Source organism: Pseudonaja textilis, chromosome Z, assembly GCF_049901715.1.
Source record: "Pseudonaja textilis isolate UNSWEBS1 chromosome Z, rPseTex1.2, whole genome shotgun sequence".
NCBI lineage: Eukaryota > Metazoa > Chordata > Lepidosauria > Squamata > Elapidae > Pseudonaja > Pseudonaja textilis.
In genome coordinates this window covers 93,717,175-93,961,751 of record NC_142008.1, presented here as the reverse complement: position 1 = coordinate 93,961,751, position 244,577 = coordinate 93,717,175, and the positions used below count along the sequence as shown (strand labels likewise).

Here is a 244,577-nt window from a genome sequence, read left to right as displayed (position 1 = left end):
AAGAATCTTAGAAAGTGAAAGCAGAACCAGAATAAAGAAAAAAGCAAGGAAAGACTGACTGTGGGATTGACTGATGTTTTTGGTATAGACCCTCGGGTGGTATAGACCCTCAACATTTTAAATAGACAAGTAACACAAAGAACACTACAAAGAAGTGGGGAAAGAAGGAAGGTTAAAAAGTTGAGATTTAAGAAGGCAATCAAAAGTGGGAATACCTGTGAAGTCAGGAAAGACCCTACAGAAAAGGAGAAAGGAAGATATTAAGAAAGAAAGGGATATAAACTGGAATGAGAAAAGATATGGGAAAAGAGGGGGAGGAGAAGCAGTAAGAAACAGGTGCATGAAATAAAGAAATACGGAAATAGAAAAATGTTGAAAAGAAATTGTTTTTTCAGAGATAATGGTTGATGAATTAAAAAGGGGATTCTGCAGGGTCACAAGGGGTAATAAGAATATTTCTGCAATTAAAAATGTTTAGAAAATAGGGTAATATAGATACTGGTAACTTTTATTAAAAATCAAGCAGGGAAAATATGCTGTGGAATCCAAATGAAAAGATGTAATGATTATTATTGTAACTTCTTAAAAATAATGGTTTATTGGGAATCAAGATGAGGGAATAAAGGTATATAGTATAGTATATAGTATATAGGGAAACCTATACTTGTTTTTTTTTAAGTGTTAACATTTGTATTAATCTAGAATTTATAAAAAGAATGTGTAATGGAAAGGGAATATGACAGACTAAAGAACCAACTAAATTAATAAGTTAATATAGACTATTAAAAGCAAGGAGAAACATTGGTAACTTTTTATTATCATTATCATTATTCTTATTCTTATTAGGCAAACACATATTGTTTATCTTTGTTTTTAAAATAAATATTAAAGGATTATATTTGAAATAATTGAAACAAAAAGATGTTTCGATTGAGATTAATGAAAGAGGCTAGAATTAATGTGTTTGTATCTCTCCTTATTGAAAATTTAGAATGGAAAATAATAGAATTAAGTATGAATGTATAATTGTTGTCATATTTGTATGTAAAAGTGATGACCCGGAAATATGTTGTCTACTAAAAAGAGATTTTTGTTTTTAATGTGAAAAACTGAATAAAAATTGTTTTTAAAAAAAGAAAAAAAGAATGAGGATCAGCACCAGGGCTGGGATTCCACAGGTTCGCACCTATTCACTAGAACCAGTTAACATTCTAAGCAGTTCGGAGAACCTGTTGTTAGAAGAAATTACTGGCCTAATCCTGTAAGGAAGGCAGGAAGGAAACATTCTGGTGTTGCTTACAGAAACTGCCTCTCCGTTAACCCTTATTACATTCTTGGCAGGACTAGACTTCCTGTCTCTGAAACTTCTCATAGTTTTTCCCCCCTCCTTTGCTAGTACTTTGCTTGTGTGGAGTGACAATTCAAAGTTACAATGGCACTGAAAAAAAGTGACTTATGACCATTTTTCACACTTATGACTGTTGCAGCATCCCCAGTCATGAGAGGTGATGCATGCCACAATGTGAGTGATGTTGAGTTGGCCACGCCCAGCCAATAACATGACCACCGAGCCACGTCCACCCAGTCACGTGACCATCAAGCCACGCCCACCAACTAAGCCACGCCCACAGAACCGGTTGTTAAAAAAATTGAATCCCACCCCTGATCAGCACTGAAGGCAACAAATGTTCTGCAGGCATACTTTTCCTTCAGTGCAGAGATCCACAAATAGCATTTTAATTCACTGAGCTAAGGTCACTTAATACACTAAAGTGAAGCCATGCTTTAAAATCACAAGTCTGGATTCATACAGCACACTGTTAAAACCAAACAAAGATTATGGTTTTGCATAATGAACTCAGTCATATTATGCCAATCCATAGCAGAGCATGCTAGTCTCCAAATGATACTTCTGCAAATTTTCTCCTTAATTGCTTCTTTCATTTAACCAATTTCATATTAAGCAAAGCAATAATGCTGTCTGCTTTTGCCTTAATAAAATGCCACTGTTGCTTATAAACAATTACTACCTGCAGAGAGAGGCTTCTACACTAAGCCAAAAAGAAATCAGACCCTATTATGTATTAGTTTTACATGCTGATGGAACAAGAGATACATATTCTAGCTGTAGGTAGCTGAAAGCCATCTAGGAAGATTCTTGCGACCCAGATTCAAAATTCCGATGGTTACTCGCTCCATGGTCATATGAATGTATTTTGGGCTCATTTATAGTCTTGCAGTCTTGCAATGCTGTTGTTAGGTCACTGCAATTTATGTGATTTCTTATTGGAAATTGGCATTTACTTCCAGTTTCCAGCAAAAAACACAAAAACAAAAAACCACACACACACACTCATTGTGGACTATGGACTTGCTTTTTTTCATTTGCTTAAATACCATTTAAAAAAGTAAAATCAGCTTTATTACATGATGACCCATTTAATAATCAGCATGACTTGCAGGGGCCTTCAGCTGCTTGAACCCAGCTATGCAAAGTTTGAGTTAAATCTCTGGAGTCACTTTGCTGAAAAACTACAATCTCTTGTCCTGCTTCAGGAAAACCTACACAAATGGAGACCTTCCTGCGAGTGATAAAACACCATTGTCATCCTCATTTTAGAGAAATAATCTGTGTCCCCTAAAGTCAAGGGTGGGAATGACCTCTCAATTCCATTTTTCCTGCTCAGTTTTCTAGAATCTGAAAAAAATGAATGTGCAATTGCAGCTCCAACTGCCTAAATGCCTGAGTCAAGAAAAGAACAACCCTACTACCATTTCAAAGCCCTGCTACTTGTGATATCCCTCAATGCTCCTTTACATCTGTGCAAAAATGTGCAATTTTGCTGTTGAAAAATTAGTGTTGCAAACTGTGTGGCTCAATTAGATCTGTCTCTTAAATGACAAAGGACACAACCTTAAAGCCATTGACCTTATTTTACATAGGATCACAAAGTTGCTGTCAGAATAGCTATTCTGCTCAAAACAAGGTATCTCTAAGCCTATTTATAAATGTAATTTTCCTTCACTTTAAGTCCTATAAAATTAAGATAAATCCCAATAAAAGATTACATAAAGAAGCCCCTAAATGATCTCCACTCAAATAAGCTTATTCACTTATAATTTATTTATTTGGTATGGTGTCAATAAGGACAAGAGGTTTTTAATCATTTTCATTTTTTTTTCATTAAAATAATCTCACAAAAACATCTAAACCATTTTTTCAGTACATAACCTTTATCATACTTTAGAATGCTACTTTCATCTTACAATTATTCAGGAATTATTTCCCAAAGACTATCAGAATTTAGTTAAGTTCATGAATTGCCCTAATTGAGTTAGTGAACTAATTTATCAGTACAGTATTGGTTTGAGTAAAAGATCTTAGGATTTATAACTGCAATGACTTGATTCAACCAACAGATGGCTTAGCAATCAATCGCTGAGCATTTGAAAATCATTTCAGGGCTGATGCATAGATAGTCCTTGCCTTACTACCATTTGTTTAATGATTCTTCTAAGTTACGAGGAAAGTGACTTGTGAATATCTTGCACATTTATGACCACTGAAGTAGCCCCACTCACGTGACCAAAATTCAGATGCTTGGCAACCGATTCATATTTACGACTGTTGCAATATCTCGGGATCATGTAATCTTTTACAAAGTTCTGACAAGCAAAATCAAAAGGCAAGCTGAGGTTCATTTAAGTGTGTTATTAATTTAATAACATGTGACTCACTGGACTGTGGCAAGAAAGAACAAAAAAAAAGAGAGCAAAACTCGGTAACTGTCTCCCCTCAGCAATAGAAATTTTGGACTCAATTTTGATCGTAAATCGAGGATTATTCTATAGAAAGTGAAGACAAATAAGAGAACAGCATCCAAGAAGAAAAACGGATCGCCTTTCTTACGCAAATCAAGCAAACCCAGGCATTTCATACCGTTTGTACACGCGTTCCCGACTTCAATTTTAGGAAAGAAAAAACAGGGTTTTAGGAAATATTGTCCTTCACCTCCCTCATCCTTGTTTTGCTTTCCTTCGCTTCGCTTCCAAATTATTCAAGAAAACGTAGCCCAACGCTTGCTATAACTACCCCCCCAAAGGCTCGCTGCTTTTAATGGGACTTTTCTTCCTGCATCACGTGGGTTCAATTTTCTCCCACCAATCTGAGAGCTGAATCCAGACGTGCTGCAGAAGTACTGAAGGTCGCGACATCCATTCACCTCCTTTAGGCGGGAAGGAGGGAAGGTTTTACCCGTCCTTTTCCCCTGACGGTCGTGCCTGGCATGGCTGAGATTTTGGAGTTCCGCGTCCCCCCGGGGAATGGCCGGAGTCTTCTCGTCTTGGGGCTGGAGTCGGATGCGTCGGAGGCAAGTGACGAAAAAGCAAGGCTGGGTTTTCCTCCAACCTTTCCCCGTATATCGACATCTTTTCAGAGTTTCCGGAGGCTCCTTCATTGCATTTGTGTAAACCGGCAAAAGCAGCCGTTGTTACCTCTCCGTCCGCTGCTTCTTTGTTAGAATATTTATTGGCAAGAAAGTTATCTGAGTCTGTGGAAACCGTGTTTGGAAAACGCCTTCTTCCCGCCTTAAGCGTTGGGGCTGTTACAGCAACCCCTGCCTTATCAACGTGGGAATCGCTGGGTCTAACGGCATTTTGCTGCTCTGCCCCATTGGGGACGGCGAGAGTGAAGGCGATTGTGTATTTTCGGTGGTAGTAAAACTACACTACGCTTTGCCCAAACAGTTCATCCTCCCCCCCCCTTTTTTTTTGCTTCAATTCATTGAACTTACCATACTCTTAAGCATATTTAGCATATCCTTATGGTGACGTGATCAAAATGCAGTGCTTGGCAACTGACATTCATTTGTGATGGTTGGGGTATCCCAAGGTCATATAATCCCTTCCTGTGACCTTGTGACAAGCAAAGTCAGTGGAGAAGCCAGATTCACTTAATAATTACAGTGAATTGCTAAACAACTGGTAAGAAAGATTGTAAAATGGGGCAAAACTCACTTAACATCTGTCTCACTTAGCAACAAAATTTTGGGGCTATTTATGGTTGTAAGATGAGGACTACCTCAAATTTTGGGGCTATTTATGGTTGTACATTGAGGATTACCTGTACTCTAAAAATAACAGGTATCCATACTGGAATTCATCAGCCAGCATGAAACTGAATCACTATTCAAGGTTTGCCCAACAAAGCAAGAGTGAGCAGTTTTCAGTTTGTGTTCAGTCCAAGCCTAATCAACTTTCAGGAAAATTGTGACTTTTAGTTGCTCACAACCCACGATCTGAGACCCTTTAGCTTTTTCACAAATACTGTCTTTTCTAATAGATTCCTTCATGTGTTTGCCTTTTTTTCCCCTCCAGCATGCTCTGCATCTTACCTTCTCTGCCTTTGGACTGCTCCATTCAATAAGACTCCACAGAAACGCTCCAGTAGCTGGGCCTGGCTATCATGCCTTTGTTAAGTTCTACTCTGCCCGGGATGCCAGCAAGGCACAACAGGCTTGCAATGGGAGGTCACTGTTTCAGAAAACTGCTGTGAAGGTATGTCACTGCATAATCTAAGATCATGGAATCCACAGCTCATACTAGACTATGATTTGCTTAATGGTGTTTTACTCTATGAAACATAACTGAACTTTACAGACCCCTGTGGTTATGTTCATACAACATTGTAAACTAAAGCCTAAGAAAGTGCACTTGTACAATATGTGAACCAGATTCTACAGCTGAGGTCTTTTAAAATAATTACTGCCATAGGATAGTTTTCAGTGATTTGAAGCCTGATTTTATCAAGATCCTCAGGTTGCCTTCAGATATGCTGAATTTCATCCCATATAATTTTTAGCCAACACATGTTGATACTGTAGCATTTCATATTCTAAGATAGCTCACCATTCAATCCCAAAGCTGTAGAAGTTTGCAAATGGACTGCTTGTATACAGTCAACGGTCCGCAATTCAGCATCCTGGGTTACTTCAGACACTTTAAAAAGAGGAGACTGACCCTCCAAGAAAGCAAGGAGGGTCAGTATAAATATAGTGCACTGAGAGGTGGGCTTCAATAATTTGTGAAAAATGTGAGCGCCTTCCACGCTTGCATGCTGCTTTAAACACTTGGAGATTTCATGCACGTGGCTTCCAGTACACGTCTTTTCTCATGCAGCTGTGGTGACTAGAGCAGGTCAGAATTTTGTCATGGAATGGAGTTTTATTTTATCACTTCTTATATTGGTAACAAACCGTTTTCTTTCCAATTTCTACACATTTTATTGAAAAATATTAAATATTTATGAAAAGTCAAAAAATGGTATAAAAATATGTCTGTCTTTTTTACCTATTTGTGAAAGACAGGAAAATACATGTAATTGATTGGTGGTAATATCTTTTCTGTTAGGTTCTTAGCAAGAGTGAAATTCAATTTTTGATGGCTTTGGGAGAAAATGGGGATTTCAGTACATCCCTCTAATGAGACATCGAATTCTTCTTTTTCAGGTTTGCATTTGTACCAGACAGAGGGCTCTTGCAAAGCAAACATTACCTTTGAACAGTTACAAATGCCAAGAATTAGCCAATTACTACCTTGGTTTCAATGGTTGGTCCAGTCGCATCGTCACTGTAAGAATTAGTTAGGTTTTTATTTTGTTTCTTATTTTTCTATTTTCATAAGGATAGTAAGACTAAATATAGAAATAGCAATACAACTGGTTTATATGCCACTCTCAGCAGTTTACAATGTCAGCATATTGCTCCCAACAATCTGGTCATTTTACTGACTTCAGAAGGATGGAAGGGTGAGTTAACCTTGAGCCCGTTAGCATCTAACTCCTGGTTGTAGGCAGAGTCTGCCTGCAATATTGCACATCACTGCACCATCAGGACAAGAAAATACATTGTTTAGTATTTGACTGTTCAGTAGTTGATGAAAGTGACCTAAAACTTGCCATTTGTTGACCACATGTGTAAATTAAATTACTACAGTCCAGTAATCTCCAGATGTGTCAAACAATTCCCATTTTCCCTATCCATGCTGCCATGAAGAGGAAAAATATTCTACTCCAATGCCCGTAGAAAACATCAGATAAGGATGATTTAGTTACATTATAGGTAATGTTTTGCCAACATGAGATGTTTTAACTGATTCGTTTTGATACGTAATTTAAATGTTCATTTTCTACTTATAGGACTGTGATGTTCTAATAAATGTTTGGAGAAAAATATTAATTCAGGAAAATCTATATTGGTAGTTGTACTTCATCTTTGGATGTTTGTTTTCTTATTATGGCTGCTTATTTACTTATCCATTTAGATATTTATTTATTTAGATTTCTTTGCTACCTACCTTACCACAGGTTAACTCTGGGCAGCTTACAATGTTAAAAAGAATAAAACACACCTATAATATGAATAAAATCCTATAAGAATACAAATTATCAACTAACTAAGAGATGGGGAGGGAGTAGGATAAGCAGGGAGGTTACAGAAGGTCGGAAGGGTGAGAGTTGACTTCACTGTAAAGGCCAAGATGTTCCAAAGGGCAGGAGTAACAACAAAGAAGTCCCTTCTGAAGCCCAGCAGCCAGGCTGATGGGACCCACAAAATGGGGCTAGCAGGGGTGGGGCAGAGCAATCCCATTGTGATAGACAATTCCTCAAGTAACCTGGACCTACGCCATGTAGGCCTTTAAAGGTGATTACTGACATCTTGAATTGCACCTGGAAACAACTGGCAGCCAATGCAGTTCACAGAGCAATGGTGTAACAAGGTCCACTCTACAAGCTCCCAAAGGTTTATCCACCCTTGTAGGCTTTGGCAGAATTTGGCCAAGGCATCCACCTCCCTCCCCCCACACTTTGGTCATTGGTTCTATATGGTGTGGCCCTGTAGTCCTTTTCTCTCCTGAGGAAAGCGATAAGATCTACTTAGAAGCTAGGCAAGGTGTTTTTTTAAATGCTTTCAAGGCCTAGGGAAAGACCTTTTCCTTTCCTTTCTTTGAATTCCAGAGGACAGGGAAACAGTATTCCATTCGTTCTCGCTCTTTCTGACTTGTTCTAGGCTCTGTCTATGTGAGAGACCGATGTGCTTCTTGTTCCATGAGCATAGGATGTGCTTCTTGTTCCATGAGCATAGGATGTGCTTCTTGTTCCATGAGCATAGGGAGCTGCCAAGGATACAAGCAAAACAAGAACTGTGCTCAAGGTGCAGAATACTAATCTACATAATGCAAATGTTCGATAAAATTATGGTAATGAAAAAGAATCCAATGTATCGTGGATAAAGACATGGACTCTTGTTTTCCCTTCTATATATTACTCGCATAATGGAACAGATGCAGAATATATCTGGCTTTGAGGATGATGAGAAAGAAGGAGGAGGAACTTTGCCCAGGCAACATAATTCAAAGTATCTTTGCGTGCAAGAATTAAGCATCCCAAGATATGGGATTTATACCAGAGGGATTGGTGTGGTTGAACTTCATGTGAACCCCAATCAAGGTAACATGGAAATGGAGAGGGTAGGGAAGGCTGGAGTGAAGTACCCAAAACATATTAAAGTAATACTATCACTTATAGTGCAGTCAGACATAGGGTTTTTCCTTTCTTGGATAGGGTTTTGCCCACCGAAATAATCACATTTGGGGATGATTCGTGATCAAGGGCTGTTAGGAACTTCAATGACATTTTCATTCCAATAAAAAGCACAGCTGCCTTTGGTATATGTTAAGTTATTTTTAGTGTTAAATGTAGATTGAAACTGGGTTGGAAAAGTGGCTCCTAATTTTTGGAATCTGCAGCAAGTTAAAAAATGACTAAATAGTCTGACTGGGTTTAGGTATTCTTCAGCTATGTTGGGGAACAATTATCTGAAGTCTCATCTAGTTTGGGAAGTCTAAGAGGTTGTAGAACATTGGAGTCACGGGAAGGTGAGGTTAGTGCTAACCTGATTGAAGAGAGCTTGATTGTAGATAGATGGAAATGTTGAAATGCATTTGAATATAAGATGGAAATGTGCTCCATTATATTCATGCTGCATGTCCTTTGTGGAGTCCCACAATTTAAAAACCAGGAGATTGCGAGTTCTAGTCCTCCCTTAGGCATAAAAGCTGGCCCAGTGACTTTGGGTTAGTCACTCTCTCAGCCCAACTCACCTCACAGAACTGTTATAAGGAAACACTACTTACATCACCTTGATGGGATATATCACCTTCATTATTCTGGAAAGGTTAAACGGGTGATAACTGAAGTAAGGAGTCTGTTCAGCAAACTGATAATAAGGCTTAGTTTAATGTACAAACTCACTGATTTTCATAACCACGTAATGCTCAAATTTACCATGCTTCGGGCTTAAATCTACTACATTTGGTAAAAAGCTGTTAAACAAGTGTTTGCTACATAAAAAGTCTACTGTAAATAAAATATAAGTAGATCAAATTTTATTAATTTTATTTATTTTCTTATGTCAAATGAAGTTTTTTTATATATTGAATCTGAATTAAATTTGAACTGGCTATTGTGTCAGAATTGCCATTTTTTACCAGGGCAGGGCTGACATTAATTCAGAAATGTTCAGCCATGCTTGAGCTACCAAGAAAATTTAAAATCCAGCTGTTATTTTGGATTTATGTCTTTCAGAGTTTCTCACAGCCTTCCGTAATGCTCAGAAGTTTGCAGTGCAGCAGGCCCTCTCGGATGCATTTCGGAAAATACTCTTCATAATCCTAGGCAAGACAATCCACCTTCCTTATAATTTCTTTTTCTGTACTTCGTTCCATCTCCCATCCAAGGAAATGACTGAATATTTGTATAATTAAATATACATCCCAAGAATACAAGCTATTTGCTTGTTCTGTGTCACACCTTCAATTTCTTTTTTCAATGTGGCTTGTTTCAAATCTTAACCATATTTGCTGGATTTATACTTTGCTCTAACCTGTATGTGGTTTGTTTGCAGGTTAACATACTACTGAAACTCAATTTGGCTTGTTCAATTAATAATGGTTATATAGATCGCAGCTTAGTGTAATTTGTGATCCTTTTCTCAGTATGAACAACAACAAATAGCAAATAAAAATAGAAGTGTTTTCCCATGAAGTGTTCTTGAAAGCCTTGCTGTAATTAAGAAAGAGAAGCAAGAATGTGCAAAGCCAAGGCTCGTTGTATTTTTATTCATCATGCTAAATTGCGGCAAAGCAATTTTTTACTTATTTTGTACATACTTTCTTTAAAATTTCTTCAGTTTGGATCAACTTGTTCATATCATTTAATGTAGTACTTTCTTTTTTAAAAAAAAAAACAAATTAGTTTTTTAAAAACAAACAAAACATAAGACATAAGAACATAAAACCTCTTTTCTGAAAGTTATTTGTAAATTTTAACAAAACAAATAAAACGTTTTATACACCATAAACACATACATATCCTTTCAAATTTCTCATTATTTCTCCTTTTACTTTTATTCAATTATATTTCTTTTCTATATTTATCTATTTTATATGTTTTTATTCATTATACTTATATTTTCCTCTGACTTGTTTTATTCTCTTCTATCTTTTGTTCTCAATTATCCTCTTCTAACATTCCTCCAAGGTTTTATTGACTCAATCAAACATAAACAGACAAAAACACAAAACATAGAAACATAAAAAACATCTTTTCTGAAAGTTGCTTAGTCCCATTCGGTTTCCCCCACATCTTTGTACAGACACAAATTCAAATTCATATTCATTTTGTATACCATTCCATATCTTATTACCATTTTCAATTTTCTATATAGCTTCTCATCTCTTTTAAACTTTCTTAGTTTTATTTTATTTATCTCATCTCAGTTCAAATCATAATATTTGTTATTCTTTGTCTGTTCTGTTTCCAGCTATCCATTTATCTTTCTTCTTTAAACAAAGCTTCTCCTGTACACTAATTGAAGTATGATGCCTTTATCTCTTTCCCCTACATTTATGATACTTAGTATAAAATACATAGCTTACATTGGGAATCTGTTTGGTGCATTCTAAAATTATACAACATTTTTTATTGTCAATGCCAATACAAATCTAATCATTAATATTAGTATTCGTTTATATCTTAAACACTTTACATGTTGCTTTTCAGTTAGATATCATACTTTTATGGGAACACTTCGGTTTTCCATAGTTATTTCCTCCCCACATCACATATTTTAAATCATTATTTCATTTCTCCTACTTCAAATCTCTCATTTATTTCATTGCCTTCTTTTTCTTCACAAAGAATTTCACTAGAGTAACACAATCTAATCATTAATATTAATATTCATTTATATCTTAACCACTTTACACATTATTTTTCAATTAAATATCATGCCTTTATGGGAACACTTATACTTTCCATAGTTATTTCCCCCCCACATCACATATTTTAACTCATTATTTCGTTAAAATGTTCCCCCTTCTCCTACTCCAATTCTCTCATTTATTTCATTGCTTTCTTTTTCTTCACAAAAATTTCATTAAATTACACTAAATATTTTATCACATTTTAAATTACATATTGTTTCTAATTTTCTAAGATTATTTCTAAATACAAATATAAAAAAACAATCTTATGTACCTTTCCAGAATCCCGTTTTCAATAAAGTTTACCCATTATCTCTAAAAGAATTTTGTTTCTTTGCATCTTGCTCCCCACCATTGAGGCTTCTCATCCCTTCCTTTCTCCCTTGCTTATTCTTCTTGCCCTCTTCACCCACTTGTCTCTCCACCTGCCTTTTCTTCTTCTGCTTTCCTCTTTTCTGTTGTTTTCTAACATAATATCCACTTTTCACCTTATTCTTCTCTTTTTGGGTTGTTTTTCCAAGTCTTAAAGTCCCCTTTTCCTTTTCCTCTTTCTCCTTTCCTTCCCCAAATAAAGTCACTTGTTCATCAAAAATGGCTTCTTCTTTATCCCAATCATCCTGTTGCGCAGTCAGCTTTTCATAAGTACAAACCGCCATTTCTAAAAATTGAAAAAGAGTGCCAAGAGAGTCCTACCCTTCTTGTTCTTCTTTTTTGTATTTTTGATATTCAAATTTCAACTCATCCACAAGTGATGCCATTGTAGAAAGAAGTTTTTCCAAACAACCACTCAAGTGTTTTTAATCAAAGCTAGTTCTCAGAAATTCCAAGATCACCAAACAGTCCAAATAAGCTGTTTCTTTTAATATTTTCTCCTTTCTTCACTTTCTCTTTCTGTGGTTAGTGTTTAGTCACAAAGTTCCGTTTAAAATATATCTTTTAGAAGTCTTATTAATATTTAATAACTCTTTAAAATTCTAGGCAATCTTCTCCTTATTTTCAAATTCTGCTCCAATTTTTTTTTCCTCTCCCTTCCCACTCACAGCAAAAAAAGTTTTTTTTTTTTTAATGTTCAGAAATCCTTGTCCCTTCAGCATTTAATTACCTCCAATGCAGGTTTTCCGATTTCTCTTATGGTTCCATCTGCTGTCACGTTAGGAAGGAGAGTGAAAAGAAAGAAAAAAAAACTTTTCCTTTTAAAATTCCATTCGCCGCTTGTAAATCTCCCTGGAAACAATTTATCTTTGGCAAATTTCAAGTTCCAGGGTACTTTCTCTTACTTTATCCTGGTCAGCAAAAACCACTTTCACTTCTTCACGACTCTTCCAACTTTCTTCCTCCTGCACAATCTTATCCAGCTGCAGGCTTCTTTGTGGCGGCCATTACTGACTGCCGCTCCTCCGCCTTGGGAAAAGGGGGTTTTGCCGGCTGGGGAGGGGGTCTGCAACACCCCCAAACCCCTGTCCGGGTCCCCCCTATCTTCAGCTGCCTCTACGGGGCAGCTATATCCCCCAAATCCAAACGGATCAGGGGCACCTCGGCGGCGAGCGCAGCAGGGATCGCGCGGTGTCATGAATCCCTGCCACTGCCAAAGCCTTGAAAACCGGAAGTCCTGATGTAGCACTTTCAACCTCCAGATAAGTTATTCCAATTAGCTGTTGGCAAGTTGGAGAGTAAAACTGAATGGCTTCTTAATACATTCTTCTCATTGTTGTGAATACGTTTATCTGCTCTGTACTTTTACTTTTTCTTCTCAATGCATTCAGCTTCATGCTTCCATGTGTCCTCAATGTTGTCTTTCTATTTGCCTTCAAAGAAACTTTGTTTTAATCACATCAATAATCATAAAATAACTTCATGCCTGACTCTTCATTTCTCTCATGTTTCTTTCATCATGGGAATTCCTGGTTCATTTCATTGATATCATGCTCACATCAATATTTCCAATTGAACTTTCCTTTCACTGATTGCCCCATTTCTGGGGTACATTACTGTTATTTGTTACTGAGAAACAACTTTAGCCATAGCTCAGGAGATTCTGCCCACAAATCTCTCATATTGCATCTAAATTAATCTTAAATCTTACTTTTAACCAGATTATAAACAGATAATAGTAATTAATTATGGGCATTCTAGCATTTAGGAATAGTAAGAAAGTATTAATTTTAGTTCAGTTCTAAACTGAGAAATTATAAAATCCTAAATTTCAGAAATGTTTCAAAATTTGTGTTCATTTGTTTATGGTGGATTTGTTCAAAGTTGGCCTTATTTTTTATTATTTGTTTCAGAAAATGGGAAGTTGGCGGTGGAGTACAGCTGTCCTGAGAAAGACCCCATTGACTGTTTATCAGAAGAGGAACTCAGGGGTCACATTCAGGTAAACAGAAGCCCTTTTTTAAATGCATTTGCATACCCTCAAGTTGCTTTCTTTTTTTTCCTTTATCATCAACAAAACTAAAATAGAAAATAGAAAAATGAACATCCAAAAGTAATGGAAAAAAAAAAAATCTTGTATACAACCACCACCACTCCAATGTTAAATAGATCTAATCTTGAATGTTAAAAAAAAAGCCACTGGCTTGATTCTGAAAAGTAAACTAAAAAAAAAACACCTGTCAAGTTCTTCCCTTACATAACAGGATTACAAATAGTTAGTATAAGCTTTCCCATCCCTATTATTAAATACTATATTAAAATACTACATTAAATAAACAAATATTCCAAATGAGTTAGTCTCTGTATAATAATCAAATCGACCCAACATCTAATCATAATATATTTGTTAAAGGGGTGGGGGGAATCAACAAGTTAGCCCAAACATTACGCTCAACTTCAAATCCTGTTAACTTTCTGTGATTGTATTAACACATAAAAACTCCACAGACTGTTTCCAATTCCTCATAAAATTGTCTAGTCCCTTGTCTCTAATCCAGACAGTTAATTTTGCCATCTCTGTCAGTTTTAGTTTTAATTGAGTCGCTTTTAAAATCCATTCTTCAACAATTGGCATCTCTTTTCCTTTCAAGTGCTTAGCAAGCCCACTTTTTTAAAATTTATGTATAATAGTTACAAGAAAAGCTTCTGGTTTCATTAGTATTTGTATCTTAAATATTTTCTGCATTATCACAATTATGTTTATCCAGTATGGTTTAACATGTTTACAAGACCACGACATACGGTAAAATGTACTTGGATTTTGTTCTACATTTCCACCACTTGCTAGAGATTTCACTAGACATTTTCACTAGTCTATCTGGGGTCAAATACCAACAATACATACATCATTTTATAAAAAATTCAAAGTGTAAGTCCAAGTAAATTTTAAACCATTAGTCCATACATTCTTTCATTTATCCAGCATTATGTTATACCCCAAATTTTTTGCCAACTTTTCCATACTGTCTTTGACATATTTATCTTCCATACTCATCTTTTTAAGTAACCATTTTATATACTTTATTAATCAGGTGGTCATCACCAGAACATAAGCTGATCTCCAATTAAAATAAAAAATAAAAAAAATAAAACTATCAAATTTAAATCTTTCAAAAATTCTATAATAATTAAACCAATCACAACAAATCCTTCACTTACTTATTGTTCTCTTGTTTTTATCTTAAGTTCCTCTTCAAATGCCAGTAGATCCCAATATGTCATCCATTTGCATTCCAGTGACACCTCTTTTCTATATATTATTACTCCATGGGGTGATAGCCAAAGTGGCGTTTCGTTAGTCAATCTTTTTATGTATTTCTACCCTACTCTCCCAATTGATTGCCTAATGATACGATTCTTAAAACCAGAATTAACTTTCACTTTGTCGTACCTCAAATAAGCATGCCACCCAAGTCTCAAATCACCTTCAAGATCTAAAAACCTTAGATTTTTCAAACTTACCCAGTCTTTTAATCACTCCAAACAACAAGCAGCATAATCTTTTAACGTCCTTTCAGTTAGCAACCTGATATCATAGGTGTGTGGAAGCTGAAAGGAACGAGTAGAAATAATTATCCCTCACAAGAATTTTAGAATACAGTTATTGCTGGAGCATTTATCAGTTTATCAGACTTGGAACAAATACTGTTGGGAGACAAGTGGACTGGAAACCAGAGATGCTATGGTGTATAACAGATCACTCATCAGCTCCTCTTAGCAACAAAGGTTGGCACTCCAGCACTGCTGACTTCTCAGGCTTGAAGGATTGTGAGTGGTGAATTCTTGATAAGGATTGTTTCCAGTTTAATCAGCATCCCTAGAAGCACATGTCTCAATCTATAGGCTTCTCTCTACAGCTTCAGGTACAATGCATCGGACAGAATAGACAGAAGAATTTATTGGGGAAAGGACCAAACTTTTACAATTCATTTTCCAAGAATGCCAAGAAACGTATCAACGTGTGTCATCTTTAAAATGTTGTCTGCCTTTCTTGCCCTCAGGCTCTATATTCCTTTCAAATTGTGAGGGTATGGAAAAGCTCTAGAATTTATGCATCTTTGACAAGCTGTGACCACTCTAAATAATGTTGGCAGTCCTCCTAAAAAAAAATACAGAACTAAAGATCGGAAATTCTGGAAACTGCAGTCTAACGTAGCTGAGAGCTGTCTAGTTGGCAAAAGCCATTTTATGCAAAATTATAAATCCATGATAGTAAGTATGGACCTTGCGGTATTTAAAAGTAAAAGAAAAAAAAATAACTAAGCAATATATGCTGGAGGACGATGGATAAACGGGAACAATTGTCACCATTAGCACTCCTCAACTTGAAATCCTCCAGATATATAAATTCTGATAATCGTGGTAAAATATGGAAACTAGAAGCTCAACAAAAGCATAGAAGATTGAGCCTTGTCAAATCTTCTGAGTTTCTTAGAAGCATCTGCCCACCCTCTCATGAAAAACTGTATATAATTAGCTGCATATTTGATCTGACATATAAGGCTATTCTTTCCTTTTCAAAGATGAAAAACTGCCCTCTTGTCTGATTTAGCATTTTTTTTCAATTGGTTGTCGAATAGGCCAGGGGTCTCCAAATGCCAGCCTGCAGTCTACTAGTCAGCCACGAACTGTTTGGTATCAGGGTGCAGAAGTGGTAGACGTGTGTGCACATGCATCCCCACTTCCACAAACAGCAAGCAATCACATGCTCACGCTCTCAATTTGCTATCAGGGTGCAGAAGCGGCAGACGTGTGTGCGCATGCATCCCCACTTGCACAAACAGCAAGCAAGCACGTGCTCACGCTCTCAATTTGCATTAATGGCAAGCACGTCTACCCACCACAAAATAGGGTGCGTGCTTGCCCGCCACTTGCATGGAATCATTCTCTCTCCCCCCCACTCCCCCGCCAGCAATCCACAAAGCCAGAATTCTGAAATAGGGCATAGAAAGAAAGACAGCAAAAGAAATAGTGAATGCATACATGCATACACAAAACTATATCGAATGTCCTAGTGGTTAAGTCAGCATGTAAGCATAACTAAAAATGACCAATAAAGAACAGGAGAAAGCATGTGATAAAATGCACCCAGGGGATCAGCTTAGGCTGTACTCCTGCTTCCCAAAGAGGAGAAACATAAGATAGCTTCATCTATGTACTTATTGTCCAGATACTATGGGATTTTTTGGAGCTAAATCTGCAGAGCTAGACTATAATATTTGAACAAAGCAGTTAGTCTTTTAGAATGTGTTTGCATAATTAAATCATGTTTTTTAAATAGTATTTGCAGAGTACAGTAAGTCGTGGTTTGTTTAGTTGTAATTATTGATTTAGCTACAGTTAGTTGGGTTCAGTAATCACATCTGGTATAGTTTGTAAACTAGGGTGACTTGATTCACATAGTAAAACAATTATAGAAGGCTTTGTATGATGTCTTAACAAGATTCTATCTGAAAGACGGAGAACTTTGGATTGACATAAGTAACCTCCTATGTCAATCCAAGAGTTCCTTGTGAAAATTTAGAGGGAAACACAGTTGCTGGGAAAAAGAATGAAATTGTATGTAGAAGGAGCCCATTCTTGCTGTTTGGGGCTTCTGTTAAACTATGCAGAAAGCATCCAAGGTAACTTTTCAAAATGACTTGTATTAAAAATCTGTGACAATTGAAGAATTCAGCCTTTGCAAATTATCAAGGTGTTCCTTCCCTCTTTCCCCAGATTACTGAATTGTCATTTTCACAGCTGGACCCTCTAGGAGAAGAAAGAGATCTTGTGCAATTTTAACATGGATGGAGAATAGCAGATTATTGACACAGATTCTGTTTTCTTCTTGCTGATCTGGAAGAGTATCCTGTTCTCTGCTAAGCACATTATCCATCATCCTGGAACTCAGTTCTTGTTTTTACAGCACTTGGGTGATGAAACTACCAAATTCAAGCTACCAATCAGAAGATAGTACTCTTCCAAGGAAAGATTAATTGCCTATTTATAATGAGTGATGATTGGAAAGGCAGTAGTATTGTTGGGTTTTATATTTTTCTAATAAATGGTTTACTGATAGAAAAGACGACTTGATTCTATCTTTTTTTATAGGAGCCAATATTTTCAATAAAATAGATACTAGCTTTGTATCATAAATATCCAATAGGGGATTACCATCCCCCCCACTCCCAAATAATTAAGAAGTGAGGGAGTGGGCCAATAGAAATAGAACAAACTGTTGAAAAGAAAAGAAGCAAGAGACGTCTTTACTCCCTTTACATTTACTTTTTTCTTTCCTCTCTCCAGATTTTACCTCAACTTTCTCTCTAGAGCAGATCCTCATCCCATCCCAGAAGTAAAATGTCTGGGGGATGCTATAGTCAGTATGCTTGTGTGTGTGTGTGTGTGTGTGTGTGTGTGTGTGTGTGTGTGTGTATGAGGTTTGTATATAAATAGCGGATATAGAACGAGATCACTCAGTATTATAAATGGGAGCCTACTATTTTACAGGAAAGTAATTTAAATTGGCTATTAAATGAAATAATCATTTTTGCGCTGCCTTATCCTTTTCTTCAAAAGTAGATTTTGTAAGAACTGCCATAGCAAATCACTGTTGCAAGATGTGATAATTTAATCACCCCAAAGCCTCCAGCAATCATTTACTGCTTTTCACTTTTAACTGTTCTTTGGAAAAGTCTTCCTATGGAAATCAGGCTTGATCTGATTAAGATAAAGTTGTTCTGGAAAGCATTTTAATTTATTTGGGATGGGTTTTTTTTTATTGCTATTTTCTCCTTAGTTGTCCTTTTTTATATTCTCAAGGTTGATTTTATATTTTCAGATTCACCCTAGGTATTGTAAATTGTCCCACTGATAGTATTCACCTCTAAAAATTGGATTGCTTGCAATATGATACAAATGGAATAAATAAATTAGGTACAAAGGAAGAGAGCTGGGCGTTGCATATGAAGTTTCTCTTTCTAATTTATCTGCTGTTTCTTCTGAGGATGACTAGTATTGCAGGCTAACTGCCCATAGTCTGGAGTTCAAACATGATTGGCTCAAGATTGACTCAGCCTTCCATCCTTCTGAGGCCAATAAAATGAGGATCCAGATTGTTGAGGGCAATATCCTGACATTATAAAATCAGAGAATGCTGTGTAGCACTGTGAGGGGTGTATATAAGTCTTAAGTGCTACTACCCTCCTTTCTCCCTATTTGTCCCTCTTTTTTTGAGCCTTGGGTAATTTGCAGTGATGTCTTTTAGTAGCTGGAGAATGATAGTCAGAATTTTCAATCTGATTTTCCAGTTGAAATATACAGTATTCCCCACTATGGCTCTGACGCAAGAAATAATGACAAATATCTGAGTCATCTCATGAAATCAGCTCATTATCTGTAAAAGAGACCACTACCTATATTGTTGCCATAGTTCAGGCAATTCTATGATGTCAGGAATCATGGTAAAATGATATCACAACTAAATGGAACCCTTGGAATGTCTTCACCACCACCAGCCTCACTAGTGCAGCCTCCATATGGAATGACATGTGGATGCGGTTGCTTGGTAACCATATAGAGCGATCTCCAGGGTTGGATGCCATTTTTCAAGGCAGCCCTTACTGGGGCACATGAAAACGATGGGACAGGTAGCGGCCTCTGCTACCCTTCTTTTCTTCCTTGGAATCTTATTGGAGCCTGTTAGCTGGTTGGATGCAGCAATACAGCCATGCCCAGCCTCGTGCCCTTGTACTTTAAAAATCCTCAACTGCAGCGTGACTATCAATTTTCCTGGTGTCAACCATGTGCCTGTTCCAGAGCCATTTCGTCATCCCTATTTATTTGTCATGCTGTGAGTATTTAAATCTTGGAGGCACACCTATAGTTGAGAAGGGAAGTCCATTTTAAGAGAAGGAGATTTTTGTTACAAGTAAGGGAAAGATGAGGCATAATATTCTCAGGTACAATAAGTATAAAGATGGAAAGTTTTATATCCTGAAATGTATTGGTCTTACTCATAATGCTTTGAACATTGTGGCTTTTTTTTGTTTTGGCAAGACAGTTTGGTGGAGCTAGCCACTGGTTTGTAAATTACATTTTACAATTTTACTCTCATGAAATCAGCTAGGATTTTTTTTTCATGTTTGGACTTGAGGTTCATGCGATATGTGGACAAAAACACAGATAACCTTTACACATTGCACAATGTGGGTTGTATTTTATTTGGTCCTCTACGTTATGACTATTTCGGTATTTTTAATACAAAGAAATTGATAATTTTGTATTTGTGTTTTGAATTTTATTTGGCTGTTCATGTTATACATATATAGTATGACTGTGTACTATATGCCACGGCATTTTCTGTACAATGCCAAAATTTGTTTCCTGCTCCCCACAAATATTCTTATGTCTATCATTCCCAAGTATGATAAATGTGAAGCAGGAGGGACTGCTTTTCAGTTTAACTAGCTGTTTGGATATAAGGGTGATAGTATTCAAACAGATCAACACTCAGAATAGCTCTGGAAAGGACTTTGGTAGTTACTAGTCTAGTCCCCTGCTAAAGGAGCAGACCCTGTACCATTTCAAAGAAGTGGGAGTCCACTCTTTTCTTAAAAGCCTCCAGTGATGAAGCACCCACAACTTCTTAAGGCAAGCTGTTTCCCTGGTTAATTGTGTTCACTATTAGGAAGTTTCTCCTAAATTCCAGATTGCTTCTGGCCTTGATTAGTTTCCATTCATTGTTTCTTGTCTTGCCTTCAGGTGCTTTGGAAAATAAGTTGACCCCTTCTTCTTGGTAGCACCCCCTCAAGTACTGGAATACTGCTATCATGTCACCCCTAGTCCTTTTTTTCTCCAGAATGACCATACCATTTGCATCGGTTTTTCATATGTTTTTGTCTCCAGACCCTTAATCATCTTAGTTGCTGGGGTTTTTGCGCTGTTTCCAAAGTCTCAACATCTTTTTTGTAATGTGGTGACCAAAACTGAACGCATTATTCCAGGTGTGGAATAATCTAACTAAGGAAAGCAGTACTAATATTTCACATGATTTTGATTCTATGATTGTATTCGCTTTTTGGCTGCTGCCGGCTCATGTTTAAGTGATCGTCCCCTAGGACTCCAAGGTTTCTCTCACAGTTACTGTTTCTTAGCGATCGTCCCCTAGGACTCCAAGGTTTCTCTCACAGTTACTGTTTCTTAGCTATGTATTGCCTAAACTGTCCTAGTACCATTTTTCCCATCTAGGTGTAAAACCTTACTTTTCCTCATATTAAATTTTATTCTGTTTGTTCAATTCTGTCAAAATCTTTTGGATCCTAGGTTATTGGTTATTCATGCTAGCTTAGTGTCTTCTACAAATTTGATGAGTTCCCCTTCTATTGCCTCATGTAACTTATTTATGAAGATATTGATGAGTACTGGGCCTAAGACAGAACCCTGTACCCCACAGCTTACTTCTGTCCATGTGGACGTAGTACCATTTGGATCTACTCTTTGAGAACATGTTGTCAGCTAAATAAAAATCCATCTGGTGATGATGCTGTCTTTCCCACATTTTTCTAGGTCAACAACAAGTAGGTTGTGGCCAACTTTGTCAAAAGATTTAAGTTATTCTGGAAAGCATTTTAAAGTATTGGTAGTGTTTTTTGTTGTTAGTACTATTTTTTCCTAAATTGTCGTTTTTAATATTGTCAAGTTGTAAATTGTCCCACTGATAGTACCCATGTAAGCCTCCAAGGCAATGTGATACAAATGCAATAAATAAATTAAGTGGAAAGGAAGAAAGCAGGATGTAGTGGGGAGTTTCTGTTTCTAATTTATCTGCTGTTTCTTCTGAGGATGATTCTGTAGTATTGCAGGCTAACTCTGTCCATAGTCTGGAATTCAATCCTGATAGGCTCAAGGTTGACTCAGCCTTCCATCGTTCCGAGGCTGGCAAAATGAGGACCCAGATTATTGGAATCAATATGCTGATATTATAAAATCAGAAAACGCTATGTAGCACTGTGGGGTGGTATATAAGTTAAGTTCTACTACCCTCTTTCCTCCATTCTTTATCCCTCTTTTTTTTGAGCCTTGGTAATTTCTGGTGATGTCTTTTAGTAGCTGGAAAATGATAGCCAAGCCTTACAATCTGATTTTCCAGTTGAAATATACAATATTCTCCACAGTAGTTCTGACCGAAAAAAATAATCACAAGTATCTGAATCATCTCATGAAATTAACTTGTTATCTTTAAAAGAGACCATTACCTATATTGCTGCCATAGTTATGGCAATTCTATGATGTCAGGAATCATGGTAAAATGATGTCACAACTAAACTGAATCCTTGGAATGCCTTCACCACCACCAGCCTCACTAGTGCAGCCTCCATATGGAATGACATGTGGATGCAGTTGTTGGTGTGATAATAATCACAAAATATAGCCAAAGACAGTGAACAAGAGCTTTATTATTAACCTTTTGTAAAAGGCAATTCTGCTCATGGCAGAAGACGTTTTCTCCAGGAGGGCTGGGATTTATATACAGTTTCAAATATACAGTCTCTGCCCCTTTCCTGGGTTCAGTATCTATCCAACTACATATCTCCCTATGCCACACCCATATTATTGTTGCGTAGCACCTGTTTCCTTGTCTTTGGAAACTACCCTTGTTCTCATGGCTTCTTCCTGTTATGTCCATCGAAACACAATGGATCATTAACCAGTTCTGTTCAGATCACTATGACCCAGTATCTCCCACATATAACCTAACTCCAAGAAATACAACCCCTATGTTCCAGCCAAAAACCTGACATTTACTTATTAAAACACAACAAGTTACAAAACATGTTTGTTAGATACAGTTACATAATTGTCCAGGAATCATTGTAAAAAGGTCACATATCAAACCATATAAGTGACCTCCAGGGCTGGATGTCATTTTCCAAGGCAGCTTTTACTACTTTTACAACTTACCTTTTTATATATATATTTGGACTTGAGTCTCATGCAATATGTGGACCAAATCATATATAATCTTTAAACTTTGCATAATGTGGATTGTATAATTGTGACACTGTAGGCAGGTGGGCATAAAATACACCTTTGAATGCATTGTTAACATTATGTTTCAGATTAGGCAAAGAAGTTTGTTAGAAAAGCCAAAGGAACTTTTAAAAACAAAACAGCTTATCAAATAACAAAAAAAAAAATTATTAAATTTCAAGAAACGTGTGTATCTATATTACTTAGAAACATCTATATTTATATAAAAAGCATATATATATTTATATAAAAATCATCCACATAGACTCAGTACGGAATATCAATAGAAGGAGCTGACAAAATAACAAAATAACTTCATCAATTTGTATTATATAAAATAGCCAGTTTAGTATAATTGTTATAGGTCTGGCCTAGAAATCATTAAACTCTGAGTTCTAGGTTTCCCTTAGGCACAAAACCCAATTGTCTTCCAATTCCAGTGATATATCTAGAAATTGGAAAGTTCATGTGATGATGATGAAGATGAAGCCATAGTCCCATTATGCTATATTTTTTTAAGAATATAGACAAATCAACAAGCATAACTGCCTAATATGGTCTAAGAAGAGTTGTTATGTTCTCAATTTTCTTTTTAGTTTAATGTTTGGTTTGTTTTTTAGCAGAAATATCAAGGCAGCTGTTTGCCCCAATATAAAGCCAACTCCAGAAATTTTGTAAGATCAGTTTCTTCCTAATATTTCATTTTATAGTCTACTTCTAGGCAACTTTCCAGAGGTGGCTGAACTGCAACTGTGAGAAATGCTGACAGTTGCAGTTCAGCCACCTCTGGAAAGTTGCCTATAAGTAGATTCACCAATCTGTGAATAACAAAGATGAGAATGTGTCTAAGTGGAAACACATCTGACAGCTCCTTCCCTGCTTTTCTTTAAACATCTGTGGCTGGGCTTGAGAAAATTCTGTGGTGTCTCCAGTTGTATCATTTTCTTTTCAGATGTGTCTCCATTTCCTGTGTAAGATTAATGTGGTATGCAGATCAGAGATAGACCATGATGTTTATTTCAAGACATTCTATTCATTTGAATTGTATTCTCTCATATTCATTTTTTCCCTCCAGGGATTTTACTGGAAACACAATTTCGTTCATTAACAAACAGATGTGGCGGGCCTATCCTTGGACTGAATATTTGTGAGTATACTCTCAGGCTCATCCTATGTTACTAACATGGAAGGGATGTCCATTTCTATTGTCCTTCTTTACTGTGACTTGGACGTAGGCTATCCTTGAGGTAGCTGGATGCACAGGGGGGATGTTCCCTGTCCACTAGAGCTCTTGATGGTTATGCATCACAAGTATCTCACTATTGCAAGTAGACTGGATGCACAGGGGGGATGTTCTCTGTCCACTAGAGCTCTTGATGGTTATGCATCACAAGTATCTCACTATTGCAAGTAGACTAGTGAAATGGACAGTATGGTGTCCATCTTCCACCACAGCGAAAGGCTGTAAGTTTGTTTAGATGTTTTGTTGAGGTAATTTCCCGTTAGGAGAATGAGCGCATACAGGGGGACGTATTTGAGAGAAGTGTTTGAATAATACACACACAGTACACAGATATACTGTACAGTAAATGTAGGTTTTTACTTCCAGAAATGTTAAGCAAAGTCCAAAATAAGCAATCCAAAGTCATTCACAATTTAAATCAGTCAGTTTTCAATCCAGGGATAATTCAAATATTGTCAAAAAAAAGTTCAGTATCAGACTTACATTAAATCCAGTAATATCAGTCAATTAGAAGAAATGGAGCAACGTCAATACTTTCCAACGGAAGGAAACAGAGATACACTCACACTCTCTTCTGAGACTCAGACCAAGACAAACCAGGTTTTTGGCTCGATCTTATGGCCGTTTGAGAAACCACACCTAATTACAGTTTTGCATTTTCTTAAAGATACAGTTTTAAAATGTTTATCCTGGTTTATATATTTCTAACCCAAATACCTGTTAGGTGACTTATATTCCTAACATGTTGTTCTAAATTTTCTTCCATCTCTTTAGGATCCTCAAGAACAATCATTTGAGTAGACTGGATAATACGTCTCTAGATGGCTTGCTTTCACTCACACACCTGTAAGTTTTTATCCCTAGGCGTGTCTTATTTGCTATCTCCCAAAGGACTGTCTCATTTTTACACTGAGTAAAACTCCTAATGATCAAGTTTCTGAGTTACACTTTAGTCTTGTGATTTCTCTGGGCTTTGGGTCTTCCCTTTTGAAGGAGCGATTTGCTTCCTTGCATTTGAAGCTGTATTCCCGGAGATCCTTTGAAATGATTGCCTCATCTGGTTTCCTGACACTGAAATTGCTTAGTAGCAATAGGCTGGCATTAAGCCAAAAGGCAGAGGTATTGGGATTTCCTCAATGAGCATAAAAACATGGTGGGAAATTAGATTTATTAAAATTATTATTTTTGTGTGAAGGGTGAAGCAATGTGAATGTAGGCATTGATCAAAGAAAGCAGGATGAGAAAAAAAATACTGAGTTGACCAGCGAATGGATGTGGTTTGGCTAAGAAGTCTGTGTTCAGTTCAACCACTAATCAAACCAGGCCAACCCTGATTAGCTCTTCTTTACAATTTCTATAATCTTATGTGCATATAATTACAATGTCCTGATGTTTAAAATTGTCAAAACAGTCCAAATCAGCCCCACACTAACAGAATCAGGAAGGCTGACAGTTAAAAGATTTTGCTATTCTAAGATTATCCTCAGCTTTCTAGCAAGTTAATTTGAACTGGATCATCACTGGATATCCTTTGAAATACTGGTTTTTCAATCAAGCTCTCTTCTAGGAAATGTGACATTGAGAATGCTTTACAATAGCTTCACTCCTTGCTGCAAGGACCACATAAGATGTCAGAAATAATACTCCATTAGCATTGGCTCTCTTGGGGTTTGCTCCTCTCGTAAGAATGTTTTTTTTTCAGGAACGGAGAATGAGTGGGGCCCTTGTGGACTGTACCCTGGTAGGGAGCTTAAAAGAATAGTAGCCATCTTGCCTTGTTTGTGACACAGTGCCTGGAAGAGGAAGGCAGTTGTTTCATTTACTTTACACCATGAAGGGATCTGAGGATACTAACAGCAGCCAAAATAGACATGTGTCCAAAGATCTCATGGTCCTCTTAAGATTCTGCTACTCTGCTGCCTGAACTTTCATCAAAGGCAAAAGGAACTTTTAATTAGAAAAGCTTGGCTATGTTTGAATTGCTTGAATTTAAGGATAACGGGAGCTGCCTAATCCTTCGCTTGTTGGGAATTGGAGGGGGTAACATTTGACCTAATTTTTGATGGTTGGCTGTTGTTTTACCTTCAATTCGTCACTAAGAGCAGGGAACCTGGGAGTACAGTGGATGATTAGAGGCTGGATGGAAAGATTGTGTGGTTTCTGTCTATTAAAAGCACTCTAGTACCAATCAGAAGTGCAAGGGCCAGGGACGGGCGGGTCTTGGGGGCAAGTAGAAATGTGGTAGTGGTTTTGGGCAGAGAGAGATAGAGTTGGAGATGGAGAGTAACCTGAATATACAGTTTCAGTGTACTGTTTTGGTTCTGGGTCCTGATTTTTTGTGCTGATCTCCAATTTCCTTACGTGGTTTTGGACTCTGGCTTGTGCCTTTGAATAACAGGTTGGTTTTTAATAAAGCCCTAACCCTAATTTTAGATTTAATCCATGGGCAGCCATCTTGCTGTGCATTACTGAGACCTGGCTGAGCATGAAGAAGGAGAATGGCACCAAAGCTACGTTAGCAGAATTGCTATGTTTTGGGTGGGAGTGGAGAATGGGTGCTGCCTTTAGATAGCTGGGTATGAAGCCTTACTTATAAGGTTAGGAATTAGATGAGATTGCTGGTACCAACCTCCTTGCACCTGCTACTTGGTACCATATGCAGATTGGCACTGAGTTCCCCAATCTTATAGTTGTGGGGGATTTCTTCATGCCTATTTGCTTAGGCAACAAAGTTGCTTGCCAACACAATTACAAGATTCTTGGTGACCAACAACATACAGAAATACAGTAAAGAGTAAGAAAAACAGTAGATAAAACTAAAACAAATATATGACATCAGTCCTCAAAACCTTTCTAGATATGTCCTTATCTTCAACCTTTTACTAAATGCAGCAGTGTGGGAAACAGACAAATCTGCAAACTTTTAGGACAGCTTTCTCCAAGCTGATGCTGTCCAGATAGGTTGCTTATATTCCACTTTTATTATTTTTATTAATAACTCAAGGCAGCAGATACACAATATGCTCCTTCCTCCTCTTCCTATTTTCCCTACAACAACCACTCTGTGAGGTGAGTTTGGCTGAGAGAAAGTGACTCATCCAAGTCAGCTTTCATACCTAAGGTGGAACTAGGACTCACCATCTCCTGGCTTCTAGCATTGTGCCTTAGCCACTACAGCAAATTGGCTGTATGTGGGGCTATAATTCCCCATTTTGTTCTACCTGGTACCATGCCCAATATTGCTGCAAACAAGAATGAAACTATGATGAGGTGGATGGAAAAACAATGGTATGCGGAGGCTTATCTCATCTATGCACCACATGTTGGCTTGTTATATTAAAGTTACATATTACAGGCAAGCAAATAAATGAAAAACACATAAAGCAACTATGCAAGGTGAAGGTGGAGCTAACATTTTCTTCCGGGTATAATATAATGTGTGTGCTCTTTTAAACAGGGATGTCTCATATAATCAAATCCAGACCATTGAGGCAAATGCATTTGAACATCTTCCATTTCTGGAATCTGTGTAAGTCATTAAGCCAAAAAACAAAAATCCAGTTTAAGCCATGGTGGAAATTGGGGAAGGAGGCAAACTGAAATCATATAGCAATTAATCTTCCCAGCTGTCAGTGTGCCAATGATTTATTACTGAAAGGTTGACCCACCCTTAACTATTATTAAAATGGGGAGGGGGAACTTGGACTCGAGGTTGAAGGAGGAGGGCTTGACCCAGGGAAGACAATTTTCCAAGAAGTACCATATGAGTTCAGACTGAACTATTAGTGGATCAAGTTTCAGCTCCAACTTTGATTGTTAGTGCCCAGACCTGAGTTTTCATAAGTGTTGTAAATGGGGGGAGAGGGAAAAAACTTTTTGGAGCAGAGCTTGAAAAAGGAGAAGACTACCTAGAATTTTAAAGAAAGATACATTTTAATGGGAACCTTTTGATCAATCAGTAACCCCATAAAGAGAAATTGAAGAGGGTAAAAAAAAAAAGTATTGAAAGAAACAGTCATTTGGACTTTTTAGTGACTTTGAAATTCTTTTGGAATTACTTTTGATTAAAAATATTTGGGTGGTTGTTTTTGAAGAAATCTTTCTCTTCAGGATGGCATTGCTTTTGGATGAATTAAAAACTCAATAACAAAAATATAAGAAAGAAGAGCAAGATGGAAAAGATTCTTGGGGCACTCTTTTTCAATTTTTAGAGATGGCGTTACGCACCTATGAAAAATTGACTACACAGCAGGACGACTGGAACAAAGAAGAAGAAGAAGCCATTTTGGATGAGCAATGGGTTCACTTTGGGGAGGAGGAGGAAGAGGAAAAGAAAAGGGGATTTTAAGGGTAGAGAAAAAAATCCAAAAAGACAAAAATGAGATGAAAGCTGGATATAAGGTTAGAAAACAACAGAAAGTGAGTAAGCAGAAGAAGAAAAGGGGGGAGGAGAGACAAGGGGGGGAAAAGGCAAGGAGAAAAATAAACAAATGAGAAAGGAGGGGATGAAAAACCTTAATGCTGGGAAGCAAGACTCTAAGAAACAAAATCTATTTAGAGACAATGGGTAATTTAAATGAAAAAGGGATTCTGGAAGGTACATAAAAGTGTGATTTTCTATGTGTATTCAGAGTAGAATGTGTATTAGTAGGTATGATTTGCTCTTTTATGGTATTCCTGGTGGGTTATAGGCTTATATTTTGTAATTGTAGCCTATTTGCTTTTCTTATAAAGTTTTTTTCTTTGTGTGTGTGTAATTTTAGAATGTTCTAACCAGAATCTCAATATAATTTAAGTGTTATATTACTGAAAGGTTGACCCACCCTTAACTATTATTAAAATGGGGAGGGGGAACTTGGACTCGAGGTTGAAGGAGGAGGGCTTGACCCAGGGAAGACAATTTTCCAAGAAGTACCATATGAGTTCAGACTGAACTATGAGCGGATCAAGTTTCAGCTCCAACTTTGATTGTTAGTGCCCAGACCTGAGTTTTCATAAGTGGGAAAACCCTAAAAGTGTTTTATTGGGTTACAGGGCTTACTATGAACTTAGAATCTCTAGAGTTAAAATTATATTGCTTGCAGGAGATTTAATTTACCCTTTGAATCATGAGCTCTGCCTCCTATTAAGTAATGATACCTTAACCCTAAACATGCATTGAGGCTTCTGACTGAAGAACTAGCATGATAATTGGAGGAAGCCTGGAGTGATTGTTCAAAAGGTCAGAGTGGTAATATACAGCTAGTTCATTGGAAAAGGAAGAAATGACGCTCACCCTGCATGTAATTCCCACATCCCCAGTCAATGAAGAAGAAAAAAGATCCTGGGTTCTTTTATTTTATCTGTTGTTTATTTAATACAGTGGAAGACGTTCTACATCGCTCTCTTGCTTTCCTTTCCTTTCCAGCAATCTCAGTGGCAACTATATTTCACGGATAATGCAGGGGGGCTTTCAGGCCTGGCATGGGATGCTGTTTCTATCCAAGGTGTAAGTAAAAGTGAAACTCTTTCAGATAGTGGGTGAGACAGATGATTTCTAACAATGGGACACAAAGTCTCCGCTAATGCTTGAAGGAGATTAACAGGCTTGTTTGATGTCTTTCAATCCCAAACACTCCTCTTTGGAAGGAGAAGGAGAAGATATAGCTTCTGAGCAGGGACAGCCAACTGTCTCTAATGTTGGTCTCCAAGACAGAGATGTCTTACTCTCCAAATCCACCAGGACATATCTGGGATATTTTCTTATGTTGTTCAGATTTTTCCCATACCATTGGTTCTACCTATGATTATTCCACACTGCTTCCTCGGACTAACAATAACTAGCATTTTGTGATGAATTCTTACTGAGCTATATAAATATAGATAAGTGAGATTCGAGGCACTGTCAGTATGCATCAGTCCTTAAATTCATTGTTGTTACAATATATTCTTAAGGCAAGTCACCCAAAATACAGTGGCAAAACTTTAAGATGACCCTTTGAGATACTAAGCATTTTTTCAGAAACCCTTTTTTCATGTTCAAACAACTTAGAGAGGGAAGAAAAGAAAAGATATCATGCCTCCATAACCTTAGGTTTAACAAAAAGGTAAGCGCTGTAGTAGAAATATTCGCAAATTTAAACAGGTGGTCTGGTAATCTAGATTATCCGGAATCTCATTCTTAAAACTCTGTGAGCAAAGAATCACTAAATTGCAAAGTATTCCATGAGAACATTAATCTCTCAAATTTAAGTAGCTTTAATTTTAATGTTCAGTCTTAAAATGTGAGAAAAAGCCTTTGATGGAATAGAATCATTTTGGGGGAAATGATCCCAAAAAATAAAAATTTAGGTTTGCCCTTAATCTAGTACAAGGTCTTATAGAACAAATAGAGAACTGTGGCTTTGCTACATTTAACATACATGCAATCATATTGAGCTCAAAAGAAACGCTCCGAAATGATGTACTAATTTTAAAAAGAGGCAAGGTTCCTTATTAGGAGCTTTTAAATAAATTTGGTGGCAAGAGGAACCTTTTATTTAATTAAATGGAAAAAATGAAAGGGAAGAATAGGACAATCAGAATTAGGTTTAGGGCACTTGAAAAATAGCAATGTCATTTAGACATTTGACAGTGTGTTTCAGCCCTCTCTACGCAGTTCACAGAGTCAGCATATTGCCCCCAATCTGAGTCCTCATTTTACCTACCTTGAAAGGATGGAAAGCTAAGTCAACCTTGAGCCTGGTGGGATTTGAACTGCCAAATTGCAGGCAGCTAGCAGGCAGCAGAAATAGTCTGCAGTACTGTACTCTAACCACTGCACCACCATGACTCATATATCATTTTATCTGATGCAAAATAAGCCGGATAAATTCTTTATCATAAAAAGTAGCAAATATTAGAACTTGGGTAGTTCTAAAGGGAAATGGAGAAATCCATCAAAGGCTACTAGTCTTGAGCATTCAGGGAACGCTGCTCGGTATAAGAGCATTCCCTTGCCTTTTTTTTTTTTTACTGGAAGTGAGAATTAAGTATTCCAGATAAATATTTAAAAAATTGAATGCAGTGGAAATGGGTTACTTAAGAAGTATATTGCTTCTTAAAAAGAAATCATAGGACCCATAAGGAATTGATGATGAACAAATATGGATTAAACACAAAAGTAATTAGCCAGTATGTAAGAGATGCAGTTTGTTAAACTGAATGGGAACTGAAATGCAAAACAAATACATGAAGAAAGATGACTGGGAGAAATGGTAGATATAACTGGGTGGAGTTGATGAGGGTCTCAAAAGAGAAGGGGAAAATTTAAAGGCAACATGTGGGATGGGCATAGCAACAAGGAAGCTTGCTTTTTTATTTTTATTTTTTTTATAACAACAAAAACAAACAAAATGTTTCTGTTCATCAGTGTGTCAGTTGGGTACACATTTTTTGTGCACATAATACCATTATCATACATATTTTACTTATATATTTATAATCCTTCTAATCAGTATTTTATATCACATATATCACTTATTATACTAGCCTTAACATATTTATTGATTTTCAATAATATATTTCACATTCATTTTCTTACCATGTCTAATTCATTTGTTTATCAGTAATAAATATTATACTGTACTTACATATTTCAATTTCTTACTCTTCTATCTAGCCATTCATAAAATAAATTCCAAATTTTATAATAATCTTTTTCCTCTTGTTCTGTCATAACAAGGATGCTTGCTAAGGTAGAAAAATACGTAGACATAAAGTAAAAATTCTGATATAAACTGGATTTATATTTCTTTTCTCAGATCTCCTGTCTATAATTTCTTTTGCTTATTACTTCTTACTAGAAGGATTAATAATTAGTAATAAAGTTATTTAGGGTCAAAAACAAAAAAAATGAATAACTTGTTGCTTATACCTGAATTCTTCCTGTTTTATGTTTGGGCCAAATTTATAACCAGCTCTTTTGTCTTTCAGGATTCTCAACCGTAATCCACTGAGAGAGATTGAGGATTCCTACTTCTATAAATTGCCCTCACTGGAATTCCTGTATGTGTGAAGTTCTTTATTAAGGGTTATTTACTCTGGAATGTATGCAGCTTTTCTTTTCCTAATTAATTTAGCTTGGGCTAGTATATATGAAGATCAATATAGTCCTTGATCAGGGCCATAATTACCTAGGTCCAGATTTTCTTACAGCCATGGAATAGGTAACCATGGATTAGTCAAGAGCTGTCAAGCACTTTAACATTGTCTAGATCAGGAAAAAGATCTTACAAAAAGACTAGAACTACGCTTCATTGAGATGGTTAGGTAAATGGTCTTGAGGTCTCAAGGAAAAGTTGGTAACTGTAATCACTTCAGAAGGTTATTTTTGTGAGGAGAAAACAAAATAGGCATGAATTATATGTGTATGTAAAGAAGAGGAAAAAGATCAGGAAAGCATTGTATGTTTTGTATTTGCAGTTGTCAGCATTTCATTACATTAATGGTAGATTTTTAATCCTGAGTCCAGAATCTCATACCTAGGCTGGAATTTATGAATGAATCCATGGAACTACATAAAGTTGCTTTAATTTTACATTTGTTTTTGTGTCAGCACACAGCAAATATCCCAATTAATTTTGTATCCAGTGGAAGACGTTAGGCAAATTGATTTATAAAGATAATTCTTAGACCAAGCATTAAAGCTCAAGTCTTGTTCAAAATCAACAGTTAGTATTTTTACTTGGTGTGAACTTATCACAAGACTTATGTATTCCCCTACAACAAGAGCCTTATGGGTTAGAATGGCTGAGAATGAGTGGCTGATCCAAAGTCATCAAGGGAGTTCAGACAATTAAGTGGAGACTGGAGCTTGGGTCTTCCCATGCCCAGACTAGCACCTTAATCACTCTGACACTCCTATGGAAAGCAGTGCAACAATCTCAATGATGGGCTGTGCTTATTTAATAGGAAGGAAGATCTGTATGTGTATTTCTTTTCTTATTTTAAGCATTAATTCACATGTGGTAGGATCGACATCCTGGCATTGGAAACTCAGCTTGAGGGCTAAGTCATGGCAACTTTCCATTCTGGCTCTGCATGATGAAGAGTTGTGTACAGTATTGTTCAGCAGAAACAATCTCTTTCCTAGCTCACTACAGCAGCTGGTCACATCATTTGATTACTTATCATTTGATTTAAATCAAATCACATTGTTTTTTGTGTCCTTTTCTTCAAGGAGCTCAAAGCAGTGAAAGAGTAATATTTATTCATTTTATATTTGAGCAATCCAATCAGATAAACTGAATTCACGACATTTAAATTAGTTATTGAATATAAAAAAATGGCTACTAAACCGTGTATTGTGTTTGCTCGGTGTACTGAACCGTAAGCATATCATGCAAAGCCAACAGCAGCAACAACAACAAAAGCACAAAGTAAGATTTAACATAATTTAGTTCTGCCTATTATTGACTGTAGATGCTAGGTCATAACTTGGTTAACTGTGTTGTAAGCCCAGTCATAAACTAGGTCAAGGGATAACCAATGAGACTAAGTCTCTCACTCAATTTCATGAATTTATTTTCCCCGGCTCTGTTTTGAAAATTATCTATCTCTCCCTACCTCTGAAAAGGCTGCATGTCCTTTTTTTGCAGGGACCTTAGTTCTACAGAAATAACTCCAGACATATTACAGAATTTGCTCAAAATTTCCTTGAAGTTGAAAACTCTGTAAGTATCTTGATCTTTTTCTGTAACTTCCAAGACAAAATGAGAAGGGGGGGATATTATCCCTTTCTCCCCTTCTCTCCCTTTTCCCACCTCTCATCCTTTTGAAAATGGCAATGCAGATGTTGTCATTTCCTCATAGGGAGCATTTTACTAATATTAAAACTAGTTGTTCAAGCCATCAGTAATTCACATTTCCCAACAAGAATGCTCAATTATCATGAATGTTGACCGTGGACAGGGTGGGTGTCCCAGAACATTTTCTGTCCACATTAGTTCTCAAAAAAAAAAGCCAGAGTTCCTTAGAACCTACCAGCTAAAATGTATTAATGGAAACATCAGAACCGGCAGGTAAAAATCTTTAAGAGATAGTTTGTACATTGCTGTCAGTCTTGTTCATTCACATACATACAGTATGAACTGCAGGCAAGAGGGAGAGCAGGGACATCCAAGGTATGTTCCATTAATGTTCAACAGTGAACATCGATAAGAAGTTTAGGATTAAAAGGGCCTAAAATGCTCTAAATACATACTGATTGTGTGGCAGATGTGTCTGGAGGTCTGGAAAAGACTAGTTAATATAGAAAGTAATCCCTGAGATCAAACCATAGTATAAGTATTATATTTATAAAAAATATAGAAAGCATAAAAATCTGATAATCTCAGTGTATTAACTCCTGAGCAATTGTACCACTTAAATGTTCAAGGATCTGATTCCAGCAAGATTCTACTACTATGCCTAAATTCTGAATTCAAGAAGAGTCTTGAGTTGTAGTACCAGATACACAAGACCTAAGAAACTTTTCCCTCAATACTTGTTTTCCTGCCTGCACAACTTAAATCTAGTAATAAAGCCCTTTTCCTGATAGCTCTTTGCTTCATCCTCTTGACTGCCTATTGCTGCATAGAAATATAATATCTGACTAGTGGTCATATAGTCTCATACTCACATGCATAGGAGCTATTATCATCATTGTTTGCTATCTGTACCTTAACTCAGGGGTCCCCAACCACCGGGCCGCAGACCGATACCGGTCCGTGGAACTTTTTCTACCGGGCTGCTGGTTTGCTGGGCCCCGCCATCTTGTTTTGATGAGAAAGTGCTTCCGGTAAGCTTTTCCGGTTGGAAAGTGGCGTTTGGGTCCTGAAGGAACCCTCGCGCCTTAGTTTCATCGAAGGGGGTGGTGGCTTCGAACAAAACTAAGGCGCAAGGATTCTTTCAGCACCCAAGGCAAGGCGAGCCGAGCGACCGTCCCAAAACCGTCCCAAAGCCCATCGACAAAGGTACAAAGGAGGAGTTGAAGGTTGTGGGGAGAAGCGGGGGACGGCTGGCTGGCCGGTCGCTTGGCTCGCCTTGCCATGTGTGCTGATGCCGGTACCGGGCCGCGGATCATTTTGTGATGCCGGTACCGGGCCGTGGCACAAAAAAGGTTGAGGGCCACTGCCTTAACTCATTACTTCAACCCAGTTCTGAACCACATGGACAGAGAGAGCTTTCCTTGTGATTGTTCTAAACTGACACCTGATTAAAAGGGTTAAATTGAAATTTAGCTTGTAGACGTAATAATAAAAGTTTGTGAAGCCCTTGTCCTTTTTCATCCACAGCATTTTGCCTAGGAAAATGACCTGTTGCCTTTGCCAAAATCAGGATACCATTGAAACCTTGTCTAATACTATCAAGTTGGATTGCGCCACACAATGTATTTCAAACGTGTTTGACTTTGGTAGGTTAAAAGCAGTTTTCCAAAATACTTTGTATCCATTCTAATCAGAGGCAGTATTCAGCAGGTTCTGACCCATTCTGGAGAACCAGTAGCGGAAATTCTGAGTAGTTCGAAGAACCGGCAAATACCATCTCTGACTTTCCCTGTCCCCATCTATTCTCTGCCTCCTGAGTCCCAGCTGATTGGCTGGGTCTTCTTTTGTTGCCCTGCACAGGAGAACCGAGCTGGAAATCAGGTTAGTGAGGTGGGAAGGGAATAGAGATTTTACAGTATCCTTCCTCTGCTATGCCAACCAAGCCACGCTCACCAAGCTATGCCACACCTACCAAGCCACACCCACAGAATCGGTAGTGAAAATGTTTGAATCCCACCACTGATTCCAATCCTTTCACAGTTCTAAGTAAATTAGGTTTTTTTTTTGTTTGGGGGCGGACTTAGGGACAAAACAATACATGAGATGTGAATAATTTATTTACAAATTACTGATTGTGTATTAAATGGATGCATAACCAAACATTGGCAGGCACCATAAAATTGATTACGCCAGAAAGAGGTTTTTTCCCTTTAAATTCTTATCATTTCTGGTATCTGCTTCCTAATATTAACTCTTGTGGAAGTGATAGATTTGTTTTATTTGATTTGATTTCATTTTTTATTTTTATTTTACCATATCAAATTTGGAAATGCCCATCTCCCTCGGAGAGCAACTTTGGCAGCGTACCAGTAAAATTTAAAAACATAAAAACTGCATCTGAATATTAGGAGGCAAAATAGTAAAGTCAAAATGAAATAGATGGAGGGAAATATCTTCAAGCAAGCTTGAGCCCCAAGCGATATGGCAGACCAGGTCTTCATTTTTTTCTGAAAGGCCAGCAGAATGAGGACCCACCTCACCTCTGCGGGGAGGTCATTCCAAACCACAGAGGCAGCAGCATAGAAAGTTCTCTTCCTGGACCATACCAGTCAAAATTGTTTATCTGATCAGATCCATAACATACCTTCTCTGCCTGACTGAGTGGGATAGGCCGATACAATAGGGCAAAGACATTTTTGCAGGTAATCTGACCCTATGTCATGTATAGATTTAAAGGTCATAACGAAAACCATGAATTGGACCTGAAAACAAATTGGCACCCAGTAGGGGTTTTACATGCTCTTAGGGACACCCAAGATTACTTGCATGGCCATATTTTGTTACCAACTGATGCTTCCAGATACTTTTCAAGGATAATCTCATGTAGAGTATTACAATAGTCCAAAATGTGAATAACCAAGCAAAGAGCCTCCGGTATATACTCCAGGAAAGGGTATATCTAGCCCACAACGCAAAGTGAAGCAAAGGCCTTCCTAGGCAAAACTGTCCATACTTGAAGAGCAGATCTACCTGGGGTAGTGAAAGTCATTATTGACCTCACCCCTTTCCTAAGAGGTCTGTAGGGGACGTGCGAAAACGCTCCATAATGTGCCTACAGTCCCTGTCCTATTGTTTCTTTTTTTTCTTATTCGCATCCATTTCATGTATTTATAACCATGTTTATACTTTTGCCTGTTATCTAACAATTGTTTGACAAAATAAATAAATAAATAAAGTCCATCCAAGATCAAACATGATAAACTCCTAGATAACAGAGCCCTTCTCCCGATAGCTACATGGGATCCTTCCATCTCTGTTGAAAAGATCTTGCATTGTCTTTTTGAGACTTGCCTTCTTGGAACCTTTGGTCACCCAGTCCGGGACTCTTAATTGCTCAGTCTAAGCAAAATAGATGAGGGGGTGAAAGGGGGTGTCATTAACTATGAGGGAACTAAAGAACAACTCAGAAATTCAGGAGTGGTCTTCCTTCTCCACCTTGTGACTTGTGATAACTGAGATAGCTCTCATTCTCAGATTATTTTTACTTGAGTTAGAAGAAAATACCGTAGTAGAAACATTTATGATTTGTAGGATTTAATTATTTAATTTTAATCCAAAGATTATGTTAAATGGTCCAGCATTGCCCAACCTGATACTTTCTAGATATCCTTTAGCTGGGATTTCTATGATCTGTGCTTTCAATCTTGTATGGAAAGCACCAAGTTGAGAAAGACTGGTACAGTCCATGGATCAAACCTGATCCATATAATGACCACATACTATCTGTGGCAAACTGTACTTTCTTTCTCAGTTAGGACTGTACCATAAGTAGCTATACGGTTCTAGTTTTCAAACAGATTGTCACCACAAACTCTTGTGTTAGGCCAAGCAAGCCAGTTTTTTAGTATCTTTCCTTGGAGTATAGTATCATCTGATCATTCAAACGCCAAGATGTTCTCCCGCACCAATTATTTAACAACCATTGTGTAATATGAAACATGTCTTCTTAAGAATAATTGGAACTAATACTGAGTTAAATAGGTACCAGATTGAACTGTAGGCCACATCTAATGCTAATTGACTAAACTGGCTTATATCTAACAAACTCAGTTATTTGTTCCACCCATAGCATTTGCTACCAGTGAAAGAAAAATCTTGATTCCTTTTTTCCTTCTCCCTTTTCTTCTTTCTGAGCAGAAAAAGAGGAACTCGGGGGAACTATGCAAAATGAAGTAATGAAAGCACTGGAAACCAGAAAATTAAATAACACCAACATACTAAATATTATCCCTGAAAAACCTGAACATCATAATGTCACCCTGTCACTCTTGGTGACCCACGGACATACTCATTTAGGTGTCCATTTTCATAAAGACACACCAGATGTTTTAAATTCAGTCAGTGGAGTAAGTGAACTCACTCCTGATGAATATGTGGATATCAAGTGGTCTGATAGAAATGAGCTGGAGAAGCTGTACAAGTTAACAAATTTGCTACAGGTGGCTCTGAAAGCAAAATTAGCAGAAAATGAAGAGGAGACCCAAGATTTGGAGGTCCAAAAGGAATTGCCTGTAGAAATTTCAGATTATGGCCACATCATCCTGAGCAATAAAAGCCATAGGAAAAAATTAAAAAAACATCTGAAAAGAGTAAAGAGAGATCACTGGCTTGGAAAACATCCAAGGGAAAAAGAGTTATTTTTTAGGTTGCTCAGAAAAAATGTAGAATTTGCAAAAGCCTTTGGAAAACTTGCAGGGGAACAAGAAAAACTTGCTTTGTATGCCATGGCAGAAAAATGGGAGAAGCTAGCAAGGGAACAAGAACTTCAGAAGGCTGCTTCCTTTTACAGGCTTCTTCTAGCAGCACCTCATTCCTTACAGAATCACTCCATTTCACATCTTCCAACTAAACTGCCTCCCTTGACTGCTTCTATTGTAGTTAAGGATGGTGCTGAGGACTCAGGAACTTTGAAGGAACATTTGCCTGATATAGCATTGTCTCACGAGACACATTGGAAGCATCATGAACAAAACATCTCTGCTCCCCCTTTGCTTCATCTTTTGAGAGATGTTGTTGACAATTTGCTTGAGGACAAACTCTATGAAGTTGAGTCAAATCGAGTGTTGGCACCTATCTTCCCAAATGAGTCTATCAGGAAACTCTTTTCCCTCCTGATTCGTACTTTGGGCAGGAGCTGCAGAGATCCCAGCATCCAGATAGCTTGTGCTAAATTAATCTCTACACTAGATCTTGCAATGAATGACTTCAATGTGAAAACCAGCCAGGAGACATCTGTTCTATGGAACTCCTATTTTTGGCCCACTAAGAATGTAAATGATATGATTACGGCAAGCTCTAGAAAAATGGAGAAATCTGATGAGGTAAAGGCAAACCTAGATAAGTTGTCCTAACAAGTGCTCTATTATGAGCTTTAACAATCTCTGATTGCCTAGATGTGTCTTTTTTCCCCAAGAGACCAAATTGGTGTAAATTAATTGCACTTGCATTTCTGTAAAGGCAATTATTGTTTTTTGATAAAAGCCTTGTTAGGTTGTTTAAAGTAATGTGTGTGGGCGAAGACCACTTCTCTGCCTGATTTCCATGTCTGTACTCAGGGAAAGAGACAGGTATATATAAGTAAAGTTCTTACAAATGGTGATCAGCATCTTGGGAGAGTGAAGTGAAAACTAAAGTGAAAGTGAAAAAAAAGCAGAATTTATCAGAATTAAATCAGCAATTTCGGATATGATCTGGTTTTAAGAAAACTAGATTTGTAAAAACTGCTTTTGCTTTTAAAAGGGAGCTGGATCCAAATGTACTTCTTTTTTAGGGAAGGAAGCTTTTATATGTATTAGAAGAACTGCAAGTGTTTGCAATATTTCTTTCATAAAGATGATAACTGGTCATTAAAGAAAATGGATGCACTGAACAATGGCATAGCCAAATGTTCCCTTTGCTAAGATAACAGTGATGATAATGATATATCATTGTCTCTGTCCTGATTTATCAACTGCTTTTGAAATTTTACATGCTATTTCAAAGGAACAGAATGAATATTGTCAGAAATCTATATATATATAAAAGCAAAATACCACTCATGCATCATCACAAAATTTCCAGAACTATAAAACCTACAAACTTGAAATTTGTCAAGTTTGTTCCTCTTGGCTTCTTGGTGCTCACTAAGAAAGGATTTTTTGAAATGACCATCAGAGTATTAGTATTTCATATATTATTCACATGCTCTGATGCTAAGGAGTTCTATTCCCTCTCCTCACCTGAAAAGAAATCTGTTCCAAATGCAAAACACAAGCAGAGGAGAGGAGTTTTAGTTTCACAGCACCAAGCAGCTTTAGTGCAGAACAGTTGAGCTAAGACGTGCCCAGGCTCCTTGCTGTCTCTTTCTTGCTCACACAGCAAATACTGTTTCAGTTTCCAAACAGCCCTCAACTCTCCCACATATTGACAGGATACCAATGGATGCTGACAGGCAGAGGCACAATTTTTCCCCTTATTTTCCTCCCCCAAAACTAAGCCTGACCACATAGTTTCGTAGTGAAGTAGGGTATCGAGCTAGTATCTAAATATTTTTAATGCTAAATTTTGCAAAAAGTTTTTTAAATAGTAGATTAAAGAAAACTTGGACAATAATAAACATAATATCTATATTAAATAAGATTTGTTTTAATCATGATTTTCCCAATAAGCTATACACAGTACTTCACGTAAGGAAAGTAATAATCACTTGTTTTATCTATTTCCTCGCTACTTTTTAAAAATATTTTTACTCTTACACATATGGTGTCTTCCATATCCTAGCAGCAATAATACTTTCCCCATCTATATTTATAGGACTACAGTTTGTCAGTGATTTATGAAGAGTCTGGTTAATGTTTTGTAAACTTATCTTTTGTAAAACACATGTTCATTGTAATGCAATAATTCCAAAGTTGGTTTATTATGAGCATGCATTTATAAGATTCGGCCTATGGGGTCCCTCCCCAGTATAATTACATTTTTTAATGAAATTGGTGTTTTGTGGTGTTTAATAGACGATTTTGTATACAGACTCCAGATTCTTCCATCTGTCCAGTATTTAAGATGACGAAAAAGTTGCCAGGAAAAATTACACGTCACTGGAGGGAGATCGAAAGTTCTGAAACTTGCCTTTGTCTTGTCTTAAGTTTACCATGAATTGACAAGGGCCTTGGGTATGGCAAAGTATAAACCACTAATAAACCAGTATTCTATGTTCAAGATAAACCATGATTAAAACATGTTATGGATTAGTAAATAAATGTTAAGTTATGGTTTAGATTATAGTTGCTGCTAAAATTGAACAGTGAGTTGATATGTGCTAAAATATTCAAATTAAGCCAATAGCATTATCTGAGAACCAAGCTGTTGTACGGCAGCCTGATACATACTAATGAGTACAGGTTGCTTTCTATGTCATTAGTCAGGATGGAGAAGATGTTGAACTACATGAATACCTGTCTTCCATTTTCTTTCTCTTTGTTTAACCTTGTAGATAAGAAGGCAGGGAATTCCACAATCTGGGTATTATCAAAAGTTGTCGTTGGGGATTTCAGTGGCAGTGGTGATGGTTATGATTGCAATAACTGTTTTGATTACGGTAAGCTATAATATTTGTCTAGAGATTCTTATATCAATATACTAACCTATTATATCTCAAAGTCCAGTAATGAAAAGATAATTTTTTCCAAACTTTCAATATATTGCTTTAGTGAAGAGCTAATATTTTCTTAAACTCTGTAACTCAAGACTGCCACGCTGCTGCAGCCAGTGTGTAATATAATATGTTCAACCTCAAAGAGCCACAGCAGATATAATAACACCACAAGAAAGAATGGAACTGATTTTTGTACAATTATTGGTGAGGCGGGCAAATAGGGGTAATTAAATGGTTGTATTGAGCTTGGATTCGTTCCATCTCCAGTTCTGATAGGGGACCTGGTGGTCTTGATTTGATCCATAAGACCTTATTAGGCTTACCAAGACTATGTTGGAAGTCATATAACATTTTACAAACAGAAAATGGGAAAAAAAGCAAGTTTCTTATTGAGAAACAGAGAAAAAGAAATTGTTCTCTGCACCAGTCATTGATTCTTTTTTTTTTTTTTTACTGTGAAAAATCTTTACATTAATCCCTCACAATCACACCTTTCTTTTTTGATTAAAACTTCAGGTCTGGGTAGGCAGAAAGTCAATCAGAGGATGCCTCCAAGTTCTAGCACCTTGCTAAACTGGTTGAAAGTCAGACTGCTCTCCCCCAAATCCAAATGAGAGTTTCTAGCTGAGTGCAGGAAAGTACCCAAAATAATTTGCTACCCAAATTTGAGCAGCAGAGAGTGCCTCTCTCCCAGGGAGGCTTAATTTATTTTGTGCCAATGAAAGAATATTATGAGAAAGTCTCCTTCTCTCTCCAGCTGGAATTGAATTGAATTGATTTAATTGAATTAACTTAAAATTTATTTGCTTCCTGGCATAATAGGAATGGAGAAGTGCCTTGCACAATTTAGCTTTTGAGGCTGGCCTGCCACAAATTCATTTACCTAGAAAGTGTATTCCAGTTCACTGGGACTTGGATAAGGCCTAGATATGAGATTGACTTTCCTCAAACCCCAACAGAAGAAACCAGGTGTGAGATGAAAGGATACCTTCTTGCTCATGTTGCATTCGTAAAATCCTCATGACTGCAGTTGGAGGGTCAAAGAAAGCAAAGCAAAGGACTAAAATGATATATCCAATGCATACAGAACACATACGAGAAGCAATCTTACATAAAAGCGTTAATTAGTGCAGAGTTGCTATGGCTGTTCTTGGGGGTGGGGGGGCTAGCATTATTCATGTTACACCACTGCTCTGCAAGCTGCACTGGTTGCTTCTGAAGGCAATTTAAAGTGTTGGTTATTATTCTTAAAAGCTTATATGGCATAGGTCCAAGTTACCTGAGGAACCATCCCACCCCAATGGAACCAGTCCATGCCATTCATGCCAGTAGGGGAGACATGCTGCAGGGCCCATCAGTCAAGGAATTTTGGTTGGTGAGGTCCAGGAGAAGGACCTTCTCTGCTGTAGCTCCTGCCATTTGGAATATCTTACCTCCTGAGGTGAGATCAGCTCCCATCTGACTTTCCATAAGGGCCTGAAGGCCTGGCTCTGCCAGATGGTTTGGGGCCCAAATAGGGGAGCATAATATGGAGGTGGTTGATTAATTAAGAGGCAATCCCACTTCCCACCCAGTGGACATTCTGCTTCCTCCCTCCCCGTTTTTTATCTTTTTAGTTATCTTTTATTTGTTAATTTTATCTTTGAGTGTAACTTCATTTTTATCATCTTAGAAATAATAATATTTTATGGTTTTAATACTTTTAATGCTATTAATCACCTAGGGTTGCCTTGAAACAAGTTCGGTGGCAATTAAATCTAATAAATACATGACTAAGCTAAGCTGGGTAGGTAATGATAAAATATTCAAACTGCTGCTAGAGCAATACTTAATTTTAATTTTTTTACCAGTACCTCAGGAGCAGAAGAAAAGGAACCAAAGACACTTCAAAGAAAGTGTAAGTAGCCTCAGTGTGCAAGTCAGGATTATTTCTCTCCAAGAATTTTTAAAGTGGTTCAGAATGCATCTACAGATCCACATTTACTGGATACCTAATGTGTAAAATGCCTCATAACTTGCTTATTTCATTGTTCAACAAGTGAACAAAGTTGTAGTAGGAAAAATAAAACTAGAAAACCCTCATATTATAAAGGATTGGCTATTTCAGAAAGAGCAGTGAACATTGTTGACAACATAAAATTGATTTTTTAAAAAAAAAATCATGCCAGAGATTAAGGAACTAAAACAATATTTCTGTTTTCTTGAAGTCAGACCTCAACTCTTACGATCCTTGGTTAAGGATCAGAATGATGAGAACTATAATTCAATGCATATAGGGCAGTGGTGGGATTCAATTTTTTTTACTACTGGTTCTGTGGGAATGGCTTGGTGGGCGTGGCAGGGGAAGGATACTGTAAAATCTCCAGTCAGAGATGAAAAAATCAGCTTCATGCTTCAATGATTTTAGGTGGTTTTCCTATGTTTGTCAGATCTATATCTCCTCAGAGAAACTATAAGTCCTTTCTGAAATACCTAGCTTAGCAACATTGCAGTTCAGAGAGGGAATATGAGAATTTGCATATTTATGCCTGACTTTCCAGGTTTTCTTAATATATTCAGGATGGGGAGGTCATATTTTCCAATGAATGCTAAAATATATAATGATGTTTAATAGTATCTGGAAATGCAGATTTTGAAGTCAATCTTCGTTTTCTGGCAAAACAGATGTTTATCTTGCAACATAATTAGCTGTACTACTCAAGGCGGAATGTACCGCAAGCTGCGAGATGAGGTTAAGTTGGTAAACTGGAGAAAAAGATGTCAGACTGTTGAGAAAAAATAAAAAGTGGAAAGCAAACAGAAACTCAAAGGACTGCATAAAATATCTCAGTAGACAAGAGATTAATGTATTCTGCCTGTTATGATTCTGGGACTGTGATACAAAAATACGCATCCTGAGTCTGTATAACTAATTCATAGATATACCCCAGAGATTATACTGTGTTTTATTCCTAAGCAAGCTTACATTTCGATGCCATAGTAAGAATCCTTCCAAACACTGGTTTACCAGGAATCTGTTTTTAGTTGGATCCATTTTATTCCTCCTACCTGTAGAACTAATTTTATTTAGCACATAAAATTTGTTTGTTTGCTGGGGTAGAGAAGTAGTCATGCATTTCATTTTTTAATTTTTAAACAAATGTATATAGTTGCCCAACTCACACATAAGTGACTCTGGGTGGATTAGAACATTTATTAATATTGTAAGTGATTACTTTCATTCAAGCAGGTCAAGAAAGAGAAGCTTGAGCCCAGATTTTTCCTCAGCCCCGAAGCCTCTGCTTTCCTGCTCACCTTAGAGCTTCATTTCTCTCTTTCCCTCTCCCTACCACAGGTAGAAAGTGATGCTGTCGTGAGGAGATTCCATGGGTGGTTACCGAGGCTTCTTCTCTTAGAGTTGCTGGCTACCAAAATGCTGTTGAAATTGCTTTTCATCCTTCGTTCTGTATTAAAAACTTCTCTAACAGTTAACATTCTCAGGACCTGAATTGTCCTCTTAGCAACTATATTTAGGCTGGGTTGACATGAAATGCTAGGCCAAATCATGCTTGGCTATTCGATGGTTCCATGTGTTGTGCCATTGTGGGAAATTGGGCTAATTCAGTAAATAAGTTCACTTCCTCACAAGGCAGTGTGTTGTACCAATAAAGCTCTTAGCAAAATGGGCATCAGTCGGAAAACCTACTAGGAAAGCAAATAGTGGCAACGTTGTTGATGCTATGGTTCTTAGCAGCAACATGTCCATTCTACTTTATTTTGGAAATATGGATGAAAGCATCACTTGCATCACTTAAACTCTTGCCATCCTGCCTAGTTATTCATAAACCCTCAATACTTTTTTCAAGCTCTTTTTGGCAGTATCATTGGCTGGTACATGAAATCGAAAAAAGTGATGGTAATTTTCTATCGAAGGAGCACGATGGCTCAGTAGTTAAAAGACACTAAGCTTGTCAGCTGGAAACCTGACAGCCTGGGTTCGAAACCCGATACTATGAGCTCCCGTAGCTTGCCCCAGTTCCTGCCCACCAAGCAGTTCAAAAGCATGTGAACGCAAGTAGATAAATAGGTACCACTTCAGTGGAAAGGTAACAGTGGTCCGTGTGCTTTTGTTGTATAACACGGGTGTCAAACTCGCCATGTCACGTAATCACATGATATTTCATGACGTTTTCCCATTTGCAGAGCTGGGGTGGGCATGATCTGGATGTGATGCATGTGGCCCACGGGCCGCCAGTTTGACAACTCTAGTGTATAATCATGCTGCCCAGGGGACAGGAAGTATCTTCGGAGAACTGGCTCCCGTTAAGAAACTGAAATGAGCGGACAAAGGAGTGAAACATGGCTGGACAGGGGAAATCTTTACCTTTTTGATTTTTCTATTATCTTCCTACTTTTATCTGCTTGAACAATTGGAAAAGCCAATGAATTGTGACAGGCCTGTCTTAGGACTCCTCTGATCTTTGCTATGTGCAGTTACTCTCTTCTGCTCTTTTCTGTGTGTTAGCTACTCTGCATGGCAGTAATTCAATAGCTATGAAATGCCAAAATTCTTTCTCTTCTCAAAAAAATAATGGCAGCTCAATATATATAATATATACAGATATATATATAGATATAGATATACAGTATTATATAGACAATTATTTTAGAACCATCTGAGAATAAGGACACTGGATCTACCTCAGTGATAATACTTGACAAAAGCTGAACTGACTGACTGGAAGAATATTTACCTGCAGTTTAAAAAGCACATTGTAATGTCATTTTTTTATTCTTTTTATATCTACAGAAGTTCAAGAGAAGAAGAGGGAGGTAAAGAAAACCTATCACACTATATTGATATATAGCTGGAATAAAGCTGTATATCACCCAAGCCACTATAAAATTTTCTTTTGTGGTTTATATTGAATATTATTAAATATATTATCTGACATGTATCTTTTTATTGATATGCTTATGCTAATGCTTTAAAACGTTTCAGAATAGCCATTATCCCATCTGGAACAACTGCATTTATGTTAGGCTAAGTTTCTTACTATTCATAGCCATAGTGACTGCCATGTGATTGATAAAATCTATAGTTTCCTGGTGCCAGAAAGATGCTTTATCAATGTGTAGGACCTTCACATGATGTTTGTATGGAGCCAAGATTACCTTCCCATGTACGCATTTATTTATTGCATCTCTGTAAAATGTTCAATAATATTTTCAGGTTTCCAAATACACAATACAGTATCTGTGTATATTTTTAACTATAAATATGATTATAAATTATAACATAAAAAAGTAACAGGGAGTAAAATAAAACTCAGTGTGTGACTAACAATTCACAACATTTACAGTACAAAATGAAAACAGTAGATGTTAAAAAGGCTGGGTAATAAAGCAATATCACTTGATGGCAAAATAACAAAATTAACTTTATAAGACTATTTTCCTTTTTTAGTGAAAACATATTTTTTTTACTTCATTTGTCAGGAGCACCTGAAAACAACCTCTGAGAAGGCTTTAAGGGTGCAAATTGAGATGTGAGATTTCTAAAATGTTGGTCTCAATTCCAAAGAGCAATGGAGCCCACAAACATTCTGTGCAGCTAATATATCACTGGAGGAGCATGGCAAATTGCTCAGTCTCTTAAAAAAATCTTGTAGCATTATTTTGACCAACTGAAATGTCAAGGCCCTTGAAAACAATACACCATGGAGCATAATCACAGCAGGATGAAGAGTAGAAGAGTTGCCACCACCTGCAGGAAAAATCTGAACTAGTTTATCAGCCAAAACTGATGAAGAATGTTTATTTCTTGTCACAGAGGCTGCTCAGGTTTCTAGGGGCAACATTGGATCAGGAAACTGTGATAACCCCATTCAGAACCGGTAGTAAACCAGTGGTCCCCAACCTTTCTGGCTTGGTGGATGGGAGGGGGAGGGGGATGGTTTTGCGCACGTGTGTGTCATTTGTGCAAATGATGCTGCCTGTGCTTGCCTACCCCTTGTGCAGCTCACTTTCCAGAAGGAGTAGGGATCTCTGCTTTAAACATATATACACACATACACAAACTCTATTAGAAATTGTTGAGAATATTTATAGCTTGAGTTTAGGTTTTGGCAGTAGTCTGTTCCCCAAGCTTTTTGTTTAGCTCCCATACTAGATAACTTCTTCAGCGGGGTTTTGGATAAAATGTCTCATTTGGTTTCTTCTCTGCTTACATAGGGAAGAAACACACACTCTGTTTGGTGTTGTGGTCAGTTGTTCATGTGATGAATTGCTTGTGTGTTCAGTTGTTCATGTGACTGATTGTTCTGGGGCACGAAATTCACAGGTGAGGTGTAAGGCATCCAGAAAGTATCCATGATATCAATCACTGACATGAGGAAGTGGTCAATTTTGTCGTTGATTGGTGGTTCAGGTGATCTGTTTCCTTATCGGTTAATATGCTGGTTCAAAGTCAATGTGTTTGTTGATGGATCCATTGGTACAGTGCCAGGCTTCAATGGATTTGTGTATATGATGGTTTTGGTGTGGCCGACAACTTCAACTTTGTCCCAGTTGAAAAGGAATTGTTATTTGCTGTCAGCATGGTTGGATCTAGGATTTTGGGTCATGTTGCTTGACTGTCAGGTGGTGCTCGTGAATTCTGGCTTTTAATTGTCCTGTTTATCCAACATAGAACTGGTTAAAATTTTTGCCGTTGATTTTGTATATTAAGATGGTGCTTTTTTCCTTCCATGTTCTATCTTGGATCGTTGTTAATTCTTGTCTGAGAGTGAAAGTGGTTTGTGTGCTATTGTTATTTCTGTTCTGACCCAAGCTTCGTCAAACGCAATGAAACACAAACTTGTTTTAAAAGCAAAACCTATTTTATTGCAATGCTGGGAATTACTTTCATTCCCAGCCAGAATTAATCTTAAACAGTTCCCCGAGATAAGCACATGCCTTTCAGTGCTTTGGAATGCTGTCAAAAACAGAAGTATCCAATTAATTATAACAGAAACCAACCAAAGTACCAGAGGAAAAAAAACAGAGTACACAGAACTTCAAGGGCTCGGAAAGCCAGAACACAGAGAAGTTAAGTAGCTGAGCATGCTGAGGCAGGGCAGGAAGGAGAAACACAGGAGACTGGCTTCCTGACATGCCGTTCTTTTGTTCAAACCCCAGTCTGAAAACTCTGTGTAGACAAATCAATCTGGCCCGTTGTACCTTAGGGCCGCCCTATGCCTGATACAACCGAAACCTCGAGCCCCGTGTTTTCTTTACTTGAGGCCACCTTCATTAACATCCTCAGGAGGCTGCAGGGAACGGGAACGTTCGACTGGCCTGATGGAGTTTTCCACTAAGCAGTGGAACTGCTAATTACTGCACCTGAGACAGGATGGAGTCCGGTGCTTCTGAACGCTGGCAAGCTGTGACATCCTTTCTCTGAGGAGATTGTTTCTCTGAAACGTTGGGAAAAGGACCAGGCAGGTATGACAGGGAACAGAGGCTCAGGGTTGCTGTTTTTTAAGATAATACGGGGCAGGTAAGCAGTTATCTGTCTGAATGGAATCACCAAGCCCAGCTGGAATTAAGGTTGGAGTACTGATGCCGTTACTCATGACTCCTAAGCTTTTGTGGTATATTTTCTTTTTAAATCAAGCTTAGAGAAAAATGTTATCAAGTTAGGTGAGGTTAAAAAGTAGGCACAGCAGGGATTCCAAAAATATTCTTTATTGTCATAAGGGAGAAACATTCCAAGTTTCTTTTGATGTGCTCCTGTATCAAACAAAATCAAAGTAGGTTTATTTTACTTGATTTTTATCCTGTTTTTAATTATTGTTTATTAAAAAAAACCCTCAATGCAGTGAATATGGCTGGTATTTCTCTTCCTATCCTATTTTCTCCACAACCATAAACTTATGAGGTGGATTGGTCTGAGAGTTAGAATCTGTCCCAAAGAAATCCAAATGGCTCTTAGGTATGACTAGAACTCCAGTCTCCTGGCAAATAAATTGTTGTGTTAAACACTAGACCACATTGGGCTTTTGAAATTAATTTTAAGGTTTTCTTTCCTCATGCCACCTTCCTCTGTCTCAGGAGAGTGTAATCTTTCCTTAATGACTACTCATTTCTTCCCTGAAATCAGCTGTAAATGCCTCTACAACATGTAACACCCCGCTTTCAAGCAGTGAAAAGCTTCAGGGATATCAGCCCCAAGTTGAGCATCCTTGGAAAGTGGCTGATAGAGATCTCTTGATCAAGTATAATACGATGCTTCTTAGCAAGGGATTCTCTCTCATTCCAGCAGACTAAGCCTTTTCTTGGAGGGACTTTTGGAGAAGGGGTAAATTATTATAAAATTATCTCAACCCATCAATAATACAACTCAACTTCTAACTCCAATTCAACTGTCCTCACAGAATGATGATTAATCTTAGATGGGGTTTTGTGATTTAAAGAATGCTTTGCCACACATGGGGGTGGAGCAGGTTTCACATGAGATCCATCATTCAAATCCCATGTAGCTACCTTTAATGTACTGATTTGAGTAAGTTTGCAATGATAATGAAAATGCCCTTTGGGGACAATCTCCAATGGATCAAAGTTATGTTGGAACCTCCTTCCCACTGGAAAGTCTGCTGGATTTTTAAATGAAAATATTCTCTGTGTGAACAAATATGCTGCACTTTGAGCCACATAGAGTAAACAAAGGGAGAGCTGTTAGTCGTATTATGGAGTACACAATTCCAAGACAGTTAAATCCAGAAAGGTTGGAGCAAAGGAACTTGCTTTGCAACAATGAATCTTTACAGCCCCCGCTAGATCAAGCAATTGCATCTACTCAATCTCTTCCCCCTCGTCTATTCTGCAGGTGGAGAGATAATACAACTACATAACCCTTATTGTCTAACCAACCACTCCTGGTGTGGCATTTTCTAGGCAGGTTAGACTAAAATATCAGAATCATCTTGATCAGAATCAAAAAATGTATACGGAAGAAGTCACACATTTATTTCTACATTATCAACCTACCTTTCCCCATCACAGGCCTTTCTGACATTCATCTGAATGCACAAAGCCTGAAAAACGATCAGGACATGAGGCTGTGATTGACATGTCTCTCTGAATTTAGCTTCTTATCTATCTACTACCGTGTTTCTCATATAATAAGGCTGGGTCTTATTTTTTTTTTTGAGCCCCCCAAAAATGGCTAGGCTGTCTTTTCGGGGGTGACTTAATTTCCCCCCCCCTTGCATCTTCAGGCGGGTGGGCGGCGATGGCTTGGATGTTGACCTCGGCGTTGGTGGGGCACTTCGTATCGGGGTCAACACAGGCAGCACCATATCCGGGTGTGCAACAAAAGTACTTTCTAACGGCAAGCCCCCCCACCATTCCCCCGCATTTTGCATGTTTTAATATAGGCCTTAATTTGGGGGGAGGGGCTTAATTTCATTTCATGCCTATAAAACATGCTGGGACTTCCTATTGGGGGGGGCGTATTGTTGGAGAAACAGCGTACAATCACTCTTTCTACCTGCAAATTTCAAAGGCACTTGTACCAAAGTAGGACACATCAAATTACTGGTCATGTTGTGCCATAATTCATTTAACCATAGTTTGTGAGCATGATTCAGGAATAACATTGAAGTATAATAAAGGATGATTTATAAATAACAATGGGTGGTTCAGCACTATATTAAATTAAATGAATCCTGTGGTATAGTGGTTAGAATATACCATTGCAGACCAACTCTGCCCACTGTGTAAGTCAATCTTGACATCAAGATCCTTCCACCCTGCCAAAGTTGATAAAGTGAAAACCCAGATTTTTGGGGACAATATGCTAACATTCTAAACTGCCCTAAGAATGCTGGAAAGTCTAAATGGCATTGCCATTAAATCAGTTAAGCCATATGAATGAGTGAAAGAAATGTTCTAGCTCAGCTTTCCAACAGGTGAAATGTGTACATGTTTGAATGTGTGTATGTAGGAAAAAACACCGAAGACTGGTCGGGGAAACAGCATCAACATTTAATTTTTCCAAGTCACAGGAGGAGAACTACATGTGGAAGAGTGCAAACTGGCCTTCGGAGCAGGAGTGCAAATGGTATTTTGTGAAGCACACACATACAAGCATGCGAGCAGTACAGAACTAGACAGGTCCAAGAGGGATGAGATTGGCTTTTTAACCTAACATTCATAAATAGAAAAATGCAGGCATTCTTTTCAAGAGAAGAAAGAAAAACACAACACATATGGAAGCCATGGCAAACTTGGCTTAACTCTGAAAAGAACAAGAATAGTCAGTCATTCAGGAGGAATTGGAAGGAACATGAACTATTTCTGTTTTACCTTGGGTGAAACGTAAACACGGATCCAGCTTGTATAGTAGTTTGGAAGGAGAAATAAAGTGCTGGAAAAAAATTAAAAAGCAGGAAATTCTACATTCCCAAGCAAAATTTTCATGCACAAAACATAAAGCAACTGCCACTTGGTTCGGAAATATAATACAACCACAACCAAAGCTTGATAAACTTTCTTCAATGTTTTTTTGTATAACAAACTGTGATTATGTCTCTAAGTGTCTCTAAAATCTCTGCAGGCTTCCTCAAGATGAAGACCCAGACACCATGTCACAGTTAACAAAAGTCAAGGATACCAGCACTGGTAGTAAAACAGAATGAAGGACTGTTCTCAATCAACTCCTCCCAATAAACGAAAACTCCCCACCAAAATTTCTACTTAGTCTGCCATCCCTGCAGAATTTTGAAATATATAAAGAGGGCAGAGACAGGTGGAAACAAGGAACTAAAATGATATAGAAAAGCAGCTGCTAATCTGTGCTTCTCATCCCAGAAAATAATCTACTCCAGCCGCTGCTTCCAAGGCTCAGTCTGTCCGTGACCATTTCTAACTGGGAAGTTCAAGGGTTTCCCCCCTCCTTTTGTCCTGTGCCTCCTAACCCAGAAGGCTCTGTGACTTGTACAATTCTAATAGAATAAGATTGACAACAGAAGGCAGAAGAAATGAGTTTGGGATCGGGGATACGACTAGATATCGGTGTGAGAGTCGGTGTGTTCCGTTGGCAGTAGGAAGGAGGAGGGAAAAAAAATTGAAGAACAACAGTGATTCACAAATAGTGAAGAAAACAATGCTCTAAGCAGAACTTAAGTGCTTCTCAACCCAGTACACCCAGTGTTCTAGCTGTACAACCGAGTCTTGTCCAACTTTCCTAAACCAGGCAGTAGGACACCCAAACCACCCTCTTCATTTTTATTGAGGCCCCACTGGATCTCGCTGGTTTCCAAATCCAGAACTACATTTCTTTCCCTGGTGAAGTTCCTGCTGATGTAAGGTTAGGTATGATGATTCCCCTCTAGCCAACACCTCATTGAGCCCTAGTTGCTGCAGTTTCTCTACCAGATTCAAGCTGAAGATGCTATTCGGGCTCTGTTCAGGCTTCTTGTGGTGCAGCAGTCCTGAAGTCCAATCAGAAACCAAGGAAGGAGAAAAGCAAGAAGAGACTGTTGGGTCCCTAATAGCATGGGATGCAAGCACCATTCCTTTGCTCTGTGCAGAAATGCCTTGTTTTGCCAGTAAAGTCACCAGTCCAAGCTTCTCTTTTTTCTTCTCCTGCCTGCATAGTTCCTTAAGGTGGGACTGAGGAGGGGAAGACGGGCTCAGCCCCGTGCAGGGCCCACAAGACGGCACAACTGTATTATAAAGACTAAGGAAGAGGAGGAGGAGGAGGAGGAAGAAAAAAATACCAAGCATTTAGTCTTAAGACTTCAATATGTTTTGTTTAGGTGCTTAATTACAAACATACATCCCAACCTGCCTTGCTTTGTTCTGCAACAGCCTTTCAATCTGTACCGGCTGGGAATTCTGGCAACTGGGAAGTTTCTTTCACAGAAAATCTTTAGAGCAATGTCTAAATTACATGGCATTTTCTCCACTAGGTGCAGATGTCCATAATTAACTGGGCCCTGAAAATACTAATTTTCTATATAAAATAAGAAAGGTCCACATAATGGAACAAACCGAATGGAAAAAACGGCTTACTTCGCCCTCTTCCGTTCAGTCTGCAAAGTGAAAACGAAGGAAAGCTTTGCAGGATGTGGGCTTATGCTCCATTTCAGCAATTTTCTCTTGCTTGTGAATAGGAAAAGAGAGTTGCCCTGATATTTTGGGGCTTGATTGCATACCTTCTTTGCTAATTATAACAGCAGCGTTTTTAAAAGGTACTTTTTGGTTCCCTTTCAGGTAATTGAGGCAGGCTCCTTGCAACTCACATGAACAGTGGCTCACTTTGTTTGTACCCGTGGCTGACTGAGAACTACACTCTTTTAGGCCCAATCCACCACAAATTTATTTTTAATTGGGCCTTCTGCAAAACAAAAGAAGGGTTCAAACTAGCATGTGAAATCAACAGTATTGTGTCAGCCATAACACACTCTTTTTAACACTCTCCTGAGCTACAGGAGGGCTACCTTCTCTAACCTGGCCCCCTTTGTGTGTGGGGACTGCATTTCCCAAAATTCCTCAGTCATGCCATAAGTACAGCAGCGCCTGCTTTCTAAAATCAGGTACCTGTTCTTGGTGTCCAGGAGGAAGGTATTTCCATCTTGGTACCTGATAGAAAAAGATGGTGAAGACAGAAAAGCTCTGACCCATCTATCAATACTATAGTGGCTCCTAACATTATTACCAAATGTGGGTTTGTTTTTTTTATTGAGGCCACAGGTAGGCAACTACTGGCTATTCAGCCCCTTTTTTTCTATTTCTACAGTGACTAATATATATTTTTTCAAACATATTCATACATATATTCCTAGGACATACTAAAAATTAGGCCATGTTGACTACTATATAAATTACATTAAATATAACATACATATTCTAAAAATTTCCCTAATTCTTTGATTCAGAATGTTAGAACATTCCTAAGACTGGAACATTTTCTGTTTAAAAATATTAATGGGTACATGATCGGGTAAAAAGACCTCATCCCAGTGCCATTTTGAGTTTTCTATAGTTTATAAATTTATATCTGTATGGTTTTAATATTTTAACATATTTTAATTATTTTTCTATTTTTAATAGCCTGTAAGCCACTTAGAGGCACCTTATAGGAGACATGGGTGTCATAAAAATTAATAAATAAATAATAAAACATGTGTTTGGCCTACGAGGCCTGACTTCTAGTTCACTCTGTATATCTTAGCCATGAAAAACCAGCTGTGTTACTTCGGACCAATCACTCTCTCTCCCAACCCATCTCAAAGGGTTGTTGTTATGGGGAATAAAAGAGGAGGAAAGTGTGTTGGATATGCTCGCTGCCTTGACTTATTTGTAAAAGCAATAAAGGCAGGATACAAGTAAATAAATAAATAATCTGTAGGTTCCAATTGTTTGGATTTTTTTTCTTTTTTTTCTGCATAGCAATAGCATAGGACTTAGACTTATATTCTGCTTCACAGTGCTTTACAGCCCTCAAAGCAGTTTTCAGAGTCAGCATATTGCCCCTAACAATCTGGGTCCTCATTTTAGCCACCTTGGAAGGAAGGAAAGTTCTGAAATAGGCTTTGTATAAAGAAATATTCAAAACTTACAGATGATGTTCCAGGCTCAGATATGACACCACCACTGACATCATTTTCCACAACAGAATGTCTCCTTGCCACCCTTCACATTAATGATTGACCATTTTTTATTTAGGAAAAGATCTCAACAGCATTAGTTTTGTTAGCTATCCACTTTTATCTTTCTGAAAACAGGATTAGTTGAAGCCTTAGCACTGAAAGTCAGAATCACAAATTTCATTTCAGTTAGTTTGCAGAAAAGCAGAGAGATTGGCAGTGAAGTCTGAAATAAATTAGTGGGTTAAAATCTTACTTTCCCAGAGAGGTTGAATCTAGCTACCCATTTCAACCACCGAGAATGACTCCTGGATTTGCAAACTGCTATAGGTTATGCTCAGTGAGTTTGGGTAGCATATGGCTTAGCAAACAATGGAAGCTCCACTATTGTTCATTAATTAAATTATAATATGGTGATCTGGACACAGCTGTTTGGATTTTGTTGACCTGGTTGAAAGTTTAAGCTTGTCATATACAATCAGTCACAATGTTATGGATAATTTCATAAATCTCCATGTAACCCAGGATCACAAGAGCTATAGTCCATATTTTTCTAGTGAATGATTGAGGAAAAACTGACTTAAATAAATCCCTTCCTTCCTTCCCTTGTTCCTTTCTTACAATGAGCTTTTAAGAGAAAGGAGACCCATATACTTTGCTTATCACCCAAATCCTCATCATTATCCTTTAGCAAAACCTTCTTTACATTAACGAAGCATAAGGTGTGAAAGGTCTCCAGAACAGGGGAAGGCTGCTCATTTGATGCCTCTGAACTAAGAACCTTTGGCTCCTTCAAATTGGCATCTGAACAGGAAGATAAAGGGAAAGAAGAGGCTCAGAGCAACTAAAAGCCTCTGAATAAGTATTTGAGCAACTGTGTCCAGCATTAATGTTGACCGAAGGCAGGTGCCTGTGTTTTATTATCCCACAATGACTTTTTATGGGCTGCCCAGCAGGTGTTTTCTTAGCCAGGGCTTCATCAGGCCAGTTCTATGAACTTTCATTCTCTATTTTCTGCAAGGCTTTACTCCTCCCTGCAGCCATTATCTAATGGGCTTGGGTCTCCTTTTTTCCCACCCAGGGTCACTCGGGAGGTGATGAATCAAGGAGGGAAGTTCCGTTGCTAGATGGAGAGGAAGAAAGCAGCAAGCAAGGATGTCTTACTTCAGGGCTCCCATCCATGTGCCCAGAAGTTGCGCATATCAGGAGAATGCCTAAAAGTCAGGATTTGACAATGAGGAAGGAGGAGAATGCAAGACAAGAGGTAAAAAACAAAAATCACAGATGTGCCCGTACACATCCTTTACGTAGGAAATGGCCTTCCCATGTAGGAGAAGGACAGGTGGTTGGAAAGCTTAAGGGAAGGGCAACAGGATGCTTACCTTGGTGTCACCATGGTAACTTCTTTGCTAGGGTGCATGATGCAACAGGTGGTGATGGTGAAAGTAGGCGGGGTCTGGGGCAGATTGTTAACGGAGTGAAAAACTAAACGGGATAGGAAAACAAAGGGTCAATGAGTGAATAGAATAGGGAGGGGAGTCATGGAGGTGGACAAACATCAAGGGAAAAAGTGAAGGGAAAAGCTTCTATAAACAATAGGGTATTAAATTCCATCCAATTTGTCAGCAATGATTAATAACCTCCAGTTGGAAAAGGGGTGGAGGACCCATGGCTCCCAAGATTTTACTGAACTACAACTCCCAACATCCCTCACTGTGCCTAAGCTTGGTTGAATCTGCTGGTAATGATTGTCTGCAAACATAGAGCAGTGTTTCTAGACCTCAGCACTTTTTAGATGCATAGACTTCAATTCCAGAATTACACAGCAAGCATTGCTGTCAGGAGAATTCTGAGAATTAAAATTCATGTATTTGTTAAGATTGATAAACACTAAACTAGAAGAGAACAGGTTCTCCAGTAGAAAGTTACTCCTGGAAGCCTTCTCTCAGACACATTCTCATGACCCCCTGATTCACTGCCACAGGAACACTGCCAAAACACCCATAGTATATCTACTAGTGATGCTGAGTTTGGATCTCACCAATAGGCACATATTCCAACTATCACAGCTGCCAATAAATTGTGATTGCTTTCCTGCAGGAAAGATGAGGTGATGTTTATTAACTTTCAAATCAGGATTTCCTCAAATCTTATCAAGACAAGCCATTAGCAGTGATCCCGCTTAGCCCACTCACCAGTTGGCGTTTCTTTGGCTTTAATTGTTGAGGTAGCAAGGGAAGACAAGGCGCTGACATCCATGTCATCTTCTTCTAAATCATTTAGATTGTGGACCTCTCCGAGATCAGTGTCAAGTTGGCAGAAATCTTTGGTAAAGACACCTGGTCGAGGGTCCAGGATTCCTGCCAGGTGAGGACGGGCCAGCTGCTGCCAGTGATGCAGAGTCATTGAACCTAAGAAAAGGCACACAGGTCTACTTGAGTTTGCTGGATCTAGTGGCAAATCCCAGCAGAAATCATTTACAGCATGCCTAAACAGAAGTATGGGTAATTTCAGGCCAACATTTTAACAAGAAATAGAAATTTCCAAACTACATGGACAACATTGAAAGGCAGGAGGGAATCTTGAAAATTTTAAGCCTCAATTGAAGGGCACCAGTCACTTACAGCTAGTTCTACAATGTCATCTGGGGTATCTGTCTATTTCAACACTTCCGATAGGAATATCCGATAGGAACATTGTCTAATTGGTTGGGTTTCACCCATTTCTATTCTGTGCTCTACTAAAGCATTTAAACCTGGTTGCATGGAAAACTGCTGTATGTTTACAGTCCCATAATAACTTTTCTAAATCTATACTTTGATTGTGCCTCGGTCAGAATGAATACGGATCTTTCCATAGGATGGCTGCCATACCACTTAGTCCAATAATTCTGGATGGCTTTCTTTCAGTACAAGGAAAGCCATCCCATGTTCCAGACCCATTTTGGCTTTTTCTCAGGAGGTTAGCATGGTAGATTTGCTTTTTCTATCTTCCAGTTAAATTTCATAATTTGCTGACTCAGTTCTTCTCTTTACTATGTAGGGGCCTTGCCTCTTAGCCTGCAATTTGCTTTCTTTACTGGGCAATAACAACAAATACTTGCTTTCCTATAGTAAATTGCTTTGCCTTTAAACCTTTATCACAGACTCTCTTTTGTCCTTCTCTATTTATCTCTAAGTGCTCCTGGACAATGTATCCTAGGACTTTTAACTTATTCCTGTGAATTGTAATACATATATTAAGTTCTTAGGGTTTTCTATATTTTCCCACCAACATTTCTTAATAATTTCTAAAGACCTTAAAATTATCTCTTATTAAAAGGAGAAGGGGGCTAAAATTCCTTGGATGTCTGGGAAATTTTCCTGAATGCAAACAACATAGACAGCCATGGAACCCAAAATATTGGGTCTTGACCTGCATATTTCTTAAATATAATTTTCAAGGTCTGGTTCATCCTTTCAGTAAAATAATCTGCCTGCGGATGATAAGGGCTTTTTATTTTTAAATCTCCACAAAACACTTACACAGTGCTGATTAAAAATTGGATCTTTCATCTGTGAGGATCTCAGTTGGTGTGCTTATCGTATTGAAGATTTTGAGCAGTTCCTTAGCTATTCATTTAGCTGACACATTCCTCAGCAGAACTGGTTCTGGGTACCAAGTTGCTTAATCACAAACAACTAGGATATATTCACTGCATTTACTAGATCATGGCAGAAGGACTACAATGTCCAGGGTTATTTTAGAAAAAGGAATGGGAATTAAATGTATTCTCTCCATTGGAGCTTTATCATATTCCAGTTTTGACTTTCACTAATTGATAAACAGGGCAGGATCCATAGTAACGTGCCACATCTTTACAAATGCCTGGCCAATAAAATCCAAACTTCTGGTCCTATCTCTACCCATAGGTCCAAGCGGTGGATTTTCATAGGTAGTTCCAATATAGCTTTGCAATATTACTGAGGAATATTATTACCATATACCATTTGTCTGTATTTCGACGAGAACTAATTCAAAACAGCAGCCCTGATTTTTCTTGGAATCTGGGTATTGTCTCTTTGTTTCCCTCCTTTTCTCCTGCTAACCAACAGTGTTTTAATATTGGGTCTTTCTTTGCAAGGATCCTTGGTGAATTTCACATTTTGGAGTTTCTGTCACCATGAGTCGCTATTGCTTTCTAGGACATCTCCTTTTAAATCAGGATGCCTAGGAAGAATCCTAGATTCCTTTCCTTCTTATTTCTGCTCCATTCTTGCCTCCTTAGATTGGGCTGTTGTGGTTACTCTCAGTATCTTAGCCCCCTCTTTGAATCCTTTCCTGAGTTCAATCCTCAGTAAGTGGAAAATCTGTTTCAATCATTAGGTTACATGGTAATCTGGGGATTACTCCTACAACTGTTACATGAAGTACTGTACATGTAAGTCTTACCAGGAATTTAACATAGCTTAAAATAAAAAAAGAAACACACCCTCCCCCAAAGTCTGTACTTTTCTCAACATTAAATGGGAAGCGCTGTCCTATAAGAGTTTCTCTCCTGCCCCCAAATCTAAATCTTGGAACTGCCAGGAATTCACCCTTCCAGTTAAGGTTTGTCCGTAGAAATTCCCTTCCCTTATAGAATTTCATAAGATTACTTTCAGAACTGTAGTACAGATACTCTTCGACTTATAACCACAACTGAGCCCAACATTTGTTAAGTGAGTTTTGCCCCACTTTATGACTTTTCGTGCCATACTTGCTAAGTGAATCACAGCAGTCGTTAAGTTAGCAACACGGCTGTTAAGTGAATCTGGCTTCCCCAGATTGACTTGGTTTGTCAGAAGGTCACAAAAGAGGATCACATGATCCTGGGTCTCTGCAAACATCATAAATATGAATCTGTTGCTAATATCCGAATTTTGATCTCGTGACCATGGGGATGTTGCAACAGTCATAAAGGGTGAAAAATGGTCATAATGAACAAGTCGATGGGTGATTATTTGGGGGAACTGATTAAAGTCACTTTTTTCAATGCCGTAACTTCAAACAGTCCCCAAATGAACTGTTGTAAGTCAAGGACTACCTGTATTATTCAGAAATGGCACTCTGAAAATAATGAGCTTGGAAAGCCAAAGGACACACAATAAATGAACAACTCAAAGTAAGCTGTTTTTCCAAGTGAAGAGGCCTGGGCTTCCCCATTGCACTAACCTTCCATAGGCTTGACAATTTGAAGCTTTTCAGGGAAGAAAGAGTAGGAGCTCAAGGACGTGCCAGAACTGCCTGAATAGTTGGTGCCTATGGATGCGATGCTTTCGTTGGGGGTCAGGCACCCACTGAAATTCTCCGCCTCCCAAGCCAGGCGCTTCAATTTGCATTCACGTTCCATCTCAAAAAATGAATGCTCAGTGCTGTGGTTCTTCTGGCGAGCAGACAAACTCTGGATAGCAGCTTCCAAGACATGATGGCCAGGTATACCTGGTGTAGCATCCACGCTGCTGCTAAAATAAAGAGAGTTGTGAAGGCAATATGATTCAGAAAGCATCACCATTAGCATGTTATCAGAGGGAGAATTCCTGGTTCTCCAGATGTTGCTGTATGATAGCTCCTTGAGCTCCAACGTGCATAGTGATAACAGGGGATTCTAGAAACTATTGTTCAACATCTTTTGGAGAAGCATAGACTGACCATGATCAATCATTAAGTCAACAAAAAGGTAAACATCTGTCCCAGAAACAGATCTCTGCCTCTAAAAGCTTTTTGTTGAAATTGGATGGGAGAGACAATATAGCAATAAGAGATTAGAATGAACCAACAAAGACATTTTGTCTTGATTTCAGTAAGAACAAGGACTGGGCTTTTGGTAACTGCAGATTTACAAGACTTCAACCAAGACATTTTTCACTAGAGGCAGAAGATACCATGAATGGAAAGTAAGTTCCCTGGGATTAACAGGAGATTTTTTGGATACATCAGCAGTTTGATGGGTTGTGTCCAACAATGCAAGGTGTTAAGAGGACACTATGTTGGTTTGCAAATCAAAGTTTGAAAAAACAGTGTCAAAGGAGTCTAGTTGAAAGCTTTTGCTAGGATAGGCATATCTATTAGAAAAATAGGGTGATAAAGAGTTGTTCTCCTTGTTTTGTTAGAAAAATCCAAGGTGATGTGAGGAAGGAATGAGGAGACTTGTGTTTCTTTAGCTATCCATTTTTATGGCTTTTTCATCTCAAAGCCCATGCCTGGAATTGCTTCCTAGATATAGGAATGTAGTTATTTGACAGCTTTTTCTTCATCAAAGGCCCATCCGGACAAAATACTGATAAATCTTTTGATGTCCCTTAAGGTAGTCCCCAAATCTTTTTTTCTTTCAATGGGACTACCTCAAACTATGGATGGTCTGGAAAGTTTGGAATCAAGATAAAGAGACTTCTCTGCAATATATGGTGCCCATAAATTGTTTGGATAGATTCATGTCCCACCAATAACTATGGGCAAGAAATGAGGATGGAACTTAAAATCCTGGGAAATAGGTATAATCCAAAGCTGCTGAGCCAGAAATTGTATAGGTTTGGCCTTTAAGGTGTAATCCAACCTTCCTAAGAGCATGCTCTGGATAGTTGGGGGTTATAATTTCCAGAACTCTAGTCCTAACTCACCTGAAGATTGCCAGATGGTGAACTGGGCTAACTCAACCATGAAATATCTCCTACAGGATTTGCAAGGCTGTATTCCCACAGAGGAGTCCAGATCCTAGTAATACTCACTGGGTATCATTGAGATCTTCAGAAGCAAGATGTTCTTTTTCTTCCAGCATAATGGGGCTATCTGAACCATAGCGGTTGTTACGTGGAGTGCTAAAGTGACTGCAGGCCACTGAAGCTACTTTAGGAGAACACGGAGGAAGACTCAAAGGGGTCGCCCTTCCTGATTTAGCTTTTATTGCTCGATTCACAGCCTTCACTGTCTCAAATACACGCCGGAAGCTTCTGAAAATAAGCACACAGATGCAAATATTGTAATTAGTGATAGAAATCAAAGAGAAGGTTAGTCACTCTCTTTGTCAAAAGATTCAAAAGTCACATCTTTGAAAAACTTGCAGGTGCCATTTTTTCCCAGTGTTGCTTTTAATACAATCATAGCCTTTACTGCCCATAACGCCAAGAAGTATTCTAAGCTCCACCTATCTGCAGTCTGTCAGTTCAACTCCACAAGTTTGATGCCTTCTCCAGCACCTCCTGCACAATATCACCTCCTGGTAGTAAGCATCCCTTACTTCTTCCTTCATCACCATGGTATCCCTAGAGCTATAAACTGCTATTTTTAAAAAATTCAGGTCTCTTGCCAATCTATGAATGCTACTGTACTCTCCACTCACTTGAACTCAGATGACCCAGAGCTGTCCATCCCTTTTCTCATTGTGCTCTTGATCTCTGCAGCCAGGGAATCCTGTAACAAAAAGTAACCATGGGCAGACTATTCTTCTGGCAGCAAAAAGTAATAGTACTTAGGAAGTTCTTAAAGATATTTCTCTTTTTCTATTCCTACTGGACTAGAGCTTCCCAAGTGAGAACACAGAGTTGAACAGTGTTCTCCTAAACTCTCACCAGAAAGACACATTAGCACCAGCCACAATATGTGTGATTGTTCAAACTCAGCATGTATTAATCCAGTTCTGCAAACTAAGATTTATGGCATAGTATTCTGTCTCCAGTCAAGAAATATGTATTCATTAAACCATTGACTGTTCTCTTATCCATTACTCAAAGATGCTATTCCTCTAACACCTGCAAAACAGTTCATTGCAAAACAGTTCTGGCAACTGAGTCTTGGACAAATTAAAACAATCACACTCTTAGATGTGCTTTCTCCCCCCCTGCCCCCCCATGTTCCACACTCCGTAAAGGCTAGAAGTTATTCATCACTAAAAATAGAGCAGAGCAGAGCAGAGCAGAACAGAACAGTTGGAAGGTACCTTGGAGGTCATCTAGTCCAGGGGTCACCAACCTTTTGGACCTCAGGGACCACTAACTGGTTCTGTGGGCATGGCCTAATTTGTGGGTGTGGTTTGGTGGTCATGTGACTGGCTGGGCATGACTTGTATGTAAATATAAATATTTATATAAATATTGAATTTTTTAAAAAGAAAAGAGCAACTTTTACCCAAAATCAGGCAAAGCAGGCAGGCAGATTGAGTTGCTCACAGAATTACAGATTCATTCAGAAATCTATCTATCTGCCATTGGTTAGCTCAGTCTGTCACATAAAATTTGCTTGCAAGCAAACTCATAAAATTTGCTAACAAGCTAACCCACAAAATTAACTCACAACACACCATATATGTAAATATTTAATTTTTTATTTAAAAAAGAGCAACTTTTATCCAAAATCAGGCAAAGCAGGCAGGCAGATTGAATTGCTCACAGAATCGTTCAGTGATCTATCTATCTGCCATCGGCAAGCTCAGTCTCTTAAATTTGCTTACCGTGAGTCTGCACTGAATAATAGAACAGTCCTAAGGGTGGGTCAGCTGTGCTTAAAAGCAGAACTAAAGGTCTAAAGACTAGCTAGAAAGCAAGAAATCCAACCATTTCCTGCTTCCTAGCTAATCTAAATCTCCTGGCACAGCAGAACAGATGATGGTCGGAAAAAGGAAAAATAGCAATTTAGCAGGCTAAATTGGGTAAGGAGTGAGCGGGCGGGGAGGGTTCCCATGGGCCATGTGGGCAGCGCAGCCTTGTGTTTCTGTGCAGCCTTGATTAATTGCTTTGGGGGAGGGTACTCTGGAGGTGAGATTTCTCGGCCCACCAAAATTTTCTCACAGCCCACCAGTGGGTCGTAGCCCACCAGTTGGTGACCACTGATCTAGTCCAACTCCCTGTTTAAGCAGGGACTCTATACCATTTCAGACAAATGGCTGTCCAGTCTCTTCTTGAAAGCCTCCAGTGTTAGGGCAACCACAACTTCTGAAGACAAACCATTCCAGTTGTTATTGTTCTCACTATTAAGAAATTTCTCCTTAATTCTAGATTGCTTCTCTCCTTCATTAGTTTCCATCCATTGTTTCTTGTCTTGCTTCCAGGTGCTTTGGAAAATAGTTTGGCCACTTAATCTCTGTGGCAGCCCATCAAGTATTGGAACATAGCTATCATGTCTCCCCTAATCCTTTTTTTCCCCATTAGACTAGACTTACCCAATTCCTGTAACTGTTCTTCATGTTTCAGTGTCTCTCCCCCTAATCATCTTTGTTGCTCTTTTCTGCACTCTTTCGAGAGTCTCAACTTTTTTTTACATATTGTGTGACCAAATCTGGAAGCAGTATTCCAAGTGTGCTTGTATTAAGGCTTTGTAAAGTGGTACAATTATTTCACATGATCTTAAACCTAGGATTACATTTGCTTTTTTGGTGGCGACTGAACATTGTTGGCTTATATTTAAGTGATTGTCTGCTTGGACTCAAAGATCCCTCTCACAGTTACTGGCATTAAGCCAAGTTTCACCTAGTTTATATCTGTGCAATTTTTTTCTTGCCTAAGTGTAAAACTTTACTTTTATCTATATTGAATTTCATTTTATTAGGTAAGGATGAGTGTTCAAGTCTATTGAGATCCTTTTGGATCTTGAGCCTATCTTCTGGGGAGTTGGCTATTTCTACCAGCTTGGTGTCATCTGCATATTTGATTAGTTCCCCTTCTATTCCCTCATCTAGGTAAGTTTATGAAGATATTGAAGACTACTGGGCCTAAAACAGAACCTTCAGATACCCACTACGTACTTCCCTCCATGTGGATGTAGTTCCATTGAGGCTACATATTGAGCATGGTTTGTCAGCCAGTTACAAATCTATCTGGTCCCACAATTTCCTAGCTTACTGAGAAGTAGATTGTGGTCTACTTTGTCAAATGCCTTACTGAAGTCTAAGTTTATTATGTCCACAGCATTTTGCTGATTCACTAAATTAGTCACTTTGTCAAAGAATAAAATGATCTGTTTTTGATGAATCCATGTTGGCTACTGGTTAACGCTTCTAGATGTTTGCAAATTTATTGCTTGGCTATATTTTCCAAGGTTTTTAACAGGTATTAATGTCAGGCTGATTGATCTGTAATTTCCTGGATCTGTTATTTTCCCTTATTTGAAGATGGGAACCACATCATCTCTTTTCCAATCCTCAGATAGTTCCCAAATCCTACAAGAACTATGAAAGATGTGGTTCAATGGTTCAGAGATAACATCTGCCAATTCCTTCAGAATTCTGGGATGTAATCTGTCAGGACCTGGTGATTTGAATCCATCTAGAGCTGACAGATTTTCTCTTATCTTATGGTTGCTTATTTTCTTATTTTAATTTGCATTCCTAGCCTGTCTGCTTTTGATAAGTTAGGTTGACAGATGCAAAGAATGAATTCGAGAGAATCTTCTTTCTTTCTACTGCCTGATACTTCCTTGCCATCTTCTCCCACTGATGAACTGATTGCTTCTGTAACTTGTTTCTTGTTTTTTTATGTGTTGAAAGAAACCTTCTTTTTTTTTTACTATTTTTGACATTTGTTGCAAATCTTACATCATTCTGAGCCTTAGCTTTCCTAATTTCATCCTTGCAGGTCCAGTCTATTTATTGAAACTCTCTTAGTTATGTGTTTCTCTTTCCACCTTTTTGTACTTATCTTTTTTTTTTCAGTTAGTCAGAGAGTTCTTTATGTAACCATGTTTTTTTTTCTTGGATTTCTTGTTTTTCTTTTTCAGTGGTATTGAGCTGGACTGGGTTTTTATAATCATATTTTTCAAAGTTTCCTAAGCTTCTTGAGTTGATTTCCCCTTTAAGATTTTCATCCATGGAATCCTTCTCAAGCTCTGAGTTTTTTTAAACTTTTTAAAAGTCTAAGACTCTGATTTGATAATGTTCTGTTGCTTGTGTCTGTTTTGTTTTGAATTCTAATATGGTCACTCTCTCCCAAATTTCTGTAACTTCAATCCCCTCTATCACTTCTTCTCTGTTAATAAAAATAAGGTCCACTCTGGCTGTCCCTTTAGTTGCCTTTTCTACCTTTTGAATAACAAAGTTGTCAGCTAGGTTGGCCAGGAACCTGTCCAATTTCCCACTTGTTGCTGAGTTTGTTTCCCAGTTAATGTCTGTGTAATTAAAATCCCCACTACTCCTGTGATGTATTTCCGACATACATTTGTTAACTGCTTAGCAAAAAGTTCATCTATTTTTTCTGCTTGGTTGGGTGGCCTATAGTATATATCTATGATAATATCATTCTTTTCTCCTCTTATGTTGACCCATTAGCATTCTAACAGGCTTTCATCCTTGGTTTTGTGCATCTCTATGGAGAGGAAGTGATCTCTAACATATAATACAATTCCACCTCCTTTTTTGTTAGGTCTGTTTCTTTTAAGTAGTTTATATCCTTCTATCAGTTCATTCCTGCCACAAGTGTCATCCTACCAAGTTATATATTGATTTTTCTATATGTATATGGAGCATTATTATTTTGTTTTGTTGGTGCCTTTAAGTTAGTGTTGATTTTTGGTAGCTGCCAGGACAAGTCCTTGTATTTTTCTTGGCAAAATTTCAGAACTGGCTCACCATTTCCTCCATCTTAGAATTGAGCGAGAGAGGAAATGGCTCAAGCCAGTTTCATGCCTAAGGCAGAACTAGAAATAATAGTATCTCAGTTTCTAGCCTGCTGCCTGACACTATATACATCTAGCTCCGCATTATATGTATGTGTGTGTGTGTGTGTGTGTGTGTGTGTGTGTGTATGGCATTCAGCTTTGTTCGAATGGTATTTTCCGTTGTAGTTTGTGCTTTTAAAGTTGTAGACGTTGCTAGAATCATTATCTGCCATCATCAGGCTTCTGTATCTACAGAAGCCTGATGATGGCAGATGAGATTCCTGCTGTATCTACAAATCTTTAAAAGCACAACTATTGACATGGGAAAATACCCGAACAAAGCTGAATGCCATACACACACACACATATATATGGGGATCTTTGGTTATTGGGTTTTCTCCCCCATAAGATCCAATCTTACGCGGAGAAACCCTTGAATAACCAAAGATCCACATACAAATACCATGGAACCTCAGAAAAATATATATATATATTTTTTATGTAGGTCTAGGTGTGTTCGGTCATTTCCTGTGTAAGATTAAGAGTGTCTTGGCGGCGTTTGCCGCGAGGTCCCACTGCGCTATCCTCAGGCTGGTGCTTTGAAGCCCCGTGCCAATGCTTTTGCTTGCATTGGCATGAAGCCAAAAGCACTCCAGCCTGAGGATGGCGAAAGGGACCTCGCCAAACGCGCCAAGATACTCTTAATCTTACATGGGAAAAGACCCGAACACACCTAGACCTACATACCTGTGCCCATGAAAATCTATGAAAACAAATATATTTTATATATATATATATATATATATATATACACACACACACATACATACATACATATATATATATATATCATAAGTTATATTATAACTTATTTATAATTGTGTGTATGTGCATCTGTTCTGATATCCTGTATATATATATTCTACTTTTATACACATACACATGTATACACATATTCTCTTATCCTATATATATATATTCATTATCTATCCTTACCAGGGGTAAGAAGGTGGGGGAACTGTGGTGGATGGTGCTGTTTGGCAAACTGCGCTTGCGAAGATCTTTAATGTCTTCCTGAGCTTCATGCAACATTGCTTCACATTCTGTGTATTTCTCCTGTATGTCCTGGAACTGAAATGATACCACAGAATAGGACAAAAAGTCAGGAACATCATATTTAATGGGATCAAGCCAAAGGAATAAAGAGAAACACTAACTAAAAACAAGGGGTTCTCCCACAGAGCTATTTTAAACCATTTTATGAGCCGAAATCATGTAGCAAGTGTTTGCCTGATGACGTTGATATAACAGGGGTGATTAAAGCCAAGTCATCATTTACAGATGTCACCTGAGTAATCAATGATTTCCTGACATTTTTGCTATGTAGGGGGTCTAAAAAACATCAATGATGTTTTCTTTTCCTTTTTGCTCAGCAGAGGTTGAGACCAGGTGATGACAGAAACAAGATATCTAACCAAGGCATCTTAGCATATCTTATAACTGATTACTACCAGAACAATTTGTTTTATGCATGTATATTTCTATGGCATTTGGATGTACGTTTGTGTAGGCTGACTTTCTTCATTCAGAAGTTTCTGCCAATTTAAATAAGATAGATGTAACTTCTAGGCTGGACAAAAGTGGGGAAATGATGAAATTAAGTACTAATATAATTTTAAATCATACTTCTGTTCTGCCCAACTACCTGCTTTGTCCTGGCACTGCTTATTTTTAAAAATGTGGTCCTTAAAATCACCCAGTGGTCAACTCTACTGTGACTGACCCACACCCACCTCCATCAAAGGCTGCACTGTTTGTACAGAAAACTGCAACATGTTGCCATAAAGCCATTTGGGTTAATTTATGGAAAGCTCAAAGCTCCTTGCCATCCTTTCCACACAAACACTTCTCTCCCCTCCTTTGCTGCTCAAGAGACTTACCTCTCTGCGAAGCTGTGATTGGATTTCTTTGGATGCAGTGAGTTGCTGTTGCAATTGCTCCACTTCAGCACAATACTGAAGGAAAAAGGGAAGAGAAAAAAAAAATCAGTCATCAGGTTTATACTGCTAAGGTTATATATGGTATATATTTTTCAGGTGAGTAATTTGGGTGCTATAATAAATTGTTTAAGATCCCCACTGCAAAAAAACAACAACTCACCACTACACATGTACACAACAGAATTTACAATATAAACACTTCAAAATGCATGGTTATTCCCATTAACTGACATAAAATATTTCAACTCTTCCCCTCAAGACACTGCAGCACTACAGGGAATTTGCATGCCAAAACAACCAGAAACAGAGATACGTTTTTCCTTCATGCCATCACTCTGCTCCTACCCCTAATCTTCACAGTACAGTCTTATGTCTAAGTATATTTACTTTTACAGTATGACTATCCTTCTCACCCTTTCTGCTACCTTCTCCTATTGATATCTTATGATTATATTACTTTGTTGTTTGTATGTACGCTGAGAGCTTATGCAATGGTGAAAAATTCCTTGTGTGTCCAATCACTCTTGACCTATTCCTAATTCTATTTCATTCCATTTGTCTATGGAGATTCTCAGTTATCCAGGTCATGGCTGTCCCCAAAGTGCTTTTTCAAAAGGCAATTGGACTTTCTGGTTTTTCTTTGAAGACATTTGGTTTCTTATCCAGAGCTGAAGAAGCTTCTTGGATGAGAAGCAAAACGTCTTCAAAGAAAAGCCAGAAAAAACACCTTTGGAATTCCATTCTATTCTATGTGCAACATGGCGTAGGCGCAACATGGTGAAGCAGAATACATGCCTCCCCAAAAACAATGGGTCTCCAGTTTTTTTAACAATCCTATTAGCCCAAAGCCATTACAAAAATTAATCTAGTTGAAAATTGTACAACAGGTATTATGAAAACAACTCAAACTGGAAGGAATGTTTTATTTGTCTGAGGACAGGTAGATGGTGCTCCAGATGTTGTTTGACTACATGTTCCACAAGCTTTTCCCATTAGCCAAACTGGTTGGGTTGATGACAAATGAACCCTAACATCTGGCATCATATGGCATAGCAATGCTACAGAAATTCATCGGGATAGATTCATCGGGGTAATCAAAATAACACTATTTTACTAGCCCAGTTACTATCTTATGTCTGTGTTGAGTATTTTTTTTGTGGAAGAACACTTGCACTAGGATTGCAGAAGGAAAAGTGTGAATCTGAAGCTTACCTTGCACAGACACACACACACACACACACACACACACACACACAACAGAGGGGCCTTTGCCTTCTTGCTATAGATTTTTGAAGTGGAAAAAAGGAAAAAAGAGAACCCCACTTTCTTTCTAAGGAATTTACAGACTTCTCAAGGCAAACTTGCTTCCTTATCTATCTTGACCCTGGATGTTTTCTCTGTGCTGATGGTTTATTTATTTATTTAGCGTATGGCATAAGTTAGCCAGGGATCGATCATCAAGGTGGTTGGCTACCTCTGTGAAAGGAATTTTTTCGGGCAGTGTTATCAGGATGCCTGAATGCCGGTAGGCAATTGAGGGAGGCTCCTTTCTTGTCCCTCAGTGGTTTATTCGCTCACAGAAATTGAGCCACCAAGTTGCTGACCTCAGTGGTGTGCAGACCCAGCGTTTTACCACATGAGCCACAGCGGTCCTCTATGTGGATGGCATTAGATCATTATCATGAATTTAGGCTTCAAGACTGCAGAGTAACATATGCTGTTAAATGTTCCACTATTACCCATAAAATCTGATCTATTTCCTCCTGAATTATTATTGTTGTTATTGTATAAAGATATATATATATATATCCGTTTTTAAACAGCTGCTAAGTCTAATACACAAGATTAAAAAGAACCCAATACAAAAGCTGAGGATGACAGATGAGATTCTACCGAAACGTTGCTATAATAAAAGCACAAATATTAAGACGTGGGAAAATACCCAAAGAAACTTAAATACCATACATATAAATACCCACAAAAACTTAGTTTTCGCGGGTATTTATATGTATGGTATTCAGCTTTGTTCAGATATTTTCCCACGTCATTATAGTTGTGCTTTTAAAATTGTAGCAACGTTTCGGCAGAATTTCATCTGCCATCATCAGGCTTCTGTATAGTGCTCGTCTGTGAGTCAGACTTTCACAGCCGTTTCTGTTTTAAATTTGGTGCTAGCCTACTACTGTTAGAATGGTTTTTTTCTTCATCCTGATTGGTTGGGAATCTTGGTCTGTGTTTATTGGTCTTGGAGTTTGCTGTGTTCTGCTTGATTGGTGTTTCTAATATCTTCTGTCTGTTTTGTAGCTTTTTTTGTCTTGATTGGCTGGCAACATTGTGTTTCCTGTATTGGAGGCTTTTAGTGTAGCTTGGCTCCGAGTAAACGGACGGCTATCATTTATTAGGAAGCTAGGTTTCATCTGGGTGCCTGGGTGGGGTGTGTTTGTGCTGGAGGTATCAGGGGAGTCTCTTTGTGCCCTGGTGTTTGGCTGGCTTGTGGTTTGTAGATTTTTTTTGTTTGAAAGTGCAGGCTCCCAGATAATTGACAATCTGGTGGAGTCATCTCTTCTATTCATGCTTTCAGGTCTTTTTTCAATCTCTATGGCTTCTCTAATAATTCTGTAGCTGGGGTTTTCTATAGTGGCTAGGGTTTTGGTGCCATTGAAGTCGATGCTATGACCTGTGGCTTTCATATGTTGGACTAATGAGGAAGTGTGTTCCAGCTTTTTTACTGCATTCGGCAGAATCTCATCTGCCATCATCAGGCTTCTATATAGATACAGAAGCCTGATGATGGCAGATGAGATTCTGCTGAAATGTTGCTACAACTTTAAAAGCACAACTACAATGATGTAGGAAAATACCCGAACAAAGCTGAATACTATATATATATGTGTGTGTGTGTGTGTGTGTGTGTGTGTGTGTGTGTGTGTGTGTATGTATATCTGTGTGTGTGTGTAATATATATATATATATATATATATATATATATATATATATATATATATATATATATATATATATATGGATCTTTGGTTATTCGGGTTTTCTCCCACGTGAAAATCCAGATACAAATACCCATGAGAACCTCAGAAAACACACACACACACACATATATATTTGCTTTCGGAGGTTCTTGCGGGTATTTTTATGCGGATGTTTGGTTATTCGGATTTTCTCCCACATAAAATTGGAAGTATCTAGGCAACGTTTCGATGAAGACTTATTCATCATCTTCAGGCTTGTGTCTTCGGCTCTGTGCTTCTCAGAGTAATGTGAGCTTGCAGCTGCTTCTTCCTTTTAACAGCTAGTGGGGGTGTGTCTTGATTGGGTGGGGGCTTGGCTGTGTTATGATTGAGTGGGGGGGTATTCTCATTGGTTGGGGGTTTGGCTGTGTTCCCCAACCCCCAACCAATGAGAACACACACACACACCCTGCTTGCACTGGCACAAAGCCGAAAGCACCAGCCTGAGGATGGCGAGTGGGACCTCACCGAAACGTCGCCAAGATACTCTTAATCTTACATGGGAAAAGACCCAAACACACCTAGACCTACATACCTGTACCCATGAAAATCTACATATACACACACACACACACACACAGAGTATATCTCCCATGTGACTGAATTGTTACTGGCACACTAAGAATGGAGCTGTTTAATGACTCTGGCATATACCCTGAGTCTGCTAGACTGTGACATGTGTGGCAGGGCTTACATTGAAAGCCTTTTCTGAAATGGCACCTGTCTTTTGGAATGTCATCTCCCGGAGGCCCCATTTGTACTGGCTGTCATAAGTCCTTTAAGACATGGCTATGTCACTGGGCTTATGATCTGGGTTTGCAGCAGAGCCTGCACAATTACTGTGTTGAATGTTGCTGACTGTTTTTGTATCTCCACTACTGTTATACAGGTAGTCTTCAACTTATGACCACAATTGAGCCCGAAATTTATGTTGCTAAATGAGAAATTTGTTAAGTGAGCTTTGCCCCATTTTATGACTTTTCTTGCCACATTGGTTAAGTGAATTATTACAGTTATTAAATTAGTAACATGGCTGTTCAGTGGATATGGTTTTCCATTGACTTTGCATCATATGACCTCATGACACTGTAACCGTCATAAATATGAGTCAGTTGCCAAGCACCTGAACTTCAATCATGTAACCATGTGGATGCAACAATGATCATAAGTGTGAAAAATGGTCATTAGCCACTTTTTTCAGTACCGTTGTAACCTCAAGTGAACTGTTGTAAGTTGAAGATCGCCTGTAGAGTGTTAATATGATTTTATATGTTTTTAGACTGCATTCTCTTTTAAACTCTTTTTAAATCATTATAAATTCTTCAGAGTCTTGTATGCAAGATGGAAGGTTATATAAATCAAATCAACCAATCAAATAAAGAACAAGAACTGGCCAAATTTGCTCAGTTCCTCTGCTTACTGCACGGCACTTCTGTTGTTGCTCTACAATTTGAGCTAGAAGTTGGGTAATCTCCTCCTGTTGCCGGATTGAATCCTCTGTCTTGAGAGCCAGCTCCTCGGAAATCAGGAGAACTTGCTGGCTGCTATCAGCTAAAGGAGAGGAGATAAGGCTATTATTATTATTTGGAATACAGAACAGCTTCTGAAATACTCAACAACATTCTGCATTGCATAGCAATAGGTAACATTTACTTTCTTCTGTCCTACATTTTATGCTCTACCTCCATCCCCTTTCAAGCATCCAGATTATTGAGAATACACCGATTGAGTTCATTTTCACTTGCCTAATGGTTAATACTATGCTATATGTGCATGTATTATTACACTGGGGAAAATGCTTCAAATACAAAGGAGGCAATTGGCATTTGTGCTGAAATTGAATCCTTTTATTAAGCATATAAAGTTGTCTCCAATGTAGCCGCAGTTAAATTCAGACAATGGGATTATATTAACAATTATATTGCATGGGTTTGCTTAATTTCTATGTTAAGTCCAGCAAGATCAGATAGGTACAATAATCTGCTGAGGCGTATGTGCATTTATGCTGACACACATATCATCAGTAGGGAGATACAGTTGTAGATAATTTTACTGTTATTGACATCAGGCATAACCAAAACTGTTCATGGATTGGCTTGTGTCAACTTTTCCCAACCTAACTGCTACCAAACATAGTTGGATTAATACAATGAATATCCCTTGGCAGGGTAGCCACCTGCAAACAAGATGGGAATGTGTAGAAGAATTAATCAATTGGGAGCATTTGAAAGATAAATGAAATAATTATTACACTTCAAAGCACTGCTGAGCCTCAGGAGATAGGTAGAACATAAAGTCAATTCATTTCATCTTATATTGTATCCTTTATACCACAAAATGAAGAACTTTAAAGTTATTGAGAGATTCCTCCTATTTTCCCTCCCACATCAACGTTTTTTTTTCTCTCTCTCTAAGAAAAAAAACTTACAAAATTGTTCCACACAATCAAGCATGAGCTTCTGTTCCTGTTCCTCATATTGATTTGTTTCTGTGGCAATGTTTGTAACCTGAGAAAGACAAAAATTAACCATTTGGTACAATATTTGTACAATATTGGTACAATATTTGTAGAAAATAAAATCCAATCCTTTATTACAGCCATAAAGCCAGAAAACAGTGATATAAAATCTAAGAAATAAGTATAAATATGCATATATGTCAATTAACATGTAGTAAATATAAGATCTGTAATAAGGAATTAGAATGGAATATAAAAGTAGAGGGATAAAAATACAATAATGAATAAAACAACATAAAATGCATGTAAGGAAATGAAAATGAGAATCTTTAACTACAAGTAAGATAAATAGCACATATAGACAAGAACACAAAACAACCTGGAATGAAATACACTGCTCAAAAAAATAAAGGGAACACAAAAATAAGTCATCCTAGATCTGAATGAATGAAATATTCTTATTAAATACTTTGTTCATTACATAGTTGAATGTGCTGACAACAAAATCACACAAAAAATCAAATTTAGCAACCCATAGAGGTCTGGATTTGGAGTTACACTCAAAATTAAAGTGGAAAAAAATACTACAGGCTGATCCAACTTTGATGTAATGTCCTTAAAACAAGTCAAAATGAGGCTCAGTAGTGTGTGTGTGGCCTCCACGTGCCTGTATAACCTCCCTACAATGCCTGGGCATGCTCCTGATGAGGTGGAGGATGGTTTCCTGAGGAATCTCCTCCCACACCTGGACTAAAGCATCCCCCAGCTCCTGGACAGTCTGTAGTGCAACATGGCGTTGGTGGATGGAGCGAGATATGATGTCCCAGATGTGCTCAATTGGATTCAGGTCTGGGGAACGGGAGGGACAGTCCATAGCATCAATGCCTTCGTCTTCCAGGAACTGCTGACACACTCCAGCCACATGAGGTCTAGAATTGTTGTGCATTAGGAGGAACCCAGGGCCAACCGCACCCAGCATATGGTCTCACAAGGGGTCTGAGGATCTCATCTTGGTACCTAATGGCAGTCAGGCTACCTCTGGTGAGCACATGGAGGGCTGTGAGGCCCCCTAAAGAAGTGGCACCCCACACCATTACTGACCCACTGCCAAACTGGTCATGCTGGAGGATGTTGCAGGCAGCAGAACGTTCTCCATACCACCCTCATGGAGTCTGTTTCTGACCGTTTGAGCAGCCACATGCACATTTGTGGCTTGCTGGAGGTCATTTTGCAGGGCTCTGGCAGTGCTCCTCCTGTCCCTCCTTGCACAAAGGCAGAGGTAGCGGTCCTGATGCTGGGTTGTTGCCCTCCTACGGCCTCCTCCACGTCTCCTGATGTACTGGCCTGTCTCCTGGTAGCGCCTCCATGCTCTGGACACTACACTGACAGACACAGCAAACCTTCTTGCCACAGCTCACGCTGATGTACCATCCTGGATGAGCTACACGACCTGAGCCACCTGTGTGGGTTGTAGACTCCATCTCATGCTACCACTAGAGTGAAAGCACCGCCAGCATTCAAAAGTGACCAAACTATCAGCCAGAAAGCACAGGAACTGAGAAGTGGTCTGTGGTCACCACCTGCAGAACCACTCCTTTATTGGGGATGTCTTGCTAACTGCCTATGCTTTCCACCTGTTGTCTATTCCATTTGCACAGCATGTGAAATTGATTGTCAATCAGTGATGCTACCTAAGTGGACAGTATGATTTCACAGAAGTGTGATTGACTTGGGGTTACATTGTGTTGTTTAAGTGTTCCCTTTATTTTTTTGAGCAGTGTATATTGTTTTTTATCAGATAAGAGGAGCAACAAATAGAAGTTCTGTTCTTTGCTTGGAAATGTCTTCAGGATGGGATAAATGAGAATCATCTTAGAGTCCCTGTAAAAGAGATTGTGGGACCATATGGCTCAAATACTCTATTGACCCATCCCCATATGACCATAAGGCTGGTTTACTAGAATATTCCAATTGGAAAGAACTGATGGGAGTTACTAGTTGAGTGAGAAAACATCTGCCGGCAAACAAAGAAGCTTAGAAAGCATCAGGACTCCACATATCCTTACAGTGTTTGAAGAGCACTGTTGGCATGTAGCCTAAGATAAAAACCCTGCAAAAGTAGATATTGTAATAAATAGGAGGTTGGGGAAAATTCTTTTTGAAGAATTCCTCAAATTATAGAACATGACACTTAGCTTATACTTGACTGAAGTTCTGCTGGTTGGATTTGGGGAAAATGTGAAGGCTTGTAGAACCCTTATATGTAACAATGAATGTGCAAGATTGAATTTTCCAGAAATTTGCATCTAGTGAGAGAATTCTAGTGGAAACTTGCATGCTTGGTTGGTTTTTAATAAAAGTATTTGTAGATTCCAAATCATCAACAAATTCAGTTTTATGCTGCTGCTGGGATCCAGCCAGTTGAAACCAAACCTAATTTATTAAATGTATTAAAGTCATCTTTTTTAATGTATGGGATTATCTATTTAAAAACGTAAAATAGAAATAAAACAGTTCATCTTACAGTAAACTGCTAGGCCTGATGACCATACACACATACACAACAGGCAGCCAAGTCTTACTTCAGCACGCAGTTTCTGGTTGTCTTCTTCCAATGCTTTAAGTTTCTGCTGAAGAAGATCATATTGCAAACACTGCTGCAAAGAGAGGGAAGAATCATTCCTTCGTAACCTATTGGAGAGAAAATGGGACAATCAGCAGAGGAGAAAGGAGATGGAGCCATTAGCACAATTACAGAGCTTTGTACACAGAAAAGTTCAAGGTTTAGTCACTCCACAAGGCTAGAGAGCCACTTGTCCAAGAGGTTAGAGAGCCACTGCCAGTCAGGGTTTAATACAGGGTTTGTATTAAAGAGGGTTATTAAACCAACCATAGTAGCTTGATTCCACATATGAATCTTGGATTTATAGCATTTGGGTCCATACATCATGTCAAATCAGTGATTACAATTTTTGATTCGGTAAATGATGTTATTAAACATAACATGAACAGAATCCAATTTTACAATCATTGTTACTGTGGTCATTAAGCAAAACATGTGGTCATTAACCCATTGACTTTGCTTGTCAGAAACTGACTGTGAATGTCACAAATTGTGAACATGTGGACTACAAGACACTGCAACTGTCAAAGTAAGAACCGATTGCCAGACATCCAAATTGCAAAGTGGTCCCACAGTCCTAATTTTGGAAGGTGGTAATTTTTTCTGAGGCCGTTGTAAGTTCATACCATCATTAAATGGACATAAGTGAAGGATTACCTATAATCACTTTACAGCTGAGTAAGAAATTGACTGTTGAGAATTTCTGTCTCAGATAGATAGAACAGCTGCTTAATCCACTGCTTAATCTCCAGACAGGATGAGAGAAAAGGGGGGGGGGGGTTGAGGTGAGAAGAGATGTTTGGACAACACTTTCCCACCTTCTTTCCCACAACTGAAATTGTTTACATTCTGACACTAATATTGCAATTGCACAGTATTTAATTTCAGTTACAGTTAAATGTTGTGGTCCATGGAACCCAATGGGGGTGGTGGTGAGAAGTATGGTATTTGATAGAACAACTACCTTCACTTGCAGCCAGCTAGCGGAAAATGATTGAAGTCAACATAAACCTGAAGGGAACACGTGGACGAAAGCTGCCTTATGCATTGTGAAACACACAAAGCATTCCAGTAATACAGGTTTCCACTCAAAGCATTCCAATAATACAGCAGACATGTCCGGAACTGTGAGCAATTACGTTGCTACTTTCATTCTGATGTTGTTTACATTTAGAAATACTTAGTTCTTAGTTGTAGTTGTAGCTTTGCTTTTATATTGCTGTAACCTGTTTACATCTAATACTATTTTTAATCACTTTACAATTTTACAGTTAGCTTATTCTGTTTTGTAGTACATTATATGATGATTTATGATCTATATTATGATCTATGGTTACAACAATAAACTTACTATTAAGAGAAATATTTTTTTTTATTTCTTTATGCTTGATGTGGCATCTCTCTTCACCTCTCTTGTTGGTTACATACAGAAAAAACACCACTAACTTCATTTCAAATATCACATTTAATCCAAATCTGATTATTTTGTACAAATTACGGTATCCTAAATGAATTGGAGAATTACTTTATGTCCCACCCTTTCTCCAAGTATTTCTCACTGATGTTTCTCTGCAAGGGATATGTTGGAGTGAGGATACACCCTACAACATTGTCTAAAGACTCACGGGGTAGAAATGATGGAAGTTGGCTCACTCTCTTCAGTGCTGTTGGTAAACATGTGGAGAAGATCATCCCGCATCGATATTTCATGTTTCAACTGAGCTATCTGGGTTTTAAAAAAACACAAAACATTAAGATAAAAAAACCTATAGATTAGATTGATTGATCTTTATAGAAATGACTTGTTCATATTATTATGGAAAAACAAAAGGCTGTGATTTGATGCTAATACCTTATTCTACTGCAACAGAGAGAGCCGGAAGTCAATGCTTCTTTTTCTTTCCTTTTCTCTACTTTTCCATCACTTTCTTTCCCCTCCCTCTTCACTGGTCTTTTATTTACTTTTTTATTTTGTATTTTATACTACTTTATAACTTAATAAAAATGTTAATCAGAAAAAATATACATAAAAAGCCCTTGACCACAATTGGGACCAGAATTTCTAAGTAAAGTGGTTGCAAGCAAATTGTCCCCATTTTACAATCCTTTTTACCTAGTTATGTAAATCACTGCAGTTAAGTGAATCATATGCAGTTGTTAAATGAGTGCAGATTTGATTTTATGACCGTGGGGATGCTGCAGTGGTCTAAGTGCCAGGACTGGTCATGAGTCACTTTTTTCCAGTGCTGTTTAAATGGTCAATAAATAAATGGTTATAAATTGAGGACTACCTGTACTCTGGCATGCGTACCTTGTACTAGCCCTACATATGTCATACATTTACTTGTTAAATCTATATTGTACCTTTTGTTCAGGAACACAGACTGATACAGCACTGCCCTCCTCTTTCCATTCTTCCCACAATACCACCTCTGCAAGTCAGGTTGCATCAAGAGAAACTGCCATAGATGAGTTGGCTCTTCCCAGGTGAGTTGGATTCCCCGTAGAGTCTAACACCCTATGATTCTGCTTTCCCCTAAGTGGAGCACCTCAAATATGCTGGAACTCCAATTTCAAGAATTTCTAGTCAGACACTGGGTGAGCAGCAGTTTGGAAATGGCTAGTTTGGAACACTGGACAAGGGGCTTGGAAGATCCACATTCAAATCCTCACTGACCATGAAGCCAACCATGTGATTTTAGCCAGCTGCTTTCTCACCTTAAACCAGGGATGTCAAACTCAATTTTATTGAGGGCGGCATCAGGCCTGTGATTGACCTTGGGAGGCTGGGTAGGCGTGGCCAACTGGGTGGGTGTGGCCAGCTTGACGCCACTCCCCAAACTGCAGCATGTTTCCTTTTCACATTGGGTAGACTGGGCCAAAGCTATCCTGGCCTGATCTTTCCTCTTCACATTGGGTAAACTAGGATGGCCCCACAAGCTGGATCTGATCACATTGCGGATCAAATCCAGCCTGCAGGCCTCGAGTTTGACACCCCTGCCTTAAAACCATGTACAAGCTATTGTAAGATTTATTGGAGATAGGGAAGAATAGAATGAGAAATCAACAAACTTCTAGGAGAAACAGTGAAATGAGATATAAGCAACAAGACATGGAGCTATAAAACTTTAAACCATCATTCATTTGCACACATTGGCATCCTTCATCTCAAAAGATTATGGTATTGTGTTCTGAAAAGAGGTCCAAAAACAGCATCTAGTATGGCTAAAAAGGCCAATTTGAGAGTGGCAATCCCTTCCACACTGACAGATTCAGTCTGTCCCCTATCCAGCCCCCAAATTTCGCTGGTTCTGAGATTGCCTCTGCCTCAGCCTCAGCCTGCCGAATGAGTGTCTCTTCGAATTGGAGAAGGCCATGTTGTGCTGCATAAACCATCATTCAGCTAATGTGGATATCTCAGAATCTGAGTCAGACTCAAATAATTCCTGACTTGATTCTCCAAATGTGTTTTTAAAAAACAAACTCGAAATCTACCATTCCCCAATACTTGTTTCTTCTGTTTAACAGTACATATGCAGAATAGACTTCTTCCTTACCTCTTCTTTTGCTAATTCTAACTGCTCTTCCAAGAACTCATTGCGTTCAGACAAACTCCGATTTTGTTTGAGCAATGTTTTCCCAATGCGAGCTGCTAACTCCAAATCATGTTGCTTCTGTGAGAACAGGGAAGACAAGAGAGCAAAGTTTCACCTTAAGGACTCTATCTCGTCACACATGCTACCTGGTTTCTAACATCATCACTTTCTCAACAACTTTAATTCTTCCAATGCTCGCCACTCCTAAATCAATTTCTTCTCCTCTTTGTGCCTTCCCCATCCACCCTAAACCAAGAACTTCCTTGTAGAATTTTTCCTGCCCATGCCATGTCATAAGAATCAGCTGTTAGGAAAGACCAAAACCACCTTGAGCTTCGTACTACTCTACCAAGCTGCACAATGTTTTGACTTAAGATTCTGAAAAAACAATTGGTGAAAGGTACCTCTTCCAGCAAGTTAGTGACCGCATCTATATCATGATATGTCTTGGTGATCTTCTCAACTCTCTCAGAACACATTACTATGAAAAAAAACAAAGAGAAGGAGAATTGAACATGGTACACATAAGAGGCACAGGCAGTTTGGAATGTAGATTGAGAGCCAGCTATGTGCGCTCACATCATGCCTTGAACATTTGGAAATGGATTCTATGGTGAGCACGGGCTGCCATTTATTGAGAAAAAAACAGCTCGCTCTGTAGACTTCTCTTGACCTCCCATGATGTTTCTGCAGTTAATGTTGCTAGGTAAGGGAGGTTGATGGGAAGTGGCAACTTCTAAAGAAATCACTGGAGTACAACCATATCATTTTTATTTTCTAAGTAAATTTAAATTAGATTTTAAAACGTGTTGGACAGTAGTACTCAGTGTCACAATATGTAAGATTTCAATTTTATTTTTAAAGATTTTTTTATGGGACCGGGAGCCTGGCAGAGATCCAAGGACATACGCACAGAACCCGATGTGCAAAATTCAATAATTTTTGAAAACGGTAATAAATATTCCATTGATGTGAAGATGTGGTGGAGTGTAGTCTGGGTTTTCAGGAAGAAGAGGCTGCATTCCAGAGAACCAAGAGACAGCAAAGTTTAGATAATTTGATTAGAAGAAAGAGGATCAAGAAAGTTCCTTCCTAGAACTTATCAGAGTATATCCTTAATGATAACGAAATAGTTGCTTTAGTTTAGGAAGATTTCTGTCTATAAGGAGCAATAAAAGAAAATTGCTTAGAAACAACTCTGCATGTATTACTTGGTTTTTGGAGACTGACAGAAGCAAATTGCAAATTGTTTAATGAACATATAATAAGAACATTTGAATTAATCTGCATTGTATATAGTAAATTAATCAATTGGAATGTCAGTAGGAACTTAGCACGTTTCATACCTATAATAGGTAAATATTTGTTTAAAGAAAACTAAAGAATACAAAAAAATAGAAATTCTTAGAATGTTAAGTTTAATTCTCACTGCTATTCATTCTTTTTAAAACTGTGGCCCACATAGCATAGGGTTCCACAAGAAACTAAGGAGAAAAAAAAAATCCATGCCCATTTTCTATCACTAGAGCTTTGCCCTTCGATCATTTTAACTAATAGGTTTCAAGGTCTGAAAAAATGTGAAAAGGTTTGTTTTAGGTCTGTGATTGCATGGCACAATTGTACATTGGTCAATTCACACATTAAGTCCTAATGGTTCACTTTGCTACATAAGCCCAGCACTGTAATTGGTAAACCATAAGATATGGCTTAGTATGTTATGTTAACATAGCCAATTATGTTTCATTGGAAAAAATACAATGGATGCAATGCAAAACTCAGAATGATCCACCTCAAATGTTCTTGAACCAGATTTTGCAGGTGAAAAATTCTGAAGGCCTTTTACATAATTTGCAATATTGTGTTTGCATCTCTGCAGTGCTATCTACGTAGAATGTTAATTCAGTTCAACCATTAGTATTTTAACAGCTTAAGAAAATATCCCAAGATAGTTCTAGTTCCAGATTTAAATATATTTACTGAGGGAGTAACTGATATATTAAATAAATTCCTGGCAAAGATAAATTTTGCTTTACCCTGCTGAACAAGCATATCTGTCTAGGCAAAAGTCACCTTGCCTCAAGCTGCAAAAGAAGGAATGGAAAAACACAACCAGAGTAAGGTTTGAAAAACACATTTGGGGGAAGGCTCAGAAAGCTATGCCATCTCTGTCCCATTTATCCTCCAAGGACAATTGTCAGACTCAATTAAATGTTCATAAATTATCCCCACCGCCCCAAGCAGAGTGTTCAAAGCTCCTTAACTCAGGAGAAGATCTGACTGTTTGTCAAAGAAAGCTAGGTAATTTAATGAGTTGTAGGCACAATTCAAGTAATATTTCAGCATTATCAAAGGCAATAGATACCCCCTGGTGGTTTCTAAAATGTTGAAGGAGCCTTTTATTACAAATTTCCAAAATCAAGCCGATTTTTAATATTCAGTTTATTAGCTAAATTTAAATCTCAACACAAATTCTTATAAAATAGAAAGGTCTTAAATGTAGATATATATAGATACACGCTCACACATGCACATTTTAGTCGCTTTTATTAGTTTCGTATGTAAACTTTATTTGGAAGCTAGAAATATTAGGAAACTTTTATACTAAGCCATATGACAATTCAATGTATGAATCCATCCCAAGAAAGCAATTTTGGGCGGCTACAATCTATAATTTGAAAACATGGTTTGCAAATCCTGACTCCCTGTAAAACGGCTTACTACTATAGTAGTCCTTAGTCAAAATACTAATAGGCTTTTCCATTCTCCATATTTCTTACAAATATTGGCAGAAGAAAAAGAAAACAAGCCACGAAATGGCAGGAGCAGCCATGGTTATTTTGCTCATTTGCAAGTCCGTCTTTGACCTGTGGTAAGCACAACTTTAAAATCAGAGTTTGGATTCCATCTCATTCACTATTAATGGCATAGGTTGGCATCATTTTTCCAAACAGAAATCTTTCCCCATAATAACTGAAGTTACAGACTGAATATAATCAATAATCTAATAATCTCTACTTTCCAGTTTATTTTAGCCTTTAAAAAAAAAAAAAGCAAAACCTTGCCACTAGACTGAGCTGAAAAATTTTGTCTAATTCTCCAACATATTGAAGCAGAATTTACTAAGGCTGTCATGTGGTCTTTTCAAATGCTGAATTCTGGCACTGAGATTCGGGAGGGAGAATGACCTGAAATTTCAGTTTTCATATCCAACACCCTACAAATCAAGAAATATTGGACTCAGGGCTCATGGGATTTACCTATTTAGCAATAACCTAAATAAGATCTCTCCTCCCCATGGCCAAACCCAGGGCTGGTTAATAGATTAGAAAGCATAGCTTATTACCTGTAGACATAAATCTGCTTCTTAAAGGTAAATAAGCCCAGTAAGGTACAGCATGGGATTACATAAAACATGACCTACCAGAACTTATTTTCCCTCTACGGTACAGTCTAAACTGCTAGACACCCCCTGTGGTAACTCCTTCCTCATGAGAAGGGTGGGCTGAGTAGCAACCTTACTATAGCATCTGTACTCCGACCCACTCCCTCTTGGTGGGAGTTCCTTCCTTTCATTCCTCAAGGCAGTTAAAACTGCAGTATTCCTGTGCTTGTTCAGCTCAGTTGTAGCCATTCATCCTGGAAGGTATTGCACTGATATTCTTATTATTGTCTCCATTTTGCTTTGCAGTTCGCCACCCAGAGGCTTACAGTAATTGATCGGAATTTATTAATATGGCAAAATTAAAATGTTCCTTATTTGATGAGCAGTAAGTGGATAAACAGATCAATAAAGACATTCAATCTCATTATGCTGTTCCCGGAGGTGGATGTTATGCAATATAGAGCCAAGTCACAGTAAAGTGGTTATGATTCTCAATCCTAGAGAACATCCTGTCCTATCTGTCCACTTGCTATTCTAACAAGTCAGCTAATCCTTCTTCCCTTTCTGCTTGCATGCTGATTGGCACAATCTTGAGCCAATCAGAGACACCACGACACTCTCCAGGTTGCATGTGTAATGACCTCCCCCTCGCTCCATAGGGGATCTGTATGGCATGCTAGCATCCAACTGAACCATAATTGAAAATAATTAGAGCATGAATGTTTTCCAGCAAAGTATGGATAAACAAAGAGCTATGCAACTTTTAAGAGGCTTTCTTTGCCTGGCTATTCCATGTGTAACATCTGTCTAACATAGGAGCTCTCCTATTGTTCTCTTTGTCTCTGCCCCAGAAGTTCAGATTGAAGAGGCAATTCAATCTTTTCTAATTCAGACAACAAGGCCAACAAGTTCAGTCTGGAAATAAAAATTGGGATTGCTGAATTGTTTAATGTTTCTGTCTCAGTGTCTTGCAAATTAATAACTACTTTATAGGGAATGCCACTTTTAATAGCATTCAGTAATTGAGACTAAGGATAGATAACTACCATGGACAGAAATTGCACTAAATTCAGTAAAAATGCTGCAGCAGAAGTCTATAGAACGAAGTTATAAATATGCTTTTAATTTCTTACTTTCCTGTTCCATCTTCATGGAAGGAGATAGTTTGCATGCTGCAAATATATGCTGCTTGTTACATAATTTGAGATTATGCTGTTTCAATAACAACGTAAACAGACAATTTATTATGGCCTTACTTTATCTGACCAATTTGTATGGACCAACCTCCCAGAATTCCACAGCCAGCTTGAATATCGCTCAGAACTCTGGGAGTAGAAGTCCACAAGAAACCCAAGCTATGGGAAGGCTGATTTACTATACACCTGGCTTCCCCAACCAAGTGTCCTTCCTGTTGGAAACTCAAAGAATTCCAGCCAGCATGATAAATCTCATTACATTGCAGGAGCACCAGTTTGGGGAAGGCAGCTTTAAATCATCTTTGGAATTCCTCCTATACAGCAATAAGAGGCATGATCTTACAAGGCTCTTGAAAGAAGTAATTATTTAAACATCACCTAAACCTCTGCCATTCTTTAAAATGCCACTTAAGGAAGTGATTATCGAAGAACACTATTTTATTAAACATTCCATCAATACCTGGGAGAAATATATATTTAGTTGAAACCTTAAGTCAGTAAAATGAAGTCACGTCTCGGGACAGAATTAGGCATTTAGCATTCTTTCTCAAAACTTCAAAAACTGACAATTCAGGTAGTCCTCAACTGACAACAGGTCATTTAGTGATTGTTTAAAATTATAACAGCACTGAAAAAATGTGATTTATTATTGTTTTTCACACTTATGACTGTTACAGTATCCCTCTAGTCATGTAGTCAAAATTCAGACACTTGTCAACTGCCTCATATTTATGATGGTTGCAGTGTCCCAGGGTCATGTGATCATCTTTTGCAAACTTCTGACTGTTGTTGTTCGCCAGCAGCCGGTGTGGACAGAAGCGGAATCGGACAGCAAAGACAAAAGGGAATCAGTCAGGGAATCTGATGAGGATTTGGATGAAATCCTGCATGAGATGGGGCCAGGACCATCTGAAAGTGGGGTGCTGCCTTCAGAGTCTGGCAGCAGTGAAGCAGAGGACCCAGGGGAGCCTGTTCCCAGTGCGCTTGTGTGCAGAGCTGCTAGAAGGCAAGAGCAGCTGGAGCAGAAGCGGCAACTTGGGAGTAAGGCTGGGAGGTGATTGCCCCTCCCATAAGGGATAAAAGTCACTCCTCTATGACGGAGAGCTTTGCAGGAAGCAAAGCAGTTCAGCTCTGTGTTCTGGTTGGTTTTTTCCTAGGGTTTTGGGTTGGTTTATGTAAGCCTAAATAGGACTTCTGTTTCTTGGCAGCATCGACAGTACTGAAAAGCATGTTCTTATCAGGAGGAACTGTGTATAATGAGTTTTGGCTGGGAATGCAAGTAATTCCCAGCATCGCATTAAAAAAAGGTTTTACTTTTAAATTCAGTTTGTATTTTATTAACTTTGACGAAGCCTGGGTCAGAACACTGACAAGCAAAGTCAATGGAGAAGCCAGGTTCACTTTATAACCGTATGACTAACAACACTTAGCAATAAAAAAAATGGGGCTCAATTGTGATCGTAAGTTGAGAATTACCTAATGGTATGTGAGAATGGCCTTGGGAAACAGACTAGACAAAGGTCAGACAAGAGACAGCTGAGCCCACAAAAGGAATGGACATGTGGCAAACATCTCAGAAGTTTCTTAGTTTCTTGAACTATAAAGTTGAGGGGGAAAGACACTTGCAAGAATTTGTTAATTATAATTTTATAATAAAGAGTGAGTTGGTACTCCTGTATATGCTTCTTGACTGGACTAGAAGGCCCTAAGCAAACCAAAGCATTTTTAGTTCAAATTTACAGTGACCTGTGAGAAAATGACCCTGTATTTGATAGCAGTAAAGCTATCTCAAATGAATCTTTCTCAAATGAGTTTATCACAACAATTTATGAATAGTTCATAGATACTTCAGTAAGATGAACTTTTAAAATTCTTTACTCTGATTACATTCACTGCAAATGAGATAAGGGCATCTGTCAGGAAGCACATGAGAGCTGGTGATATATTGCCAATCACTTTTTATAGACAGTTAATCCAAATCTTAGCATCAGATTTCTTGGACACAAAATTTTGTACTGAGAGAAAAAAAAGCTGCAAAAGATGTAACTGATGGGATGTTGACTTTAGTTTGGTGGACATTTCTGATTAGCCTTTTGAATGCATTGTTCTCCAGATTTGCTGATCTAAATTTCCCAATACCGTGTTATGCCATGTAATCAAAAACATATGCCGCATTACCAAAAAAATATCTATAGGCATTATTAGACCTTGTAATGCCTTGTATTAGGCATCCATGAAAAATAAATTAAATTGATAGCATTTTTTGCATTCTTCACTACAGAAATAACTAAAACAGCTCCCCCAAAACAAAAGTAATCTGTTTTAAGGCCATTTCATTAACCTATAATTAAAATGAGATAGCAAAAGCATTCATTTATAACCCTGTGATAATAGTTAAACAAAATTAAGATGGCTCTATGGGATTTCTGCTTTTGATGATCAAAGAACATTGCAGTAACCTGCTTAACAAGAAAGAAAACTGAGAGAAGCAAGTATGTGAGTAACTATGTTTGAATCTGGTGAGCAGCTGTTTTTAACAATCTATTTTCCTCTTTTACTCCAGAGGTGATTACTGATAAGTAAATGAAAGAAAAGGCTTGCTAGGAGATAGTATCATCTCTGGGTTTATTTGTAAGACAGTTCCACTTGCTCAGTAGACTGTAACCTACCAGAGTATCAAGCCCCAAGGCAGAATCAGTGGTGCCGTGTTCCACATATGAATAGATGGCCAGTTCAGGGACTGACTGCATAATAGTAAGGAAGTCAACCTCCTTTCATAATATTTCTTAAAATGAATTATACAACATACAGTACAGTCTGTAAGAGGATGCTCAGCATTCAATAATATCACCATGTAATATATCAATGAACCATTTCAATTGGAAGGTCAGGAGAGCTTTTAGTTGTATTGCCTGTTATCCTAAAGAAGCAAAGAAACATCTAGGAGCAACTAATACTATGGCAAATAATCAAAAGTTTAACATGTGGATTCATTCCTATGAACTAAAAGCTTCATATTGTACAGCAAATGCAAAAAAGCACACATTGAGTTAGAAAAACTGCAGCAATTTATGTAATGCACATTTTTTAGATTCATTGCAAATATCATTGGGGTCACACATAAATCTCAACCTTTAAAACGGTCAGATTGGAAGAAAATCCACTCAAATTTAAATCAAATTGAAAAATGGCTTCAACCTTGATTGCACTTAAGTTAAAGAGGGAATTCTTGTATAAGACTAGCCCTTTGAACATTTTAATGATTTCTGTGTTTTCATCCTTTCTCAAGTTAGATGAGCACATATGGGGAAAAAAAGACATTAAATTCCCTCTCCCTTTCTAAAAGTAAGTTTTTTTCTCTAAGAGAATTCCTCCAATAATTGCCAAGAAAGTTTAGGATTTTGAATTTACTCAGCTCTTTTTCTAAAATATTTCATCAGAACTTGCCTTATTACTGTGTGGGTAACTTGCTATCAGTAACATAACGTCCTTCTTACACACATACCTACTAACCTAATTTTGGGCTTATTACTTAGGCTTATTTCCAAGATCATTATTTCCCATTTGGATAAGTTAAAAAAACAAAACTTGAAGACAGGTGGTTCATAGAATTTGAATGCAACCGCAGGTGTTTCTTGTACCTGACTAAATAAGGCCCATAAGATTCTGATGTTAGCTTCAGAACAGCTGGAAGGAAACTAACAAACAGCTGTTCTCAAGGTTTTTTTAAAACTACAATTCTCACTATCTTTAACCAATCTTATGCAGGTGTGATTAAAACAACTGGTTTGGGAGTTAGATTTTCCAACTAAACAGATTGGATTTTTTAATCATATCCATGGCAAACAAAGTAAATATTACTGCCTTGAAATTAAACTGATAGAGAAAGTAGCAATCTGCAGATCTATACACATTAGGCAATCATCAAAACTACAAGGGCAAGTCCACAGAGAAACAAGCTGGCAATCTCCTATAAAAGAAGAAAGGAAGGCAGCCTCACCTAGGTTTTATTCTGCAACTGGGTTACCAGGAACAAACAGAGTTTTGTACTGCAAAGGTAGACCCAAACCTACCTTTCTTTCTGGACCATTCATAGCATTTCTCAGGTCTGGACTGGCATCTCCGGGATTAGACATATTGCAGGCTGGGGGTGATGGAAGTTATAATCTGACACACCTGAATAACTTTGCTAAAAGGAAAATCTCTAGAAGAGTTTTTTCAGACTGCAGCAATTTTAGGATGCATGGATGTCAATTCCCAAAATTCCCCAGACAGCATACTGGCTAGAGAATTTTGGAAACTGCCATCTACACATTGCTGGAAGTTCCATTAGCTGAATTCCACCTACCTTAAACTTACTGAGATTGAAAAACACGAGTCTAGAGTTTGAACCCACCTTCCAAACACTGCACCTCTGTCAAAAGAGAGTTGAGAAAAATAAAAAGGTCTAGACAGACAGCAGCTTTTCCCTACACAGGGAAGGGTCCACGGCAACAGAACCTCTCCCTCTCTTCCCCCCTGCTCCGGGGGTCCCTTCCTCCTGCTTACCCTCCTCCAATTCCTCAGGTAGGATATCCTCACTACCATCCAGATCACTGTTCCCTTCGTCGCAAGTGGCAGGGCTGATCCACAATTCCATTCCGGGAGAGCCGAGAAAAGCCTCTGCCTCGGTGGGCAACATTAACTTTGCAGATTCCACCTTGCGAGAGGTGAAACGGGGAAGCCAAGCAGACGCTATCAGCTTCGTCAGAGAGATGCTGGTCTTGCGCAGCTCAGAAATCCTCACTTTCCTCCAGCGCGCTAATTTGCATTGCAGGCTTTCCTTGCCCTACCAGCACTCTAATTACGTTTAGAGAATCTGAGGTCCACCTGTTTGGGAAGAATCCATTTTTCGGAGTAAGATGGGGGGGATGGGGAGTTGCTGAAAATCTGATCCCGCAAAGGTCAATTAAAAGAGAGGAAACGTTGAAGATAGAAAGATCTTATAGGAGAAGTGAAGGCTAGGATTGGATACTAGAGCTGAAATGGAAATAGTAAAGGTGTTTTGTGGGCGAGGAAGTAAAGCTGAGCCTCCTCCTATTGTTATGTAGCACGATGGTCCATCCCAGCTCCAGCTTTCTGCAGTATTTTTGAATGGGAGGGTGGGCTGGTGTGACTTCAGCCATTTCTTAAACGCTCTCTTCTTAAGGTTAAATCTGGAGAATTAGCATTTCTTTTTGAAAAAACTGACTAGCATGGATTGTTCACATAGTAACTTGGGGAAAAATTGGGAAGTATTGGAAGCCAAATGTTAATTACTATGCCTTTACCAATGAATGAAAGGTGTCAAAATTCCCTTGAGGGGTAAATGTGGGTTGGTATGTTTTTAAGCAAACCAAAAAAATACAAAAAACTCATAATGTTTCTGCAATCCTATAGCTTCTAGCAATTAAGAGATTTCAGGCAATATGAAAAATGTTTAAAAACAGCTGAAAATAAATGGATTTTAACAATGGAATGAGTTAATGAAAAGAGCTTTTATTAACAAAAGACAATGTTTGCCATTTACAGGACATGCCAGGTTTTGAGAGGGCTATAAATAATTGGAAGACACTGGTAAGATCTTTTGGACCTAGTAGACAAAGCATAATGTAAAATAGCAGGGACCAAAAACCCTTATCGATGCAGTCGTCTAATGGCTAAAGTCCAATCCATCATGAACTTCAAATCAATTTAATCAAACTTACTCATTTTAAGAAAAGCCCAGGTGACCTTTGTAAGAACTGAATCTCTAAAACAGTATCTTTTACTACAGATGTCTAACTTTAATTTGGATTTTATGATTTATTGTAGATTGCTGTATACTAACAACAACAACAAAAACAAATAACCAGAGGTTTGTTTCTCATCCTCCTGCCTTGAATATCCCACCCAAAGCCCATTCTCTTCAGCTTTGGTTTCTTGTTTGCACAACTACACTACTTTTGGGTTAGAGACTCTCTGCAAGAGACTCTGAAATATATGAGACTGATTACAATCCTGAGATATATTGTTGTTGCTTTAGAAATAATAGTGCTGCATAGCTGTCAGCTCTATGAAGTAGACCAAACTAAGAAACGAATACCATGTAGGTCAGGATTACTTTTTTTGTAAACAGCTATAGTAATAGAATTGTGCTCTGAACTATAAAGAGGCTTGTGTGAGATATTTTCTGAAATTGTCTTGTTTCACCTTTTTGATCCAAATTTCTTCCTCTTGCCCTTGGTGGCAATTTCTTCTGACCGCTACAATAGCTAAGGAGAGAAGCTAAAACAAGACAATAATCCTCATCTAAAAGTAAGCTATCCCTACTGGACTTTGATGTTACTTTGAGTTGCCAAACTGCAAAAGTACCTCACCCAAATTGCTGCTAATCTCAAAATCTGCTAAAGCAGGGCTGTCCAACTCGCGGCCCGTGGGCCAGATGCATCATGCGCTGGCCATGCCCATGCCAAGTTTAGCGAAGGGGAAGTTGCGACACGACATGTGATGACGTAATTTTGAAACCCTATACCAGGGGTGTCCAACCTTGGCAACTTTAAGACATGTGGACTTCAACTCCCAGAATTCCTCAGCCAGCAAAGCTGGCTGAGGAATTCTGGGAGTTGAAGTCCACAAGTCTTAAAGTTGCCAAGGTTGGACACCCCTGCCCTATACTAAAGCTTATAACCAGCAAGGCAGTGGTGAGAGTAGACGAATTTCAAATCAATGTGATTTTTTGACACTGAAGGAATGTTGAATAACATTTGACCTATTCAAAGACTGAAAAACCCATGTCCTTCTATTCAAAATTCAAATTCCTTCCCAATCATGCCCACTAATATTACATTATTTAGTTCTATCCAGTTACTGACTTGAAATTTTGCTGGCTGAAAGGTCAAAGTAATGGATGGGGTTCTACTTTAATTTTGACTTCGTAGCACTCCAAGAGACATGGCTGATTACAAATAAGGAAAAAAATTCAGTTCTCATGCTTTGAATTTAGATCCTTTTCTATTCCTTCAAGGAAATATAATACTAAAAGGCAAGGAGGACAGACTACATTTGCCAAGATAGAGCTAAGCTGGCAAGAACAGGGATCACCTCTGGTCTTTGGAGGTGACTTTCCCCATTATTTAGCTGTACAATTTCATATAAATTTTCTAAAATAGTTCTACTGAACATATATCTATCACCACACATGTCTTCCCACTTTCTTCTAATATCCCAAAGCTACTGCCAGGGTGGGTACCTCTTTAGAAGATTTTGTACACCTCAGTGTTGTTTCTAAAGATTATCTTATAAATGTTCCATCCTGGCTCTCTGTCCTAAAAGAAATATCTCAGGCTCAGGATTGGTTTTCTTGATATATAAATGTAATCTTCCATACTTAAGAAGGAAGAGAACCTACTTTAATGTATCCATTTAAATATTATCCAGGAAACTATAGCAGTGTTAGATTACATATATGTTGCATGAAACAAGACTGGGCTTGTTCAGACATCCAAGCTCACATGAGGGAAGATAGCGATGATGACCAAACATACTCCATTTCTAAGGCAAATCTGATCCCAGTTATGCTTCATAAGAGGCTTCTGAAGTAAGGTGGAATAGAAAGCTCAATTGGGCTTGGGTTGATGCTAAGATTATGTCCATCTTTTTGAATTTAGGTAAAGGTAAAGGTTCTCCTCACACATACATGCTAGTTGTTTCCAGTTCTAGGGGGCAGTGCTCATCTCCGTTACAAAGCCAAAAAACCAACACTGTCCGAAGACACCTCCGTGGACATGTGGCCGGCATGACTATGCGCACGGAATGCTGTGACCTTCCCACCAAAGTGGTCCATATTTTTCTACTTGCATTTTTACATGCTTTCAAACTGCTAGGTTGGCAAAAGCTGGGACAAGTAACGGGAGCTCACTCCATTACGCGGTGCTAGGGATTCAAACTGCTGAACTGCGGACTTTTCTGATGGACAAGCTCAGCATTTTAGCCACTGAGCCGCTGCGTTCCTTTTTTTTCAATTTTTTTGAACTTAGAACATACCTACACTTGGACAAACTCAATTTCCTCTTCTATCCAAGGTGCAGATAAAAGTCCGAGCCAATACCCTAATTTGTATTTTTTCCTGAAAACTTTTTAATCATAAACTTCAAGTCAGAAGCTAACAGCAAGTAAATTCAAATTTGTTTGATTCTGTTCACATACCAAAAAGTTAATGATGGCAGCAATGTGTCAGGCCTATTGACACCCTAAGATGAAAAAAAAAATCTAAAATTTAAAAATAAGGTGTAATTACAAGAAATTAGTAGCTTGAAATTGTGGCTAAAATGTATGCAAAACACCTTTTGAACAAGTACTGTAGAAAAGTAGATAATGGAAAAAAAATCTCGTAGGTGAGAAACAAGCTGCATTTAGGCTGGAATATTGGAAAATCTCCCCAGGATTTTCAACAAACAACACATCAGTGTATACTTTAAATCCAGGAACACATTAAGACAGAAACTTGTCTACCCCAAGGACAAAACACACAGGTATGAACAGAACAATGCAGTCCATACAGTGCTGTGCAGCAAGGCATGTGCAGACTTGTACATTGGGAAACAAAACCACCATTCCGCAAATGTATGGCACAACCAACTCACCAGGAGAGGATTCAGGAATCCATCTACACCTGAAAGACAAGCGCCACTCCCTTAAAGACAACAAGGCTCACATTCTGGACAAAGAAGATCATTGGTTTGAAGGAGGAGTCAAATAGATTGCCTGTGTTAAAATTGAACAGCCCTCTCTCAACAAAGAGGGAAGGATACAACCCCACCTATTTCCTATTTACAATGCAGTCTTTTCATCAATTCCAAGATGGTTCGACACTCATTTGCACGCTGATTCAGGTCACTCTGGGGACACAAATTACACAGATTAGTCCCCAGATGGTTTCAAGACCTTCAGAGTATTAATGGCTGGCTAACTGAGAAGAGTATTGTTATATATTTACATATATGCCCTGATTGGTTGGTCCGAGGCGGTGGGAAATTGAAGAGCTATCACTGGTTGCAGCTGGGGCAGCCTGGGGGTAAAAAAAGGAGCTGCCACGGCTGCTGTTCTTTGTTCTGAACGATGTAATTAAGAAGCTTAAATGGTCAGAGCCTTCCGCCCACGATCTAACACTGGCGACGAAGGTGGGATCCTGAGAGAAGAGGGAGTGAGACAATGTGCCTAGCTAACTGGACAAAGAACTCAACATGGCCGGGAACAATATGCCACCCACACCAACCTAATGACCGAGGACTGGGAGTCCTACGTCAATCGTTTCCAGATGTTCCTAGAGAGCAGCGACCTGGTAAATATTACGGAACAGAGGAAAAGAGCAGCTTTCCTCATGCATTGTGATTCCACTATGGTCAAGATGGCTAAAGCCCTCGCAGCCCCAAGTGATGTAAAGACGCTGGCATGGGCACATCTAGAATGAATTCTGAGGGCACATTACACTCCCCCTGTGTCAGCCTGGTCAAAAGACACAAGTTCTACCAGCGAGACCAGAAGGAAGGAGAAAGCATAAACGATTTTGTCACTAATCTGAGGGACATTGCCAGGGCATGTGAATTCCTGAATGTGGTTGAGGCAATGAGGGATCGTGTAGTCCTGGGATTTAGAGACCTGACCTTATAGAGCAGGCTCCTAACAAAACCAAAAATAACACTAAAAGAGGCCATCAAGGAAGCAGCCACAGTAGAGCGTCACAGAAGTCTGCCGCAGCTATGAGAAAAATGAATAAGAATCCACAACTCCCCCTTCACACACACACCCCAAAAGACACTGCCGCCATTCACCATGAGGACCTCAAATCCAGGTCAGGGTCAACAGATGATGAAGAAAAGAATCAACTCCACCCTGAGTGGCACCAGAAAAACCGAGAAAGAAAGCAGAAGGAATTTTGGTGTATGGGTTGTGAAGGAAATCACCCTAGATCGGAATGCCAGTTCCGAGATGCTATTTGCCAACGCTGCGAGTGAAGGAGGCACATCGCAAGAGCATGCCGAGCATTCAAGCCGAACGACCGAAGACCAAGACAAAGTACACCCCCAAGTACTAGAGAAAATCAAACTGAAACCCATGGGGGTCAAAACAGCAGGAATCGATGGAACCATGAGCTGAGCACAGAGAAGTGAAACACACCAAACGGTAACCGTGGGCCACTCCAGTATACCAAGCACTAAGAAAGTACATGTTCACATCACAATAGAAGGTGAACCATGTAAAATGGAAGTGGATTCTGGGTCTCTTCTATCAATGGTATCGTGGGATACAATCAAAAGAATAATTCCCCAACTGACAAAAATGCAACTAAAGAAACAAAAAATAATCCTAAAAGACTATCAAGGGAACAAGATTCCAGTCATTGGCATTAGAGAATTCAGAGTATCCTTCCAAAATTACTCTGGAATCCTGCCTTTAACATGGTCGACCAGGACCGGCCAAGTTTGCTGGGGCTCGGGTGGTTCAAGCCATTGGGAATTGAATTCACGGGCATACACAGCATCACGGATAGTGAGTGGGAGGACCAACTGATAGAAGAATTCCAGGATGTCTTTGATGGAAAATTAGGCAAGTACTTGGGGTCCCTTATTTCTTTTAATTTGCACCCAAATGTTGCCCTGATCAGGCTAAAAGCAAGGCAAGTTCCCTTCACACTTAAACCAAAAATAGATGAGCAGTTAGACAAGCTCATTTTCCAAGGGATTCTAGAACTCATAGATCATGCGAAGTGGGAAACCCCAATAACGCCTATAAAGCCAGATGGATCTTTGCACATCTGTGTGGACTACCGCACAACCCTGAACCAGGCTTTACAGCAGAGCACGTACCCCATTCCAGTGGTGCAGCACCTTTTGCACTCCTTGGGGCAGGGAAATTTTTTCACAAAGTTAGATCTCGCACAAGTCTACCAGCAATTACCAGCAGATGCTGAAACAGCAGAAGCACAGACAATTGTGACTCACAGAGGGGCTTTTAAATGTAACTGTTTGAAATTTGGGGTGAGTGTTGCCCCAGGACTATTCCAGAGCCTCATGGAACACTTACTGCACAGACTAAAGGGGATAGTGCCTTGTTTTGATGATGTCCTCAGCCGAGAACAAAGAGCAATTACAAGATCGCTTAAGGGAAGTTCTCAACTGTTTCAAGGAGGTGGGGCTTAAAGTAGAAAAAGAAAAATGGGGTTTTCAATAGACAAAGATGGCATCCACCCCAAGGCAGTAAAACCAAAGCAATCAGGGATACCCCCAGACCAAAGAATAAAACTAAATTACAAGCTTTCCTGGTACTAATTATCTTTTACCATATATTCTTACCACAGAAGGCAACTGTAGTGGAACCACTCCACAGACTGCTTGACAAGAAAGCAGCCTGGGTTTGGGGAAATAAAGAAGAGGCAGCGTTCAAAGAAATAAAGAACTTAATTACATCAGAACGCCTATTGATTCAATACAATGAAACTTTACCGATAATAGTAACTTACGATGCATCACCATTTGGGGTGGGTGTGGTACTCAGCCACCTTTTGCCAAATGGAAAGGAAGCCCCAATAGCATTTTATTCAAAGACATTATCCAAACCTGAATGAAATTATAGCCAACTAGACAAGGAAGTGTTAGTTGCGGTCACCGGAATCAAGCGATTCCATGAATACATATATGGATGGAACTTCACATTGATCATTGACCACAAACCCCTTTTGGGCATCATCACAGGGGATAGAGCCACCCCAAACATCGTGTCCCCCAGAATGACCCATTGGATAGAATTCTTATCTGCAAATGATTACAACTTGATCCACAGACCAGGAAAAGAGATTGATCATGCAGATGCATTAAGCAGATGTCCCCTACCCATTGAGGAGGAGAGGCAATAATTCCAACTGAGCAGCTCGGAAACCAACCTTGACTGAGCTGCGCAGGTCTGGTCGCACCCATAAGAGTCCCGTCTACTTGCGTGATTACATACAGTAGGTGAAACAAGATTGGGTGAGCTGGACCAGGTGGGGAGGGGTGTTAGATATTTACATATATGCCCTGATTGGTTGGTCCATGGCGGGAGGAATTGAAGAGCTGTCACTGGTTGCAGCTGCGGCAGCCTGGGGGTAGAAAAGGAGCTGCCAGGGCTGCTGTTCTTTGTTCTGAACGACGTAATAAAGAATTTAAATAGTCAGAGGCTCCCATGTATTCTCTCACCCATGATTTAACAAGTATAAATCCTATCCACTCCCCAACCTGTTAGTTAGAAATGAAGCTCCTTAGATGAGAAATGTCTTCAAGAAAAATCAAAGTCCACCTGCTGTTTGGAGAAAAAGCATCTTTGGGACAACCATGACCTGAATGATTGAGAATCTCCATAAACATTTAGACCAAAGCACTCTACAATAGATAATTGTTTTATACCATCTCATAACAAAACAATTAACTAATGGCAAGAAACTTGTTTACCACTTTTGTAGATCATAGTGCACTCTTCAAACAAACCCTCTTTGTGGAAAAAATTGGCCAACTTAAATACGGAATCCAGATTCTTACTTATGGTTAAGACCCACTACTTAAACACCCATTTGAAAGTCTGTGCAAGTGTAAATGGTTCTCCAAGAGTATAATCACCCATAATGGTATTGCATAGGATTGTATCCTAGCCCCAATGCTTTTTAACCTCTATGTCGATCATATTCCAGGATTCCTGTAAGTTTCAGACGTTCATATGTCAAAAATCCATGATAAACTCATTAATATCTTTTTATATGTTGATGCTAATAGGGCACTCCTGCAATTTGGTGGTACAACTTGATGATGACACAACTTGAAAATGATGCAACACTGGTGCATAATCAATCTTTAATTATACACCTCTACTTACTATCTAGAGTGAAATAGAGCACATGCACTTTTTTAAAAAAAAAATCATTGGGAATCAAGTTATCCTTCCCAAGCAGCAGTATAATATGGGTATGGTTCTCTCTTTCAGTTCAAAAGTTTGACGTTTGAGAATAAGGGAACTGCTTGTAAAATTATCCTTAAGAAAGAAGTAGCTTCCTTCCTTATAAGAATTGTTTGTAGAACCAGGAAACACAGACTGATTATGTGCCATCAAGTCACTGTTGACTCTTAGTGATCACATAGATATTCTTGATGATCTATCCTCAACCTGGTCTTTCAGGTCGACCAATGAGTAAGCACAGAAAGGGGCATAAATAGGGAAGTAAGAAGGCACTAGTGTGCAGATACAAGTATATTCTACAAAAGTCTAGAACTCTCCTAAACTGATCTGTTAATATGGGCTTGACTCACAGGGTAAGGGAAAAGAGAACTTCAGTTGAAGGCCAGAAAATTGGCAAGGAAGGCATTTGATTGTTATAGTATCCACATATACTATGAGGAAAAGCCCATTGTCTGTTATGGAGTGAGAATCACTTAGCTGCATTTGCCTCTCTGCTGCAGGTAGTCCATTGGGTAACTAACAGATTTAAATTAATAGTCCACAGTGGCTGCCCTGACAGGACAAAGAGTTAAGAATATATACCTATATGGAGTTCCATTGCTTTTGAATTGTAGTTCTGGAGAAGACTTGAGAGTCCCTTGACTGCAAGGAGATCAAATCAGCCAATCCTAAAGGAAAACAACCCTGCCTATCATTTTGAAGGACAGATACTGAAGCTGCCTAATGAGAAGGCCCACAAGCTTATTCCTAAGTTTACCAAGTACTCAAGAGGGTAAAACCAAAAGGCCAAAAGCTAAAACACACCACTGCTTGTTTAGTTATTGTTGTGGTAGGGACTCCCAGTCTCTTCCCCACCGTCTTCCTACAGTTCCCCCTTCATAGACCATTTCTCAGTTATGTTGGGGAAGATGGAGAGGGATGAGAGGTGATGGAAAAAAACCACAATGGCATCCAGTCCTCTGGAAAAATGTAGATTTCATGTGGAGTTGTTTTAAAATTGGCAAACAAAAGTAAAATTTTATAAGCACATAAGAGGGTAGATAGAAACACAAACAGGTTTTCCTCATATTTCAAAACTGAGGTTTAAAAAAAATGGTTTGGAAGAAAAGTTAGCTATGCTTTATAGATGAATAGTCAAGAGACCATTAAGGCTAGACTTAAAGATAGCGGAATAGATGCTATGTGTATGTAGGGAAGTTGTGGGTGGGTGGGGGCAATAACCCAGGGTTCAGTTTTCAGGTGTATTGTCATTACAGGATAGAATGGATAAAATAAAATTTTATACACAAACACACACACAATATATGTCTGTACACATTATAAAATATAAGGGATAAAAAAATATACAGATATACACCCATACACAAACGCATATAAATAAAATATAAAATAAAATTAAAACATGGTAAAATCAATGCACAACGTAACATTTTCATATCTGAAGAAGCTGGAAAATTTCAAATAATGCAAGTTAGAAACAGCCCCAGCCTCTTCATTTCACACAAAGATCAGTCTGGACATTTTGCACAAAAATCAGTCTGAAAGTTTAATTCACTAGAAAGCATATTTTTAAATTTACCAAGCACTCAGAGGGTAAAATCAAAATAAAAGCAGGTTTAAAGTTCACAAAGCAGCAGGGCAGAGGCGGCTGTGATGGTTTGCTGACCACATCAAAAATGATTAGTTTTTTGGTGGCTTCATATGCAGTTCAAACCTAGTGATTATGACTCAATGTATTGTATTTATGCAGGCTTAGCAGATGGGCAATCCAGAACCAAGCGAAGGTGGTTAATAAGCCCTCATGACAGTATTTTCCCCATAAAAGTTCATAGCACCTTGGAGTAAGGCTAGCAAAAGCTGCTTGAAGTTTAAGAAGCTCATCGTTGATGAGTCTGTCTAACCTGGTTGAGATTTGTAACTATGCTTTGAAGAATAGCATAATGAGTCCTAAGAAAGATTTAGGAACTAAGACAACTTCCTAAAACTTTCTGAACAAAGACTTCCAGTGATGAGATATGGGCGAACGGAGGTGCTGAAGCTCGCTCTGGGTTTCATGCTATCTTCTCTTGCTGTTGGAGTGGCCCTTAGGGGTGCACGCATCTTGTAGAGAAGTGTGCCAGTGTGGGGAGACTCAAGTCGTGGTGTGGAAAAGGTGATTCTCATCATGACGTAGAGAAGCCCTGTGGAGACCGACAACAAGAGACTGTCAGCAATGGCGGTCCTAAAGTCTTGATTGTTGCATACAAGAGGAAGCGAATGAGTGACAGACTGTGGTGAACGAAGAGTGCGAGTGAAAGAATTTGTGATCCTGATTGAGCATTGAATATTGGAGTATCTTAGTCGGAGCAAAGCCGGAAAACAGTGGCCAAAGCAGATACGAGTGGCGGTGAAAGCGAAAGGGCTCGTGAGACGGAAGAGGTTAAGGACGCAAGCGATCAGACAGAGAAGATAAGAGAATCAGAGGGATCTGAGAAACTGATAATAATTGGGGGAGAGAGAAAAAAAGAAAGGACAATAATTTAATTTAAGGGAATTTTGAAGGAATTGAATTGTGGACTTTGGGGGAAATTGGAAGGACAAACTTGAGATGGGGGGAGACTTGAAGTAAGGAATTAAATTACCACTTTAAATATTCCACGAATGAAACTAAATAATTTACTAGTCTCCTTTTGGATTATTGGACTGGAGCTGTAGTAAATGGAGAGGATTTATTAAAGAAAGAGACTATTTGAATCTAAAAATTGACTTGTTAAACTTTCAAATGAAAGGAGAAACAACTACAGCGGAAAGTGTGGTGAGATAGTGAAATCAGAGACATTACTCAGCAACTCTGTACTTCCAGTACGCTCGGTGAAGGAATATTGAAGAACTGAACAATTATATTAAGACACTTTAAGCGTTTAAATTTGCGGATTGCAACAATTATTTCTTGACACCAACCTAACTGATTTTTGAATGTGGTAAATGTAATTTATATATATTTAGTTGATACATTAGTAATATTGTAGTTTATATTTGGTTATAACACACATAAAAAAGGGAAGTGATAATTAATTATTTAGGTATAGATATTAGGTATAGGCATTGATTAGATTGAATTAAATAATTAATTGTGATTAATTGTGATTATTATAGATTAACTAATTAATTATTGTATAGCAAGGTTGATATATCTATATTTAGATTTGTAAGTATTTGAAATACTATTTTATAACACTATTTTGAGATTTGGGATTTATAGCATTTATATATATACAGGTTAATATTATTTAAATTTAAATAGAGGAATTTGATATATTATTAAGAATTACAAATCCAGATATTTGATTTAGAAATTAGCTATAAAAGTGTTCTGGAAAATATAGATAGATAGATAGATAGATAGATAGATAGATAGATAGATAGATAGATAGATAGATAGATAAGAGAGGTTAATCCTGTAACATACCATATTATTTAGTGTAGTGGCCATTTATAGTTGATATTTCTTAATAGTGAATGTTAATTTGGGACAACATATTTAATATAATACAAAAACAAAAACAAATTTTACAAGAAATGACCTCCGTCACTAATACAACGCTTAAAACTGGAAAGAAGACTTCTTCAATACAAACAACTTCAATGCCATCAACCTTAGTGATGGCACAAAAGACAATTGAAGAAACTTTATCTGGAGAAAAACAACCTATGATCACGAATGCTAATATTCAATTGACTCTTCTTACTTTACAAGAGTCCATGCTGAAGCTTCAGGAAATAGTGGTAAAAAATCATATCAAATCAAGAGCTGACACAAATGAACTAAAAAGAAGAGATGGGAAACTTAAAGGCAGAAATGAAACCAGATATCCTAAAACTGGATCAAAAAATTGAAACAATACAGCAAGCATTAGAATGGGCATTGGTCCTTACCTGATACGCCCTTTCTCATCGAGCTGCGTAGAGCATCCAGAGTGGGAGGTGCTCCAGTCTTCGCTCTCACAGGCTGAGCTATAATTGAGGAACGCTCGTCCTCCTCCACGTGACTCCACCGTAGCGTTCCCCAGTTTTACAAAGACAAGAAGACAGAATTGCATCCTCTCATCTTAACGTTTGAACAGCTCTCAACTACAAACTGTCTGAATCATTGGCCGAAACAGGATTCCCCACCAGATGGACGAATTAGGGTGGGGCTGGATGCTCTACGCAGCTCGACGAGAAAGCGCGTATCAGGTGAGGACCAACGCCCATTCTCCATAGAGCTGCTGCGAGCATCCAGAGTGAGACATACCAAAGCATGGCCTGTCCTACGGGAGGGACTCCGTCTGGGCCGGAATCTCCTCTGGGTCTCTAACCACTTGTTGAAGGACTTGCCTGCCAAAGGACGCTTCTGCTGAAGCAAAGACATCAATTTTATAATGGTGGATGAAGGGAGACGGAGACGCCCATGTAGCTGTTCGGCAGATATCAATTATTGGAGCCTGGGTAGCCCAGGCTGCTGAAGTAGTCGCACTCCTTGTAGAATGTGCGGTAATTCCACTAGGAACAGGAAGCGCCTGTGTTAAATAGGCCTTGGAGATTGTAGCTCTGATCCAACGGCCTACAGTAGACGGGGATACTCTGAAACCCCCAGCATCTTTGGTTGAAATGATAGGAACAATGACTCTGACTTCCTGAAAGGAAGAGTACAGTGGATATATATACAAAGTGCCTCTCAGACATCCAGAGTGTGTCACTGCCTTTCCCTTTCTCAAGAAGGTCTGGGGCAAAAATTAGGCAAAATAAGTTCCTGTGACCTGTGGAAAGCAGAGTTGACCTTAGGCAAAAAGGAAGGATCTGGTCGCAAGACCACCCGATCTACGTGGAAAATGCAGAGATCTTTTCAAATGGATAGAGCTGCTATTTTAGATATCCGTCTTGCCGATGTGACAGCTACTAGGAATACCACTTTAAACGTAAGAAATTGCAGAGACGCCTCCCTCAAGGGCTCAAAGGGAGGCTTGGTCAGAGCCGTGAGTACCTTATTAAGATCCCAAGTTGGGTATCTGTGGATCACAGGAGGGTGCAGATTGGTGGCACCTCTAAGAAATGCTCGGATACGTGGGTGGTGCGAGAGCGAGCCAGAAGAATTGCCAGAGATCACAGTTGATAGCGCTGCCACCTGCCTTCTCAAGGTATTGGGGGAGAGGCCTCTGTCCAGCCCATCCTGCAGAAAAGCCAAAATTCGTGCAATTGATGGGGAAAGTGGATTGATGAGCAACTTTTGGCACCATTTACAAAAACTGTTCCAGGTGGCATTGTAAATGCGGGTGGTTGAAGGCCGTCTTGCTGCCAGAATGGTACTGATGACCTGATTGGACAAGCCTTCCTTTTTTAGATGATCCCGCTCAACCTCCAGACGGTTAGCTGAAGCCACTACGAGTTCGGATGCTGAAGAGGGCCCTGGGAGGTGCTTTTTCTGGAGTGTTGATAAGGTAGCAGGAACCATTGCAGAGACCTGGTATGAAGCCGAGCCCAGGGAATAATGGATATGCATAGACCAGTTTTCCAAGCAACTTTGACAGACTCAGTAATGATGCTTTCTTTGCTCGTCTAACCTCCCTGACGGAGTTCCGGATGCTGAGGAGCCTCTCAGGGGAAAGGAAAACCTTACCCTTAACTGAGTCAATAACTGTACCTAAGTGAGCTATCCATGTGGAGGGTGAGAGTTGGCTCTTCTCCCAATTTACGAGAAGACCGTGAGACTGAAGAACCGAGAGCGTGGTTCTAGTGTCCCTCTCGGATTGGGCTTTGGAGGGGGAGAGGATGAGGATGTCACCAGGTAGCAGTGGATGCGGATGGGAAAATTCCTGAGGTGAGCCGCAAGGGCTGCCAGAACCTTGGTAAAGGTCCTCGGGGCAGAGGCTAGGCCAAAAGGAAGTGCCACATACTGAAAATGCTGGCCATTGTAGCAAAATTGCAGAAACTGAAAAAAACGAGGGATGAATAGGAATGTGGAGGTACACTTCTGAAAGGTCAATGGAGGTAAGCCAATCTCCCTGTCTGGTGCCCTGAAGGATAGACTGAAGAGTGTGCATTTTGAACTTATGGCGAACAATGTAACAGTTAAGACTCTTGAGATCTAGAAGCCTCCAGAGTGCCTAGGAACCAGGAAAAGGTGGGAGTAAAACCCTTTTCCCTGCTGTGAAGATGGCACAGGCTGAATGGCCCTGATCTCAGAAAGGTGTTTAATAGCGGCTTTTACGAGAGCACGCTTGGTGCGATCTCTGTAAAGGGGTGAAACCATAAAGCGCTCCAGAGGAGGGGACTGAAACTCAAGGGAGAGGCCGAATTTGACAGTGTTCCTAACCCAATTATCGGAAGTGGATGATTCCCATTGGTCAGCAAAAAATTTGAGGCGGCCGCCAATGGGATGGATAGTGGTGGGATTATCTGGGGCGCCGGGACGATTTACTTCCAGCGCCCTGGAAGGGTCTCCTGTAACTGGCCCCTCTTCTATTTCTATCGCCCGGGTCGCCCTGGTCCTGGTAGGCCGGGCAAAAGGACAGAGATCTCTGAAATCTAGGGGAGAAGGTTGATTGATATGGGGTGCGAAAGGAGCCCCTTCAAAAGGGCTGGGACACCCTGGACTCCTGCCTGCAAAAAAGAGAAGGGAGGAATTTCTTTTTATTCCTGCTTTCCAAGAGAAGTGGTTCCAGAGCCGGGCCAAATAATTTGCCTCCTGAAATGGGAGCAGAAGCCAATTTAGTTTTATTCTTGATATCCGCTTGCCAGTGTCTAAGCCAGAGCAGACAGCGGGCTGTAACGTGTGACAAAATGGCCCGGGAGGAAAACTTCACAGAGTGAAAGGTGGCATCAGCTGCAAATTCTGCCGCAGCTGAAAGCTTGGCAATGTCCTGGTGGGCCCTGGTGTTAGAGGGGGGGACATGCTGCTTCAGCTGGCAGAGCCATCTGATGGAAGATCGAGTGAAAAAGGATGCGGCCGTGGCCAAATGGCCCAGGCATTGGAGAAGTGAGCTCGGCGTAATGCCATCTCGGCCCGTTTGTCCTCTGGTTTTAAGGCTTCCAGGGCGTCAGTTGGAGTAGAGGATGACGCTAATCTAACTATGGAGTCATCCACTTCAGGCATGTCCAACAGTGAAGAGAAATCCGAATCGAGATTAAAAAATCTCTTGTCCTGACTGAAGGGGGAGGGGGGCCCCTCCGATGATGACAACTGTTTTGTAACTAAGTCGGTGAAGATGGGTGGAGTGGGAATAACCTCAGCCTCTACGACTGGCTGTTTGAAGATAGAGTCCTCTGGGTCTCCATGTGTTGTTGAGGAAGAGCCAGAGGGCGACTGGGATATTAAGCCCGAAATATTCTTTGCCTTGAATAACAAGGACTTGAACAGGTGGGGTTTGAAGAGGCCTACAAAGGAGGGTTGATCCGGAGAAATCCCCTCGTCCTCAGACATCTCTCCCTCCATCGGATCCGCCTCTGACAAGGGTTCAGAGTAGTGTAAGGACCCCCTATCCGATCCTTCCTCTTCCCCGAAGTATTGAAGACCCATATCCTCTTCCTCCTCCTCCGCTCCTTCTGGAAAGGGAATGTCCCCTTGAGAAAGTACCTGCCCAGGGCGATGCTCTGATCTGGGAAGGGATCTGCCAGAAACAGATTCGGCCTCGTGTGCTATCAATTGAGAACCTGGCCTGGACAACTGCTGGATACCCTCCGCAATTCCCTGGCGGATGGCCAGTTGCATCCACTACATGATGCTGTCTGGAATGATACTTGGGGAGGGCTCCTCTGGGCGCAGACCAGCAGCGGTAGGTGTGAAAGTAGCCTCAGGTGCCTGAGCGGCTTGGGGGCTGCGAGTGGGAGAACTGTGTCTGGAAAGAGAAATCTGCTCTGACAGAATATGAGGTTGGGCGGAGGTGGAAGGGGTGGCAATATTAGAGACTGAGGGTACAGAATGAGAGTCCTTTGAACGCCTATCAAATTCCTTCTCCAAGGCTTTGTGGCGCCTTAAGGCGTCCCTCTGAGAAGCCTTGGAGGACTCCTTGGCCTGCCTACGCAGATGGTGTGTCTTAGCCTTGGCCTTCAAGGAAGGTCCTCTGGGATTATCCTTTGCCATAACAAGGGAATTGAACAATACAAAGAACAGACTCAAGGAGGTGGTTGGCACGCCTAGGAGTACGACCTACAACAAGGCCGGATTTCCTATAGTTGGACCGCGTCCCCCTTTTGGAAAAAATTTTGACGAAAAAATATAATAACTGTGTTCTGGGTCTATTGCGAATATTAATTATATTTATGATATTTTATTTTAATTTAATTTAATTTTTTTTTTTAAGATGGGATCAAATGGGCTTGCCAAATCCAATGATTATAAGGACCAGAAACACAGATATACAAAAAAAGAGCCAATGAGTCGAATGAACGCTGAGGCCACAAAAAAACACTGAGGAAAAATCAGACAAAAAAACCAAGCAGGGCCTCCGGAGGCAGCCTGCCAACAAAATGGGAGGGACTACTAAGGCCTCAAACCTCGCCTCTGTAAAAGCTGCGGGAAAAGCCAACAACACAGTATAAATAGGGTAGCAGGGCTGAGAGTCACAGTACCCAATTATAAAGGCACTAGCAGGCCTTCCGGTCTGGCTCTGTGCCTTAAAAGTCACCACAGCTGAAGAAATAAGCAAAACAAAATGGCGGCTGTCACAAGACACACCCAAAATGGCCACTGGCCACGAGACACATCTAAAATGGCGTCTGGAGACACACTCAAAATGGCGGCCGTCACAAGGCACACCCAAAATGGTGTCCGGCTATGAGCCACACTCAAAATGGCAGCTGTCTACCAGGCACCCCCAAAATGGCGTCCGGCTAAGAGCCACACTCAAAATGGCAGCCGTTCACAAGGCACCCCCAATATGGCGTCCAGCCATGAGGCGCGCCCAAAATGGCGGCCGGGACTGGCGCGAACTACAGAGACGGAAGAACAAACACCACCTCGTAACAAGAAGCAGGAGGGACGAAAGGGAGCGAGCTCTCCTTGAAAAAAGCATTCTTGGGGGGAAGGAACAACTTAAACGGGCGCTAAAAATAGCGTGAACAATAAGCTGCTGCCTAAGAGCAGCCTGGCTAATGAGGCAGGCGGGGGGGGCAAAAGGCTGCTAAGCTCCTCTTTTATCCCCCCAAAGGGGTGAAAAAACATCCCACTAGGCTAGATATCAGGCGCACCAACTGCGAGGAACCAAAGGAGAGGAAGAAAAATCAAACCTGAGTAATTACTAGAAGGATCCTGGATCGGCCAAGGAAGAGCTATAAATTGCTCCCTGTCTTTTACGAGGCTGAGCTAAAACTGGGGAATGCTATGGTGGAGTCACGTGGAGGAGGAGGAGCGTTACTCAATTATAGCTCAGCCTGTGAGAGCGAAGACTGGAGCACCTCCCGCTCTGGATGCTTGCAGCAGCTCTATGGAGAAAGGAATGAATCAACAATAAAGGAGGTTGAGAAAAGAACGGAAAAAATGGAAGAGAAGCTGGAAATGGTTGGTCAGCAATTAAGAAATGTGAGTAAAGAAATGGATGACTCCTTGGTATATTTGGAAATGGATAAGGCCCCAGCATATCTAAGATTCCAAAATATAATGGAATCTAAAGAAGATGACTTAGAACAAGTGATGTTGGTTGGTCAGCAATTAGGAATATTAGCAGACCTATTGGAAAAAGATAAGGACGATATTCTGAAAGAGTTAGATGAAGTATACAGAGGGAGCACAAATTATGCAAGACGATATAAACATCCAAAAGAGGTCCATGTGAGACTTGCCAGAAGGAAAGTTCGAGATATTATATATAAAATTTCTAGAGAAGAAACAATTACATACAAAGGGAAAGAAATCTTGGTGCTTAAACAAATCCCAAGAAGAGTGAGAGAGCAGAGGCGAGATTATAAATTCTTGGCGAACCAATTAAACCAAAAAGGTATCATATTTAGATGGCTAATCCCAAAAGGAATGCTAATCACTTGGGAAGAAAGAAAAATTAAGGTAGACTCCATGGAAAAAGCCCAAGAATTCTACGAATGATTGATAGGCCATGAAGGATCGAGTAGTAGAGACGAGTTAGAAATGAATTTGCAAGACGACCAAGACTAACAAAAAAATAGAGATGGGAATTGTAGGAATTAAAAAAATAAACAACATCAAGAGAGAAGAATCGAAGACACACAATCAGCCACAAAGAGAGACAGGAGTAACTACAAGACAAAGAGCAAGAGTCAATTAGGTCAAGGATGAAGAAAAAAAATTACTATCAATTAACATAAATGTCCTAAACTCTAGGATAAAAAGGAAAAGAATATTAACCAAATTAATTAAACAAAATGCAGATATAATATGTTTACAGGAAACTCATATAAGGAAGAAGGAAGAAAAATGTTTAGAATGCCCCAAGCTAGGGAATTTGTATACATCGCCAACAGATTTTAGGAAAAAGAAAGGGATAGCAGTATATGTGAAAGACAATATGAAAGCAGAGCCAATTTGGATAGACCCCAATGAAAGAATTCTGATGTTACAAATTTGGATTAAATCAATTCTAATTCTACTAGTGGTAATCTATGCCCCTAACTATAACCAAAAGGAATTTTTAAAACAATTACGTGAGAAATTAGTGGAATTAGATAAAAGGAATATTTGTATCTTGGGAGATTTCAATGCTATCGTGGACCACCAGAAATATCATAGTAGTGGGGGGGAGGAGAAGTAAAAAAGAGAACTACCAAAAACATGTGAAGAAATGATAATTGAACTAAATTTGATAGACATGTGGAGGAAATTAAACCCTGAGAAAAAGCAATTTACATTTTATTCCAACCCTCACCAATCATGGACACGAATTGATATGGTGTGGATGAATGGTGAATTAGTAAATGAATTAAAAGAGATTGAAATCTTATCAAACGAATGGGCAGATCACAACCCGATTCAGATAGTGTGGAAAGGCAGGAAGAAACCAAGGAAAAGGTGGACCTTAAATACACAGTTAATTAAAGAGAAAGAATTTATGAATAAACTTGACGAGGAATTAGATTATTTTTTAAAAGAAAATAATAATGAGGCAACTATAAAACAGAATATTTGGGATACAATGAAGGCAATAATAAGAGGCATAACAATATCATACACTGCTAAAAGAAATAAAGAAAAATATACCCAACAAAATAAATTAGAACAAAGAATCAAAGAATTAGAAATTGAGCTGCAAAAACCCCAAAAGATTGCAAATTGAAAAAAACAGATGATAATAACTAAACATAAATTAAATTTAATCGAACAAGAAGGCATGGTCTCAAAGTTAAATACAGCCACACAGATATTCTTTGAACAGGTCAATAAACCAGGAAGGTGGATGGCCTATAAATTTAAAAAAGAAAAACAAAAAAGATTGATCTACCAATTAATAGATGAGAACGGGGATGCCCAACAAAGGATAGAACAGAAAAAAGAAATTGCATGTGAATTTTTTGAAGATCTTGAAGATTTTTTGAAGATTTTGAAGATACCCAAATAGTTTCTTATCATATCTTCATTTACCTCCTTCTTTAGAAGGAGGTAAATGAGGATATGATAAGAAACTATTTGGGTATTACTAAAGATAAAATAATTAAGGAGGAGATGGAGGAAATGTTACTTAGAGATGTTACGTGGCCCAAGTTAAAAGCAGCAATAGAAAACCAAAAGAACAATAAAACCCCAGGACCTGACGGCATACCAGGGGAACTCTATAAAAAAAAATAGGAGAATGAATAAGACCTCTCATGGTGGAAGTATATAATGAGGTCCTACTAGCAGCGAGAATGCTGGATTCATGGAAGGAGACATTGATATTGTTGATTCTGAAAGAAGATTCAGATTCACGACATATACAAAACTATAGACCAATTTCCCCGTTAAACACTGATTATAAAATATTTACTACAATTATAGCAGATAGATTGAAAAAAAATATTGAATGAATATATACATAAAGATCAAAACGGATTTCTTTTTAATAGACAAATCAGGAATAATTTAAGGATAGTATTAAATGTTTTGGAATACTACGAAGCCCACCCGGAAAAACAAATAGCCCTTGTATTCTTGGATGCACAGAAGGCCTTTGACAATTTAAATTGGCAATTCCTAATTCAACAAATTTACAATATGAATCTAGGTACTAAGTTTGAAAACATCGTGGCTACAATTTATGATTCACGAATATTACAATTAATGGAGAGTACATGCGCTCAATAAAAATAGAGAAAGGAGTCAGGCAGGGATATCCATTACCCCCCTGCTCTTCATATTATCTTTGGAAACATTGCTTACATGAATTAGACAGAACCCAGGAATAAAAAGACTAAAAATTAAAAAAGAATAATAATAAACTCCAGTCATTTGCAGATAATATGGTATTTTTCATAGAGGAACCAATTGAAACAGGTCAAGAACTATTGAAAGAGTTAGATCAATTTGGGGAAGTTGCAGGACTTAAAATTAATAGGGAAAAATGAAATTAATAACTAAAAAATTAACAGAAAAACAAAAACTAAAATTGGAAAGGATAATGGGATTACAAATAGTAAAAAAAAGTTAAATACCTAGGAATTTGGTTGACGGCTCAATGCAAAACTCTAATGGAAAATAATTATAATAAATTATTACAGCAAATTTAAAAAGATTTAGAGATATGGGTTAAATTGCAAATCTCCTTATTAGGGAGGATTGCTACTATAAAAATGAATATTCTGCCCAAATTTATTTACTTATTCCAAACAATACCAATAAAAATACATAAAAATTACTTCGTGGAACTTAACAAGATAATCACCAAATTTATCTGGCAAGGGGAAAACCCTGAGGATAAACCTAAAGGCATTGCAAGATATGAAGAGCAGGAGGTATGGCACTCCCAAATTGGGAATTATACTATAGTGCAGCCTCCTTACTCTGGTTGAAAGAGTGGGTAAATCTGTCGAATAAAAGGATCTTAGTTTTAGAAAGCCATGATTTACAGAGGGGATGGCACGCATTTTTATGGGACATTGGGAAAATTAAGCAGAAGTATTTCCACAGACATATAATTAGAGATTCCTTATTGGCTAATTGAAACAAAATAAAAAAAACATTATTTAAAAATCCCAATTTGGATCTCAAAGATGGAGGCGATGATACATCCAAATAATCTAGATCGTAATAAAATGATAAAATACAAAGACCTTCTTGATGCGCAAGAAACTTTAAAATCATGGCAAGATCTCCAAGAATAGGGGTTGCAAGTAGACCAGTGGGCTTACCTGCAAATTCAAAATAAATATAGCCAGGACAATTTTGGAATTTATACAAAGGCACAACAAATAGATAAAATTTTATTAGGACCAGATAAAAAAAATATAACTAAATTTTATAATCATTTACTAGAGGTGGAATAAGAAGAGGAAGTAGTTAAAGGCAACATGATAGCTTGGAGCAGAAACATAGGATGTAGCATTAAATTATTAGAATGGGAAAAGGTTTGGACAAGGAATAATAAAATTACAAGCTCAGCAGCATATAAAGAAAATGCCTATAAAATGTTTTATAGATGGCATCTCTCACCCTTGAGAATAGCGAAAATGTCTCCTAACTTGAATCCAAATTGCTGGAAATGTAAAAAGAAACAGGGAACATTTTTTCATATGTGGTGGTCCTGCACTGAAGCCCAAAGATACTGGCATAGAATAAAAAAATGGTTAGAGGAAATAACGGCGGAGCAAATTCAATTAAAACCAGAATTCTTCCTAGTGGGGATATTTAATAGACAAATTCCTAAAAATGTCAAATATATAATATGCTTATTCTTACTGCAGCCAGAATAACCTTTGCACAGTGTTGGAAACAAGCAGATATTCCAACAGAGGAGATGGTTATACAGAAGATAACAGCCTGTGCAGAGATGGAAAAGTTAACCTTAGCACTTAAGGAAAAAGAAACATCAGAATATTATAGAAGCCGGGAATGCTGGTATGACTGGATAGAACAAAAATAGAAAATATATTAGTAAATAACGTAAAATGTAAATCATGATTATATATTTGCAATAAGATGTATTTGTAAATGTATCACCAATATTGATAACAAACAAGGAACCATAGACTGTTGAGAGTAGAATTGTTAGTTTTTTAATCATTTTCCTTTTTTCCATTTCTTTTCTTCTTCTTCTGTGTGTTGTGTTTGTTTGATATTTTGGTTTTGTAATCAATAAAGTTTGTTTAAAAAAACAAAAATTTCCTGAACATAGTGGGAATTCCTCTTGCGAAAAATCAGGTCTTTCTTTTGTTCTTTTTACAGATTCTCATAATAACAATTCTGGAAAACATTTCTTGTTCCTTTATCACAATGACTACTTTAAAAAAGGAGTAGCTTAATTAAATAAAAAAGGATTGGCCAGGAGCTAGCCCTTCTGAGTACTGTAAATATGTTTAAAATGTTCATGAGTAAGAAAGATATACCATGTGGTCCACAAAGTCAAAAGCCCAGAAATTGAATTCTACAATGGTAGTATAGAGATATACCACTATGAGTAACATAAAAAGATAGCTGTTAGGAATAGGGATTATTTTACTGAAGCCTCATCTCAGTTCCTTCAGAATTTCCTGGACACCACCGCAATCAGATCATGACCTCACGGCTGACACCCAGCTTCTCCTCCTTTTGCACCGCATCAATAATAACATCTTACCTCATAAAGTTATTGTGATTTTTTTTCAAAACAGCATGTATACCCTGCTCTAAGGAGTCAAAAAGAAATTTAAAAACAAAAAATTACTGTTAGACTTATAGATCGGTTTGACTTCTCCCCAGAGGTTACTTACAGAAATATTCCAGTGTCTCTTCAATCTGCTTGAATGTGAGGGCAGTAGCAGCATCAGAGGAGACCTGGGGTGTCTGAATCCAATCTTTGTGGTCATATCCAAATATTGTGTCTGCCCGGAGTTTATACAAAGGCAGTTGTTCCCCCAGAAGGCTGATGATTTCCACTTCTGGCAAATTGCTGCTATTGCAAAAGTCTGTTGAGAAAATATGAGGAGAGACAAAGAGAGATGGTTTGATTAGCAAAGGGGGAAGTGAGGTAAGGCCTTTGGTCTCAAGAAACTGACCCGTCCCTAAGATGCACCTGGCTGTAGAATATCACAAGTTTTTCTTGATTGAGTTTACCACATTGCACCATTTCAGCCAGTGTGCTACTGATAGTATGAGTTGAATGTTGTGGAAACTAAGCCAATTTCATATTTTGCAATCTACGGAAGGCAAGAAAACTAGAGAGTGACAGCAGATGTCAATCTAGTGATAAAAGATTCCCACATGAGCTGCATTCACTGCAAAACCTATGAGATTGCTCCATGTGGGTATGGTTGTTCCTACAATTAAACCTTATAATTAAACATTCAAAGCCTGCTGAATGGACCCTGAATAGTGGCAGAAGGAAGAATCAGTCAGAAGTCTCTGGCCCAGGAAATCACATTGTTTATATTCACCAGCCATACCTCAGATAAATTTAGCTAGCCTGTCAGAGAGGAATAAATAAAATCACACAGATGAGTTTATCAAAAAATATTCCAATATCAGGTTGTAATTTACAGTACTGTATACTGGCTCTGCCTTTTTCTTTGAAATGTAATCAACAAAAGCTTCTGCTTTTGATCATGTCTGCCCAGCAAGCTGACAATGCTTTCTAGGAGCCAGTTTATATTGTATTACTTACATGCTAATAAAATTATGTGTATTGTATCTTCAAAGTGATTTGGTCATATTAAGTAAACCAGAGTTGGCCACAATGTTATGCAACTCTTAATTTATTTTAAAGTACACTATAAGACATTATAATGTACTTACAATATAATGGGATATAAAAAACATGATCTCTTAAAATTAGTGATTAGCTTTCTTAAGCCTTTGAATCATTTATAACCTTTTTTACAAAAATAAATAAATAAACAGGGCAGCTTACAAACAAAGGAATTTGAATTCCAAGTATTCTTTGACTTATGGCCACAATTGGGACCAATATTTTGCTAATCTAGGCAGTTTTTAAGTGAATCTTGTCTGATTTTACCACCATTTTTTAAATGGTTGTTAAGCAAGTCATTGAGTTGTTGAATCACGTCGTTGTTAAGCAAATCTGCCTTGCCCCATTGACTTTGTTTGTTGGAAGCTGGTTGAAAATAGTGACCGTATGACTCCAGGACATTGCTACTGGTTGCCAATGTGTGCAAATTTAGATACGGTAACTATAGGGATGCTGTGATGACTACTCAAGGAGTAGTCATAAATCACTTTATCCAGTGCTGTTGTAACTCTGAATGGTCACTAAATGAATGTTTGTATATCATACTGTTACCATGAAAATGATATAGATATGGATATGAAACTACTATAAGTGGAGCTCAAATCAGTGGAAATTTAATTTAAAACCAGAGGGGTATCTTATGTGCTACACAGCTCTTTTAAAATAGTTTAATTTAACTCTCTCTCCCTACATGGAAAATGTACTTCTGTTTTTCTGCTTATTGCTCAACTATCATGAAACAATCTAGTCCAGTGTTTCTCAACATTAGCAACATGAAGATGTGTAGACTTCAACGCGCATATTCGCTGGGGAATTCTGGGAGCTGAAGTCCATACATTTTAATATTACCAAGATTGAAAAAACTGGTCTGAGCAATGCTCTTGTAAAGGAAGAACTCTACTGCCCTCTTGTGGATTTTCATAAGCAAATAAACATAGCAAGAATAGAATAGAATGCTTTATTGGCCAAGTGTGATTGGACACACAAGGAATTTGTCTTAGTGTAAATACCCTCAGGATACATAAAAGAAAAAATACCTCCATCAAGTGTACAATAAACAATCAAATCATACGAAGAAATAGTCAATATAAATCGTAAGTATACAAGTGACAAAGTTACAGTCATACATCACAAGTGGGAGGGGATGGATGATAAGGAGTGGTGAGAAGATTAACAGTAATAGTAGTTCACTTTGTAACAGTGTTGAGGGAATTATTTGTTTAGCAGAGTGATGCTTTTTGGAAAAAACTGTTCTTGTGTCTACTTGTTCTGGTGTGCAATGCTCTATAGCATCGTTTTGAGGGAAGGAGTTGAAACAGTTTATGTCCGGGATGTGAGGGGTCTGTAAATATTTTCACAGCCCTCTTTTTGACTCTTGCAGTATACAGGTCCTCGATTGAAAGCAGGTGGGTAGTAATTGTTTTTTCTGCAGTCCTAATTATCCTCTGAAGTCTGTGTCTGTCCTGTTGGGTTGCAGAACCAAACCAGACAGTTATAGAGATGCAGATGATAGACTCAATGATTCCTCTGTAGAACTGGATCAGCAACTCCTTGGGCAGTTTGAGGTTTCTGATTAGGTGCAGAGGGTTTCTCAATTTTCTCAGTTCCTATATTGCCAAAGGTGATTTTCTGAAAGACAACTGAACTCTTTTTTTTCCTGAGGGAAAAATTCAGGGAAAAAACAGTCTGACTGCCTTTTGAAAAAGCATCTTTGAGACAACTGTGACCTGGATGACTAAAAATCTCCACAGATGTCCCCAAAGTGCTTTTTCAAGAGGCAAATGGTTTTTCTTTGAAGACATTTCATTTCTCAACCAAGAAGCTTCTTCAGAGCTGAAGAAACTTCTTGGGTGAGAAGTGAAATGTCATCAAAAACAACAACAACAGCAACAACAAAACAACAATAACAGAAAGTCCAATTGCCTCTTGAAGCACCTTTGGGACAACCATGACCTGGATTACTGAGAATTTCCATAGATATTTAATCTCCACAGACATCTCTAAATTGCATGTATATACTTAAACTGGGTTTGGAGAATTTGGTGGAGCTAGAAACAATAGCAGGATAAAAGAAACATACACTGTGCTGTCCAGCCAGTTATAGTTAATAGGGAATTGGGATAGTTAGTTAGGAATTGGGAGCTGTCCCCTTAAGGGAATGCATCATGGTAAATGTAGTTAAGGTATCCTGGGAAATGTAGTCCATGTCATGTGGCGACATCTGTAATCCTGATTGGTCACTGAATTGATCCTTGGTGGGTTGTTGGAGGTTCCTTCACTCTTGCCTGAACCCAGCATCATGCTGACATCTCACCTCCTTGCTCCTTCGATGTAGGATAAGAGATTACCATCCTTTTACACCAGAACGTCAGTTATGTAAAGAGTTGGACATTGAGATGAATCTCGACGTAACTGTGAGTTATATTGAGGATGCCCGATGAACCACTAAAAAGACTTTGTATGGATGCTTTGTGGAGTAAACTGTCTGCTTTATAATCAGCTAGTGGTTGTAAGGTCCAGAACAGTAAAAGGATGAATCTGGATTCCCAGTAAAATCATGATGAGATCTGAAAAGAATGAATCAGGATTCCCAACAGTAAAAGGAAAATTCCACAGTAAAGAATGTTGTTTATCTGGATTTCTGGAAAAATAAAGTACAATGCTAATCTGGGTCTCCAAAGCAAAGTTATAAGCAATCAGATTGCCTGAATTCTCTCCCTAAATTACTTTTTTCTTTCTGAGCTACAAAGTTACCAAATCTGTTTGAATTCACAGGGAGGGGGTCTGAGATCCCCTCCTCTCTTCAGCAAGAGAATTTATAAGCTATTACCTTTCTGTCTCAATTTCCATCTCTGTTGTCTTCCTGCTATCTCAAAGACTCAATTTGCATAACAAGAGGGCGAGTGTTTGTACTTCTGGGAGAGCCAGAAATTCCCTGTCTCTCAAGGGAAAATCAAACTTCTGTCTTAAAACCCTTTACAAATGCAGTGGGAGAGTCTGAGGAATCTTGCTTGTGTCTTTAAACAAAATCAAGAGCTGATTCTCTTCTGATCATTACCAGGAGGAGAGTAATTAAGAGGCCATCTTGCAAGTCATAAAAATTCCTCTTGCCAGAGCCATCTCCATAGCAATGGGCACATCCCTCCGCTGAAGAGAGACACTTAATTTAGCAAGCAATTTAAACAAAGAAAGCAGCTTGCCTTTCTCTTTACTGATGAAGCCAAGAAGGATTTTTTTCCTTTAACAAAATTAGAAGCAATCTAAAAGCAAAGAGAAATTATTTAATCACAGTGTTCATGCAATGTACTAAAGTATTGCATCTCTTTAATGATCTTTCATCTCAGCCCAATTGGCTGCCATTCAACTAATAGCCTACAGCACCATCTGGTGGCAAGTAGAAAATTTCACAGGAAAATTCTAAACAATTTTTTTTTTTAAACTAAGCTTACAGCAACCCTTGCCACCCAACTCAAGGATCTCCATCCTGTGGCAAGTACTGAATTTACAGGAAGTCTCCTAATTTTAGCAACTTCTTGTTACATTAATCCAAGGGTCCAGCAACACTAACAGGCCAATCTGTACAGCACAATGGCGTCACCCAGACCTAGCAAGTATCACTAACAGGCCAACCTGTGCAATGCACCAACGTCTTTCAGACCTCGCAATTCACCCTCTGGTGGCCAACCAGTGTACTGCACCAACGTCGTCTATACCTTGCCATGCACATCTCTAAAATAGCACATCTCAGATACATGGGTCAAGGCTTACGTGGATGAGCAGCACTCGCTATGACATGAGCAGGTAGAGCTGGCACAGGTAGTTAGCAGTCTCCCAAAACCAGGGAATCAAAGGGGTGAATCTCAACCACAGACTCTAAATGCCAGTCGCAAAACTGATGTTGTAAGACCTAAAATTTGAGATTCCCTTCCCACAAGCAACTTTCCCTTCCCAAAAACAGCAAACCTAACCCTACACCTCCAGACCTACAGAGTGAGCGATTTAACCCACCAGTTGCTACACAGATTTCTCAGTAGAGAGACATACCTCAAGCAACAACTGCCACACTCAATCCACAGGCAGTGGCATTCCTGCCACAATCTCAACACTACTCAAGCTCACAGGTACAAGATAACCATGGCCAGCCTACACAGCAGCGTGAAGCTCCATCATCATCTACGGCATGGCAGAACATCCTCTCAGTAAGTACTGGGAGGAAGACTATGACCCATCGTTGAGATACAACCAGGACCTACTCTACGAGAATCCAAGGGGAGATTCCTCTGTGTCAATGTCCCTCACCTACAACCCCTACACCATTCAGTAAATGATCCAGCATACCGGAGAAAATTGGCCCTAAGGAGAGGAAAGCTAGATTTGGCCGCCAATGGTGTATACAAATTATCTGACAAGCCAGGCAGAGGATATCTGCTATGGAAGAGAATTTTCATGCGCAACATTCAGGCAGCACGCCTGAAGCCCGATGAAGTACTTGTATACCTGATTAAGGAACTTTGACTCTAAGGACTTGTACAAACAACAATGGAGACAAGTTCAACAGCTTGCCAATACCTTTTGGAACTGTTGGAAGCAAGAATACCTGTCTACCATACAAGACCATTGTAAATGGAAGACCAAAGAACCGAACCTCTAAAGAGACCTTGTTTTGCTAAAAGACAAGGATGTGCATTGGAACTTGTGTCCTATGGGACTTGTACAGCAAGTCCTACTCAGTTCTGATGGACTAGTTCACCAAGTCGAGGTCCTGATAATGAGATCACAAGATTCTTCCTGCGACCAGCAGACTTTCACCAAGAAGCTCTACACCAGACCGGTCGCTGACCTAGTGTTGCTGCAGAGAAAGGCTGAACTTGAAAATTGAACCTCAAGCTTTGCATACTTTGCTTTGTTTGATGCTATATTACTGTTTACTGTTTATCTTTGTTTATAGTTTAATTGAGAGTTAGTTAGTAGTGGAATTTATAATTCCAGGCGGGGAGTGTGCTGTCCAGCCAGTTATAGTTAATAGGGAACTGGGATAGTTAGTTAAGAATTAGGAGCTGTCCCCTTAAGGGAATGCATCATGGTAAACGTAGTTAAGGTATCCTGGGAAATGTAGTCCATGTCATGTGGCCACATCTGTAATCCTGATTGGTCACTGAATTGATCCTTGGTAGGTTGTGGGAGGTTCCTTCACTCTTGCCTGAACCCAGCATCATGCTGGCATCTCACTTCCTTGCTCCTTCGATGTAGGATAAGAGATTACCATCTCTTTACACCAGAAAGTCAGTTATGCAAAGAGTTGGACATTGAGATAAATCTCGACGTAACTGTGAGTTATATTGAGGATGATTGATGAACCAATTAAAAGACTTTGTAAGGATGTTTTGTAGAGTTAACTGTCTGCTTTATAATCAGCTAGTAGTTGTAAGGTCCAGAACATACACTAAGCATCTTTTAAATGGTTTCTTGAGGGCTATTTGGCTCCCAAGAAAGTAAATTGCCTCACATTTTAGTTTCAAGACAGCCTTCCCTGCCTGGCAACTGTCAGTTATGTTAGACCAACTTTCCAGTCAGTGTTGGCAGGTCTGCAAGCTGTGCAAATCTTACAAAGCATTTAGTTGTGAAGGCAGTAATTCTACCTTGTAAGATTTATGTTCCTGGTGGTGAATATATGAAATACTTCTTACTCCAAAGAGCATTTGAAGAATAAGAATAAGAGGCTATCATTAAGAGATCATCTCTCTATTCCTTCAAAATCTGAAGGAAATGATCAGAGAATATGAAAAACAAATCCTGTGGGGAAAAATCAGAATAAATTTGAGTCAGTCTGGAGAAAAGAATATATGCAGCACAGGTGAGATCTTTCCCTACCAGAATGCTTCAAGCAGAGCTGAGACAGCTTATTTCTTGAAGTGTTGGAGGATTGGAGTCAATATCACAATCCCATTCTATTCTTCACAATCCCATTCTATTCTTTGTTACCATTTTATGATTGGAGTTACTAGATATTGTAGCTGTGAGAGATGAGGACAAAAATGAAGAACAAGTAATTGCTAGGCCATTACCAACTTACTAGAAGCTTAAATGCAAGGTCAGCTCAATCTCATCTCTCATTACCACAAGGCAAATTTTGCAATTAACTCCAGTCAGGTGCAAGTTGTTTCATTTCAATTCAAAGTTGGCTATCAAACTCTTTCTGGGAGTGGCATTGTGCAATCTTGTGGATAACTGCAGGCCTGTACTTGTTGCACTCAAAGATTGCACTCAAAATCTATCTTCCCAACCCTGGCAGCTTTAAAACATGTGAACCTCAATGTCTCCAGAATGCTGTCAATTCTGGCAGTTGAAGTCCAGCCATCTTAGAGTAGTCAGGGTTGAAAGCACTCAACTAGAGCAACTTCTTTGTGAAAGAGAATGATCCATGTTGACTGGTCAAACAAATCTTATTAGAAATTAATATTTGGAATATCTTTGGGTGAACTCCATGCCTTTAGACCAACTTGACTCCTCTTTTTTCCTTTCTTTTTCTCAGAAAATTCTTGTTTGCCAATGAGAGGGCAGAAATATGATAGATTATGATAGATAGTAATAAATTGGAGAATACTGTATTTCTCCATAGAGGGTATAGAGTCTGTGAAATTTATGTTTTAGGGGGAGCTAGTAGGGATGATAACAATAATTACTGTGCCCACACAAAAATACAAACTACATTGTAGGAGGATGAAATCATAAAGTTATTAGGACACTGTGTAGTTATCAGGAATCAATCCAATTATTGGCACCTAAATAACAATGAAATAAAAAAGAATATTCAAGGAGAAGGAGATGATTTTGCATCTGGCAGCCTTTTTTGGGGTTGCCAGAGCCTAGCCATATTTATTGAAATAATAATAAAGAATTTTATAGCACCTAAATACAATTTCATTGTGGTATAAGCAGGAGTGGGATTCAATTTTTTAACAACTGGTGCTGTGGCTGTGGCTTAGTTTGTTGGCATGGCTTGGTGGTCATGTTATTGGCTGGGCGTGGCCAACTTAACAACACTCACATTGAGGCACGCATCTCCTCACCTGGCCTCTCATGACTGTGGGGATGCTGCAACAGTAATAAGTGTGAAAAACAGTCATAAGTCACTTTTTCCAGTGCCATTGTAACTTTGAATGTTCACTCCACACAAGCAAAGTATCAGCAAAGGAAGGAAAGAAAACTCCAAAGAGGTTCCAGAGACAGGAAGTCAAGTCCTACCAAGAATGTAATAAGGGTTAACAGAGAGGCAGTTTTTGTAAGCAACACCAGAATGTTTCCTTCCTGCCTTCCTTACAGGATTAGGCCAGTAATTTTGGAATTTGGGCCATTCAGCAGCAACAGCATTGTTCAGGCCATTTGGTAATGCTGGCAGTGGGTGGGGAAGAGGTGGAGGCTGGGCACATTTCATTGCTACCACCATTATATGTCAATCTCTGGGAGTGTTCTAGGATCTCGGCATGGAGGCAGCAATGGTGTTGAGGTGTGTGTGTGAGAATGAGAAACCCCTGGCTACCATTGCCACCACTCTGTGCTCTGCTCACCTACTCACTCATCCACCCAGCTCTTCTTCTAGCTGCCTACATCAAGTTATCCCCGTGGAGAAATGGCTGTGTTGTCCTACAACGACTTGGCAGTAGCTAGCTGGCAATGGTGGGCTGACTGTCCTGAGCTGACCATGCTGAGTTGTCCTAGACCCCTTCCAAAGAAGACTAAACAATTTCCTTACATCCTAAACTAATTCTAACCTTCACACCACACTCAAAAACTATTGGAACTCCTGGGTAACAAAACTCTACCAACCATTTTGTATCCACTTCCTTTCTTTATACAAATATAACACATACTACGTTTGTGTCCAGGAGAAAAAGAATCTAGGCTAAAGATGACAGAGAGTTAGACTTATGATTGCCCTTACTGGGACATTACTGGGACAGAAAGGTTGTATAGTTTGGTCATAAAATAATATTTCATTTCCTTATTGGTAGTTAACTCAGAATCCTCAAAGAATGATGTAACATAAAGGCTAAATAAACTGTGAACCAGGAAATGCCTGACCAAGACTGCAGTGCTGACACAAATGTTAAGCAAATTATTCTTATCACTGACCCTAATTTGCAAGATAAATAGATGTCTTGCCTATTTTGATAAATTTTAATATACATTATTGAGGTACTGGTACTAGCAGGAAATATGTGTTTTTAAAAAGGATTGCTGCCATTGGTTTGGCACCAAATTTTTCCACCTTCTTTCAACCTCCCCGCCCCCCGCTCTTTTTGTTAACTTTCAGCCCCTCCAAAGAGGGATCCTTGACTTATAAGGTGCTTGAAAATATAGGCCTTGACCTCTAGCCACCCAGGGGTTTTGGCAATGGGTGATGTAGGAACAGCATAAATCAGTCAAATGTATTATTTAGAGCCAAAGATCAGCAATAAAATAACCAGATAACATAAAAAAAATTGAATGAAGATGATTGGGAAGTTACATTTGATGTTAATCATTGCTTATTTTAGCTGCTACAAAAATAACTTTGGCTATACTGTATAGACTTAGTCCTCGGTTTACGATCATAATTGAGCCAAACATTTCTGTTGCTAAGCAAGAAGTTATTAAGTGAGTTTTGCTCCATTTTATGACCTTTCCTGTCACAGTTGTTAGGTGAATTTGGCTTCCCCTTGAGTTTAGTTATCAAAAGGTTGCAAAAGGTAATCACATGACTCCGGGACACTGCAACAATCATAAATACATGCCAGTTGCCAAGCGTCCGAACGTTGATCACATAACCATGAGGATGCTGCAATGGTCACAAGTATGAAACACAGTCATAAGTTCCTTTTTTTCAGCACTGATGCAACTTTCAATGGTCACTAAAGGAATGGGTGTAAGTTGAAGACTACCTGTAGTAAAGGAAAAACTTTAAAACTTGGCTTGTTATCACTTCTATAGTGTCTTTCTTCTTCTATGGGCCAACTTGAGCTACATAAAATATTTGATCTAGTGTTGTTGTTGTTTTTGGATAACCTTCACAAATCTTTAATGTTGAAAAGGTGGTAGTTTACTTCTTTTGAAGTAAAAAAAAAACACACTTTTGATAGGCTGTCAATGCCATTTGCTTGATCTATTTATTATAAAATTTCCAGGATCCTCTTCATGAAAAATTACTTTTAGATATTTAAAGGAGTGTATCTGTTCTGGTCAATTACTTATATAGGTTAATTTTGCTTTTTGGCAAAAAAAAACATGCAATAGGATTTCTGGTGATCTAGTTTTAGCCTGTTTTGAATATGGTAATGTGGAATACAGGCAGTCCTTGACTTATGACCACAATTTCCTTTGCTAAGCCAATCAGTTGTTAAGCAAGTCATGCTCCATTTTATGATTTTTCTGCCATGGCTTTTAAGCAAATGATTACAGCTGTTAAATGAATCACGTGGTCATTAAGCAAATCCGGCTTCCCCCATTGACTTTGCTTATCAGAAGCTCCCTAGGAAAGTTGCAAATAACAATCTGAGGAAGCCAGGAGGCCGCAACAATCATAAATACACAGCAAGCGCCAAGCACCCAAAGTTTGAAACGTCACTGTGGGGATGCTGTTACGGACATAAGCATGAGAACTGATCATAAGTCACTTTTTTCAGTGCTGTTGTAACTTTGAACGGGTATTAAATGAACGATTGTAAGTTGAGGGTTACCTGTAGTTTTTGTGGTACGTTGAAGGCCAAGAAGCGTACAAGAAATAACTGCAGCATCATCTGCATGAAGCAATACGGAGACTTTGCAACCCGCAATGTTAGGCACATGAAAATATGGGGTGACTGGGAGTTCAACCATAGTTTCATAAAAGGTGAATGAAGTGAAGGTCGAAATGCACCCCCTCACACAGAAGTCTAGCTAACAATGGGTCTCCAACAGGTGACTGCCCTGCTTAGCTTCTGAAGGATGGCCTCTCAGCCTCTGGATAATTGGGTTTCATTTTCAATTCTTATTATTAGAAAGAATGCTTCCTAATGCTCAACTAGAATCTATCTTATTGTGATTTGAATTCATTATTTTATATTCTGCAAACTTGAACAAGATAAGGTCCTGCCCTTTTTCTGTGTGATGTTTTTTTGAAACATATGAAAGATGCCATTATAGCACACGTGCACACACAAACACACACCATTTTCTTTTTAAGGCTTAATATTCCAATTACTTCAATCTCTTTTAGGGCTTTGTTGAGGTCTCCTGGTTTTTCCTTTGGACCTATTTCTGTCTGAACCCTAAAATGTGGGCACCCAGAATTAAACAGAATTTGTAGAGCCTGACCAAAGCAGAGTAAAGTAGAACAATTGTTTCTCCTTATTTCCAGGTTAAATCTCTCCTTGTTCAATTGCCATCCATTATTCCTTGTCTGGCCAACAGGCACTTTAGAAAATAGCTTGACCCCTTCCTCTCTGTGGCAGCCCCTCAAATATTGTAAGACCTCTATCATGTCTCCTCTGATCCTTCTCTTTACTAGACTAAATATGCCCAGTTCCTTAACCGTTCTTCATATAGTTTAGTCTACATCCTGGTTGCTCTTCTCTGTATTTTTTCTAGAGTCTCAACATCTTTTTTATAGCGTGGTGACCAAAACTGGATGCAGTACTCTAGGTGTGGTCTTACTAAGGCTTTATAGAGTGTTATTAGTACCTCACTTGATCTTGATTGTATCCCTCTGTTAATGCAATTTAGGATTGCATTAGCTTTTTTGGCTGCTGCTGCACACTGCTGGCTCATATTTAGCTAGTTCTCCACTAAAACTTAGTTGTCCTTGTCACAGTTACTGCTATTGAGCCTGGTTTCACTCAATCTATATGTGTACTTTTGATTTTTCTTGCCTAAGTGTAGGACTTTACTTCTCTCTACATTGAATTTCATTTTGTTAGCTACAGCCCAATAGTCTGTCAAGATCTATCTGGATCTTGAGCCTATCTTCCTGGGTGTTAGCTATTCCTATCAGCGTATATCATGTGCAAATTTGGTAAGTTCCCCTTCTATTCCCTCATCTAAGTCATTAATGAAGATATTGAAGAGTATTGCAGAGTTAAATCTATTAATTATTCATTCTTCTTTATACTAAGTGCATAGTTCCTTTCAATTTTTTAAAGCAGCATAATAAAAATAGGAAATTATAAAAGGCCTAGGACCAAACCTTAAATAATGTTATTTGAAATGTCACTCTACTTTGAAGAATAATAGATAATAAACACTTTGGACTAAGATTATCTAATTTACTATATATCTACTTCATTTAGCCCATAAAATTAGTTTACAGATGAAAATCTCATGGGGTGCTTTGTTAAGTGTGTAGCTGAAATGCATATATATAGCAATTATAACTTTCCCACAAGCCAACAAGTTACTGGAAACCTAAATACTTAATTGAGCAAATTAGTTGATACTTTCATGTTTGGTAACCACTGTACTAATTTTACAGTGCTTACAGACTGTTTTCTTTATTATCAATTCTAGGATGTCCTTAGGTACTGGGGTCAAACTGAGTGGTTTGTAGTTTCTTGAGTACTTTCACTGTCTTTATTGAGCCAAATGATACTGAAACAGTTCTCTGGGATGGTACATAAACATTCAACCAGACTATTGCCTACTCTTTTCTCAGTTTTCTCAAATGATAATCAGCTGGACTTGGGAGCTTTAAGTTCATTCAGATACAATAGGCATTCCCGGGTTTTAATCTATTAGTCTCAATCAGATTTTTTACCATTGCCTGATGGAGCATAGTTCTTTTGGTTGAAGAAGACCAAAATCCAAAAGAACTCAAGTACATCTGCAATTTCTTTGCTACCAAACAGTTCCATAAATGAATTATAAAGCAATAAAAATTATTATTTGCTATTAAACCATTATAACCCAAACTAGCTTACATGAGATGTGACATCTCATCCTGGCAGTAATATAGTCATTTTTTGAACATTTTTGAAGGAGATGCAATCTTATCTTTAGATTGCATACATTCTATTTATTATATTATTATTTTATTATATTTATTATTTATTATATTAGAATACATATTTAGAAGCATTAAGAGTTGTTAACCTAATTCTGCGTAGCTTTTTCTCCGGTAATATCACACTACTAACTAGAGCATACAAAACATTTGCTAGACCAATATATGAATACAGCTCATCAGTCTGGAATCCGCATTACATAATAGATATTAATACAGTCGAGAACATCCAGAAATATTTCACGAGAAGAGTTCTCCACTTTTCTACTCGTAGCAGAATACCTTATGCCGCCAGACTTGAAATTTTAGACCTAGACAACTTAGAACTGCGCCACCTTCGGTCCAATCTCAGTATAGTACATGAAATTATCTACTGCAATGTCCTACCTGTCAATGAATACTTCAGTTTCAACCACAACAATACAACAGCAAACTCTTGATACAAACTCTTGATACAAACTCAAGTTAAACCACACCAAACTTGATTGCAGGAAATACGACTTCAGCAACAGAGTGGTCAACATCTGGAATACTCTACCTCAGGGGTCTCCAACCTTGGCAGACTTGTGGACTTCAACTCCCAGAGTTCCTTAGCCAGCTGTGCTGGCTGAGGAACTCTGGGAGTTGAAGTCCACAAGTCTTAAAGTAGCCAAGGTTGGAGACCCCTGCTCTACCTGACTCTGTGGTTTCTTCCCCAAACCCCCAAAACTTTAACCTTAGACTGTCTGCTATTGACCTCACCCCTTTCTTAAGAGGTCTGTAGGGGGCGTGCATAAGTGCACCAACGTGCCTACCGTCCCTGTCCTATTGTTTCTTTTTTATTCGTATCCATTTCATGTATTCATAACCATGCTTATACCTGTTATCTAATACTTGCTTGACAAATAAAAAATTTTTAAAAAGCCAGCTTCATTGTCATTCTACATTCATACTTCTTGGAAAGTCAGAAAAAAATGGGTGACACATTACCATATTCAGATGGATTTGTAACTGGCTAATAAACCATACTCAATGTGTAGTCTTCAACAGAAATATGGTAAATACATTTGGAGAGAGCTGGGCTCTGGGGTATTATATGGTTCTGTTTTAGGCCCAGTACTCTTCAATATAATATATAGTTTAGATGAGGGAATAAAAGGGAAACTCATCAAATTTGCAGATGACACTAAGCTAGCAGAAGTAGCTTAAGGTCCCAAAGGATCTTGACAGAGTTGAACACTGGGCTCTAACTAACAAAATAAAATTCAATGTGGATAAAAGTAAAAATTTTACACTTTGGCAATAAAAACCATTTGTACAGATACAGACTGGATAAAACTTGGCTCAATACCAGTAACTGTGAGAGGGATCTTAGAGTTCTAGTGAGTAATCACTTAAATATGAGTCAACAGTGAGCAGGCAGCAGCAGGGGTGGGATTCAAATTTTTAACAACTGGTTCTGTGGGCGTGGATTAGTTGGTGGGCATGGCTTGGTGGTCATGTGACTGGGTGGACATGGTTTGGTGCTCATGTTATTGGCTGGGCATGGCCAACTCAATATCACTCACATTGAGGCACGCATCTCCTCGCCTGGCCTCTCATGACTGTGGGGATGCTGCAACAGTAATAAGTGTGAAAAACAGTCATAAGTCACTTTTTTCAGTGCCATTGTAACTTTGAATGGTCACTCCACACAAGCAAAGTGCCAGCAAAGGAGGAGAAAACAACTCCAGAGAAGTTCCTGAGACAGGAAGTCTAGTCCTGCCAAGAATATAATAAGGGTTAACGGAGAGGCAGGTTAACAACCGGTTCTAGAGAATATGTGCAAACTGGTAGAATCCCACCCCTGAGCTAGGTTGCTTCAATAGAGAGATAGAATCAAGATCATATGAAGTATGAATATCACCTCTAAGATCCCTTCCAACTCTGATATTCTATCTTCTATTTTTTATTTTAATAGTACGAGTTTTTAAATTTTATTTTACTAGGTTACAAATACCCCACAACTTTCAACACCTGTAGCTCATCCATCAGAGGATGGGTTGTGATTTGGGATATATTTGTGGATTTTTGTTGTTGTTAATTTGCTTTTTTGCGGTTTTTATACTTAATAAAGAAATTTTTAATTGTGTGCTCTTGTTACTAACTGCTGATCTTTGGCTTGTCTATGGATTTTCTATATAAAACTCAACAAGACATAACTGAATGAATCTTTGAAAGTTCCCAACAGTATTAACAGAATCCTCCTGATTTCCGATTTAAATATATTGTATATTATTTTTCCCAAAACATGTGCCTTCTCTTACCCACTTACTAATTTCATTATAGAACTATGGAGTCAAATATGAATCCATAAAAAGTCAAATCTGGTTTCACGCAATTCAGATGTAAATATTAATATCTATAAAATTAGGAAATGGAAGGCCTTTTTTTAATATTGCTAATTATCACCAGCAGTCTTCATGCTGGTTGGGGCTCCTAGGAATTGTTCTGCAATGTATGACAGTCTATAGATTCTTCATTTTTAGGGCACTTCTGTTATTGACCTTGCAGCAGGGGTGGGATTCTAATAGTTCGCACCTATTCGCCGGAACGGGTTGTTAACATTCTAAGCAGTTCAGAGAACCGGTTGTTAGAAGAAATTATGGGCCTAATCCTGTAATGAAAGCAGGAAGGAAACATTCTGGTGTTGCTTACAACAACTGCCTCTCTGTTAACCCTTACTACATTCTTGGCAGGACTGGACTTCCTGTCTCAGAAACTTCTCTGGAGTTATTTTTCCCTCCTTTGCTGGTACTTTGCTTATGTAGAGTGACCATTCAAAATTACAATGGCACTGAAAAAAGTGACTTATGACCATTTTTCACACTTATGACTATTGCAGCATCCCCACAGTCATGAGAAGCCAGGCGAGGAGATACGTGCCTCAATGTGAATGATATTGAGTTGGCCATGCCCAGCCAATAACATGACCACAAAGCCACGCCCACCAACTAAGCCATGCCCACCGAACCGGTTGTTAAAAAATTTGAATCCCACCTGACTGGTTGTTATGATTCTGTGCAGTTCGGAGAACCAGCAAAAAGTTCCCCTGGCTTGCCCTGCCCCTCCCCTCCTCACCCGTCAGTCTTTATCGTGCATGCCTCCCCTATGCTCTGTTTTTTTCCTTCCTGAGCCCCAGGGAAACCTTCTGGGAGCAAAAAACACCCCCCCAGGAGGCTCCCCTACGGCCCAGAAGGCCCAAAAAAGAGGGGGGAGTTGCTGCCAAAAAGAAGAAGCTATGCCCATCCAGACACGTGGCCACGCCCACCTAGCCATGCCCACAGAACTGGTTGTTACAAAATTTGAATCCCATCCCTGCCTTGCAGGCTTAATTCCTTAGAGCTTCTTCTTGGGAAGAAGAATCTTGGGAATTCTTGGGAGTTTAATGAAAGTCACATCCTATTTTGCTGGATTACAGCTCCCAGTATTTCCTAAGAGAAAAAAATCATGAACATATCCTTCAAAAAGATCTTGACTATGTATCAGAACGGTCAAACAAATGGCAACTTCAAATCTCAACAAATAAATGCTCTGTCTTACATGTTGGCAAAAAAACCAGAAAATAAAATACAAGCTGAATAGTCAAGACCTTGCTGATGATCCAAGCTCTGTAAAGGACCTTGGAATACTCATCTTTAATGATCTAAGTGCTAGAGCCCACTGTAACTACATAGCCAAAAAGGCATTAAGAGTTGTTAACCTAATCCTACGTAACTTTTTCTTTGGTAATATCACATCTTTAACTCGAGCATACAAAACATTTGCTAGACCAATACTCGAATACAGCTCATCAGTCTGGAACACACATTACGTATCTGATATTAGCACAGTTGAGAAAATCCAGAAATATTTCACAAGAAGAGTTCTCCACTCCTCTATTTGTTGTAGAATACCTTATGCCACCAGACTTGAAATTCTAGACCTAGAAAACCTTGAATTACGCCATCTTCAGTCTGATCTAAGTATGGTATATAAAATCATACATTGCAATGACTTACCTGTCAATGAATACTTCAGCTTCAACCATAACAACACAAGAGCACACAATAGATACAAACTCAAGGTTAACCGCACCAAACTTGATTGCAGGAAATATGACTTCAGCAACAGAGTGGTCAATGTCTGGAATACTCTACCTGACTGTGGTTTCTTCCTCAAACCCCCAAAACTTTAATCTTAGACTGTCTACTATTGACCTCACACCTTTCCTAAGAGGTCTGTAGGGGACGGGCATATGTGCACCAACGTGCCTACCGTCCCTGTCCTATTGTTCCTTTTATTTTTCGTATATGTACCCATTTCATGTGTTCATAACTATGTATATACTTATACCTATTATTTTGTAACGATTGACAAATCAAAATAAAATAAATAAATATTCCATTGTTCTATGGTGCAGACAGATATTCACTATTCAGGAGATATAAATTAAACTTGGCCTTTAGGTAGTAGAACAATACTCACCAGTGAGGGTAGAGGCATCACACCAGTTCTGGAACTGGCTGGAGGTTGAGTCAGATGTAACTGGCTCTTTGTTGAGAAGAAGTGGGGGATGGCTGTCATTAGAAAGGCTCCTGCCTTCTTCGGCCTCTTCTGGCCCTGCTGCATCCAGTTTGGCAGGCGTCACACAGGCAATGCGGTTATCATGCAGAAACTATAGCACTGCAGCACCTTGAATGGAGCAGGACTCAAAATATCAGAAGGCAGAATGAGAACTAAAGAATTCTGCTTTAAACAATAAAGCTCCAAAACTTAAAAACTGAGTTCTAGTTGATTCTATGCTACTTGTCCTACTTTATAAGCAAAACCAGCTCTACCACTCTGAATGAAATAGCTGTCTGAGCTGGCACATCTTAAATGAAAAAGCAGCAAGGAATTATTTGTTATTTTCATGCTGGAGATGGAGGGAAAAAAAAACTTGTGGGATTGTCTCTACAAATGCCAAGGTTAATCACCAGTCTTATTCAGGCAGTCAGATGACTTTGCAACCACATCTGAGTCCAAAATTTCTATTGTTAAGTAAGACAGTTGTTACAGAATTTTGGCCCATTTTACAATCTTTCCTGCCAGAGTTATTAGGTTGTAACATGTTTGTTAAGTAAATCTGGCTTCCCTATTGACTTTGCGTACCAAAGTCAAACAAGGTGATCACATGACCCCAGGACACTGCAACCATAAAAAATATGCCAGTTGCCAAGCATCTGAATTTTGTTCATGTAAGCCTGGGGATACAGCATGGTCATAATTACCTGTGCCATATTTTTTCCCGTGGTATAAAATCGTAAGAGATTTTAATAAAAATCATAATTCATATTTTAAGAAGTTATGTTACATGTATATTATAAACTACGTTTTGCTTATATCCCAAGTTGGAAAAAAATATCAAGAAGAGTTCTTACAAAAGTAATTAAAATTCATGACCACAAGTTTTAATAAGACAAAATGGCTGCCCCCCTTTGGAATATCTTGCCCTTCCCCTGAGTGAGATCTGCTCCCATCCTCCTGATCCTTTATAAGGGCCTGAAGACCTGGTTCTGCCAGTTGATTTGGGACCCTAATGATGGAGTGCCATGCTGGAGATGGTTAATGGACCAGTAGCAAATCCCACCTCATCTCCTTGCACACTTTCACCCCCCTCTCCCCATCCTTTTACCATAACTTACAATTGTATTGCTACATATGTGCGTATCATTTTATTGCTTTCAACTCTGAAAGCAGAGTTTCCTTGTGGTGAGATGGATAGAAAATAAATTTAATAAATAATAATAATCAATTTTGATAGGGGGAGGATAGAATTTGTGGTTCTATGCCAGACAAGCAAAATGTCTTGGGCAGGTAGCATCTTTACAACCCCATTGCCAGCCCACAGCTGGATTCAGATGTTCTAAACATCAAATCCCTTTCTCGCCATGTATTTGGAGCTCACTCTCTCAACCCTGATGTCATTTATATCATTTGAAACATGAAACTGAAAGTGTGGACTCCTCACTCTAGTATCACATGCAACTGAAGTGTGTAAAATGTGTAAAACAACACGTACCAAGCTTACTTGCAACAGCTGGTCACACAAAAGAGATGAACTTTGTTCCCTTGGTCACCAGGTTTCAAGGGTGTGGTGTCAATCTGAATCAAAAGACAGAAAACATTGTCTTCTTTGAAGAACTGCAGCCTGGTACTCTCCATGAAAATGGCCTCACTAAGTCTCTGCCCCCCTCAATTCCATGCAAATGTTTGGTTGCACAGCTTACCTTAAGCGGAAAAGGACCTACACAGCAGATTTTTCAACTAGCTGTGATTTATCTGAATTCAACTACTACAGGAGAGCTGATTAGAATTAAGGACTAATAAGTGAGAAAAAGGTTGTCACCCATTTCTCCTGCCACAAATGACCATTTTTCTCCCTCTCTTAAACTTAGCAACTTCTGTTGCAATGCTAATGCCAATGTAAAACACCCTTCTGTGCCTTTCTAACAGTGCGTTACTGAAAGAACTAGGACTCTAGTTGAAAACCAAAATGCCTATATCCCCTTACAATATTTGTTTCAGCAACATCTGATGGAAGCAGTAAATTCCAACTAGTGAGTAAGCATGATAGGGCTGTGGATATTTTGGGATGTTGTGTGTTCTAGCTGTCTTGACTTTTCAGGAACATTTTTTCCTATCTATGGTAAACCACTGTCCTTCTTTTTGTCTTTTGAAGAGACATTAGAGATGCCAACACCTCTGAGCAAACAGTAGAATGTCTTACTTACTTAAAGAAGTGGAATTCCTCCATTGTGTAGCATGCAGATTTTAAACAGTTCTTCCATCTTGCTTCTAAATTACTTAACGAAGAGTTCCTTAGTAAAGGAATTTTGCCAAAGCAAGGCTGCTGCAGGACCATCAATTCTCTGGTTAAATCAAGCATAGACAACCTTCGAAACCCCTCACTTTGTTTTGTCTTGTAATTTCCCAGAAATGTCACTCTCATCACCACATTCCCCTCTAGGCCAAAGACTGTTTTTAAAATATATGTGTTCTCCAAGATACAAAAGACACTGAAATGGCCCTGGGTTAAGGTTAAATAATCAGGTAGAAAGAAACAGTGGGGGGGAAAGGAATGGGTTTGGGGGAACTCCTGCCACTCAAAGCAGATGATATTTGGTTGAAGGGCAAATGTTCCTAACCAGCTTCTTTGTCTTTATCCAAACCAAGTCAGAACTTATGCTTGCCATTTCTAACCTTGTGCTGCTGTTAATATCTATCTTCAGCTCAGCCTTAAGGGGGGCTAATCCACCCCCAAATTCAAGGGATTCTTTTTTTTTTTGTAAGTTTTATTTGGGTTTTCACAAAAAGAAAAGAACTACAAGTAAAACATCTTTTTTGAAAGCAGCATAATCCCGGGTAACATTTCTTCGTACAGACGCAAATTCAAGTTCATGCTCATTTTTATATTCTATTCCATATTTTATTACTATTCTACATTTTCTATATAGCTTCTCCCCTCTTTTAGTTTTCTCAATTTTATTTTATTTATTTCATCTCAGTTCAAATCATTATATTTATATTTTTTGTCTGTCCTGTTTCAATTGTCTATTATCTTTTCTCATTAAACAAAATTTCTCCTATAGTTACTGATTGGAGTATGACGCCTTTATATCTTTCCCCTAAAATTATAACACTCAATATAATACATAACTTCCATTCGGATTCTGCTTGGTACATTCTTAAACTACACACTGTATTCTTAAGAAAAGAAAAATTATAAATGTATGTAATTAAAACAACACATTCTATTCCAATTCAATTCTATCATTAATATTAATATTCATTAAAATCTTAACATTTTTCACATTACTTTCCAAATAAATATCATATTTCAATGGGAACAATTATAAACTTTCCATAGTTAATTCCTCCCCCTCTTCACTTATATTTTATAAAACATTGACTAACTAAAATGTTCCCATTCCTTCCTGATTCGGTTTTGTCATTTATTTTATTTCATTTATTTTATTCACAAACATTTCACTAAATTACACTAACTATTTTTTCCTTCTTTTTAATCATATGTTGTTTCCAATTTTCTAAAGCTATTTCTATTACAAATATAACAATACAATCTTATGTACCTTTATAGAATCCCTTTTTCAGTTAGATTTTCACCCATTATCTCTAAATAGGTCCTGTTTCTTTATATCTTGCTCCAGTCCTTTGTAACTTCTTTTCCTTTCCTTCTTCCCTCTCTTCTTCTCTCTCCCATTTTTACCCTTTTGTCTCTCTACCTCTATTTCCCTCTTCTGTATTCCTCTTTTCTGTTGCTTTCCAGCATTATTTTCCAGCATTATTTTTCTTTTCTTTGGTTGCTTTTTTTAAGTCTTAAATTCTCCATTCTCTTTCCCCTACTTTCCTTTTTCTTCCCCTTGTTCATTAAAGATGGCTTCTTCTTTGTCCCAGTCCTCTTGTCCCAGTCTTCTTGTTTTGCAGTCTTTTCTTGTTGTTTCTCATAGTTCCAGATCTCCATTTCTAAGAATTGAAAAACGAAGCCAAAAGAGCCCTTCCCTTCTTGTGCATCTTCTTTATATTTTTTAAGTTCCATTTTCAATTCATGCAAAAGTGATGCCATTGTAAAAAATTTAAACAACCACCCAATTGATTTTAGTCATTCAAATATAATAACCAAAAATCCAAAAGTCACCAAGCAATCCAAATACACACAAGCTGTTTCTTTTTACACTTTCTCTTTTTTTTCATTTTCTCTTCCTGGGGTTACTATTTAATTGCAAAGTTTCAGTTAAAATGTATCTTTTAGAAGTCTTATTGAAATTTTACTTTAGATTCTTTTGAAGCCCAGGCAGTCTCTTACCTCTTCCAGATCCTGCCCTTATTCTTTTTCTCTCCCTTCCTGCTTATAGAAGAAAAAGTTTTTAATGTCCAGAAATCTTTATTGTCCCTTTGGCATTTAGTTATATTTTCAGCTTAATTGCCTATTGATTCCAAAGTGGATTTTTCTGATTTCTTATTTAGGTCTCTTAGTTGTCAATATAAGGAAGGAGAGAGAAGAAGAAAAAAATCCAAACCTTTCCCTTTTTACTTTCTTTCACTGCTTCCGACTCTTCTTTGGGAGCGATGTTATCTTTTGTAAAATTTAAATTCCAGGGTATCTTAGTTGTTGCTTTTTCGACTTAACCCGGTCAGCCAAAATTTCACTTCTTATCTTCCTCCTGAACGTTCTTTTCTGGTTGAGTTCTTCTTTGAGGTGGCCATTTCTGACCACCACTCCTACCGCCTTCGGGAAAGGGAGTAATGGCCAGCTGAGGAGGAGAGATGTGGCTCTCCTCGACCCTGCTGGTGTTCTCCCCCCCTTCACCACCTGTACGGGGTGGCTTAGCCCCGAAACCAGCCGGCTCGGGGCACTCCAGTGGTGAGCCAGACCGAAACCGCGCACGATCGCGGATTTCTGTCTGTCACCGAAGCCCTTCAAACCGGAAGAGGGATTCTTTATATACAGATAGTACTCAACTTACAACCACAAATGATCCCAACAGTTTTGTTGTTAAGTCAGATGTTAAGTAACTTTTATCCAGGGGTGGGATTCTACCAGTTTGCACCTATTCGCTAGAACTGGTTGTTAACATTTTAAGCAGTTGGGAGAACCAGTTGTTAAAAGAAATTACTGGCCTAATCCTGTAAGGAAGGCAGGAAGGAAACATTCTGGTGTTGCTTACAGAAACTGCCTCTCCGTTAACCCTTATTACATTCTTGGCAGAAATAGATGTCCTGTCTCTGGAACGTCTCTGGAGTTTTTTCCCCCTCCTTTGCTGGTACTTTGCTTGTGTGGAGTGACCATTCAAAGTTACAATGGCACTGAAAAAAGTAATTAATGATCATTTTTCACACGACTGTTGCAGCATCCCCAGAGTCATGAAAGGCCAGGTGAGGAGATGCATGCCTCGATGTGAGTGATATTGAGTTGGCCACGCCCAGCCAATAACATGACCACCTAGCCATGCCCACCTAGTCACATGACCACCAAGCCACGCCCACCAACTAAGCCATGCCCACAGAACCAGTTGTTAAAAGTTTTGAATCCAACCCCTGCTTTTGTCCCATTTTTTCAACCTTTCCTGCCACAATTGTTAAGTGAATTTCTGCAGCTGTTAATATGATTGTTAAGTGAATCTGGCTTTCTCATTGACTTTGCTTGTCAGAAGGTGTCAAAAGTTGATCCCATGACACTGCAGCTGTCATAAATGTGAGTCAGTTGCCAAGGGTCTGAATTTTCATTACATGACCACAGGGATGCTGCAATGGCTGTAAGTGTAAAAGACAATCATAAATCATTTTTTTCATTGCTGTTATAACTTCAAAAGAACTGTTCTAAGTTGAGGAGTACCTCCACAGCTAAAGCAGGAGCATCTTTTGCATAACATGGTTACCAAAAAGAGTTTTCCTGAAAGTGCTTTTGGTTTCAGGCATTAAGAAAAACCTAAGATGGAATGCAATACAGAAATTCTGATGAAGTATAGATACACCTGGCACCAGCTTGTCTAAGGCTCCACAGTTGAGAATCTGAAAACCTCAGTGCTCTATAAAAGGAGACCATCAGCCTTGACCTTTGTTTCAGGACTGCTATCTTTTTCTTTCATGTATATAATTACTGTTCCCTTCATTCCCAATATTCAGGCTTGCAGAGCTCTGGATCTACAGATCCACTAGCCCACTAACAATCTCTTTTCCACCCTACGAAGCAAAACCTCCACCAAAATGTATAAGGAGTTCCTTTCTGAACTATGGTGTGTTACCTTCCATGCATTTACAAGTTTATATCTGAAAAAAGTGCAATAAAATATTCTGTTTATATCTAGGAAAGTACAAATAGGTAACTCCCTGGTAAATACTATTTCAGCAGTAGCACATGACAGAGAGTGTACACATATGAAACCACTTCTCTATTTACAAAACCCTTTTGCTATCTCTGTAATTTATATTAGCCTCCATCCAATTTTCCTGCTTCCTGCCAGAAATTCTATTCAGAGTCATTGTGTATAGCATGGGGTATTATCTAATAACCAAGGAACACTATCTCCCACCTGAGTTTCTGGTAGTTTCCACACACAGGTAGTCCTTCACTTATGACCACAATTGAGCCCAAAATTTCTGTTGTTAAGTGAGACATTTGTTAAGTTAGTTTTTGCTCCATTTTATGACTTTTCTTGCCACAGTTGTTAAGTGAATCACTGCAGTTGATAAGTCAGAAGCTCAGTTGTTAAGTGAATCTGGCTTCCCCAATGAAGTTCACAAAAGGGTATCCCATGACCTTGGGACACAGCAACCATCATAAATATGAACCAGTTGCCAAGCATCTTAACTTTATCACATGGTCATGGGAATGCAGCAAAGTTCATAAATGAAAAACAATCGTAAGTCACATTTTTTTCAGTGCCATTGTAACTTTAAATGGTCACTAAATCGAACTGATTACCTGTATTTTACTTTTTTTCATTTTTAATTGCAGAATCTGGCTTTCTGTTCTATAAATAACAACATTTGGATGCTATAAAATCCATAGTTCCAAAAGGAAGAGTAGCTCTTAAATTCATTTAATAATTGTTTTTCTCTTGCAAGTAGAATTGCAATTAAGTTCCCACACTTTAGAAGGCATTGCGATTTTTCTGTATATAAATCTGCTTTGCTCCAACCATGTTAGCAGAAAATATATTTACAGCTACATAAAAATCCCAATCAATTATTTTTACTTCATTTTAATTTTTTATTTATCTATACCCTGCCCTTATTATTTTTATAAATAATTCAAAGTGGTGAACATAACCTAATACTCTTTCCTCCTCCTGTTTTCCTACAACAACAACCCTCTAAGGTAGATTGGGCTGCAGACAGGGTAATTGACCCAAAGTCACTCTGCCAGCTTTCATATCTAAGTAAAGACTAAGACTCACCAAATTAGAGACCAGTTTCTAGCACAGCACTAATTAAATTAATTAAAAATACATTATACATTTAATTTACACTATAGCATTTATTTAAAAATACATTTTCCCCCTAATGGCTATTCTGCACCTGTTTAATATTTATTTTGATTAGAAGTGTAGAAGTGTATAATTAAAACAAACATAACTTCATTACTAAAATTGTAGGGACTAGAAAAGGTACTTAGGTTTTCTATTTATGTTTCAACCAACTACTGTACATTGTTTAATTTACAAGACAATCCAAGGCATACACTTATTCGGAAGTAAATCTCATTGGTTTCATAAGGTCTTGTTTTACAGGTCATATGGATGCCTTATAGAAAGGAATCAATATGCTGTTGCAATTCCACACCAAATGCCTAGTGTGGATACAAGTAGACCTCAACATACAATTGTAATTGAGCCCTAAATTGTAAAGCAAACACGGTGGTTGTAAAGTGAGTGCCATAGTCATTAAGCGAACATTACGACCCTTAAGTGAATCCATTGTCCACAATGGAAAATTTCTGCTAGAAATTGGAAGTCAATGCAGGTTTCCAAGCAAGAAAATGTCCTAAATTGCAGTCCTGCTCAATGGGATACAGAAAATGGCCATAAATGCAGGCCAGATGTGCTGAGCACCCAAAATGTGACCATGTGACTGCAGGGGAGGAGCAGGTATGAATCTGGATCATAAGTAGCCCTGGGGAGGTCCATCATAACTTCAAATTGGCTCTAAGCCCAATGTAAATCGAGGACTTTCCTTTACTTCACTGAAGTCAGCAGAACATATTTGCAAGCAAGCATGAAGGCAAATAGGATACATCAAGGATAGAAAGGAGAATAGGATGAAAGTAACACATGACAGTAGGCAGAGAAGCTTTCATATTTTCCATCTCAAAATGGCAGATAACTGCTGCTATTTTTCAGAAATCATGCTGGAATTTGGTAGCATATTGATCTGGAATTCTGAAGCCTGAAAAAGGGGATTGCCTGCTTTAAACTCATGTCTTATCCCACATTTCTCAATCTTGGCAACTTTATGGCATGTGGGCTGGTTGGAGAATTCTGGAAGTTGATGTTTTAAAATTGCCAAGATTGAGTAGCACAGTTTTTACCAAACAAACAAACCAAACACAAATAGAATATTTGACAAAAGGAGGTAAAGTTTATGGACTATACATTCGTAGCATTTGAGGACTAGAGCAAAGAGATCTAAGTAAAAAGTAAAAGAAAGTGAATCTCCCATGCTTAATAATTATTTTCCACTTTTTCTTCAAGCCAAACAGGGCTTCTAAGATTGGAATCCAAAATAGTTTCAAGAAATGACATTTGAGAGAGATGAATTCTGCAAGATCCAATCTGGATCGGCCACCAGGACCAGAGGTTGAGTCTTCTGAGCTTTTGGACTCGTGCTGGATCCCATCCTTAGGGAAATTCTCTCTAGCAGAAACATTCTGCTAGAGCAGGGGTGTCAAACTTGATTTCACTGAGGGCCACATCAGGGTTGGGTTTGACCTCAGGAGACCAGGAGGGACATAGCCAGCGTAAGCATGGCCAGGGTAGATGTGGCCAGATTGACGTCTTTCCTGTCGGGGGACACCTGCGGTGGCCAAGTGCTAAGGCAGGACTTCCCTCAGACCCTCCCTCAGTCTCATTACAACCTTCCTTCCTTCCTTTTCCTTTTTGCCATCCCTTCTCATTCTTTCTTCTCCCTTCCCCTCTTTTCCCCTCTTCTTCTTCTTCTTTCTTCCTTGCTCTCTTTCCATCTTCCCTTCTTTCTTTGGCTTTCCTCTTTCCCTTTCTCCTTTCTGTCCCTTCTTCCATGCTTAAATGCAAAAGGGGAAACATTTCTCCTTTTGTTCAACTTTTAGTTTGTTTTGCTAGCCCTCTGCCAATAAAAACAGAGCTTGGGGGAGGGGCACACACATGGTATTCCCAAGCTCCATTTTCACTGGCAGTGGCACCGCGGGCCAGTCCTTGGCTGTTTCCAGGACAGCCCTGTGGGCCAGATCTAAGCACCCTGGTGAGCCAGATATGGCCCACGGGCCTTAAGTTTGACACCCCTGTACAAGAGAGACATTCTGGTGAGAGAGAAGTTCCTTGAGGGTGGGCTCCAGCACAAGTCTGAAGCCTCAGAAAACTCAACCTCTGGTCCCAGTGTCTGACCCAGATTGGATCCTGCAACATTATCCTGGGACACATATATTTGCCTTCATTCATGAGACAAATTCTGGACAGCAAGAAGAGTTTGCTCTTGAAGCTCTTCTCACTCTGTTTCCAACAATTGGGACAGATGCCCACTTACCCTCTTTCACATCATGGTTATGATTCAACCAAAAGGCTGCCCTTCACACAACCATATTGTGATCATAAAGTGGGACATCATGTAATGGAGGTTCTCAATCATCCAAGTCATGGTTGCTCCAAAGGTGGCTTTTTTTTCTTTGAAAAGAACTGGAGAAGCTTCAAAAAAAAAAACAACCCTAGAAAGTTGGCTGCTTTTGGAAAAAGCACCTTCAGGACATCCTACAACCACATCACTTAGCAAGAGCAGTCCCCTCACTCCACATTGCCATCAACAAGCCAATCCCACTAGTCATTAACTGTGGATCCATCCCAACCCAATCTATTCTGATGTTGATCCCTTCCAGCCCTGAGCTTCAATAAGGTAAGGGTCTGCCTCCCCTTCCACTCCCTCAGAAGCCTATTTTCTCCCAATTCTACCTTTGTTCAGCACCCCATCTTGTGGGACAGCATGTATCCAGAACTATGTGGTACCGTTGCTGCTTGCCATGCTTCAGTTCAGGGTTTTCTTGACATGCCATGGCTCTGGGGCTTCAAGAAGCCCCTGAGCTGCAGTGCCATTTGAAGACCTTCACAACACGAAGCCCAACCCCAGCATGGCCCAGGAGCACAGCAAAAAAGCCACGGCTTCCCCAGGGAACTGCAACTATCCCTGTCATACTGTGCACAGTCCCTTTAAGAGTGCTGTACTTCACATCAAACTAGAATTGTGAATAGTATTGAGATTGAAAGAAAAATGGATACACAAAGGAGAATCATGGAAAGTATGAAGTAAAACAAAGCATACAAAGTTCAGAAACTCTTGACTTCACTGAACACACACTCAAAAAGCATGAAGGAGAAGATCTGGCTCTGCATTGGAACTGCATTTAGAGGGAGAAGTCATGGAAAACCTTACAGTACCAATTTTCTATCAGATAACATCTTAACACTATCTAGCTCAAGAATGTTTCACTAAATGCTTTATTGCAAAGAACAATGTCCACTGTTACAAAAACAATATTAAAATATAAGTACTCTGTAATGAATGATGGCCACTAGCGATGTTTTTCATTTCTGTATTTCCTTTAAACTATTTAAAAGACTGGCACAAAACCTGTGTATGTGTTCTCACAATTGGCTTGCCTGTGGGACTGCAAAAGGGATACTGAGGAAAAAACTGAAATGAGTGGAAATAGCTCTCTTAATCACCCCATGGACGAGGAAGATATTTGGGAGATTTATTTGCAATAAATCATAATGATGGTGCTTAGAGTCGAACAACCTACTCTCCCAAAAACAATTTGGTTTCAGGAAAAAATTGTCCTGCAATCTACAACTCCTACACTGCAAAAACATATGAACTTCTCTACTTGACCAGGGTAAAGCTATAGACACAATTTACATAGACTTTTGCAAAGCCTTTGATTCAGTGGTACATGACAAACTACTGTTAAAACTAAACTCTTATGGCATTTCCGGATCCCTCCATAAGTGGATTACTGCGTTCCTGTCAAACAGGCAACAAATAGTAAAAATAGGGAGCGCTATATCAAACCCTGCTCCAGTCAACAGTGCTGTCCCCCAAAGCAGTGTTCTAGGACCCACACTCTTTATACTCTATATAAATGTTCTTTGCGATCACTTTATAAGCAACTGTGTCCTCTTTGTGGATGATGTAAAACTATTCAACACCACTGACAATGCTACCATCTGTCAAAGCAACCTTGATTATGTGTCTGAATGGTCAAACATCTGGCAATTCCAAATTTCGACCAACAAATGCTCTGTCCTACACATTGGTTAAAAAAAAAATCAGTACACCAAATACAAACTAGGCAGATATGACCTCATTGATGATTCTCACTCTGTCAAGGACCTTGGAGTTCTCATATCAAATGACCTAAGTTCCAGAGCTCACTGTAACAGCATTGCCAAAAAGGCATGAAGAGTTGTAAATCTAATCTTATGAAGCTTCTCCTCCGGAAATATCGAATTGCTAACTAGAACATACAAACTTTTGCCAGACCAATACTCGAATACAGCTCATCAGTCTGGAATCTGCACTGCATATCAGACATTAATACAATCGAGCAAGTCCAGAAGTATTTCACGAGAAGAGTACTACACTCCTCTGCTCACAACAGAATACCCTAAAGCACCAGGCTTGAGATTTTGGGCTTGGACAACCTTGAATTACACCACCTACAGTTAGACTTAAGCATAGCACACAAAATTATCTGCTACAATGTCCTACCAGTCAATGACTACTTCAGTTTCAACCACAACAATACAAGAGCACACAACAGATACAAACTTAATGTAAACCGCTTCAAACTTGATTGCAGAAAGTACGACTTCAGCAACAGAGTGGTCAATGCCTGGAATGCACTACCTGACTCTGTAGTTATATCCTCAAACCCCCACTCCTTTAACCTCAAACTATCCACTATTGACCTCACCCCATTCCTAAGAGGTCTGTAAGGGGCGTGCATAAGTGCACCATCGTGCCTCTCGTCCCTGTCTTATTGTCCCCATTTATTCGTACCTGTTTCCTGTATTCTTACTCATGTTTATACTTATATCTATTACCTTGTAAGCGACTGACAAATCAAATCAATCAATCAATCAATCAATAAAAAGTAGCAAAACATACCCCCATATGAGCCCAAAGAGAAAACTTATGTAGAGATACAGGCATTCTGCACCGGCATTAGGTGACATACTCATTGTCAGGCCGGGGAATGCATGGCTCTCCAATCTCTCCTGTCTCTAATCTGCTCTGGGTGATGGGAGAGGAAACTCAGCAAAATCAGGGAGGCCATAGGGCTCCTGCTCCTGCATCCCATGAGCGCGCATGCTCTAAGCTTCTATTTCGGTCCTTGGGGAAATCCACATCTTAGCAGCCATATCTTTTCAAGAGCAAGAAGATCAGGGAGCACAAGGAAGGGATCCATAAAGCAACAAGAAGATTAGCATTCTTTTGAATTCCCAAACATGGCCACGACAATAAAAAGAAAGCTGTTTTTGACGCCCATCCCAAATAATCTCTGACCAGAATGCTTGGCAACTAATGTCTCTTTTGACGCAGGACATTCTAGGATATTGAGCTGGAAAGGTAATACAAGAAGCCAATGATTCGTATGGATCTACAAATCTTTGCTAACTGCTGGCAACTCATATCACAATTCTTTGCCTGAATGACAGTTATCTGCTAGTTTGGCTGCTATTCAAAACTGGAGGAGCCGGGGCGGTCACCCTCCATACTGTAACTGCTTCTGTCATTCCTATACAGTCACCCAAATCCATAATAATTATTATTTATTACATATATCAATATATATGTATATATCCATAGCTCAATGATTGGTGCTACATAGCTTTGCAGCTTTTCTTGATCTGGCCTCATGGCATAGTAACTGTCTGGGAAAAGGGCCAGCCCTATCATAAGGATAGGCAAGAAAAGGTAGCCAACATTCAGCACAGTTAAGGCAAGTGAAAGCAGGAAAGACTTACTTCTGTGGCTAAAGCTAAAACAGCCTTTTTTGTACATGGAGTCTTCTTTTACAATTCTTCATTATCAGAATATTGCTTGTGAAAACTTTCCACAGGTTTATATCCATTATCTAGCAGGAGGTTTCAAAAGCCGTCTCACAAAAGACTTCAGCCAGACCATTTTTCATTGATAATGAGAAGCAGAGAGAATAGCTTCAACCAAAGATATTTCTTGTGGGCGGAAGGAAAGAAGGAAGGAAGGAGGGAGGAGGAGAGGGGGGGAGATAAACAAACAAACAAACAAACAAATAAATCCTAGCAAAGCTTATTTTCAACAGCCATTTGCCTTGAACAATTTTTTTAAAATTGATTATTTCAGCCACCTTCTCATTCTGGTGCTCTTCAGGTATTTGAAATAGAACTCTCACCATCTTGGTTATCAGGACTGTTGTTGCTGCAAACTCTGGCAATTAAACTATGGAAACTTATGCTAGGCGAAACTGATCTAGTCAGAAGGCATAACAATTTGGCCAAGACTTGCCTATTTGATGACTAGATTAGAGTTTTGTGAACAAGACTTGGCAACAGCTCCCTTGAAGCTAATATTGGATAGTTTCAGGGGTTTGCTGCTGATAGGATTTTGCCAGTAGATCAGCACTGGGCTAATTATTGTAAAGTTTATAAGCAAGAAGCTGAGAGAAGGAGGGCAGTGCGTGAGCCAGAAGTCAAAACGAGCCAATAGGTTGGTGGGGTGGGGTGGGGAGATGGAAGGGGGGCGAGACAAAGAAGCAGAAATCTTTAATTAAGAAGAGGGTAAGAGAAAAGATTTGCTAAGTTAAATGAATGCAAATTTAGAAAAATTTAATTTGAAAACAAATGTTTTATGCAATTTTTTTTTAAAGTTCTCTTCTCATGTCTATGGGTGATATGGGTCTTCCTCAACCTCAGGTTCTCCACCAGAGGCCTGGAATTTGAGGGTTCAGCACAATATCTTAGCTGTTTCTAACACTGGTCTCTTCTGGACAGAGAGTTCTAATAATATTGTTCCTGGGGTCCGTCAGAGCCACTCTCCCAGCTTAGGAGTCACAATCCTGAGTGATCCTACAATTACTGGGATGACTTTGGCCTTTAGTTTCCACATCCTCTCTAGTCGTTCTGGCCCTGGAATTTTTCTATTTTCTCACACTCCTTGTTTGTGGAGATTCTCAGTCATCCAGGTCATGGTTGCCCCAAAGGTGCTTTTTTAAGAGCCAACTGGACTTTCTGGTTTTTCTTTGAAGATATTTTGCTTCTCATCCAAGAAGCTTCTTCAGTTCTGGCTGGATTTATTTATTTCAATCTGCATTTAAAAAACAAAGGCCACTCTTTTGAAGACAGCAAAGTCCACATTTTGGACACAGAGAACCACTGGTTTGAAAGAGAGGTTAAATAAGGCATCTATGTCAAAATTGAACGGCCCTTTCTCAATAGAGGAGGAGGGATATGACATCATTTATCTCCAGTCCTTCCAAGAAGCTTCAAGAAGGCTCCACACCCTTTTGTACCACTCAGGTGACTCTGATGATACAGATAAGCCTCCAGATGGCCTTAACAACTAGCTGAAAGAATGCAAATGCCAACTGTCTGCAAGGAGTATAAATCCTTCCATTCTTCACCATCCAGCCAGAGAATGGATGAGAAGCTAAAAGTCTTCAATTAAAAAAAAAACAAGGAAAAAAGCACCTCTTGAAAAAAAGCACCTTTGGGACATACTCCTTCTTGATTTCACTTGATACTGCTGTCTATCACCACCACTGCCTTGATCTTTGTCTCATTAATTAGCCATTAACTTCCTGTTCATCTGGGCCTGGTAATCCCATAGGATCCCAGTCCTGTTATTCTTCCTCATGACCTTCCATGAAATCTTTCGTCTGGTTTTGGGAAGCTCTGGCTCATGCACTGTGCATATTATGATATGATAATATGAGCATATTCCAGTACACATTGCCAGCTACCTGGTTGTACCATTCAGTATATGCTATTCCTGCCTGCATCCTACACCTTGCCACTATGTTGAACCATCTCTGAAGCTTCTCTGCAAAATCCGCACCTCAGGTCCTGTCTAATGTGGTAAACCTCTGCTTCTGTGGATCTGGTGCTTCGTGCCTATTCATGTGCTGCTATGTTCAGTGCCTCAGTGATGTTTTAGTCCAGCTCTTCCATCCACTCATAGGATTTCCCAATGCCAGTCACCCCCACTATCTGTTGATGATACATCCCACCCAGAGTCCTATCCTGCACTTCCTCTGCTTGATTTTCCTCCCATGTCTGCTGCCGCCTTTCAGTAGTTCGTCTTTGAATGCCAGCTTACTGATGTACTCCTGGATACTATGAGTTAAACACAAAGGGCTACCAGAATTGTGAAGGAAATTTTAATCTACTCCATACTCTCGAGGGACGTACTAATATAAGATTTCATACTATCATTCAATTGAAGCAACTGAAATAGCTGTTATGTCTTTTCAACTCTTGCAGATTTACAGGCAGATATTTCAGACTCCGTTTCCCACAGTCCATTCCTATTAGCCATGAATGACTGCAGGTTGAAAGGAGTTGAGGGTTCAACATGCCTGGGGGAATCCAGATTGCTGATTTTTCTTCTGCAATCAAAATTTAACTTTTTGAAGAAGATACTAAGCCTAAGGATGTTTCAGTATGTACCTGGCTCAATCATCTTAACCAAATTTACTGTGTCTCAGTGCCAACCTCAGTAACCTAATACTTATTAGCAAGTTGATTACACCCAGAGCAAAACTCGGAGCAAAATAATGGGGTAAAGGATGAGTGGGAAAATACGCTTTTGTGCTTTTGTGCTTGCAAAGCAGAGAAAAGGAAGATTTCATCAGAGGAAAACAGTATAACTAAAAAAAATAAGAGAACATTGATACAATAGAATTACACAAATCTAGTTCCAGCTATGTTGAAACAGAATGGGAAATAGAAATATTTTAATCTATGGATTTTTTAAAACATTTTGTTTTTTTATAACTACGTTGTGATTTTTATACAGTTATATCATAAGGTTTTTTTTATCCTTTAGTGGAAAAATCTATTAAACTACATATAAACATGTTTAAAATTTTCATTGCTTATTTGTTGAATTGGAAACAATTTTCCATAGAACATCCCTTTGAATACAGGCAGGGCAAATTCAAATGATATGACTATTTTGTGGGGTTTGTTAAATGCTACTCTATACTTTCTCTTTCAGTCTGACTGAAATAGCAGAGATTTAGCTGTTGCTGGCTAAGGCAGAGAGAGACCACCAAAATCCACCAAAAGTTAACTAAGTCCTCTTGTACCACCATTGGAGAAACATCTTCTGCCATGCAAGCCTGCCTATATTTCTCAGATAATTTATTTATGAATGTCGCTGATGAACCATGAAAAGCTATTAACTAAGCCCTGGCTAATTTAACTTTTAGCTAAAACAGTGAACGCAAAGCAGGGCCAGCACTTTCTTGGACTTCTTTCAAAAGTAGAACCAGACAAATGAAAACCAAGGCAGCATTTTAGTTTGGAGCTTTGGGGGTGGGGGGAGGAACCCATCCATTCCCGTTTTTATTGGCGCCCATTTCTCCGCGGGACAAGAGGGAGAAGTACAAAGGCTAATCAGAAGCGCCGGGAGATGGGAAAGAGAAGGATGATGTCTTTAGGCTTGGTAGCCAAACCGCTGCTTGAACCTTTCAGGTTTATATATTCCGTCTCCCACCCAGCCTTCTCTTCTTCTGCAAAGAAAAATTGGTGAAGTTGAAGGAATATCCATAACCGAGCCCAAAAGCCATACCAAATAAAAAAGAAGCCGCCACACTTTCTCCTCCCCCTCGAAAATAATTGCCCTAAAAGCAGGAATCTTACGGTTTCCGATAGAGTTATAGTTCAAAAAGCTGTAACCATTTCTGTCCCCCTTTGAAAGCTACCCAAAGGAGACATCGTACTTAAAATGCAAAAGGCGACATGAAAGGGGCTCGAGATCGCATGAATTCCGCAAAATGTGAATGCAATGGACTCTCTTCCCCGCTTTTAAAAAGCATCCCTCCCCGATCCCTCGCCCCCAAGCAGAAGTCTCAAGTTACTTGTTCTGTCATTTATGCAACTGCAGCCAAATCTGTTTACCTGAACTTTTCTCGTTCTGCCTTTTTTTTTTTTCGTGTTTTTAAGACCGACCGGCACATGCAGCCCAGAAGAAACACTGACAAACTTTTCTTCTTCTTTTCTTCCTTATGTTTCCCTAGACAAAGCCTCTCCTCCAGCAGGTGCAAAGGCGGGGAGATTGGCCGCATTGCCAGCTGGGAATTGTAGTCCAATTTCACTCCAGCGTTTTCTCTGGTATTTTCTCAGTACTTCCCCCCTCCCCGCCCCCCTTACATCTCTTCTATGACTTGTCTGAATCAGGACAGATGCGTTTAGCATTGCAAAGTTCCTGAGGTTTTGTAGCTCTTCTTTTGTTGTATTTTTTCTTATATTTTCTGCTGTGTCTCTTTTTCTTTCTACATATTTTAAATTTAAGGAATAGTCTGTGACATCCTGAGATCATTGTAATATTTTGAGCGCATAATGAATTGGATATTCTCTTCATTATTGTTATTACTATTGCTACACTCCAGCTTGAAACTTGCTTTCAATATTTTGCATATTATATAATCTATATATGTATTGCTAACCCACGCATGCAGCTTTATACATTTCAACAAAAGTTCATCAGAAATTAGGAGAAGGCAAAGTAGGCTGTGCCAGATATTCTGGACCCAATCCCACAAATTGAAAAGCTTAAATATCAAGTGGTCTATCCTTAATCTTATATGGGATTATTCTGAAATATCCTTCCATGTCTCTTTATTTAAACATGATTTCTACCCGAGGTGGCATTCAGCAGGTTCTGACCAGTTCTGGAGAACCAGTAGTGGAAATTTTGAGTGGTTCTGAGAACCGGCAAACACCACCTGACTGGTCCTGCCCCCATCTATTTTCTGCCCCCTGAGTTCCAGCTGTTTGGCTGTCTCTTCTTCTGTTGCCCTGCACAGGGGAACAGAGCTGGAAAGAGGTTAGTGGGGTGAGGAAGGAAGGAGGATTTTGCAGTATCCTTCCCCTGGAGTGAGAAGGGAATGGAGATTTTACAGTATCCTTCCCCTGCCAAGCCCACCAAACCACGCCCACCAAGCCACACCATGTCCACCAAGCCATACCCACAGAACTGGTAGTAAAATTTTTTGAATCCCACCACTGATTTTTACCATTCTGAACCAATATTGTCATTCAGAGCTATGTCTTAACTAAAGAGAATCTTCCCATTTAAGACTACACACAGTGGTATGCTAGATTTATTGAAGATTAGTGAACTCTTAAAGCATCTTCCAAGCATTTGTCATAATACTCAGTGGTTGCAGATGGATTGAGAGATACACTTCTGGAAATCTTTGATTCTTGAAGAGCATTCAGAAGCTACAGCTGGTGCAGAGTGCAGTGGAGTAGGCAGTTTTGGGGGCCCCAGGGATGGACTATGTAACCCCCTGTTCCACGAACTGCCCTGCTATCAGTTTACTTCTAGGTGAAATTCAAGATGCTGGTAATAGCCTTTAAAGCCCTTCCTGGCATGGGTCCAAGCTATTTGAGAGACATCTGATCTCGCTGGAATTGGCCTGACCCAGCTGTGCTGGCAGAGGAGGCATGCCATGGGCCCTATCGGCCAGGGTATTCAGGCCATTGAGGTCCAAGAGAAAAGCTCTCTCTCCAGTTGCAGTTGCCCTTTGGAATACCTTACATCCACCCCGAGTGACGATGGCTCCAAACACACCCACCCCTTCCATAAGAACTTAAAGATCTGGCTCAGCCAGTTATCGTGGAGCTCCAACTGAGGGGTTTTCAATGGTGGTGGTAGTTGATAGATTAACAACAGATCCCACCACGTCCCCTTCTCATCATAGTCTCTCCCTCCCCATCATTTTAGAGAAGTTGATTTCTATAATATTGTATTTATATCTTTGGATTTTTAAACAGTTTTATATTTTAATATTGTAAGTTGCCCAAAGTTACCATGTGGTAAGATGGGCAGCTAATGAATTTTACACATAAATAAAATTCTACTGCAAATGTCCGGTCAAGTAGAGATGGTCTGGCTTTCCAAATCAACTAGGTATATGTATGAAAACTGCATTAATTTATATATGGAGGTATACGACTCTGATATTATATGTAGCTGGTTAATGTAGTTTGTTCAGCATACCATGATTACAAACAATGGTATAACATTTAAAGAAACCTCTTTTGTCATTTATAAGGCTTATAAATCTTACAAACTAATCCTGAAGGACTTTGGTCAAAATGCAGACACAGTAACAAAGTGATATAAACAGTACAATAATGATACAAAGTAATCATAGAACCATCATGATTGTTGCATATAGTAACCTCCAGAAAAAACTTTGCAGAGGGCCAGGTTTCACTATCCCTTGGAACATCTTAAGAATAGGCTACTTCTGTTTCTAAATGGGAAACTGTTTCAAAGAAGGGGAACCTTCCACAGGTATTCTCTGGCCACTCAACTTAGGCAGATAATATACTAAACACTAAATTATATAGGGCTTTGTAGATATCTCCAAGCATCAAGTATTCTATCAGAAAAAAACACCAGCAGCCAGCACACTTGTCATAGCAACGATCTAATATTTATTTATTATTGCTTTTAAAAATAACAAAAAATAAAAGTTATAATTATAATAGAGATACATAGATTCTCAAAATAAAAAGAAGCTACATAAAAAGCAATTTTTTAAATGTGAAAAGGAAAAATACCAACAGAAAAAAACAAAGTATATCATTGCAGTATAAGAGTTACAATTCTATAGATACTTATCTAATACACAAGCGCACATATATTAATTTCCAATACATTTATATAACTATCATTCATCTTTAATCAACTCCATTTTGTAAAACTGAGTTCCATGTTTCATTATACTTGACTATGCAAAGTTCTACATCTACAGACGAACTACTCATAGATGGCAAATTTAACCAGGTCTTCAGTCTATTGAGTCATTACATTTATCCTTCCAATATTGCAATATCAGTGTTTTGGTCACAGGAAGGGCACAAAGAATACATTTATATTCTAATACCCATGTGGTAGGCATGTAAATTAAAATAATGACCTCTTAAAATTTAAGAAAAGGTAATATAACATGACAGTGGTGAGACAGTCCATCAAATAAATAAGCTGTTGCAGATGAAGTTTAATGCTATTAAATGCAGCTGAAATTTGCAAGAATTACAACAATCCCATTGTAAGACGACAAAGGGGAATAATGTGGACACACAAGTCAGTGACAATGCTGAATCAAAACAGCTATTGTGGATAAAGAACCTTAAGTGACTTCCAGTGCATTTTAATTTGGATCTGCATTGTTTTTTGTAATAAATGCCTTAACCCTGGAATCGTAAAGGAGGTCCGAAATTAGATTCCACCGATTACAAAGTCTGGAATTTAGTGGATACTCAGATCTGCTTATATTTCTTTTCTATTTTGGTTTTGAATCAGTAACAAATTTTGTTTTATTCTGTTTTTATTTTGGTGTTTATGTTTACTAAGTAGTTCAGGCGAAAGTATAACTGCTTCCATGAAAATGTATATGCCCTTTTTGTTTTGTTTTCTTTCTTTTTGCAAAGTATTGACACTATTTTACTGTAAGAGTTTCATGTGGATACTGAATATTTCTCAGGAAAAATGGCAGAGGTCCTTTTATTAAAAAAAAAAAGACAATGGATTTATCACTTAGAAATATAGTCCATCTAAATTGCAATCCTTATCTCCTTTGAACTGAACCTTACCTCAAAAGATAGAGACTTAAGTGATCAATCTTTTTCCCGTAACTTTAGAAAGAGAAACACTAAAGATGGGAAAATCCATTAGCCATCACCACCAAAGGAGCTGGTTCTCCTGGTTCCCATAGCCAACCATTTGTACCAGCTTCCCTGAGAGAAGGATCCTAGATATCTGTTATTTTAAAGTAATGTACATTGTGCTTTTAATTACAATTGCTCATATAACTTTAAATGACTTTATACAGGGTATTCATTTTGAAAGGTGGTTCACAGCCTGCAATTAGTTGAAATAAAAAAGATGCGACAACCTTTAAGTGGCTGGACATAATATTTGGTTTGAATGTAGCAGTGCATAAGGTTAATATTGGTGGGGTCTGGAAAAAAATAGCACTACTCATCTCAAACTGAGTGGGGGGACGGGACCCCAAAATAAATATCAAATCAAGAAGTGGAACTCTTAAAGAATGGCTTGGCTCTATCAAGCTGCTACGCTATTATACAGTAAGTTCTGGAGAGCCAGCGTGGTTTCTTGGCACTCTTAAAAAAGGGATTAAAAACATTCTTTTTTTTTTTGAATATCTACAAAGAATTAAACCAAATTCAAACTGGCCAGTGGCATAATTAAAGCACCACCTCTTTTTTCCATGATTTGTGTGTTAGGAATTATTTATGTGTGTGTGTGTGTGTGTGTACACACACACACACACACACATAATGGACAGCGCTTCAATTTCACCATTCCAGTTACCAGCTTAACCTTTTTGAATTATAACTTAACACGAACTCTATTTGTGATACAGATGTAACCAGGTAGTTTATTAAATAAGTCTCCAGACTATTCCATATACATTACAAGTAACTGACAGCTGGCAGAAATGTGGGGAATATTTTCCGTTTCCCTAAATATGCCATTCATATCACAGCAAGGCAATTAGAGTTGAAGGTCAGAAGAAATGGAAGTGAAGCGCTCTGGATCCAATAATAGTCTTCCTGCCTCCATTTTCTTGACCTCAAGCTCAGATTTCCCCACCACCCCCACCCTCAAATGAAATAGTAAAGCTAACATAGTAACTGGAGGTTAAATTGAATGATTAAAAAAATATCACTTTCAAGTGATTCAAAGAGTGACTGGTCAGGTATCTACTTAGTGAAAACAGGAACATCTGGCTGACTCAGATGATGGCCTTGAATTAAATTCAGAAGCTATTCCTTTACAGCAAGGCTCTTCAAACTTGACAGCTTTAAGACTTGGGGACTTCAACTCCCAGAATTCCTCGAGTCATGTTAGCTCAGGAATTCTGGGAATTGAAATCCACATGTCTTAAACTTGCCAAGTTTGAAGACCCTTGCTTTACAGGGAGAAAGTGAGAATTAAACAAAAACACAACTATTGGACTTTACTTGTTTTTGTTTTTTATCCATCAGGGTCTTGTTAAAAATAAAAGCAAAGACAGTTGAAATGCATTTTCATCTCATAATGCTACCAGGGCTGAGTTTTCAATTTCTATCAGCTGCAATCAAATTTCATATATGCCAGGGTGTCATGGCAACGCCCCATGATTTATCATGACTTTTTCCTCCTTCGCTAAACTGAACATAGGTATGACCAGTATGTGACACATCCAATCTGCAGGGTTTGACAGCGCTGATATATACTATCTTTTAAGTAGAAGCCATCCATAGAGGCTAGGCCAACCCTCTGCTCAATAGGAGATCCTATGTCCATGGATATGGCCATGCCCACACTGGGTTTAGGAAATGGGGGGAAAGTCCCAATATGTCATGTTGTGCTGCTATGGCAACGGGAATTTGACACCCTTGCTGTAGATCATTTTTCTGCTATTCTCTGCACTCTTTCTAGATTCTTAACATCTTTTCATATCATGGTGACCAAAACTGGATGCAGTATTTAAAGTGTGGTCTTACCAGTGCAGTATAAAATGGTGCTGCCACTTCATATGATCCTGAATCTATTCCTCTATGCAACCTAATGGACTGCATTATTATTTTTTTGGGCAGCAACAGCACAGTGCTGGCTCATACTTAAAATGTTTCTGTCTAAACTAGTATCCAAGTTAAAACAAAAACTACTGCTGAATCAGAACCAAAATAGAAAATTAGTAAACAAAGATGAACACTGTTGAGTATTCAGCTGAATCCCACTCTCTCTCATTATTCCATTCTGATTGGAATAAAATTTCAGGCTTCATGCTAGTGCATTTATTACAAAAAAACAATACAGGCCAAAATTAAAATGGATTGGAGGCCAACTTCCACCTTCACATTTAAGGTTTCTTTTGGTTCAGTAAGAGCACAGCTTTTGGCATTGACAAACCATATTTTTAAATCTGTGATGCTGCTGGGTTCTGCAGAGTGATAAGTACTGCTTTCTCATTTTCGGGTTCTCTTGACTTACCCCATCTTCCATGGAGTACTCCAGTAGGTTTTTACAAACACCTTAGGAACAAATTCAGTCATATTCTTGTAGCAAATTTCACAATTTGGTAAGAAACTGGCTTGATTTTCCGTGCTTATATAAGCAGTCTATGTAAAATTTTGCTTTACCCCATCTCCTGGCCTTTGGTCTTAAGTGAGTCATTTCTCTCTCTGCATCCCTCCAAGCATAGATAATGGTGGTGTGCTGAAGCTGTTGAAAAAGTTTCCAGTTGCAACACTGCAGTGTCCTGCCCTCATCACAACTTTCAATGAGAATTTATTGGCAAGAAATGTGAAGTCTTGATGATCAGAAAGTTCATAAATTTGCCAAGTGAATACCACATTTATCAGAAACAAGAAGTTATTTTTATTTCTTTCTGGATGGAGACATGGGCAAGAAGGATGGTTTTCCAGAAGCTGCTATGACATTGTCAGAGGGCAGTAGCTGAATGCCAACTTCTGCCTTCTCTTATTGGACAGTTGAATGAATTTATGGTACTTTCTGCTTCTTCTCATCTTCCAAAGGTCACCAGGAAAGATAACAATTGATTGATCATCATAATTGCTGGCTTGAAAATCCTTTGGAGAGATTGGTTATGGAAAGAGTTTTGTGTGGAAGGACTCTTACTCATTGATTAATTACATTCTTTGTGATTTAAGTCACTTAGATCCCAATTGGCTCCGAATAAGCTGTGCTCCTATACATTTTTCTCCAACTTATCTTACAATGCCTAAATGGGTTGGAACTCAGTTGCTCACCCGATGTAATGCTGCTTAGATCCTTTTCAAAAACTTCCAAAGCTCAGACTCCAGAATTTGATATATTTTTTACTGTTATGTTACAAAACAGCCACTGTGTGGCAACAGCATGCTATGCATGAACCAATAATTCAGAGAAAATTTGTCCTCCTCCCTTTTTTTTTTTGCCTTTCTCAAGGAATTTAAGAGCATCCATTACAAGATTATATCTCAAAAACCAATATACAGATAGTCCTCAACTTACAACCATAATTACAATTGGAACTTCTGTTGCTAAGCAGAATTGAGTCACCCCCAATTTTACAACTTGTTTTGCTGTGATTATTATACAAATCTAACTGTTGACTTTGCTATTCAGAGGTTTCCCTGGAAGGTCACAAATGGTGATCACATGATCCTGGGACACCACATCTGTCATAAGTGCATGTAGGTTGCTAAGCAACCAAATTTTGATCAAATGACCATAGGGATGCTGTAACGGTCATAGGCAAGGACAATTGTAAGTCACTTTTTTTCAATGTCATTGTAATTTCAAATGGTCATTAAATGAATGGTTGTAATTTAAGGGCTTCCTGTACCTCTATACTACCAGTGTCAACTAGCGGTGAATCCAATACTAAGACTTCTCAAGTAAAACAGAAAAACCCATAACAATAATTTCATGTGTCAGGATTTACAGAAGCCTTCCCATCTTGGTACTCACCAGAGGGGTTGGACTGCAATTCCCATCATTCCCAAACACCAAGGACGGGGCCTGTGTTAATGATTATGAGATTTGACATCCCACATATACCAAGGGCACCAGGTTGAGAAAGGCTCACCTACCAGATAGTAAAAATATCACACTTATTGGAACAAATCTCACAGCAAAGGAGTACATTGAATCAAATATCTATTCTGTTAGTAAAGCAAAACATAACTGGAAAAGGACATTATTGAAACAATAAGCTGCAGCATAAGTAAGAAGTTATATTAGAATTCATACCACAGTCAAAATTCTGAAATAATGGAGCTGTTTCCTAATTCAGAGATGGAAACTCAGGCTCCTCCATTATGTGACTGTATTACCTTGACAAGTTTGAACAATGCTTTGAAAAGTGATGGATAGCTATATTTCACATGCCAAATTTTACATAATAGCTGAATCTAGCTTAAATATACAATGACCAATCCTGTTTTATAGACCAGTGACCGTTAATTAAAAAGGGGAAAAAAACTAAAACAAAAGATTATGCTTATAAAAAGGTAAAATAAAAGTTGTATTTCAGTTTCACCTAAGGAAGAAAAATAATGCAAATAGTTAGGTTATATATGGTATTTGCAAACAGAGATTCATAAATTATAGGAACAATACATTCGAATAAGTGGAAAATGAATACATAGCTCAAAGGATTCTTCCAGCAACATTTAATTTCCAGTCTGTCCATAGGAGCAGAAATAGAAACAGCAAGATGGCTGAGCCAGATCCAGGAATGTTGAACTTTCCTTTTCAACATATTTTGCACAGAAGCTAGAAGCATCTTGATTCAGACAAGATAACATATTGCTGATGGCGTCAAAAATAATTATTTCTCTTGCTACCACCTGAGTAAGTGAAACTGACAAGACCTGTTGCTCAGGTGAGAACATGAAGGTAATAACTGGCAGGTCAAGTTAGAACAAGAGGCAGAGAAACATACTGATGCATACACAGGACAGTTCTGGATAAAGCTATAAATTACTACTGTCAGGACAAGCAGTGGGAAAGTCAACAAATAGGTCTGTACATTCTTGCTGATCTGTCATGTTTATAGAATACATTATGTTACAGGAATATTACAATTTGTAAAAAATATGTTATCTCCCAATTGTTTCATGCAGCTGCTAATGAAATCAGGACTAATCTGAGGCTTATGGGAGAACTTGGCGTAATGCCTTCTTGCTCCTCAACACAACCCCTTGATTTTGCAATGCAGAAGTCTCAATAATCAAGTTATAGACAGCCAATTACAGCAAAGCTATGCCACAATGGGGACTTCAGAGAATGTTGAAGAATTAATAGATGAGGCCATATCTCTGCCAGAGATATGGGGAACAGAACGCACAGGGTAAGTTATCAGCTCCAATGTATGTCAATGACAATGTTTCTCAACCTTAGCTTCTCTATGATAAGTGAACTTCAGTTCCCAGAATTCAACAGTCAGCACACTGGCTGAGGATTTCTGGGAGTTGAAATCCACGTGTTTTAAAATGACCAAGGCTGAGAAATTCTTTGGACTACTGGGAACCATGGTTTTCCCTAGAAGAACTGATGGAGGTACCCTCTCTTGATGAGACATAGCTTTTAGTAAAATAACTGTAGCATGTTCTTTCACAAATTATAGTGCTAGCACACAATTCATTTGCATTTGCACCCTCTTCAGCTAATGGCAATGATGCGTGAACATGAATTTCACTAATAGATATTTCATCAAGAGACGGTCACAATACGCAAAATTTTCCAACAATTATAGACACAATGTTGTTCAGTAGACAGTTCATATAGTCATCCTGGGTTATTGATGCATGTAGGAACTTTTTTTGCCTGCACTTATAAAGCAAAACTAGATTGTCAAATAAGTACGTACAAGCAAAATATTTCCTTTAAAATGTAAGAAATTTCTTGATTTAATGAACAAAAGCTTTCATTTGTTTCATTTAATAACTTCTAGCCAACTAATCCAAAGGCTTTGAAAGGACAATTTACCCCACCTAGTCATATCTAAAATAAACTATTAAAGAATTATAGGATATGTCATCTAACACATCTGAAGAAAATTAAATAAAGTAGAGATGTTGAACTATGAAAAAGTTCCATTACATAAAAACAACCTTAGTGTTGAATCACCCACCATAAACTAAAAGTGGAATATTATGATATTCAAAACAATACAATTAAAATTATATTCCCAAAACATTTCTACCATTGCAATAATCTTAATTCATATTCTCCATTTTCCTGTTCATATTAAATATCACATAATTGTAAAACTAACATTTGCATTTTCCTATTTTTACAAATTTGTGGGTTATTTCCATAAATAGAACTTCCATGGGCCACATGTATCACACGCCCATGCCTGGTTTAGTGAAGGGAAAAAAAGTCCGGATATGTCCCGTGATGCCGCCGTGATGACATGAGTTTGACACCTCTGTTCTAGATTATTCAAATTTCTCATATCAGCTCATTATTGGTAGTATGGAAAAGGGAGCTGCTATTATTATTATTATTATTATTATTATTATTATTATTATTATTTGCATGTAGATATTGGGGTACAAAACATTGCCCATTAGTAACAGATGCATAACCTAACATAAGCTGAAATCTACACTGAAGGTGAATACAGGTGAATACAGATGTTTTAGGTCTTATAATTTGAAGTAATAAGCATTTTACCTTGGGCAAAGAAAATTCTGCTAAAGAAAAAGCCACTGATTCTAAAAAACAAACAAAACTCTAAACCCCTGCTACACTGAGGGAGCACCCTCATTGCTGACATAGTCACAACTTTGAGATCTGTCATTTTCAACTGAGGTTGGTTATAACCAAGCAAATTGTAAATAAATGAAGCCTCCCATTTTCTATCAAATATCTCAAAGGGTGGATTTTCAGTAGTTAAGTTAGTCACAAACCAGTGACAGGAAGCTAACTTGAATGTAATAATATTGTCATGTAATTGAGATTTAAGATTAGTATTTTGTAAACCTCTCTGTGTACAATCACTGGTTGGATTTTATATATCAAAGAGAAGCCAAGAATAACACAAAATTATTCCCCTCCAAAATCTTATCTGACCATGTAACAATTATCATTTGCGCATTTATCTTTCCGGGCAGTCATAAAAGTAGAAGCCAACTGTTGGTTTTATTAATTCTACAGCCAGAATGTCAGCATGATCTTTGGTAGACAAAAGAATTGAGGAAAATATTATTGCTTTCAGATCTACTGTGTTGCTTCTTCTTGTTTTCATTAAAATTGCAACTGGTGGAGCATGATAGATAGAAATAAAGAAAAGACCCCAGTCAGCATTATGATCTCTTTTAAGTAGATTTTCCGTAGCTGGAAAGGAAAACCGTGAAGTTCTTCTAATCTTCCCTTTACTCTATTATCCATCTTACTCTCCTTATTCTCCTCCTACTTTTGATTATACCATGTCTAATTCTGGAAAATCAAATTTAATTCACACCAGTAAGCTGGCAGGAGAAAGTAAGTGGCTTGACATTGGATGGCATTGTTTATACAGAAGCAACTTTGCTTCCTAGATCCCTTTGATCCCGATTCCTTTCATTTGTTATTCTAGAAAGATTAGTGGCTTGTGGGATGGTATTAAAAATACAATTTGCTCCAGTAGACCCAAAGAATGAATCTCACAGGTGAGGGTGGGGAATAAAAACCTGGGGAAAAGTATAAAGGTCTACTTCCCTAAACTTTATTCCAAGAGAACAAGGTCATTTAGTAGTACAGTATCAACACTGAAACTACTTATGTTGATGTTTGATACTTTCTCTTTGCTAGAAAACAATTACAGAACTTTTGGCCTATGTAAAACTAGGAGGTGAGCTAAATGTAGAGAAAAGCAAAGAATCTGGAGGAAGAGAAAAAAAATTGCTATCCTATTCCATTACTTCAGAGAAAGTTTGTATATATCATTAGATGAAAAAAGCTGTTTCATCTTATTAATTTTATAGTTTACATAGTCCATATAGGATAGGGGGTAGAAAAAAATCAGAATTTTCAGCCACCATTGCTTGACCATGGAGATTATCAATTTCAGTCTCAAATATCTGGAAGGTACCATGTCGGAAAAGTTTGTTTTAAATAATTGCATGTGCTGCAGGAAACTGATATTTCAGAATGTTTCTGCAACAAGCAGAATTAACCCAGGAGACTGTTTTTATACACTGTGACTCCTATACAAGGCACATTCACTGGGATTTTTAATGTACAAATTATCACTTGTCACAAACTTGCTAACATTTTCTCTACTCTCAATGTTTTCATGTCATTAGAAGACAAGATGTCTGGTCAACAGGGAATGTTAAGAATAACTTGTTTGGTATCAGGAACCAAAGCAGATGTCCTGATACAGATTTTAGAAGTATATATAGGACATGATAGGTTACTATTTATGGAGGAGAGATAAATTTCAAATAAAGTTATATAAAAGAACTTTATCCACATAGTTTCATCTCTGATACATATTTTGTAGCATTTGCATGTATGTGGCACACCTCAATCGATGCAGAATTCTGGAGTATAGATATATACAGATTACAGTCACATGTTCCTGCAGCATAGAAGAAGCAGAAATTATTTGATAACTAGGATGTCTATTAATTTTTGGGGGGGAAAGAGTTACAGAATGGCTAGGGCCTATGACATGACATCCAACTGGGCTTTGGGAAAAGTTTTATCTGTAACTAGATAGATACCCGTGCTTTGCTATGAAACTATGTGGTTGGGCTTAATTTTTGGAGAGGAAAAATACATTCTGCCTCTGCCTACCAGCATCCAACGGTGTTCATCTGGCTACGTCCTATCAGTGTCTGAGAGAACTGAGGGCTGTTTAGAAAGTGAAACAGTATTTGCTGTGTGAGCAAGGAGACAGCAAGGAGCCTGGATGTGGCTTAGCTTAACTGTTCTGTACTAAAGCTGCTTGGTGTTGTGAAACTAAAACTGAAACTCCTCTCCTCTGCTGGTGTTTTGCATTTGGAACAGATTTCTTTTCAGGTGGGGAGCGAGAGTAGAACTCCTTAGCATCAGAGCGTGTTAATAATAATATATAAAATACTAATGCTCTGATGGTCATTTTGAAAAATTCTTTCTTCATGAGCACCTAGAAGCCAAGAGGAACATGTGCCAAATTTCAAGTATGGCTTTATGGTTCTGGAGATTTTGTGATGATGCATCAGTGGTATTCCGTGTGTGTGTGTGTGTGTGTCTTCTACTGTCGTTTTTGTTTCCCACCTCAAAATAAAAGGAAATTATGCTGTTGGTTTTGAGCATTTATGATCATGAGGCTCTGAGGGCTGCAAAAACAGTACATGTGGCATTGGAGCTATAGCTACCCTCCCACTACTTTAGGGATTAAGAGAGTGGAAAATGTGGGTCACATCCCATAAGAGTGCTCTTCAGTTACTATACAAGTACTCCTTGATTTATGATTGCAATTGGGATCAGATTTACAGTTATAAGTCATTACAGTCATAAGTCAAGGTACCCATGCGATCAGACCTGGTTTTATGACATTTTTGCAATGGTTGTTAAGTGAATCACTATGGTGGTTAAATCTTCACCAATCAATCAAACAGTGCAGTTTTAAATGAAAACCCATTTTTTGGATTGGGCAATTTTTGCCCATTGTAAAGGCAAGTAAGTTGCCAAACACCTGAAATGCAGTCACATGTCCCTGAGAGACTGGCGGAAGGAGACATTTTATGATGTCCAGAAGTTCTTTACAAGCCATAAAACACCTGCTGTGAGCTTGTCGTAATTTCAAATATTTAAGCAACCCGCCATAAGTCAAGGATTGTCTTTTGCCATTCGTCATCCTCATGGTAGTTATTGATGATGGGAATCGAAGTTGAAAGGATTATGATAGTATAAAGCTAGCCATCTCCTGCTATAGGATTAGCTAATCACATGGCAGCTTCCACACATGACTTCAAGGGCAAATATGTGATTTCACATGTTGGCAACATATCAGTATATCAGCTAATGTTCAACAGACATTAACTGCTGCAACATTCAGCCAGGTATAGCCTTTCCCCTATGCGGATGTATATCCGCAGGACAGAAAGATTTCCAGGCTCTTGAACTTTGTCTTCAGTACAAAGGTTCAGTCAAATACATGCTGGATGCCTTCAATGCATTGTAGAAAGCTGCTTAGCACCACAACCTCAATGAAAGCTGTTTTTGAAATATCAAAGTACAGAATTCAAAGAAATCTGAACAGGAATGTATACTTTCTTTTTTATTCTCTTCTTCCTTCTCCCATCTGCAGTCCAGATCAGCCTTAGGAAATTGTGTACTCTCACTTTTCAGCCTCTCTAATTAAACTTGAACCCACCGATTCAAACTTTTAACCATTTGGTCTTAACATTCACAAACCCACCCGATATTCTCTCTCAAGGCCCACCACTTCCAAGAAAACTGGGTAAAGGAAAAATATTCTTCCTTTTCCCTTAGTTTAAATGCGTATAATCTAATTTGAAGATACATTTTTCAGAATCCTTTCCCTCTACACATCTTCCTTCCCCCCCTTCAAAAAAATTTCACTAGGTAAACGCAAAAAAGTAGTTCATTTGCATTGCAAGTTTAGGTTTAAAATTTTATTTGTTTTTGTTGGTTTTTCTTTTAGCTTTGGTCTATACAAAAAAAAATCCCTTAGAGAAATAATAATAAAATGTTCTAAAATATAATTGCAGCTACATCGATCCCTTTTCCAGTGGAAGCCTCAAGCTATCACATTGAGAGCTGCTTTTAAAAATGCATTAGAAGGAGCACGGGAATAGGAGGAAGAAGAGAGCATGCCAATCACCAGGAAGATTGTGAGAAAGGGAGGGAACAAAAAGGGAAATTGGATTAAAATATGAAAAAAGTGGTCTGGTGAGCAGGAAGAGAGTTTATCTAATTTGTTTTAGTTATTCCGATTTATACAGCAGATTCGGTTGAGGTCCCAAATCCAAACATGTACCTGTTGTATTAAAAAATGAAAAAAACCTGGACAAATGCAAAGCTGTTTATTTCTTGGTGAATTTACACCCAATGGCTGATAGTTTTATTTTTAAAAGTTAAATAGGTAAAAAAACGAGAGGGGTAGAATAGAAATATTCTCATTTTCTCTTCGTCTGATTTAGTTCTAATTTGTGTTAAAAATACAAAGAGGCAAATAAAATCCTATCAAATGAAAAACTCTGCACAAACACACAATCTGTGTATGCATTTTTTCCTCTTACATTGTATTATCAGTGTATGTTAGTTTTAGTGTATAGGTTTAAAAGTACTTATCAGGATCCCATGGCAGTTTAAGGATAGTGCTCCAATTTGCAAGAAAAAAATAGAGTGAATGTTAAAAAATAATATTGCGGGAAAGAGCAGAAAGAATAGCTGACTGCTAATATTATAATGTTGTTAGCTGCAGCACAAATTATGGACTGGGAATCGCTCCCATAAGCCCACAGGAGGGAAACATGAAAATAAAACCGCCTCAAAGGGAAAGGAAGAAATTTGTCATCATCTTTCTCAGGCACTTCTGTCTCCTGAACGCCCAGAACTTGAGCACTGGGGCTGCCCTCTTCTGTGTTAAGGAAACATCTGCTGATTAAGAAAAACAAAGGAAGGGAAAATTAGATTTACACCATATACAGGAAAGCAAGATTTCCCTTTAGGATGGAGGAAGCTGCTTTGAATAAACCAGATCAGACCACTGTCCATCTAACAAGCACTATCTATTTTTATGGTCCCAATATGGGGGACTGCTTGGTCCTTGCAAAAAAACAGCCACTCCTGACTTTTCCAATCTCAGGCCACCAAAGTATAACGGGCCATATTTGTTATGTTGGCAGAGAACGATGAGAATTATATAATGTAAAAGACAGGACTGGAAATGCTCCAATCTCCACCTTTTCCGATGAATAGAAATTATATATTTATTTTAGCATGAGCTTAACAATGCAGCCAGTCTGTATGCTCAGTAACAAAGGGTACCCTCTACCCCATTTTTAAAGCAATGGTTAGTTTCTGTACTTCATGCATTGGCATATATGTTGTTTTTTTCTCATTCTACCCAGAAGTGGAAACCAGCCTGAAGGACTCACAGATACTAGGAGCAACTCATTAATAACAAAGAGGAGAAATAATATTTAATAGAACACGCAAAAGACATTTACAAGCATTAAAAATTGAGGTTCCATTTCAAAATGTCATATTTTCCCCATCAATTTTACCAGATTGTTTCAGAAAACCATGAGCAATATGGTTGGAGATTGTCAGATGCAGAAAGCTGAAAAGGAGCCATATTTGGTCTAATCAAACTCAACAATCGAGTTCTGTCAGGGATAAACCTGCATGGCTTCTATTTTGTTTAGATTTACAAGTTGTTTTTGTTTAGATCTACAAGTTGTCCTTCATTTGCTGAGTAATCACTATTGAGATTTTTTTTTTTTTTAACTAAAGAAAGGCAAGACAAAAATCTATTTTCCATGGATTGGGAAGCAGTGATATGTTCTGTAGGTCCATGGAAGTATGAAGGATGTTTAGTTATAAAGAATGAAAATGTCCATTTTATCTTTTTTTTTCATTTCATCTTTCATTTCGATTAACTGGCCAATTCCCAAATGCACTAAACTAGATGCTTTTACCTTGAGTCTTGCCCAACATGTCCTAGTGACATATTAGGCCAGCATGTGGTCTGGGTAAGGTGCTCGCACACCATCGCTGTATGTATCCATGGGGTAGTCTCCATCCATGTCCATGGCATCCATAGGGATTTCCCCAGAATACATGCCACGATATCCTCCATCCAATTCTATTGAAAGGTAAAAAGAAGAGGGATATATCGCTCATATTTGGCAAGATAAGCAGTAAGCTGAAAATAAAATGGTTTTCTAAAGCAGAATCACTCCAGAATTTCCCAAAATGAGCCCTTTCAGATTTGCTCAGGCTGCATCATTGTATCATTCAGAATGCCCCTGCCGTACTGAGAATTGGAGTTCCAATTTATGAGAATTGCAACAAGTTGGTGATGCCTGCTCCAGAGCATAACCTTCCATTGCATGCTATCTGTCCCCAAATAATTAAAACAATCTGGAATGTTCAGAATACGACCTCAAATGATTTAGCCTACTTGGTTTGAGAAAAAGGAATTTAAAACATTCTTATAAAATACATGGAATATGCTTCAGCTTTTTAATTTAATTATCATTCATGTTCCACACACAGCCTGTTTAACTACCATATATGTTTCCATGAGCAGCTTCAGAAAAGAAACAATAGCTAAGCCTAAGAATAGGAATTTTAGCAAAGCAGTCTGGTTATGTATCATTATTTCCCCTCTCCCCTGAAACCACCAGCCCTCTATACTCACCATCTGCATATGGTTCGTGAATAGGTATCATACTTTGGGCCTGTGGAAAGAAACCCAACTGTTCTCAGAACAAAGACAGAACTTGTAACAGCTGCAAGTTAAATCAAACCTGCCATAAGATGTCACTACTGAAGGATGCTGCCTATGCAACTGAGCTCTGGTTTCCCATGGCAACTTAATTATCTAATTAACTCTGATTGCCTGTAAGTAGGATAGCAAAAATTTCAGAACTCAGCCAAGCAATCCCAAATGTTGGACCAAGAGAGCCTCGAGACATCTAGTCTGCTAATTTCTGGAATGATCCATCCATGGAAAATGGTTAAACCTACCTCCAGAGCCAATGATTTAGATACTAAGCTTACTTAGGCAAGGATACACAACAGAAGGCTTAAGTCTTCTTTTATCCATAATTAGCTCATCCCAATAGGGTACTCCTTTGGTAACTTTCCCAGGAGTGATACTGCCACAGGAATGAATAAATGAGGGCAGGGCATTTTTTCCCCTCAAGTTCTCCCTTAGTTATCATCCATCCACTGATAAAATTTGTAAAGGTGTTACAACATTCACCACTGCTACTAGTAGTAGTACTGCATTTAATGAAAAACAGAGTCGGATTGTAATTTTGCATGATATGTATTTGCTTCCAATGAGATAAAGGTTTAAAATGGTTTTCCCCAGCACTTTGTTAAAGAGTCATTGTTTTAAAGAAAGTTGAGCTATCAGTCAGCAGTGATTCAGGTGGACTTTAAATCGCATACCATGCAATTTAAATTAAATTTACAATCATGTCCACAAATTTTGTTTTATGTTGGAGGATTTGCAAATGACTTCAAATATGCCAAGACTGAAATTTTCTGTCACGGGATTATTTTAGATAGAATTCCAAATATCTGCAGTTCTTGTAAGGACATACATGTCGCCTTTCTAATTATGGCCATTCTCTTATAATCAAGGAATAAACTGCTTTGACAGAATTATGATCCTTCTTTCAACCTTTTTAGTACCAAAAAGGTATAGACATGAAGATAGTGACAGACAAAATCAAAGAGATTTTACTCTCAGAACTGAAAAGAACTTTCCTAGGCATGTTTGAAATCATCTGGAAATGTCTGACTTCCCAAATATTTCCAAAGTTCTGCCTTTGAAGTGAAATGGATGGTGACAGTGGCAAGGGGGTAGATTTCCAGGAGGGGAGGAGCTGCATTCCAAAGAAGTTAAAGGCCAACTTAGCCCAGATATCATGTGTGAGAGAAAGAGGATGAAGACAGTTCCTCCCTAGCAGTTCACAAAAGTATACCATAGATGCAGATAGTCCTCAGTCGGGCGGGGCGGGGTGGGGTGGGGGAACCTCAGCTTGGAAGAATTGCCATGTGTCATTCTTGGTTTTGGGACTTACACAGAAGTTAAATTCAGAGGCTTAGAACAGGTACACTAATCCCTCTCTATTTAAATAACAGAAAAACTCACAGCTTCCCAAGCAGCAGGGTCATGTTTAAAGAGTGAGTTGGTGAGTTCCACAGAGACACGTTTCCGATAGTCTGGGTTCTTGTCTTCAGAGATGCGGAACAGCACAGCAGCTGCATATGTAGCTGGAGATGTAAGAAAGGGACCTTTAGCCCGCTAGCTAAAAAAAAAGCTTGCCCTTCCTCAGCTGTTGCATTGAGTACCTTGAGAAATATGTGAACGGCCTTGATTTCCCAGTTTTCTTCCCCCTACTATAACAAAATCCAATAATTTCCAATAATAAAACAAGTTTTGCATTTCTGCAAGCATTTCAGAGGCCAGCTTTACAGTAAAATTACTTCTGGCCTATATCACATTCTAGGTTTTAAGAGAAGAGTTGTATGTTAGAATACTCTTGTATTGGAGGATGCGCATCAGTGAATCCCTGGTGATGGAAACTATCCAGAGCTTTAATATTATGATGATAATGAGCTTTTGGAGTAAATTCTTCTATAATTAACCCCTCTGCTGTAATAAAAATAATTGTATCTTGGTTCCAACATTAACAAAAGAATATATAAAGGAGAACTATATTTGATTTCTAAATTAATTAGAACTAAGTTACAATCTTATTCCTAGATGGTGATATTCTGTTACTACCAAATGATTCAATTACAATATAAGCAATCTCTTTCCTTTAAAACAGATTAAATAGCCAGGCGTTATATTATTCTCCCACCTTACCTTTCACATAATTTTACTCTTTTAACATTTGCTCGAAGATTTTTCTCAATCCTGGAAATGTATGAAAAGATAAGAAGCTTCCCTGGGGTACTGTGGGAAGGTTCATACTGCAAACCCAATGAATTTTGGTTAAATTAAACTGTGGTGATAAAAGAATTATACATGGATGTGTGTCTACAATCCTTACCTGTGCCCTCATTCCTGGAATGCAGAAGCTCCATCAAAGGTGCTGAGGCACCTTCCGCATCAATGGCATCAGCTGCCTCTTTGTCCTGAGCCAACTCACACAGAACGCCGGCTGCCACACGCTGGATGTTTTCCACTGGAGAATATAGGAGCTGTTCCCCCAAGTGATCCAGAAAAATAAGAATAAGCAAGGGAATAGTTTCCTCTTAGTAAATTACCTATGCTCAAGTTGTCTTGAATTGGCAGTGCTTGTCTCCTTCAGGAGATCATGATATACCAAAATTATTAAGAATGAATGCAAACTGAGAGGAGGGTAAGCAATACCTTGATAATTTTAATAAAGCTATTTAAAAGAACAAACTTGCCATGATTACAATTATTACACAGGTATTGCAGCTTTTCTGTATTTTATCATCCCATGTGACAAATGTTAGGCCACAATGCAAGGAATATTCATTCACTGCATTGTCATGGGGTGTCAATCTAACCCAATATATCTGATTTCCCACCAAGGTTAACTTCTCACCAAATAAGAAAACAAAAATGGGTAATTTTTTTCATGGACACAATATATATATATATAATTTGCACATTACACCTTGGCACCTTAAATATTCAGAAAAGCAAACAAATGAAATCTACTCTTTGGAAATTATCCACCTACTTAGGTATTACATTATTAATAATAATACATTATTAGATATTCTGAGAATTACATGGAACCCATGGGCTTCCCACCTGTTACAAGCCTTGGTTTGCAAAAAAACAATAGTTGAATTCTCATGTTCTTCTTAGCAATCATTATATCTATTCACTATTTTACTTCTGCAGAAATCAAACTCACTGTTTCTACCCACACTTAACCTGGAATGCTCCTCCCTTACAACTTCCATCCATTCAGAAATTCTGACCTGCACAAAGAGAGGAATGGTGTTCAGACGGAAGATTTCCATCCTGTTCATGGGGTCTCGGGCTAAAATGTGTAGCGCACCTGTGCAGCCTTCCACAATTTCTTCCATCTTTACCCCATCCTGAAGAAATAAGACAACCATTAAAGAATGGAAAAACAGCACTGTTCATTCCTAGGCTAGCATCCTGTGCACGAGAAGCAATCAAGTTCCTTTTATAGTGATTTTAATAAAAATAAATAATAAAAATAACACGATATAAAAAAAATATAAACATCAGAAAAAATACAAAGGAAAAATAGAAAATAATATAAATAAAAAAAGAGAAAAGGATACATAAAAATAGCTTCCTCTTTCATCAAGACAAACATAAACACTTTCAATAACATAAGTTTTCTAATATTTCAACCAAAGATCTTCTCTTCAGACAGAGGAGGCATCTCAGAAGGCATCAAGTTCGAATAATAGTTGTGTAAGTAACCCTCCAGGAACCCTAAATAAATAACTTCTAAAATCAATTAAGATCATAAACATAAGTTGCTTATCTCCTCTTACTGTGTATGGTTGCTGTGTGCCTGCGGCTGCATGACGTTGAGCATCTTGGTGAGCCTTTACCAGGAGCTGAACAAGACGAGGGATGACAGCAGCTTCTTGTAGGGGGGCATGATTGGCTGGACATAAAGCCAGGTTACGGATGAGGCCAATTGTAGCCTGTGAGCAGGAAGGAGAAGGCATGTCTTCAAAACATTGGTAGATACAAAACTAGACAAGCTTTCAAATAGTTTAATCAGTTTTTGGTGTGTGATTTTTGACATTTGGGTCTACCAAGGAAAGACAGGGATCAATTCAATTCAGGATATTTTACACTAAATTAAGCCTAAAATACAAGAGCATCATTGTAAAATTACATCTCTGACTAGCAAACAGAATTATCCTCCCCCCATTTTCCATCCTAGTTCATTCACACGTTGGCTTTGTCCTATCCTCCACAAAAGAAGCTTTATTTTCAAACTACTATTCTATCATCATTTTGGCACTTCTCATTAATAGTATCTCCTAAACATTTATGGGGGAAAGTGCAATTATATGCTAGTACTTGATGTAAATTGTGTAAGCAATTTTTATTACATCCATACAATTGTGGCTGGTATTATGATAAAACCTTATTAAAGATAAGCGTCGGGCGAAAGAAAAGGAAGCTTGTTTAAGGCTACCTAATCTATACCTTTGAACTGTGATTTGAAAGTAGTGCTATCTTGGCTTGCAGCTTAGGAACTTAGCCACTATATCTCACAATTATTCAGTGTGGTAAGAAGTCTTTTACAATCAGTGCTAGTAAGATTCTTTTCTAATAGAGAAGTCTATGTGGAAAAAATTAACCATAACCTTGCTCTGCGGTTTTAGCAGAGAAATTTCACTATGATCCTCACTCACCCAAAAAGCATTCTGATGGATATAGATTCCAAAATTATGATATATTTCCCTGAACATAGCGATCACCCCTGAAATGTGTCCAAGTCAGAAATATGAGCCTATTGTAGTTTTTTTTAAAAGAATAAAAATGCATATTTCTGCCCATAAATACTTAGCTGTCTGCCCATGCCTGTACCTTGATGAGTGGCCATTGGTTGGGCTGATTAAGCAGCTTAACAATGGCAGGTATTCCATAATTAAGCCGCACAGAGTTCTGTGCCATTTCAGCCTCTGGATGCCGGCTGGTGAGGTGCCTCAGAGCACACACAGCTGGTTCAGTGATGTCTTCTTTGTCTCCAGCTCGGAGAATAGTGTGTATGAGGGCTTCAACTCCATTCGACTGAGTCACCAGGGTTTTGTTCTTGCTGTTGTTGCAGGTCAAATTGGAGAGGGTACCAGTGGCACAGGTCAGCACATGGATATCATCTGAACTTAATTGGTTGACCAGAATCTTCAGGACACCATCAAGACCCTCCTTTAAAGACAATAAATAGCACAGAGTATTACTGCCTCAATCAGAAGCTAGGTCAACATAAGGAAGTCACCAGACTAACCCATTAAGATAGTACCACTACGGAGTTATTGGAGCAATCAGTTCTAAATTTTGGTTCAATAGCACAGTCAGAGAAGGCTCAATAGCAGGATGTGCCAGAACATATTTGGTGGATAAATCCTTTTACAACCCTTCATAAAGTAAGTCTCCAACGAAATAGTTATTGAATAGAAATCTCAAGTAACTAGATAAAAAAGGGTGGGGCTTAAGTTTAAATAAAAGAGACTCTGGGGGGAAAAAGCATTATTCACCTGCTTTGTGGCCACATCTGAGAGGTTTCTTAGAGTCCACAAACAGTTCTGCACAAGTCTTGGACTGGAGCTAGTCAGGTGCTTTCCCAGAGCTTGCATACCACCTTTTGGGAAAAAAGTTCAAAAAATTAACCATGGTTGGAAAAAAAATGAAAGAAAGAAAATGGGAAAGATTGAGTTTAATTGGTTTGAAAGATTTCTTCAGAATATTATAACCCTATTATAATAACACAGTATGTATTTTCTGTTTTTAGGGCAAGACCAAGTATGACTGTGACATGTTCTGTAATCAGCAAGATTTATATGACTAGTCATTGGTCCGCTTTTACAACAGCACAGCTAAAGAAGCAGAAAAACATATATTTTTAAGAAACAACATAATGTAATGAGTTATCTTTTGATTGCAACGAAAGTTAATCCTCTTTTAAAATATACATCAAATCCAATTTATGCATATTGTTTTGTATTTATTCAATGTTCAGTTTTATTGTGAGGCAAATTAATTTATATCAATAAATACTTAAGTAACTGTAATGTTAGGGAAAATACGTTTTACATATGTTACTGAAAGAATATTTAGCACCTAATGTTGATAAATTATTGTACATGATACTTAAAAAAAAACAGAATCTTAATTTTACCCTACCTAGTTATTTTCTTATCCTACACTCCCAGAATTGTCATCAAGAGCTCTATCACTTAGGGAATTCTGATAATTGCCCTACAGAAGATTACATAATAAGCTAATCATACATGTCCTCATCAGATTGCATCCCAGTTCTGTCTCCATTGTCACCACTCACCAGCTTCCACAATGGCTGGCTTGTTGCTGGGGCAGACAGACAGGACTTTGAGGACACGGCTAGTAGTCCACAGAAGTTTCTCATAGGTGTAACTTCGCATAATTTGAACAAGAGCTTGGGGACCTCCATTGGCCAAAATTATGAGCTGTGGACACAAACATAGATAATAGCATTCTTTCATTTCTCTGGGCTAAGGCAAGATAATTGCAATTCATTGTCTTAATCATGTACTTTTCTTACTCTGTCTTCAGCTGATGACCCCCAAAATAAAGCCCTTCCTTAACAGAATAAGGAAACCTGCTTCTCAGAAATATGTACACAGGTGTACCTAAACTAACATATAAGCTGTCATCTGTCTCACTGGGTGATTACCTATACTGAGATGATTGCCTGTATTCTATGATCAAAGATAAATTTAAATGACTGAGCCAGAGTCCATTCCCCATCTACCCCCAAAGTATTTCCAGGTTAGAATACAAGCCCATACTTTGCTTTCTTGGTTCCCATAGGCAAGCAGCTGCAAACAATCAGTGGTGATAGCCAAGAATTTAGGATTATTCTTTGTCAGCAGGGGGACCATCTTCTGAAGACCATCAGCAAGGCGAACAGCCATCTTGGCACCTTCCTGGTACAGCAATAGGTTATGAAGAGTAGTGATGGCATAAAACAAGACTGACTCCACTGGAGAGCTATGGGTTGAAAGGTGGGAGGACAACAAAGAAGCATTTTGTTACTTAAGACACATAACAAATTGTATGAATATGTGTTGCAGCCAAAATACAGATACAGATAATCAGAATTGGAAGGAACCTTGTAGGTCATCTAGTCCAACCCCCTGCCCAAACGGGGTTACAACTGAGTTACAATTGAAGATAGCTGACACCAAATAACATTATTTTGGTTAACTACTTATGCACCCTAATGCAAATCATCCCAAGTAAAGAGGCTAAATGGCATTTTGTACAAAAACAACAACAAAAAAGAATACAGGTAGTCATTGACTCAAAACCACTCACTTAAAAACATTCAAAGTTACAGAAGACTCAAAACGAATTGCTTACAACCCACCCTCAAAGTTCTGACTGCTGTCCTACCCCTGATATGATCACATTTTGCATGCATGGTAATTGGCTTCCATTTACAATCTGTTACAATCTGTGGTCACATGATTGTTTTACAACCTTTTTGTCCAACTTTTGGCAAAAAAAACCCCCACACCTATTGAATACATTGGATTTGGGCTTATAACATTATTTGCTTAATAACCATGTAATTTATTCAACAACTACAGTGACTCACTGTAAAAACATAGTAAAATTGAGTTTGGTCACATGGTGATTCAACTTATAATTGCAATGAATTATGTCCAAAATTCCAGGCTGTGTTTATAATTTGAGGACTACCTCTGATTCTTTTAATCTAATAATGTCTATATCAGAAAGTAACATGGTACACCCACCCACCCACCCACACAAAAAGTCCAGGCAACCTGTTTAAGGATCATGGAAATTATTCTCTAAAATTAACTACTCTAATTTATACTGAGGATAGGAGTCTGGTAATTTTTTTCCCCTGCCATTGATCAAGCCTGGGACTTAGTGGGTATAAAACTGTTGTTTCATTAAAACTGTGAAAAAGTTATATCCAAGTTGAACATTCATACTATAGAAGAGTATGGAGTATGGAGATAGCTATTCTTGCATTCCTTCATCAAGTTAAGAGAAAGAAAATGGAAATTTAGTAATGAAAAAAGAGAAGCCATGAGAAAAAAACCAAAATAATTGCACTTTGAATCAGTTTGATATAAGAAGGGACAGAAAGGTACTCAAGTAGGCTTTTAATATTTTCTAATTATATTCTAAATCAGTCAAGTTCTGAAAACTTTGCTGTTTCTCTTCTATAAGAATACTTCTAAATTTCCCTCAGAAATAGTTCTTGGCCCCGAAGCAGCATGGGAAGCCACTACGCAAGAGATGAAATGGATAAAGTTTTTTGTAATCATTCATAACACTTCTGTATATTAAATTATGCCTTCCCTCATGCCTAATATATTTTTCCTTCCATTGTCAAGGTTAACTGATGCTGAAATCAGTGATAGTGAACTGTGAAAGTGTTAATACAATTATGAATCTGTCACTAAGAATTTATTTGTCTTCTGGGGTTTCCAATATGGTGGTGTAGAAATAGTATGCTGGAATTGGTAAGACTTTTTCTACTGCAAGGAAAAAGCAAGAGTAAGTATGACTCAGCCATAGCTTGCTAAGACTTGTGTTTCCACAACAAAGCCAACTCCTCCATGTCAAAATAGCTGCTCATCGGCTCCATTTTGTGCCAACTGGGTGTGGACTTGCAGCAAGATCTGCCTGGCAAAGGAATAGGAGAGACAGAAGAGTTGTGGGAACAAGCTGGCAGAAATATTGCACAGATTAAGTTCCCGCTGGACCTGCGCTGAATAGCTAGTGTCAGCATATCTTAAACAAATTGGTCTGTATTAAATATTAAATGTGGTCAATACTAATAAGAGGTGCTCTTCACACATAACTGCAGTATAGAAGGTTCTGAACTGGTTACTACTAGGTACACTTCAAAATGTTGTTTTTGACCTACAGAACCCTATTTAGCTTGTCACTTGCAATATTCTCAACATTAGGTACAACGTAACCATCCAGCCTGTAAAGAATGTCACCCCGGTCCTTCATAATGAATATGAGATATAAAGGAGAGTTAGAATCCATGTTTTCAATTTTGGCACCAATTCTCTAGAAGAGTTTTCCTCTGGAAACCTGTATGCTGCCCATCTTCTGATGTTCAGGTGACCATATTAAGATCATGGTCACTGGGATGCCATATTAGCATAATAACAGTGAGAGTAATGATTTTAATTATTTGAATAATTCTACACTCATTTTTTATTTATTATATTGTTTACACAATGCATTTTTGTGCTATTTAAGCTGCAAATTGCTATCGGTTCTCCAGAAGTATAGCACTATAGAAATGTAGTAAATAAATAAATATTAACGTGCCATGATTAGCTGTTAAGTATGTCAACTACTATAATTATGTTAACTAGTTTCCTCCTCTTTTTTGGTCCTCAAATCTCAAGGTAAAAAGGCTTTGAGAAGCTCTGCATCAAAGACAAAATGAACATATCAGATGATACTTCTCAATGAAACCAACAGAATTAGAAGAAAGGGTTAAATAAAGTAGTAATAAAAGCAGTGTTTTGGGAAAATCAGTCAAGTGAGTGTAGCAAATCAAAGTGCAGCTGAAAAATCTGATTTTAAGGCATGTACTTCTAATATTGTAATCAATGAAATAACAGGAGTGTTCTGAATAGATTTTAGGATAGACAACAGCTCTCTGTGGCCCCTTTGGAGACTGACTGGTTTTATAGTACTGAAAATGATGGTTTTCAAGATAGGGATATTTTCTTTGTTATTTCTTCCAAAGCAGTAGTCACATGCAAAGACAGCTTGGGACCATGTTCAGGAAAGCTTAGGAGTTTGGCACTTACGTAATCCAAAGCTCGAGGCAGGAGGGATGGAGCTTGCAAAAATGGCAAAGCTGACCAGTTTGATCAGAGAAAAAACAATAAACACTTTTTTGTTTTTTCTCTGATCAAACACTTTTTAAAAAAGACTGGAAGACTTATATGGGTTTATATTGGAAGAAGAAAAGACTGAATTATTTATTTAGGCATTAAAAAGAAACAAAAAGGAAGAGGAAAAATAAGATGGCAAGTACTCAATAGAAAGTGCAGAAATAATTCTACATTTCTGTTTTATTTTCTTCTTTTTCTTCTTTTCTGTGCTTTTCCCTTAATCTTTAATTATGTATGATTTTACTGTATTGAAAAATTCTAATAAACAAAATCCCAAAAGATAAACCTAAAAGAGAAATTACACCAAGCCTCATTTGAACTATAATATTGAATAAAATAGATAGGAAGAGTGCATAGACAAAGCTATCGCAATACTTCCAATGACAAAGAAAACTGTTCTTAAAACCATGTATCTTCTCTTCATGACATTACCTAAGCATTCGCACAAGGGCTGGGATACCCCCAGACTTAAAGATGGACAGCAACCCTTCACGATGGTGAGATAAGTTGTGGAGAATGCTGGTAGTGCAGCGGGCTGTGTCCAGATCACTGGTGTTTTGCATGGTGCGCACCACAGCAGCAACAATTTGAGCAGACTGCATAAGAGCCCGGCGTGAGGCTTCTTTCTTAGACAGCTGGTTCACAATCATAGCTGCTTTGCTGACCACTACCTGGACGGAGAAGAAAAGGAACGGAAGTTGTAGAGTGCAACAGTTATTACAGCAATCTTCAGAGTATCAAGTTCTACTAAACTCCAAATTCCATGTTTCAGTGTTATTTATAATATTAATTTGCTACTTCAGAGCCAAGAAACTCTTATCTGGTGTACAAGATGGTTAATATTATCACCATAAAACAGTACCTAAGATTTTGGTATCAATGATTCTATACACCTTCTGAAACTTTTACAAGAAGCTAAGATTTTACTAGATTTGGGAATATCATGACAGCCACTTTTATCTTGGAGAGGGGGAGATGTTTCGGAGAAGAGGAAGCCCATACAGGGCTGGCAGCTGTCAAGCTCTCTCCCATCGCATTTAACTCCCTTTTGTAACAGGTTGCAACATGCAGAATCTTTCCAGAAAAGGTGTCATGTTAGATATCCATGCCAGGAACCATGTAGGATTTAATAGGAAAAGATCAGCATTTTGAATTTGCTAATTCAAATGCACTGTAATAAACTAATGCAAAAGTACTTTCGTGAGCATTCTGCATTAAAAAGTCCATGTTGTGTGCAACCAAGTTCTGAGTCCTGAATGAATTGATAATTAATGTTCATTTATCAAGTCTTCCTGAATAGTTGAGCACGTTTTGTGAGCTGGATAATATTGTTTGAGTCCTATGCAAGAAATTACAAGGTTTGAAAACTATTTAAAATTCCATCTCTGATGACAATTTTACTCATTAAAAGCAAAAATTGTTTAAGCCCCACCAAACCATACGTCTATAATAGAAGTCTCCAAACTTGGCAATTTTAAGACTTGTGGACTTCAACTCCCAGAATTCCTCAGCCAGCAAAGCTCAGGAATTCTCAGCAAAGCTGGCTGAAGAATTCTGGATGTTGAAGTCCACAAGTCTTAAAGCTGCCAAGGTTGCTCTTTAAGATAAAAGCCAGAACTTTCCTTTGAGTGTACATGATAAATATGAAGAAAAACCAAAATTATTTTGGGTTGATAACAATGCATTCTGTAGCTTCTTTACATTTCCATGTAATGTATCATTTTACTCATAGTATGAGATTACTGAAGCATTAGCAATGCTTCAAATCATAGCCAATCAAGCAGTTAGCTCTATTAAATCCCCCAGAAACCTTTAAGACACCAAGGGTGTAATTGAATTTCCATACCGGATCTTCATCATTCAGCAGTTTGGTGAGTTCAGGGATAGCACGAGTGGCTAGTTCAGCATCATCTTGGTAGTTGATGAGGTGCACAATGGCTGACTTGAGCATTTGAGAGGGCTCAGCCAATCGTTGTACATTTGTCTGCTGCCCCTCAACTTGGGTAGTCAGTAGAAGAGTGTGGTCTTCAGCTGTCTCTGGATACATGGCTGCCCGGATGCGCTGAGCACGGGTCATTGCAAGCTGGGACTCCAATTCCGCTGCAAAGATGATTGACAAGATCATAAGGCTAGAGTTAATTAACTAGCATGATTAAGTAGCTGTAATACAAAGCTGCTTAATTAAAAACATGAAAGTGAGATGGGAAATGGTAACTAGCATGCATAAGGACCTGAAAATTTTTATGTGTGCACACATGCACACCCAGACACAGAGGGAGGGAGGGAGGGATTGGGGTGAGGAATCTTAAGTTTCTGCAGCAACCTAGATTTCTCTGCAGTTCTGAGAGACGTTATAAAGAAGTTGGTGCCTCTACGTGCCTATTCTTGTTGCCTGAATTTTTTTTTTTACTGTTTCTCATTAAATGGTTTTCTGCCCCATTCCCTGCTCTTTCAATATGTAATATGAAATATCAATATATAACATGAAATGTTGGTAAATTTTACTAATCTCTATGCTATCCGAGGTCCTAGGCGATAGAGATTCCTGGCAGTGAATCATTTTATCATTTTACTCCATCATAAAAACATAATCCTTTTGTTCTTTCAACAGCCAAGATATTCTGCTCACCCCTGAAGGTATTGATTCCCACGAAAGTAAGAAGCAGCAATAAAAAAGAAACCCTGAACTTCTCTGGATTACTTTTGTAATGCTTAGAAGACTTTTATGTTTCTGTGCTTTATTTTGAAATAACCTGTTTGTGTGGGCTTTTTTCACTTTATAGAGAGTGAGCGAAGTCTTAGGAAAAGTGGCACGACCACATTTAAACTTAAATCTAGATTTCCAATTCATAAAATAGAAGATCATTTCTAAAACTTGACTGATCCTGATAAATGACAAAATGAGGCAGATTATTACTGCTTTCTAAGCTACTATAGCTGTACTGTAACCACCCACATTAATAGCTTCTAGCATGTATGACATGGTTCTAAATCTTTTGCTTAAAATTAAAAACTGACCAAAGCAAACTGTTATCTTCTAAGCATGTGTTGGTAATTTTAAGGAGACTGATTTAACAAGTCTACACAGTCAGGATCCAGGAATTATAAGGACAATTATCTTTATCCATCTGATTAAAAATCATTATTAAGTTACAGAACAATAATTCAACATTTTAGTCTGAATCTATGTTAAAAAAAAAACAACAGTAGGTGTATATAAGCCTGTAAAACAAAAGTAAGCAAAAGGTAGATCTGGGAACCGGATAATTTTCAGTCTATAACATCAGTGTCTGTCTTAATGCAAATTAAATACTGTTTCTTACATTCACATTGATAACCATTTTAAGATATCCAATTGAATATAATGTAAAATTATTACTGCATCTCACATAACTTTAAGTTCACAGAACTCAATGAGAACTAAACTAAATGTCACAGAATTTGCAGGGTAGCAATCTCTGACTACTGTGATTTGATTAAAGATTATATTACTTTATATTTTCCCAGGCTAATATTCTTGTGATAGAAGAGTGCATGATCTAGGGAGCTAGGAATACTGGACTTTCTATTTCCAGAGCATTATAAAATACAAGGTGAAGGATAGATGTTGCTTTCAATTTCTTTAAGGAATAAAGGCAAATTGTGCATTTAATCAAATAAAGGCAAATATTACCTTGAGTCTGGGCCTGCCCTGATCCAGGTTGGCTGTAAGTAGTAGTTTTCTTAATGGTGTACTGCTTGCCATAGAGATCATCTTCATCCATCAAGCCCTTGCTGCTCACTGATGGCACCTGGGTGTTCATTCCAGAATGGATGCCTGAATCATAGGTGTATGTTTGCTGCCATTCTGTCACCTTGATGGGTTGATCGATTATGTTCATCACCTCCATGGCTATTCTGTAAAAACACCCATCCAGATTAGACCCTCAAATATAATGCACAACACCTGTAGCCAATCTTTCCCAATGTCCAATTCTCAATAAATCTGCATTTGCTCCAGGAAACTTTTCAGAATGCAGTTTGCTGCTGTCTACTAGTATGGATGACAAATTCCCCACATCAAAACTATTCAGCTTACATATTTTTCTTGTCTCACACATGGGCTCCCACCAAGCTTTAGGTTAACTAGTCTTCATAAAGTACAAAGGCTGTTGTTGCTCTACAGTTAAGACTCTTTCCTGATTTAGTCCAATGAAATGGTTATAGTAGTTCTACACATCTACCAGTTTCAGCTCCCAAAAGATCCAAAAAAATGTATGATCCTCGCACTGTTACCATCTTCACAAAACACAGTGCCCCCAGTGAATCAATAGCGCTCCAATTTGCACCCAGCAAAGGAAAAAAAAAAACCTTGGTCACTTACTTAAAAAACATAATGGAATTCAACAAGACACTGTGTTGTTTTGCATTCAGCACATTAAAGTGGTGGTGAATTTCTTCTATACTGCAGCTAAACTGGATGTTAAACTAAACCACACCAGAACTGCAACATTCAGAGAACATGGCCATAAAAACAATATTTTTCTCTTCCCTTTGTTATTTTTCCACTTACATCTGCACTTTATGAGAGAACAGTCAGTGGCCCAGGCAGCAGTAGATCACCACTGTATCTAATCCAAGCCCATATCTCTCCAAGGATTGTGATTAGCTATGGCTGCTCTTGATGGCAGCAGGATTCTCTCACAAGTGCAGAAATAGGGGAAGGGATAGCAAAGGTGAGAGGAATAGGAAAGCGAAAGGATTTTTTGCTTCATTGGAGGTGGGCTGTGAAGAAGGCAGGCAGGTAGGAGAGAAATGAGGGAATGGTTGATCACTGATTTGGCTCAGGTTCTTCCTCCATGCATCACGGAACATTTACAAATGGAACAAATTATTTTTCGCCAAACTGCTTCAGCAACATGCTGGCCCTGATATAAAGGCTCCAATATGAAGATATGAAGTACAGTATATCCTCAGTGATTGTTAGCAAGCTTCCTTATTACACAGCAGCTCATAGATGACATGAGTTCAGAGCCTTGGTCCCGCTTCTATTTTAAACCCCAGGATTTAAATTATACACGTATACTTAGACATATTTATCTCTTGTCAAATTTATTTCATATTTATATGGAAACCAGCTTTTAATTTATTTTTTACTTTTCCCTGCCAGGGCAGCAAGATAAATATCTCTTGTTTGTTAGGAATAGCTGTTTTACAGAACAGGAAAACATCTACCATGAATATTGGAAAATAACCTTTTAATATTATTTCTCATTAAGATAGAAAACAGTGACAGCTAAGGAAGGAACTGTCAAATAACTTTTTAAAAGGCTTAATTTTTATAGGGTGTTCTCAGGAAACCTAAAAGAAATGCTACCAGTTGTATTCCCCATCATGAAATGTGCTTTTAATATTTTATTTGCTTTGTAAAGAGAGAAGACAGAAGAGGTAGAAGAAACATTGCTTACCAAGATGGCATTAGTCCTTCCTAAATAAAGGGTAGAAATAAGAGTTGCTTGGAAACAACCTCCTGCCCCAGATGAATTTGCTAGCTTGTTTTCTGATGGGTAGAGGCTAATAACAGACACAATTAAGTGCTGCTCCTTCCCTAAAAACATGTTGCCCTTATACTCTGAGCAACCCATCTCCTCCTATTAAATCTGCGGAATATAACTTGGGAAGGAGAAAGTATGCCTGGTGCCATCAAGATAATCAACTTACAGGGCATCTATGTGCAAGGAAGATAGGAAAACCTTAATGACAGCAATTTCAACAGCTGTCAGTACATATTAACCAGTACATATTAACGATATGTACTGGTATTTGGAGAAAAAATTCTCTGAGTAGATTAAGTTGTTTAAAATGCTATTGTAGTCAAACTGGTGATTTATTCCCTCACCTCATCCCATCTGGGGACATCAAAGAAATCTTACTCATAAAACCTTGACCAGCTGTCTGCAGTCAAGCAGCTAAAAAAATGTGTAGCTCTAAATAGCAGCTGACTAAACTAACATGTTGAAAAGCTATGCTTCATTCTATAAGCTATTTGATGATCATTTTTGCAGCTGTTTCTATAGAATCTTCCCCCCAACCTGATTTCCTCTAAACGTTTTGTGGGTATTACTCCCAGATTTCCCCAAAATTACTACTTTATGTGATACATTTTTTATTTTTATTTTATACATTAATAGTATGATAGGAATATCTGGCATGTCAGAGTTCATTTTATTTTGGAATATTATAACAGGGAGGAAGAAAACTTAATTTACCACATGTCCTCTCATAGGATAGAAGTTGCCTTACATCACTATCCCAGTTTTTCCTGTCTAAGTCTTTTTTTTCTTCCGTCATTGAAACCGAATTAACTTTCATCGCATTTGTGCGGCTGTCTTTCTTCAAGGCATTTAGTGCAATGCATACAGGCTTTTCTTAGTTTATAGTCACCACAACCTTGTGATTTTTGATAAGGTAGCTTAAGTCATAGCTCAGGTATGCTTTAATTTAAAATAGAGCTGTCTACTTAGAGTCATATAATACTTTCAAAATAGCACTTTAACACTAAGAGTTGGCTTATACTATTAGAAGAACACAATGGAAAAGTTTTGACGGATGTACATATGGTTCTTTACATTTTAGTTCTTACATGAAGCTAAAAAATAGTTTGCTTAATATTTGTTGATTTGTTATCAGCAAGTCACAAAAAGGTTTAGCAGAATGTTAAAAGTCAAGTCACGGAGGTGGAAACAGATTTTGTAAAATAATCCTATTCAAATGATGAAGAAAATTCAGTTATGATAATTCTCATTCAGCATTACTAAGCTTGGAGAAGAATATTATACATATTTAAATATTCTTCTACAAAAAAAAATTAACTTTTGAAAATTAGCATGCTTATCCATATATCTTTTATGTTCAATGTTTTTATACACCATCTGCTTTCTATATAGTATAATGGTTGAAAAATGTAAAATTTAAAAAGAAACCGTGAGTATATAAGATAAAAGCATATTATTAATTGATGGTATTGGAAGTTTCTTGATCCAAATGTATCATTACACTGAAAAATCCTTATCACCTTCTGATTTACCCCCAAACGCCTTGCAGATTGCTAGTTTTACAATGGTGTTGTGAACATAACAACCATAGTAATCAGTCATTAAACTATAACTTCCTTCTGTCTCATCTATCCAGATGCCACTTTTTCCACTTAGATTGGGAGCATAACCCATTGATTAGGAACTACCATTTCTATAAACTCAATGGTATCGCATTCAGAAAGATTGTACCTAGCTTCATAATATTGGCCTGTCTAGACAGTATTGACTGACAAACCCAGTCAAATACTACGCAAATTACAAGGGAACACGTGTTAAAACGAAGTCAGGGAGAGAAGAGCAGGGCCTAGCACTAACAAAAGATGCATTAGCTATGTTGGTGATTAGGAAGAGAGTCCCTCAAGCAAAAGGAGAATAACTGCCACACCCAAGCTAGGAATGGCAGTTAAGTTGCTTCTCATTTCTATTCCCCAAGGAAGACAATTAGACAGGTTCCTTCTGCCAGATGGAAATAAATTGAAACTTGTGAAGGAAGATGTATTCCTCCAGAAAATGGCTTCTTAGCTTGGCATTCCAATTACTAATATATCATGCAAACCGATCCAAAGTTGTTTGCTTTATATAAATAACTGCCCAGTACAAATTTAAATATTTGCTTGAAGCAGATGGTCTTTTGCCATGTACTTCAAGAATGCTTCAAGAAGTGATACTACTGAGCTTTTTAAATGAAGGTGTAGCTATCGCCTCCTAATTCCACACATGAAGAGTCTCAGAAATTGTACTCTGAAACATCCCAACAAATGTGGATGGAAGAAGTAAGATTTCTGAATGCATCTAGAATATAGAAGATTAATTATTTGGTACAGTAAATTGAGTAAAGGGTACATGCATAGTAAAAGAGAAAGGTAAGCCTAAAGAAGTGCTGCTTTCTGAATTTCCAAGTTCTTAGAATGTTTCAGTCAGGCCTGAAAGTAGACTGATCTCTAGATAACAGCCACTGTGCTCAAAGTGGATACTTATTACGCCCACAAAATCTACAATGGCAAAATCTATAATGGCTGTAGTGTTAATTTGCTGACATTGTCAGTTAGTTGGGTACCTTGGTTAATCTTAGACGATCTCAAAAAGCAAGATCGTGTTTTAATACTGGAATGTGAAACCCTCAAGTCAGTAGGTTTGACTGGGAAAATGAAAATTATCCTGGAGAAAGGCAGTGTTAAACCCAGTTATATAGTAGTATCCCCATATGGTAAGAAGTGAACGTGTCTATAAAATTACTAGGAATTGAATTTAGTTCAAAGGCGTTTGTTTTAATTTTACGTTAGAAACTAGTTTGAATGTCCAGTGCTCCAATGTTTCCATGCCCAATCAAAACTGGAAAGAACAAACCCTGTCTTTTTTTAAGAGATGATGTGGCACTCATTGAAAGAGGGGAGGGGGAGGAAAGACAACTTTTTAAATTCATTTTCTTTTCAGGCTCCAAAGGACCATTACTTCTGTGGCAAAGCTGTTGCTTCCAGAATGAATGCCCCAAAATATATGGTGAGTTGGGAGCATACATGAATTGCTGCACAATGGCAGGGCAGGAAATTCATTTAATTCCTTTTCAAGGAATTGTGCTGAGACATTTAAAATCACTGCATAAAGAAGGTCCTTTCTGCATTGTTAAGCACAATGGCTGCAGTAGTTAACGTAACACAAAAGTAACAAGAAAATTGAGCCAAATGCTGTTAATTAAATCAGCCAAGCTTTCCGATTTACAGTTTAATAAAACTAGAACTGCATAAAGAATTATGGTCTCTTACTGCAGGTAATTCTTTTCTTGCTGCGCACTAAAACCATATGGCTCCTAGTTAACCAACTGGATCTTCTGCATAATGAGTGAACCCCAGCAAAGAAATATATATAAATCATTAATTTTGTAAGTTCTTCAAAATATACACTGAGCATAAAGTAAGAATGTTTTGGGGTACAACTTTAAGTTTCCATAAAATTTAATTTTTAACCTGCATAATTTACAAAAGAAAGTAAAACCAGTTAAGGATAAAATCTTAAAAATCAATTGATCATATGAATTTCACACCAAGTTGTTTCAAGCAGCAGGGAAAGTCCAAAGTTTTTTGCTTTTCAAGCAGTGTTCCAGATGTCACAATTTACTATTTTACGTTGACAGTTTCTGATATGTCTACTCCTTTGTAACATGTTTACATATAGTTATCTTCAATATTTTAATAACAAATTTTAACCAGTATAAAAACATATATAAGAACATGAGAATCAAAAACACAATACAAGCAATGTTGAAATATAGTGTATAGTAGACGAGAAAAAGCATTCAACAATTTCCATTTGGGGCTTCCGGTTTGAGCTTCTTTGGCGACAGACTGAAATCTGCGATCGTGTGCAGTTTCAATCTGTGCTCGCCGCTGGAGCACCCCGAGCTGGCTGGTTTCGGGGCTAAGCCACCCCGTAGAGGTGGTGAAGAGGGGGGAGACTACCAGCAAGGTCAAGGAGAGTTGCATCTCTCCTCCCCAACTGGCCATTACTCCCTTTCCCGAAGGCGGTAGGAGCGGTGGCCAGAAATGGCCATCTCAATGAAGAACTCGACTGGAAAATAATGTGCAGGAGGAAGATAAGAAGAGAAAGTTTTGGCTGACCAGGTCAAACTGAAAAAGCAACAATATAAGGTACCCTGGAATTTGAATTATAATGAACAACATTGTTTCCAAAGAAGACTTTGAAGTGGCAAATGAGAGAGGGAGGGGAAAGGCTTTGGTTTTTTTTTTCTTTTCTTCCCTATATTGACAACTAAGAGATTTAAGCAAGAAACTGGCAAAAATCCACTTTGACATTAACAGGTATTTAAGCTGAAAATAAAATGTCAAAGGGACAATAAAGATTTCTGGATTCTGTAAAACTTTTAAAAGAAGGAAAAAAAACAAAAGGGTGGAATCTGGAAAAATGGAGGAAACCGCCTGGAAGTGAAAGGAATTAACAGTGAAACTTTAACAAGATTCCTAAAAGAAACATTTGAACTGAAACTTTGCAACATGATAAGAGAACCCTGGAAGAGAAAGTGGAAAAAAGAAGCAAGAAGAAACAGCTTTGGATTATTTGGATTATTTGGATTACTTGGTGATTGATGATTGATTTTTGGATTTTTGGCTATTGGATCTAAAGGACTAAAATTAATCGGGTGGTTGTTTAAAAGTTTTTAAAATGGTATCACTCTTGGAAGAATTGAGAATGGAACTTAAAAAACAGAAAGAAGACGCACAAGAAGAGGTTCTTTCAGCTTTGTATTTCAATTTTTAGAAATGGAGATCCTAAACTATGAGAAACAACAAGAAATGCCTGTAGAACAAGAAGGGCGGGACAAAGAAGAAGCCATCTTCAATGACCAAGTATTTCTATGCGGGGAAAAGAAAGGAAAGGGGGAAAAGTGAGTGAAATATTTAAGATTTGAACCCCCAAAAAAAAAAGAATAGCTTGAAAAGTAATTACAACATTATGAAGAAACAGAAAAGAAGATTACAGAAGATAGAATCAGAATTAGAGAGAGAAGGGGTCAAAAAGGGAAGGGAGAAGAAGAGGGAGAAGAGGGAAAGGAAAAGAAATTATAAAGGACAGAAATAGGACATAGAGAAACAGGGAAAACGTACAAAGATTAAGGATATAAACCTATTTAGAAGACACAGAGATAATGGGTGAAAACTTAATTGAAAGGGGGATTCTGCAAGGGTACACAAGATAATATTGTTATATTAGAAATAGAAATGAACTTTGAAAATATGAAACAAGTGTGATTAAAATATAGATAAAATACTCATTGCAATGTAATGGAATGTTTAATAAATAAATGAAATAAAGAGAATGAAAGAATGAAATTAGGAAAGGAGGGGAACATTTTAATTATTATAAATGTGTTATAAAAAATAAGTGAAGAGGAATATGAAAGAAAAATGAAAAAAATATGGAAATTATAGAAGTATGAAAAAAAATTATAGAAGTATGATACTTTATTGAAAAGAAATGTTAAAGATGTCAAATATTATAATTAACATTAATGATAGAGCTAAATTGGAATAAGAATAAGTATTTTATTTATTATTGTTTTATATATATATATTTTCTCTTTAAGAACTTAGTGCATATTTTAAGAATGTACCAAGCAGAATTCGACTGGAAGTTATGTTATATTGAATGTTATAATTGTAAAGGCATAAATTGAAGTTTAAATAAGAATTGAATGGATAAAAATTAAAAGATACAAAGGTGTCATACTCCAATTAGTAACTAGAGGGAAAATTTTGTTTAATGAGAAAAAAATACAAATTGAAACAGGACAGAGAAAAGTATAAATGACTAGAAAGGTATTGAAACTTAGAAATATATATATATATATATATATATATATATATATATGGATCTTTGGTTGTTGGGTTTTCTCCCGTAAGATTCGAAGTATCTAGGCAACGTTTGATGAAGTCTCATTCATCATCTTCAAAACTTCATCGAAGCGTTGCCTAGATGCTTGAATCTACTGGAGCACAAACGAACAACAAATCACATACAAATACCATGAGAACCTCAGAAAACATATATATATATGTTTTCTGAGGTTCTCGCGGTATTTGTATGTGGATCTTTGGTTGTTCGGGTTTTCTCCCGCGTAAGATTCAAGTATCTAGGCAACGTTTCGATGAAGTCTCATTCATCATCTTCAGGCTTCTGTCTCCGGCTCTGTGCTTCTCAGAGTAATGGAGATTGCAGCTGCTTCCTCCTTTTAACTGCCAGTGGGGGTGGGACTTGATTGGGTGGGGGCTTGGCTGTGTTCTGATTGGGTGGGGGTGTGTTCTCATTGGTAGGGGGTTTGGCTGTGTTCTGATTGGTTGGGGGGTTGGTCGTGTTCTGATTGGTTGGAGGCGTGTTCTGTTCAGGTGGGAGCTTGGTTGTGCTGAGGTTAGTCTTAGTTGCTGGGGGATTTGAGCTGGAGAGTTGTGATCTTGCTGTTTGGCTTCTAGTTCGTGGTCCTGCTGCATCTTCATAGTGGGTGTCGGTATGCTTCATGTATGGCTCAGAGGGGTTTGAAGTGGGTAGTGATGCAGCTGCAGTGCAGCTTCTGGTCCATGGTCGTTTCTCATTTTCTGAATGGGTGGGAGTCTGTTTTCTACATGGAAGTGTGGTGGTGGCATCTTGTGTGGCTCTCATGGGTGTGGGTCCGGTGTCCTTCTTCATATTAGGTACTCGTCTGTTCATGAGGGCGGGTTTCCAAATGGCTGGAAGGCGGGAGGTGTCATCTCGTTTGTTCATGCTGTGTGGGCGTTTTTCTATCTCTATGGCTTCTCTGATTATTCTGCTGTTGAAGTGTTCGGTTTTGGCGATAGTTCTGGTATTTTTAAAATCAATTTCATGTCCTGTGGCTTTGAGGTGTTGGACCAGGGAAGAGGTCGTTTCTTCTTTTTGATTGAGTTCTTATGTTCTTCAATGCGTGCACTTATTCTTCTGTTAGTTTGTCCAATGTATGTGGTAGGGCAGGCAGTGCAGGGGATTTCGTATACTCCTTGGTTTTCTAATTCGATTTTGTCTTTGGGGTTTCTTAGGATGGTGGATATTTTTCTGTTTGTGCAGAATGCTGTTTTGATGTTGTGTTTTTGGAGGATCTTGCTAATTTTGTCTGTAGTGCCTTTTATATATGGGAGGAGGGCTTTGCCGTTTTCTTGTTCTCTGTCTTGGATTTTGGTTGGGGTTTCTTTTTGGATTAGGTGGGTAATCTTCTTTCTTTGGAATCCATTGGCTGTAAGTACGTTGGTGAGAGTGTGTAGTTCGGTTTTTGGTGTTGTTCATCGGCTAAGCATTTTTGTTCTGGAGATGAGTGTCTTGGCTACGGAATTGATCTGTGCTGGGTGGTGGTGTGAGAGTGCATGTAGATAGCAGTTAGTATGTGTTTTCTTCTGGTAGATGGTGTGTCCTAGGGAGCCATTGGATCTTTTGTATACCAAGACATCTAGGAAGGAAGTTGATTGTTGGCTTCTGTTTCCATGGTGAATTGTATTTTGGGGTGTAGGCTGTTGAGGTATGTGAGGAAGTTGTTCAGTTTTTCTTTCCCGTGTGGCCAGATTATGAAGGTGTCATCTACGTATCTGAGCCAGAGTTTGGGTTTGTGGTCGTATTTTCTAGAGCTTGTGTTTCAAAGTGTTCCATGTAGAGGTTTGCGATGACAGGTGAGAGGGGTGATCCCATGGGTGCTCCTTCTATTTGTTTGTATTTTTGTCCATTGTAGGTGAAGTAAGTATTGGATAGGCAGTGGTTGGTTAGATCTAGGATGTGCTTGGGGGGTTGTATTTGTTTGGATGGCTGTCAAGGCTTCTTTTATTGGCACTTGGGTGAAGAGGATATGACATCGAAGCTTACTAGTAGGTCGCTAGGTTGTAAGTTTTGTTTCTTTATGATCTCGATGAACTGGAATGAGTTTCTTACGTGTGAGTTGATGGATTCTGCATAGGATTGTAGTTGTTTGGCAAGAAATTTGGCCAGGTTTTGTAGAGGTGAGCCTATGGAGCTGACTATTGGTCTGAGTGGGGTTCCTTCTTTGTGTATTTTGGGGAGACCATAAAGCTTGGGGCATCTGGATGATTTTTCTCTGGGTATGATTCCTTGCTGGATTTCTTCGCTGATGGGGAGGCTTTTATTTTGGATTTGGTAGTTTTTTCTAGGTAGGTGGTGGGGTCTGTCTTTAGGGGTTTGTATGTGGGGTCTTGGAGTAGGTTGGTTAACTTGGTTTGGTAGTCAGATGTGTTCATTACCACTGTCGAGTTGCCCTTGTCTGCTGGTAGGATTATTATGCTGGTGTCTTCTTTCAGGTTAAGTAGTGCAGTTTGTTCTTCTTTGGATAAGTTGCTTTTGGGTGGTTTGCTAGTGCAGAGGATGTTGGTGATTTCGAGTCTGATTTTGTTAGCATCATCAGGGTTGGTTTTGGTCAGGCTGGTTTCAACTCCGCATATGATGGTTTCTGTGGGGATGTGTTTGGGAGCGACAGCAAAGTTGAATCCTTTTGAAAGGATCTTGGTTTCAGCTTCAGTGAGGATCTTGTCTGAGATGTTGTGCACTGTTTGTTTCATGTGTGGCTGTGGGGGAGGAGTTGGTTTCTGGCGTTGTTGTAGTTTCCTGAGTTTGTTGGTGTGTGTGTCTGTCTTGAGGATGGTCTGTGTTTCGGCTCTCCAGACAGCGAGTTGTTTGGTTGTCCCAAAGTAGAGGTGAATCTTGTTGCTGAGTCTGAGGTGGAGTGTGAGGAGATCTTTGTTGATTTGGTCTAGGAGAAACCTTTTTGTGTGAAGTTCATTTCTAATTAGGGCCAGTTCTGTTCTTTTTTAGGATGCGTTTGGTGGCTGCTGTGTTGGTGTGGAATTTCAATTGGAAGCTTGTGGGAATTAAATTTTGATCTCGGCAGTTGCATAAGAATGCAAGGTCACATAAAATGGAGGCTCTTTGGACTTCAAGTTTTTCATAAGTCCAGGTCAGATGGTGGGTTTCCTCCCCGTAGAGGTGCAGTATTTGTTTTCTGAGGTTCTCGCGGGTATTTGTATGTGGTTCTTTGGTTGTTCGGGTTTTCTCCCGCGTAAGATTCGAAGTATCTAGGCAACGTTTCGATGAAGTCTCATTCATCATCTTCAGGCTTCTGTCTCCGGCTCTGTGCTTCTCAGAGTAATGGAGATTGCAGCTGCTTCCTCCTTTAACTGCCAGTGGGGGTGGGACTTGATTGGGTGGGGGCTTGGCTGTGTTCTGATTGGGTGGGGGTGTGTTCTCATTGGTAGGGGTTTGGCTGTGTTCTGATTGGTTGGGGGTTGGTCGTGTTCTGATTGGTTGGGCGTGTTCTGTTCAGGTGGGAGCTTGGTTGTGCTGAGGTTAGTCTTAGTTGCTGGGGATTTGAGCTGGAGAGTTGTGATCTTGCTGTTTGGCTTCTAGTTCGTGGTCCTGCTGCATCTTCATAGTGGGTGTCGGTATGCTTCATGTATGGCTCAGAGGGGTTTGAAGTGGGTAGTGATGCAGCTGCAGTGCAGCTTCTGGTCCATGGTCGTTTCTCATTTTCTGAATGGGTGGGAGTCTGTTTTCTACATGGAAGTGTGGTGGTGGCATCTTGTGTGGCTCTCATGGGTGTGGGTCCGGTGTCCTTCTTCATATTAGGTACTCTCCAGCTCAAATCCCCCAGCAACTAAGACTAACCTCAGCACAACCAAGCTCCCACCTGAACAGAACACGCCTCCAACCAATCAGAACACGACCAACCCCCAACCAATCAGAACACAGCCAAACCCCTACCAATGAGAACACACCCCCACCCAATCAGAACACAGCCAAGCCCCACCCAATCAAGTCCCACCCCCCACTGGCAGTTAAAAGGAGGAAGCAGCTGCAATCTCCATTACTCTGAGAAGCACAGAGCCGGAGACAGAAGCCTGAAGATGATGAATGAGACTTCATCGAAACGTTGCCTAGATACTTGAATCTTACGCGGAGAAAACCCGAACAACCAAAGATCCATATATATATATATATATATATATATATATATATATATATATATATATATATATATATATATATATATATATATATAATTAATTTAGAAAGGAATGAGATAATTTAAAATAAGATTGAGAAAACTAAGGGAAGGGAAAAAACATTGAGAAAATGTTAAAATAGTAATAAGATATGGAATAGAATACAAAAATGAATATGAAATTGAATTTGTGTCTATATGGAGAAGTGATAACCCAGGACCATGCTATTCTCCAAAAAGAAATTTTACTTGTATTATGTTTTGTGAAAACTAAAATAAAAATTTTATAAAATAACAATTCCCATTTTGTTCTCCCCAGGGATTAGTATCTAAAGAGCACTGACAATTTCAAATATTTTTATGGATGCACATACTATCTTAAATTCAAGTTTTTTATTAATTGCATTTTAAATTTCAAATACCATATGTACTCTTATAAGATTCTTGAAAAAGTCTATTAACTAGTCTTTTAATAAATTTGCAAATGTAGCTTACAAATTACTTAAAGGCCTTGTCTTCCATTCTATAGCTTCTCTGACCATTTGTGGGACATTACAGAACCATTCTCTTTGCTATCAGATAATTCAGAATCAATTCTGATTGGTACTAATTATTGTGACTTTTTCCTGAGTATGCAATATTTTAAATAAGAGCTAATTATTTATTCTTGGAAGCAAGGATGACCTTTCATAATGATGTCAATATTTTTTAAAAAACCAAGGCAGAATGTTAGAATGGATTAATTTTGCTCTGATTCAAAAGAATAGAATAATCCTAACAGTTACCTATTGGGAATGGGCACACAATGGTACAGGATTGTTTGAAATATCTCTGACTGATCCGTAGTAGATCAGCAGGGTCACCAATTTTTAATTGCCATTTCTTTGCACATGCACATGTGAAAAGGAAGAAAGTATCTAAAGAGTCTGAATTCAAACTTGTTTGTCTAATCGAAAAAGAAAGAGGTGGAGATATCCAGAGATTGAACTCTTTAAATGTACAAGTGAATACACACATTTATGCAGAAATTATATATGTAAACCAAGCCATCATTATTAATAACAATGTCACCACCATTATTTGTGTACCTAAATTTACCTGGTGTGAATTGGACATTATGTAAAGCAAAAAGTAGATCTGCCCATTCCTGGCCTAGATCAGCTCAAGTAGAGCAAGAGTTTGCTTTTGAATTACAGTACATTTGATTTCATCCTCCACTGTATTGCTGCATAAATAGAAGTTTGCTGATTCCGCAATCTTCTTAAGCAACTATAGCTGAAAAGGGCTTGTTTCCAATCCAAGTTTGAGCTGTAAAAGAATGAGATTCCTTTTGGTGCTTAGGGTGGATAGTACGAGGAGAACAAGTTTCAGAACCCCACCAAGAATTTGTGTTCTATCTCTCTGAATTCCACTGGGGGTCCTGATTAACCAGTTCAATGAAGGGAGCTGGCATTTGTGAGAGGTGAGAGAAGGAAACTCCCACAACTGAATAAAGCCAGAGTGTTTCCTTTTATGGACACACTGAGACAACTGAACACATAATTTGCTCCTACTTAATAGAAAGAAGCACATTCCAGCTGCCTCCCTTCTTCCTCCTCCCACTCATTTCTAACAAAGGAAGCTATATCAGAAATCCAGTCAGAAATCCAGACCTTGCAGAGAGAAAATACTAAGAAGTGACAACATTTAGTTCCAGACAGATATGGATATCTTAAGTCCTTACTCCCACAGATTATTAAACTAGCTAGCAGAATTTGTGCAATAGCTAGGTTATGGATTCAAGATTCAGACCCAACATGGCCCAATTTAAAGGACTACCAATGATTCTTTATCCCATTACCTTAGTGGATGGGAATTTACAAATCCAAATCTACTGCCACTGGCTCAATAATTACTTTCTTCACCTCATAATTATGCTGCAAAAGTTAACATGGTTACTCTTCTCCAAAATATAATTGATTGTAATATAATTACTTCACAGTCCTCTATACAACAGTTGTATCCTTATCTTTATTTTGTTTTGTTTTTTGTAGAAGACTGGCATTTTTCACCATAATTATACTTTCTTCATGTTCTATTACATGTTACGCATGTGACAAATTACAGCATTGGGGACCAGATGAATATATACAGCAGTAAGTTAAGATTGTTTTAAAAAAATAGATATGTTAAATAATAGCTGTAAGAAAGTGATTACTGTTATATTGGTAAGAAAAGTATTAATTATAATTATAAGCACAAGATATATGTATCCAATCGACATATGGTTAAAATGAAATGGAATTATTGTAAAATATAAAATAAAAAAATGTAATTAAAAAAAATTACAATATTGGAAGCAGAGTTGTACCAAGGAAAATGCTGACTTATTTAAAATGAGAGCAGATGTCAACTTCCATGATATAATATGCAAAAATGCATCACATAACAGACAAAAAATTAGCAACATCAAGTACTTTGCAAAAGAGCGCCAGTGATGAATGTTATTTTTGGCACTCTTTATGAACATTAAACCGAAGTATGTCATATAAAAGAGTGGAATTAATAATGAAAAGGTATAACAAATAAAAACCCCACTAAGCAATATACAGATTTTATATAAGTTCAGCCAAAACTGGTGTGCTCCATTTAGCTTAGTTTTCAATTCAGTTTCAACAGGGTGAACCATGGCAAGGGAATGTAACGGTAGTAGTGATGGGGAATAGTCAAAGGAAGACACAAAATTGCCTACTTCTAATTTACAACATTATTAATATCATATTTTTTTCTGTTTCAAAGTCATGAATTGCATGCAATTCTGCACATAAACTCATCTAATAACTACTCCATTTTTTTCTCTATTTGCATTTGAATTCCATCTGCTATATTATTACTGCCTAAAATACTTCAACTCTATGCCAAGCATTTCAAAATCTGCTGTTACCCATCCTGTAATATTTGCTTCCTTTCAATCCATTGGTTCCAATGAGGCCTGGAGCTGCCACTGATAATTCTGAAATATGTACAGGGAGGTTTTTAAAAAGGCAATAAATAGGGACAATGTGTTGTTGTTTTTTTAATTAGTATAAAGAGGAAATCCTGGACAACTAATCAGCCAGCCATGAGGTTACATGTCTACATTAAAAATATTTAGAACTTTCCCTTCCTTATTCACACAGAGATAACAAGTAAAATACTAATGTTAATATTTATAGGAAGAGTCCATATTAATTAATTAATTAATTCAAGTCCATATTAACAAGATGGCAAATTGTCTAAAGAAGGCAACAGCTATAAATATGTAATTATTTTTTAAAGGTTTCACATTTTTTGACACCTGTTGCCTGCACAAATCTGGCTACACATGCAAAAGGAAGCATCTGCTGACAGGAGATACTACCAAAGAAAATGAGGAGTTTCTTGTTCAGAAGGATTTATTTACATCTGACTGGAATGATTTATCCATTGGTTAAAACAATCGTTTTAAAGAAAACAAAAGGATTGTTGCAAAGATCATCTGTAGAACAACTCCATTCTCCCATTCATGAAATTAAAAATGGATCAATAATTTTAGGGTTCTAAAATTAAAAATAAACATAACCTTTCCTTCAAATTGGTAACTGCTGCATGGACACATCCATGCAGGTGACATATTGCTTTCAAAACAATAAAGAAATAATTTTCCATTGCTTTCATCCAAGGTATTTTTACTTCCTAGTTTAGCCTACATATTGCCAAAATATTGACCAATTCCAACAAGACTCAGGTTTTAAAATCAACCCAAATATACATGATGTAATATTTACAACTATTGGATTATGTTGTCTACAGAATGTCTACAAATGACTCGTCTAAACATATAATCTCAGATATAAAACTTTTGTAGCTAAAAAGTTTAATTATGCATTATGAAGGAATAAAAGTGAAAGTCTTCTCTGAACTGAGTTTGATACATCCATGCAGTTTTCTTGGCCAAATCAAAGTCTAGTGGAGCAAGTGTTAGCTCTTTATATTCTTCCTCTGGAAGATACTTTGCAAGTTGAAAGGATTTATTGGGCTGGAAAAGAATTGTATAGATCAGAACAGTAATTCATTTTTATATTATCTGTTTTTCACTTTAAGCATGTTTCATGTTCTCATAAGTTATTCAATGAGACAACCATCTTACAATCTGCAACAAAGCACCTGCATTTTTCCCATTTGTTAGAAAAGGTAGAGGCTAGAAATTGAACGGGGTGGGGCAAAATACATAAGTTTTGCACAAACAATGTCAGTGTAAAAACTAAAAAGAATTAAAAGCCTGCAGGGCTTTTTAAACTCCCTTTTCAGGTACCATACTGAGATAGGCAATATACTAATATATTGACTGAAGACTGCAATAAGCCATTGTTTGTTTTCATATACTGTACACACATGCATATATATTCACAATCGCTATTTCAGGCTGGCCAAACCAAAGTAGCACAAAACGCAGCTCCATGGAAGGATATCAACATTTCCATCACCTCCTTGACTAAAGTATAAATTGAGGGGATGTATCTGCATAATTGTACCAGAATAGCAGGGAAACAACTTCAGCAGAATTCAGCAAACTGCATTTCATATATAAGTGGAGAAATACTTAGCCTTCATGTATTGCAGCAAATTATTTTTACTTATCAACTGTGAGTCGGGCTACCTACATATTGACAGTATTGACTTGGAAGATGTTCCCACCCACTGTACTTTTTTAAGTTTGTTGGGCTTTGTTTTATTTTTTTATCTTTTCTTTCTCTAGCTCCTTCCTTGTTCTAGTTCATTATATAATTCTTGCCAACAAACATCTGATTGGCACCTAATCCTTTCTTAACTGCAGGTCTAGATTTCCCTGATGCATACTATTTTCCTGAACTGATTTGAAGGGGTCAAGCTATTTTCTAAAGCGCCTGTAGGCTAAACAAGGAATAATGGATGGAAACTGAACAAGGAGAGATTTAATCTGGGAATAAGGAGAAACTTTCTGACAGTGAGAACAATCAACCAATGGAACAGTTTGCCCTCAGAAGTTGTGGGAGCGCCATCAGTTGAGACTTTCAAGAAGAGATTGGACTGCCATTTGTCGGAAATGGTATAGGGAATCCCGCTTGGGTGGGGGATTGGACTAGATGACCTATAAGGTCTTTTTCAACTCTGATTATCTGTTATCTGAATTTCTTTTCAAATTCTCTGCCATGAAAGGACTACCATATGCTTCATTCTAATGATATAGATACAAATCTAACATGTAGTCTTAACAAGGAAGAACAAGGAGTTCTATGAAGGACAACATATATATTTTAACAAAAATAGACTCCTTTGTTTGGGTATTTGTTTGCTAAATGTATATGCTACCCTTTTCACTATCTCAAGCAACTCCTTGTGGTTTTTGATCCAAAATCCTGCAATTCGGACTTAACGGATCCTTACAGATATTTTATTACCCAAACTAAGTAACATCATCACTGGTAGTAAGGACTTCAGTTTGCCATCAGTTTATATTCCAATGGCTTGCCTGTCAGTGTTGGTGGAAGTGGTCTTGGAGATTGTTTGGTTGGGTTGTTTGCTGTTGGTTTCATTGGCAGTTTCTTCATTGGGGTATTGCTTGACTATTGGTCTGAAGCTGACTTTGGAGCTAATCTATGCTGATCTAGGTGCTGATTGGTGGTAGAGAGGTGCTTGGGTCTTTTTGTTCCATTTGTGGCTGGGTGAATGATATTACAGTCTATAACTGTTATTAATATCCATGTGTTTATTGATGGCTCATTTGCCAGAGTGCCAGCCTTCTAGAATTTCCCTGGTGTTTTTAAACTCGGCTTGATGTAGGATTTTCACATTTTTCCAGTTGAAACTATTGTTATAACTGTATATATGGTGGGAAATTAAAGAATTTTCACCATGTCTTCTGACTGCTAGTTGATGTTCTTGGATGCATTCTGCCAGTCTTCTGCCTGTCAGTGCTACAAAGTGGTTATTGCAGTCCTTACACTGTATGTTGTAGATGACTCATTTTTTTCTTCTGGGGTTGTTGGGTCTTCTGGTCTGCTTAGGATGTTTTGAAGGATTTTAGTTGGCTTGTATGCTATGCTGTTATCTAGTTTGGGGAATGAAATATCTGCAAGAAAACAAGCTAGCTCAGAGAGCATCAAGGACTCCTCATGGCAAAACCTGAGTTACAAATATTCTACTTTATTAATTCAGAATTAGTTAGAAACATCAATTTCTTTGTTTTTAATTAAAATGCAAATAGGTTAGTAGATTATGCATTGTATTAATTTAATCAGTGGTTGTCCAATGTTTTTGTGGAAATTTCCAGTGATAAAAGTACCCACAACTCCAGGGAGCAAGCCGTTTCCCTGATTAATCCTTTTCATGATCAGGGAACTCTCCTTATTTCCAGGTTGGATCTCCCTCTAATGAGCTTCCACCCATTGCTTCTTTTCCTGCCATCAGGTGCTATGGAAAATAAAGGAACACCTTTTTTTCCTGTGACAGCCCTTCAAGTATTGGAAGATTGGTATCACAATGCACTTTTCCTCATTTGAGGACTTCTGTGAAATTGGGAGCTAATGATCCGAAAAAGAGATAGCTCCTAACACAAGGTGTACAGGTCAGAAGGGATCATTTACAATTCTCAGGACAAAAAATGGGGACATACAAAAAGAACTTTTCAAAACACCAAGCCATGGATTATAATATAAGCCAGTTCCTATATACCACCTTATGCTATTTTATAGAAAGAGCAGTTAAGAAAAAATCAGATTCTCAGAAAGGCAGTCTGAAGTTCACAAATGAATTATGCATACAGATTATGTTCTTTATGCACTGGGGAAAAAACAGTAACTTCAAAAAGATCATTTCAATACAAAAATTGTGCTATTCATATAGAAATGAATTCCAAAATGAATGTTTATAACTTCATGTTACTAGTTTTATTTGTTCAATACAATTCTTATACTGTATATAATTATTTTAAGAAGACATTTATGATTTTTGAATGTATAGAAATATCATATTGCATCGGTTAGTTGGCTGAGCTTCCTTACACTGCCAGGATTATCTCCACCATATTGTAATCCCTCATTCAGTCTATCCCTTTTCCATTAGATTAATCATGTGTATGCATATTGACATTTATGCGGGCTTAAAATATTTTCCTTCTTTGTACAATGTTCCTGTTGTTCTCAGGATTCCATCAACAAAACTAGAGGTTTTTAAACCACCTTGGGATGTAGAACCTATTAGTTTAAAAAAATAATTTCTAGAATCCCTGATTAGGAGATAAAACTCCAGAGACAGAAAACTGAATACAATTCCAACTCAAGTTTCTCAGTTTCAAAAAAAAATCCTGTTTTAAGAAATCATCTTAGTATAACATAAATGGTACATACATCTAGACCCTTTTCCTATAATAGATGTACTTAACATGGTTGATATAGGAAGTTTCTTGAAAAAAGGCATGTGTCCATTGTAAAAATTGGACCTGAAAATGTCCGTCTAGTCACATGTGTATTATTTTAACATTTCACATAATTGTGAAATTAAATAGCAGTGTTTCTCAACCTCTGCAACATTAAAATGTATGGACTTCATCTCCCAGAGAACTCCACCAAGCATGTTGGGGAATTCTAGGAGTTAAATTCATATAATTTACATTTGCTAAGGTTAAAAAAATGATTTACAAGATTTTTTAATATTTGAAATATTCAGAGACACAAAATCCAAAATGCACAATGATAATGTCTACTAAAAGGAGATATGTAAAATAAGAATCAAGATGTTTCAAGTTTTGATAAATGAATAGATTAAAATGTTGTAAATTGAAAAAAATAATTAAAAGGATTTTTGAACACTCCTTCAATAATTAAATAAACTAAGCATCATTACATTTTTTTTTTATAAAAGTAGACAATGGCATAATGGAGTTTTAATCCATATCCTATTTTGGCCTTGAAATCCATCCAAACAAAAAGCAGGAAAAGTCTTTTACTTGTTTGCCTGATGTTTGATGTTATATTACTGAAATAGTTCTTGCAAAGAGGCTCTTAAATACTAGGAGATGAAAACATTTATTCAGTAGACTGAAGTGATTTTCAGATTTAGACGTACATATCAAACGTGTAGGGATAATGAATACAAAATAGATAGCAACAACTAAATTCATTTATTTATATATTTTTGTCTTAAGCAGGCAGGGCTTAATTATACTTGTTAAGAGTACTAATAAAAATCAAACTTATTTAAATATTACATTCCAAGCTGTAGTTCAGGCCTATCCCAAATATGAAAACTTATGATTCAGAGAAAGTTATTATGACCGTCACAAAAGCTTATTCTCTTACCAACTTCTTATATTTCAGGTTTGGCATGGTCTTAGTAGACAAGGTTGGAGTTGAGGCAAAAGCAAAAAACAAGGAATTTATCTGACAAGTAGGAAAAGTAACATGCAATTATGAAACAATGCAATATATGCTTTCCAAGTATTAATACATATTTATTTTAATATTTATATCCTCCCCTTTAAAGGTGAGCTATTATCTTACTGGAGATGGGAGGGGCAGGTTAAAAAAAATAGTACATCAAATGTCACTCTGCAAATTGGTAGCAAAAATGGTTTAGTCATTTAAAAGCCATTGCATTGTAATACTGCACAGTACCTATGAGAGACTTTTAATGGAGGATTTGGGATGAGATAAGTTAACCTATTGTCATAAAAGAGTGAGGTTCAGCCTTTTAATGATTTTGTTAATCTGTGACTTAAAATGAGTAATGGACTTATGCGGACCATCTATTCTAGATCTAAAGCCATCCTGAAATGAATTCCACCATCTTCTACAGTACTTATTCCATTGTTAAATTACTATTACTGTACAAAGCTGATCATTGTTTAATCAAAGTGCATCCTCCTATACAAGCAAAATGTTAAGCTCATTACATCTTGTTCCAACTTCTGAGATCAGAAGAAGAGCTTCCTAATAATGTTTGTCCTAAAATAAGCCTTGATTAAACCCTCAAAATTTGTGTAACTCTGCATGGTGCTCAAATGCTATGAAATAATTATTATAAAGCAGTTTAGTTATAAGTTCCTTTTTAGAAAACAAGGAATTAAACTTGTTAACCTGGTTTATTAGATTAGATTACATTACATTAGACCTTTCAGTCTTGACAGAATCGATAGATACTAAATATATCCAATGAACCTTGCTGATATGCAAGACTAAAATCAGACCCAAAAACTTCTAACAGCAGCCTTCGCTCAACTTGCAGCTCTCTCAAGAGCTTATCAATGAAATTCTGAACACAAACAGAGTCTCTGCATAACTTCATTAAGCATCTCCTCTATTCAGAGCTGGATCATTCTGGTTTACAGAATAATTTATTTTGTTCTTTTCACTACCATTCTCCTTTTTACCACAGACATGCCAAACTGCTTTCTTGAAGCTTTATCCTAAGAATTATTATGTGGAAAACTTGGAGATAGGGGAAGAGAGAAGAATTCAGAGTAGGTGGAAAAAGAAGCGTGGAATTAGTTTACATAGGATTTCATTCAACTCAGTTCAAAATAAGAAGAATTTACAAAGCCTCAACCTTCTTCCAGTCAAAAGCCAAAGAAGTCCAGAAGTCAGCATCTCTGACAGAAGAAAGAAACATGCATTTTTCTCCTATCAGGAAAACTTAAAAGCATCGTGTTAATTTCACAATTTAACAGCCATATTCTTTTAAAAAGTCAAAGAAAGACATTCAATTTTATAGATGTTCTTTATGTGCCAAGTGCTCACCATTTTCAAGTTCAGTCTGTTTGATGTTTCAACCACCAGAACAGATACAGTGGCATTGGTATTCCAAGTCATCATTCTTCACACTAACCATTTAGAAAAACAAGCCTTTTGAAATATTTGGAACTAAATGCCAAAATGTTATTAAAAAGAGGGCATTCAATTTATTTGACAACAAAGATGTTTGTACCCAGACAACACACTGTTCAACTAAAGATGAAATTATTGTATTAAAGATAAAAATATATATTAAAAATTATTTCTATGATGTAGTTGAATTACTAAGAATTTTTAATAAGGAAGTAAAACTGTTGAGTGATTATTGCAAAGACTGGGACAATACCATTGGTACTGGCTAGTTCTGTTTTGCTGGAGAGCTCATTTTTAAAGGTAATTGACTAATTCTGTGGACATAAATGGCATTATTCTTATCATCATTTCTGGATTGGTAACTGTGGGTAGATGAGCAATGCGATTCTCTCCCTTCCACTGAATTCTATTACACTGAGCATTTGTGGCTCTTCAGCTTCCTATCTTCTGCAAGTCTTTCCAATTCTTCTGTGCAACTCAGAACTTCTCCTCCCCTTTGCTTCTACAGTCTACTTATCTCTTTTGGGAATATATAGATTTTCAAACAGTACAATGTACCAGCAAGAACTGGAAAGGCTCATATTTCCCACGTCTTTGAAACAGCAATGTTTAAAGAAAGATAGTAAAATTAAAACACAACATGTTGATGGCATGATAGCATATTGTTCAGGTATGAAAGATATGATATCATCTAAAACACTCCATCATTGTAAACTGGCAAAGGATGCAACCTAAGGGATTGGATATTCAATTCAGTTCAGGTATAAAATTATGGATGTAAATATGCCTAGAGCATGTGTAGCTTCTGATCTGGTTTTCTTTATTGTAGAGTCAGAGTTTATGAGCAAGAGAATGGTTTGGTTTTACATAAGTGTCTGTTGCACTTACATAGGTGCAGCAGTCACTTATGTAGCTATAATTTGGCAGGGACCGCTTAGATATTCCTGTCCAGTTTGCTGAACAGAATATATGCAGTTATTTTTCTCTCTTAAGGAAAAAACAATGAACTAGGAAAAAGCAAAGTGCATTGGTAAACTATTGTGCATTTGTCAAAATATAATATGGATAAATTGGATTATATTTCAGGCAAAATGTTTATCACTATTATTTCATGCACACTTTATTAGAAAATAGGAATTACTTGTGATATTGCATGCATAATAACAGAATTGGGTTTTAGATTTTTGGCTTGCTAGAGACAGTCCTGATGTAAGATTTACTTATACTTCAAACCAAAACCAAAAAATGAACTTTGTTTGCAAAAACAGATTAGCTCTGCAGGATATATGAGCTTGCTGGATGGAAAAATTAAAACAAACCTACAAATCACATACATGCATGATTTCCAGAGTTTCCTATCAGTATCCTGCTATTCATAATTGTCTCAAAACTGTTTAAAAAATTACATTTTCAGCTGTAATGTTGGAGCAACATTTTAGTACCTTTTGCAGACTATGTACAGTATACTCAGTCTTCTTCAACCTGATCTTCTTCTGATGTGCCGATTGTATTACACCTATGTTAGTACTCAGCCCAGCCATTGGCCACTATCTCACAAGTCCCAGTCTTTCGTACGATCATTTTTTTTCAATATTGCACTCCAACTCACCTTTATTAACTTCTGAAACTGAGCAAACTATGTAGATTAAACAGTTTAATTCAAATTAAATTCAATCTTAAATTTCAGTTTACATGTTGGGAACTCCTTGACAAAGAAGGGGCTCATTCTAGCATAGCATATCAGCATAGCCTTGCAACCATATAACTTTATGTTGAACTGTAGGGAAATATTAGAGATATTTTTCAAAGTGTACATTCAAGGAACAAAAGACATACTTTTTTACTGGATTAACTCTGCAAATAAAGGGAGCTTTTATCTTATCACCCTGTAAGAAAAGACAGATAAACACAACAAAGAACTGATCAATCCTATTCTTTTTGTACCAAGACATGAGCGTCCAACCTTTTGACTTGCCAGTGCTGCATTGAGTGAAGAGGAATTGTCTTGGGATGCATATAAAATATATAATTCAATTAACACATGTAAATAACATGTTAAAAGTTTCTAAGTCTTGTGAAACTTTATTACTAGTTATTCAGGGCCTCATGCAGGCCAGGACCCTGATGACTTTTTCTATGTCCTGATATGTAAAATCATAGAACTCAAAAAGGGTACATTTGCTTTGTCACGACTGTATATGAACAAAAGAAAATGACAAATCACTTCTGAAAATTTTGCCAAGAAAATTACAGAACCATCACTTGCTTGAATGTGTGCATACACACACAAAACCCCAACACTTAATTCTTACCATAATGTAATTGTTTTTTCCTATTTGTTCTCATAAATATATGAGAGAAATTGAATATGTTTTTTTAAAAATTCAAACAGCAATTGCAGTGAAAATGTAGCTGGTAGAGATAAGGCTAAATAAGTCTTCTTTAATGAAAATCACTCCTTTCTATTTACCATTTTATAAAGGCACAGCTGTATATGATCCTGATATACAATTTTATATCCCTAACCATATAAAAATGGGATTTTTGAAAAATTATTCTGGTAAGAAAACAATTATCTGAGATAATCTGAACTTTCTGATTACTTAAGTGATAAACAAGGCTGAATTACTTTGGGGTGTTAATTTTGCATGAACTAATTTTTGAATGTCTGAAATAAATTGACTGGTACTATCAATAGCTTTGACTGACATCTCTTTTGATTGTAGTTACATGTGCATAGCTTGCCTTCTGCAAATAATTAATTGAGATTCTGTTGCTTTTTCCCATCACTTAAAAACATCTGCTTTATTTCTTTTTACAAATGACAGCAGAACCCCCCCTTTTTTAGAATACTGCTTTGAGTTGGATGAGATACTTAGATCCCTTTCAATTTCATTCTTTTCCATCCATTTCCATCCCCACTTTTATTTCCCTAGAACATTTTAATGAAAGCTTGACATTCTAATCTTGAATTCTTAAAATATGCTGCCTTCAGTTAATTGTAAAATATTTTATATGCTTGTGGGGAAAATATCTTTCAAGAAAAGGTGGTAGCTGAAATATTTAGATATTTCACTTTGGCTAACATATTACAGTTTATTTAATATGTACATTTGCAGAGTTCCATTCCTATAACAGTTTTTTAAAATCTATTTTCTCTCTTATTATTTCATCTTACCATAAGTCTACATGGTGAGGAACTACCTCCCCATAATATTTATTTCCTTTGTTTCCTGATGAAAAAAGGGTAAAAGAACTATTGGCTTTGTAGCACAAAATGGTATTCTAGCTAGTGATTTAAATGAACTGTTTTGTAATTGAAGCGAAAGCCACTAATTATTTTGGAGACTGATCACGTGTATTTAAACATAAATCTCTAGAAAGAGATTTTTAAGCAGTCAGAATCCATCAAGTAATATTTTATGGAGAGCCTAGAGTTTTTTGAGAAATCTAAAAATAAATTTGGCGTGAACTTTTAGGAATTGGGCAAACAATATTATATAGAACATGAACATTGTAAAGCAACTAATCAATTGCTGAAAAGTACAGGCTAAAGGAATTTCACTGTAGGTTTATATGCTGAAGCAGCCATCTGATATTAGCAAAAAACAATAATATGGCTGATGTTTATATAAGAATGCACAAGGTATAGGATAGGGCAATGTTGGTGAAACTTTTTGGCACCAAGTGCCAAAATGGGAGTGCGCACGCACCAGAAACCAGAAGAGCAACTGCCCAGTACACATGTGCGTGCTGGGAGCTGCTCTTCTGATTTTTGACATACACACGTGCGCCAGCCATCTGGTCTTTCAGTTTCTAGGACGCAAGCACACATGAAGACCAGAAACCAGAAGACCAGTCACCTGCAAGCCGGAAACCAGAAGATAATCTTCCCAGTGCATACATGCACACCGGCGGCTGTTCCGGGTAGCCGTACCGGGCGGCTACTCTTTCAGCTTCTGCTTGCATGCCAGAAACTGGAAGACTAGGTAGCCGGTGCGCATATGCATGCCCACGGGGCGATTGCTCTTCTGGTTTCCAGCATGTTGACCAGCTGGTCTTCACATGGACATGTGCACTAGAAACCAGAAGACCAGGTGGTGGGTGTACATGCATGTGCCGGAAACTGGAAGATCTTCTTCCCTGCATGCACATGTGCACTGGGTGGCTGCTCTTCCATTTTCTGGTGCTCAGTGCATGAAGACCAGCTGGCCTGTGCATCAGAAGCCCGAAGAGCAATGGGTGACAGCTCACGTGCCCAGAGAGATGGCTCTGCATGCCACTTCCAGCACCTGTGGCATAGGTTTGCCATCATGGGGATAGGGCAACCTACTTCTTAAATTTTAATGGATCATATTTTTCTCCTTTCTCAGCCTAGATGTGCTAATACTTTTATCTTCTTCTCGTGGTTGACAGTGTGTGACTCCCAAAGGTTACCCAAATGGCTTTGTAACTAGAACTCACAGTGGAACTAGAACTCATGATCTTCTGGTTTATGGCCTGATGCCTTAATTACTACATCAAGTAAGAATTAAACACTTCCCGTAAAGGTTTTTGCTTTGAAAGGTTATTTTCCAAAATACAGCATCAAAATAATGTCAGTTCTATTACATGTGATTATAGTGATATAAGTTCTGTTTAAGAAGACTTTAGCACCACTTCAGTCAAGGTTCTGTTCTATTTCAATGACTGCACAATTAAATGGCAAACCATGAAATTCATTTCCTGCACCTAAAAGGGCTGGCAGGCCCTGGAGATAGATTTGAGCAAGATACCTTCCTCAGAGTTGCCATACAGGGAGGGCTTGGGATGATATAAATAGGAAATATACGTGCAGGCTTCATCAGCACAGGGAGTGAACATCCCACTCCCATGAAATACGTCTTGAGAGTGTCAGTGTCATCTCTTCAAGCAATGGCTATTTCAGGATGCACAAGTGAATTCTGCATTTCGATACTATACAGCAAAGCGTTTTTTACAAGCTAGTAAAAGAAAAGGTCCTTTTGTCCTTTTACACAACCTCACAGCAATCAGCAAGACATGTGGGATAGACTGTAATGATAAATTATTAATTTGCTGTGACAGGCCAACCACTGATGGGTGTTGCTTTTAATTCCTTATGAAGGACTTGAACTTTCCAGATGTAATTTGGCTGGAAGTAGAAATTAAGTTAGGACACAAAGCCATACAAATGAATCAGCTTGCATTCATGTATCTTGCTTTCATTAGGAACCTATATTGTACTCTATTGAAAATAACAGATAACAGATAATCAGAGTTGGAAGGGACCTTGTAGGTCATCTAATCCAACCCCCCACCCGAGTAGGAGACCCTACACCATTTCTAACAGATGGCAATCTAATCTCTTCTTGAAAATCTCAAGTGATGGCGCTCCCACACTTCCGAGGGCAAGCTGTTCCATTGGTTGATTGTTCTCACTGGCAGAAAGTTTCTCCTTATTTCCAGGTTAAATCTCTCCTTGTTCAGTTTCCATCCATTATTCCTTGTTTGGCCTGCAGGTGCTTTAGAAAATAGCTTGACCCCTTCCTCCCTGTGGCAGCCCCTCAAATATTGGAAGACTGCTATCATATCTCCCCTGGTTCTTCTCTTTACTAAGACTAGCCAAGCCCAGTTCCTGTAACCGTTCTTCGTATGTTTTAGTCTCCAGTCTCCTAATCATCCTGGTTACTCTTCTCGGTACTTTTTCTAGAGTCTCAACATCTTTTTTGTAATGTGGTGAACAAAACTGGATGCAGTACTCTAGGTGTGGTCTTACTAAAATGTTTAAATCCCATACGCAACGATTTTCAAAATTCAAATATATGCATAACAAATACATTTACTAAATAAATGATATTCTACCTTCGACTTTGTACAAGAAAATATTGTAAGAGAAACAAAGGGAAGGGAAAGGAGAAAAGCTGTAAAAGGCATTAGAGTTCTTCATTATACTGTACTATTAAAATGTACTGAAAATATGTATTTTTACACTCTTAAGCACAAAAAAGTATTTTGTGCACACTGATAATCACTCTTGCATGCTGCAGAGATAGATATTATTGTCGTTCTGCAGACAATAAGGGAATTTAAAGATTTTGCCTTGCTCAGTGGGAAAATTATTCAAATCTCACCTCTCCTGTGAACCTTAGTTATTACCATGGCAGCTGTTATACATCTTAAGAGTTTTTTTTTAATCAGCATCACACAAACTTACCACCTCAGTAAACTTATAAAACATAGATGTAGCTGTTGTTAGTGCTATTCTCCACATCATTAAAAATTATTGAAAGGGGAAACAATATTATGGCCACCCTTGACCAAAGATTGAAACAGACCTGTAGAACCCAGGATTTACAGGGAATCTTTCAGAAACAGAGATCCTGTTGATTCAGAGTTGTAAAGATTAGACACTTATAATGACTAGTTACAAGAAAAAACTTTTTAAAAATTGGAAGATATGGAAGAAAAATGTCTAAGTCAGCTGCATCCTGGTTGTCCATTTCCTGTTACATTGCTTACTGCTGCATCCTGATTGTCCATTTATTGTTACATGGCTGAACTTTGGGCTTCCTGGATTATATTTCTTGCTCATACTCCAATGCTGCTGTTTACATGTTTGGCTTTTGTTGTTGAACTTTTGACTACCGTTGTTCTTTATCCTTTAGACTGATTTGCTATTGTTCCTGTGAACTGACTTTAGTCTTCTGATGCATGACTCTGCTTTTGTGTTTTCTGACCTCAAGCATGGCAGAAACAGTAAGAAAGACAAGATTATCAACTTTATAGTCTTGCGAGAGGAGAGCAGATTTGTGCTTTGAACAGATTGTTTATTTAACAAAACTATTCAGCTTAAATTCAGATGAGAGTTTTGTAGTTGACTGCAGTACTTTTAGCCAAAATTAAGTTCTGCAAGCCTTCTCTATTTACAAATGAAAAAGGAGAATTCTGTAATCTGCCTAATACCATTATAGAATATGCTTTGAATGGAACAATGTCCATGAGCAGAGGAGCATCTAGAGGACATTTGCCCACTTCTATTGGTGCTATATATTGTATGGGTTACAATAGAACAATGAAGTCATTATCATCAGAATCCTTATTATTCAGGCAACTTGGCAACTGATAGAAGAACTAAATATATGAAAATTGCAAATGAACCGGACATCTGCAAGTATCATGTAGACAAAAGAAACCATATCAAAATGAATTAAGAATTTGGGTGGTTGTATATCACACTGGTACTTTGCTATACAGGTGCTGAATCTATATGATTCAATTTAGCATCTACAAAAATCCTACTTGTTATATTCAAAAGACATGCTTTCTCATCAAGAAAGCTTGGTGACTACCTCCTCACCAGCAATTTTTGGGAATCTAAAAAAAATGGAGTTTCACAAAGATATGTAGCCTAGGTCAATGTTACTTAATTTATAAATGAGCCAAAAGCTGTGTTACATCTAAAGGTTTTCAGTCCAATACTCTGGACTAGGGCACAGAGAAGTAATTTTGGAGGGTTAAGGCTTCATATGGCCTTTCAGTCCTGTAGTAAGAGCCCAAGAGATGGTGCCAAGTTATCTCAAACATGTGTTCAATTAAAGGAGGCTAGTTACAATGTTAAAATAATTTCAACATATTAAAAGCAAGAATAATTTCAACTGTGAGATTACAATTGGCCACCAAAAATCTATGATTACTTAAAGCTGGATGGTAGTTTGATTTTATTATTAGAAAACAAAATAAAAATGCAAAGAATAATTGCTTAATTTTATTTTGCATTCATAAGTATGCTGGATACTTTTCAGGCAATTCAATCTACTTCATTGGGGAGGAAAATAATGATAAAGTTAATGAAGTCTACCTAGGTCTCTAACGTGCACAAACAAAAATATGCAGTCTTAATTTAATAGAATTCTCAACCCAGGTTACTAAGCCCTCTGTTCTTTCAGGTCTACTAAGAGATATCAGATGCTTACCCTCTGCAAACCAGCTGAATTTGCCTGTCAACTGGTTTGGAGATTTCAGCTATTTCTCATTGCAAATATTTCCAATGTTAAAATTATACCAAAAGGTTATTAGAAAATGTATGAATATGCCAGGAAATATTTATGTCTTGGGGGGGGACACATCAGATAAAGAGAAAGCAATTTATTTATAAAATGCTTTCACAAGGAACAAATCATATTTTGAAGTTATGCTGAAAGCCTACACTTCACAAAATCTAATTCCCAACTGGGGAGGGGGAGGAATTAGTAGAACAACACACCCAAGTTAATTACTAATATTACAAATGGTTGAACAAGTTATTCTTGAAAAGATTAGCTTAGGAACATCCAAACAAAATACTAATCCAAATTAAAGGACTGGTTAGATAGTAGGAGACAATGGCTCTCCAATTCTAATGTTGACACTAAATAAAAAGCATTGCAGTTTACTTTCAAAAATTATACTGTCTGAGTCTGAGTCAACACTCGTTAAGAATTTTGGAACACCTCTTAGAGAGAAGAACAAACAATACTTCTATATGCATACTAAACTTTTCCTTAATATCTTTTTGTTCCTGCAGGGATTATTACACTGATAGCTGCCCTACTTTCTTTGAGACAAGCATCATGTTCTTTTTATATTTGGAAGAGAGAGAAAAGGATATATCACAACCAACAAAAGAAATTCTTTTCTGATAATGTTCCTGTGAACAAAGAGCTGAATTAAAAGCCCAACTTTAAAAATAAATCTACTTCTTCTGTGATATCTTAAATTCTTCACTAAGAGAAAAATATAGAACATGAATTAAAAACAGGATGAATCTAAAACCTTTGTAGTTCACCTTTCTGACCTGGGCAGGGGTTGAATCCAATGATTTTCAGCATCCCTCCCAACTCTGTGAATTTATTGTGGCCAAGGTTAATCCGTCAACTTAATTTGGACTTTTGCAAATGAAACTTGCCATGTTATAACTGAAGGGAGGTCAAAGAAGTGATCTAACTGTTAAGTAAACAGTCTCAAACATTTCTGCATTCTGCATGCTTTAAATGTTTCAGCAAAGAGACAGCATGACAATTCACAAAATGCTACTTACTGCATAAAACCACTGAAGCAGCAGAGAGGACTGTTCAGAGGACTGATACATTTCACCTCAACCATGAATGTGAATTGAAAGACTACAAAGTTTGTGTTCCCTACCATAAGTTACAAACATCGGTGGCACAGTGCAACACACACAGCAAGCAGCCCAGACATCCAGATCCTGATATTGCCTTTTAACTCTTTCTGAAAGAGTTAGTTCACTGAGTTGTTGTCAGATTAGAATTTTATAGAATGTGAATAGTTTAAGAAAGTGATGAAAGAGAACCAAAATACCATTATTAAAGGACTTGTCTCAAATAAGCTTATCTGAACAAGTACAAAGCCATTATAAACCTTCATATACACTGAATATGGCATAAGCAAAATGCACTTAATTTTCAAACAACTGTTTTACACACCCTGCTAAACCACAGTTTGAGTTGTTTTGGCTTAACAAAGGGGTAACTGTGGATCCTCAGCTCCTGTTTTATGGTCCTTACACCACTCTCAAATTATGCCACTGAAATGTTTTGTCATTTAAAACTCTTACATTTAAATCTTCCCACAACTGACAATGAAGGAAAAACCAGTAAAAAATGATTGCCTCACCACATCATCACACAAACCACCTGTAACTCTTGGGGACTAAAATAATTTTTAAATATATATTGCTGCCTTGAAGCCACACACACACACACACACACACACACACACACACACACACAAAAAGCTTGCTTACCATGTTGTCTACTATGATTAAAAATTCAGTTTGGTGCTATGTGTGAACACAGCCAAATCATATGACACAAGAAGGATGTCAACTAGTCTAGCTTTAGGTAAATCTAAATATGTCACCCACTCCCTAGTTAATGGCATATTGAAGAAATGCAGTAGTATTAACTGGTGCAAGGAGACAGTGTACAAGCAAGGGTGTGATATGAAAAGAGTTGGCTTCATAAATTAATCTTTAGCTGCTTCTAGTCACAAAGTCCATAAGTAAGGAATAGAAAACATTCCATAAACTATAACATAAAGCAGCCATGGCCAGCCTCATTAGTAGGGAAAGATGTTGAGAGTCTGAATTCATTGGCATCTGAAACAGATTCCCCCTCTCTCCTGCTTTAAAGAACTACTGAGTGGGTTCGGTTTTTTTTAAAGTTATAAGGCCATGCTTTTTAGAATTAATTAAATACAGAAGAAGAAGCACAATAAAGTACTACATTTTGTTTTTAATTACATGTTTTCCTCCTTCATAATATGTAATACAATACAAATTAGCTTGATGTAACCACTGATGTTTCCAAAACTAATTATATAACAGGAAATCAATCCTACATTTAAAGAACTATAACATATATGTAAATAAAACTATGAGCACGTGTGTTTCTGGAGATACCCCTGAGATTTCTTCTAGAGTGCTTAGTTGGCTTTCCAAAACCTTGTAGCTGATAATAGCAGTTCGTACTGTGCAATAAATGGCTAAAGATGGGAAGACTTGTAAGAAAAATAGAAAAAAGGAATCAAGAAAAAAATGTGTTTATTCTGTCCGATCTCTGGAAAACAACTTGGAAAGAGTAAAATAATTCCTATAATCAGGTATTTTCTTTAGAAAACAGATTCTAAGCTCGATAAATTTGCCATATTGTATAATAGTACTGACTAGATCCTTTAAACATCCCTTCTTCTAGTGTGTCCAATAATTACTAGACCTTTAGCACCTAAGAAGAGCAACCTTATACCACTGTATTACAAGAGCAGAATTAAAAGACTGCATATGAATAGAAATGAAACAAATATCAATTCCATCATCTAACAGGAAACAACATAGATTTTCTGCCAAATCTAAACCCTGGCAGTTATTCTGTCAAATTAGATTATTTACTAAACTCAGATTATCTTGAAGATGTGAATCTTGAAAAGCCAGAAATTCCAACTCCAAAATTTTAGAATTTCAACAAATTAATTTCAATCTCTAGATTCTATTTTAAGATAACGTATTATATATCATTACTGCTTTTAATAAACAAATTCTTAGCCAGGGCTTATAACTATGGACACACTCTTCATGGAAGGATGAACGATAACAAATATTTAGAGATAGGTACTGTGCAACATTGGCACAAAGCTTTAGGGCTTCCAAATATTATATTTATAAGAATAGATAAAGTCTTTAATTACCATACTTAACAAGTTCATACTTATGTTTCCTACTTGAGAAATGAAAAATCTCAAGCAAGCAAACAACCAAGCTCAATTAGTATCAAGAATTCCACAATTCAACTATAAATGTTACAAATGTTCTCTTCAAGAGAAAGTTAACTTTTACTATAAAGCCCCAACATTTGTTGAACTCCTTGCTTGATAGGAAATCTGCCAGTCTTACACTCAACAAAGCAATCATTAGATTAAAACGTGTTACTACATTCCCTAGAAAAACATCCAAATTCATGTAAGCCAAATTTGTAGAGAAATTGATTTTTCATGACATTGTCTGGAAGCTTTCCAAACTGAGGAATTTACAGGGTCCAGGAACAGCCTAATTGAGTCATTAGAGTTTTTATGACTGATAAATGTCACTAAAGAATACGACTGGCTGAAAGCTTTCATTTCATTCATTGTTAAATCTATTTATACATAAACCATTTACATTAAAGTATCAGAGATTCTCTTCATTTGCTTTCCTGAACAGAATGTTGAGCATCAAGGCTGCAGCTCTAGATATACTATGTATATCAGTTCAGCCAATGTGTTCAGGTTTGCGGAACAAAATGACTTCTGTGGCTATTGGGGGAAAGGGCTTAATTTTATTCTCTTTCCTCTGTAGATATACTAGTAATAATTAAATACATCAGAAAAATTAAATACATGAGATTAACAAAAGTTTTAACCTTTATAACTGAATATCAAAGGAATGTTTTTGTCTTTCCCTATCTCTGAATATTGCTTTTGATGCCAAATGGCATTAAGGGCAACACCTGTAAGGGTTAGGCCTGGTTCCCGTCCTACAGCTTTTGTGTATTTGCCTCACGGCTGCTTTTTAACCTACCTACTGAAATCCAGTGAAACAGGAAAACTTGAGACCTTTTGTCTAAGACAAGTACATATTTGAATCTTCTTGAGGGAACTTGCTACTCAGGGACAAAAAAAGAATACATAAAAGACATAGGCAGAGACACATGTTTTAATATTGAATAAGAGAAGAACTGGAAATTACCATAGTACTAGCCCTTCAAAAAGTTACATGCAAACACTGAGGAAAGAAAATCTAATATAGTATTAATTTAGAACTGATATCAAGTTTGGCCTTATATAATTGAACCCAAAATCTTTCAAGAATTTGCTGACAAATTTGTATATTCATATTAAAAAATTTCTTTCCAATTTTAACTCATTCAGGTAGGTTATAAGATGTTTGCTAGCGCTGATCATCTTCTTGATTAAACCAAGAATACATTCCTGATGTTAGGCTTGAGAAGTGAATACTAATGTATGTCGCTAAAATGTTAGGAAACAAATTTTAGTGATACGATTTTAGCATAGATAGCATAAATGGGCAAATAAGCTAATACTAGACCTTTTAACAGTATCAATTTTCATCCCAGGCAATGAAAGTTGTGGTATTGTTTCAAACCACCTATTACCAATACCTTTCTTGACACAAAAAACCTATCCCATCCATATATTTCAGTCCCAAATGTAACTAACATTAACTTGAAAAAATGCACTCTAAATGCGTTCAGCTCAATTGTCCAGAATTATTTCATATACATAACCATCTACCAATTTCTCCAAGTTAGGACCCATATGTGGATTTCAAATCTCATAATAATCAACAATGGCTATGCTGGCTGGAGAATTCTGAGAATCAAACTCCCAAAGTCTGAATGCCACTCACACTGGGGAAGGCCATTATAGACTGTTTCTTCAAAATCAATTCAATATATTTTCACAACTTAAAATAAGAATTGCTTCCATCATTATTACTTCAGGAGAAATATAGGGATAATGTGCGTTATGAAATCCACACCTTGGGAAACAAAGCTTTTATAGTTATGCCTGCAGAACTTCATCTTCTCTATTTCATTCCAAACAATTGAAAAATAATCAAATTTATTTTAAGGAATAATCTGGTTCTATTTCAAAGACTTCCCAAGAAAACTAAAAATAAGCCCAGCAAGCAGTAAGTGTAACATTTTAAGTGTATCTTCCTACATACACTCACATGCAGGGGTGGGATGCTACTGTTTCAGAGCGGTTCTAAAGAAGCAGCAGATGCAGAACCGGTTCTGTGTTTGCTGCTGTTTGGTCCACCTGCCTGCCCAGGCTCTTACTTATCCTTTATTTCTTGCTTTTTCAACCTCAGCTGCTTTGCGCGGCACAGCTGAGGTGGAAAAAGCAGGAAAAAAGAGGCTTTTCAAATGCTGTGCACCCACGCGCAGCGCTTTTCAGCTGTCTGAGAGGCACAGCTGAGGGTTATTTTACATGTGTGTGCAGGGTGCGTCAGGTGTGCATGCACGCAAAGCGCACATGGGCACACAAAACATAGTCACCGAACCGGTAATAACACCAGTTGAATCCCACCCCTGCTCATATGTAAATGATCTGGGAATTTCTGGTATGAATGGAATCAGTAGGAATGAAGTGAAATTAAAGCTTTCTTATATACATAGAAATTATTTAGCAAGGGTAATCATACTATCTCTAGCTTCTGGTAATTTCTGGTTATAGCAAAAAAGAAAAATGAGTTTAAGAATAATTAAATCATTCCTAAATTGAGGAAATGTGTATTTAAGCAAACCCTGTCAAAATTATGTAATTTGCAAAAAAAATATATTGAAACATAGACTAATATAAAAAAGAATTCTAGACTTTAATTTATAAAACATTCACAAAAACTCTCTGTGACCAAAACCACAGGTTGCTTCATTGATCTGTCTTAGAAACATAGCAAATATGCCTATCCAGCCTGATGCTCAGTGTTTTACCACCATTTTTTTTATCCTCATCTTAAAGCATTGAAGAGCTGAATGACAGCCTTCAAATAGGTATTAAAAGGTGGTGGATACGGACAACAAAAAAGGGAGAAAGATCTTAGCAGTATTCACATACACAATCTAATTAGTGATACTAAATGGAACATTCAAGGAAGGAAGGAACAGTAAGAAGACCCATCCAAGTTTCTATCTGATTGGGAACTAATATCACTTTAGGCAGAACTTAAACACAAGCAAATATTTTTATGTACTGGCTGGGCCTGATCTTGGAGCCACATTTAAAATATATAGTATTTAGTTTATAGAAGAAGATACAATGTAATACTTGTATATACATGTCCACACACATTTATTGTACTGAATTTCCATCAGAACTGGATCTCTCACTTGTTCTTTTTTTTCCCCAGCAACTATTAGAAGCAAGCAACTTCTTTCCCAAGCCAACTCCCCACACTTATCCTTTCATCTATGCTGCAAGGCTGATTAATTAAGCAAATAATTTGGCTAATGTACCTAGAACACCCCTTGCCTCACCCTCTGCTAAGATTAAAAGGCAACTGAAAAAGAAAAGAATCTTCAATTCAAATTCACCAGCTTCTGCCAAGCAATGAATGACTAAATATGCATATATATATATATATATACACACACATGTAGTATCTTTCAAAAAAATTTTAGGAGAAGCCACTATTTTTTATGAAAGAAATTTTTATTTTTTTAAAAAACCCAGCCATTGATACATAAGCAAACTGAAAAAGCAAGCTTCAAGTTTACTTATACATATCTATGCATTCACATAGAAATCAGAATCTTTACAGATTTCTCCACTCAAGCTTAAAACAGGAATTCAGTTTACCAACTCTCTTTTTGCAGCCTCCAGAATGAAGAACTTGTAATCCTTCAAAAAGATGGATAAAAATAGACCTTAACATTTGAATATTTGTTCCATGCAATTTGGTGTCACTAACAGAACACTTCTAATATACTACATGAGAGCAAACAACAACAGTCTTAGTTTGTTTTCCCATTTTAGCAAGGATTAGAAAATGGCAATAAAAATTCAAACATAGAAAAAGGAAGTTCATATTACTCTGTATTGGAATTTTTTTTAAAAAAAAATCATTTTTGTACCCATAAAATATAATTTCTCTTTAATGTTTAGCTATTATTGAACATTTATAAGCGAAATGTAACCATCCTAGCTCAACAGATGTTATTCAGAAGTTCTACTGCAGAACCATTTTAGCTTCAAGTGCTCAATTTCCTTTTTTCTAAACATAAAGTTGTGCTTCCTATTTCCACAGAAACACCACTCTTCATTTAAAAAGAAGTTGCTACTATACTGAAAATAGCTGGGGAGAAGGGAGATGGAAGAGACATGACAAAATGCATACATGAGAATCAGTTTTCCTTCTTACCACCACCACCCCCTCTTGTGAAACTCACCAAGATTCCCATATGACTCACTCAGTACACAGACAAAGCAGAAAAATGTCTGGCATTCTGGATCTTTTATGAAGTAATAATAGAGCTGCTTCAGAAGCCAAACATATTATGAGCAACGAACACAAAGTTGAACATCCAACGATCCCCAATTCCATGAACTATAAAATCCTTTTTAGACTATCTATAAATGGGCTATTTATATGGGAAGAAATGGGTTCTTATTTTTACATCTGCATCTCTTCCTATAATAGTATATAGTTATTGAACAGTTACGGTTCTTTCTTTATAAACTTAGACATAAAAGCAACAGAAACAATCAAACTCAGCCTCAAGAAACAGAGAATATTTCAAGATCGAATTAAACTTCTTTTGTAGTGACTGAGTGTAAATCAAGTTACAATCACTAATTCAGTATGACTTATTCTTTGTAACTTCCCTTGCGTTTTAATTGGCAATACATATTTCACAGCAATAAGAACTCTTTGACCTTCTCTCCTGAGGCCATAAGGGACATCTTCAAGCTTGTTCCAAGTCATAGAACCCAGTTAACTTATAGAGTCTATATATTGGCTGCTGCATTATCACCAATATACATATTGAGTGCAAAAAAGTACCCTGCAATTACATATTCTAACAATGTGTATTATAATTAACAATGCACTTCTAAGCAATCCTGTAAATCAATTAAAAGCTTTTACAGAGAGGCCAGCAAAAGCTTTCGTTTTTAATTACATTTATTTTATTTTTGATGAACTGGTTAGTCTTTAAAAGGCAATTTTTAAAAGAACCTGGACTTCTTACAAGTCTATACACATTGGCCAAAATTAAGAATTATATCAGTTGTATATTTATTTTGTTTATACAGTACTAAATTAGCAACAACCAAAATAGCTAAACATCTAACAACATATCTGCAGATTAAAAAGAAATTCTGTCCCTACAAATATGCCCAAAGTCCCATTTCTCATTATCTTCATTCTACTTATTATAGTATTTATACTTCAGGATGTTACAATCTTTTTTAATACAGTATACAACTATCAAAATGGCTGAAGGGTAATGAACAATTCACTTTGGGACAACATAGATAGAAGGGTGTGTCTGGGAGAGACAAACTGGATTATGAGACTTCTAAATGCAATAGCTCAAGTTGAGCAAACAAGAGCCAAATTTAATTAGCACACTTTGGAAAGTATGAAAGAATCAAGGAGTATGCACCCTTTGTTCGCGAATCAGTCACACAAATGAGCACACAGCATACTTTTCTCTAAACCAGCATTCATGCACAATGCTTTTTTCCTATCAGTGCTCGAGAGGGGGGAGTGCTATTCATCCATAATTAACACACATTAATTATTAACAGTTAATTATTTTATATATTTTCTAATATGCACACAAAGATGCACTTTTTAATAAATTGTGAATTCATTCTTGCACATTCAAAACTAAACAAAACAGGCATATTCTATCCCTCGACAGTACTTACTATGGTTAGATAAACTGAATCCATAAACTAGTAAGCCAACTTAATGGTATTTCAATCCCTAAACCCAATAACTGATAATTATTCTTGAGCCAAACAAAACATGGTATTTTTTAAAACACTGACCTTGAAACAGAAGCAGAGCAGCTGACAACTAGAAATCTTTCTAGCTCAATGTCAAATTCCCCACAAGTATTCTTCCACCTCCATTAATCAGAATGGTCTCTTTTACTGACTTCATCTCTCCCTTCCCCAAACCTCACTTTGTAATGTTTTGCCCTGCCCAACTTTCTCTCAACAATTCCTGGAATGTGTATCACTATCACATAGATCATTGAAAGAAACCTCATTCTCCAAGGTTTTCTCTGCAGAGCCAGAATCAATTGCCTAACTCAAGCTTATCTCACACCTACCACTTCAAAATGGTCTTTGTGCTACTACTTCCATGACGATTCGAATTACAACTCGTTTCCAGCACCTTCTCCCTATTCCCTTGGGCCAAAAGTCTTGTTTCTTTTCAGCTTCGATGAACGCATCTGAAAACTACTTCAACCCGGCATGAGCTTCCCACTCCAACCACCACCATTTCAAAACCATCTTGGACCCAAGAACAAGCGCCCCATATCTTGAAGGCACAAACCATCTACCGTCGAGATCTTCCAGCGATTCGCAGCCCCATCCCTATCAAGTTGACCTCCGCTTATCCACAGGCCTCCTTACCAGGTCTTCTTCACAAGCTCCTGCATTTCTCTCCAGAGGGAAAAAAACCCATCGAATTTCATTCAGGCACTGGCGTATTTTTTTTTAACCCACCTCCCCCCACCCACGCTCGTTTCCTTTTCACCCACCTCTTCGTTTCTTTCAAGCCACCACACGGAGCTCCACTTTGACACACCCCCTCCAAGACCCTCTACCCTCGCCCCCGCTCCGAGCAGGGGAAACACCAAACCCTTGCCATATGGCAGAAAGCGGGGAGGTAAGTTTGGGGTGTGGAGGCCAAACTCGCCCTTTTATTCCCCTTTCCCCCCGCACGAATCCCCTCCAGCGTGTCACTTCCACTGCCGCGGGGCAGCGCCCCAAAGCTTCCTTCACCGGGAGGGGGGGGGTTCTTCCCTCGCCATTCCCCTTCTTTACACGGGACTGTCTTCCCAGCCCGCTTCCTCGGAGAAAACGGATCCCCACATGCGCCCCCACCTTCCGAAGCGACCTCTCGGAGCCTGCCCGAGGGTCTCTTTCGTGCACCCCACCCCACCAGACCCACCTGCCGGCCTCGTCGCCACCGCCTTGCTTTCCTCGCTCTACTCCGCCCCGCTCCAAATGGCTCGTTCCAGCGAACAATGGGGGTGAACAGCGAGCTTGGCAGAGCCCATCCCTGGTCCCCATGGACACAGGCCACGCCCCCAGGTCTCTGAATGGCCTATTCCGTCTGGAGGAGGCGCAGTCACCTCTCCGCTGCCACGCCCAGTTTCGCCCTGCCCTGGAATGGTGTTTACCGGCCAAGTCTCCTGATTAGACGCGAAGAAGCAGGTGGCAATAGGAGGCCGGAAGGAACTTCCGCGCAAACTAGAAGGGCGAGTCGAAGGCTGAGGGACGGCCAGGTGTGGGAGGGGCCGGATACAAGATGGGAAGGGCGCGCGGGGTGGTGGGGGTGGAAGGCTGGTTTTGAAGAGAGGCAAAACGTGCTTGGAGAACGGAAAGTCCCCAATTCTAGTCAATTCTTAGGTAGCAAGCAATGTACAAAAACCTCTGCTTGAAATCCTGTGGGACACCATAAGTGACATTAGGACCTCATAAGTGATACTAGACCGAGTGGGGACAAAGTGTAACTTGACATTTGTAAATAAAATGATAAAATTGTCAATAGCAAAAATTAATCACCCTTGTCTTTTCACAAATTTGTGGGCTCCTTTCTTTATGAATTCCTTTTTAACAAAAAAAAAATGCTTTCAGTAACTAGTTACCTTGGAATTCTATTGGGATCTCAATCCGTTGCCATAAATATTGCCCTATTCTAGAAACTAGGTGGATCAGACAAAAGCAAATCTAATTCAGAATGTTGTTCCTACAGTGGTCAACCAAATGTTTCTGGAAACACCCAGGCTGGAGTAAAAGCAATGTCTCTTCTTTCTGATTCTCAACTATCCCTATTCAGAATCTGTAGTTTTATTTTTATGCTGTCTTTCTTTGATTAACTCCTGCTTGGTTGCAGCTCTTTCATTGGTTTTCATCTTAGTTCCCTTTTTTCTTGTACATAAACCTCTCCCCAACTCCAATGTTGTTTCCCATTTTTCTTTCATGTGAATTCAGCTCTCAAACTATTATCTTTATCCTTCAATTTGTTGCCTCCTTGGTAACTGCCTGAACAAGTCCCTGCAATTTTCTTGGCAAGATTTTGGAAATGGTTTACCAACACCTTTCTGAGTCAGAACGATCTTCCCAAGCTTACCCAGTTGGCTCTGTATGTAAGGCACTATCTAGAATTTATGATTGCCCAGTTTTTAATTTAATGCCGTAACCACTACATCATATTGGTTCTTAATTGTTTGGTAACTTTCACAGTATGTCATCCACTACCTCCTAGCCTTTTCTCATTTAAATATTTAAACCCTGATTTATTTCCAGAAAGAACTCAAAAGAACAGATAGTTTAACATAAAAGAATACAGACAGATGTAAGTCATAAAAGTACCATTTTAATGTAATGAAAAGGAGCATTCCCAAATTTTCCTTTCCCCTTTAAATTATCTCTTCTATTTGCTCCCCAAACCTCTAATGATATATATCTCATTAGGTTTTCCTTGTAAAATTACTCATCCATCTTTTTTTATATTTTATTTTGTTCTATCTCCTCCTCCCCATAAAAGTTCTCCTTGATGCTTCCCTCTTTAAAGTAGATGATTACTCTTTTCCTTAAGGAAAACGTTTTCCACTAGAAAGAGAATAGAATTCTTGCAACTGTAGAACACATATAATACCAGTTCATTGCATCCCTTTTCCAATTTGTTACACAAGGACTGGAACTGCCTTGATTAATAACCAGCACTTAAATTGGAGAAGAAAAATGAAGCTTCAAGGATTTCACGGGACACACAGTGGCAGTTGAAGCTTATTTACTGGACCACTTTGGGGATTGAGGCTGGATGACAAGACACAACATTGTATTATTCAGATCTAGTGTGGAAGGTAAGTTCTGTAAGGTTAAAATGGAAGGTTAGTGTTTGATTGATATCTTTTCTGCTGCCCATAATATTTACAACTTCATTTAAAAACTGCTACTCTACTTCATTAGCAATCTCATATTTCTCAGATCTGGGATCTGCCTGGAGCCCAAATATACCTTTAGAGAGTGACTTTAAAAATTTTTTATACCATATACATGTCTTCTGGGACAAGATGCTGATTAAGTGAATTGTAGCTCTTGAAAGCCTATCTTAATACTTAAGCCTATATACTTAATACTTAATGCATTAATCTGAAAATGTGTTACCAGAGTCTTTCTGAACGTTAGCTTCTTTGGAAGAATCAGATAGACCGTTTGGGAGTCTCCCTTTACCCTGAACATGACAATGACAACAGTAGCTTAGACTGCTATTACATTACTGTGAGAGGGGCTTTAAGTATACCATCTCCTGGAGATGGTAGACTTGGCCATGTTTTACAAATGTAGCGTACTGTAACAACAGGGTTATCTTTAAAAATCTTTGGAAACTGCATCTGGTATAAATTGCTGCTGCCAAAATAGCATCAGAAGTCAATAATTTTAAACATATTACTGCTCTTATACAGTTGCTATTGTGAAATTAACATCTTGATCTAGAACAGGGGCATCCAGCCTACAGAGTGCTTAAACTTGGTCTGTAGGGCCACCTTGGAAATAGTTAAGGATTGGCCCATGGTGCTTCTGCCAGAAAAAATGCAGCTCTCCCAAGCATTGTTTTTTTCTGGCAGAGGATTGCAGGAGGCTGTCGCAGCCAAAAACAGAGCTTGGGAGCCTGTTTTCATTGGTAGAGCACTCGGAACACCACAGGTACTCCTAAAATGAGTGATGTTGAGCTGGCCATGCCCAATCTGGCCACGTCCCCTGCCTCCCCAAGATAAAAAACAACCCTGATGCAGCCCGCAACGAAATCAAGTTTGACACCTCTGATCTAGTATATCAAAATGATAATTTCTTTTAATATGATGCCTCCTGTTGAGAACTTTGTTCTCTATAAAATTCTCCCTTTTCCATTTTTTCCCACAACAACCTAGCTTGGGCTAAGACAAAGTGACTGACATAAAATCTGGATTTCCACATTTCACTCTTCCACATCATTTGTCTGACTTGTCAAATGTATTGTGTGAAGCTATTGTTTTTCCACAAATCAATTTAGTTTAGCATAATGTACAAATCTAGCTTCAGAGTTCTTCTTAAAAAGTAAATGAGAAGATATATGTTTCAGCTGGTAAGTTCAATGCACCACAGTAAACCATCTGAGGAGGTTGTGAACACTTGTTAATCCTGGAAGAGTTAATTCATGCCTGTGGTATTATACCTGCCCTTTTGCTCATTATCATAATAGTCAACCAAACACAACAATAGTTAGAACTAGTCCAAAACTACTATTTTATTTGATCACGAGTATGTCTTAAAAATACCTATCTGTTTTAGTAGTGTAACTAAGCCTTTTGCTGACTTTTGCTCACTATTACAGAACATGAATTGAGAGAACAAAGTGTGCAATGATGAGTGACAAAAACAAAATTGGAAACAAGATTGGCTTTTTTCACTTCAGATTCAAAAGCAAACAGCAGACAAATGAACAAAGGCAGTTCTTCCAAACCAGGCACAAAAAGATTTCCCATTAAATGGCAATGAGATAAAATGAAACTTGACCTGGAGGGAGAGAGAATTGCAAGCTGGTATGAACACCTTGAAGTGCTAGAACCTGCAGCCAGCTTCTTGGAGGAACTGATTATATAATCAAGATCCTGAAGACTTTATTGAGAACAAATATTATCTCTTTCCATCTTAGGTCTTTTCCTTGGACACAGTTTATCTGGATGTCTTCCTTTAAGATTCTGTAAATTTCAGGTGTCCACAATATAGTGGGATGGGGTATACTTGCTTTACAAGTTAGCTTCGAAGCAGAACAATAGGTTTTCTGAATCATGAAAAAAAAATCCTCAGGATTAGTCACAGAACAAGGACAAAATTCAGATACAGTGGGCAGCATAACATAGTAAGAAATATACAGTTTGCTAACATGTTGCAATTAGAATTTCCCTCGTTAACATCCTTATTGTTACAAAACTGGTCTTTTATTCTAAGTAGATCAATCCAGTATATAATTCCAAATGCATCTACATTGTAAAATTATCATGTTCTTTTTTGTTCTATGGTCATAATACTACACGCAGAGTTCAGAGTGACAAACCAGCCCAATTAAAAAAAAAATTGGAGCAACATCATCTGGTATACTACATTTCCATCAGGTTTGAAGGAAAAAAACTGTATGAGAGATTTATCTGTTCTCCAGCAAATAATTTCTAAGGTTTGGATAGTTATTTGAAGGATGGAGTTCAAGCAAAGCTTTATTATTCTTCATGATGATACCCTTTGTACTTACAAAACATCTGTTTAAATAAGTATACAGTTTTAATACCCAGCAATTTTCATTATGTTTCATCAACCACAGTATTTTCTGGAAAGGTGTTCAAGCTACAGAGGCATCTTTGCTTCCAAATTAATACAAAGTGCTCATTACTACTTTACATTAAATAGTTTTGGCTCCCGTTCTTACAAGTCCCTCTTCCCTCAATAGCTTAACAGAGAAACAAGATTTACATTTTTGAAAGAGAATCATTACAATGCAGCAATATTGGTATTTGTTCTGGACACCTGGGATCTATTTCATTGTCAGCTATGGAAGCTCACCAGAAAATCTCAACTGAACTTACCTCCCAGGTTCGATGTGGGGAAAAATAAGAGGAAGAAATAAGTATGCCAAGTATGCCAAAATAAGTATGCTCATAAGTATGAGATATAAATCAAAATAAGCCAGTAAAAGAGAGTGCCTTCTTTTTGCTGGTATTTTGACTTTGCATGCTAATTTTGCTTTCCTTTTAGTACAGCACCAAATCAAAATGATCCTTTAAAAAAAAATCCCATATGCATTGCTAAAATATGATGCACTTGAAATGCTTATGTTTTGGTTGAATTACTGTGCCTTTTATTTTGAAATGTTGGGACTATTTGATTTCATTAACATTCCATAACTTAACAGGCACTGCTCTGTGATCCCTTGGAGCTGGAAGAATAATCTATACATTTGAGAAACAAAATTATTAGAAATAAAAAATAAATAAATTCAGTGTAGGGTAGTTGCTGTTTAGGCAGGATACATGGACATACAGTTACAGTGTTATATAACTTACATTGTTCCTATTATTTAAAAAATGGGTTTTTCATTTTTTAGCTTTAAGTTGTATTCTCTTGCAGAAATACTCCTGTATACTTATTGGTTGCTGCTCTGTCGCAATGCTATTTTTAAAGGCCTCAGCACTTGAAACATTCCTGTTGTACCATATCTTTTTCCACCCCCGCCTTCTGCAAACAAGGCTAATCTAACATTCTTCTTTGTCCAGTAGAAATATTAGCTCATTGCAATGGACTTTTATTTTAAGCAAAAGGAGACTTATTTATTTCAACCCAAAGGAATGTTGGAAATAAGTTATATAGCAGGATTCCAGTCGCTCCACCAGCAAAAAAAATGTTCACAAACATATTATTTGGCCAAAGAAAGATCACGTTTGTATGTTGCTTGATATGGTTTCAGGGTGCAAAGAAATGCTACTTTTGGGGAAAGGCAAGTGGGCGGTAACTTAGAATGTTAGCATTGTCTCCATTCTAAGCTCCCCCCTTTCCTTTTCTCCCTTGGCCATGTGGCCCATACATAGTTTGACTTGTGCTTCCTTGTGTATGCAAATACATGCAAAGCATGTAAATGTGTGAAAAATAAGGAAGATTGCTGTTAGATATTGAGTAAAATGATGTAGGGACCAATCATTGGTCCCTTAGTCAAAGCGGGAAAAACATGCATGTGTCAGTGGCTGAAGCCGCGGACAGCTCCCTTTAAAAGGAGCTGCGGCAGCGTGGTTTCTCATTGCTTTTCCCAGAGCCAAATAAACAACTTGAAAAGTACTTTGGTGTCCTGAGTCTTCACTCCACCCACTATACAACACTGGCAACAAAGGTGGAATTTTGAAGAATAACAGACACCAAGACTGAACAAAGGCATCCACATGGCATCATCGGCCATCAAACTCGACTGGCCAACTCAAGATGTCTGCAGCAATCGTACCCCCAGTTCCTTTCAATCCAGCGGGAGAAGATGGGTTCTTACATGGATCACTTCCACATGTTCTTGGAAGCAAACAACCTCCTAAGTCTCTTGGAGCAAAGGAAGAGGGCACTCTTCCTTACACACTGTGGACCTGCGAAGGGAACACCCCAGGGAAGAATGCAGATTCCAGGATTCTATATGTGAGTGGAAAGGCACATCACAAGAGCCTGCAGGGCATCCCAGGCAGTTTCCCAGTGGCAAAGGCCATCCCTCCTCCCCCCCGCCCCAGTGTTCCAGAAACCCCATGTGGGTGGCTGGAAAACAGTTCGGAAGGAACCAAAGAGGCGAGGATACAGCTACTGATAGAGGGAAATGCACCAAACTATTATAGTGGGACACTCCAGTGCATGAAAAACAAAGATGACCGCAACCATATGCATTGAAGGGAAACAATGCAAGATGGAAGTCGACTCAGAATCCTACCTATCCATGGTCCCCTGGGCGAATATCAAGAAGATAGTCCCGGAAATCACAGTCAATGAATTCAAGCCGTAGAAGCTGACACAGAAGGATTACCAGGGAAACCAAATTCCAGTACTGAGGATCAGTTATTTTGACATAACTTTTAAAAAATTCAAAGGACAACTACCCCTAACCATAGTAGACCAGGACCAACCTAGTCTGCTGGAATTGGAATGGTTTAAACTCCTGGGGTTAGCGGTGACTAAAACAGGATTGACAACAGCAGCTTTGAGGACAACTTCCTAAAGGACTTTATGGACATTTTCAATGGACAGCTTGGCAAGTATATGGGGACTCCGATATCATTCAACTTAGACCCCAAGATTGCCCCCGTATGGATGAAGCCCGGAAGGGTTCCATTTGCTCTTTGGCCCAAAACAGATAAGCAATTGGATAAGCTCATTGCTCAGGGGATTTTGGAGCCAACTGATCATGCCAAGTGGGAAACCTCCATAGTAACTCCTACAAAGCCAGATGGATCAGTACGCATATGTGCTGATTATAAATGTACCCTGAATAAAACATTGCAACAGAGTGCATACCCTGTGCCAGTTGTGCAACACCTATTGCATTCCCTGGGATGAGGAAATCTTTTTGCAAAGCTTGATCTGGCTCAGGCATATCAACAGTCATCTGTTGATGATGTCACAGCAGAAGCCCAGACAATTGTTACATGCCAACGGTTACAGTTTGGGGTAAGAGTCTGATGGAGCATCTCCTACATGACATTGAAGGCATAGTGCCTTATTTTGATGACGTCCTCATATCAGCAAGAGACAAAGAGGAGTTACAACAACAATTAAGAATAGTTTTGAGCCAATTTCAGGAAGTTGGATTAAAAGTGAAGAAGGAAAAATGCCAATTAGCTGTCGAAGAATTGGAATTTTGGGGATATGTGATTGATAGCTCCGGCATACACCCCACCAACAGCAAACTGAAGGCAATCTGGGAAGCCTCAATCCCCAACAATAAGACAGAACTACAAACATTCCTGGAGTTACTTAATTTCTACAACATTTTCTTGCCAGAGAAGGCAATGATTGCTGAACCCTTGCAATGGCTACTTGATAAAAACATGGAATGGAAATGGGGACAGAAAGAAGCAAGCACATTCAGAGAAATAAAAAAACTTTTGACATCAGACAATGTGCTTGTTCAATAAAATGAAACGTTACCCCTGACACTAACATGTGATGCTTCACCTTTCAGTATAGGGGCCATCCTTAGCCATTGCATGCCGAGCAGAAGGGAAGCTCCCATTTCATTTTATTCTAAAACATTATCCAAAGCAGAAAGGAACTATAATTAGCTTGATAAGGAAGCACTGGCTGCAGTTGCTGGAATCAAATGATTCCTGAATATGTATACGGCAGGCGCTTCGAACTAATCACTGACCATAAGCCACTCCTGGGAATCATCGCAGGTAACCAACCATCGACCATGCCAATGCATTCAGCAAATGCCTTTTACCAGAGCCAGGGGAAGACTCTGCTCCAGCAACATCCACACTTCTCATAGAAACCTTTGTGAGCGGATTAGTCATGGCAGCAGAAATCACAAGAGCTACCACTAAAGACAAGATGCTGGTGTGAATTTTAAACTGGGTATGGAAGGGATGCAGTAGATGATGAATTTAAACCGTTTAAAACACACCAACTTGAACTGTCAGGACTGAAGAGGTGCCTGTTGTGGGGTGATAGAGTAGTAATCCCCAAAGGCAATTCTGGAAATGCTACATGAGGGGCACCTAGGAATGGTAAAGATGAAATCATTGGCTAGAAGCTATATGTGGTGGCCTAGGATGGATAAGGAGATAGAAACATGAGTCGCTACATGTCCCCCCTGCCAAAAATCCAGGTCAACTCCACACAGTGCACCCACACACGAATAGGAAAGCCCAAAAAGACACCCTGGTCCCGAATTCATATTGATTTTGCAGGACCATGTCAGGGACATACTTTCCTGATCATAATGGATGCATACTCTAAATGGTTAGAGGTCAGCATCATGACATCGACCACAACAGAGGCAGTAATCAGGGTATTGAGGAAACTATTAGCAACACATGGATTACCAGATGTGGTGGTGTCAGATAACGGCCCCCAGTTGACAGCCAATCAATTTGAGATCTTTAAAAAAAATTTTTTATTGGTTTTTAAAACAAACATAAACAAAACATAAAAACATCAAGCCATCTTCCATATATATACATACAGTGTGCCGGTTGGTTTACAAATTGTTTTGTGCTTCTATTTCATAGTCTTCAATTACAATTACATTGTATATATTCTCGTATTTTCAATCAAGTATTAAATACATTAATATCATTATTAATCAATCATTTGACTATAAAAGTTTATTCATGTTTTATGAAATAATCATATTTTATTTAATTTGTTTTATGACAGTTCATATTATCATCTCAAATCTATCCTACAATCATTTTGTAGATATAATAAGAAAAGAATACATCTTTATATATTTATTATTTTCTAAGAATCTCCATATTTCATTACTATGTTTTATTGTCTAACCATTGATAGAATAGATCCCAAATTTTATAAAATTGTTTACCATCTTGTTCTCTGATTTCAAATGTCAATCTACTCATTTCAGCACATTCCAATATTTTCTTAATGATTTCCTCCTGTGATGGTATTTTCTCATTTTTTCAGTTTTTAGCAAATACAGTCCTAGCCGCTGTTAATACATTTGCAATCAGGTATTTCAATTCTTTACTATATATTTCAGGTAAAATTCCCAATAAAAATATCTCTGGTATCAAATCTATATGATTTTTTTGTCATTTTTTCCAGCCACGTGTGGATTTTAGTCCAATATTTTTTAGCATCCGCATATGTCCACCACATATGATAATATGAGCCAGGTGTCTGATGACATTTCCAACATTTTTCAGATTTGTTCTTGAACATTCTTGCTATTCTTGTCGGGGGAATTTGAGTTCTTTCTGGCAACCCAGGGGATAAGGTATGCGTTATCCATGCCCAAACATCTCTCAACTAATGGTCAGATAGAACGGATGGTGCACTCCACAAAAGAAACACTAGCTAGAATAGGTTCTAGGGTCACTCAAGCTAAGATAGACAAATTGTTAAGCATAGAGCACGTTACAAAAAGCGCCACCACTAATCGAAGTCCAGCAGAGCTATTAATGGGAAGGAAACTAAGGTCTCAACTGGACTACACCAATATAACACAGAGGCACCCATAGATTCTACCAGTAAGTGTAGGATATTCCATGTGGGAGACATTGTATATGCCAGGAATTACAGTAGCGACCACATATGGGTACCAACAAAAATAATACAAGTTACAGGCCCCCATTCATATCTCATTGAGACAGACAATGACAGAGCATGGAAAAGGCACATTTACGAGGCCGAATAACAGAAAAGAAAACAATACCCAAGAGATGGTCTCGGAGCAAGAGGGGACACTATCGAAGAATAACCAATGCAGACCAGGCCCTAATCAATAGCGAAACAAACACATAACAATTAGACTCAAACCCGAACATAGGTCGCAATCACTTATCTGAAATTTCTTGATGGGAGCATTACCCTAGCCGAATGGGAAAAGATCTGGAACAGGAACATTAAGATCACAAAATCAGCAGCCTATAAAGAAAACTCATATAAAATGTTTTATAGATGGCACCTGCCCCCTTCGAGATTGGCGAAGATGCACCCCAACACGAGCCCCAAATGTTGGAAATGTCAAAATATAGAAGGTACCTTCTTCCACATGTGGTGGTCATGCAAGGAAACCCAGAAGTACTGGCAAAAAATTAGGCACTGGCTAGAGGAAATAACCAAGGAACAAATTGAGTACAAACCAGAGTCCTTCCTTCTAGGAATTTTTGATAAACAAATATCCAAAAATCAAGTATATTACAATCCATATCTTAACCGCTGCCAGACTGGCATTTGCCCAGTGCTGGAAACTACCCTCTATCCCCACTGAACTTATGGTTATTCAGAAAATTTTACAATGCTACCGAAATGGACAAACTAACCCAAGCGTTAAAAATAAAGAATCCTCAACCTATTATAGCAATTGGAATCCTTTGTATAATTGGCTAAACCAAAGATAGATCACCTCTAGGAAAATTAAGGCCGAGGGCCTCCGAAGCAGAGATAAAGAAAAGCACCGCCGATGATAGTTTTGAAGAAGAAAGGACCTTACAGACAGTCACAAAAATATGGTTTTATTATAATTGTTTTCCTACTCTTTCCCCCTTCCTTACCTTTCCCTCTTTCCTCTCAAGCCTCCCTCTCTTTCCCTCTTGGCCTATGCCAAGACCTGTTTGTCTTTTTGTTGTATATAATTTGTAGCTGTGTTGTTTTTTTAAAAAAGTAAAATTAATAAAGTTTTTTCTAAAAAAAAAAAGAAATTTCTTGATGGGTTCAGGGAACAGTAGAAGGTCCAACAGCACAACTGGAGAGCGAGGCGGTAGCCAGCTGGAAAGAAATGACCATGCCTCAAGAAGACTTCAAGATGGTTCCATGGGCTAACACAGGAGCAACAGCAAATCCAACCTCTCAGTCCAATGAGATGCCCAGGTCAGGTTGTGCCCACAAGTGCCCTGCCTACTTATGGGACTATGTTCCATAAACTGAAACTGATTGGATAACACCATTCTAGAGGGGAGGAGTATTAGATATAGAATAATATAGAATAATCAGGGACCAATCAGTTTAAAAGGAGCTGCCGCGGCACAGTTTTTCATTGCTTTTCCCGGAGCCAAATAAACAACTTGAAAAGTACTTTGATGTCCTGAGTCTTCACTCCACCCACTATACAATAATTGCCTTGAGAGAAATAGACTGGTTAGTTGGAACCTCTTGGAATAAAGAGGTGATTGTCCACATGCACTTCAGATAGCTGTTCCTCATGAAAATCATAAGACAGTGATTTTTAATGGGCCTGAGCACTGGGAGACAATGGGATTGATTGGCCTTCTTGTTCACATGACAGCAAAAATTTTAAAAGAACATTACATTTGCAAATTTTATTTTCTAATCATTTTCAAGAATTGCCTATCAACTATTCTAAAGCTAAGAACTATGGAATGACAAGTATAAAAAGTTTTCATCATGTGAGTTTATGTTTAACTCTGAACAAAAAATAATCTGAACAAAAAATAATTTGAAATAAACAGCAAAAGAATTAAATTAGATTTTGATCTAAAAGGTTATAATGGATTAAGAGTCCAGATAAATTTGGAATATTATTACTGTAAGATTTTGGAATTAACTATGAAGAGTAATAACTTTTAATGAGAAACAGACTTATTTTGCTTATTCTGACAAGTCATACAAAAAATAAGTGATAAATTTAGAAACAACATAAGGGGGCTGTTTTTTTAAAATAGAGGAAGAGAAAAATATAACACGTCAATTAACAATGGGAATTACATAATGCTAGACAATGTTATAACATTGGAAATATTAATGAAGCTCTTTCAAAAATTGAGACATAATCAAGACAGGCCAAGAGAACTATTTGAAAAAAATCATTTGAAAAATATGGTAGAATGTAGTATGGAATCCCAGAATGAAGTTGTAATTTGCCTGTGAAAAAGAGAATCCTCCGATTATGTAAGCAGTCTGGTTTAGTTTGGCAAAATTTCTGGCTATAGGCAAGGAACAATAAAGGGAATGACTTAAAAGAACCTTAATGTGTCTTTCTTGCAGCCTGACAGAAAAGGATGTGTTACTTCTTTTCTTTACAAAATAAACTGGTTAAAGTTTCAAAAATAAAAAAAGGAAATCCAAATGATAAACCAAAGGAATGTCCTGGAAAATTTGATCTAGAAAATAGGCTTCTTAAAGCCTTGAAGAAATTTAAGTGATGGGATAAAGAAGAACTGAAGAGAAATCAAACCCTATGACAATACTTGATTGAATTGAAGTTTAAGATTGAATATTAAGGAATAAAAAGTTGGCTTACTTGACCTAGGCTAAAATCAGGCTTTCCCCCAAATGTTTTGGCAATTTTTAATGAACTTTTTGCTGATAACCAGGATTTAAAAAAATAGATGTTAAAAGGATTTGCTTGTAGATAAGAAATGAGATATGGGATGAGGAGATATCTATTTAACCTTATGGGAGTGAAGAGCTATTATTGATTGATTGATTGAATTTATATTGTTGCCATTTCGCCCATGGCGACTCGAGGCAGCTTACAGAATGTAAAACCATATTTTAAAAAACAACAAAAAACTAACGAAAAGAATCAAATAAATTAATAAAGTACAATATAACAAAATCTGAAAAAAAAAATTTTTAAATCACCCCCAACTCCCACTCACCCCCGCCCCAATGACAGCAGATCACACGAGCCGTTTGGGCTCGCCACGCCCGCTAGCAGAACCAGGTCTTCAGTGCCTTCCAGAAGAGTATTAAAGAGACCATTCTAATCCTGGGGGAATGATGTTCCAGAGAGAGGGAGCCACCATGGAAAAAGCCGTTCTTCTGGGTCCCACCAGGTCTATCTCCCTCAGGAATGGGACCCGCAGCATTCCCTACCTCCCTGCTCTGATGGGTTGGGTAGATGTGACCGGCAAGAGACGTTCCCTCAGATAACCTGGTCCCAAGCCATGAAGGGCTTTAAAGGTGACAACCAGCACCTGGAATTGCATCCAGAAGCAAATCAGCAACCAATGCAGCTCCCACAGGAGAGGTGAAACATGTGCACACAGGGATCTGCACAAAACCATGCTGGCCACTGCATTTTGCACTAGCTGGAGCTTCCAGTTAGTGGGCAGGCAAGGGCAGCCCCACGTAGAATATGTTGCAATAATCAAGCAGGAAGTGACTAGGGCATGAGTGACTGTGAGTAGGGACCATTGGTCCAGGAAATGGCGTAACTGGTGTACAATCCGCAGTTGTGCAAAGGCCCTCCTGGCCATGACTGCCAGCTGCTCTTCAAGCAGGAGTCATGAGTCCAGGAAAACCTCAAGATTATGCACAAAGTCTGTTTGGGGTAATGTCACCCCATCTAAGACCAAAGGTGGCAATTCTCCCTGAGCCAATGAACCCAAAACCCAGAGCCATTCGGTCTTCCAAGGGTTTAGTTTCAACCCGTTGCTCCCCATCCATATGTACTTATACTTTGTTATGAAGGTTGGAAATTACTTCTTTATATATTTTTTCTTGTTCTTTCTTTCTTCATATTGTAATTAAAATTCTTAATAAAAATATATTTAAGTAAGAATCAATATTAGGGAAATAAATATAATACAAAGAGCAATACTTAATAATAAATGGATTGGATCCAGAACTCACTGTCCAGAAACTCAATTTAAATCCCATTATTAAAACTAAGCTAGAGACCACCTAAAGTAAGATAACTACAACTGAAACAAAATATTTGTTTATTATTCAGTGTTTCCCCTACTTAAAGTTTTCTTTATAATGCCTAAAAAGTATAACAGTATTTATAATTAGGGATGCTAAAAAAATTTTTCCTATTATATGAAATAGGAATATTATATCAAGAAAGAGTTTGGCTAGGAATAATAGTTCAGAATTTTATAGCTCTGAGCTATAAACTACCAATCAATTCTTGATTACATATTCAAATGTTAATTTCTAAAATGGCATATATGCAAAACACCTTCATGTTTTACTAATATTAGATGCAATTTAGATACAGTTGCTAATTAAGGAAATGTGCTATATGCCTTGCTTAACTAATTATTGTACCATAATGCAACAGCAAAAGTAATATTTCCTTTTTGTTGGCTTAAAATGAATTTTATCTATGGGTTTAATTTCTTCATACTTATAAGATATTGTAAGCTGATCTGATTGTGCTAAAATTAACATGACATAATTACAATTTCTTGAAAAATTACAATAGATGGCTTCTGACATTTCCAGAGAAACACATTTTTTTCTTTGAAATATTCCCATGATAACTTGAAGCCTTCATCTTTAAATATATGTACACATCCATATTAAACAAGCTAGATACGTTCATATGTTTTCAGTTTAAATATTTGGAATATATTAAAAACTATTTTATTCTCTGGAAAATGTAAACAGCTAAATAATAATATTCTGAAAATCCTTGAAAATCTTGCTGCTTTTCCAGACTTTGGGGCAGGATGGATGTTGAGACTTTGTAAATTGTGTTTTGTTTATTGTTAATGGTTATCACTTCTGGAGGTGCATTTCTCAACTTTGGGTGTTATTAACTTTTCAACTGTAAGCTACTTAAGAGACATTTGGAGTTTGGTGGCTTCTAAATTTCACAAAAGCGTATGCTTTTGTTCCCTTGGGTATCACTCTTGAATTATTGTTCAGTGTCAGGACAATGCTAGGGAGATTTGTAGCAAAACTAAAGAAAAACATTCTTGTTCAGGAGTATAGTGTGAAGCATGGTCAACCACTAGCCACCTGCAGTGCAACAAAACAGAAGTTCGGATTCTCAAGAAGATACAACTTCTCAAATTTCTTATTTTGAAATTTAAAAAGTCAGCATCTCATTTGATGCAGCTTTGTTGCCAGCAATTAAGAGTTTTGCCACTGTTTTTTTTCCATGATCTGGTTTTGACATCTGGATCTAGACCAGAGCTTTGCTGTTTTGTGGTGGTCACCTATCTATCTATTGGTCAAGCTCAACCTTATTTTACTTTTCAAAATCAGTACAAGTAAGGTCAGGTTACATGGTATCAGTGATCTTGTTTAAACATTAAACATTGTTGCTCCCACGAAAACCTGATTTTTCCATAGTCTTGCATTTAGTATAGTTTTGTTAAATGAGACTAAATCATCTGGAAACTTAATAGTTAGCCATGGTAGACTGTACAGTTGACTTTTGTTGAATCAACTATATGAACAGAGTTAGTTTTTCTAACTTTCATTTCTTATAATGAGGAATCAAAGAGATAGCAGCTGATAACCAATGTTTTAACATTTTACATTTCCCTTTGTCTGGCTTCTAGTGTAAAGTAACATGCTCTGCTGAGGGATGGTGAAGTAAGCAATAATTATCTTCTTCAAACACCTTCTATATTAAGGCATTGGCCAAATAATGACAATATCTGCTAGTGCATTTAGCTGCTGGTGTCTAGACAGCTTTTGGGACTGAGCTCTAATTATAACTTTATTTCCTAGCAGGCTTTGGTTCATATCCCCATTAAAAAAATATCAATGCCCAGAAGAATTTGCACGGTGGAAAATCTGTCTTCCCTGTGGAATTCAATGAAAATAGCTAAACCATATTGGAGAACAAACTAGCTGTCCTATATCTGAGCCCTTTGAAGATGCAGCTTCAAGCAACATACATTTTACCAGCTATCAAGGGCTTGGATGGGGTCAGGTCATCCCTGTGGAATGTCTTATGAATTAGAAGGTTTTATCAAATGGCTTTTGATGTCACTGAATGGGTCCATTTTGTTATCACTATATGATAGCCAAATGTATAGTCAAGAAGCAATACTTTCTCCTATCCCAGAACAGTTTGAAGTTCCAAATGGTGGCACATTTCTACTGCATTCTTTTTTTGAAGCCCCAGGACCTTGGTTCCAGACTGTGTTCCAGCAGATTTTCATTATATTGGCACACAGAGTAGATGTTTATGGACCTTGATACTTTGAATATATCTTGTTTTAAATGCATGTGTAAAGTATTTGAAGTTGATTCTTATTATGCCTCTATCTCTGCAGTTTAAAGTAAGGTTAAACTTCCTTTCAACAAAGATAACTCAAGAACAAAAATATCTTGAAATAGGGGCATAATGAGGAATATCAAACTTCCTATAAATTAGAATTTGAAGCAGTATCTCCTGAAGTGCCATTGATATATCTCAGCTGGGAATCATATCTAAAGAGCTGAGTTTTTCCTCTCTGATTTGTTAGATAGCATATAGAAACACAAAAGCCATCATGATTTTTTATTTGCAGAGAGCATATTAAACATTTTTCTTCATTTGTTGATGATTAGCATTTCATAATATTCCATTGTTGTATTTGTTCATATTTTACTGATTTGTTTAACAGCTTTGTCTACAGTAATTTTCCTCCACCCAACTTTTTCCAGAGATTCTGGCAATGTAATTCTGACTTGCATCATAAGTAAGCTAGAGCCAGTCTTCCCAATCTATCTTTCTTTCAATTCCCATGCTGGTGGATATTAATGAGAGATAGAGTCCGGATGTGCCATGAAATAAGGAATGTGTTTCTGACCTCACCTCTTAAGAAAGGGTTCATTGCTAAAAAATAAATCCTTTATACTTATGTGCTTATTTGATTTTTGTTCTAGTGTGCAACGATACCAGAAAACCTAGAATTATAGAATGTAAAGATACAATCCCATCAGAATTTGACATGAAAGAGGAAAAAAATTGAATTAATTTTTAATGGTAACCATAGTTTCTTTCATTTTTAGGATCTTGAGCTTTAAACTGGCTTCTGAATGAAAGGAGTTTTGAAGCACAGGACTTTATATGTGAAGGTCTGCCACTGACCTAAAGCTCAAATAAGAATCAATTGTTCAAGAACAAGACACAGATTAATCTTATTTAAAGATCCAATCACATCAGCATCATACTCGTACGTAATGTAGCAATATCTCAAATGGACAGATGAACATGTTGGAACAGGCAAGTTGAGCTCACTTGGCTCCATAATAAGGTGGCAAAAGTGAGAGAAGCCAAAGGAGATGGTCCATTAATCAAAATTAAATATGGAACCAAAGATAACTCTATGAGGAATAATTCTGTTAGGAAGAATCCATTCAAAAAGATGTCCTTTAGCCATAGTCAAATATTGAGAGTTTTGCAGTGATAATTCAGCGCCGGAAAAATAAACACAGATGGTTGATGCTTCATTTAACATCTTTATAAACATAGTAAGATTTTACAAACCAGTTGTAGATTTCTCCAACATGGAGCAAACTCAAACAGAAACATGTCACAAGTTCAGAGCAGAGCTCCAGTCTTCAGCAAGCAAGTTAGTTTCATCTTCAATAGACAGACTCAGAGCTCCAAAATAGCTGCAGAGCTTAACATAGAGCCAAGCCTAAGATACTTTTAGTTTTAGTTTCCAGCCTAGGCTACTTCTAGTTTCAGTTTCCAAACTATCCTCATTGGCTGATTCAGTTGCTATGCCTATTCATTGGCTGTCCTTGTTACCAAGCTCTGTTCCAGTTCATGAATATACTGACATCAAGAAGGAGGGATCTCTGCTTAAGATACAAGATATTAGAATCTAGAAAGAGATATTAGAAAAACATCTAGAAAAATCCTCTAGCAAAGGATAATTCCAATCACATGGTAAAGAAAACCCAGGGGTCAGCCTGGGAGGAGTTGAAGTAATAAATCAGTTGGACTGGAAGACTTTCAAGGCCTCTCCCAGTCCTATCCTGTCCTGTCCCATCACATTCCCCCAATAGGTGCTGCTCACCCCTCATTTTTTTGCTGCTCAGCTGTGGCACTTATAACCAGAATCCCTCTCACTCTGTCCGTCTCTCTCTCTGTTTCTTCTCCCAGCCATCATCAACCCTGACATGATTATGAAAGACCCAGTGAAGCACTGGATCATCAGTTTTCCATGCAGTTTCAGGACACATTTACTTTGTATCCCTAGCTGCTGCCCCAGCATTTTCCCCCATTAGAGATTTTTTCCCATTAAAAATGAAGCTGTATATTTTATATGTCTTCTCAACCATACCGATCCAAATACCCCACTCAAGCTATTTTCATACATTAATGCTATTGCCAAAACTTTCTGAAAAAAATTTCAGAATAAAACTTGTTGAATAAAATAAAACATCTCCTTAGCACATTTTCCTTCTGTTTTCTTGTTTGCATGGATGAGCATCCAACCTAGATCACAAGGATCCCCCACTACAAGTGGCAACACGTCATAGTTATATGCATAGTTAAACTCTATATTGATAAAATATGCCTCTTCCTGCTCTGTAGAACTTTTTCCCATAGCCGTTGCTTAGTTTTGTAATGTGCAGAGGGGTGAGTGATAGTCCTCCATACTATTTTGTCTGCTTGACAAAAAGGCTGCCCTCTTCCATTATTAACATTGCCTTTTCTTGCTGTTGCAATACAATGGACAATGCAGGCAGCATGATCATGAGACTGCCAGCACAGCAACCTGCAGGAAAGAGAAGTGTTAGTGGCCAACCCCCTCCACTCTCCACTAAAAGCTTCGATTGTTTGGTTGCATTAGCAAGAAGAGGCAAACCACAAAGTCCATTAGCATCAAGTCCTCAATCATTAATGGAAAGAAATACTCTGAGATGTCAAATCCTAATGGCAGCCTTAAGTCATTGGGCATGTTATTCTGTGGAGATATTCCATGGATACCACCATTACTTCCTAAAGCTCCAATATTTTCTCACCATCCTTATTTTCTTGTGTATAATGCTATGTGGTAAAGACCTTAGGAGATGGAGCAGTTTTATGTCAGCTTTAACAGGTAAACCAGATAGGAAACATCACATCATCAGAGAAGCAACTTTATTGTAAAGCTATATTAACATAATCTTGCAAGTTCAAAAGTGAAATTCTCCCCACTGTCTCCTTTACAGCCCAAGAAAGTAGGAAACTTCCATTCTCAGCCTTTTGTCCCATCTACTATGTAGCTGTGGTCTGGATTGTCCCTTATCTGACCACTCCCTAGGCAGTATCTCTTCACACTATCTCCCAAGGTCTTTACCACATACCATTACCTCTAATCTCATCTGAATCAAAAGAGAAATGTGACAATAGAATGTCATGTTTTTTAAAAATATCTAGTTGAAATACGTTAATAGGTGTCATTCTGTATCATAATGCACTGTCCCACTCACTCGCATGCGCACAAACAGTTATTTAGTAGGTTTATTAATATTCCCCAGCAACTGCCTTCACCAAAAAACCAGAACTGTCCCAATTAAGTCCAGCCAAAGCAGACCAATGCTAGTCCACACAGCAATAGTCAGTGAGTCCACAGGGCACTTGAAAGTTTCCCAAATAAATGCACCAAGCAAAATTAAATCCAAAACACAAGAGGGTTCATGAGGCATGAAATGCCCAGTGTTTACAAAGCACAATCGAAAGTCAAGGCACAGTGTTAATCCAAAGCAAGTCAGGAATCACAACAACCAGGAAACACTAGAAAGTGAACATATCAGTTCCAGCATTGTCTACATCTGTCTATTATGCTAAATAGCCAGCTTCTGGTGCAGCCCATCAAGAGGGATGAGGTTGCTTCCTTGTGAGTAATCAGACAGCTACTCCTGCCTTTTCTGTGCCCTATATGTTCTCAGATCAAGTGCAGAAGGCAGTTCCTCATCGCTAAATGGCTGCAGCTGTGTGCTTTCCCCACTTGAAGTCCCAGGGCTGTGCTTCATCATTCTCAGACTGCTGCTTGGAGCCATTGGCCAACTCCCATCCTGATGTGCCAACTCCCATTTTGATGTGCCTGGGACTGGTTCATCCTACTCTGAATTGACATCTGTAGAGGTATCTAGAGACGTGTCTAGAGGAGTCATCACAAATGGATGTTGGAAATTCTGGCACAGATCTTCCAACTGTGGCATCATGCTTGAGGGAATTCTGAATAAGATATTTTCTTGAAGCATCTTTTCTTGGCCACTCTTTCAGCACATTTCCAAACCTCTAATGTTTTGACTAACTTCAGCATCACCACTACCAACATCTCTTTGAACAGCACAAAATCCATGATAAAACCAATTTTATATATTTTTTTCATTTTATTTATTTATATTTATTAAATATTTATTTATTTATTAAATTTGTTTGACACTCATCTCACTGCTAGATGGCTTTGCCCAATTGTTGTTTTCATGCCCTCTTTTCCCATCCGGTAACTAAAACTGCATCTGATCTATCTGGCTACTGCTAGTCATGGTTTGGAAACTTAGTTATTTAAATTGAATCACAACCCAAATATGGTCACAGGCCTAGCTGCATGATATTTACAAGGTACTACTTGATTCCAAGGTTGGTTTCATTTGTATTTAAGCCCTATGTCTAGTTGTAATAATGCATTTGGGCAATGAAGCTCACCATAGGGAAAACCCTTTAATGCTGTATTTTCCTCCACATTTCCCCACTATTCATTGCAATCTAGCAGTGATGGGTCCTGATACTGAAAAACAGATTTTCTTTCCCCTGATTGCATTCCAGATATAGCTGGATTGCATGTTCAAATGAATAAGTTAGTCATATCCTTTTGGTATTTCATGTCTACAGAATAGAGAAAGTAGAACAAAATAGCTGGCTGGATATGAAATCAATTCATCTCTAGAGGGTTTAAGTAGCTTCCTGATCCTATAGCCTGGGGGTGCTGCTATTTGGAAATTGGAGCTATGAGAAAACACTGAGGTTGGTTCAGGAGGACTTAGACTAAAAAGAAAAGTAGTGTGATAAAGCTTACAATACATTTTCCCACGGCTATGCTGGCGTGAGCAAAACAGCTTTCTCTGGGGGATATACTCTATAATGCATAGAGCTCTTCCAGACATCCCTTAGGAATAGATTGCTTTTGTAATGGCCACTACCAGAGACTCCAACCTGAAAGTTGGATGTCATCCTTAACATTTCTAATGCTGATTGATGCTAATTCAGAATATTTTAGTTGCATCTATCATTTCTTCAAGACAGGCTGGATACAGAAGGTTTTTCAACTGGTTTCCCAACCAAGTACTTCTATCTGGATTCAGATTTATTTCTTTTCAGCAAAGATAGCTGTTCTGTTTCTATTGTTGAATTGTAAAATTGTTCAGAGCACTAAGAATTCTGGAATCCCACATTATATTTACATCTTATTAATTGAATTATATATTTCTTTTAGTTTGGATAGACCTACCACAACTTCTACAATCTATTTTCCAGAGGTGTGGACCAAGTATCAACATTTCCCAACCAATATGGCCATTACTGAGAAATGCAGGAGCTGAGGTTCACTTGTCTTGGGGAACATTCAGGTTGAAAAGGTTGTCATTGTAGAGTTCAGAAACTGTGGACAAGAAAGGCTCCCCAAATCTGGATTTCATAACCTTATTTTGATATTGTGTTATAATCACTGTCTCTCTGAATATTGTACATGTGGATTGGACTTCAGACAGAATAGGAAAAAACACTCAGAAGAAATTTAGAAAAGAGAATATGAAAGCAACGAGTATCTGTTTGGAAAATGGGGTATTTTTGCACTACTAAATCATCTCTGAGGGTTCAAAAAAGTAGGTTGAATATACCCCATGGGTCTACAAATGATACCTTCAATATCTAATTGTCTCCATATCCTCCCATTCTATCTTGAACATCAGGGGACCAGCAGATTCTGATTTGATTGGTTGATGATATGCCATCAAATTGGTGTTGACTATTAGCAATCCATAGATTGATTTTTCTCCATGAAAATTCTGATTAAACTATAATTAAAAAATCTCACTTACTCCCCTTGCAGAAAATGAAAACGTAGAAAAACCTATTAAATTGACAATTGCAACTGCAGAGTTTGATGAAATGTTTGAAATATTTATGGTAATTATTTTGTAAAATCACATCTTCCTGCAGTAGGATGGATTGTGACCAGAGCATTCATTTGCTCACTCTGCTGCCTAGATGCTAAAGGTGTTCAGACCTACATGCACATATCCTAGTGTTTAAAATCTATTTGATCTCAAGGTTCAGGCATGTTAATATCCTTTGAAAACTAGGAAACCACAATTATGCCTGCTCTTTTAAAGATCAGTTTCTCATTTTTAGATACAACTTCTGAATGCAAGGGCCAGTGCCAAGAACTCCCATTTAATGGAATTTTTGGGACCACTGAATAGCTGCAATCTACTTTCTGAACCAATGAGGCTACTTGTGATCAGAAGGCCTTACAGTGGATGAACTTTTGCTGTTGTTGTTATCTATATCCTGCTCTATATCCTGCTCTTTTCAAACTTGCTGGATGGGGAATTCTTGGAGTTGAAATCCGCACATTTTAAAATGGCCTAGGTTGATAAACATTGCTTTAGACCATTCAAGACATTACATTTATTACATTTGCATTCCACTTTTCATACAAGGACCTCAAAGCAGCATTCTGCTTTGTGATTCTCTCCCCACTTCCTTGAAAATATTGCCTCCCACATTTTATTCTTACCACAACCTCCTGAGACAGGTTAGGCTGGAAGATATTTTTTCCTTCAAAATCATACATTAAAGATTATGGTTGAGAGGGGATTTGAATACTGAATCTTTCCAGCCCTATCTTCCCTAAAGCATGTATGTATGTATGTGTGTGTGTGTGTGTGTGTGTGTGTGTGTGTGTGTATGTATGTATGTATGTATGTATGTATGTATGTATATATATATATATATATATATATATATATATATATATATATATATATATATATATTCATCCTTTGATGTTTCCAAATTCCTGATCTAATTTATTAAAATTTAACTTTGAAAAGATCAATAGGAAACCATCACATTAGAAAACAAAGTATAAACCTCTTCATGCTTTTATTGCACTTAGCTAATTAACCAAAAATAAGAAAAATACATGCATGAAAAAGTTACATAAAAACAACATTTACCATCTCAAAGGTAGGATTTGAAATTTATGTCATGAACAAAATAACCAAATTTCTTTGTAGAGATGGCTGCAAGTCTTCCTCATTGGTCCTTTGTTTAAAGAAAACAAAAATTCAACTATATGCCTAATTCAAATATTCATCAATTCCTGCAAACCACGTGTAGAATTTGTCCTTCCAATATTTTTTTAGCATCCCCCATGCATGCAAAATCCACAATCCTGATGTCTTGATATAATGCTTGGAATATAGTCAATTATAGGCATCCTTAACCAGTTAATGACCAATCTCAAACCATGTCATCAATTGTGTGGATTTTAGCCTAGGATGTGACAATAATAGCACAAATGCAGATTATGTGAGTTAATGATCCAAATTCTAAATTATATCTCCAATAGCGAGACAACTATATGTGGAATTTTCTGTTCTTTTATTTTCTCATTTTTAGAGAAAAAGCTTAATTTCACATTAAACTCATCTTAAAGACTTTTCACTAGTTCCAAACATACTTGCCCATTTCTTTATTTATCGAATTTAGGTACTGCCCACCTTACTTCTCAGTCTTATTATTCCAAAAATGCACATTTGTTAATAAAATATATGGCCACCTAGCTTAAGCAAATAACCTGGGCAACCCATAGCACAAAACAATAAAACAGCATAAATACAAACATAACAAATATAAAATCCCAAAGCCAAGACACCTTAGGTTGAATCCTTATTCACAAACTCATTAATATCAGGCTCTGCTAATTATCCACTCTAAGGATTGTGGGAAAATCTAGATTTTTACAGCTTTCCACAAGGCCTGCACAGTAAATATCAATGTCATAAACTTCCTTCACTATCCAGTGAAAAGAACTTGGTAATGTAGTGTCAATCTCCAAATCCCAGGCATGATGAAAGAAGCAAGATTCATGAAGATTTTGATAAGGGAATGGAATGTAAGAATTAAAGATAAAGTACAAAAATCTTGGAATTGTGATAGGAATGACTAATCTTTATTTATATATTGGAATGTTTTAGATCTCTTCTTTTGAGTCTTTGAGCAGCTATTAGAAGAGATTAGCTTCTAACAATCTTCTCTCCCATCAGATGGCTGTTTATATTTAACATTCCTACCATCATTTTCCCATTTATCAGAAGAAACCTCTAACTATTTGAAACTTCAGAGTTATCAATGGGATCAGTACAAAACAGCCCAAATTATTAGTGCTGAAATGGAAGAAACTGCCAACCAACAATCTGATGTTTAACTGGTCCAAAGAAATATTATGAAAAAAACCATTTTATCCCATAAACAGATTTGCCAGCTACTTTAAAGGGTACTTACTTTAAAACTGTCACAGGGTATGTTTTCCATAGATAAAAGGATTAAAGTTATATCTACAACCCAATATCATTTATTATATGCATCAGTAGATACAATTCAAGTCAGTTCATCTTATTATGAGCATAGATCAGTTCAAAATAAATTCAAAAGTGAAACATACAATAATGACTAGTGAAAATGAACAATACTATACAAAATTTTGAAACCTATACAGTATATGGTCAGTTAATAAAACACAATAAAACTGAAAATGAGTTATTAATTTGCTTGGACCAAAAGATACATAAAAGCTGCTAAATGATATGCTATCATGGATGCTCCAGACTACAAAATTGTATCTGTGTTCATTGAGATAAGTCAGACTGATTGTAAATAAACATAAAAGGAATCTGAGCAAGCAGGATATCTGTCTGAGAATGGCAGATCCTGGAATGAGACTGTGAAATAGGAAAAGTACAATACAATATGGTCCCAAATCTCAGTGTTTTTGATTAAATAGAATGTCTTGATATTAGTGACAACTATTGGGGGAAGCATTGAATCTAGTTAATCCTAGTTAAAGAGAAAGTCCTCTGAAATGTAGCAACTGGTATTCAATTAATGAATTATGTGGGCTAGAATGGGTGAAATATATTCTCAAAACAAAGATATAGTTACACACAGAGATATTGAATGCAAGTTTAAAACTGTGCCACAATTTCACTATGTTACAGAAAAGTGTCAAGCTGAGCCCCAAACAGAAGCAAATTTTGAAGCTCCTTATTGTAACAAATAACCAAGATAATATCCACAGTGCCAGGTTGCCTTATTATAAACATAGGCCACCAACCATTTTTGAAAGGCAGGTGTTAGCTTCTGCTTATTTCCAGACCTGCTGCAAATGCAGTCACCACATGTATTCCTATCAATATTATTTTCCAGCTTGTGTTGACTCAAGTGCTGCTATTTACATTTTGATCAGGTACTTGTAAAGGAATGCAGGGATGACCTTGTGAAGGAATGGGTGAACCATGAAGAGGAGAAACAGCAACCGAATATAAGGAAATAGGATATGTGTGTGACAGAGAACCTCAAAATCACTGATTCACAATTTTGTAAAAACTTTCTTAATTATTATTATTTTTCTTTCCCTGACTTTTTAAAATTTTTATTTTTAATTTCCTAATCTTGTCCATTGGCCTTTCTTTCTCTTTTTTTTAAGTGAGGCCACCGATGCACTATTTCATCACTATTTCATTTTTCCACCATACTGAATCTCTTGCAAAGGTATCTGCCAAAGTATCACACTCTGGACAATTTTTTCTTAAAAATTAGCTGGAATTAGCATAGGACAAGAGTAGCTTCAGGGTACAGTAACAATTTGCTCCATATCAAAACAAAGTCCAATAATAGATTTTTGAAAATTAAATCTTCCTTCCTCAAAAGATAATTGTAATTTATGTGATGAAACCCTGAGGAATGCTCCACCATAGAAATTTGTTTACAGTCCTATAAATTCACTCAAAATCATATGGAGAACGAAACAGGAAGAACTCTTACGTTCTTACGTTTATGTTCTCCTTAATCACATTTATCCTGCCTTATATATGCAAAATAATAATAATAATAAAAAAAATAGTAGACCATTCATTTATATCTTCTTTCATTTGCATCAATATTGAAAAGTTCAATTTTACCAGTTAAGAAAGCTTT

General features: G+C 37.9%; 5 protein-coding genes and 1 long non-coding RNA gene across 24 annotated transcripts; 4 read left to right on the top strand and 2 right to left on the bottom strand.

Annotated features, from left to right (window-relative positions):
- The first annotated feature begins 4,222 nt into the window (after positions 1-4,222).
- On the top strand, positions 4,223-17,813 carry RDM1 (RAD52 motif containing 1). The gene is given in 8 exon segments (XM_026720503.2): positions 4,223-4,370; positions 5,377-5,556; positions 6,507-6,629; positions 8,341-8,506; positions 9,644-9,733; positions 13,608-13,696; positions 17,473-17,517; positions 17,519-17,813. Coding segments are annotated over 8 exon segments (813 nt in total). The 5' UTR covers positions 4,223-4,286; the 3' UTR covers positions 17,555-17,813.
- Positions 17,814-19,376: 1,563 nt separating this feature from the next.
- Positions 19,377-32,045, top strand: LOC113449424 (leucine-rich repeat-containing protein 37B-like). Its single transcript, XM_026720523.2, has 6 exons — positions 19,377-19,588; positions 23,843-23,914; positions 24,785-24,856; positions 27,468-27,539; positions 29,418-29,498; positions 31,964-32,045. The coding sequence occupies exons 1-6, from the start codon at positions 19,377-19,379 to the stop codon at positions 32,043-32,045; spliced, it is 591 nt and encodes a 196-aa protein (XP_026576308.2).
- A 1,565-nt stretch (positions 32,046-33,610) lies between these two features.
- On the top strand, positions 33,611-46,317 carry LOC148124157 (leucine-rich repeat-containing protein 37A2-like). The gene is made up of 6 exons (XM_087915815.1): positions 33,611-33,702; positions 35,305-35,423; positions 37,975-39,158; positions 41,309-41,413; positions 43,321-43,367; positions 46,260-46,317. Exons 1-6 carry the CDS (start codon positions 33,611-33,613, stop codon positions 46,315-46,317), a joined length of 1,605 nt encoding a protein of 534 aa, XP_087771941.1.
- A 5,142-nt stretch (positions 46,318-51,459) lies between these two features.
- On the bottom strand, positions 51,460-147,853 carry HAP1 (huntingtin associated protein 1). 15 transcript variants are annotated; one of them, XM_087916469.1, is made up of 19 exons: positions 147,704-147,853; positions 131,857-131,939; positions 130,281-130,487; positions 112,809-113,003; positions 80,792-80,868; positions 80,349-80,465; positions 78,417-78,517; positions 76,751-76,859; positions 74,139-74,217; positions 73,131-73,261; positions 68,628-68,702; positions 67,684-67,818; positions 62,444-62,514; positions 61,833-62,054; positions 60,280-60,569; positions 57,282-57,497; positions 56,469-56,571; positions 54,038-54,079; positions 51,460-53,174 (listed from the first exon to the last, which is right to left on the bottom strand). In XM_087916469.1, the coding sequence occupies exons 5-19, from the start codon at positions 80,864-80,866 to the stop codon at positions 52,721-52,723; spliced, it is 2,220 nt and encodes a 739-aa protein (XP_087772595.1). In that variant the 5' UTR covers positions 80,867-80,868; positions 112,809-113,003; positions 130,281-130,487; positions 131,857-131,939; positions 147,704-147,853; the 3' UTR covers positions 51,460-52,720. The 15 variants fall into 15 exon arrangements, with proteins under 15 accessions (XP_087772595.1, XP_087772597.1, XP_087772598.1 ...); XM_087916471.1 differs by having other exon boundaries at positions 60,280-60,566; XM_087916472.1 differs by lacking the exon at positions 54,038-54,079.
- A 14,088-nt stretch (positions 147,854-161,941) lies between these two features.
- JUP (junction plakoglobin) lies at positions 161,942-218,437 on the bottom strand. 4 transcript variants are annotated; one of them, XM_087916209.1, is made up of 15 exons: positions 217,966-218,437; positions 178,351-178,574; positions 176,524-176,777; positions 175,110-175,348; positions 171,561-171,762; positions 171,074-171,218; positions 170,271-170,374; positions 169,603-169,941; positions 168,549-168,704; positions 167,997-168,116; positions 167,087-167,237; positions 166,180-166,301; positions 164,713-164,752; positions 163,988-164,154; positions 161,942-162,944 (listed from the first exon to the last, which is right to left on the bottom strand). In XM_087916209.1, exons 2-14 carry the CDS (start codon positions 178,565-178,567, stop codon positions 164,021-164,023), a joined length of 2,223 nt encoding a protein of 740 aa, XP_087772335.1. In that variant the 5' UTR covers positions 178,568-178,574; positions 217,966-218,437; the 3' UTR covers positions 161,942-162,944; positions 163,988-164,020. The 4 variants fall into 4 exon arrangements, with proteins under 4 accessions (XP_087772335.1, XP_087772334.1, XP_026576299.1 ...); XM_087916208.1 differs by having other exon boundaries at positions 161,942-162,941; XM_026720514.2 differs by having other exon boundaries at positions 218,379-218,437.
- A 131-nt stretch (positions 218,438-218,568) lies between these two features.
- LOC148124156 (uncharacterized) lies at positions 218,569-224,292 on the top strand. Of its 2 annotated transcripts, none has more exons than XR_015740059.1 (3): positions 218,569-218,644; positions 220,129-220,299; positions 221,811-224,292. It is a non-coding gene; the product is annotated as an uncharacterized LOC148124156 (long non-coding RNA). The 2 variants fall into 2 exon arrangements; XR_015740058.1 differs by having other exon boundaries at positions 218,575-218,715.
- Positions 224,293-244,577: the final 20,285 nt, after the last annotated feature.

Excerpts from the sequence above, each read along its gene's own strand:
- LOC113449424 (XM_026720523.2), top strand. The coding sequence starts at position 19,377 with ATGGGACAGGTAGCGGCCTCTGCTACCCTTCTTTTCTTCCTTGGAATC. Across the intron at positions 24,857-27,467 it reads TTGCTTTCACTCACACACCT|GGATGTCTCATATAATCAAA; the intron begins GTAAGTTTTTAT and ends TCTTTTAAACAG. Across the intron at positions 27,540-29,417 it reads CTTCCATTTCTGGAATCTGT|CAATCTCAGTGGCAACTATA; the intron begins GTAAGTCATTAA and ends TTTCCTTTCCAG.
- LOC148124157 (XM_087915815.1), top strand. The coding sequence starts at position 33,611 with ATGTCCTTTTTTTGCAGGGACCTTAGTTCTACAGAAATAACTCCAGAC. Across the intron at positions 33,703-35,304 it reads TCCTTGAAGTTGAAAACTCT|CATTTTGCCTAGGAAAATGA; the intron begins GTAAGTATCTTG and ends TTTCATCCACAG. Across the intron at positions 35,424-37,974 it reads TTCAAACGTGTTTGACTTTG|AAAAAGAGGAACTCGGGGGA; the intron begins GTAGGTTAAAAG and ends CTTTCTGAGCAG.
- HAP1 (XM_087916465.1), bottom strand. The coding sequence starts at position 89,646 with ATGTTGCCCACCGAGGCAGAGGCTTTTCTCGGCTCTCCCGGAATGGAA. Across the intron at positions 76,860-78,416 it reads ACTTCCATCATTTCTACCCC|GTTACGAAGGAATGATTCTT; the intron begins GTGAGTCTTTAG and ends TCTCTCCAATAG. Across the intron at positions 73,262-74,138 it reads TGATTGTGTGGAACAATTTT|CTGATAGCAGCCAGCAAGTT; the intron begins GTAAGTTTTTTT and ends CCTCTCCTTTAG.
- JUP (XM_087916209.1), bottom strand. The coding sequence starts at position 178,567 with ATGGAGGTGATGAACATAATCGATCAACCCATCAAGGTGACAGAATGG. Across the intron at positions 175,349-176,523 it reads TGCTGAATGATGAAGATCCG|GTAGTGGTCAGCAAAGCAGC; the intron begins GTATGGAAATTC and ends TTCTCCGTCCAG. Across the intron at positions 168,117-168,548 it reads GCACACAGCAACCATACACA|GATGGGGTAAAGATGGAAGA; the intron begins GTAAGAGGAGAT and ends TTATTTCTTCAG.